The 217,500-nt window shown below is 42.0% G+C and overlaps 1 protein-coding gene across 1 annotated transcript; it reads left to right on the top strand.

Moving 5' to 3' along the window:
- The first annotated feature begins 14,402 nt into the window (after window positions 1-14,402).
- LOC117507858 lies at window positions 14,403-213,393 on the top strand. The gene is made up of 10 exons (XM_034167641.1): window positions 14,403-14,460; window positions 14,575-14,782; window positions 42,680-42,752; window positions 66,678-66,987; window positions 68,179-68,377; window positions 70,835-70,880; window positions 113,744-113,835; window positions 113,980-114,090; window positions 205,183-205,447; window positions 205,523-213,393. Exons 1-10 carry the CDS (start codon window positions 14,403-14,405, stop codon window positions 205,730-205,732), a joined length of 1,572 nt encoding a protein of 523 aa, XP_034023532.1. The 3' UTR covers window positions 205,733-213,393.
- Window positions 213,394-217,500: the final 4,107 nt, after the last annotated feature.

Raw genomic sequence — 217,500 nt, 5'->3', positions numbered from 1 at the left:
TAAAAATGCTGTTTTTGTAAACCAGATATCACGTCTGAAGTGATTTACAGACATCTCACTGATGTCAGAGTGCACGCTACGTGCATGTGCATCACCCAAGGTCAAAGGTAACTTCCAGTCATTTCAAAACCTCATGCACATGCACGCGCACGTCCTCCTGAAGACACCATCAAAAGGAAAACAAAATATTTGTTCTGGAATCCCCCCAGATTAATATGTTCTCTTCTGTTATGATTAGGGGTCTGGACAGGACGGGACCGGTACTTGACGATGGACTTACACATAGGGAGCAAGAAACAGAACGGGTTAAGAATGAAAAGAGATTTATTTACAATAAACAAGGACAAAACTGTGCTGGTTAGAAGGCCTGCTGAGTGGAGGGTCAGCCCACTTGTAGCGGTGGAAATTGGGTATGCAGGTTTCAGTTCTGGAGCCAGGACCAAATGGGACACACAGAGCAGTGGACAGGAACTAGGAGAAGTGGAGGAGAAAGATGTTGAGTGAGTACACTCGTAACACAGGCAGCCTATAACAGTTCACAGGAGGCTTAAAACAGAAGTGTTCACAGTTCTGGAAACAATCTTCTCCATTTAGGAAAGAAGGTTTTCTGTTCAGGAATCATTCACGATTCATAAATTATCCTCAGAGGTCAGAGGTTAAGTGCTGTGGGTTTGTGATGCAGCTCCAATTAACCAGGGCTTGACGGCAGGACTCTCAATAGTTCAATGTCAGAGTCTGTACAGTTCTTATAGGAAGAGTTCTTTACCATGCACAGTCACAGGCTTTCTGAGTGAAAGCAGAATCCCACTGAGACATGAAGGAACTTAACTGGCGTGAAGCAGAGCCGCAGTCTGAGCTGAGAGCCAAGGAGTTCCAAGGTGACTTGCTGTGTAGGGATCCAGGAACCAGGGCAGCATGGCAGCCACTCAGGAAAGTGTCTGGAACACCAGGAAAGACAGTTCACTCTAATATGGGAATTAGAGAGTTGGCCTGATTACCTTGAGTTTAGCTGTGGGATCCGATGTCCTAAACGCTTGGGAGCAGCAGGAAGACACGGTCAAGGTCAGGAGTCTAGGTGAAGCTCTGGGAAGCTCCTGGAAGAATCTGGCTTGGCTCTTGGATCATACATCAGCGATCACAGAGAATCTGACCTCAGGACAGGAAAACCAACCAACTGGTCTCATGGCATGGAATACCCAAAAATCCGGCAAAGAATGAGCTGAAAGCCTGGGTTATAAAGCCCGCTCCTCACCAGCCACTCATACATGGCAGGTCGGCTCTGAGTGCGCCATCTGGGGGAAAACTCAGAAACTGCAAACAGGTTTAAAAACAGGACATGAAGGCCAACCATGACAGCCCCCACCTCCCCCAAAAGAGCGCCTCCTGGCAAAAAAACGGGGCAGGACGAAACCACCCAGAGGCTACGGCAGAAAGCACAGCGGCCGTGTGACTCTCCAGGCCACACAGGGGAGCAGGGTCAGAGGTTTGGTCAGTTGAGGGAAAAAAAACAAACAAAAAAAACAAAAAGCAGGATCCAAGACAACAATGCAACGCTTCACAGAGGACATTTACAATCAACTCAGGTGTGTGCAACCACAACCGTGGAAAAATGAGGCCCAAAGTCACCTGTGGGGGGAACCCAATGCTTCTCAGAAGACATTTGCAATCAACTCAGGGAAACCCCCGAAGAACATTTACAATCAACCCAGGGTAGCCCCCTCCCCCACGACCTTGCAAAATGAGGTCCACGATCACCTGTGGAAAGATGGCAACATAAAACAGTCCTTTACAGGGGAATGGAAAAGTAAAGGAAAGCCGCCACACCCCCCCCCCCCCCCCCGTTAAGAAAATACACAGTAACACCCACCAGCCAAAATCTAAACTCAGCAGGACTCCCTAACGAAAAACCCTAATGCCTAAAAAGAGGTAGAGGCGTTGGGGCTAATTTTGCCCTGCTGAGCTCTATAGGATGACGGCAGGGGGAGCAAGGGAGTCGGAGAGGGGAATTTTGGCAGAACGTGGGACCGGTTGAACTGGAAGTGTTCGGAGAGGCGGTCTGGCTTGATACTTTACTTTTCTCCCTGCGTCTCTCTAGCAATTGGCAATCTAAGTGGATAACTAGTGAAATTAGACCATCCAAATCATCTGGTACATTATGAACCACTAGTTTGTCTTTGAGCAGATCCCAGAGACCCCTGATGAAAATACTACGAAGAGCTGCAGAGTTCTAGCCGACCTCCGCAGTGAGGATGCAGAAATCCACGGAAAACTCTGCCATGCTCTGATGCGCCTGTCAGAGAGAGATGACGCTGCGCTGTGGAATGAGCGGGATGATCAAATACGAGGCGGAGCTCACATGAGAACTCGGAAATTTGTTAAGCACGGAAGACTTACTGCTCCAAAGAGCCGTAGCCCAGGCTTGTGCATCACCATGCAGCAGATTCGTCACATATGCGACTCGGCTGCTGTCAGTGGCGTACTGTGAGGGTCGCTGAGAGAAAACGAGCGAACACTGCATGAGAAAAGCGGCACAAGTTTCAACACAACTGGCATACATTTCAGGATGATCAATGGTTCGGGAGTTTCAACAAGTGATACAAAGGAAGAAACTGTCTGCACAGGAGGAGGCGGGGCTGAACCTGAGGAGGCGATGAGTTCAGACAGTTGATCAGTGATCTGTGTAATACTGGTGTCATCGTGATTAACCTGAGCTTTGAGGCTCCAGACCTGCGCTTTGAGGGAATTCATGGATAACTAAATCCATCCATCCATCCATCCATTCTCTTCCGCTTTATCCGGAGTCAGGTCGCGGAGGCAGGAGCTCAAGCAAAGCCGCACAGACCTCCCGATCCACACACACCTCCCCCAGCTCCTCCGGGGGAACCCCAAGGCGTTCCCAAGCCAGCTGAGAGATGTAGTCCCTCCAGCATGTCCTGGGTCTTCCCTGGGGCCTCCTCCCAATGGGACATGCCCGGAACACCTCCCCAGCGAGGCATCCAGGGTGCGTCCGGAAAAGATGCCCGAACCACCTCAACTAACTCCTTTTGACGTGGAGGAGCAGCGGCTCACTCCGAGCTCCTCCTGAGTGACTGAGCTCCTCACCCTATCTCTAAGGGAGCGCCCAGCCACCCTGCGGAGGAGACTCATCTTGGCGGCTTGTACTTGCGATCTCGTTCTTTCGGTCATGAGCCAAATCTCATGACCATACGTGAGGATCGGAACGTAGATCGAACGGTAAATCAAGAGCTTTGCCCCCCTACTCAGCTCTCTCTTCACCACGACGGTCCGATACAGCGACCGCATCACTGCAGATGCTGCACTGATCCGTCTATCAATCTCACGCTCCATCCAACCCTCACTCGTGAACAAGACCTCGAGATACTTAAACTCCTCCACTTGAGGCAAGGACACTCCACCGACCTAAAGAGGGCAAAGCACCTTATTCCGGTCAAGAACCATGGCCTCGGATTTGGAGGTGCTGATTTTCATCCCGGACACTTCACACTTGGCTGCAAACCGCCCCAGTGCAAACTGAAGGTCCTGATTTGACAAAGCCAACAGAACCACATCATCCGCAAACAACAGACGAGATTCTGTGGTTCCCAAACCAGACCCCCTCTACACCCTGTCTGCGCCTAGAAATTCTGTCCATAAAAATAATGAACAAAACCGGTGACAAAGGGCAGCCCTGGCGGAGGCCAACATGCACTGGAAACAGGTTTGACTTACTACCGGCAATGCGAACCAAGCTCCTTCTGTGGTCATACAGGGACCGGATAGCCCTTAGCAAAGGACCCCGAACCCCGCACTCCCGGAGCACTCCCCACAGGGTGCCCCGAGGGACACGGTCGAACGCCTTCTCCAGATCCACAAAACACATGTGGACTGGTTGGGCGAACTCCCATGAACCCTCGAGCACCCGATGGAGCGTGTAGAGCTGGTCCAGTGTGCCGTGACCAGGACGAAAACCACACTGCTCCTCCTGAATCCGAGGTTCGACTATCGGTCGAATTCTCCTCTCCAGTACTCTGGAATAGACCTTCCCGGGGAGGCTGAGGAGTGTGATCCCCCTATAGTTGGAACACACCCTCCGGTCCCCCTTCTTAAACAGAGGGACCACCACCCCAGTCTGCCAATCCAGAAGCACTGTCCCAGATCGCCACGCGATGTTGCAGAGGCGTGTCAGCCAAGACAGTCCCACAACATCCAGAGACTTAAGGTGCTCAGGACGGATTTCATCCACTCCAGGAGCATTGCCACTGAGGAGCTTTCTAACCACCTCGGTGACTTCAGCCTGGGTAATGGGTAATAACTAAATCTCTCACAGGAATTTCCCTTGAAGGTTGAGAGCCTGCTGGACTGAGTCCACTCCCGCTAAGTCCCTATTTCTGGCTGGATTCTTCTGTTATGGTTAGGGGTCCAGACGGGACGGGACCGGTATTTGACGATGGACTTACATGCAGAGATCAAGGAACAGAATGGGTTAAGAATGAAAAGAGATTTATTTACAATTAAAAAGGACAAAACTGTGCTGGTTAGAAGGCCTGCTGAGTGGAGGGTCAGCCCGCTTGTAACAGTGGAAATTGAGTGCTGCAGGTTTCAGTTCTGGAGCCGGGACCGGATGGGACACACAGAGCAGTGGACAGGAACTAGGAGAAGTGGAGGAGAAAGATGCCGAGTGAGTACACTCATAACACAGGAAGCATATAACAGTTCACAGTTCACAGGAGGCTTAAAACAGGTGTTCACAGTTCTGGAAACAATCTTCTCCATTTAGGAAATAAGGTTTACTGTTCAGGAATTGTTCATAGTTCATGAATTATCCTGAGAGGTCAAAGATTAAGTGCTGCATGTTTGTGATGCAGCTCCAATTAACCAGGACTTGACGGCAGGACTCTCAATAGTTCAATGTCAGAGTCTGTACAGTTCTTAGGAAGAGTTCTTTAGCATGCACAGTCACAGGCAGAAATGAGTGAAAGCAGAATCCCACTGAGACATGAAGGAACTTAACTGGCGTGAAGCAGAGCCGCAGTCTGAGCTGAGAGCCAAGGAGTTACAAGGTGACTTGTTGTGCAGGGATCCAGGGGCCAGGAAAAGGGCAGCATGGGAGCCACTGAGGAAAGTGTCTGGAACACCAGGAAAGAGAGTTCACTCTAATACGGGAATTAGAGAGTTGGCCAGGTTATCTTGAGTTTAGCTGCGGGAAGCTCCGATGCCTTAAGCGTTTGGGAGCAGCAGGAAGACGCGGTCAAGGTCAGGAGTCTAGGTGAAGCTCTGGGAAGCTCCTGGAAGAATCTGGCTTGGCTCTTGGATCATGGGTCAGCGATCACGGAGAATCTGGCCTCAGGACAGGCAAACCAACCAACTGGTCTCATGGCATGGAATACCCAAAAATCCGGCAAAGAATGCGCTGAAAGCCTGGGTTATAAAGCCTGCTCCTCACCAGCCGTTCATGCATGGCAGGTGTGAGCGGTGATGCGCGGCAGGTGCGATTCAGCTCTGAGTGCGCTATCTGGGGGAAAGCTCAGAAACTAAAAACAGGACAGGGAGGCCGAGCATGACATCTTCATTAAAACGAGCTGGAATTTTGAAACATGTTTAGGAATTTCAATTTCAATTTATTTTCATTTATATAGTGCCAAATCACAACAGAGTTGCCTCAAGGTGCTTTACACAGATAAGGTCTAACCTTACCAACCCACAGAGCAACAGTGGTAAGGAAAAACTTCCTCTGAGGAAGAAACCTCAAGCAGACCAGACTCAAAGGGGTGACCCTCTGCTTGGGCCATGATACAGACACAAATTACAGAACAATTCACAGAACAGTTCACGGAGGAATATACAAGAAATGCTGTTGGTGCACAGGACAGGAGGATCGCCAACACAAACACAACTCCCATCTCTGGATGGAGCTGCACCTTAAACAGAGAGAAAAAAACAGAATCAGGCATCAGAAAGACAAAAAATACTGTATAATCTGTCAGCATCAATCAGCAAGAAAAACAGAAGAAATACTAAGGTGATCGCCGGCCGCTAGCCCTAAACGTCACTAAAATAAAGGAAGGAAAAATAGGAAAAATAAACTGACTTTATAAATGTTTGGATTTCAGGAGAAACTAAATTTTGTCAATTCAGTAAAATTTGAAAGGCGGTACAGCTTTAAATGTTTATGTGAAAATGACAATAATGTTTATAGCATGTTGTGTTATGGATCAGTGGAAAGACCAAATCTGCAGATTTTCAATCTGAGATGAACCGTTGTCGAATGGTCCCCCCTAATTTTCTACTACAGCAGCATGTCTGAGTCTGACTCTCTGACTCTGACTCTCTTCACCCAAAGCAATCAAAGGGAATAATGTGATTATTAACCATCAGATGACAAAGTAAAACCTCTTAAATCATTTTAACATTGGTCTGAAGCCGAAATGAGGCAATAATCAGTTTCTACTGACACTTTGTGTTGTGTGGGCTGCCAGAAGAGGAGGTACTGCTGGCCCACCACCAGAAGGCGCCCTGCCTGAAGTGCGGGCTTCAGGCACGAGAGGGCGCTGCCGCCTCAGGAACAAGCCGTGGTGACAGCTGTCACCCATCATCTGTGACAGCTGTCACTAATCCATACATCTGGTATAAAAGCAGGAAGACACCTCCACCAAACTGCCGAGATATCATCTTCATCTGGAGGTAATATCCTCAGCCTTTTGTAAATCTGTTTATTGTGAGTGTTTGCAGGAGAACCGGTCGTTTTTGAGGAGGCTGTGCAAGACGGCGCTCCTTTTCAGCTGAGACAGCTGCAACGCGCTGAGTGAGAGGTGGAGGTGGCATTCCCACCAGTGTTACTGGGTGTTCACACACCCACCCTTTGACTGTCGTTTGCTTTCTGCCAGCAGTACCAGATCCGACACGCCGGGAAGGTGGCCACCTGGGGACTCCGGGACTTGGCGGCTCCAGTATTCCTCGGGTTCAGGTGGCGGTGGAAATCGTGTGGTTCCGATTCGTTTCCAGACGGGCGTCTCCTATCGTCGAGCCTGCCCACACGACACCTTTTATTAATTGACTGTTGCACATTCTGATTCTGCTGTGTTTGGTTGTGACATTCACACCAGTAAAGTGTTATAATTTGACTCCTTCCATTGTCCGTTCATTTACGCCCCCTGTTGTGGGCCCGTGTCACTACACTTTCCCAACACTTTGAAATGACAGAGGTGCAGTAAACGTACCAGCTGATCGCTCCCCGTCTTTTCTGATGAAATATTGCTGAATCTATGTAGAAATGATTGTTTAGTAGAGAAGCACGAGTCTTAGACTGAAACTGCTTTGACCTGATTACCCCATTGCAAACAGGGGACTGTTTGACCCCCTCCCTGCTTAAGGCTGGGTTTCAACTGTTTCACATACAATGCCTCCTTCACTCCCCTCTCAAACCATTTCTTTTCTCTGGCTAAGATTTTAACTTCTTTGTCCTCAAATGTGTGGTTAGTGTCTTTAAGGTGGAGATGAACCGCAGACTGAGGTCCGCTGGCGCCCTCTCTGTGGTGCTGGTATAGCCTTTTGTGCAACGGCTGCTTAGTCTCACCTATGTAGTGTTCGTTACAGTTTTCCTGACATCTGATAGAATACACTACATTGCTCTATTTGTAAGTAGGGATCCTGTCCTTAGGGTGAACTAATTTCTCCTAATTTGTCCTTGTTACGTGCTGGGCACGTGATTATTTACATTCTTATTTTTGTATTATATTTTTTCTTTTCTGGTTATAAGTATGTTTGTGTTTTTTTTGTCTATTGATTTTTGTGGGTATTTTTTTTTTTGTGGTTTTTGTGGAAACGCCCCCTCCGTCAGCCTATAAATAGGTTTGTTTGCGTCTCTCTCTCTCTCTCTCTCTCTCTCTCTCTCTCTCTCTCTCTCTCTCTCTCTCTCTCTCTCTCTCTCTCTCTCACTCTCTCTCTGCCTGAGTTTGTCCAGTGAGTACTTTTGTAGCGTTCTTGGACTTTTTCTTATTTTTCAGGCCTGGTGGGACTGGCTGTCCTGTTCTCGCTTTTCTTTGGATTGGGTTTAGGAGTTTTTGCTTTTTTTTGTTAGTTTGGTGTTTGCAGTGGCTTCGACGGCCCTGTATGGGGTTGGCCCACTGCAGCACTGGTTGTTTCTGTTTAGCTGGCCTGCCAGGCCCCTACTTTCTTTTGTAACTTTGGCTTTTTTTGGGACACAGGGAGGTAAGGGTTTTGTTGTGAAACCTTAAGAAAGAAGTCTAACTGAAATAACTCAAGAAGAACGAAGAATTTCTTAATAATTAATAAAATTGACTATTTGACTCTTTCCTCTGCTGTCTGTGTCTCAATGAATATGTTGTGTCCCTTTTGGGTCATAACAGTCCCATAGAAATGATTGTTGTACAAAAGCTTCAGATATCTGTCACTGAGATAGATGATGACTGGAGGCAGTTTGAAGCAGAAACGAGGTGATAATCTGTGAACCGCGGCTAATGACACAAGCACAGTGAAGGGAGGGCGGACTGATTTTTGTCAAATATCACAAATTCTTGACAGCTGGTTTTACATAGTTAGCCAAAACACCAAAATTTGGTGCTACCACATTTGGTATGCCAGTGCGCTCAAACACCATGATCTCAGTTTTACCATCATTCAGGTAAAGGAAGTTTTGGGACAGCCACTGCTTTTTTCACGAATACAATTAAATAATGATGACAAAGCATCACTCCCATTAGTCCTCACAGGTAGATAGATTTGTAGATCATCTGCATAACAATGAAAGGACAAATTGTGCTGGGTTATAACTGACCCCAATGGCAGAATGTACAAAGAAAATAGAATCGGCCCAAGGACAGATCCCTGCGGCGCTCCACAGCACAGAGGAGCAGTTGATGAGGAAAGGTCACAATCATGACAGAAAAGCTCCTTTCAGCCAAATATGATCTAAACCACTCAAGTGCAGTACCATGAATGCCAATAAAATGTTCCAACCGGGAAACAAGTACTGTGTGATCCACAGTATCAAAGGCTGCTGTGAGGTCCAACAGAACCAGCACAGCAGGATTCCCTGCATCCACCGACAGAGTAATATCATTATGAACTTTTAAAAGTGCTGACTCAGTGCTGTGTCGTGATCTAAACCCAGACTGGAATTTTTCAAGGATGAGATTGTCTTCTAAAAATGATTGTAACTGTAAAAAGACAACCTTTTCTAAAACCTTAGATAGAAATGGCAGATGAGACACAGGTCTAAAATAAGATAAAACTGATGAGTCCAGGTGAGGTTTTTTAAGAAGAGGTCGAACCACAGCATGTTTAAAAGCAGCTGGAACAGACCCTGATCTAAGACAAGCATTGATAAAAGTTAGGAGACCCGCCCCAACAGTATTAAAAACCTCCTTCAGCACCTTAGCTGGAACAACATCAAAAGGACAACTTGTAGATTTTATGTGTTTTACAACATCAGCGAGAGATGCAAAAGAAATGGGCTCAAACTGTTCGAGCACAGCAGAATGTGCACGAGGAGCAGACAAGTCAACATTACAGCTCTGATCAGCGTTCTGTCTGACTGATGAAACCTTATCAATAAAAAACTGAAGAAACTCCTCACAGGTTGTGGTTGTAGCGTCCATCAAAACAGAGGTGTGTGGATTTAGAACTGAGTTTATAGTCTGATATAACACACTGGGACGATGACAACTGCTCGAAATAATATGAGACAGATATTGTGCTTTTGCCTCCTTCACAGCCTTCTGATAGTCAGTTAGACTGTCCCTCAGAAAACCCAGAGACACCTGTAGTTTGTCCTTTTTCCATTTTCTCTCCGCCCGTCTGCAGCGTTGCCTGAGGGCACGGGTCGTGGCATTTAACCAGGGGTCGGATTTTGATTTCCTGGATTTGCAGCGCATCGGTGCAACAGAGTCCAAAATGACTGTGCATGTAGAGTGGAAAGAAGAGAGGATGTTATCTGGGAGTAATGGAGAAACCAGTCCATTCATGGCATAAAACTGAGAGTCCATGAAGGCAGCAGCAAAGTCCCCCGCTGTCGAGGAGGTGACCAAACGGCGGCGAGAGACAGGAACAAGTGGCTTACTAGCAGATGGAGGAGCAATAAATTCAAAACTAACAGGAAAGTGATCTGAAATAGCAGCGTCTGATATGTCCTTAAGTGAAACTGAGAGCCCAAAAGAAATAACCAGGTCCAAGGTGTGTCCAAGATTATGTGTTGGTCCATCCACAACTTGTGTTAGACCAAAAGAGTTCAGGAGGCTTTTAAAATCATCAGCCAGCTGATTAGAAGGACAACAGATATGAATATTAAAATCACCACAGACCAAACATTTGTCATATTTTGGGATAAAATCTGCCAGAAACTCAGAAAACTCCTGAATAAAATCCTTATTAAATTTTGGTGGACGATAAACAACAGCACAGAGCACAGGACAGTCGAACTCCATCACAAACAACTGTCATGCTTTGATGCCTGATGTTTTTGATCTGTTTGCTTGTTTTGGACTGCTTTGCCATGTAGCGGACCCCACTGAATCCTTCAGTAAATGCCTTTATGAACCAAAGCTATGTTGTTGAGTCCTGCAATTGTGTCCAGACATTTCTGTCCACCATTCCCGATAGAATGATCTGGCCAACAATGGACACAGCAGACTCAAACACATTCCAGCTAGCGGTTCACTATCATAGCCACCAGCTAGCAGAACAAGAAAATTGCCTCAGAGACCTGAGTTCTGGCATCAGTGACCTCGCTAAACGGCAAGACGCTTTCATGACCTCTGTAAGCTCACAGATCAATCAGCTTGTAGCTGCTGTGACACATCAGGTCTCTTCTGACTCGTTCCCCACCATTAACAACCAACCACTTCCGGGAGCGAGTGCTGCCCCGCCAATACCTACAGCTGCTCCAATTTTTTGTAATCAGCTGTCTCGACCTGAGCGTTTCTCCGGAGAATCCGGAGACGCTGCACCTTTTCTCACCCAATGTGAACTTCACTTTGAGTTAATGTCAGCAATGTTTCCATTCGATCGGATGAAGATAGCATTCATCATTACTCACCTGACCGGCCGGGCGGCAGCGTGGGCCTTGGCAGAGTGGAGCAGGCAGTCACCGGCGTGCAACTCCCTCCAGGCGTTCAAGACTGCTTTTCTCCAAGTTTTTCAGCACACACCACCGAGACATGAGACGGCCCATTCCCTCATGCAGCTCTGGCAGGGAAGCAGACAAGTTGCTGACTACGCCATCAACTTCCACATCCTGGCAGTAATGAGTGAATGGAACCCGGCGGCGCTCAAGGATGTGTTTTCCAGGTGCTCTCTGACCAGATCCAGAGCAAACTTGTTGCCATTAATCTTCCGGAAAACTTGGAGGAACTTATCGCACTCGCCATCCGCACTGACCACTGGCTGGCGGACCAGTCTCAACGCGACGCACGCCTCCCGGCTCAGCGCACCGAGACGACTCCAGCTCGCCACACTGGGTCTCCTCCTCCTGGCTGCAGCCCTCCACGTCCTTCCACGGAAGAGCCCATGCAGTCCTGGGCCTTTGTTTTTACTGTGGGCGGACTGGACATGTGGTCACTGAGTGTCAATCCGGGGGTGCCCTCGCACGGTCACAACCGGTACTGCGGGTGAGTCAGAATTCCATTTCTTCAGTAACTCCTCAAAACGTAATCACAGCCAGGTTTTTCTCAGAGCATTCATCCTGTATGGTGCCGGTGTTTATTGACTGGCTCAGATGCTAATTTGATGCAGTCTCCTTTCGCCAGGTCCCTACATCTTAAATTAAACCATCTTCCACATCCTCTGGTGATGCATGCTGTGGACAGCCATGAGCTCGGTCATATCACTCATTGCGCTGAGTCAGTCCGGCTGATTATTGCAGAAAATCACTCTGAGATAAGTTTTCACATATTTCATAAAATGACTCATTCAGCTATTTTGGGGCATCCCTGGTTAAAGAGGCACTGTCCACAGTTAAATTGGTCCGCGGGACAAATTAGTTCCTGGGGACCCGACTGCGCAGGTTGGTGCCTAATCAGTTCCGCTAAAACAGTCTTAACATCTACTTCTGATCTCACTGGGGTTCCTTTGTGTTATCATGACCTTGCAGAGGTCTTTAGTAAAACCAAGGCTAAATCGCTACCTCCGCATCATCCTTACGATTGTGCCATTGAGCTACTTCCCGGTACCAGTCCTCCACGAGGAAAACTGTTTTCTCTGTCTGCCCCTGAACGCATTGCCATGAATGAGTATATCCAGGAATCATTAGAGGCAGACCCTCGTCTTCACCCGCAGGGGCGGGGTTCTTCTTCGTGGAAAAGAATGACCAGTCACTCCGTCCATGCATAGACTATCGCGGCCTTAATGTCACTGTCAAGAAAGTTATCCCCTGCCTCTCATCACCACTGCGTTTGAACTATTAGAGGGTGCCACAATCTTTACCAAGCTTGACGTACGTAATGCATACCATTTAGTGCGTATTAAGCAAGGGGATGAATGGAAAACGGCATTCAATACCCTCACAGGCCACTATGAGTACCTTGTCATGCCCTTCGGGTTAACTAACGCACCTCCAGTGTTTCAGAATTGGGTTAATGATGTCTTGCGCGAGTATCTGAATAAGTTTGTATTTGTTTATCTGGACGATATTCAGATTTTTTCTCCAGATGAAGAAACTCACATGCGGCATGTTCGCTCAGTTCTGGAGACCCTGTTACGCAATCACCTATTTGTAAAAGCTGAAAAGTGTGAATTTCATAGATCCACGGTGTCATTTTTAGTGTTCGTGATCTCAAAGGGGGAGATTCGGATGGATCCAGGGAAGGTGGCAGCAGTTCACGATTGGGCTACCCCTAAGAACCGAAAGGAGGTACAGAGATTTCTTGGATTCGCTAATTTTTACCGTAAATGTATCCGTAATTTCAGTTCCATAGCCACACCACTGCACGTCACCTCATCTCTCCGGGCCTTTAATTGGACTCCTGAGTGTGATGAGGCCTTTCAGGTCCTAAAGAATCGCTTTACAGCAGCCCCCATACTACTCCTTCCTGACCCCGCCTGACAGTTTGTGGTTGAGGTTGATACTTCCGACATAGGTGTTGGAGCGATCCTGTCTCAATATGACCCATCTGACAAGAAATTACACCCATGCGCTTATTTGTCTAAAAAATTATCTACCTGCAGAACGTAATTATAGCATAGGTGACCGAGAACTGCTGGCGGTTAAAGTGGCCCTGGAGGAGTTGGCGCCATTGGCTTGAGGGAGCACAAGTGCCATTCTTGGTATGGACTCATCACAAAAATTTTGAGTATTTGTGATCAGCTAAACGATTAAATTCCAGGCAGGCTCATTGGGCTATTTTGTTTAGCCATTTTAATTTTGTACTGTCATACTGTCCTGGATCCAAAAACGGCAAACCGGATGCACTCTCTCAACAAGGGGATCCTTCTATTGCTCCGTCAGAGCCTAGTACAGTCCTTCCAGAGTCTTGTTTTGTTTCTGCCATCACGTGGGTTATTGAGTCTAAGGTTCATTCTGCTGTATGTGATGTACCCGTTCCTCCAGGGTGCCCTAAGGGGAAACTATTTGTACCTGCGTCTCTAAAAAGGGAAGTTATACGCTGGGGACACGATAGCCAGTTTGCCTGCCACCCAGGCATCAAGAATACTTTGCACATTGTTCAGGAGAGGTTTTGGTGGCCTTGCCTGCTTTCCGATATCACCGATTACATCAAGGCCTGCCAGACCTGTGCTATGCATAAATCCTCCACACACTCACCATCCAGTAAATTACTGCCTTTGTCCATTCCAACGAGACCTTGGTCTCACATTTCCATTGACTTTGTCACAGGCGTCCCGCCCTCTAAGGGGTACACAGTAATATTAACGGTTGTGGATTGTCTCTCTAAAATGGCCCATTTCGTACCCTTGCCAGGACTACCTACTGCCAAAGAGCCTACTGAAGTTTTGTTGACTAACGTTTTTAGACTGCATGGTATCCCACAGGACATAGTCTCTGATTGAGGGCCTCAATTCATCTCTCATTTCTGGAATGAGTTCTGTTGCCTGCTGGGGGTCACCTCCAGCCTAACCTCAGGACACCACCCACAAACCAACAGCCAAACTGAAAGAGTTAATCAAGAGTTGGAAAAGGGCCTGCATATCCTGGCTTCTCAGCATCCGGCCACCTGGGCCTCACAGTTAGTGTGGACTGAGCTAGCACATAACTGCTTACCATCTGCAGTCACAGGCTACTCCCCATTTCATATGTCACAGACATTCATATGTCACATGGATCTTTGTTTCCTCCCACAGACTTGAACTCCCGGGTGCCCTCTGCCTTGTTCCTCATCCTTCACTGCTGACGAACCTGGGAGTGGGCTCGTCGGGCTCTGCAACGTTCGTCAATGGCCTATAAAACCGCAGCCGATAGGAAGAGGTCTTCGGCACCAGCCTACACCCCAGGTTAGAAAGTCTGGCTTTCCACTCGGCACCTGCCCATCCGTGGCCTCCCCAGGAAGCTCACTCCCAGGTTTGTTGGTCCATTCCCCATCTCTAAAGTGATTAACCCTGTTTCAGTCCGTCTGCTTTTGCCCAGGTCCATGAAGGTGCACCCCACCTTCCACGTCAGCCATGTGAAGCCTGTCCACACTAGCCCTTTGTGCCCTTTGGCCGTTCCCCCGCCTTCCGCCCGGTTTGTGGGTGTTGGACCGGTCTTCTCTGTTCGGTGCCTCCTGGGATCTCAGCGGCGTGGGAGGGGGGTGCAGTACGTGGTGGACTGGGAGGGGTATGGGCCTGAGGAACGGTCCTGGATCCCCTTCCCTCTTCACTCTGGACCCAGAGGATTTGGTTCTATTCACATTGTTTATTTGTTGTCTTTTGGAGGATCTGGTTCCATTCACATTGTTTATTTGTTGTCTTTTGTTGGATTTGGTTCCATTCACATTGTTTATTTGTTGTCTTTTGTTGGATTTGGTTCCATTCACATGGTTTATTTGTTGACTTTGTCTTTTGTTGGATTTGGTTCCATTCACATTGTTTATTTGTTGACTTTGTCTTTTGTTGGATTTGGTTCCATTCACATTGTTTATTTGTTCACTTTGTCTATTGTTGGATTTGGTTCCATTCACATTGTTTATTTGTTGTCTTTTGTTGGATTTGGTTCCATTCACATTGTTTATTTGTTGTCTTTTGTTGGACTTGGTTCCATTCACATTGTTTATTTGTTCACTTTGTCTTTTGTTGGATTTGGTTCCATTCACATTGTTTATTTGTTGTCTTTTGTTGGATTTGATTCCATTCACATTGTTTATTTGTTCACTTTGTCTTTTGTTGGATTTGGTTCCATTCACATTGTTTATTTGTTGTCTTTTGTTGGATTTGGTTCCATTCACATTTTTTATTTGTTGTCTTTTGTTGGATTTGGTTCCATTCACATTGTTTATTTGTTGTCTTTTGTTGGATTTGGTTCCATTCACATTGTTTATTTGTTCACTTTGTCTTTTGTTGGATTTGGTTCCATTCACATTGTTTATTTGTTGTCTTTTGTTGGATTTGATTCCATTCACATTGTTTATTTGTTGTCTTTTGTTGGATTTGGTTCCATTCACATTGTTTATTTGTTCACTTTGTCTTTTGTTGGATTTGGTTCCATTCACATTGTTTATTTGTTGTCTTTTGTTGGATTTGGTTCCATTCACATTGTTTATTAGTTGTCTTTTGTTGGATTTGATTCCATTCACATTGTTTATTTGTTGTCTTTTGTTGGATTTGGTTCCATTCACATTGTTTATTTGTTGTCTTTTGTTGGATTTGGTTCCATTCACATTGTTTATTAGTTGTCTTTTGTTGGATTTGGTTCCATTCACATTGTTTATTTGTTGTCTTTTGTTGGATTTGGTTCCATTCACATTGTTTATTTGTTGTCTTTTGTTGGATTTGGTTCCATTCACATTGTTTATTTATTCACTTTGTCTTTTGTTGGATTTGGTTCTGTTCACATTGTTTCTATGTTGTCTTTTGTTGGATTTGGTTCCATTCACATTGTTTATTTGTTGTCTTTTGTTGGATTTGGTTCCATTCACATTGTTTCTATGTTGTCTTTTGTTGGATTTGATTCCATTCACATTGTTTATTTGTTGTCTTTTGTTGGATTTGGTTCCATTCACATTGTTTATTTATTCACTTTGTCTTTTGTTGGATTTGGTTCTGTTCACATTGTTTCTATGTTGTCTTTTGTTGGATTTGGTTCCATTCACATTGTTTATTTGTTGTCTTTTGTTGGATTTGGTTCCATTCACATTGTTTCTATGTTGTCTTTTGTTGGATTTGATTCCATTCACATTGTTTATTTGTTGTCTTTTGTTGGATTTGGTTCCATTCACATTGTTTCTATGTTGTCTTTTGGAGGATTTGGTTCCGTTCACATTGTTTATTTGTTCACTTTGTCTTTTGTTGGATTTGGTTCCATTCACATTGTTTCTATGTTGTCTTTTGTTGGATTTGGTTCCATTCACATTGTTTATTTGTTGTCTTTTGTTGGATTTGGTTCCATTCACATTGTTTATTTGTTCACTTTGTCTTTTGTTGGATTTGGTTCCATTCACATTGTTTATTTGTTGTCTTTTCAATCAATCAATCAATCAATTTTTTTATATAGCGCCAAATCACAACAAACAGTTGCCCCAAGGCACTTTATATTGTAAGGCAAAGCCATACAATATATGGCCTTGCCTTGTTGGATTTGATTCCATTCACATTGTTTATTTATTCACTTTGTCTTTTGTTGGATTTGGTTCTGTTCACATTGTTTCTATGTTGTCTTTTGTTGGATTTGGTTCCATTCACATTGTTTATTTGTTGTCTTTTGTTGGATTTGGTTCCATTCACATTGTTTCTATGTTGTCTTTTGTTGGATTTGATTCCATTCACATTGTTTATTTGTTGTCTTTTGTTGGATTTGGTTCCATTCACATTGTTTCTATGTTGTCTTTTGGAGGATTTGGTTCCGTTCACATTGTTTATTTGTTCACTTTGTCTTTTGTTGGATTTGGTTCCATTCACATTGTTTATATGTTGTCTTTTGTTGGATTTGGTTCCATTCACATTGTTTATTTGTTGTCTTTTGTTGGATTTGGTTCCATTCACATTGTTTATTTGTTCACTTTGTCTTTTGTTGGATTTGGTTCCATTCACATTGTTTCTGTGTTGTCTTTTGTTGGATTTGATTCCATTCACATTGTTTATTTGTTGTCTTTTGTTGGATTTGGTTCCATTCACATTGTTTATTGGTTGTCTTTTGTTGGACTTGGTTCCATTCACATTGTTTATTTGTTCACTTTGTCTTTTGTTGGATTTGGTTCCATTCACATTGTTTATTTGTTCACTTTGTCTTTTGTTGGATTTGGTTCCATTCACATTGTTTATTTGTTCACTTTGTCTTTTGTTGGATTTGGTTCCATTCACATTGTTTATTTGTTCACTTTGTCTTTTGTTGGATTTGGTTCCATTCACATTGTTTATTTGTTCACTTTGTCTTTTGTTGGACTTGGTTCCATTCACATTGTTTATTTGTTCACTTTGTCTTTTGTTGGATTTGGTTCCATTCACATTGTTTATTGGTTGTCTTTTGTTGGACTTGGTTCCATTCACATTGTTTATTTGTTCACTTTGTCTTTTGTTGGATTTGATTCCATTCACATTGTTTATTTGTTCACTTTGTCTTTTGTTGGATTTGGTTCCATTCACATTGTTTATTTGTTGTCTTTTGTTGGATTTGGTTCCATTCACATTGTTTATTTGTTCACTTTGTCTTTTGTTGGATTTGGTTCCATTCACATTGTTTATTTGTTGTCTTTTGTTGGATTTGGTTCCATTCACATTGTTTATTTGTTCACTTTGTCTTTTGTTGGATTTGGTTCCATTCACATTGTTTATTTGTTGTCTTTTGTTGGATTTGGTTCCATTCACATTTTTTATTTGTTGTCTTTTGTTGGATTTGGTTCCATTCACATTGTTTATTTGTTGTCTTTTGTTGGATTTGGTTCCATTCACATTGTTTATTTGTTCACTTTGTCTTTTGTTGGATTTGGTTCCATTCACATTGTTTATTTGTTGTCTTTTGTTGGATTTGGTTCCATTCACATTGTTTATTTGTTCACTTTGTCTTTTGTTGGATTTGGTTCCATTCACATTGTTTATTTGTTGTCTTTTGTTGGATTTGGTTCCATTCACATTGTTTATTTGTTGTCTTTTGTTGGATTTGGTTCCATTCACATTGTTTATTTGTTGTCTTTTGTTGGATTTGGTTCCATTCACATTGTTTATTTGTTCACTTTGTCTTTTGTTGGATTTGGTTCCATTCACATTGTTTATTTGTTGTCTTTTGTTGGATTTGGTTCCATTCACATTGTTTATTTGTTCACTTTGTCTTTTGTTGGATTTGGTTCCATTCACATTGTTTATTTGTTGTCTTTTGTTGGATTTGGTTCCATTCACATTGTTTATTTGTTGTCTTTTGTTGGATTTGGTTCCATTCACATTGTTTATTTGTTGTCTTTTGTTGGATTTGGTTCCATTCACATTGTTTATTTGTTCACTTTGTCTTTTGTTGGATTTGATTCCATTCACATTGTTTATTTATTCACTTTGTCTTTTGTTGGATTTGGTTCTGTTCACATTGTTTCTATGTTGTCTTTTGTTGGATTTGGTTCCATTCACATTGTTTATTTGTTGTCTTTTGTTGGATTTGGTTCCATTCACATTGTTTATTTGTTGTCTTTTGTTGGATTTGGTTCCATTCACATTGTTTATTTGTTGTCTTTTGTTGGACTTGGTTCCATTCACATTGTTTATTTGTTCACTTTGTCTTTTGTTGGATTTGGTTCCATTCACATTGTTTATTTGTTGTCTTTTGTTGGATTTGGTTCCATTCACATTGTTTCTATGTTGTCTTTTGTTGGATTTGATTCCATTCACATTGTTTATTTGTTGTCTTTTGTTGGATTTGATTCCATTCACATTGTTTATTTATTCACTTTGTCTTTTGTTGGATTTGGTTCTGTTCACATTGTTTCTATGTTGTCTTTTGTTGGATTTGGTTCCATTCACATTGTTTATTTGTTGTCTTTTGTTGGATTTGGTTCCATTCACATTGTTTATTTGTTGTCTTTTGTTGGATTTGGTTCCATTCACATTGTTTCTATGTTGTCTTTTGTTGGATTTGATTCCATTCACATTGTTTATTTGTTGTCTTTTGTTGGATTTGGTTCCATTCACATTGTTTCTATGTTGTCTTTTGGAGGATTTGGTTCCGTTAACATTGTTTATTTGTTCACTTTGTCTTTTGTTGGATTTGGTTCCATTCACATTGTTTATTTGTTGACTTTGTCTTTTGTTGGATTTGGTTCCATTCACATTGTTTATTTGTTGACTTTGTCTTTTGTTGGATTTGGTTCCATTCACATTGTTTATTTGTTCACTTTGTCTTTTGTTGGATTTGGTTCCATTCACATTGTTTATTTGTTCACTTTGTCTTTTGTTGGATTTGGTTCCATTCACATTGTTTATTTGTTGTCTTTTGTTGGATTTGGTTCCATTCACATTGTTTATTTGTTGTCTTTTGTTGGACTTGGTTCCATTCACATTGTTTATTTGTTCACTTTGTCTTTTGTTGGATTTGGTTCCATTCACATTGTTTATTTGTTGTCTTTTGTTGGATTTGATTCCATTCACATTGTTTATTTGTTCACTTTGTCTTTTGTTGGATTTGGTTCCATTCACATTGTTTATTTGTTGTCTTTTGTTGGATTTGGTTCCATTCACATTGTTTATTTGTTGTCTTTTGTTGGATTTGGTTCCATTCACATTGTTTATTTGTTCACTTTGTCTTTTGTTGGATTTGGTTCCATTCACATTGTTTATTTGTTCACTTTGTCTTTTGTTGGATTTGGTTCCATTCACATTGTTTATTTGTTGTCTTTTGTTGGATTTGGTTCCATTCACATTGTTTATTTGTTGTCTTTTGTTGGACTTGGTTCCATTCACATTGTTTATTTGTTCACTTTGTCTTTTGTTGGATTTGGTTCCATTCACATTGTTTATTTGTTGTCTTTTGTTGGATTTGATTCCATTCACATTGTTTATTTGTTCACTTTGTCTTTTGTTGGATTTGGTTCCATTCACATTGTTTATTTGTTGTCTTTTGTTGGATTTGGTTCCATTCACATTTTTTATTTGTTGTCTTTTGTTGGATTTGGTTCCATTCACATTGTTTATTTGTTGTCTTTTGTTGGAATTGGTTCCATTCACATTGTTTATTTGTTGTCTTTTGTTGGATTTGGTTCCATTCACATTGTTTATTTGTTGTCTTTTGTTGGATTTGGTTCCATTCACATTGTTTATTTGTTCACTTTGTCTTTTGTTGGATTTGGTTCCATTCACATTGTTTATTTGTTGTCTTTTGTTGGATTTGATTCCATTCACATTGTTTATTTATTCACTTTGTCTTTTGTTGGATTTGGTTCTGTTCACATTGTTTCTATGTTGTCTTTTGTTGGATTTGGTTCCATTCACATTGTTTATTTGTTGTCTTTTGTTGGATTTGGTTCCATTCACATTGTTTATTTGTTCACTTTGTCTTTTGTTGGATTTGGTTCCATTCACATTGTTTATTTGTTGTCTTTTGTTGGATTTGATTCCATTCACATTGTTTATTTGTTCACTTTGTCTTTTGTTGGATTTGGTTCCATTCACATTGTTTCTGTGTTGTCTTTTGTTGGATTTGATTCCATTCACATTGTTTATTTGTTGTCTTTTGTTGGATTTGATTCCATTCACATTGTTTATTTGTTGTATTTTGTTGGATTTGGTTCCATTCACATTGTTTATTTGATGTCTTTTGTTGGATTTGGTTCCATTCACATTGTTTCTGTGTTGTCTTTTGTTGGATTTGATTCCATTCACATTGTTTATTTGTTGTCTTTTGTTGGATTTGGTTCCATTCACATTGTTTATTTGATGTCTTTTGTTGGATTTGGTTCCATTCACATTGTTTCTGTGTTGTCTTTTGTTGGATTTGATTCCATTCACATTGTTTATTGGTTGTCTTTTGTTGGATTTGGTTCCATTCACATTGTTTATTTGTTGTCTTTTGTTGGATTTGGTTCCATTCACATTGTTTATTGGTTGTCTTTTGTTGGATTTGATTCCATTCACATTGTTTATTTGTTGTATTTTGTTGGATTTGGTTCCATTCACATTGTTTATTTGTTGTCTTTTGTTGGATTTGGTTCCATTCACATTGTTTCTGTGTTGTCTTTTGTTGGATTTGATTCCATTCACATTGTTTATTTGTTGTCTTTTGTTGGATTTGGTTCCATTCACATTGTTTATTTGTTGTCTTTTGTTGGATTTGATTCCATTCACATTGTTTATTTATTCACTTTGTCTTTTGTTGGATTTGGTTCTGTTCACATTGTTTCTATGTTGTCTTTTGTTGGATTTGGTTCCATTCACATTGTTTATTTGTTGTCTTTTGTTGGATTTGGTTCCATTCACATTGTTTATTTGTTGTCTTTTGTTGGATTTGGTTCCATTCACATTGTTTCTATGTTGTCTTTTGTTGGATTTGATTCCATTCACATTGTTTATTTGTTGTCTTTTGTTGGATTTGGTTCCATTCACATTGTTTATTTGTTGTCTTTTGTTGGATTTGGTTCCATTCACATTGTTTCTATGTTGTCTTTTGTTGGATTTGGTTCCATTCACATTGTTTCTATGTTGTCTTTTGGAGGATTTGATTCCATTCACATTGTTTATTTGTTCACTTTGTCTTTTGTTGTATTTGGTTCCATTCACATTGTTTATTTGTTGACTTTGTCTTTTGTTGGATTTGGTTCCATTCACATTGTTTATTTGTTGACTTTGTCTTTTGTTGGATTTGGTTCCATTCACATTGTTTATTTGTTCACTTTGTCTTTTGTTGGATTTGGTTCCATTCACATTGTTTATTTGTTCACTTTGTCTTTTGTTGGATTTGGTTCCATTCACATTGTTTATTTGTTGTCTTTTGTTGGATTTGGTTCCATTCACATTGTTTATTTGTTGTCTTTTGTTGGATTTGATTCCATTCACATTGTTTATTTGTTCACTTTGTCTTTTGTTGGATTTGGTTCCATTCACATTGTTTATTTGTTGTCTTTTGTTGGATTTGGTTCCATTCACATTTTTTATTTGTTGTCTTTTGTTGGATTTGGTTCCATTCACATTGTTTATTTGTTGTCTTTTGTTGGATTTGGTTCCATTCACATTGTTTATTTGTTCACTTTGTCTTTTGTTGGATTTGGTTCCATTCACATTGTTTATTTGTTGTCTTTTGTTGGATTTGGTTCCATTCACATTGTTTATTTGTTGTCTTTTGTTGGACTTGGTTCCATTCACATTGTTTATTTGTTCACTTTGTCTTTTGTTGGATTTGGTTCCATTCACATTGTTTATTTGTTGTCTTTTGTTGGATTTGATTCCATTCACATTGTTTATTTGTTCACTTTGTCTTTTGTTGGATTTGGTTCCATTCACATTGTTTATTTGTTGTCTTTTGTTGGATTTGGTTCCATTCACATTTTTTATTTGTTGTCTTTTGTTGGATTTGGTTCCATTCACATTGTTTATTTGTTGTCTTTTGTTGGATTTGGTTCCATTCACATTGTTTATTTGTTCACTTTGTCTTTTGTTGGATTTGGTTCCATTCACATTGTTTATTTGTTGTCTTTTGTTGGATTTGGTTCCATTCACATTGTTTATTTGTTGTCTTTTGTTGGATTTGGTTCCATTCACATTGTTTATTTGTTCACTTTGTCTTTTGTTGGATTTGGTTCCATTCACATTGTTTATTTGTTGTCTTTTGTTGGATTTGATTCCATTCACATTGTTTATTTATTCACTTTGTCTTTTGTTGGATTTGGTTCTGTTCACATTGTTTCTATGTTGTCTTTTGTTGGATTTGGTTCCATTCACATTGTTTATTTGTTGTCTTTTGTTGGATTTGGTTCCATTCACATTGTTTATTTGTTGTCTTTTGTTGGATTTGGTTCCATTCACATTGTTTCTATGTTGTCTTTTGTTGGATTTGATTCCATTCACATTGTTTATTTGTTGTCTTTTGTTGGATTTGGTTCCATTCACATTGTTTCTATGTTGTCTTTTGGAGGATTTGGTTCCGTTCACATTGTTTATTTGTTCACTTTGTCTTTTGTTGGATTTGGTTCCATTCACATTGTTTATTTGTTGACTTTGTCTTTTGTTGGATTTGGTTCCATTCACATTGTTTATTTGTTGACTTTGTCTTTTGTTGGATTTGGTTCCATTCACATTGTTTATTTGTTCACTTTGTCTTTTGTTGGATTTGGTTCCATTCACATTGTTTATTTGTTCACTTTGTCTTTTGTTGGATTTGGTTCCATTCACATTGTTTATTTGTTGTCTTTTGTTGGATTTGGTTCCATTCACATTGTTTATTTGTTGTCTTTTGTTGGACTTGGTTCCATTCACATTGTTTATTTGTTCACTTTGTCTTTTGTTGGATTTGGTTCCATTCACATTGTTTATTTGTTGTCTTTTGTTGGATTTGATTCCATTCACATTGTTTATTTGTTCACTTTGTCTTTTGTTGGATTTGGTTCCATTCACATTGTTTATTTGTTGTCTTTTGTTGGATTTGGTTCCATTCACATTTTTTATTTGTTGTCTTTTGTTGGATTTGGTTCCATTCACATTGTTTATTTGTTGTCTTTTGTTGGATTTGGTTCCATTCACATTGTTTATTTGTTCACTTTGTCTTTTGTTGGATTTGGTTCCATTCACATTGTTTATTTGTTCACTTTGTCTTTTGTTGGATTTGGTTCCATTCACATTGTTTATTTGTTGTCTTTTGTTGGATTTGGTTCCATTCACATTGTTTATTTGTTCACTTTGTCTTTTGTTGGATTTGGTTCCATTCACATTGTTTATTTGTTGTCTTTTGTTGGATTTGGTTCCATTCACATTGTTTATTTGTTCACTTTGTCTTTTGTTGGATTTGGTTCCATTCACATTGTTTATTTGTTCACTTTGTCTTTTGTTGGATTTGGTTCCATTCACATTGTTTATTTGTTGTCTTTTGTTGGACTTGGTTCCATTCACATTGTTTATTTGTTCACTTTGTCTTTTGTTGGATTTGGTTCCATTCACATTGTTTATTTGTTGTCTTTTGTTGGATTTGATTCCATTCACATTGTTTATTTGTTCACTTTGTCTTTTGTTGGATTTGGTTCCATTCACATTGTTTATTTGTTGTCTTTTGTTGGATTTGGTTCCATTCACATTTTTTATTTGTTGTCTTTTGTTGGATTTGGTTCCATTCACATTGTTTATTTGTTGTCTTTTGTTGGATTTGGTTCCATTCACATTGTTTATTTGTTGTCTTTTGTTGGATTTGGTTCCATTCACATTGTTTATTTGTTCACTTTGTCTTTTGTTGGATTTGGTTCCATTCACATTGTTTATTTGTTGTCTTTTGTTGGATTTGGTTCTGTTCACATTGTTTCTATGTTGTCTTTTGTTGGATTTGGTTCCATTCACATTGTTTATTTGTTGTCTTTTGTTGGATTTGGTTCCATTCACATTGTTTATTTGTTCACTTTGTCTTTTGTTGGATTTGGTTCCATTCACATTGTTTATTTGTTGTCTTTTGTTGGATTTGATTCCATTCACATTGTTTATTTGTTCACTTTGTCTTTTGTTGGATTTGGTTCCATTCACATTGTTTATTTGTTCACTTTGTCTTTTGTTGGATTTGGTTCCATTCACATTGTTTATTTGTTGTCTTTTGTTGGATTTGATTCCATTCACATTGTTTATTTGTTCACTTTGTCTTTTGTTGGATTTGGTTCCATTCACATTGTTTATTTGTTGTCTTTTGTTGGATTTGATTCCATTCACATTGTTTATTTATTCACTTTGTCTTTTGTTGGATTTGGTTCTGTTCACATTGTTTCTATGTTGTCTTTTGTTGGATTTGGTTCCATTCACATTGTTTATTTGTTGTCTTTTGTTGGATTTGGTTCCATTCACATTGTTTATTTGTTCACTTTGTCTTTTGTTGGATTTGGTTCCATTCACATTGTTTATTTGTTGTCTTTTGTTGGATTTGATTCCATTCACATTGTTTATTTGTTCACTTTGTCTTTTGTTGGATTTGGTTCCATTCACATTGTTTCTGTGTTGTCTTTTGTTGGATTTGATTCCATTCACATTGTTTATTTGTTCACTTTGTCTTTTGTTGGATTTGGTTCCATTCACATTGTTTATTTGTTGTCTTTGGTTGGATTTGATTCCATTCACATTGTTTATTTGTTGTATTTTGTTGGATTTGGTTCCATTCACATTGTTTATTTGATGTCTTTTGTTGGATTTGGTTCCATTCACATTGTTTCTGTGTTGTCTTTTGTTGGATTTGATTCCATTCACATTGTTTATTTGTTGTCTTTTGTTGGATTTGGTTCCATTCACATTGTTTATTGGTTGTCTTTTGTTGGATTTGGTTCCATTCACATTGTTTATTTGTTGTCTTTTGTTGGATTTGGTTCCATTCACATTGTTTATTGGTTGTCTTTTGTTGGATTTGATTCCATTCACATTGTTTATTTGTTGTATTTTGTTGGATTTGGTTCCATTCACATTGTTTATTTGTTGTCTTTTGTTGGATTTGGTTCCATTCACATTGTTTCTGTGTTGTCTTTTGTTGGATTTGATTCCATTCACATTGTTTATTTGTTGTCTTTTGTTGGATTTGGTTCCATTCACATTGTTTATTTGTTGTCTTTTGTTGGATTTGATTCCATTCACATTGTTTATTTATTCACTTTGTCTTTTGTTGGATTTGGTTCTGTTCACATTGTTTCTATGTTGTCTTTTGTTGGATTTGGTTCCATTCACATTGTTTATTTGTTGTCTTTTGTTGGATTTGGTTCCATTCACATTGTTTATTTGTTGTCTTTTGTTGGATTTGGTTCCATTCACATTGTTTCTATGTTGTCTTTTGTTGGATTTGATTCCATTCACATTGTTTATTTGTTGTCTTTTGTTGGATTTGGTTCCATTCACATTGTTTATTTGTTGTCTTTTGTTGGATTTGGTTCCATTCACATTGTTTCTATGTTGTCTTTTGTTGGATTTGGTTCCATTCACATTGTTTCTATGTTGTCTTTTGGAGGATTTGGTTCCGTTCACATTGTTTATTTGTTCACTTTGTCTTTTGTTGGATTTGGTTCCATTCACATTGTTTATTTGTTGACTTTGTCTTTTGTTGGATTTGGTTCCATTCACATTGTTTATTTGTTGACTTTGTCTTTTGTTGGATTTGGTTCCATTCACATTGTTTATTTGTTCACTTTGTCTTTTGTAGGATTTGGTTCCGTTCACATTGTTTATTTGTTGTCTTTTGGAGGATTTGGTTCCATTCACATTGTTTACTATGTTGTCTTTTGGATGGATTTGGTTCCATTCACATTGTTTCTATGTTGTCCTTTTGGAGGATTTGGTTCCATTCACATTGTTTCTATGTTGTCTTTTGTTGGATTTGGTTCCAGTTCACATTGTTCTATGGTTGTCTTTTGTTGGATTTGGTTCCATTCACATTGTTTCTATGTTGTCTTTTGGGGATTTGGTTCCATTCACATTGTTTCTATGTTGTCTTTTGTTGGATTTGGGTTGCATTCACATTGTTTCTATGTTGTCTTTTGTTGGATTTGGTTCCATTCACATTGTTTCTATGTTGTCTTTTGTTGGATTTGGTTCCATTCACATTGTTTACTATTGTTCACTTTGTCTTTGGAGGATTTGGTTCCATTCACATTGTTTATTGTTGTCGTTTGTTGGATTTGGTTCCATTCACATTGTTTATTTGTTCACTTTGTCTTTTGTTGTATTTGGTTCCATTCACATTGTTTATTTGTTGTCTTTTGTTGGATTTGGTTCCATTCACATTTTTATTTGTTGTCTTTTGTTGGATTTGGTTCCATTCACATTGTTTATTTGTTGTCTTTTGTTGGATTTGGTTCCATTCACATTGTTTATTTGTTCACTTTGTCTTTTGTTGGATTTGGTTCCATTCACATTGTTTATTTGTTGTCTTTTGTTGGATTTGGTGCCATTCACATTGTTTATTTGTTGTCTTTTGTTGGATTTGGTTCCATTCACATTGTTTATTTGTTCACTTTGTCTTTTGTTGGATTTGGTTCCATTCACATTGTTTATTTGTTGTCTTTTGTTGGATTTGATTCCATTCACATTGTTTATTTATTCACTTTGTCTTTTGTTGGATTTGGTTCCATTCACATTGTTTATTTGTTGTCTTTTGTTGGATTTGGTTCCATTCACATTGTTTATTTGTTGTCTTTTGTTGGATTTGGTTCCATTCACATTGTTTCTATGTTGTCTTTTGTTGGATTTGATTCCATTCACATTGTTTATTTGTTCACTTTGTCTTTTGTTGGATTTGGTTCCATTCACATTGTTTATTTGTTGACTTTGTCTTTTGTTGGATTTGGTTCCATTCACATTGTTTATTTGTTGACTTTGTCTTTTGTTGGATTTGGTTCCATTCACATTGTTTATTTGTTCACTTTGTCTTTTGTTGGATTTGGTTCCATTCACATTGTTTATTTGTTCACTTTGTCTTTTGTTGGATTTGGTTCCATTCACATTGTTTATTTGTTGTCTTTTGTTGGATTTGGTTCCATTCACATTGTTTATTTGTTGTCTTTTGTTGGACTTGGTTCCATTCACATTGTTTATTTGTTCACTTTGTCTTTTGTTGGATTTGGTTCCATTCACATTGTTTATTTGTTGTCTTTTGTTGGATTTGATTCCATTCACATTGTTTATTTGTTCACTTTGTCTTTTGTTGGATTTGGTTCCATTCACATTGTTTATTTGTTGTCTTTTGTTGGATTTGGTTCCATTCACATTTTTTATTTGTTGTCTTTTGTTGGATTTGGTTCCATTCACATTGTTTATTTGTTGTCTTTTGTTGGATTTGGTTCCATTCACATTGTTTATTTGTTCACTTTGTCTTTTGTTGGATTTGGTTCCATTCACATTGTTTATTTGTTCACTTTGTCTTTTGTTGGATTTGGTTCCATTCACATTGTTTATTTGTTGTCTTTTGTTGGATTTGGTTCCATTCACATTGTTTATTTGTTGTCTTTTGTTGGACTTGGTTCCATTCACATTGTTTATTTGTTCACTTTGTCTTTTGTTGGATTTGGTTCCATTCACATTGTTTATTTGTTGTCTTTTGTTGGATTTGATTCCATTCACATTGTTTATTTGTTCACTTTGTCTTTTGTTGGATTTGGTTCCATTCACATTGTTTATTTGTTCACTTTGTCTTTTGTTGGATTTGGTTCCATTCACATTGTTTTTTATTTGTTGTCTTTTGTTGGATTTGGTTCCATTCACATTGTTTACTTGTTCACTTTGTCTTTTGTTGGATTTGGTTCCATTCACATTGTTTCTATGTTGTCTTTTGGAGGATTTGGTTCCATTCACATTGTTTACTTGTTCACTTTGTCTTTTGTTGGATTTGGTTCCATTCACATTGTTTACTTGTTCACTTTGTCTTTTGGAGGATTTGTTTCCGTTCACATTGTTTCTATGTTGTCTTTTGTTGGATTTGGTTCCATTCACATTGTTTCTATGTTGTCTTTTGGAGGATTTGTTTCCGTTCACATTGTTTCTATGTTGTCTTTTGTTGGATTTGGTTCCATTCACATTGTTTCTATGTTGTCTTTTGGAGGATTTGGTTCCATTCACATTGTTTCTATGTTGTCTTTTGGAGGATTTGGTTCCATTCACATTGTTTCTATGTTGTCGTTTGTTGGATTTGGTTCCATTCACATTGTTTACTTGTTCACTTTGTCTTTTGGAGGATTTGGTTCCGTTCACATTGTTTATTTGTTGTCTTTTGGAGGATTTGGTTCTGTTCACATTGTTTATTTGTTGTCTTTTGGAGGATTTGTTTCCGTTCACATTGTTTTTTATTTGTTGTCTTTTGTTGGATTTGGTTCCATTCACATTGTTTCTATGTTGTCTTTTGTTGGATTTGGTTCCATTCACATTGTTTCTATGTTGTCTTTTGGAGGATTTGGTTCCATTCACATTGTTTCTATGTTGTCTTTTGTTGGATTTGATTCCATTCACATTGTTTGCTTGTTCACTTTGTCTTTTGTTGGATTTGGTTCCATTCACATTGTTTCTATGTTGTCTTTTGGAGGATTTGGTTCCATTCACATTGTTTGCTTGTTCACTTTGTCTTTTGTTGGATTTGGTTCCATTCACATTGTTTCTATGTTGTCTTTTGTTGGATTTGGTTCCATTCACATTGTTTCTATGTTGTCTTTTGTTGGATTTGGTTCCATTCACATTGTTTCTATGTTGTCTTTTGTTGGATTTGGTTCCATTCACATTGTTTCTATGTTGTCTTTTGGAGGATTTGCTTCCGTTCACATTGTTTACTTGTTCACTTTGTCTTTTGTTTGATTTGGTTCCATTCACATTGTTTCTATGTTGTCTTTTGTTGGATTTGGTTCCATTCACATTGTTTCTATGTTGTCTTTTGTTGGATTTGGTTCCATTCACATTGTTTCTATGTTGTCTTTTGGAGGATTTGCTTCCGTTCACATTGTTTACTTGTTCACTTTGTCTTTTGTTTGATTTGGTTCCGTTCACATTGTTTCTATGTTGTCTTTTGTTGGATTTGGTTCCATTCACATTGTTTCTATGTTGTCTTTTGTTGGATTTGGTTCCATTCACATTGTTTACTTGTTCACTTTGTCTTTTGGAGGATTTGTTTCCGTTCACATTGTTTATTTGTTGTCTTTTGGAGGATTTGGTTCCATTCACATTGTTTACTTGTTCACTTTGTCTTTTGGAGGATTTGTTTCCGTTCACATTGTTTCTATGTTGTCTTTTGTTGGATTTGGTTCCATTCACATTGTTTCTATGTTGTCTTTTGTTGGATTTGGTTCCATTCACATTGTTTCTATGTTGTCTTTTGTTGGATTTGGTTCCATTCACATTGTTTACTTGTTCACTTTGTCTTTTGTTGGATTTGGTTCCATTCACATTGTTTCTATGTTGTCTTTTGTTGGATTTGGTTCCATTCACATTGTTTCTATGTTGTCTTTTGTTGGATTTGGTTCCATTCACATTGTTTCTATGTTGTCTTTTGTTGGATTTGGTTCCATTCACATTGTTTCTATGTTGTCTTTTGGAGGATTTGCTTCCGTTCACATTGTTTACTTGTTCACTTTGTCTTTTGTTTGATTTGGTTCCATTCACATTGTTTCTATGTTGTCTTTTGTTGGATTTGGTTCCATTCACATTGTTTCTATGTTGTCTTTTGGAGGATTTGCTTCCGTTCACATTGTTTACTTGTTCACTTTGTCTTTTGTTTGATTTGGTTCCGTTCACATTGTTTCTATGTTGTCTTTTGTTGGATTTGGTTCCATTCACATTGTTTCTATGTTGTCTTTTGTTGGATTTGGTTCCATTCACATTGTTTACTTGTTCACTTTGTCTTTTGGAGGATTTGTTTCCGTTCACATTGTTTATTTGTTGTCTTTTGGAGGATTTGGTTCCATTCACATTGTTTACTTGTTCACTTTGTCTTTTGGAGGATTTGTTTCCGTTCACATTGTTTCTATGTTGTCTTTTGTTGGATTTGGTTCCATTCACATTGTTTCTATGTTGTCTTTTGTTGGATTTGGTTCCATTCACATTGTTTACTTGTTCACTTTGTCTTTTGTTGGATTTGGTTCCATTCACATTGTTTCTATGTTGTCTTTTGGAGGATTTGGTTCCATTCACATTGTTTACTTGTTCACTTTGTCTTTTGGAGGATTTGGTTCCATTCACATTGTTTACTTGTTCACTTTGTTTTTTGTTGGATTTGGTTCCATTCACATTGTTTCTATGTTGTCTTTTGGAGGATTTGTTTCCGTTCACATTGTTTACTTGTTCACTTTGTTTTTTGTTGGATTTGGTTCTGTTCACATTGTTTATTTGTTGTCTTTTGGAGGATTTGGTTCTGTTCACATTGTTTATTTGTTGTCTTTTGGAGGATTTGGTTCCGTTCACATTGTTTATTTGTTGTCTTTTGGAGGATTTGGTTCTGTTCACATTGTTTATTTGTTGTCTTTTGGAGGATTTTGTTCCTTTCACATTGTTTACTTGTTCACTTTGTTTTTTGTTGGATTTGGTTCCATTCACATTGTTTCTATGTTGTCTTTTGGAGGATTTGTTTCCGTTCACATTGTTTACTTGTTCACTTTGTTTTTTGTTGGATTTGGTTCCGTTCACATTGTTTATTTGTTGTCTTTTGGAGGATTTGGTTCTGTTCACATTGTTTATTTGTTGTCTTTTGTTGGATTTGGTTCCGTTCACATTGTTTCTATGTTGTCTTTTGTTGGATTTGGTTCCATTCACATTGTTTCTATGTTGTCTTTTGTTGGATTTGGTTCCGTTCACATTGTTTATTTGTTGTCTTTTGGAGGATTTGGTTCTGTTCACATTGTTTATTTGTTGTCTTTTGGAGGATTTTGTTCCTTTCACATTGTTTACTTGTTCACTTTGTGTTTTGGAGGATTTGGTTCCGTTCATATTGTTTCTATGTTGTCTTTTGGAGGATTTGGTTCCGTTGACATTGTTTCTATGTTGTCTTTTGGAGGATTTGATTCCATTCACATTGTTTCTATGTTGTCTTTTGGAGGATTTGGTTCCGTTCACATTGTTTATTTGTTGTCTTTTGGAGGATTTGGTTCCGTTCACATTGTTTATTTGTTGTCTTTTGGAGGATTTGGTTCTGTTCACATTGTTTATTTGTTGTCTTTTGGAGGATTTGGTTCCATTCACATTGTTTCTATGTTGTCTTTTGTTGGATTTGGTTCCGTTCACATTGTTTCTATGTTGTCTTTTGTTGGATTTGGTTCCATTCACATTGTTTCTATGTTGTCTTTTGTTGGATTTGGTTCCATTCACATTGTTTCTATGTTGTCTTTTGGAGGATTTGGTTCCATTCACATTGTTTACTTGTTCACTTTGTTTTTTGTTGGATTTGGTTCCATTCACATTGTTTCTATGTTGTCTTTTGGAGGATTTGTTTCCGTTCACATTGTTTCTATGTTGTCTTTTGTTGGATTTCATTCCATTCACATTGTTTCTATGTTGTCTTTTGTTGGATTTGGTTCCATTCACATTGTTTCTATGTTGTCTTTTGTTGGATTTGGTTCCATTCACATTGTTTACTTGTTCACTTTGTCTTTTGGAGGATTTGTTTCCGTTCACATTGTTTATTTGTTGTCTTTTGGAGGATTTGGTTCCATTCACATTGTTTACTTGTTCACTTTGTCTTTTGGAGGATTTGTTTCCGTTCACATTGTTTCTATGTTGTCTTTTGTTGGATTTGGTTCCATTCACATTGTTTCTATGTTGTCTTTTGGAGGATTTGGTTCCATTCACATTGTTTCTATGTTGTCTTTTGTTGGATTTGATTCCATTCACATTGTTTGCTTGTTCTCTTTGTCTTTTGTTGGATTTGGTTCCATTCACATTGTTTCTATGTTGTCTTTTGTTGGATTTGGTTGCATTCACATTGTTTACTTGTTCACTTTGTCTTTTGGAGGATTTGTTTCCGTTCACATTGTTTCTATGTTGTCTTTTGTTGGATTTGGTTCCATTCACATTGTTTCTATGTTGTCTTTTGGAGGATTTGGTTCCATTCACATTGTTTCTATGTTGTCTTTTGTTGGATTTGATTCCATTCACATTGTTTGCTTGTTCACTTTGTCTTTTGTTGGATTTGGTTCCATTCACATTGTTTCTATGTTGTCTTTTGGAGGATTTGGTTCCATTCACATTGTTTGCTTGTTCACTTTGTCTTTTGTTGGATTTGGTTCCATTCACATTGTTTCTATGTTGTCTTTTGTTGGATTTGGTTCCATTCACATTGTTTACTTGTTCACTTTGTCTTTTGGAGGATTTGTTTCCGTTCACATTGTTTATTTGTTGTCTTTTGGAGGATTTGGTTCCATTCACATTGTTTACTTGTTCACTTTGTCTTTTGGAGGATTTGTTTCCGTTCACATTGTTTCTATGTTGTCTTTTGTTGGATTTGGTTCCATTCACATTGTTTCTATGTTGTCTTTTGTTGGATTTGGTTCCATTCACATTGTTTACTTGTTCACTTTGTCTTTTGTTGGATTTGGTTCCATTCACATTGTTTCTATGTTGTCTTTTGGAGGATTTGGTTCCATTCACATTGTTTACTTGTTCACTTTGTCTTTTGGAGGATTTGGTTCCATTCACATTGTTTACTTGTTCACTTTGTTTTTTGTTGGATTTGGTTCCATTCACATTGTTTCTATGTTGTCTTTTGGAGGATTTGTTTCCGTTCACATTGTTTACTTGTTCACTTTGTTTTTTGTTGGATTTGGTTCCGTTCACATTGTTTATTTGTTGTCTTTTGGAGGATTTGGTTCTGTTCACATTGTTTATTTGTTGTCTTTTGGAGGATTTTGTTCCTTTCACATTGTGTACTTGTTCACTTTGTGTTTTGGAGGATTTGGTTCCGTTCATATTGTTTCTATGTTGTCTTTTGGAGGATTTGGTTCCGTTGACATTGTTTCTATGTTGTCTTTTGGAGGATTTGATTCCATTCACATTGTTTCTATGTTGTCTTTTGGAGGATTTGGTTCCGTTCACATTGTTTATTTGTTGTCTTTTGGAGGATTTGGTTCCGTTCATATTGTTTCTATGTTGTCTTTTGGAGGATTTGATTCCATTCACATTGTTTCTATGTTGTCTTTTGGAGGATTTGGTTCCGTTCACATTGTTTATTTGTTGTCTTTTGGAGGATTTGGTTCCGTTCACATTGTTTATTTGTTGTCTTTTGGAGGATTTGGTTCTGTTCACATTGTTTATTTGTTGTCTTTTGGAGGATTTGGTTCCATTCACATTGTTTCTATGTTGTCTTTTGGAGGATTTGGTTCCATTCACATTGTTTCTATGTTGTCTTTTGTTGGATTTGGTTCCGTTCACATTGTTTCTATGTTGTCTTTTGTTGGATTTGGTTCCATTCACATTGTTTCTATGTTGTCTTTTGTTGGATTTGGTTCCGTTCACATTGTTTATTTGTTGTCTTTTGGAGGATTTGGTTCTGTTCACATTGTTTATTTGTTGTCTTTTGGAGGATTTTGTTCCTTTCACATTGTTTACTTGTTCACTTTGTGTTTTGGAGGATTTGGTTCCGTTCATATTGTTTCTATGTTGTCTTTTGGAGGATTTGGTTCCGTTGACATTGTTTCTATGTTGTCTTTTGGAGGATTTGATTCCATTCACATTGTTTCTATGTTGTCTTTTGGAGGATTTGGTTCCGTTCACATTGTTTATTTGTTGTCTTTTGGAGGATTTGGTTCCGTTCACATTGTTTATTTGTTGTCTTTTGGAGGATTTGGTTCTGTTCACATTGTTTATTTGTTGTCTTTTGGAGGATTTGGTTCCATTCACATTGTTTCTATGTTGTCTTTTGGAGGATTTGGTTCCATTCACATTGTTTCTATGTTGTCTTTTGTTGGATTTGGTTCCGTTCACATTGTTTCTATGTTGTCTTTTGTTGGATTTGGTTCCATTCACATTGTTTCTATGTTGTCTTTTGTTGGATTTGGTTCCATTCACATTGTTTCTATGTTGTCTTTTGGAGGATTTGGTTCCATTCACATTGTTTACTTGTTCACTTTGTCTTTTGTTGGATTTGGTTCCATTCACATTGTTTCTATGTTGTCTTTTGGAGGATTTGTTTCCGTTCACATTGTTTCTATGTTGTCTTTTGTTGGATTTGGTTCCATTCACATTGTTTCTATGTTGTCTTTTGTTGGATTTGGTTCCATTCACATTGTTTCTATGTTGTCTTTTGTTGGATTTGGTTCCATTCACATTGTTTCTATGTTGTCTTTTGTTGGATTTGGTTCCATTCACATTGTTTACTTGTTCACTTTGTCTTTTGGAGGATTTGTTTCCGTTCACATTGTTTATTTGTTGTCTTTTGGAGGATTTGGTTCCATTCACATTGTTTACTTGTTCACTTTGTCTTTTGGAGGATTTGTTTCCGTTCACATTGTTTCTATGTTGTCTTTTGTTGGATTTGGTTCCATTCACATTGTTTCTATGTTGTCTTTTGGAGGATTTGGTTCCATTCACATTGTTTCTATGTTGTCTTTTGTTGGATTTGATTCCATTCACATTGTTTGCTTGTTCACTTTGTCTTTTGTTGGATTTGGTTCCATTCACATTGTTTACTTGTTCACTTTGTCTTTTGGAGGATTTGTTTCCGTTCACATTGTTTCTATGTTGTCTTTTGTTGGATTTGGTTGCATTCACATTGTTTACTTGTTCACTTTGTCTTTTGGAGGATTTGTTTCCGTTCACATTGTTTCTATGTTGTCTTTTGTTGGATTTGGTTCCATTCACATTGTTTACTTGTTCACTTTGTCTTTTGGAGGATTTGTTTCCGTTCACATTGTTTCTATGTTGTCTTTTGTTGGATTTGGTTCCATTCACATTGTTTCTATGTTGTCTTTTGGAGGATTTGTTTCCGTTCACATTGTTTCTATGTTGTCTTTTGTTGCATTCACATTGTTTCTATGTTGTCTTTTGTTGGATTTGGTTCCATTCACATTGTTTACTTGTTCACTTTGTCTTTTGGAGGATTTGTTTCCGTTCACATTGTTTATTTGTTGTCTTTTGGAGGATTTGGTTCCATTCACATTGTTTACTTGTTCACTTTGTCTTTTGGAGGATTTGTTTCCGTTCACATTGTTTCTATGTTGTCTTTTGTTGGATTTGGTTCCATTCACATTGTTTCTATGTTGTCTTTTGGAGGATTTGGTTCCATTCACATTGTTTACTTGTTCACTTTGTTTTTTGTTGGATTTGGTTCCATTCACATTGTTTCTATGTTGTCTTTTGGAGGATTTGTTTCCGTTCACATTGTTTCTATGTTGTCTTTTGTTGGATTTGGTTCCATTCACATTGTTTCTATGTTGTCTTTTGTTGGATTTGGTTCCATTCACATTGTTTCTATGTTGTCTTTTGTTGGATTTGGTTCCATTCACATTGTTTCTATGTTGTCTTTTGTTGGATTTGGTTCCATTCACATTGTTTACTTGTTCACTTTGTCTTTTGGAGGATTTGTTTCCGTTCACATTGTTTATTTGTTGTCTTTTGGAGGATTTGGTTCCATTCACATTGTTTACTTGTTCACTTTGTCTTTTGGAGGATTTGTTTCCGTTCACATTGTTTCTATGTTGTCTTTTGTTGGATTTGGTTCCATTCACATTGTTTCTATGTTGTCTTTTGGAGGATTTGGTTCCATTCACATTGTTTCTATGTTGTCTTTTGTTGGATTTGATTCCATTCACATTGTTTGCTTGTTCACTTTGTCTTTTGTTGGATTTGGTTCCATTCACATTGTTTCTATGTTGTCTTTTGTTGGATTTGGTTGCATTCACATTGTTTACTTGTTCACTTTGTCTTTTGGAGGATTTGTTTCCGTTCACATTGTTTCTATGTTGTCTTTTGTTGGATTTGGTTCCATTCACATTGTTTCTATGTTGTCTTTTGGAGGATTTGGTTCCATTCACATTGTTTCTATGTTGTCTTTTGTTGGATTTGATTCCATTCACATTGTTTGCTTGTTCACTTTGTCTTTTGTTGGATTTGGTTCCATTCACATTGTTTCTATGTTGTCTTTTGGAGGATTTGGTTCCATTCACATTGTTTGCTTGTTCACTTTGTCTTTTGTTGGATTTGGTTCCATTCACATTGTTTCTATGTTGTCTTTTGTTGGATTTGGTTCCATTCACATTGTTTACTTGTTCACTTTGTCTTTTGGAGGATTTGTTTCCGTTCACATTGTTTATTTGTTGTCTTTTGGAGGATTTGGTTCCATTCACATTGTTTACTTGTTCACTTTGTCTTTTGGATGATTTGTTTCCGTTCACATTGTTTCTATGTTGTCTTTTGTTGGATTTGGTTCCATTCACATTGTTTCTATGTTGTCTTTTGTTGGATTTGGTTCCATTCACATTGTTTCTATGTTGTCTTTTGTTGGATTTGGTTCCATTCACATTGTTTCTATGTTGTCTTTTGTTGGATTTGGTTCCATTCACATTGTTTCTATGTTGTCTTTTGGAGGATTTGCTTCCGTTCACATTGTTTACTTGTTCACTTTGTCTTTTGTTTGATTTGGTTCCATTCACATTGTTTCTATGTTGTCTTTTGTTGGATTTGGTTCCATTCACATTGTTTCCATGTTGTCTTTTGTTGGATTTGGTTCCATTCACATTGTTTCTATGTTGTCTTTTGGAGGATTTGCTTCCGTTCACATTGTTTACTTGTTCACTTTGTCTTTTGTTGGATTTGGTTCCATTCACATTGTTTCTATGTTGTCTTTTGGAGGATTTGGTTCCATTCACATTGTTTGCTTGTTCACTTTGTCTTTTGTTGGATTTGGTTCCATTCACATTGTTTCTATGTTGTCTTTTGTTGGATTTGGTTCCATTCACATTGTTTACTTGTTCACTTTGTCTTTTGGAGGATTTGTTTCCGTTCACATTGTTTATTTGTTGTCTTTTGGAGGATTTGGTTCCATTCACATTGTTTACTTGTTCACTTTGTCTTTTGGATGATTTGTTTCCGTTCACATTGTTTCTATGTTGTCTTTTGTTGGATTTGGTTCCATTCACATTGTTTCTATGTTGTCTTTTGTTGGATTTGGTTCCATTCACATTGTTTGCTTGTTCACTTTGTCTTTTGTTTGATTTGGTTCCATTCACATTGTTTCTATGTTGTCTTTTGTTGGATTTGGTTCCATTCACATTGTTTCCATGTTGTCTTTTGTTGGATTTGGTTCCATTCACATTGTTTCTATGTTGTCTTTTGGAGGATTTGCTTCCGTTCACATTGTTTACTTGTTCACTTTGTCTTTTGTTGGATTTGGTTCCATTCACATTGTTTCTATGTTGTCTTTTGGAGGATTTGGTTCCATTCACATTGTTTGCTTGTTCACTTTGTCTTTTGTTGGATTTGGTTCCATTCACATTGTTTCTATGTTGTCTTTTGTTGGATTTGGTTCCATTCACATTGTTTACTTGTTCACTTTGTCTTTTGGAGGATTTGTTTCCGTTCACATTGTTTATTTGTTGTCTTTTGGAGGATTTGGTTCCATTCACATTGTTTACTTGTTCACTTTGTCTTTTGGATGATTTGTTTCCGTTCACATTGTTTCTATGTTGTCTTTTGTTGGATTTGGTTCCATTCACATTGTTTCTATGTTGTCTTTTGTTGGATTTGGTTCCATTCACATTGTTTCTATGTTGTCTTTTGGAGGATTTGGTTCCATTCACATTGTTTGCTTGTTCACTTTGTCTTTTGTTGGATTTGGTTCCATTCACATTGTTTCTATGTTGTCTTTTGGAGGATTTGGTTCCATTCACATTGTTTGCTTGTTCACTTTGTCTTTTGTTGGATTTGGTTCCATTCACATTGTTTCTATGTTGTCTTTTGTTGGATTTGGTTCCATTCACATTGTTTACTTGTTCACTTTGTCTTTTGGAGGATTTGTTTCCGTTCACATTGTTTATTTGTTGTCTTTTGGAGGATTTGGTTCCATTCACATTGTTTCTATGTTGTCTTTTGTTGGATTTGGTTCCATTCACATTGTTTACTTGTTCACTTTGTCTTTTGTTGGATTTGGTTCCATTCACATTGTTTCTATGTTGTCTTTTGTTGGATTTGGTTCCATTCACATTGTTTCTATGTTGTCTTTTGTTGGATTTGGTTCCATTCACATTGTTTCTATGTTGTCTTTTGTTGGATTTGGTTCCATTCACATTGTTTCTATGTTGTCTTTTGGAGGATTTGCTTCCGTTCACATTGTTTACTTGTTCACTTTGTCTTTTGTTTGATTTGGTTCCATTCACATTGTTTCTATGTTGTCTTTTGTTGGATTTGGTTCCATTCACATTGTTTCCATGTTGTCTTTTGTTGGATTTGGTTCCATTCACATTGTTTCTATGTTGTCTTTTGTTGGATTTGGTTCCATTCACATTGTTTACTTGTTCACTTTGTCTTTTGTTGGATTTGGTTCCATTCACATTGTTTCTATGTTGTCTTTTGTTGGATTTGGTTCCATTCACATTGTTTCTATGTTGTCTTTTGTTGGATTTGGTTCCATTCACATTGTTTCTATGTTGTCTTTTGTTGGATTTGGTTCCATTCACATTGTTTCTATGTTGTCTTTTGGAGGATTTGCTTCCGTTCACATTGTTTACTTGTTCACTTTGTCTTTTGTTTGATTTGGTTCCATTCACATTGTTTCTATGTTGTCTTTTGTTGGATTTGGTTCCATTCACATTGTTTCCATGTTGTCTTTTGTTGGATTTGGTTCCATTCACATTGTTTCTATGTTGTCTTTTGGAGGATTTGCTTCCGTTCACATTGTTTACTTGTTCACTTTGTCTTTTGTTTGATTTGGTTCCGTTCACATTGTTTCTATGTTGTCTTTTGTTGGATTTGGTTCCATTCACATTGTTTCTATGTTGTCTTTTGGAGGATTTGGTTCCATTCACATTGTTTACTTGTTCACTTTGTCTTTTGGAGGATTTGTTTCCGTTCACATTGTTTATTTGTTGTCTTTTGGAGGATTTGGTTCCATTCACATTGTTTACTTGTTCACTTTGTCTTTTGGAGGATTTGTTTCCGTTCACATTGTTTCTATGTTGTCTTTTGTTGGATTTGGTTCCATTCACATTGTTTCTATGTTGTCTTTTGTTGGATTTGGTTCCATTCACATTGTTTACTTGTTCACTTTGTCTTTTGTTGGATTTGGTTCCATTCACATTGTTTCTATGTTGTCTTTTGTTGGATTTGGTTCCATTCACATTGTTTCTATGTTGTCTTTTGGAGGATTTGCTTCCGTTCACATTGTTTACTTGTTCACTTTGTCTTTTGTTTGATTTGGTTCCATTCACATTGTTTCTATGTTGTCTTTTGTTGGATTTGGTTCCATTCACATTGTTTCTATGTTGTCTTTTGTTGGATTTGGTTCCATTCACATTGTTTACTTGTTCACTTTGTCTTTTGTTGGATTTGGTTCCATTCACATTGTTTCTATGTTGTCTTTTGTTGGATTTGGTTCCATTCACATTGTTTCTATGTTGTCTTTTGTTGGATTTGGTTCCATTCACATTGTTTACTTGTTCACTTTGTCTTTTGTTGGATTTGGTTCCATTCACATTGTTTCTATGTTGTCTTTTGTTGGATTTGGTTCCATTCACATTGTTTCTATGTTGTCTTTTGTTGGATTTGGTTCCATTCACATTGTTTCTATGTTGTCTTTTGTTGGATTTGGTTCCATTCACATTGTTTCTATGTTGTCTTTTGTTGGATTTGGTTCCATTCACATTGTTTCTATGTTGTCTTTTGGAGGATTTGCTTCCGTTCACATTGTTTACTTGTTCACTTTGTCTTTTGTTTGATTTGGTTCCATTCACATTGTTTCTATGTTGTCTTTTGTTGGATTTGGTTCCATTCACATTGTTTCTATGTTGTCTTTTGTTGGATTTGGTTTCATTCACATTGTTTCTATGTTGTCTTTTGGAGGATTTGCTTCCGTTCACATTGTTTACTTGTTCACTTTGTCTTTTGTTTGATTTGGTTCCGTTCACATTGTTTCTATGTTGTCTTTTGTTGGATTTGGTTCCATTCACATTGTTTCTATGTTGTCTTTTGGAGGATTTGGTTCCATTCACATTGTTTACTTGTTCACTTTGTCTTTTGGAGGATTTGTTTCTGTTCACATTGTTTACTTGTTCACTTTGTCTTTTGGAGGATTTGGTTCCGTTCACATTGTTTCTATGTTGTCTTTTGGAGGATTTGGTTCCATTCACATTGTTTCTATGTTGTCTTTTGGAGGATTTGTTTCTGTTCACATTGTTTACTTGTTCACTTTGTCTTTTGTTGGATTTGGTTCCATTCACATTGTTTCTATGTTGTCTTTTGTTGGATTTGGTTCCATTCACATTGTTTACTTGTTCACTTTGTCTTTTGGAGGATTTGTTTCCGTTCACATTGTTTCTATGTTGTCGTTTGTTGGATTTGGTTCCATTCACATTGTTTCTATGTTGTCTTTTGGAGGATTTGGTTCCATTCACATTGTTTCTATGTTGTCTTTTGTTGGATTTGATTCCATTCACATTGTTTGCTTGTTCACTTTGTCTTTTGTTGGATTTGGTTCCATTCACATTGTTTCTATGTTGTCTTTTGTTGGATTTGGTTCCATTCACATTGTTTCTATGTTGTCTTTTGTTGGATTTGGTTCCATTCACATTGTTTGCTTGTTCACTTTGTCTTTTGGAGGATTTGTTTCCGTTCACATTGTTTCTATGTTGTCTTTTGTTGGATTTGGTTCCATTCACATTGTTTCTATGTTGTCTTTTGGAGGATTTGGTTCCATTCACATTGTTTCTATGTTGTCTTTTGTTGGATTTGATTCCATTCACATTGTTTGCTTGTTCACTTTGTCTTTTGGAGGATTTGGTTCCGTTCACATTGTTTATTTGTTGTCTTTTGGAGGATTTGGTTCCATTCACATTGTTTCTATGTTGTCTTTTGGAGGATTTGGTTCCATTCACATTGTTTATTTGTTGTCTTTTGGAGGATTTGGTTCCATTCACATTGTTTCTATGTTGTCTTTTGGAGGATTTGGTTCCATTCACATTGTTTATTTGTTTACTTTGGACTTTTGAGGAGTTTTAGATTTGGAAGTCACTTTGAACTGTTGGTCATTCATTGACACCAGGAAAAATAAAACCTGTTTCTTACACCTAAGCCCTGTGTTTGCTGCTTGCATATTGGGTTCCAGTCTTAGTCTTCGTGGTCCTTCACTGTAACTCAAACTCAACCCTTTTATTTCCTGTTAATTATGTAATTTTTTAATGTTTATTTCCTGTCTTAATCTATTCATAAATTGTTTAGAGTGTTATCATATACACACTATTATTTTTATTATTGTTATTACTTCTATTTTGTCATTTGATTTTTAAATTGACCACAATGGAAATAAGTGTTTTCACCTTCTTGTGTTATCCATGTATTTTAACCTGTTTAAAATTATATGCACTGACACTCACACTTTTAATATAAAGATGATTTACTGACCCCTGCTGGAAAGGTTTGCAAGTCCAAAATGTAATTATCACTGACAGGACGAATTTGTTTCTCAAAAGCTATTCATCCTGTCAATGTTCCATTTTGACGCTATTCTTCCTTGACCCAAAATACATAAATACACAAAACAGCAAATCGATCAAGACACACACACACACACACACACACACACACACACACACACACACACACACACACACACACACACACACACACACACACACACACACACACACACACACACACACACACACACACACACACACACACACACACACACACACACACAAAGGCCACCTGACTGTCAAAGTCTCCATTCTATTCTCGTGTTGTCCTGAGTTTTCACTTTCCAGTGCGGCAGGTGGCGCTGTGGACTGACGGCCATTAAAGTCAGCGAAGAAGAAGAGATGAGCGAAGCAGCGGGCCTTCCTTTAGTAAGTACATTTTTACAATCATACATTAATGCTGTTTTAAGGTTAATGCTGTGTGATACAGCACGTTATGTCAGCGCAGGTGTTTTACTGTCTTATTAAAACAAGCGGTTGTTTTTCTGAAATTTGCCTGTGTGATTGGCGGCTAAGCTAGCTGACGAGCTAAACGTCAGTTTAAAACTAAACACTTTTCAACCAGAGTGTTTAAATCAGTAAAACTTATTTTGGAGCTGTTCTGCCTCAGTGTGAACGCTCCCGCTCGCTCGTTTGCTTTTTTTTCTTTTTATTATTTTATGTATGTGCGCCTATTTTCGTTTTTATCTTGTCTTTTGGTTTGGTTTTATTTGTTGTTTTTTTTTCTTGGCCGCACAGTTCTTCATGTCAGTCAGTGGGCGTGGTCAAAGTGCAGCCACGTGACATTTTAGATCTCAAACGCTCACTTTTGTCCACTGTGTGCAGATAAACAGTAGGAATCGTTAGTATGTTGAGGTGTGGAATTAATGTTGTGCGTGACGTCTGCTACTGTTTTTGTTTTGTGCGTCAGACAGATGTTACGGTTCATCCTCAAAGTATTCACAGCGCTTCACTTTGTCCACATTTTATGTTACAGCCTTGTTTTCCAAATTGGATGGAATTCATTTTTCCCTCAGAATTCTTCTCATGACATCCCATAATGACAAAATGAAAAGTTTTTTTTTTTTAGTTTTTGTAAACCTATTAAAAATATAAAACTCAGAAATCACTCGTCCATAAGTATTCACAGCCTTTGTTCAGTACTTTGTTGATGCACCTTTGGCAGCAATTTCAGCCTCAAGTCTTCTTGAATCTGATGCCACAAGCTTGGTGCACCTATCTTTGGGCAGTTTTGTCCATTCCTCTTTACAGCACCTCTCAAGCTCCATCAGGTTGGATGGGCAGCGTCGGTGCACAGACATTTTCAGATCTCTCCTGAGATGTTCAATCGGATTCAGGTCTGGGCTCTGGCTGGGCCACTCAAGGACATTCACAGAGTTGTCCTGAAGACACTCCTTTGATATCTTGGCTGTGTGTTTAGGGTCATCGCCCTGCTGAAAGATGAACCATCGCCCCAGTCTGAGGTGAAGAGCGCTCTGGAGCAGGTTTTCATCCAGGATGTCTCTGTACATTGCTGCATTCATCTTTCCCTCAATCCTGACTAGTCTCCCAGTTCCTGCTGCTGAAAAACATCCCCACAGCATGATGCTGCCACCACCATGCTTCACTGTAGGGATGGTGCCTGGTTTCCTCTGGAGTCCCTTTATTCAGAGTAGTTTCATTTCATATATAGCGCCAAATTGCAACAAAGTTGCCTCAAGTCGCTTCACAGAAGTAAGGTCTCACCTTACGAACCCCTAGAGCAAGCACGAGAGCAGCGACAGATGAGCCAGAAATGGCACATGACCAACTCGTGGTACCATCTTGGTTCCAAAATAGCGTTGGCTGTTAATCTGTCTGCATGTAAATCCAGCTATTTTATTTATTTATCCACTGAAAATGCTGGGTTGTTGTGCATTTGGAGGCACAAATGGACACAACAAGGGGTTCAAGATGTACAGATTCCCTTCAGATCCCAACAGAAGAGAAAATTGGGAAAATAAAGTCAGCCATGTGGGATGGAAGCGACTTCATTGTCAGTTTTGAGAGGTAAATTCAGTGTTTAGTCCCATGTACAATAAAACTCGCCTAAACCGCTATTGTATAAACCAGATGTTTTTGTATGGTTTTCCATGTAATAAACACCGTACCTTTGGAGGTGATAATTGTAGAAAGAAAAGCTTGTTGAGGGTCAAATTAATCCATATTAAAGCGTAATCTAGTGATGGAGAACTTTAAAACGGTTACGCATGTCATTGTATGACACAGCTGTGCAGAAGCATAAATCAGGCTTTAAATTAAATAAATCATCATAAATTGTAAATTTGATAGCTTAACTATTTTTATATTTATTTTGATAGTACCTGTTCCCAAATGTATTGCTGTATGTGGTTAAATTATTTAAAAAATGTTGAAAACATAAAAGGTTCTTTCAGTAGTTCATCACAGTTGGCCCCAAAATGGCACTGTGTTCTCAGTTGATGCCACTCTCTCAATAAAGGGACTCTGGTTTCCTCCAAACATGACGCCTGGCGTTCACACCAAAGAGTTCAATCTTTGTCTCATCAGACCAGAGAATTTTGTTTCTCCTGGTCTGAGAGTCCTTCAGGTGCCTTTTGTCAAACTCCAAGTGGGCTGCCATGTGCCTTTTACTAAGGAGTGGCTTCCGTCTGGCCACTCTACCATACAGGTCTGATTGGTGGATTGCTGCAGAGATGGTTGTCCTTCTGGAAGGTTCTCCTCTCTCCACAGAGGAACGCTGGAGCTCTGACAGAGTGACCATCGGGTTTTTTGGTCATCTCCCTGACTAAGGTCCTTCTCCCCCAGTCGCTCAGTTTAGATGGGCGTCCAGCTCTAGGAAGAGTCCTGGTGGATCTGAACTTCTTCCATTTACAGATGATGGAGGCCACTGTGCTCTTTAGGGCCTTCAAAGCAGCAGAAATGTTCCTGTACCCTTCCCCAGATTTGTGCCTCCAGACAATCCTGTCTCAGAGGTCTACAGACTATTCCTTTGACTTCATGCTTGGTTTGTGATCTGACTGTCAAATGTGGGACCTTATATGTAGACAGGTGTGTGTCTTTCCAAATCATGTTCAGTCAACTGAATTTACCCCAGGTGGACTCCAATGAAGCTGTAGAAACATCTCAGGGATGATCAGTGGAAACAGGAGGCTCCTGAGCTCAATTTGAGCTTCATGGCAAAGACTGTGAATACGTATCGACATGTGTTTTTAACCTTTTTCACATTGTTATTGTGTGTAGAATTTTGAGGAAAAAATAAGAATTCCATCCATTTTGGAATGAGGCTCTAACATAAAACAATGTGGGGAAAAGTGAAGCGCTGTGAATACTTTCTTGATGCACCATATAAATTACTAATGTAATAACCCCTTTTGCCAGAAGCTGTTTAAAGAAGAGTGTTGCCAGTTTTATCTTCCAGTTTCAAATGTGCAGCTGGATCTACTTTGATTTTTCTGGGGGAGTGGCTCCTTTTCCCATTACCCATCATGAGGACCGGCCATTTTTAGTACAGGTGTCTCTCACACACGCGCTACTATAACCAACAGGTTCATCGTCCCACAGCAGCCTCTACTCGGCCCTTGAAATGAATCAATGTCTCCGCCTGCTGGACATTTACCATTAGTGCGTGGCGCACCATCCGCCGCTGTGGGCCGTCTTTAATCCAGTTGTAATTGTCCTTAATCTGTGTGATCCCCATAAGATCTTCACCGAAAGCCATCTGAATTTTCCAAATGGTTTCCACCTGGCTGTCTCTCACACTTTCTGAAAAAAGTTTGATGAAGCAAAGCGGCGGTCGATCAGCCAATTTCCTGACAATGAAAATCCAACGAGGGGGCTGGACCACTCCTCCCACAAGGAGTGCTCACAGGCAAATGACGCAACCGACAGGCGTGAAAAAACTCACGCATGCGCACGAAGGTTCAAGCTTGGCTGATGCAATCACACATGATTCAAATCCCTATAGTTTTTGCAAAAAATAAAAAGGTCTGTTACTTTTCTAACAGACCTCGTATGTAAACAAAGAAAAGAAAAAAAAAACTGGGTGCTGCTGTGGTCTCTCGCCCCTCAAACTCTCATTATTGTGTTATAAACTAGTCACCATTTGTTTTATTATACATCTGTGTAGTTAATAAAATTATCTTCACGGACGATTAGTTCGCGTGCGCATGTGGACAAAAAAAAAACTGGCTGCTGCTGCAGTGCTGCTGCAGTGCTGCTGCTCGCTCTCCCCCTCAAACTGTGTCATAATTGTGAAATAAAGGACAAAAGGGATGTAAGTCCTGCTCACAGGCTGGCTACCAGAGACAGGACATGTTCACATCAAGTATAACCTCCAGACGTCTCCACATCACTACATATCCAGTCCCTGATTGGTCATCGCAGCGCGACAAGATGAAAAAGTTCAGATTTTTCAACTTGGGGAGGAGGGTGACGCGGCACAATATCGCGTCACAAATGCGCCATTCGCTCAAAATCGCTTCATTCCTCCAGAGGGGAAGAGTCTGACACATCGGAGGAGGAGTTTTAAGGTTGATATAAGACTGACTTTTGGTTTTGCATAGGGATGGGTATCGAGAACCGGTTCCTTTCGGGTATCGTTAAGAAATGATTCAATCCACCGACATCAATAAGCTTTGTGCTTAACGATTCTGTTATCGGTCCTTCAGAGTGGCCGTTGTTTTGGTGGGTGTTTGTCAGGAAAATGATCATTTCTCTACATTGATTACAGACCCTGCAGCGGGTCCTTAATCAACTTTTCTGCAGCGTGGCTTTGCTTTGAACCTTGAACCAATCGAAGCGTGGTTCGCAGATTGAAGCAATGCTTCGGTCGATTGCTTCGTTTATTTCTTTCTTTCGCTTAATTTTCCCCCGCTAAAACCCTAAAGAGCATACGTCTGTGAGTATTATTTACCTTTTCTATGTTAAACCGACCTGTTATGGTCTTCTGAAACAGTTGATAGATGTATTTTATAACTTAAAAACGGGAGCGATGCTAACATGTTAGCATGTCTATGGCATTTTTAGTGTTAAAAGTTAGCATTTAGCAATTGCAGCCGTCATCACGTTTGGGGGTGCATTTGTTTTCAAATTGTAATATTCCTTAAATTTATTTTTGCTTATATATATATTAATAATCTAATGATTATTATATACAATTTTAGAGAAAGAGACAAAAAGAACCTGAATAGAAACACAACAGAAAATATAAAAGCAACTAACAATGAACATACATAAATAAATAAATACAGAAATAAGTGTTTCCTGTGAACACCTAGTGACTCTCACACCTCCAATTCATCTCTGTCTTATTTAAGTTTAATGACAGTTTGTTTCAGTCAAACCATATTTTCAGTTTGTTAATTTCTTCAGTGATTTCCTCCAGGACTTTCTGCCAAACTAGAAAACTGCTGCATCCTAGTAAGAGCAGAATACTACTGGAATGAATTTGAATAAGGAAAGTTGTATTTTTTTTTCTCACCTAAATAGATTCAGCACTCACTCCAGTTTATTGTCTGGAATAGTCCCAGATTGCATTTCAGAGCTTCTAGAATTCAAACATTTTCGTGCAGGTGGTGTTGGGGGGGGTAATTTTGGGTTTCAGATTTTTTTTTGTTTTTCACCACTTTCATCCCTCAATATGAGTTGTGATTCACTACTGTGTGGATTAAAGTTACTAACTGGGACTCCTGTCTCGTTGCGAGAAAGAAACGAGAATCATCCTCCGTTCTGTTCACACAGCTCCAAACGCTGCGCGGCTCTCTGACAAGTCAAGATAGAACGATAGAATCCAGTCTGAATTAACATCAAAGCAAAACACAGTTTTGTTTATTTTTATTTATGTCCAGAGATCAAGGATACAGTGACTAATCTCATACTTATTTACTTTAAGACTCAAGGAAATACATAGAAAACCTGTAAAGCCTACTTTTAGTACAAAATTCAAGAGGTATCGATAAGGAATCGGATCGATAATGGCATCGATATCGATAAAACCTTATCAATACCCATCCCTAGTTGTGCAAGTAACTTTTTCTGTGCAAGTCTTTTTTTTGTTACTAGCACCAGTGCAAGTAGGTTAAAAAATGTATTTCGACCCCTGCTGTACAGAATCTGACTGTTTTATTGATGCAGGGAGATCATTCCACAGAACAGGGGCATGATAAGAGAAAGCTCTATGACCCACAGACTTCTTATTCACCCTAGGGACACAAAGTAGTCCTGCACCCTGAGAACGCAAAGCCCGGGCCGGTACATAAGGTTTAATTAGGTCAGCTAGGTAGGGAGGTGCCAGTCTGAACAGTTTTATACAACCCCTGACAATAATTATGGAATCAGCGGCCTCTGAGGATGTTCATTCAGTTGTTTAATTTTGTAAAAAAAAAAAAAAAAAGCAGATCAAAGACATGACACAAAACTAAAGTCATTTCAAATGGCAACTTTCTGGCTTTAAGAAACACTATAAGAAATCAGGAAAAATAATTGTGGCAGTCAGTTACGGTTACTTTTTTAAACCAAGCAGAGGGAAAAAAATATGGACTCACTCAATTCTGAGGAATAAATTATGGAATCACCCTGTAAATTTTCATCCCCAAAACTAACACCTGCATCAAATCAGATCTGCTCGTTAGTCTGCATCTAAAAGGAGTGATCACACCTTAGAGAGCTGTTGCACCAAGTGGACTGACATGAATCATGGCTCCAACACGAGAGATGTCAATTGAAACAAAGGAGAGGATTATCAAACTCTTAAAAGAGGGTAAATCATCACGCAATGTTGCAAAAGATGTTGGTTGTTGACAGTCAGCTGTGTCTAAACTCTGGACCAAATACAAACAACATGGGAAGGTTGTTAAAGGCAAACATACTGGTAGACCAAGGAAGACATCAAAGCTTCAAGACAGAAAACTTAAAGCAATATGTCTCAAAAATCGAAAATGCACAACAAAACAAATGAGGAACGCATGGGAGGAAACTGGAGTCGACGTCTGTGACCGAACTGTAAGAAACCGCCTAAAGGAAATGGGATTTACATACAGAAAAACTAAACGAAAGCCATCATTAACACCTAAACAGAAAAAAACAAGGTTACAATGGGCTAAGGAAAAGCAATCGTGTACTGTGGATGACTGGATGAAAGTCATATTCAGTGATGAATCTCGAATCTGCATTGGGCAAGGTGATGATGCTGGAACTTTTGTTTGGTGCCGTTCCAATGAGATTTATAAAGATGACTGCCTGAAGAGAACATGTAAATTTCCACAGTCATTGATGATATGGGGCTGCATGTCAGGTAAAGGCACTGGGGAGATGGCTGTCATTACATCATCAATAAATGCACAAGTTTACGTTGATATTTTGGACACTTTTCTTATCCCATCAATTGAAAGGATGTTTGGGGATGATGAAATCATTTTTCAAGATGATAATGCATCTTGCCATAGAGCAAAAACTGTGAAAACATTCCTTGCAAAAAGACACATAGGGTCAATGTCATGGCCTGCAAATAGTCCGGATCTTAATCCAATTGAAAAACTTTGGAAGTTGAAGAAAATGGTCCATGACAAGGCTCCAACCTGCAAAGCTGATCTGGCAACAGCAATCAGAGAAAGTTGGAGCCAGATTGATGAAGAGTAGTGTTTGTCACTCATTAAGTCCATGCCTCAGAGAATGCAAGCTGTTATAAAAGCCAGAGGTGGTGCAACAAAATACTAGTGATGTGTTGGAGCGTTCTTTTGTTTTTCATGATTCCATAATTTATTCCTCAGAATTGAGTGATTCCATATTTTTTTCCCTCTGCTTGGTCTAAAAAAGTAACCGTTACTGACTGCCACAATTATTTTCCTGATTTCTTATAGTGTTTCTTAAAGCCAGAAAGTTGCCATTTGAAATGACTTTAGTTTTGTGTCATGTCTGTGATCTGCTTTTTTTCTACAAACTTAAACAACTCAACACATCCTCCGAGGCCAGTGATTCCATAATTTTTGCCAGGGGTTGTAGACTAGTAGCAGAACCTTAAAATCTAATCTCACTGGGGCAAGAAGCCAGTGAAGAGACGCGAAAATGGGTGTAATGTGGTCAAACTTTCTGCTTCGTGTCAAAAGTGTGGCTGCAGCATTTTGAACCAGTTGGAGAGCCCTAATGCTGGACTGTGGTAAACCAGAAAATAAAACATTGCAGTAGTCCAATCTAGAAGAGACAAACACATGAATCAGGGTCTCAGCATCAGCCATAGACGGGATGGGATGAATCTTCACTATATTTCGCAGGTGGAAGAAAACAGTCCTCTTAGTATCTCTAATGTTGAGGTCAAAGGACAATTTAGGATCAAAAATAACCCCAAGGTTCCATGTGATGTATGACACACAAGCCTAGGTTAAGTGTTAACTGGTCAAATTGATGCAGATGTCTCGCGTTACCAAGAACCATCATTTCAGTCTTATCAGAGTTTAAAAGTAGGAAGTTTCTAGACATGCAGCTTCTCACGCAAGGCAATCTTCTAATGATTTTATGTGGATGAGATGACCAGCAGTTATCGACATGTATAAATGAGTATCATCAGCATAGCAGTGAAAGGTAATCCCAGAGCTCCGCAATATGTGCCCAAGGGGTGTTATATAAAGGGAGAAAAGCAGGGGGCCTAAGACAGACCTCTGTGGAACCCCAAATTTCATGTCACTAAGGTTACAGGTAGTGTTACTGTACAAAACACAGTGAGAACGACTGGTCAAGTATGACGTCAGCCATGCAAGGGCACTCCCAGTAATCCCAAAATGATTTTCCAGCCACAAAAACCTAAATGAATGTCTGTGTTGTCGTCTGTTTAACTTGAATTTCCACAGACAGTGCACAGGGGTGTATTGTGTACACCCTCAACCGTTAGAGCAGGGGTCCACTTGAAGCCTGTTTTGAAGACCTCTTTTTAAAACAATAAAGAGAATATTAATCATGAGAATGAATATATTTTTAACTAAAACATAATTTATGGCCCGGTCACAGCATACAGTGATTCCTGAATGAAGGGAAAACGTTAAAAAAAAGAAAAGAAAGCCACAAATCATTGAGAAAAGGTGTACAAACGAGCCTTTGACTTTTCCCTTCACTGAATAGCCTGTGAATCAAGAGCGCAAAAGGAACGAAACGAAACCGAAGCTAACGTTGATCTCCTCGCTTTAAATGAAACACACCTGGAAGCCACTGCTGGAGCAGTGTGTGTCTGCATCAAAAAAAAAAAAAAAAAATGAAGTGCTTGTTCAACATTTATAAGAAGCCTCATTTTTATAAAAAAAACCCCACCACCACACTAACCACACATGCTAAATACTCCACCAAAATAATACACACTCCAAACATGCCAAATATTTCTCAAATACCAAAACTCTAATCACTATCTGTACACCCGAAATGTGCACATACTCAGCGTATTTCACGTGTAGTTGCGTTCGTAGGTTTGCTTGCAGCGTGTCGCCCTTGCTGCACTCCTGCCTTTTTTTTTTTTTGCATTGTAGAAATGCGCTCCATTCTCAAAACGATAAAGCAAACGGCACTCAGGTTTCCAGATGTACAGCGGGACACACTGCTTCCTTGTCAGGGCTGGGAACATCAGTTCAAAGTTCAGAGTTCTTCTGTGCCCCCCAAAAAAGTAGAAAATATTGCCATTTAAAGTCATAAGCAAACTTAAAATTTCCCGTCTCTTGTTTCAGCAGAGAGAGAGAGAGAGAGAGAGAGAGAGAGACAGCTGTCTCGGTCTCTGGCTGTCGTGGAAGGAAGAGTCAGGAGGTTGACTGTCAAAATTAACAGGTTTATTATACAAAGCGCTTTGGACACACCAACGAACAGCATACAGCAAGTGTCTGAGCATATGTGTGTGTGTCAACACTTAGAGTGCACCCTTATGTACACATGTCAGGACTGTGTTCGTGCACAAGTTCTCATGAGCTCATCTCCCCAAACTGATACTTAATTTCATAGACAGTTTTAACCTTTTTTGGAACTGACCCACCCACTTCAGACCCGATGGCATCCGCCTTAACAGATTTGGTATCCAACTCCTCAAGGATAATATCCACTACACCGTCACCAACACCACACTTGTTTTTGATTGACCGCCGGACTCATGCACGCCCCCTTCCCCCTCCCATACACAATGCATCATCGGCACTGCCTCTCTAACAAACCGCGTTCACCATATCCCAGTCATTATCCCAGAACAGTCTGTCAAACTCTCACAAATCTTCACTTAAACATAATAATCTAAAATCATTTTCTAAATATATTCCATGTATTCCATACAACCAGCAATCCATTCTTCTCCAATTATATTAAAAATGGCCCTTTTAAATATTTGCTCACTTTCAAATAAGACTTTTATTGTTAATGACCTGCTTATAGATTAAAAACAAAAAAGATTGTTTATTTTTAACTGAAACTTGGCTCGGTGCAGGTGCAGTTCTCACTGAGGTCCTTCTGCAGAACTATAGTTCTTTTTATTCCACTAGGGGTGCTAAAAGGGGCGGTGGCACAGCATCTATCATAACAAACACCTTGGCCACCAAACCTATTTTATTTGAACAGTTCACAAGTTTTGAATATCACGCAATTGTTTTTAGCAACCCCACAATTTTATCTGTCACTATTTATCAGCCGCCCAAAAATTCTGGTGATTTTATTAATGAGTTTTCAGAGTTTTTAACCAATTTACATAGTTCTTATGACAGGATCATTTTAACTGGTGATTTTAACATACATATGGACAATCCTTCAGATTCACTCACTGTTAAGTTTTCAAGCATATTGGACTGTATGGATTTTACTCAACATGTCACACGGCCGAGTCACAGCAGGGGTCACATCCTGGACCTCCGGGGGTGTGTCCTCTATTTGTGACTTGGCTGTGTCTGATCATTTCTGTATATTTTTTAACATCACTTGTGATTTACAGAGGAGGGCCCCCGTGAGAACTGTGAGGAGACGTCATTTTACTCCGGAAGTGGCTGCACATTTTAAAGAGGTTTTAGATCAGTCTCCTGCTATTGTTTTACCCGCCCCTTGTGATTTTATTCTTGAAAATTTTAATAGCAAATTAAAGTTTGCTCTGAATACAATTGCCCCCTCAAAATAAAAGATACTTCCAAAAAACCAAAACCCCCTTGACAAGCCAAAGAACTTAAAAAATTAAAGTGAAATTGCAGGGTGGCGGAAAGGAGATGGAGGAAAAACTAAATTAAAATAAACTATCACATATTTGCAGAACAATTAAAAAATTACAACGCTGAAATTAGGAAATCGAATCACAGATCTGGCAACTTGCTTCTGATGGATTGTTTGTTGCTGTGACGCTACTCTGAACTTCACACGGTTGTATACGCTTCTTTTATTTCTGTTTAGCACTCTTCTGGTTATTAATTATATCTACTCTGAACATTATTTAACAACAGTTCTGTTGTGAATCCCTAGCAGTTAGCATTTGCTAGTGGTTAGCTTTAGCTAGCTAGGTCGACTCCTCCCCTCCTCCGTCGTTACTTTTTATAGCTGTTCTTTTTTACCAGTTTAATACTTCTGTTTGTTTTTCAGTCGAACTGCTGTGAATTTTAAGTAATTATTTTACTCCTGTATAAAATCTTAGGAGCAGCTAGCATTTTCGCTAGCGGTTAGCTTGCGTTAGCTATTTCGGACCCCCGTCATCATTTTTTCATTTCATTTTTTTACACTCCTGTTAGTTAATTAACAGTTTAGTGTATTTTATAGCTGCTGCTTTTTTACCTGTTTAATACTTCTGTTAGTTTTTCAGTGTAACTGCTGTGAATTTTAATTCATTTATTTGCGTCTGTGTGAGTCTTAGGAGTGGTTAGCATATCCATCCATTATTGGTTAGCTATTTCTTAGTGCACAAAGTACACTACAAATCCTACTTTACACCCTCTGTAAATCCTGCGTGATGTTGGAAGATAGGGTGGCTCTCTTAGAGAGCCGTGTCCGTATGTTAGAGCAGCTTCTTAGTTCAGTGGAGTTAGATGTTAAGGGCACTCCAGATGAGGTTAGTGTTGGGCCGGCTAGCGAGCCTACTAGCATCAGCTTAGAAACGCCGGCTGTGGAGGACGGCTTTCGGACTGTGGCTAGGTGGAGGAAGCCCTGTAGGGTTTGGTGCCCGGTTGTGGCACCCCGATCACACTCGCCAGTGCAAACTGTGAATTGGTTCTCCCCCTTGGATTTGCCTGATGTGATGAGCCCACAAGTAACTTCCACTCCTGTCTCCAGGACGAAACACCGGACGTTAGTGATAGGGGATTCTATCACCCGCAATGTCAGGTTACAGATGCCGGCTGACGTTAAATGTGTTCCTGGGGCCAGAGCTCCTGACATTGCATCTCATCTTAGGGTGCTGACGCTGCAGAAGGGAAGACAGATGAAGGAACATGACATGAGATATAGTCACATAGTTATTCACGTCAGCACCAATGATATCAGGATGAAGCACTCAGAGGTCACAAAAATGGACATAGAGAGGACTTGTGACCTTGCCAGAAAGATCTGTCGGCATCAATTAATAGTCTCTGGTCACCTCCCCTCCCGGGGTACTGATGAGGCGTTTAGCAGGCTGACATCGTTAAATAGGTGGCTGGCGCAGTTTTGTAGACAGCAAGGCCTTAGCTTTATTGATAACTGGCCTTCGTTCTGGGGCTGCCATGGCTTGCTGATGCCGGACGGCCTCCACCGTACTGGGGAAGGCGCCGCCATCTTGTCTGCGAACATAGAGCTCTACAGGGTAACATTAGGAATCTACAGCAGGTCACGGAGCAGGTGATTTGAGACCCTGCAAGGCTTATGACAAATGTGGGTGTGGAATCTATTAGCTTAGCGGGGAATTTAGTGGAGAAAATCCACTATGGTGATAGTGCATTTTATTTGCCAGGCTGGGAATTTCAACAAGTTGAGACTGTGGCCTGCTTCTGTTGTTGTGTCCATAAAAATCATAGAGTGATATGCTTTCCAAACTTAATACCCATTACTATATTGGATGATGTTGAAATTGAGGATGGCCCAGTGGTTGTTCCAGCAATAGCAAAGATTTCGTGTCTGCTACCTACAACGCGCGTGGAATATCTCAAACCTAAACCTACTTCTAGGCATCTTATATATGCTACTCTGGAACCACCCCAAACCCCAAATAGTTCAACTGTCAACCCCACTGGGTCTCATTAACATAAGATCACTGTCCTCAAAATCATTGTTGATCAATGATCTATTGATCATCACTTAGATATGATTGGGCTATGTGAAACCTGGCTTAAACCTACAGCTGTCCTCCCCTTAAATGAGGCCTGCCCACCAGCATATACATTTAGTCATGTCCCTCGTGATGCAAAGCAAGGCGGGGGTGTTGCTCTTATTTATAAATCTATGTTTAGCTTATTAGCTGTTGGGGATTACAAATATCACTTGTTTGAGCATCTGATTCTCCGCTCTGCTCAGGATATTACACACTGCCAAGGTCAGAAGAATAAAAATCAGCTGTATTACTTTGTCACTATATTTAGGCCTCCTGGCCCATATTCTGAATCCTGAGATGAATTTGGTGCGTTCATCTCTAACTTGTCAACTAGTGTAGATAAGATTCTGATCATTGGTGACTTTAACATTCATATAAATAAGCCTTCTGATCCCCTCTGCAAATCATTTATGGAAATTGTGGATGCATTAGGATTTCGGCAATGCATTCGGGATTTGACACACATTAGTGGAAATACCCTGGATCTGGTTCTCGCACGTGGTATTGCTGTCACAAATATTGACATCATGCCTCTTACAACAGTGGTCTCTGATTGCTCACTTATTAATTTTACAGTTTCGCTGCCGTGTTTAGTGGAACAACAACCTTATATATCACTACGGCGATGCATCAACTCCTCAACTAAGACTGAACTTGAAGCTAGACTGCCTGATTTCTTAGCTTCACATTTGACAAGTCTGTCAGTAGACAGACTTGTGGATAGTTTAAACTCAGTGCTCAAAACTACACTCGACATGATTGCACCACCTGTTAAAAACACGCCCTGCCAAATCACAGTCACAATGGTTCAATGATTATCTGCGGGTCCTCAAGCATAAAGCAAAAAAAGTGGACCTATTACTCTGATTTGATCAACAAAAACAAGCATAACTCAAAGTTCTTGTTCGACACGGTGGTAACACTTATTCATGGACAACTACCTGTAGTTCGCTCTCCTTTTACAGCACAAGATTTCCTGGATTACTTTTGGAAGAAAATAGAAGACATCAGGTTAAACATATCCCAGCATGCCTTAACCCAGCCACTACACCCTGCTATTGATGTGGGCACCACTACTGAGGTATTACCTAGATTTACAGAATTTGATAGTATCTCTCTAGGCATGCTGACAAAACTCATAACGTCAACAAAAGCACAACCTGTTTATTTGATCCTATACCAACAAAACTGTTTAAGGACCTGTGGCCCACTCTTGGGCCGACTGTGCTGGAAATTATTCATCTTTCTTTAACTTCTGGATCTGTTCCTAAATGTTTCAGATCTGCAGTGATTAAACCATTACTTAAGGAACCTAATCTTGACCCTAGTGTATTGACAAACTATCGGCCGATATCAAATCTATCGTTTTGCTCTAAAATTCTGGAAAAAGCGGTTTTACGGCAGCTCGTGGACTATCTTACTGAGAATAATCTCTTTGAGCCACTACAGTCTGCTTTTAGGAAATATCATTCCACAGAGACGGCTCTCACTAAAGTGGTGAATGATCTTCTGCTTACAATGGATTCAGACACCACTACGGTTCTGGTGCTGTTAGATCTCAGTGCTGCATTTGATACAGTGGATCATCATATTCTACTTGATAGGCTGGAAAATCATTTTGGGATTACTGGGAGTGCCCTTGCATGGCTGACGTCATACATGACCAGTCGTTCTCACTGTGTTTTGTAAAGTAACACTACTTCTAACCTTCGTGACGTGAAATTTGGGGTTCCACAGGGGTCTGTCTTAGGCCCCCTGCTTTTCTCCCTTTATATAGCACCCCTTGGGCACATATTGCGGCATTTTGGGATTACCTTTCACTACTATGCTGATGATACTCAGTTATACATGCCAATAACTGCTGGTAATCTCTTTCACATAAAATCCTTAGAAGATTGCCTTGCAGCAGTGAGAAGTTGGATGTCTTGAAACTTCTTACTTTTAAACTCTGATAAGACTGAAATGATGGTTCTTGGTCCAGTGAGACATCGGCATCAATTTGACCAGTTAACGCTCAGCCTTGGCTCGTGTGTCATGCATCACACTGACAAAATGAGGAACCTTGGGGTAATTTTTGATCCTTCGTTGTCCTTTGACCTCCACATTAGAGATATTACTAGGACTGCTGTCTTCCACCTGCGAAATATAGCGAAGATTCGTCCCATCCTGTCTATGGCTGATGCTGAGACCCTGATCCATGCGTTTATCTCTTCTAGATTGGAGTACTGCAATGTTCTATTTTCTGGTTTACCACAGTCTAACATTAGGGCTCTCCAATTGGTTCAGAATGCTGCAGCCAGACTTTTGACACGAAGCTGAAAGTACAACCACATTACACCCATTTTGGTGTCTCTTCACTGGTTTCCTGTCCCAATGAGATCAGATTTTAAGGTTCTGCTACTAACCTATAAAATTATTCATGGACTGGCACCTCCCTATCTAGCTGACCTAATTAAACCTTATGTACCGGCCCGGGCTTTACGTTCTCAGGGTGCAGGACTACTTTGTGTCTCTAAGGTGAGTAAAAAGTCTGTGGGTCACAGAGTTTTCTCTTATCGTGCCCCTGTTCTGTGGAATGATCTCCCTGCATCAATAAAGCAGTCATATTCTGTGGAGACTTTCAAGTCCAGACTTAAGACACACTTATTTTCCCTTTCATATGGCTAGCATACTGGTACAGTTTTGTTTTACGCTTTTTACTCTTTTAATTCATTTTATTAGTAATTGGAGCGGGCTGCGGCCTCAACTTTACCTAAATTCTGGGTCTTTTAGTGAAGTTTAGGGCTAGTGGCCAGCGATCACTTTAGTATTTCTCTGTCTTTCTAATTGTTTAATGCTGACAAATTATACAGTATTTTTTGTCTTTCTGATGCCTGATTCTGTTTTTTTTCTCTCTGTTTAAGGTGCAGCTCCATCCAGAGATGGGAGTTGTGTTTGTGTTGGCGATCCTCCTGTCCTGTGCGCCAACAGCATTTCTTGTATATTTGTCCGTGAATTGTTCTGTGAATTGTTCTGTAATTTATGTCTGTATCATGGCCCAAGCAGAGGGTCACCCCTTTGAGTCTGGTCTGCTTGAGGTTTCTTCCTCAGAGGGAGTTTTTCCTTACCACTGTTGCTCTGGGGGTTGGTAAGGTTAGACCTTACCTGTGTGAAGCGCTTTGAGGCAACTCTGTTGTGATTTGGCGCTATATAAATGAAAATAAATTGAAAATTGAAATTAGGAAATCACGCAATCAATACTTCTCAAGTTTAATTAACAGTCATAAAAATAATTCTCAGATTTTATTTGATCTTTTAGAGATGAGGTTTTAAGCATCATGAATTGCTCTCTTCAAACAGGGGTCTTTCCTGCTGCATTTAAAGGGGCAGTGGTGAGGCCCCTGCTGAAGAAGAGCAATTTAGATTCCAGTGATCTCAACAATTTTAGATCGGTGTCCATTTTACTATTTTTAAGCAAAATTGTAGAAAAACTCGCTTTTATTCAGCTTAGTGATTTTATGTCACTATGTCCTAGAGCAATTCCAGTCTGGAACCACGGGGTGAACCACAGCACCGAGACAGCCCTTTTAAAGATCTTAAATGATCTTAGATTAAATTTTGATTCTACGAAGTTGACAGTGTTGGTTCTACTGGATCTGAGCGCAGCTTTTGATACAGTGGACCACACTGCCCTTTTAGCTCGTTTAAAGAACATCGGCCTCTCTGGTGCTGTCTACAGATGGTTTACTTCGTATCTTACAGACACGACTTTTATGTTAAGTCTTGACACCTGCTCTTCTCAGGTTCATGAAGTCACATGTGGTGTGCCCCAGGATTCGATTTTGGGTCCTTTTATCCTGGTCTTGTGTCATCAGGAGACATGGAGTCAGTTTTCACAGCTATGCAGATGATACACAGCTGTACATCTCTGTGTCTCCTGATGACACAAGACCAGTGGACACACTTTTTAACTGCATCTCAGTTATTGAATCCTGGATGGCCGAAAACTTTCTCCAGCTCAAAGCCGAAGTTATAGTTGTTGGTCCTGAGGCCCAGAGAAAGAAACTTTTACCAAAACTTCAGTCACTTTCTTTTAATTTATCTCCACAAGTGAGAAACTTGGGCATAATTTTAGACTCTGAGCTGACTTTTATTCCACACGTTAAACATATCACTATAATAGGTTTTTACCATCTTAAGAACATTGCCAGAGTCCGCCCATTCTCTCTCGAGCCATCACAGAGATACTGATGCATGCTTTTGTCACTAGTCGGTTCGACTATTGTAATGCCCTGCTTTCTGGTCTTCCTAAAGAGAATATATCCGGCCTCCAACTTTTGCGAAATTCTGCAGCTCGTGTCCTGACGAGGACTACAAGGCGGGAGCATATTACACCGGTTTTAAAAATCGCTGCTTTGGCTCCCCGTGTGTTTCATGATTGATTTTAAGGTTCTTTTAATGGTTTTTCAATGTCTTATGGTCTTGGCCCTTCTTATCTTTCAGAATTGCTTTCACCATATGAACCCTCACGCTCTCTGCGCTCCTCTGGCAGCAGACTGTTAGTCATTCCCAAAGTCAGAAGTCACACTCACGGTGAGGTATCCTTTCAGTTTTACGGTCCTCCTCTCTGGAATAGTCTGCCGGAGGGGCTCAGGGCTGCAGAGAATGTTCAGGTTTTTAAAAATAGGCTCAGGACTCATCTTTTTAGTTTAGCTTTTAATTAATGTTTATTTATCATTATTATCTTGTTTAAATTGTTACTGCCTTTTATTCTTTTATTCTTCTAATGTGCGTGTGTTTGGAGAGCGGTGGTGTCTATGACGTGGATCACGGGAGGGTTCTTGTTGGTTGAGGTTTTTATGTGGGTGGATGGTGGTTCAAAGGTACTGTTTTTACTTTGTGAAGCACTTTGTGTTGCATTTAATTGTATGAAAAGTGCTCTATAAATAAAGTTTGATTGATACTGGTAGCTATCTGAAAATGACTTCATCTGAGCGAGATGTTTTTGTCTCAAGGCTGCAGTTAGACATGATCAGAACAGAGTCTGTGTCCCCCTGAGTCAGACAGAAACATGTGGCTATCAGTCTTTTGCACAAACTGCATGAACAGTCTCTGGATTAAGGATCTTTCACATTGCATTCACACAGTGAGGAACACAACATGAAATAAACATGGCGTCACATGAAATTATTTTGCTTTCATAGTTTCTGCCTTTTGATCGTATGATCAATCAAATCATATTAAAATAAGAAGAACATAACAGAGCATCTGTATTCTCACACCTTTGCAAGTTTAAGACAACACGTCATAGTTTTACATTCCTCAAAATCATAGACATTCCCCAGGCCAAAGAATAATGTCAGCCATGATGGATGGAGTTGGGTTGGTTGAAGTCTCTTTGGGGGGGATGGGGATCAAGAACAAGGTCCAGTTCTTTCAGTATTTTTTTTGCAGTGAGTTGCGTGTATACATGTCGATCTTTCTGTGACCTTGATGGCAGTATGCGTCGTCAGTTGCACTTGGATGGGGCCTATCCAGCGATGATCATTCCAGTGCTTCTTTCTCAGATTCTTTATGATCACGAAGTCTCCAGGGTGGATATCATGGAGTGGTTGTTCAGCTGACAATGGAAGGGCTGCCTTCAATCGAGACCTGCACACAGAAAGAGCTTGTGAAAGCTTAATGCACTAAGACACAAGATTGTGATCAATAAACACTGCATCTTCCCCTGTCAACACCTTGGGACGGGGTCCTGTGTGGGGTGGTCTTCCAAACAGGATTTCAAAGGGTGACAGATTGTCTCTGTCGTGTGCAGAATCTCATTTGCATCAGAGCCAGTGGTAAACATTTGACCCACTTTAGGCCTGTTTCAGTGGTACATTTTGCCAGTTTTTTTTTTAATGTACCATTCTCCCTCTCTACAGCTCCTTCTGATTGTGGATGAGAGCTGCAGTGATTTTTAAGCTCAGTGTCCAAGACAGCACTCAGCTCTATGATCACTTCATTCACAAAGTGTGTCCCATTGTCTGAAGAAAGTTGTTTTTTTTTTGTTTGTTTGTTTGTTTTTTGGAACTCCTCTTCTGGGAACAACATCTGTCATTAAAGCTTTTACTGACGCGTGTTTTGTTGGAAAACATGTCCACTATTACAAGGCAGTACTTCTTCCCCTCTGCTGGGGTTAATTCAATGAAATCCATCAGAAGGTGTCAGAAAGGACCTGGGGGTGGGGGTCCACCCACAGAAGTCAATGGATTAGTTTTACCTGCAGTGTTTTGGGCACAGATCAAACATCTTTTACAGAAGTCAGTTGCAGAGGCCACAAAGCCTTTAGTGAACCAAAATTTGTGAATGTCAGAACACATTCCTCCTTTGGACACATGGTCACGACCATGTGACAAATTAGCATAAATTCAGAAAAGGGCTCTAGGTATGCAAGGTTTAGGGAATCAGACGGGAGATGTGGACCGTACTAAATCCCATCAACCTTCAGCACCAAAGACAGACATCACTGGGAGTCACAAACGATGTGAGTGAAGCAAGATCACCCACTGGAGTGGGAGGAGCGGAAACAGACACGAGGGTAAGAGCAGGGGCCCAAAGGACAGCCTGCTTAACAGTATAATCAGCTAATTTATTGCCTAAAGAAACTGGGTCAGTGTGGAAGTATGGGATGAGCACTTACAAACAGCACTTTTACTTTTGTCCACCTACACACACACACACACACACACACCCTCACCCTCGTAACCACACACTCTCCACCGACTCAAACTTACACTTCCAACTTTCCAACTAGGGCTGCAACAAACAATTATTTGGCTCATCGATGAATCTGATGGGGTTTCGACATGATTAATCGGACTAGTGGGGAACTTTTTAAAAATGTACCAGGGAAACAGTTTTTCTCTCCTTCCATCACTTTAACAACAGAACATTATTTGAAAACTTAAAATACTTGAAAATCAACAAATTGTCAAATGTCCCTTGGCTGTTGAAATATAAAATAAAGAATAAAACAGTTTATAATAAAGAACAAAATAATTATTTCAAATGACATCTCTGCTCCCCTCCACAGCATGTCTTTTTCCTGGTTCTCTCCCTCAGCCCCAACCAGTCCCAGCAGAAGACTGCCCCTCCCTGAGCCTGGTTCTGCTGGAGGTTTCTTCCTGTTAAAAGGGAGTTTTTCCTTCCCACTGTAGCCAAGTGCTTGCTCACAGGGGGTCGTTTTGACCGTTGGGGTTTTACATAATTATTGTATGGCCTTGCCTTACAATATAAAGCGCCTTGGGGCAACTGTTTGTTGTGATTTGGCGCTATATAAAAAAAATTGATTGATTGATTGATTGATTGATTGACATTGCTTTATCAAAGTGCTGAGTTGCCATAAAACAACATTGAAACATATAAATGTTATAAAATATATGGTGAAAAAAGAGGTATTTTTATTGCTGTAAATGAGCAATTAGCATAACCAGTTAACCATCAAACCTAAATCAAAAACTGTAGGCTGACTCATTATATGTGCAACATTCTCTGGATAACTTGTAAACTATGTGGTCATTTGACAATGACACACGTGACTCATGTCTCTTTCTCTAAAATTGTACTGTTGCATTATTAATTATTACTATTAATGTTGCTATTATTATTAATATGTAAAAAAAAATATTATTTGTCATACATGTGACTCTTTTATGACAACAAACGCTGAGCCATTAATTATTATACAGAAAACAAATACACAAACATGCTGAAATGCCAGCAGCTTAATGCTAACTCTAACACTGAAAACGCCATAGGCATGCTAACGCGCTAGCATCGGCGTTAGCATAAAATTCATCTATCAACTGTTTCAGAAGACCGTAACAGGTCAGTTTAACATAAAAAAGGTAAATATTCCTCACAAACATATGTTCTTTAGGGTTTTAGTGTGGAAAAATTAAGATAAAATAAAACAAATGAAACCAACGAAGCAGCAGCTCGAAGCACTCCATTGGTTCAACATTCAAAGCAAAGCTCAGTTGATTATATGGAAGAAACTAAACATTTGCGGTAAAACAAAGTTATTTAGCAACTAATCGATGACAAAATTAGTTGACAACTATTTTAATAATCGATTTTAATCGATTAACTCGATTAGTTGTTTCAGCTCTAATATGGATTAGAGTTTTTTTCTGATTCAGCAGTCTTATTTAAAACCATTTGTTGGACCTCCGGAGGGATTTGTGTTGGTTTTTGACTTAATCATTTACTTTACTCTCAGAATTTATATTTGTGTGGTGGTGTGCGGCGGGTGTGAATGTGTTGTGTGTGTTTGATTCACCGTGTGCCGTGCTGGCCGTCTGTCGTGGTCAGTCTGCGAGGGTGTCCTGAGTCTGCTGGGCTGGACCCCATCTTCCACTGTGTCTGCCTTACCCACGACAGAAGCTTCCACGTCCGCGTTGTCCTCTGGACGGCATTATGGGCACTTCAGTGGACCAGCGGTCAAACGTCCCACAGATATAACAGCCGTCTGGATCTTCAGTCTCTCTGGGTCGGGGGCTGTTGTCGGCCTCCGATCAAAGTTCAGTCTGCCACGTTAACACACTCTTTTGACGGACATCGTGGTGAGTGCAGCAGCGGGCATTTCAAGGGCATTCATCATTGTCTGGTGATCAGTGTCTCTCCTCTTGGTGGCTTTCCTCACCTCTCTTGTTTCAGCATGACGTGGATGTTTCAAGATTTCTTTCACTTGGTTGTCGGCCCATCCTCCAATCAGGGTTTGTTCGACTCCCTGACGGACCTCTGACATCAGGCCAGGGACCAGACAGGACTTTAGGACCGCTTCAAATGGTGTCTCTCCCTTTGCATCATAGGCACTATCAGCTCTTTCATGTCCACTGTGTGCAGGGCACTCCTTCCTCATCCGGACGGAAAACTCTGTCACAGTCTCACCAGGATTTTGTTTGCAGGCTTGGATCACCACCATGTCCACTGTGGCTGGACATTTGGCTTTAATGTCATCACAAACTGCTCTGACATGCAGTTTGTACTCGCTGGTGTTTTCCCAGGTGATGTTTCAGCTCTCAGTCTTTGTGCAGGTGGTCTTTCAACCACAGCTTGAATTTTCAGGTACGGTTGGACTGGAACAAGTGTCTTTAAAAGGCTGGTCAGTTCTTCGCCTGTTGGTTTCCAGGCATGACAGAAAGCCTGGCCGAGGACACTTTCACCGTGGGAACCAGGAAACTCGATCATTGGCATGGCAAAGACGTCTTGCTGTTTCACCTGAGGCTTGGTGCCGCGGCTGTGGTGTTATGAGGCGAGCAGTGGACAGCTTTGCCCTGCGGTTGTCCTCCCATAGCGCCTGATGGATCATCGTCATGCAGGAGCTCTGGTGAGGGAGGTGGTAAGGGCTCCTCTTGTGGTGGAGCAGAGAGACCTGGTTGGGCGACATCAAGCTGCTGGACTTGTTGTGGTGATTCGGCTCGGCGACACACAGGACACCAGTCCTCTCCTCGCGGACTTGGACCCTTGACTTCGGGCACAACCAGGCTCGGATAGAGGGTGTTGGGGGTGGTGGACAAGGAGGAGAAAAGGGATTATTAAGTGATAATGTTTGTCCCGTGGGTACTTGTGTGTGTGTGTGTGTGTCAACATTCTTTGTTTTTTTTTAATTTATTTTTTTTATTTCACAAATCACACTCATTCGACCACATGGAAAATGCGGTATAACATTTCTCTGTCATGTCCACTGTCTCTTGTTTTTGACATAACTTTTCTGTTTATCCATATTTTCTTTTAGTTTGTCCAATTGATTTCTGCTTAAGCTACCTTCCCAGTTCCTGCTGGGAACCAACATCTCTCACCCATTTATTCACACGTGTGAGACAACTGTCCCCATATTTCTCCAGCATTATTCACACAATTGGAGAGCACCAGTCAACTTCATCAGGTTTCTCTTCCCCGTTTTGTTCCTCCTTTCACAACTCGGAGTCACCTTTGACCCTCACATAAACTCAGAGAATCAAAAGTCTCCTGCAACTTTGAAATAAAACGTCTTTTATTTCCTATAACTCAGAGCTCTCTGACCTTCTACACTTGGAGTCAGCTCTTTTTTTCTCTCTCTTTTTCTTTTTTTATGCTGACTCTTACCTCAGAAACTCAGACCACTCGTCTTTACAGAGTTTCTAACCAGGGCCCACACTCTGTTAAAATAAAGTTTTATTCTAACTTGCAACACCTGTTTGTCAAACAGTCAATTTTAACTTCCACAAAAAAAAAATGACAGCCTCTCTCACTGGTGGTGTTGGTTCGTGGGAATGCTACACTGACCATCGGGAACCCGGAGCTGGTCGGTTAATAATGGCCCTGTTTGGTCATCTGTCAGAGTCCTGGTCTCACGGTCCAGAGAGCATCCTACTTCTGACACCAGTTTGTGAAGGTAAAAACCTTAACTTTGGACCAAGTGGTCTCTGGCTGTCGTGGAAGGAAGAGTCAGGAGGTTGACTGTTTGTCAAAATTAACAGGTTTATTATACAAAGCGCTTTGGACACACTAACGAACAGCATACAGCAAGTATGTGTGTGTGTGTGAATCAGCACTTAGAGTGCACCCTTATGTACACATGTCAGGACGGTGTTCTTATGAGCTCATCTCCCCAAACTGATACAGGTAGCTATCTGAAAATGACTTCATCTGAGCGAGATGTTTTTGTTTCAAGGCTGCAGTTAGGTGCGATCAGAACAGACTCTGTGTCACTCTGAGTCAGACAGAAACGTGGCTATCAGTCGTTCTGCACAAACTGCAGGAACAGTCTCTGGATTAAGGACATTTCACAGTGCATTCACACAATGATCAACACAATGTGAAATAATAGTATAATATGAAATAAACATGGCGTCACATGAAGACAATCCTTCATTAAGTGTCATGTGACTGGGCCTTTAGTCATGTTTGCTTGCAGTATCCTTGTTTTACTACTATGATTCAGCCCTCTGAAAGTGAGATGACTGCACTTGGCGATGACAGTCATCCAGCCTTGTTAAAATTGTTTGACTTCTTCCTCACAGGTGCCTGAAGGTGATTCAGCCGCCCTCAGCAGCGCTGAAATCAACACCTCCACACGAGCAGTTAAAGTTGACAGGACGTTTGGAGAACCAGGGCGCCCCAGTCTGATTATTTCCAAGGAACATCTCCAAGACTTGGTTGAAATGGATCTGTCGGTTGGGTGTATCTCTAAACTACTTGGCGTGTCTGTACGAACAGTCCACCGGAGGATGCAGAAATGGGGTATCTCCATCAGGCAGTGCTACAGCAACATGAGCGACGATGAGCTTGACAAGTTGATTTCTGCAATCAAGGAACAATCACCAAATTTGGGTTTGTGTTGTTATAAAAAGATTTATTGTGTGACTGTTATGAAATGTTGACTCACTGAAGCACTCTGCCAAAGTAACTGATGTAATTTAGGGATGCACTGATCCACGATTTTTTGCTTCTGATCCCGATAGCTCAATTTGGATATGTGCCGATACGATACTTTTCCAATCCGATACCAGAGCTCTGTTTGCTTTAATATTATTATCATCATTATTGTTGACTTTACGAGGATTTTCTTAAAAAGGAGACGTGAAAGTTCAGCTACAATTTGCCAGAAGGTGCATCTAAGATGAAAGACTAGATTTGATGTTTTGGTGAAAGAATTAAATGCTTTTATTTTTATGGACTTTTATAGCTTTATTTTTATAGACTTAAAGAGAAAAGATGACACTCTGTCTGTCTGTCTCTCCTTCTCAATTTTCAATTTCAGTGGAGCTTTATTGACATGGGAAACATGTTTACATTGTCAAAGCAAGCGTTAAGAGTAAAAATGAAGTCCTCTGCCTCGCACTTGCTTTTCCTTTTCCTGCTCAGCGAACTTGGGACTTTGAAGCCTTTCAACTGTAAAAATAAACCATAAATTTCTAAATATATCACTAGCAACTGTCATGTGACAAACTCTGGATTACTGAAAGACTTTAATGGACATTTTTCCCCTTTCAGTGGACAGAATCTCTGTTCGGCTGTGCTCTGAGCTGGTGTTTCACAGCCTCGGGACGCTTAAGTAGCTAACATTTCAGCACACATTTTCAGCAACAATTCAGTTCATTTTTCTGAAAATTTGTGCTCGACAGACAGATTGGAACCTGACAGCCAGGTGGAATTTTGCTGCTACCCCTGGTTTAGAACACTGAGCTCTCTCAAACAGCTCGGCTTCGGAAACCTCCCCCTCCCATCCTCACGCTTGGCAGCAAACAAAGCAGAGAGCAAACAGCAGCATTTGAGAGGATTCACAGTGGCTCCTTTCCCGTATCGGAAAACATCGCAGGTTCGATCGATATTTTCCAGTATGTGAATTATGTTGGTAGCGGAAGCCGATCCTGAAACCGGATTGGATAAGTCACAACCTTAGTGTAATTTGGTCATTCTTGTTAATTTCTTAAATGTTTAAGGCCTGATGGTCTTTGATTGTATGCTGTCACTTCCTTTCACATGGTTGCTCTCCTTTTTGTTTTGGTGATCATCCAACAGGACACAGGATGGTAAAGGGTCGGCTCAGGGCTAAAGGCCACCGAGTACAGTGGACCCGAGTGTTGGGCTCGATGCACCGCGTCGACAGCCTTGGAATTCTTGAGAGACTGGAAAGTCTAGATTGTGTTATTAGACGAACAGACTGTTTGCCTGGACCATTGTCGCTTCTCCACATCGACACAAACCACAAATTGATCAGGTGAGCTGATCCCCCACAGGTAACGCTAGCATTATTGGTCGCATTTCCATTTCATGGGGAAATGTGTTTTCCAAAATTTTGACTGGTAGTGTGTTTACAAATCTCGTGAGGGATGAATGATCATGTCTGGGTTTTTTTATGTTTTAAGTAAAGCAGTAAATTGAGAACTGTGTCATTTCCTGTCGGCCACAAACAGCCTGGTGCGTCAGTCAGCTCTCTGAGAGGTCGGCAGGTCACGGCTCCTCCCTGTGTGTCAGCACTCGGCACACCTGATGTCACATGTTTTGTCTTTGTTTGGAGTGTGCCGTAAGGCCCCCTTTACACAGGACGGCAGCAGTTGTGAGTCTGTTGTCCGGCTTAAAATGCGTCCGATTCACAGAGGTGACGAGAAAACGGCTCTCTGTAACTGCTTCAGCGGCTCTGGTGCGTCGTGATTCTGGTGGAGTTTGTGCACTACAGATGACGTCACATTTCAACGCAGATCTGAGACTTTTTTTTTACATATATGCTGGATTTTGAGTGGTTTGTCGTCATATTTCCTCTGTGTGTGTGTGTGTGTGTGTGTGTGTGTGTGTGCGCAGAGAGGGACAGAGAGGACAACATGAGCTAAATATTAAATGGTTAATTGTTCACACTTGTCAGTTTCAATTTCAATTTATTTTCATTTACATTGTGCCAAATCACAACAGAGTTGCCTCAAGGTGCTTCACACAAGTAAGGTCTAACCTTACTAACCCCCAGAAGAACAGTGGTAAGAAAAAACCTCAAGCAGACCAGACTCAAAGGGGTGACCCTCTGCTTGGACCATGATACAGACATAAATTACAGAACAATTCACAAAACGAATATACAGGAAATGTTGCCGGTGCACAGGACAGTTTCCGGAACAGACACCACAACCATCTCTGGATGGAGCCACACCTCAAACAGAGAAAAAAAACAGAATCAGGCATCAGAAAGACAACAGATACAGTATAATCTGTCAGCATTAAACACGAAAAACAGAAGAAAAACTAAGGTGATCGCCGGCCACTAGCCATAAGCTTCACTAAAAGAGCCAGAATTTAGATAAAGTTGAGGCCGCGGCACGCTCCGTTTACGTATAAAATGAATTCAGAGTAAAAAGCGTAGAACTATACTAAAGTTTGGATTTATCTTGTGTGTGTGCACGTTTCTCCATCATTCACAGGCACCCTCAGAAAAATGACACCACTGGACTTTTTATGGCTGTAAAACAACTGACAGCCATTAAAGTAGACGTGCATTGAAATAAATGTGGTCAGATCTCAGAAAGAAATAGCTGATATGTATCTGAAAGCCGAATTTGTAATTCAGCGGAGAAATCTTTGTTTAAAAATGACAAATTTGCAGCGAAAATTTGGCCCTCCATGAAAACTGTTTGTACATCCGGGACATTGCTGTGATGTGAGGGAGAAGACAGGGTGCTAGCGCCTTCAGTCCGATCCTGCGTGTTGAGTGAATGCAATACTAGCTATTTCTCAGTTGAAATTGATTTTATCTGTTAGTAATGTTACTGTTATACACGTCCTGGTTTCAACATCCAAAAGTAAGCTGCAATGAATCCGAGATACACCTCTGCATGCTCAGATCAGCGGCGACATCAGCAGTGGGCGACGTTCTTCCCCGACCCTTACTGCGTCAGCTAGCGAGCAGGTCGTCGTGGTAACCCCGACCCCAGTCCTGCCCCATGAGAAAATATCGTCTTGCACGGAGTGCCTCCGTCCGTTCACTCATACTGCAGCTGCATTGATCATGCAGATCCTACTTACATTGCAAAAAGTCCCGAAAATAACATTTTTATGCAGTCCACAAACATTCAGTCTTAAAGCAAGATAATATAAAACTCACCAATAATTGTTTTTTTACGGGGAAATATGATCGAATATAGATCTAGTCTAAAGGCAAAACAATCATAAACAACCTCGGGAGGCTAAAGACAGTAGATGTTTAATGCGACACCACTCAGTTAAATGGGCATATGAAAAAGTCCCCAAAAATAATTTTCAGGCAAAAATAAAAGAAATGTGTACTCACCAACAGGGTTGGGTAGGATTACTTTGAAATGTAATCCAAATGTATGTACATACATACATGTAATCCACATGTATTCTTTCAAAGTAATCCTAGCTAACCTTGCTCACCAAACGTACCGCAAGACAATATGAAGTTTTAAAAAAAGTCCATCCTTCCATATAAGACAATAAAAAGGTGCTTTTGTAAGAGATGCAAACTGATGTTTAGACTTTATTTTAAATTTTGACATCTTTTTGAGACTTTTTTTTAAGTATTTATTAATTCTTTTTTTTACTGCCGGTAAATATCAGTTATTGTCTCTGACATTAGTAATAATCTGTATGGGTAGACACCAGAGTTTTGATTTGTGAGTAACAGGAGGGTAAAAGAGAAGCATTCTGTAATTATTTTATCACTTCACAGATTTGGAGTGATTATCTTTGGTGGCATCGATGGATTTTCCAGGAAAGTAAGTAGAACTTCAGCTGCTGCTTCTTTTTTTTATAACGGTAATGTAGCAGTAGCCATGTTCTTGAATTATGTGTACTTCTATAAATATGATTTTTCAACATGTTTTACTTAGGCTTCATTGAAACAGGACCTGAAGATAAAGGCAAAGAAAAACCCAATAATACAGACGTTAATGATTATTCATACTGCAAAATAAACAAAACTACCACAAAAACCCTGATTTACAGTTAAAATGGAAATGAAAAATTAAACCAGAAAAACAACAGAAGCTGGAGAAGGAACAAATAAAGTTTTAAAGTTTCCTGTCTGGCTAAGATGTTGCTGTAAATCCTTTTTGTCCACCTGAGTCACGCGGTCCTGGCGGTTGGCATTTGGTCCGCTGCAGGACATGTGGCGCCACCTCTCAGCCAGCTACAAACTGCTCTCTGTGTGAAGTCACCAGACAAACCCCCAATAAGACAGAAGACCAGTGTCCCTCCAGCCACAGAAATTCAGAGAAATGACAAGAGAGCTGAAAAACAGGAGTTTCCTGCACACGGCCGCCATCTCACACAACTCTCTGAGGCTTTACAGGAAGCGAGCGGCGTGTTTTTCTTCTGCGCAGAGTGCAAAGATGGACCTGCCCAGAAAGGATGTGGACCGTGTGGGAAATCTATTCAACTTTTCAGAAGCGTTATTATTCTAACTTTTTTAATGGAATGTCCTTTGCAGTGGACAGCAGGATGTCATGCTGTCTGGACACTTCAGTGAAACGTTTGTCCCTTACACAGGCGCTGATTCAAGCTGAGCCACGGCCCGTGTCAGTAACACTTTAAACATACCAACTAACCCGCTGTCATAACCCTGCATGTGTCCAAAAGCTGTTTTGACACATCAACAGCGTCTGTGTCGTCTCACAGTGCGGTGACCAACAACAGCACACACACACACACACACGGAGTTTTACAAACATTAATCTTTGTGTTTCATTCAAACTAAAGGATTAAAAAAAAAAAAACTGCGTACACACTAAGGAGATTATGAAAGTGTTTCATAATCTCCTTAGTGTGTACGCAGATTTACACATCACATATGCATACCAGGTGTTGACATTAAGCTTTTTAGTGTACTTGTCCATAGGACAAGTAACCCTGGCAGTTGACTTTTCCTATAGGAAAAGCTGGTTGTCCGGACAACCTGTGAGTGAGATTGAAATTAAATATTTAATCACATGTAGTTTGCTCTGACTTTTCACATAATAAAAACCTGTCATACTTCTTTTGTTTGTCAGTACTTTAACTTTAATATTCCAACATAAGAATTGCAGCTGAAATAGAAAAATCATTACATTTCAACATTTTCTGGGACTGAGATTCAGATTAAATATTTATCACATCTACTTTGCTCTGACTTGTCACTTAATAAAAACGTGTCATACTTCTTTTGTTTGTACTTTAATATTCCAACATAAGAATTGCAGCTGATCAATCAATCAATCAATCAATCAATTTTTTTTTATATAGCGCCAAATCACAACAAACAGTTGCCCCAAGGCGCTTTATATTGTAAGGCAAGGCCATACAATAATTATGTAAAACCCAACGGTCAAAACGACCCCCTGTGAGCAAGCACTTGGCTACAGTGGGAAGGAAAAACTCCCTTTTAACAGGAAGAAACCTCCAGCAGAACCAGGCTCAGGGAGGGGCAGTCTTCTGCTGGTACTGGTTGGGGCTGAGGGAGAGAACCAGGAAAAAGACATGCTGTAGGGGAGCAGAGATCGATCAATAATGATTAAATGCAGAGTGGTGCATACAGAGCAAAAAGAGAAAGAAACAGTGCATCATGGGAACCCCCCAGCAGTCTACGTCTATAGCAGCATAACTAAGGGATGGTTCAGGGTCACCTGATCCAGCCCTAACTATAAGCTTTAGCAAAAAGGAAAGTTTTAAGCCTAATCTTAAAAGTAGAGAGGGTGTCTGTCTCCCTGATCTGAATTGGGAGCTGGTTCCACAGGAGAGGAGTCTGAAAGCTGAAGGCTCTGCCTCCCATTCTACTCTTACAAACCCTAGGAACTACAAGTAAGCCTGCAGTCTGAGAGCGAAGCGCTCTATTGGGGTGATATGGTACTACGAGGTTCCTAAGATAAGATGGGACCTGATTATTCAAAACCTTATAAGTAAGAAGAAGAATTTTAAATTCTATTCTAGAATTAACAGGAAGCCAATGAAGAGAGGCCAATATGGGTGAGATATGCTCTCTCCTTCTATCATGATCTTCCATCATGATATAAATCTTGCAAAAAATCCTTTTCCACTACCTTCCAGTTCCTGACAGGTCTGCTGTGTCTTGATAGTTCCAAGGATGTTCAAACCATCGAAAACAGTTTCCTTCTTGCGAAGGGTAAAACTTTGGGCCTCCTTCTAGACCTTAGCAAAATGCCTACACATTCTCTTAAATTGTATTTTGTATAATTGTATAAAAATAATGATTTTGGAATTTGCTTAGAAATGGCTCCTCAAGAATGGATTTGTGTAAATCTACAGTCCCACTTATCAAATGTGCACTGAGCTCCTTGGACTTTTCCATTACAATGTTTTAATCAAACCAGTGAGTCGTGTCAAACAAACCATTTTTATATTGGCACTAAGAAGCTACCAGCTACAGTAAAGTGGGATCAATTGGCAAGTGAGAAGATTCTTTTTGGAACTTTGAGTATCACAGAATTAAGAATCTAACAATCTATATGTATATTTCTTGACCATGTGTTGATTTTAGAAACCCAAAATAAAAGATTTGTTATGAAGGATAAGTAGCTCCCACCAATTTGGTCCTGTATAGTAGAAAAATGCTGCTGCTGAAATAGAAAAATCATTACATTTCAACATTTTCTGGGACTGAGATTCAGATTAATTATTTATCACATCTACTTTGCTGTGACATATCACTTCATGAAAAAGTTAATACTGTCACTCTCCTGTGTGGGTGGTAAAATTTAGCAGTTTTATTTCAGAAGATGTGGCAACAGAAACAGTTCATCTGTGGTAATACAGGGAGGCACTTATTGCCTTAATCCAACTAAAAATAAAAAAAAGTCACTAAAAGACACAAAACATAAATGATGCATGGCCTGTGGTCTTAATAGTTTTTCAAAATGTGGTGGTGATGGACACGTAATGATCCTGACATTTACTTTGTCTTCTATTTCTGTAACTGCAGACTGTATGAAACCAACATATTTCATGTTTTGTGAGGTCAGCTTTATTTTTATTTATTTTTTTGTTAATATATATCCATTCCTACATTTGAGGCTTGCAGCATTTTCCAATAAAAAAAAAAAAAGGTTGGGACAGAGCAGTTTATTATTAATGGAAGAAACTAAATGTCCATGCTGGAAGAAGATAAGTGAGGGAAGCCACAAAGACACAACTTTGAAAGAATGTTTGGCTTCTGTGGGTGTGAGTGGAGAAACTGGGAATAGTGCAGCATTTTTATTTTTATCTTCATTTTACATACAGTCCCTACTTTTTTTATTTGTGGTTGTTTCTGTTCCATTTCTGGAATTAAAGAACTGCTATAAGGAAGAGTGTTAACATTTTATTGTTTTTTTTTTTTAAACTTTGTAGTAGAACAAACACAAAAAAAACAAACTCTTTTAAAGAAGGAAAAAATACACAAACGTGCAGGAAAAACTGAACAATGCAGACTGATTTGACTCGTGATTTTTAAAATAATAAGCGGTAACTTACTTTGAAATAAATGAAACAGCTGTAGCCTAATTTTGAAAAACAAAAATTCAGTTAATTTCCTCTTTTTTTTTTTTTTCTCCTCCTCAGTCACGTTTGTGCTTGAACATTAAACAACTACATTAAGTCATCTAAAATAAATATCTTTGTTATGGCCCAGTCACACGGCACACGACGATTCCTGAACAAAGGGAAAAGTAAAAAAAAAAGTCACAATTCGTTGAGAAAAGGTGGACGAAAGAGCTTTTATCACCGAACAGTCTGCGAAGCAAGAGCGCAAAAGGGATGAAAGAGGAAATTAACAAAACCGAAGCTAACGATCTCGACGCTTTTAATGAAATGCCACAGCTGGAGCAGTGTGTGTCTGCATCTGTGAGTTCCATAGCACCTGAGTCCTGAAGAAACTGCAAACAGACGCTGTGGAGATCTGTGTGCACGTCGGTGGACCACCTGCTCTGGTTCCTCGTCCAGAACAAAAGAGGGATCATCTCCATCATTATCAGATGGAGTGGACGTGCACATTGACTCACGTGCGGTTATTTCCACCAGCTGATCACTGATCCACAACGTGAATTCTTCCTTCAGAACAGCTCTTTATATCATCATTTTGATTCATCTACCTGTTGTCACATGTACAGAAGGACTGGATTATCATTCCTACACTCAGATTGTTATATTTAATACAAAATAATAAGCGCACGCAGGAGCTGCTGCTGCTGCCACTGATGCTGCATTCAAGTACTGTCGGAAATTACACAACTTTTTTGTTTCAAATTCAGCAGTTGCTTGTGGCAAAATAATTCATTGTATCCACACAAAAGATTAATTCTGGCCTATGTAAGGTGCCTGAGCCCATTGAAGCTGACCCCCCACACAGATAAAAAAATCCAAGCAAGCAGGCTGAGTTTGTCCTGTAATTTCCGACGGTACATGAAACAGCAGCAGCCTCAGCGCTCACAAACCGGCTTCTGCGCTGTGAAAACATTCAGCTGCTCCAATGAAGTCACATTAAACAATAACGTTACAAAAACTACACAAACGATTAAAAAACATCAAGAACGACAGCAAAACGAAACAGACGAATTGAGGTTTTCGTTGCCCTTCGTTCAAATTTTTCAAGTTTAAAAATCCTGACGAATCGCCAGATGCAGGAATGAGGCTGCTCGAAGGTTAAACGATGGCGACGACAGGCAACGAAAGTTCAGATTTCTTGTTTTGTCAGGGCTTCGTCATCCTTCGTTAAGTGCCATGTGACTGGGCCTTTCAATAACAGCCTGAATGAATTTTTAATCCTGTACGTCCCAATCACGTGATAAATAGTAAAGATGACTCCCATCCTGTGGGAATCCCACGGGAATCCCATGACCTGTGGGATTTCCGAAAAAATGTCAGACTCTACTACGAACACACACTCCATACAGTGGTCTCACGCACACATTGATATCATGTTTTCCGATTGTCCGCTACGTGGAGAGTGGTGGGAAAAACCAAAGACGCTTTCTCACGAGGTGCGACACAAGACGTGATGTAAATGAGAAAACAAAAAGGCAGCGGTCAGGTATTTTGGTTCAGAGCGATGAAAATAAAGAATGTGAACGTTTTAAACCAAAAAAATGCCACTTGTCCCAGACAATCAGACAAGCATTAATGTCGATGCCTGCATACAAAAGGGCTTAGTGATATGTCAGTAAATATTAAAAACACGGGGCCCAAGGCCCACCATTTTCAGCGCCGAGGGGCGCTGGGCACCGTTCGCATTTTGTACCAAACTGCTGTGTTGTTCTCATTAAAAGTGAGAATGGGACACTTTTATAAGAGGGCTCACTGACTTTCAGAACACGTTAAAGCTGTTTGCTCACACAGCCGCTTAAGTGTTTTCTTTCTTTGCCCTGTCCTCGGCGAGCTGGGTTTGCTCTGCACACCCCTTGTGTCACCGGCCTTCACTTCAGCAGATATTGAATGGACGTCTACACACCTGACTGCAGCCAAACAATGCCAGCATGCCGCTTTCAAGCTGGTGAGTCTGGTGCGCTCGGCGAGTCCGCCGTGATCCACGCCGGTGAGTCCGGTGCGCTCTGCGAGTCCGCCGTGGTCCATGTAGGTGAGTCTGACTGCTGATTTGTGCCAGAGAGGAAAGGAGCCAGATTCAGTCATACCGACGAGCGAATCTGAGGCCTTAAAAAAAAAAAGACCTTTGTGATGTCACATTACTGTCATCACCCTTTTTTTTTTTTTTTTTTTTTTTGCAGAAATCTTTGTGAACATGAAGCTTGAAGTCAGAGATGATATTATGGTGCTATAAATGTCGTTGTTTTCCAGATCCTTCTGGAGTACTGAGGTTCCCGTAGTTTACTGGTCCCCCAGCTCAGATCCACATGTACTTTTATGCACGTTCTAATTTCTGTTTTTAGAGCCACATCTGTGTGTCTGTCTCCCCTGTGAAAAATGCAAACCCACGCAGTTCAGTCAACCTGTAAAAGTACCTGAAGATGTGCAGTAAGAATTGTCGAAGCAGACTTTTAACTCAGCCTAGTTTTGTTTTTAAAGTGTAGGTGACACCAAAAAATGTGCACAAATAACTGCTAAAAATGATGAAATGTTGATATTGTAAAAAATCCTGAACATAAGTGCACAGATGAAGGATAAACAGCTGTCTGAAGCCTGCGCTCTATTTCAGGCCTCAGCCACAGCCATATTGTTGTGATGTCATCGGGAGAATGGGACCTGCTGATTCAAGCCCAGATTGATCGTAATCACGTTGGAGGTCGAGGTGTTTTCAGATGAATTGTTTTCCAGTGTGGAGCGTTTTTCTTTAAGTCCAGTCTGAAGGTGATTCTGAAGAAGCTGTGGGTACACAGCCGCATCGTTTTGAGCCACATATAGACCACAGTGATGGAGGAAAACCTTCAGTCTGACACTAGTGATGATATTGGCAGAGTTCAGAACACAGAAAGATGATTATAAAAAATTTAAAAGTTGACGCGGTCCAATTTCGGCATGCGGGCAGAGATGATAAACTGTGTTCAACTGTGTGTGTGTTTTTGCCAGCTCTTTGATCATAATTGACTGATAAGGCCCCATTAAAAAAGTTAGATTGCCATCCTTGACATTAGAAAAAAGTGATAAGGATGCAGGTTTTTTTTAAACAATTTTTTTCTGCCTTACAAAGATACATACATTTCAAATCTGAAACATGAGACAGCACCTGTGAGGGACTGAAAATATCAGCTATTTTTAAAATAAATCTTGTTTTCTTCTTGAATACAGTTAGTGTACTGTTAGTAGTGTTATAAACATGCTATTATTAAATATTAAACCCATTCACACATGGAGTAAATATAAAGTCTTAGCTGTTTGTTTCAGTGAGATTCATCATCGCAGTCTGATGAAAACATATCCAGGCTCAGAGCATGGGAGCGTGTACAGATTCTGGCCACCATGAATTACCTTGAAATATGTCATGGATTTTAAAGGGTACTGTTTGGACTACTAACCTGTCAAGTTTCAGAGCTTAATACCTGCTCACTGTGGACACACAGCTGAATTCATTCAGAGTGCCTTGTCGCGGGCAAAAAAAAAAAAAAAATGCATTTTTGAAGATTCTTGCACCATATTTTAAGTAGTCTACTTCCATAAAACCAATACTCTTCAAACAGCATGTCTGTATTTCTGGTCCAATAGAAGATACACAAAAATGGGATGTACACAAAAACGTGACGTACAGCAACTGAGAGATTTGTTGGAACTGTTAGCTAGCTACTGCTTGACGTGTTCAAACCGAGATGTATTGTGAGAACCAACCAACAGTGCACCCTAACTCATGGCATAGTTCCAGGCTGGTTCTGTCACAGCTGGAATGCTGTCGAGCGTGACGTACACAAATCCTGACGTACCATGTCTGTGTATCACTAAAGGACCTGGTATCAAATACATTCAAAGACTAAATAGTAACTACTAGGGATGGGTATTAAGATTTTATCTATCGATTCCGCTTATCGATCCGATTCCTTATCGATTCCCTTATCAATGCCTCCTGTGAATTTTCTGTCTACTAAAAGTAGGCTTTACAGGTTTTCTGTGTCAACATTTTATTGAGTCTTAAAGTAAATAAATATGTAATTGGTCACTGGATCCTTGATCTCTGGACATAAATAGAAATAAACAAAATCTGTAGTTGTTGTCAAAAGCATTTCCTTTCAGACATTATTGGCATGAATGTCTCTCCGTACCTCTGATCTGAGCTCAGCCGGCTGCTGCACGTCAGCGCAGAACATCTCATTTTGGGAGGGAAAAAAAAAACATTTTGATCGATTGCGGTTTGTTTGTATTACAACGTTTGGAAAGAGGTGCCATTTGATTTAAACAGCGATTCACTTTGAAGTTATAAATTCCGAGCGGACTCGACTTAGCACAAAGTGACGCAGCGTTTGGAGCAACGAAAAGGAGGACGATTCTTGATTCTTTCTTGCAACAAGACAGGAGTCCCAGTTCGTGACTTTAATCTGCACAAAAGTGACTCATGATTGACATATTTTAATGGCTTTCAGAGGAGTTAAGAAGCAGAGTTGCCGCTTCTAAAGAGGATGAAACAATGAACCAGCGAAGCAGCAGACCGAAGCATGGCTTAACTGGTTCAAGGTTCAAAGCAATGAAATGATCATTTTCCCGATAAAACACCCTCAAATACAATGGTCGCTCTGAAGGATTGATAAGGGAATCGTTAAGCAAAAAGGCTATTGATTAAATCATTTCTTAATGATACCCGAAAAGAACCGGTTCCTGATATCCATCCCTAATCTTGACTATACCTTAACCACTGACATTCTGTAAACAGCTGCCCTGCATCATTGGTATGTCATGTCTGGGGTGCACGTTTTTGTGACGTACAGAAATGTGAAGTACTCTGTAAGAGGAAACGATAAGTGAGTGTACATGTTCCCATGCAGCAAGCCTCCACATAAAGCCTGAGTTTGGAAAACAACGTCTGAAAAGACTTTAATTCCTTGTCCTAGCTGAAGAAAGGTCCCTCTGTGACACCGTCACTTTGTGCCACAGTTGCTCCATCAGATCATGGTTTCTGCACCAGAGGTCATCCATCAGGTTGCAGCGCCTGGTGTGGCTGGGCCGATCCAAGACCGGCACGGGTGTAATCTGTTAATTGGGTGTCTGTGGGTGCTGGTTCGAGTTTCTGCTGTGAGCGTAGTAATCTCTTCTTCCACCGGGCCTCACCCTGCACTACCCGTTGAAAGACTCGCAGCGCCTCATTCATTAATGTCTGTTACCACAAGCAGTATATTCTGTCCGCTGGCGATGAAATCCTCTCATGAGCCACAAAGGAAAAAACAAGTAATGTGAAAATACTCAGTTTGGCCTCCATGTGGAGTGGAGAGGTTGCACAACACCGTGCTTGTCATTATGTGTTCCATTTGCCGATCAAAAGGTTTCTGCCTGTGGTGGAAATGCAAACCAAGCCAGACTCAGCCGTTCTGACACGTATAATACCCAAACCACCCGGTGGAAACCTGGCTGTCCATAGCCTGTGAAAATCCATCAATTAGCAGCATCATTTCTTTAAGCCACAGCGTTCAAAGCATGTGAAAAAAGTAGCGTGTTTAGCCTGCTGGTCTGCAGCTGTCAGACGTCTGGTTCCAGCTGAAGTCGCACCCTCCTCAATGGGACAGTGTCAAAACAGCTGTCTTCAGAATGTGCGGACGACAGGGTGGATGAGTCGCTGGCTGACCCACATACAGTGGGGTAAAAAAGTATTCAGTCAGTCCCTGATTGTGCACGTTCTCCGACTTAGAAAGATGAGAGAGGTCTGTAATTTTCATCATAGGTACACTTCAACTATAAGAGACAAAATGAGAAAAAAATATCAGGAAATCACATTGTAGGATTTTTAAAGAATTTATTTGTAAATTATGGTGAAAAATAAGTATTTGGTCACCCACAAACAAGATTTCTGGCTCTCACAGACCTGTAACTTCTTCTTTAAGAAGCTCTTCTGTCCTCCACCTGTTACCTGTATTAATGGCACCTGTTGGAACTCGTTATCTGTATAAAAGACACCTGTCCACAGCCTCAAACAGTCAGACTCTAATCTCAACCATGGCCAAGACCAAAGAGCTGTCGAAGGACACCAGGAAGAACATTGTAGATGTGCACCAGGCTGGAAAGAGTGAATCTACAATAGTCAAGCAGGTTGGTGTGAATAAATCAACTGTGGGAGCAATTGAAGAAAATGGAAGACATACAAGACCATTGATGATCTCCCTCCATCTGGGGCTCCACGCAAGATCTCATCCTGTGGGGTCAAAATGATGATAACAGTGAACAAAAATCCCAGAACTACATGGAGGAACCTGATGAATGACCTGCAGAGAGCTGGGACCAAGCTCCAGAAATGAAGCACTTACTCACAGAAATACGTCAGATTGCTAACAAAACAAATGGGACTGCTAAAACTATGGTTGTCCTGCTGATGTCACTTCCTCCTCCTCCAATTTCCTGACTCACCCGGAAGTTCCTGTTTTTTTTCTCTAACCGCACACCAAGAAAGCATTCATTTCAAATGGTTGTTTCATTTTAGTATTAAATACTCAAAAAAAAAAAAAAAATCCACATCATGTCACCTACACTTTACGTGGAGGCGCTTGGCTCATGCTAACATTAGCCCATTAGCTTCACGTTATGAGATACCTGTTAGCATCTGATGGTTCTAGTCAGTTTTCGGTGCAAACATTAGCTCGTTTGCGTGGTGTTGTGTGCCTGAGCAGGTTTTCGGGCGTGTAACAGTTACTGTGGGTCCTCCCCTCGCTCAGGTCCAAACACACCACAGGGTGACGGGGCGGAGAAATCGACTGGTCCGAGGACGCGGCCCAGTAACCATTGACCTATTTTTCCCTGCTACACCGATGTCTAGCTAAAAATCTTGTTGGTCTAGTGATTTAAGTGTTCAACAAGACAGACTTTTTCTGATTTGTGGTTGTTTCTGTTGCATTTCTGAAATGACAGAACTGCTATAAAGAAAAGTGTTAACTTTTTTTTTTTTTTGCTCCACACTCGGGTTAAAGTCCTCTGTCTCTGCTCCGCGCTCGCTCTCTCACTGCTCTGATGTTCTCACCCTCACTCAGCAGAATGTACCGTCTGAGTCCAAAAACAAAGTTATCGCCTTCGTCAACATACGCCGTCTGATTGGTTGACTGCAAAGGTGTTACAGTTACGTCACAACGTCACTCAGTCTGAAATCCTCGAGATTTTCAAATTAGAAGACGCTGCCGCACAGGATGAATAAAAAAAACATTGGACATGGAGCTGCTGTGGAGGGCTTAAAGAGCCGCAGGTTGTGACCCCTGTCTTCGACGATCCATTAGGACGTTTCACCGCATGAGACAGATTATTTTAGGTGTTTGTAATAAAATACTACAGACACAACAGCAAGTGGCTCCGTTACAGCCGGAAGAGTTGCATTCAGCCGCTGTCACTCAAAGCAAAAATTCACCCCGTACAGTTGTCATGGAGAAGGAACCTATCTGGAGAGACCAAAACCATTCTTTGGAGCAGGCTGGAAACATGTTTAGTTCTGCTCTGAAGTTAGACCTTTTAAAATGGGCTTCGATGGGAATGCGCTCCATTTTGAAGCCTCAAGTGGCCAGTCAAGGAACTGCACTTCTTGGTTGGGGTCAATATGATGAGTGTTGTTGATTGACTGGAACAGCTTCCTCAGGGTTTTCACAATAATGGATCAAAGGAAGATGAACGTTTCAATAGATTAAAGATAATTTATTGGCAGTGATAAAGTATATTTTATTGATCAACTCATATTTCAGAAATACTGTGACTGAAGAAACTGACCAATAGTTAATTATTGCTGTTTGAGACATTTCAAATCAAATCAATTTTATTTATATAGCGCCAAATCACAACAAACAGTTGCCCCAAGGCGCTTTATATTGTAAGGCAAAGCCATACAATAATTACAGAAAAACTCCAACGGTCAAAACGACCCCCTATGAGCAAGCACTTGGCTACAGTGGGAAGGAAAAACTCCCTTTTAACAGGAAGAAACCTCCAGCAGAACCAGGCTCAGGGAGGGGCAGTCTTCTGCTGGGACTGGTTGGGGCTGAGGGAGAGAACCAGGAAAACGACATGCTGTGGAGGGGAGCAGAGATCGATCACTAATGATTAAATGCAGAGTGGTGCATACAGAGCAAAAAGAGAAAGAAACAGTGCATCATGGGAACCCCCCAGCAGTCTACGTCTATAGCAGCATAACTAAGGGATGGTTCAGGGTCACCTGATCCAGCCCTAACTATAAGCTTTAGCAAAAAGGAAAGTTTTAAGCCTAATCTTAAAAGTAGAGAAGGTGTCTGTCTCCCTGATCTGAATTGGGAGCTGGTTCCACAGGAGAGGAGCCTGAAAGCTGAAGGCTCTGCCTCCCATTCTACTCTTACAAACCATAGGAACTACAAGTAAGCCTGCAGTCTGAGAGCAAAGCGCTCTATTGGGGTGATATGGTACTACGAGGTCCCTAAGATAAGATGGGACCTGATTATTCAAAACCTTATAAGTAAGAAGAAGAATTTTAAATTCTATTCTAGAATTAACAGGAAGCCAATGAAGAGAGGCCAATATGGGTGAGATATGCTCTCTCCTTCTAGTCACACACTGCATAGGAGGCCACTATCTCGTCTGGGGGTCAAAGCACGTCAGTAAAATAGACCTCGACAGTTCAGACAGCACAATTTGGTTGTTATTTCTTCTTCAGCCAAGTGTTCACAATTATGGGCTGGTTGTGGTTTTTAGATAATGTAGGTTTTCCTGGTTCAGTAGGTTTATCAGCTTGTGTGTCCTTTGGAGTGACCATGTAAACGTCCTGCTGGACATGAAGGATGTAACAGAATGGTCAGAGTGCACATACAACCCCAGTTCCAATGAAGTTGGGACATTGTGTGAAATGTAAATACAAACAGAATACAGTGCTTTGTAAATCCTCTTCAACCTATATTCAATTGAATACACCACAAAGACAAGATATTTAATGATCAAACTGATAGACTTTATTGTTTTTGTGCAAATATTTGCTCATTTTGAAATGGATGCCTGCAACACATTTCAAAAAAGTTGGGACGGGGCAACAAAAGACTGGGAAAGTTGATGAATGCTCAAAGAACACCTGTTTGGAAACATTCCACAGGTGAGCAGGTTAAATGGAAACAGGTGAGTGTCATGATTGGGTATAAAAGGAGCATCCCCAAAAGGCTCAGCCATTCATAAGCAAAGATGGGGTGAGGATCACCACTTTGTGAACAAATGAGTGAAAAAATAGTCCAACAGTTTAAAAACAATGTTTCTCAACATTCAATTACAAGGAATTTAGGGATTCCATCATCTACAGTCCATAATCAGAAGATTCAGAGAATCTGGAGAACTTTCTACATGTAAGCAGCAAGGCTGAAAACCAACATTGAATGCCCGTGACCTTCGATCCCTCAGGCGGTACTGCATTAAAAAAAACAACATTGTGTAAAGGATCTTACCGCGTGGGCTCAGGAACACTTAAAAAAAAAAAAACATTGTCAGTTAACACAATTCATCGCTACATCTACAAGTGCAAAACTCTACCATGCAAAGTGAAAGCCAAACATCAACAACATCCAGAAACACCGCCGCCTTCTCTGGGCCCGAGCTCATTTGAAATGGACAGACGCAAAGTGGAAAAGTGTGCTGTGGTCTAATGAGTCCACATTTTAAATTGTTTTTGGAAATCATGGACGTTGTGTCTTCTGGACAAAAGAGGAAAAAGACCATCCAGATTGTTACCAGCACAAAGTTCAAAAGCCAGCATCTGTGATGGTATGAGGGTGTGTTAGTGCCCATGGCATGGACAACTTACACATCTGTGATGGTATGGGGGGGTGTTAGTGCCCATGGCATGGACAACTTACACATCTGTGATGGTATGGGGGTGTTAGTGCCCATGGCATGGACAACTTACACATCTGTGATGGCACCATCAGTGTTGAAAGGTACATCCAGGTTTTGGAGCAACACATGCTGCCATCCAAGCAACGTCTTTTTCAGGGACGTCCCTGCTTATTTCAGCAAGACAATGCCAAGACACATTCTGCACATGTTCCAGCAGCGTAGCTTCGTAGTAAGAGTGCAGGTACTAGACAGACCTGCCTGCACTCCAGACCTGTCGCCCACTGAAAATGTGTGGTGCATTTTGAAGCGCCAAATATGACAACGGAGACCCCAGACTGTTGAACAACTGAAATCGTACATCAAGCAAGAATGGTAAAGAATTCCACCGACAAAGCTTCAACATTTAGTGTCCTCAGTTCCCAAACACTTATTGAGTGTTGTTAGAAGGAAAGGTAATGTAACACAGTGGTAAACATAACACTGTCCCAGCTTTTGAAACATGTTGCAGGCATCCATTTCAAAATGAGCAAATATTTACACAAAAACAATAAAATCTATCAGTTTGAACATTAAATATCTTGTCTTTGTGGTGTATTCAATTGAATATAGGTTGAAGAGGATTTGAAAATCATTGGATTCTGTTTTTATTTACATTTTACACAACGTCCCAACTTCATTGTTGTTGGGGTTGTACATTTCTTGGTTACACGTGATGTGTAAGACCCTTTTGATGGCGAGTGCAATTGCACACGCTCCCCTGGTACATGCATTCTGTCTGATCTCAACTGGATCCAATTGTTTGCTGTAATAGCACATATCTCTTTCACATAGTGCCTGGTTGATTGTTTTCCATCACATCTAAATGAAATGGTTTGCAGAGATCAGGTGTTGCTAATTCAGAGGCCCTGCACAGTTGCTGTTTCAGTGTAATGAAAGCTTCATCTGCAGCCTGGTCCCACTCTAGGTTGGTTTTATAGGCTGCGTTTCCTGCTTTTGTTTTGAGTTTCCTCAGTGGGGCCACCATTTCAGTGTAGTCGGGGACAAAGTTTTTGTTATAGTTCACAGACGTAGGAAGGACATCATCTTGCAGACTGTATGTGGTTTGGAGTGATTTAGGATGTCATCCTTATGTTGTGCAGTCATTCCCAATTCTCTGTTGGAGACCACTCTTCCCAAGAAAGACACTCTCTGCCTTACCAGTTGTAATTTTTACCTAGACACCTTAAAATCTTTCGCACATAACCATTTTAAGAAGGCTATAGTTGTAGTTGTCTGTGTGGTCACCTGCTCCGAGGTGTCTGCAATCAGGATGTTATCCACGTATTGTAGCACACAGGTCCGCTCATACAATTCAGCCTCAAATTCTCGAAGTTTTCTCATCACATCATTAAAGAGTGATGGGCTCTCACAAAGTCCTTGTGGCAGCCCAGTGTAGGTCTACTGTCTACCCTCATACATGAAGGCAAAGTAGGGTTGGCTAGCTATGGTTATGGGCACACAAAAAAAATACACTGGACAAATCCAACACAGTGAACCACTTGTACTTCGCCTCCACATTGGTGAGCATAGTGTATGGACTGGGTGTGTCACCAGAGCCTCATTGATCATTCTTCGATCATGGACCAGCCAGTAATTGGTCTTCCCTGTTTTCACCACAGGGTTGAGGGGGGTGTTATATAGAGAGTGACACTCCACCAAGACCCCCGCCCTCCATCAACCCACGGATGGTGCCCCTTATGCTTTCCAGTTTATTCACTGACAGAATACTGCTTCACGTGAATGAGTGGTTTGTTTGGTTTTAGTTGCAGCTTGATATGGTCCACGGAGGTGCATTTATCCACATCCATGGCACCCTTGGCCCAGCCCAAGGGGAGTCAGTATTCTTTCTGCTATGAGTACGAGGCAAGAGTTTTTTATCATAGCCTTGAGTGTTATGTGGGCCGCCAGAAGAGGAGGTACTGCTGGCCCAACACCAGAGGGCGCCCTGCCTTGAAAGCGGGCTTCAGGCACCAGAGGGCGCAGCTGCCTTCCTGGAACCCCTACGGACAGCTGTCAATCATCACACCTCATCAGCTGTCATTCATCACCAATCATTCATCACCTTCTCCATAAAAGCCTGGCAGTGACACCACATCCCTGCCGAGAAATCGTCTTACCTGACAGGTAAACTTCTCAGCTGTTATTGTGCCGTTTGCACACATTCTGTTGTTACTAAGTTGGCAGTGTTAACCCTGTATACTCGCAGCTTGGAGCTGGGTGGTGGAAGTTGGAAGGAGTCGGCGTTTCCTACTCCTCACTTATCACTTAAGTATACGATTGGTGCTGCACGTACTTAGCGTTCCTGTTTCCTCGGAGTGGTGGATTATTCCCTCAGGAAGGGACTGTGACTGTTTGTGCTGAACTGTTTGCTGGGTGTGCACACACCCACTTGATCTGTCTGTGCTTCCTGCCAGCAGTACCCGATCCGACAGCTGGAGGTGGTGGCCACCTGAGGACTCAGGACTTGGCGGCTCCAGTGTATTGCAGGTCTCCGCTGGCAGTGGAAATCATGTGGGGCCTAACTCTTCTCTGGACAGGCGTCTCCTATCCTCGAGCCTGCCCACACGTCACCAACTGTTTAATTGACTGTTGTCTAAAATCGTATCTGTATACCGTTGTGCACATTTTACAACATTAAATTATCTTTTGCATTTCCATTGTCCGTTCATTTACGCCCCCTGTTGTGGGTCCGTGGACACTTTCCCAACAGGATTTCTCGGCCAATCGTCATGGATCCCGAGGGGCGTACATAAGCCCTCCGGAGCCGTACGGAGGTTGTGTCGAGACATGCGCAGACTTCCAGTGTTCGCTCGTCTTTGCACAACGTCCCGTCATGTATGCGTCTGATGCCAGCCGGGTGGCTTATGTAATAAACCTGCTTCGAGGAGAGGCACGCGCCTGGGCTACAGCGCTCTGGGAGCAGAATTCACGGCTCCTAACATATGCTGGATTTGTGCGGGAGTTCAAACAAGTGTTTGATCACCCCAATAGAGGCTTTGAATGTGCTGCTGTCAATGAGACAGGGGCGTCGGAGTGCAGCCGAGTATGCAGTCGACTTCCGCATCGCGGCAGCGAGGTCCGGCTGGAATACTGTTGCACTCCGCGCCGCCTTTGTAAACGGACTGTCTCTGCTCCTGAAGGAGCATCTGCTGCCTAAGGATGAGCCGCGGGATTTTGACGGGGTTATCGACCTGGTTATATGGTTAGACAACCGACTAGAAGAACATCATTGGGAGTGGGGCGAAGGGCGTGGCCGGGCACGAGCCGTCCCTCTTCCTTCCGGGTCCGAAAGGGTGCCGCCGTCCCCACACTCCACAGCCAGAGAGCTCCGTGTGGCTACAGCTCCCCCTGCTGACGAAGCTATGGACACGAGCAGGGCCAAAGTGAAATCAAATAACAGACAACGGAGGCTGGCCCGCGGGGAATGTTTTTTCTGTGGCTCGAGTGAGCACATACAGAAGAACTGCCCCAAGCGGTTAAACTACAACACCCGCCCTTAGAGACTGGGCTGAGGGTGGGCCATAATACTCACGCGGGGAAACCCCATAAATCCGCACGCATCCCAGTTACGATCCTGAGTGGGGATCTAACCCTTCACGCCCCAGCACTGGTGGACACAGGGTCGGAGGGGAATCTGCTGGACAGCAGATGGGCAAAGGAAGTTGGGCTCCCTCTAGTGGCCTTACCGTCACCATTGTCGGTACGGGCACTAGATGGCACCCTTCTCCCATTAATCACACACCAGACACAGCCGGTGACATTGGTTGTGTCTGGGAATCACAGGGAGGAGATTGTGTTTTATGTAACACCTTCTACCTCCCGAGTGATTTTGGGTTTTCCATGGATGTTAAAGCACAATCCCCGGATTGATTGGCTGTCTGGGGTTGTGACGCAGTGGAGCGAAACCTGCCACCGGGAGTGTTTAGGATCCTCGGTTCCACCCGGTGTGACAGCTAAGGAGGAGGTTCTAGTCCCCCCCAATCTGGCGCCGGTGTCAGCCGAGTACCATGACCTTGCTGACGTCTTCAGCAAGGATCTGGCACTCACGCTGCCCCCGCACCGTCCGAACGATTGTGCCATTGATTTGATACCGGGCGCTGAGTACCTGTCCAGCAGGCTGTACAACCTCTCACGTCTGGAATGCGAATCAATGGAGACCTATCGATGGGTGCTGGTTTCTTTTTTGTGGGCAAGAAAGATGGCGGACTCCGTCCATGCATTGATTACAGAGGGCTGAACGAGATCACGGTTTGCAACCGATACCCGTTACCTCTGTTAGATTCAGTGTTCACGCCCTTGCATGGAGCCCAAATTTTCACAAAACTGGATCTTAGGAATGCTTATCATCTGGTTCGGATCCGGGAGGGACACGAGTGGAAGACGGCATTTAACACCCCGTTAGGTCACTTGGAGTACCTGGTCATGCCGTTCGGCCTCACCAATGCGCCCCCGACGTTCCAAGCGTTGGTTAATGACATCTTGCGGGACTTCCTGCATCGGTTTGTCTTTGTATACCTTGACGATATTCTCATCTTCTCCCCGGATCCTGAGACTCATGTGCAGCATGTACGTCAGGTCCTGCAGCGGTTGTTGGAGAACCAGCTGTTTGTGAAGGGCGAGAAGTGCGAGTTCCACCGCACTTCTTTGTCCTTCCTGGGGTTCATAATCTCCTCCAACTCCGTCGCCCCTGATCCGGCCAAGGTTGCGGCGGTGAGAGATTAGCCCCAACCGACAAGTCGTAGGAAATTGCAGCAGTTCCTCGGCTTTGCAAATTTCTACCGGAGGTTCATAAAGGGCTACAGCCAGGTAGTTAGCCCCCTGACGACCCTAACCTCCACTAAAGTCCCCTTCACCTGGTTGGATCGGTGCAAAGCCGCGTTTAGAGAGTTGAAACGCCGGTTCTCGACTGCAACAGTTCTGGTGCAGCCCGATCCCAATCGCCAGTTTGCAGTTGAAGTGGATGCCTCTGACTCAGGGATAGGAGACATGCTGTCCCAGAGTGGGGAGTCCTACAAGGTTCTCCATCCTTGTGCCTATTTTTCCCGCAGGTTGACCCCGGCTGAAAGGAACTATGACGTCGGCAATCAGGAACTTCTGGCGGTGAAAGAGGCCCTTGAGGAGTGGAGATACCTGTTGGAGGGAGCTGCAGTGCCATTTACGGTTTTCACGGACCATCGGAACCTGGCACGGAACCCGGACCCGGGGACTGGCCCGAAAAACAAACTGTACATCCCACCAGAGGCCAGAGCTGCTGTCCTGGCCTTCTGTCATGGTTCTAAGCTCTCCTGCCACCCAGGGGTGCGAAGAACTGTGGCAGTGGTCCGGCAGCGCTTCTGGTGGGCGTCTATGGAAGCCGACGTCCAGGATTATGTCCAGGCCTGTACCATCTGCACCAGGGGCAAGGCCGATCATCACAGTGCACAAGGACTCCTCCAGCCGTTACCTGTGCCTCATCGCCCCTGGTCCCACATCGGCCTGGACTTCGTCACGGGCCTCCCGCCGTCTCAGGGCATGACTACCATCCTCACGATAGTGGACCGGTTCTCCAATGCGGCCCACTTTGTGGCCCTCCCGAAGCTCCCGACGGTCCAGGAGACAGCACACCTCCTGGTCCACCATGTCGTGCGTCTGCATGGGATTCCATCTGACACTGTCTCTGACCGTGGTCCCCAGTTCTCCTCGCAAGTCTGGAGGAGTTTCTGTAGGGAACTGGGGGCCACCGTAAGCCTCTTGTCCAGGTACCATCCCCAGACGAACGGACAGGCAGAGCGGGCGAACCAGGATTTGGAGCAGGCCCTCTGCTGCGTGACCTCCACGCACCCGACGGCCTGGAGTAACCATCTGGCCTGGATCGAGTACGCTTACAACAGCCATGTCTCATCTGCCACCGGCCTCTCCCCATTTGAGGTGTGTTTGGGGTACCAGCCCCCATTGTTTCCGCTTGTTGAGGGAGAGGTTGGTGTGCCCTCGGTCCAGGCCCACCTAAGGAGGTGCCGTCGGGTGTGGCGTACTGCCCGCTTTGCCCTGCTTAAAGCCCGGACGAGGGCCAAGGCCCATGCAGACCGCCGGCGTTCCCCGGCCCCTGCATACCAGCCCGGGCAGGAGGTTTGGTTATCCACCAAGGACATCCCCCTTCAAGTGGAGTCCCAGAAACTAAAGGACCGATTCATTGGACCATACACCATCCTCAAAGTCCTCAGTCACTGCGGATTCATCCTGTTTTTCATGTCTCCCGCATCAAACCCTACCACACCTTGGAACTCTGCACCCCTGGACCGGCGCCGTCTCCTGCCCGGCTCATCGACGGGGAGCCTGCTTGGACCGTGCGCAGGCTCCTGGACGTCCGTCGGAAGGGCCGGGGGATCCAGTATCTGGTGGACTGGGAGGGTTACGGACCCGAGGAGCGCTCCTGGGTGAAGAGGAGCTTCATCCTGGACCCGGCCCTCCTGGCTGACTTCTACCAACGCCATCCCGACAAGCCTTGTCGTGTGCCAGGAGGTGCCCGTTGAGGGGGGGTCCTGTTATGTGGGCCGCCAGAAGAGGAGGTACTGCTGGCCTAACACCAGAGGGCGCCCTGCCTGAAAGCGGGCTTCAGGCACCAGAGGACACAGCCGCCTTCCTGGAACCCCTACGGACAGCTGTCAGTCATCACACCTCATCAGCTGTCATTCATCACCAATCATTCATCACCTTCTCCATAAAAGCCTGGCAGTGACACCACATCCCTGCCGAGAAATCATCTTACCCGACAGGTAAACGTCTCAGCCGTTACTGTGCCGTTCGCACACATTCTCTTGTTACTAAGTTGGCAGTGTTAACCCTGTATACTTGCAGCTTGGAGCTGGGTGGTGGAAGTTGGAAGGAGTCGGCGTTTCCTACTCCTCACTTATCACTTAAGTATACGATTGGTGCTGCACGTACTTAGCGTTCCTGTTTCCTCGGAGTGGTGGATTATTCGCTCCGGAAGGGACTGTGACTGTTTGTGCTGAACTGTTTGCTGGGTGCGCACACACCCACTTGATCTGTCTGTGCTTCCTGCCAGCAGTACCCGATCCGACAGCTGGAGGCGGTGGCCACCTGGAGACTCAGGACTTGGTGGCTCCGGTGTATTGCAGGTCTCCACTGGCCATGGAAATCGTGTGGGGCCCGACTCTTCTCTGGACAGGCGTCTCCTATCCTTGAGCCTGTCCACACGTCACCAGCTGTTTAGTTGACTGTTGTCTAAAATCGTATCTGTATACCGTTGTGCACATTTCACAACATTAAATTATCTTTTTGCATTTCCATTGTCCATTCATTTACACCCCCTGTTGTGGGTCCGTGTCACTACACTTTCCCAACACTTGATGGTCCTGCATTCAGACGGTATGTATACGATAAATGTCCAGCTCATGACAGTAGGCCAGGGTATGTTTCCTCTGTACAGGGGTCCACAGATTTGCCACTGCTCATTTAACCATGGGGCCCAGGTTCTTTGCCTGCCCCCTGCGGCTACCAAAAGGGTGACATGGTTCAGCACTGTTCCCCAGACCATACAGTGTTCTCATACTGTCAGTTAGTACAACAACCGCCGCCACTCCCTCCTTGTCTGCATAAATGTAATCACTGTTGATTCACTCTTCCCCCAGTGTGGCCTGTTCATACACCATTTGTCCCCAGATTCTGTCATACACTTAAACCTCTTCCTCTTCATTGGCTAACAGTAGGTAATTGTGCAATGGTAGGGATCTAGTGGAGGCTCATAGGGACATCAACCAGGGTTTCCATTGCTCAAAATAAGTTAGCAAGGGTGCATCCTTACAATACTTCATGCGCATGGATTAAGGACTTCCTGTCTGACTGCCCACAGGCAGACTGGGCCCATGTCTATCCCCCAGTCTGTCTCTCAACACTGGCACACCACAAGTCCGTTGCTTTATTCCATCTATACATAAGACTGCATCCCCCCCATTCCTCAAATAAAATCATAAAATTTGCTGATGACTTCTGTAGAGATGAAGTTGACAGGCTGGTTGAATGGTGCACAGAAAACAATCTGACCCTGAATGTCAAGAAAACTAACTAGAGATCAGTTGACTTCAAGAAGCACAAGGAAGTAAACACATCTGCTGTGGTCAAAAAGGGGCACCAGAGGCTTTATTTTCTACTAATACTTAAGAACAACCTGTCGGCTGAGCTGCTCAAGGCTTTTTATCACTGTTCCATCGAGAGTGTTTTAACCTGTTGCATCACAGCACGGTTTGCTAACCGCCCTGAAAACAACAAGGAATCCATCAGACGAGGTGATTAGAGACCCTGCAAGGCTTATGACAAATGTGGATTGTGGAATCCATTTGCTTAGCGGGAAAATTAATGCAGAAAATCCGCTATGGTGATAGTGCAGTTTATCTGCCAGGGAGGGAAATTCAACAAGTTGAGTCTGTGGCCTGCTTCTGTAGACGTGTCCATAAAAAGCATAGAGGGATATGCTATGCAAACTTAATACCCATTACTATATTGGATCATGTTGAAATTGAGGATGGCCCAGTAGTTGTTCCAGCAATATCAAAGATTTTGTGTCTGCTACCTACAACGCACATGGAATGTCTCAAACCTAAACCTACTTCTAGACATCTTAAATATGCTACTCTGGAACCACCCCTAAACCCAAACAGTTCAACTGTCAACCCCACTGAGGTCCTTATTCTGGGTCTCATTAACATAAGATCACTGTCCTCAAAATCATTGTTGATCAATGATCTAATTATTGATCATCACTTAGATATTATTGGGTTATGTGAAACCTGGCTTAAACTTACAGCTGTCCTCCCCTTAAATGAGGCCTGCCCACTGGCATATACATTTAGTCACTTCCCTCGTGATGCGAAGCAAAGCAGGGTGTTGCTCTTATTTCTAAATCTAGGTTTAGCTTGTTAGCTGTTGGGGATCACAAATATAACTCGTTTGAGCATCTGATTCTCTGCTCCGCTCAGGATATTACACATTGCCAAGGTCAGAAGAATAAAAATCAGCTGTATTACTTTGTCACTGTATATAGGCCTCCTGACCAATATTCTGAATTCTTAGATGAATTTTGTGCGTTCATCTCTAACTTGCAAACTAGTGCAGATAACATTCTGATCATTGGTGACTTTAACGTTCATATAAATAAGCCTTCTGATCCCCTCTGCAAATCATTTATGGAAATTGTGGATGCATTAGGATTTCGGCAATGTATTCGGGATTTGACACACATTAGTGGAAATATTTTGCTCAAAAAGTAAATGAGTCCACCCACCACTTTAATCATATCTTAGATCTTGTTCTGACTTATGGTATGGAAATAGAAGACTTAACAGTATTCCCTGAAAACTCCCTTCTGTCTGATCATTTTTTAATAACATTTACATTTACCCTGATGGACTACCCTGCAGTGGGGAATAAGTTTCATTACACTAGAAGTCTTTCAGAAAGCGCTGTAACTAGTTTAAGGATATGATTCCTTCTTTATGTTCTCTAATGTCATATACCAACACAGAGCAGAGTAGCTACCTAAACTCTGTAAGGGAGTTAGAGTATCTCGTCAATAGTTTTACATCCTCTTTGAAGACAACTTTGGATGCTGTAGCTCCTCTGAAAAAAAGAGCTTTAAATCAGAAGTGTCTGACTCCGTGGTATAACTCACAAACTCGTAGCTTAAAGCAGATAACCCGTAAGTTGGAGAGGAAATGGCGTCTCACTAATTTAGAAGATCTTCACTTAGCCTGGAAAAAGAGTTTGTTGCTCTATAAAAAAGCCCTCCGTAAAGCTAGGACATCTTTCTACTCATCACTAATTGAAGAAAATAAGAATAACCTCAGGTTTCTTTTCAGCACTGTAGCCAGGCTGACAAAGAGTCAGAGCTCTATTGAGCTGAGTATTCCATTAACTTTAACTAGTAATGACTTCATGACTTTCTTTGCTAACAAAATTTTAACTATTAGAGAAAAAATTACTCATAACCATCCCAAAGATGTATCGTTATCTTTGGCTGCTTTCAGTGATGCCGGTATTTGGTTAGACTCTTTCTCTCCGATTGTTCTGTCTGAGTTATTTTCATTAGTTACTTCATCCAAACCATCAACATGTTTATTAGACCCCATTCCTGCCAGGCTGCTCAAGGAAGTCCTACCATTATTTAATGCTTCAATCTTAAATATGATCAATCTATCTTTGTTAGTTGGTTATGTACCACAGGCCTTTAAGGTGGCAGTAATTAAACCATTACTTAAAAAGCCATCACTTGACCCAGCTATCTTAGCTAATTATAGGACAATCTCCAACCTTCCTTTTCTCTCAAAATTCTTGAAAGGGTAGTTGTAAAACAGCTAACTGATTTCTTGCAGAGTAATGGTCTATTTGAAGAGTTTCAGTCAGGTTTTAGAATTCATCATAGTACAGAAACAGCATTAGTGAAGGTTACAAATGATCTTCTTATGGCTTCGGACAGTGGACTTATCTCTGTGCTTGTTCTGTTGGACCTCAGTGCTGCTTTTGATACTGTTGACCATAAAATTTTATTACAGAGATTAGAGCATGCCATAGGTATTAAAGGCACTGCGCTGCGGTGGTTTGAATCATATTTGTCTAATAGATTACAGTTTGTTCATGTAAATGGGGAATCTTCTTCACAGACTAAAGTTAATTATGGAGTTCCACAAGGTTCTGTGCTAGGACCAATTTTATTCACTTTATACATGCTTCCCTTAGGCAGTATTATTAGACGGTATTGCTTAAATTTTCATTGTTACGCAGATGATACCCAGCTTTATCTATCCATGAAGCCAGAGGATACACACCAATTAGCTAAACTGCAGGATTGTCTTACAGACATAAAGACATGGATGACCTCTAATTTCCTGCTTTTAAACTCAGATAAAACTGAAGTTATTGTACTTGGCCCCACAAATCTTAGAAGCATGGTGTCTAACCAGATCGTTACTCTGGATGGCATTTCCCTGATCTCTAGTAATACTGTGAGAAATCTTGGAGTCATTTTTGATCAGGATATGTCATTCAAAGCGCATATTAAATATGTAGGACTGCATTTTTGCATTTACGCAATATCTCTAAAATCAGAAAGGTCTTGTCTCAGAGTGATGCTGAAAAACTAATTCATGCATTTATTTCCTCTAGGCTGGACTATTGTAATTCATTATTATCAGGTTGTCCTAAAAGTTCCCTAAAAAGCCTTCAGTTGGTTCAGAATGCTGCAGCTAGAGTACTGACGGGGACTAGCAGGAGAGAGCATATCTCACCCGTGTTGGCCTCTCTTCATTGGCTTCCTGTTAATTCTAGAATAGAATTTAAAATTCTTCTTCTTACTTATAAGGTTTTGAATAATCAGGTCCCATCTTATCTTAGGGACCTCGTAGTACCATATTACCCCATTAGAGCGCTTCGCTCTCAGACTGCGGGCTTACTTGTAGTTCCTAGGGTTTGTAAGAGTAGAATGGGAGGCAGAGCCTTCAGCTTTCAGGCTCCTCTCCTGTGGAACCAGCTCCCAATTCAGATCAGGGAGACAGACACCCTCTCTACTTTTAAGATTAGGCTTAAAACTTTCCTTTTCGCTAAGGCTTATAGTTAGGGCTGGATCGGGTGACCCTGAACCATCCCTTGGTTATGCTGCTTTAGACGTAGATTGTGGGGGGGTTCCCATGATGCACTGTTTCTTTCTCTTTTTGCTCTGTATGCATCACTCTGCATTTAATCATTAGTGATTGATCTCTGCTCCCCTCCACAGCATGTCTTTTTCCTGTTTTTTTCCCTCAGCCCCAACCAGTCTCAGCAGAAGACTGCCCCTCCCTGAGCCTGGTTCTGCTGGAGGTTTCTTCCTGTTAAAAGGGAGTTTTTCCTTCCCACTGTGGCCAAGTGCTTGCTCATAGGGGGTCGTTTTGACCGTTGGGGTTTTTCATAATTATTGTATGGCTTTGCCTTACAATATGGAGCGCCTTGGGGCAACTGTTTGTTGTGATTTGGCGCTATATAAGAAAAAAGTTGATTGAAGTTGATTGATATCCTGGATTTGGTTCTTACATGTGGTATTGCTGTCACGAATATTGACATCATGCCTCTTGCATCAGTGGTCTCTGATCACTCACTTATTAAGTTTACAGTTTTGCTGCCGTGTTTAGTGGAACAACAACCTTATATATAGGGCTGAAATGATTACTCGAATAATTCGATTACCAATAATGATCGAGGCAAATTCTGTGCCTCGAAGCTTCGTTTAAATGTTGTAGTACATATTCCAGGCCTGTGTGTGGCATTGTAATGTCCCCAGAAAAACAACAGAAGAAGACTAGCGCATGCGCTTAGGCCGTGTAACAGCTAATAATTTAGCCCTTAAAGCTACCACTTTCCAATGCGACACAGAGTAAAACAAAGCCTTTTAAGAGAAAGAGGCTCCACACTGATCATCTGACATAGACTGTGCATTTAAAGTGAAGCAGTGTGTTTGTCTGTAATTAAAAACAGACGGTCTGCTCCACGTGCTGAGTGACTATTTACCTGACGGCCGGGTGCCCACAGTCTAAGCCGGCTGCTGTTCAGACTCGCACTGTTTTGCTTTTTCTTGGCAACACACAACACTTCACAAACACGGTAACAAAACAGTAACTGCGAGGCTGCATGTTCAGCCTCCTGCTGAAATGCATCTGCTGAATTGCAGAGAAACAGGGATTAAAAAAAATCAGGTAGGGATCCAGTCCACCCACCTTAAAAAAAAAAACTCAACTTAAAAAACAACTCAAAATGGTTACATTTTACAAGTTGGGGAAAAAAACAACAGAAAGCCACATCCCATCGCCATTTCAGCAAAATGCAAGACTTTGGCACAGCGACATTGTGCTATTGCTTAGGGAGAGCCCTGGACTATTGTTTAAAAACACAAAAGTACTTTTTATCAGATTACTCGATTAATCGCCAGAATAATTGATATAATATTGAATAATCAGCCCCAACCAGTCCCAGCAGAAGACTGCCCCTCCCTGAGCCTGGTTCTGCTGGAGGTTTCTTCCTGTTAAAAGGGAGTTTTTCCTTCCCACTGTAGCCAAGTGCTTGCTCACAGGGGGTCGTTTTGACCGTTGGGGTTTTACATAATTATTGTATGGCCTTGCCTTACAATATAAAGCGCCTTGGGGCAACTGTTTGTTGTGATTTGGCGCTATATAAAAAAATTGATTGATTGATTGATTGATTACAAAAATAACACTATGTAACAAATTTTTATTTTTGTTTTGTTCCTGGGTACACGGTGTGTTTTCCTCACCTGTTATGCCTTAAATAAATAGAAAATAGCTGTTATTCCACAGAAACTTTGCTTCTGTGATCAGGACAATGATATTTTGAAATTTGTGTGTTTTTAAGAAGATTCTTGATTCGCCTTCAGTACTACTGAGTAGTTTTCTAGAATATTCTTTAACTGCTAGAACTGTCCAGAATTTTCTAGAAGTTTCCAGAATTATCTAGAAATTTCAAGAAACTTTTAGAACTTTCTAGAACGTTAAAAAAAAATAAAATCAAAGTTTGTGCTGAATGTAGTCATTTTTCCATAGACTTTAGACAGAAGCAGTTGAAATATAACACTTAGAAGCCAGGAACAAAAATTGTGTTACATAGTGTAATCGATAGCTGCAGCCCTACTTATATATCACTACGGCGATGCATCAACTCCTCAACTAATTCTGAACTCGAAGCTAGACTGCCTGATGTCTTAGCTTCACATTTGGCAAATACCCAGTCAGTAGACAGACTTGTGGATAGTTTAAACTCAGTGCTCAAAACTACATTCGACATGATTGCACCACCTGTGTTGAAACTGCGTTCCCCCAAAACACAGTCACCTTGGTTCAATGATTAGCTGCGTGACCTCAAGCATAAAGCAAGAGGTTGAGAACGGAAATGGCATCGTTCAAAATTAGAAGTATTCCACCTTGCGTGGCGTGATGCTATCTTAGACTATAATCATGCATTATTGGCTACAAAGTGGACCTATTACTCTGATTTGATCAACAAAAACAAGCATAACTCAAAGTTCTTGTTCGACACGGTGATAACACCTATTCATGGACAACTACCTGTAGTTCGCTCTCCTTTTACAGCACAAGATTTAATGGATTATTTTGAGAAGACAATAAAAGACATCAGGTTAAACATATCCCAGCATGCCTTAACCCAGCCACTACACCCTGCTATTGAGGTGGGCACCACTACTGAGGTATTACCTAGATTTACAGAATTTGATAGTATCTCACTAGACATGCTGACAAAACCCGTAACGTCAACAAAAAGCACAACCTGTTTATTTGATTCTATACCAACAAAACTGTTTAAGGACCTGTGGCCCACTCTTGGGCCGACTGTGCTGGAAATTATTAATCTTTCTTTAACTTCTGGATCTGTTCCTAAATGTTTCAAATCTGCAGTGATTAAACCATTACTTAAGGAACCTAATCTTGACCCTAGTGTATTGACAAACTATCGGCTGATATCAAATCTATCATTTTCTCTAAAATACTGGGAAAAGCGGTTTTACGGCAGCTTGTGGACTATCTTACTGAGAATAATCTCTTTGAGCCACTGCAGTCTGCTTTTAGAAATATCATTCCACAGAGACGACTCTCACTAAAGTGGTGAATGATCTTCTGCTTACAATGGATTTGGACACCACTACGGTTCTGGTGCTGTTAGATCTCAGTGCTGCATTTGATACAGTGGATCATCATATTCTACTTGATAGGCTGGAAAATCATTTTGGGATTACTGGGCGTGCCATTGCAAGATTCATCCCATCCTGTCTATGGCTGATGCTGAGACCCTGATCCATGCGTTTATCTCTTCTAGATTGGACTACTGTAATGTTCTGTTTTCTGGTTTACCACAGTCCAGCATTAGGGCTCTCCAATTGGTTCAAAATGCTGCAGCCAGACTTTTGACACAAAGCAGAAAGTTTGACCACATTACACCCATTTTGGTGTCTCTTCACTGGCTTCCTGTCCCAGTGAGATTAGATTTTAAGGTTCTGCTACTAGTCTATAAAATTGTTCAAGGACTGGCACCTCCCTACCTAGTTGACCTAATTAAACCTTACGTACTGGCCCGGGCTTTACGTTCTCAGGGTGCAGGACTACTTTGTGTCCCTAAGGTGAATAAGAAGTCTGCGGGTCACAGAGCTTTCTCTTATCATGTCCCTGTTCTGTGGAATGATCTCCCTGCATCAATAAAACAATCAGATTCTGTGGATACTTTCAAGTCCAGACTTAAGACGCACTTATTTTCCTTTTCATATGGCTAGCATACTGTATAATTTTGTTTTACGCTTTTTACGCTTTTAATTCATTTTATTAATAAACGGAGCGGCCGCGGCGTCAACTTTACCTAAATTCTGTGTCTTTTAGTGAAGCTTCGGGCTAGTGGCCGGCGATCACCTTAGTATTTCTTCTGTTTTTCTTGTTGTTTAGTGTTGACAAATTATACTGTATTTGTTGCCTTTCTGATGCCTGATTCTGTTTTTTCTCTCTGTTTAAGGTGCAGCTCCATCCAGAGATGGATGTGGTATTTGTACTGGAGACCCTCCTGTCCTGTGCACTGGCAACATTTCCTGTGTGTTTGTTTTGTGAATTGTTCTGTAATTTATGTTTGTATCATGGCCCAAGCAGAGGGTCACCCCTTTGAGTCTGGTCTGCTTGAGGTTTCTTCCTCAGAGGGAGTTTTTCCTTACCACTGTTGCTCTGGGGTTTGGTAAGGTTAGACCTTACTTGTGTGAAGCGCCTTGTGGCAACTCTGTTGTGATTTGGCGCTATATAAATGAAAATAAATTGAAATTGAAAATAAATTGAAGTAGACGAGTCATAAGAATGACAGAAAAGATCATTGGTCTCCCTCTGCCCTCATTGGATGACATTTTCAGGACTTGCTGCCTCCGCCGAGCAAGCAGTATTCTGCAGGATGAAACACACCCCTCACACCACCCTTTTCTAACTAGTTTTAGCTGTACTTCCTCTCCTCTCTCTCTCTCTGTCTCTCTGTATTTTTGATATGTGTTTGCGTGGTGTCCTACGTGCGCGGCCCAGTCCTTATCGTCCCTGTGTTGTAATCAGTCAATCAACATTTATTTATAGAGCGCTTTACAGCACCCACTGGTGTCCAAAGCACTTAACATTAAAAACACAAATTCACAAAAATAAAACACATATACAATAAAATTTTAAAACAGCATGTAAAAAACAGAACATGTCACCTCCCCACTAAGTGTTAAAAGCCAGTTTAAATACCCTTACCAAAAAATAGTACTGATAAGTATATAAAAAGTAAACTAGAAGTATACTTGAAACATACTTGCATATACTACTTTTTGGTAAGGGTAAATAAGTCTTTAACTTAGATTTAAAAGGTGCTCGGTCAGGAATAGTATGTAATTCAAGAGGTTGGTTGTTCCACAGTCTACCGTGAAAGCATGATCACCCCAGCGTTTGTATCTTGACCTTGGAACATCTAAGTAAAGCTGGCTAGCTGGTAATCCATGTTTTCCAATAGTACTCTCACAGGGCAGGGGCAGCTTTGTTCAATTGCATTTCTGAACAACATCATGCAGGGGGCGCTCAAGGTACCTCCCATCTGACCTTCCAACCTCTCCATCCTCACCCTCCTTCAGGGTGCATGGCATCATACTTCCACTATTCAGTGTGGGCAGTTATAACTGTCTCGTTGCTCTCCACATCGCTGCTCACTTCCTTAGCGTTGTGTCATCACCATAGTTAACTGTTCCTTCTTCCTGCTTCCTGCTTGTGAGTACCCCCCCCCCCCACGCCAACTACACTGTGACCGGGTGATGCTGTGGGTCGGGCCTGACCCCTCGTAGTGACTTCCAGAGGTTTCTCCAGGTGAGGCCCCTCTTAGGAGGACATGAATTCCTGGTCGTCTTTATTTCACCTGATGACACCTGTCTTGGTAACCCATATTTTCTCTTTTGCAGTTCTGACCGTGCATCCCCTGGTGCCTCAGAAGAGTTGTGGAGTGTTGCCTCACTGCACAACTCTCCTGGATCAGACTGTTTATCCATTTCTCCCTGCACCTGATTTCCAGCCTCAACCTCCTGATCTTTCTCTCTCTCTCTCTCTCCTCTTGCATTTTTTCCAAAGCCTCCTTAGCAGCTTCAAAACCAAACTTAACTTCCTCCATCTGTCTCTGCATTTCTGCTCCCACTTCTCATTCCAGGACCTCTGTGTCCACCACCCCAGCTATCTTTGTCATATCTGTGCCTGCCTGCCCCCTGTCAGTTGCTGTCCTTTCTCTTGAGGATGAATTGGTTCATTGCACAGTTGGGGAGCCCGTGATGTGAGTGGGGTGGTGTATTGTGCTGTGTTGGATACAGTCTCTGGCCTCCTGCAGCAGCTGCTCCCTGCTGATTAACACATTCACCACCGGTGGATGTTTTTTGTCTGATTTGTTCTTGGTGCCCCCTGATGGTGTTGTGTTAATGTGGTCTCTGGCTACAATGTAACTCCAGGCTCTTATTACTCTCCCCATCCATTTTTGATGGTCATCCCTCTGTATCAGTTGTTATTTGTATCTGCTCAAAAAATTTGGTTGTCGTACTGCTGCATTAGCCGATTTCTGCTGAGTTTGTGTGTGATAGTCAAGTGGCCTCACCACAGGAGGAAATGGCTCATCCCATTTTCCAGAAAGACCACCTTGCTGTGCCAGAGTCACCCACCGTATGATACCTTCAACTGCAGAGCCCACCTCCTTAGTCAGACCAGTTTCAGTCACTGTGTGTGTTATCTTCCATATCACCCATCCAGTGCTACCCCTCCTGTCAATCACACCACACCCTCCTGTCAGTCACACCACTTCCCCAGTCTCTGTTTAACCCTCTGGGGCCGATGCCGTCGTGTATGACGGCTGGGACCAAGCTTTACAAAATTATAAATACAGTGAGGAAAATAAGCATTTGAACACCCTGCGATTTTGCAAGTTCTCCCACTTAGAAATCATGGAGGGGTCTGAAATTTTCATCTTAGGTGCATGTCCACTGTGGGAGACATAATCTAAAAAAAAAATCTGGAAATCACAATGAATGATTTTTTTAATAATTTATTTGTATGTTACTGCTGCAAATAAGTATTTGAACACCTGTGAAAATCAATGTTAATATTTGGTACAGTAGCCTTTGTTTGCAATTACAGAGGTCAAATGTTTCCTGTAGTTTTTCACCAGGTTTTCACACACTACAGCAGGGATTTTGGTCCACTCCTCCATACAGATCTTCAGTTCACACTAGATTTCTCAGGTTTGGAGTTTCACCTCCCTCCAAAGATTTTCTATTGGGTTCAGGTCTGGAGACTGGCCAGGCCACTCCAGAACCTTGATATGCTTCTTACGGAGCCCCTCCTTGGTTATCCTGGCTGTGTGTTTGGGGTCATTTTCATGTTTGAAGACCCAGCCATGACCCATCTTCAATGCTTTAACTGAGGGAAGGAGGTTGTTCCCCAAAATCTCGTAATACATGACCCCGGTCATCCTCTCCTTAATACAGTGCAGTCGTCCTGTCCCATGTGCAGAAAAAAACCCCCAAAGCATGATGCTTCCACCCCCATGCTTCACAGTAGGGACGTTGTTTTTGGGATGGTACTCAGCATTCTTATTCCGCCAAACACGCCGAGTGGAATTAAGACCATAAAGTTGTATTTTGGTCTCATCTGACCACATAACTTTCTCCCATGTCTCCTCTGGATCATCCAAATGGTCCTGGGTAAATTAAGACGGGCCTGGACGTGTGCTGATTTAAGCAGGGGAACCTTCCGTGCCATGCATGATTTTAACCCATGATGTCTTAGTGTATTACCCACAGTAACCTTGGAAACAGTGGTGCCAGCTCTCTTCAGGTCATTGACCAGCTCCTCCCGTGCAGTTCTGGGCTGATTCCTCACCTTTCTTAGGGTCATTGATATGCCACGAGGTGGATCTTGCACGGAGCCCCAGTCTGAGGGAGATTGACAGTCATGTTTAGCTTCTTCCATTTTCTAATAATTGCTCCAACACTTGATCTTTTTTCACCAAGCTGTTTGGCAGTTGCCCCATAGCCCTTTCCAGCCTTGTGGAGGTCTACAATTTTGTCTCTGGTGTCTTTGGACAGCTCTTTGGTCTTAGCCATGTTAGTAGTTGGAGTCTTACTGATTGTGTGGGGTGGACAGGTGTCTTTACGCAGCTAATGACCTCAAATAGGTGCTTCTAATTTGGAATAATAAGTGGAGTGGAGGTGGACTTTTTAGAGGTGGAACAGGTCTTTGAGGGCCAGAATTTCTACTGATTGGCAGGTTCTGAAATACTTATTTGCAGCAGTAACATACAAATAAATTATTTAAAAAATCATACATTGTGGTTTCCGGATTTTTTTTTTTTTTTTAGATTATGTCTCACAGTGGACATGAACCTAAGATGAAAATTTCAGATCCCTCCACAATTTCTAAGAGGGAGAACTTGCAAAATCGCAGGGTGTTCAAATACTTATTTTCCTCACTGTAACTTTTTAATGATATGAGAGAGAACTTTTTTTTAACTCCGCGGACTTTCGATCCACCGTCGGCTGTCTTTGTATCTGTTGTCTGTTCTCTGCCGCAGTCTTCATGGGTGTGCTACCTCCTTCCACACAGTTAAAATCAGTGGATTGATTCAGAACGCAAGTATTCTTTTGATTATTTTATCAATCCAGCAGAACCAGGCTCAGGGAGGGGCAGTCTTCTGCTGGGACTGGTTGGGGCTGATTATTCAATATTATATCAATTATTCTGGCGATTAATCGAGTAATCGGATAAAAAGTACTTTTGTGTTTTTAAACAATAGTCCAGGGCTCTCCCTAAGCAATAGCACAATGTCGCTGTGCCAAAGTCTTGCATTTTGCTGAAATGGCGATGGGATGTGGCTTTCTGTTGTTTTTTTCCCCAACTTGTAAAATGTAACCATTTTGAGTTGTTTTTTAAGTTGAGTTTTTTTTTTTTAAGGTGGGTGGACTGGATCCCTACCTGATTTTTTTTAATCCCTGTTTCTCTGCAATTCAGCAGATGCATTTCAGCAGGAGGCTGAACATGCAGCCTCGCAGTTACTGTTTTGTTACCGTGTTTGTGAAGTGTTGTGTGTTGCCAAGAAAAAGCAAAACAGTGCGAGTCTGAACAGCAGCCGGCTTAGACTGTGGGCACCCGGCCGTCAGGTAAATAGTCACTCAGCACGTGGAGCAGACCGTCTGTTTTTAATTACAGACAAACACACTGCTTCACTTTAAATGCACAGTCTATGTCAGATGATCAGTGTGGAGCCTCTTTCTCTTAAAAGGCTTTGTTTTACTCTGTGTCGCATTGGAAAGTGGTAGCTTTAAGGGCTAAATTATTAGCTGTTACACGGCCTAAGCGCATGCGCTAGTCTTCTTCTGTTGTTTTTCTGGGGACATTACAATGCCACACACAGGCCTGGAATATGTACTACAACATTTAAACGAAGCTTCGAGGCACAGAATTTGCCTCGATCATTATTGGTAATCGAATTATTCGAGTAATCATTTCAGCCCTATATATAAGGTTGTTGTTCCACTAAACACGGCAGCAAAACTGTAAACTTAATAAGTGAGTGATCAGAGACCACTGATGCAAGAGGCATGATGTCAATATTCGTGACAGCAATACCACATGTAAGAACCAAATCCAGGATATCAATCAACTTCAATCAACTTTTTTCTTATATAGCGCCAAATCACAACAAACAGTTGCCCCAAGGCGCTCCATATTGTAAGGCAAAGCCATACAATAATTATGAAAAACCCCAACGGTCAAAACGACCCCCTATGAGCAAGCACTTGGCCACAGTGGGAAGGAAAAACTCCCTTTTAACAGGAAGAAACCTCCAGCAGAACCAGGCTCAGGGAGGGGCAGTCTTCTGCTGGGACTGGTTGGGGCTGAGGGAGAGAACCAGGAAAAAGACATGCTGTGGAGGGGAGCAGAGATCAATCACTAATGATTAAATGCAGAGTGGTGCATACAGAGCAAAAAGAGAAAGAAACACTCAGTGCATCATGGGAACCCCCCAGCAGTCTACGTCTATAGCAGCATAACTAAGGGATGGTTCAGGGTCACCTGATCCAGCCCTAACTATAAGCTTTAGCAAAAAGGAAAGTTTTAAGCCTAATCTTAAAAGTAGAGAGGGTGTCTGTCTCCCTGATCTGAATTGGGAGCTGGTTCCACAGGAGAGGAGCCTGAAAGCTGAAGGCTCTGCCTCCCATTCTACTCTTACAAACCCTAGGAACTACAAGTAAGCCCGCAGTCTGAGAGCGAAGCGCTCTAATGGGGTAATATGGTACTACGAGGTCCCTAAGATAAGATGGGACCTGATTATTCAAAACCTTATAAGTAAGAAGAAGAATTTTAAATTCTATTCTAGAATTAACAGGAAGCCAATGAAGAGAGGCCAATATGGGTGAGATATGCTCTCTCCTTCTAGTCCCCGTCAGTACTCTAGCTGCAGCATTTTGAATTAACTGAAGGCTTTTCAGGGAACTTTTAGGACAACCTGATAATAATGAATTACAATAGTCCAGCCTAGAAGAAATAAATGCATGAATTAGTTTTTCAGCATCACTCTGAGACAAGACCTTTCTGATTTTAGAGATATTACGTAAATGCAAAAAAGCAGTCCTACATATTTGTTTAATATGCGCTTTGAATGACATATCCTGATCAAAAATGACTCCAAGATTTCTCACAGTATTACTAGAGGTCAGGGTAATGCCATCCAGAGTAAGGATCTGGTTAGACACCATGTTTCTAAGATTTGTGGGGCCAAGTACAATAACTTGAGTTTTATCTGAGTTTAAAAGCAGGAAATTAGAGGTCATCCATGTCTTTATGTCTGTAAGATATTCCTGCAGTTTAACTAATTGGTGTGTGTCTTCTGGCTTCATGGATAGATAAAGCTGGGTATCATCTGCGTAACAATGAAAATTTAAGCAATACCGTCTAATAATACTGCCTAAGGGAAGCATGTATAAAGTGAATAAAATTGGTCCTAGCACAGAACCTTGTGGAACTCCATAATTAACTTTAGTCTGTGAAGAAGATTCCCCATTTACATGAACAAATTGTAATCTATTAGATAAATATGATTCAAACCACCGCAGCGCAGTGCCTTTAATACCTATGGCATGCTGTAAACTCTGTAATAAAATTTTATGGTCAACAGTATCAAAAGCAGCACTGAGGTCTAACAGAACAAGCACAGAAATGAGTCCACTGTCTGAGGCCATAAGAAGATCATTTGTAACCTTCACTAATGCTGTTTCTGTATTATGATGAATTCTAAAACCTGACTGAAACTCTTCAAATAGACCATTCCTCTGCAGATGATCAGTTAGCTGTTTTACAACTACCCTTTCAAGAATTTTTGAGAGAAAAGGAAGGTTGGAGATTGGCCTATAATTAGCTAAGATAGCCGGGTCAAGTGATGGCTTTTTAAGTAATGGTTTAATTAATTTAATGAGTAGTAAGATGTCCTAGCTTTACAGAGGGCTTTTTTATACAGCAACAGACTCTTTTTCCAGGCTAAGTGAAGATATTCTAAATTAGTGAGATGCCATTTCCTCTCCAACTTACGGGTTATCTGCTTTAAGCTGCGAGTTTGTGAGTTATACCACGGAGTCAGACACTTCTGATTTAAAGCTCTCTTTTTCAGAGGACCTACAGCATCTAAAGTTGTGCTCAATGAGGATGTAAAACTATTGACAAGATAATCTATCTCACTCACAGAGTTTAGGTAGCTACTCTGCACTGTGTTGGTATATGGCATTGGAGAACATAACAAAGAAGGAATCATATCCTTAAACCCAGTTACAGCGCTTTCTGAAAGACTTCTACTGTAATGAAACTTATTCCCCACTGCTGGGTAGTCCATTAAAGTAAATGTAAATGTTATTAAGAAATGATCAGACAGAAGGGGGTTTTCAGAGAATACTGTTAAGTCTTCTATTTCCATACCATAAGTCAGAACAAGATCTAAGATATGATTAAAGTGGTGGGTGGACTCATTTACATTTGAGCAAAGCCAATTGAGTCTAATAATAGATTAAATGCAGTGTTGAGGCTGTCATTCTCAGCATCTGTGTGGATGTTAAAATCGCCCACTATAATTATCTTATCTGAGCTAAGCACTAAGTCAGACAAAAGGTCTGAAAATTCACAGAGAAACTCACAGTAACGACCAGGTGGACGATAGATAACAACAAATAAAACTGGTTTTTGGGACTTCCAATTTGGATGGACAAGACTAAGAGTAAAGCTTTCAAATGAATTAAAGCTCTGTCTGGGTTTTTGATTAATTAATAAGCTGGAATGGAAGATTGCTGCTAATCCTCCGCCTCGGCCCGTGCTACGAGCGTTCTGGCAGTTAGTGTGACTCGGGGGTGTTGACTCATTTAAACTAACATATTCATCCTGCTGTAACCAGGTTTCTGTAAGGCAGAATAAATCAATATGTTGATCAATTATTATATCATTTACTAACAGGGACTTAGAAGAGAGAGACCTAATGTTTAATAGACCACATTTCTTAGGGTCTAACAAGACCAGGGAAAACCTGGTCTTGTTAGGAGAGACGGCACCCATCCCACTTTGGATGGAGCAGCTCTCATTTCTAGAAATCTGGCCAATTTTCTTAAATCCTCCAAACCATGACTATCCAGGGTTGGGACCAGGAAGCAGAGTTGTAGTCTTACACTCCTCTCTGCAGCTTCTCTCCCCCTGCCATCCCCTCACTACCCCATCCCTGTAGATACGGTGTCTGCTCCCAGACCACCAATAACCAGCAAAAATCTATTTAAGCATAAAATTCAAAAAGAAAAAATAATATAGCACCTTCAACTGCACCACAGACTAAAACAGTTAAATGTGGTCTATTAAACATTAGGTCTCTCTCTTCTAAGTCCCTGTTGGTAAATGATATAATAATTGATCAACATATTGATTTATTCTGCCTTACAGAACCTGGTTACAGCAGGATGAATATGTTAGTTTAAATGAGTCAACACCCCCGAGTCACACTAACTGTCAGAACGCTCGTAGCACGGGCCGGGGCGGAGGATTAGCAGCAATCTTCCATTCCAGCTTATTAATTAATCAAAAACCCAGACAGAGCTTTAATTCATTTGAAAGCTTGACTCTTAGTCTTGTCCATCCAAATTGGAAGTCCCAAAAACCAGTTTTATTTGTTATTATCTATCGTCCACCTGGTCGTTACTGTGAGTTTCTCTGTGAATTTTCAGACCTTTTGTCTGACTTAGTGCTTAGCTCAGATAAGATAATTATAGTGGGCGATTTTAACATCCACACAGATGCTGAGAATGACAGCCTCAACACTGCATTTAATCTATTATTAGACTCTATTGGCTTTGCTCAAAAAGTAAATGAGTCCACCCACCACTTTAATCATATCTTAGATCTTGTTCTGACTTATGGTATGGAAATAGAAGACTTAACAGTATTCCCTGAAACTCCCTGCTGTCTGATCATTTCTTAATAACATTTACATTTACTCTGATGGACTACCCAGCAGTGGGGAATAAGTTTCATTACACTAGAAGTCTTTCAGAAAGTGCTGTAACTAGGTTTAAGGATATGATTCCTTCTTTATGTTCTCTAATGCCATATACCAACACAGTGCAGAGTAGCTACCTAAACTCTGTAAGTGAGATAGAGTATCTCATCAATAGTTTTACATCCTCATTGAAGACAACTTTGGATGCTGTAGCTCCTCTGAAAAAGAGAGCTTTAAATCAGAAGTGCCTGACTCCGTGGTATAACTCACAAACTCGTAGCTTAAAGCAGATAACCCGTAAGTTGGAGAGGAAATGGCGTCTCACTAATTTAGAAGATCTTCACTTAGCCTGGAAAAAGAGTCTGTTGCTCTATAAAAAAGCCCTCCGTAAAGCTAGGACATCTTTCTACTCATCACTAATTGAAGAAAATAGAACAACCCCTGGTTTCTTTTCAGCACTGTAGCCAGGCTGACAAAGAGTCAGAGCTCTATTGAGCTGAGTATTCCATTAACTTTAACTAGTAATGACTTCATGACTTTCTTTGCTAACAAAATTTTAACTATTAGAGAAAAAATTACTCATAACCATCCCAAAGACGTATCGTTATCTTTGGCTGCTTTCAGTGATGCCGGTATTTGGTTAGACTCATTCTCTCCGATTGTTCTGTCTGAGTTATTTTCATTAGTTACTTCATCCAAACCATCAACATGTTTATTAGACCCCATTCCTACCAGGCTGCTCAAGGAAGCCCTACCATTATTTAATGCTTCGATCTTAAATATGATCAATCTATCTTTGTTAGTTGGCTATGTACCACAGGCTTTTAAGGTGGCAGTAATTAAACCATTACTTAAAAAGCCATCACTTGACCCAGCTATCTTAGCTAATTATAGGCCAATCTCCAACCTTCCTTTTCTCTCAAAAATTCTTGAAAGGGTAGTTGTAAAACAGCTAACTGATCATCTGCAGAGGAATGGTCTATTTGAAGAGTTTCAGTCAGGTTTTAGAATTCATCATAGTACAGAAACAGCATTAGTGAAGGTTACAAATGATCTTCTTATGGCCTCGGACAGTGGACTCATCTCTGTGCTTGTTCTGTTAGACCTCAGTGCTGCTTTTGATACTGTTGACCATAAAATTTTATTACAGAGATTAGAGCATGCCATAGGTATTAAAGGCACTGCGCTGCGGTGGTTTGAATCATATTTGTCTAATAGATTACAATTTGTTCATGTACATGGGGAATCTTCTTCACAGACTAGGGTTAATTATGGAGTTCCACAAGGTTCTGTGTTAGGACCAATTTTATTCACTTTATACATGCTTCCCTTAGGTAGTATTATTAGACAGTATTGCTTAAATTTTCATTGTTACGCAGATGATACCCAGCTTTATCTATCCATGAAGCCAGAGGACACACACCAATTAGCTAAACTGCAGGATTGTCTTACAGACATAAAGACATGGATGACCTCTAATTTCCTGCTTTTAAACTCAGATAAAACTGAAGTTATTGTACTTGGCCCCACAAATCTTAGAAACATGGTGTCTAACCAGATCCTTACTCTGGATGGCATTGCCCTGGCCTCTAGTAATACTGTGAGAAATCTTGGAGTCATTTTTGATCAGGATATGTCATTCAAAGCGCATATTAAACAAATATGTAGGACTGCTTTTTTGCATTTACGCAATATCTCTAAAATCAGAAAGGTCTTGTCTCAGAGTGATGCTGAAAAACTAATTCATGCATTTATTTCCTCTAGGCTGGACTATTGTAATTCATTATTATCAGGTTGTCCTAAAAGTTCCCTAAAAAGCCTTCAGTTAATTCAAAATGCTGCAGCTAGAGTACTGACGGGGACTAGAAGGAGAGAGCATATCTCACCCGTGTTGGCCTCTCTTCATTGGCTTCCTGTTAATTCTAGAATAGAATTTAAAATTCTTCTTCTTACTTATAAGGTTTTGAATAGTCAGGTCCCTTCTTATCTTAGGGACCTCGTAGTACCATATCACCCCAATAGAGCGCTTCGCTCTCAGACTGCAGGCTTACTTGTAGTTCCTAGGGTTTGTAAGAGTAGAATGGGAGGCAGAGCCTTCAGCTTTCAGGCTCCTCTCCTGTGGAACCAGCTCCCAATTCAGATCAGGGAGACAGACACCCTCTCTACTTTTAAGATTAGGCTTAAAACTTTCCTTTTTGCTAAAGCTTATAGTTAGGGCTGGATCGGGTGACCCTGAACCATCCCTTAGTTATGCTGCTATAGACGTAGACTGCTGGGGGGTTCCCATGATGCACTGTTTCTTTCTCTTTTTGCTCTGTATGCACCACTCTGCATTTAATCATTAGTGATCGATCTCTGCTCCCCTCCACAGGATGTCTTTTTCCTGGTTCTCTCCCTCAGCCCCAACCAGTCCCAGCAGAAGACTGCCCCTCCCTGAGCCTGGTTCTGCTGGAGGTTTCTTCCTGTTAAAAGGGAGTTTTTCCTTCCCACTGTAGCCAAGTGCTTGCTCACAGGGGGTCGTTTTGACCGTTGGGGTTTTACATAATTATTGTATGGCCTTGCCTTACAATATAAAGCGCCTTGGGGCAACTGTTTGTTGTGATTTGGCGCTATATAAAAAAAATTTGATTGAAATTGATTGATTTAACTGTTTTTGTCTGTGGTGCAGTTGAAGGTGCTATATTATTTTTTCTTTTTGAATTTAAATAGATTTTTGCTGGTTGTTGGTGGTCTGGGAGCAGGCACCGTCTCTACGGGGATGGGGTATTGGGGGGATGGCATGGGGAGAGAAGCTGCAGAGAGGTGTGTAAGACTACAACTCTGCTTCCTGGTCCCATCCCTGGATAGTCATGGTTTGGAGGATTTAATAAAATTGGCCAGATTTCTAGAAATGAGAGCTGCTCCATCCAAAGTGGGATGGATGCCGTCTCTCCTAAGAAGACCAGGTTTTCCCCAGAAGCTTTGCCAATTATCTATGAAGCCCACCTCATTTTTTGGACACCACTCAGACAGCCAGCAATTCAGGGAGAACATGCAGCTAAACATGTCACTCCCGGTCTGATTGGGGAGGGGCCCAGAGAAAACTACAGAGTCCGACATTGTTTTTGCAAAGTTACACACCGATTCAATGTTAATTTTAGTGACCTCCGATTGGCGTAACCGGGTGTCATTACTGCTGACGTGAATTACAGTCTTACCAAATTTACGCTTAGCCTTAGCCAGTAGTTTCAAATTTCCTTCAGTGTCGCCTGCTCTGGCCCCCGGAAGACAACTGACTATGGTTGCTGGTGTCGCTAACTTCACATTTCTCAAAACAGAGTTGCCAATAACCAGAGTTTGTTCCTCGGCGGGTGTGTCGCAGAGTGGGGAAAAACGGTTAGAGATGTGAACGGGTTGGCGGTGTACACGGGGCTTCTGTTTAGGACTACGCTTCCTCCTCGCATCACTCAGCCGGCCTGCTTTCCCGGCTGCTCGGGATCTGCTGGGGGGCAGGTAACGGCGGCTAAGCTACCTTGGTCCGCACCAACTACAGGGGCCTGGCTAGCTGTAGAATTTTCCACGGTGCGGAGCCGAGTCTCCAATTCGCCCAGCCTGGCCTCCAAAGCTATGAATAAGCTACACTTATTACAAGTACCATTACTGCTAAAGGCGGCTGAGGAATAACTAAACATTTCACACCCAGAGCAGAAAAGTGCAGGAGAGACAGGAGAAGCCGCCATGCTAAACCGGCTAAGACCTAGTAGCTGCGCTAAGCTAGCGGATTCCTAAAAACACACAAAGTGAATAATGTGTAAATAATTTAGAGGTGATTCAGCAGAGGGAGCTTTAGTAAGGCACGTGAAGATTACACTGTGAAACAAATCGTTATCTAGTTAACTAGATCAATCTAACTGCGCAGATTAAACAGCTAACAGATACAGCAAAACACCGCTGTGCTCCGGAACAGGAAGTGATACAGTATCGCAGTGAGAGCCAACCACCAGTAGAGGCCATTGTAAAAGATAAGCAAAAATCATGCTGCATGCATGATGATGCCTGGTCACCCCAGAGGAGATATGAAGGTATCAAATGGTCCAAGGACAGGGTCATGGGACATAAAGTCGAACAATACAATATGGAACATGAAACAATAAAATATTCAAAACCTCCAGTAAATATCTGAAGACTCCTGGTCTTAGTCATTCAGCGTGTTTAAAAGACTGAACGACAGCGCTTAGATTGCTGTAGTTCATTTAAAGCCTAAAACCTTCAGATTGTGCCCTGACTCCAGCTGAGACGGGTACCGCTGCCTAACCCTAACCCTAAGTATCAAACATTTGTCTACAGCACTGTGTGTACATATTTTTTTTTTTTTTTATTGGAACTCAGCATTTTCTTTTATTTCAATCAGATAAAGGTGTGCACATAAAGTGAAGTTTGTGTGGACACTCTTCAGGTGAAGGACAAATGGCCTCATTTCCAAATGTGTTGAAAAATCTGAGATTATTTTGGTGTGTAGTTCTTGATGTGACATAATGACTTTTGTTTTTTGTTGGTGTTTCTTGTTCGTCCTCCGGTTTTTGTGATGACATTGATCTGACAGATCCTGTACCTGAAAGCAGCCAATAACAACAAGGCTTCCACCGCTCTGGAGTTCTTCACTGCAGCTGTTCAAAGACACGGTTGTCCATCCAGGTCCATGATAAATGCTTTTGTCTTATTATGATTTGAAATTCCACTGATTTAACAGTCAGGAATGAATCTGTTATTTCCACACGTCTTAAAAACCGGTGTAGTTTACTGTTAACTTAAAATAAATAAATCATTTCTGACTTTCAGGGTGAAAGGTGACCAAGGAGCAGAAAACGTGGACATTGCAAGATGGATGTTTAAAGCTCGTGGCTGTGACAGAGGGAGCTTCATTGCAGGAAAAAATGTCCGTAACCAAAGGTAAATTCAGGTCAGGGACCGTGCACCCATTATCACATGACAGAACCACCCAGGCAGACAACGGGCCCATCTCCAAAATAAACATCTATCTGCTGCAGTCTGGAGAAACGTGGGTGTGAACTTGTCCTTCTCCAGCCACGATGGTCCTCAGTGCTGAGACACCTGTGTGCTGGATTATCACAGAGGAAAGGGTCACATGACCAAGACACTCCCTCACAATGTCAGTCATCCTCCTCCTCAGCCTCTCTCTGAGGAACTGCTCATCTGACACAAAGTCATTCCAGTGGGACCTGAGGATCCATCACAGAGTCCAGGGGCTTCATGTAGAAAGACGTGTGTGGATTTCCTGCTCAAACATGGCATACACCAGAACACAGAAACTGGCATCAGCACAAAAATATTCAGATGTATCAATGTGGGCGTGCGCATGGCTCCACGCATGTTCCATTTGTACGTCCCACTGAACAGCAAGCTCCTCCCTTTCCACGCCCCTGTTTAAAAATGCAAATTTATGTAAATAGACCCTGGGAGCTGGAAATCCCTTCCTTCAGTCAACATGAATGCAACACAAAAAAGAAATTATAGTGAGTGTGAGCTACAGATGACTGGACATGACGTGGAGACACACAGGGACAGTTTATTTGGTTCCCTGTCACATGGAATAAACATGAACAGGGATGAGAATCTCCCGCCGATCAGCAGTTTCCCAACTTTTGGGGTTCATGTTGGCACGTGACAATATAATTTCAAAACCTGTGAGAAAAAAATTGAGGTAAAAAGTGATGTGTTTGTGACAGTTCTCACATTATCCACCGGGTGTCCCTGTTACACTGAACAGTGGTGTGTGCACAAGAGGCTTGCCGCAAGTGCTGAAGAAGAGCTGTTAGGCTAAGAGCTCAGCAGGCCTGCCGCACATGGTTTGTGTCCATAATGCACAATGCATCCCATGATACACAGTTCTGTTTCATCCTTCCTGACCACCTGAGGTGGTGCATTAAGCACTGAATGATCATCTCCACGCAAATGCAGGACGAGAACAAATATAAAGTCACATGTGACCTACATGAACCTACATAGGTCACGTGACACCGGAAGCTCAGTCCCTTTTCCTTTCTGGACTTCCACTTTTCGAGCTGATGCAGGGTGGTGAGTTTTTTCATGAAATATTGTATGTTTATCCGCTTGTTGCTTTAAGTCTCGTGACTTATAAGTCGAAGTTGCGATTTCACCCTTCAGAGGCTACACAAGTGTGTGCTGAGCATGTGTGACGCCAAGTGCGTCCACGTGTACCTTCCCTGTGTTTAGTATTATTTTTACTTAGCTTGTGGCTGGGTGGTCGCTTTCTACTCCACTTTTGTTATTGCTCTTTGTTACTTGAGAGAAGTTGATTGGTCCTGCTCCGTTTCAGTGTGGTACGGTACGGCAACTGTTTTTTTTTTATTTAGCTGCTCTTATCCTGCTCTTGTTTTGGTGTATTTAGTGCAGTTTGTGACTTGCTTTTGTATTTTGTGATTGCAGATAACATTGCGGCCGGCTTTACCTGCTCCATTTTGACAGCTGGCCGTTCTCAGCTTTCCTTTTGTATAGTGGTGTTACTGATTGTGTGCACATTTTACTGCGCCAGTTTTCAATTAGACCAGTGATTCTCAACCGGGGTGCCGTGGGTATTTTTCATATTCGCGATTACCGTGAATTATTTATTTTATCCACAAAGCATAAAACGACTCAGAATCTGACGTCAAACGTGCTGCAGCCTCGCTCTCGTCTTAAGGCGGGACAATAACAAGGAGGCTGACGGCCGATTAAAACAGTGCCGTCTCCTTCAAAAGCCGTCTAAAATGCGGAGCTGTCGGTGTGTGTGTCTGTGCCTGTGTGCGCGCGCGCGGAGTTAACAGGCTGCAGACTGCGAGGGAGGGGGTGGGTGAGGGAGGGGGTGGGTGAGGGAGATTCCTGAATGCAGGCACGACACATTCAGTGCGCAGCGAGCGCGGAGCAGAGAGAGGATTTTAACCTGAGTGAACGTTAACAAAACGGAAACGTGAAGCTTTTACTTCTCTCTGAACTTTCTCTAAAGGTGTGATTCTGCCGTTACCGTCCTGTTCACACCATGTGCGCGTCGTATGCTGAATTTATGAGATCATGAGATGAAATAAACGGTCAGATATCTTTAAAAACATATTTAAAAAATGAGAATATATGAATGAACTGAGCCACAAAAAAAAAACAATGTTCAGACGCAGAGATCACAAAAAGCAGGTGAGAACTCTGAACTTTAACAGCTGTTATTTTCCAAAGGTATTTATTTGTTCAATCTTGAGCTTAATGCAGTGTTTAAGCACAAAACGTGACTGATGAGGAGAAACAATTTCAGAAATGCAACAGAAACAACCACAAATCAGAAAAAGTTGGGACTGTATGTAAAATGAAGATAAAAATAAAAATGTTGCACCATTCCCAGTTTCTCCACTCACAGAAGCCAAACGTTCTTCCAGAGTTGTGTAATTATACTACAATAGTAGAATATAAAGAATGGGGAAAAAAAGAAAAAAAAATAGACAATATATTCGTCAATCACAATTATTTGTCTGACAATTAATCATCTCCAGAAATTTCTAATCGTGACAGCCCTACTTGAGATCAGAGCGCAAAATGCTTGAGGATTTTCGAAATGCAGTGTTTTCTGTATCGATTTTCTATTGCGATAACTGGGTTTTGCGCAAAACCAGAGGTAATAGCCTTATAATATTATTTTGGTTGGTGGTGTGCCGCAGGATTTTGTAAATATAAAAAGGGTGCCGCGGCTCAAAAAAGGTTGAAAATCACTGAATTAGACCATAGTGGCCGTTTTCCGGGTTCGCTTTCTTTAACATTCTTGCATATTTGTTCTGAACAGCTGACTTCGTCCAGCTCTGTATTTGACTAAAGACGCATTGTAAGATTTAGATTTGCTTTGCTGCTGCCATTTCTGGCTCTGGTTTTGTTGTGATAATTCTTCTTACAAGCAGTTGAATTGTCCTGCTTCTTTGTTTTCTTATAGCGGCCATTCCCAGTTTCGCTATTTGACTTTTTCTGAGCGTCTGCTTTTGTTCATTTTCATTGTTTGCAACTGTTCCAAGTTTCGCTTTTTGGTTCTTGCAGTTTTGCTGGTTACAAGCAGTTGACATATCCTACTTTTTTGTTGTTGTTGTTGTTATAGTGGTCATCCCCGATTTCACCATTTAACTTTCTTTATCTGAGCAGCTCATTTCGTCCTGCTCCATTGCATTGTCATTGTTTGTGACCATTCCCGGCTTCACTTTTTGATACCATGCTGCTTACGAGCAGCCGCCTTCATCCTGCTTCATTTCTTTATTATAGCGGCCGTTCCCGGCTTCACTTTTTGATACCATGCTGCTTACGAGCAGCCGCCTTCATCCTGCTTCATTTCTTTATTATAGCGGCCGTTCCCGGCTTCACTTTTTGATACCATGCTGCTTACGAGCAGCCGCCTTCATCCCGCTTCATTTCTTTATTATAGCGGCCGTTCCCGGCTTCACTTTTTGATACCATGCTGGTTACGAGCAGCCGCCTTCATCCCGCTTAATTTCTTTATTATAGCGGCCGTTCCCGGCTTCACTTTTTGATACCATGCTGGTTACGAGCAGCCGCCTTCATCCCTCTTCATTTCTTTATTATAGCGGCCGTTCCCGGCTTCACTTTTTGATACCATGCTGGTTACGAGCAGCCGCCTTCATCCCGCTTCATTTCTTTATTATAGCGGCCGTTCCCGGCTTCACTTTTTGATACCATGCTGGTTACGAGCAGCCGCCTTCATCCCGCTTCATTTCTTTATTATAGCGGCCGTTCCCGGCTTCACTTTTTGATACCATGCTGGTTACGAGCAGCCGCCTTCATCCCGCTTCATTTCTTTATTATAGCGGCCGTTCCCTGCTTCACTTTTTGATACCATGCTGGTTACGAGCAGCCGCCTTCATCCCGCTTCATTTCTTTATTATAGCGGCCGTTCCCGGCTTCACTTTTTGATACCATGCTGGTTACGAGCAGCCGCCTTCATCCCGCTTCATTTCTTTATTATAGCGGCCGTTCCCGGCTTCACTTTTTGATACCATGCTGGTTACGAGCAGCCGCCTTCATCCCGCTTAATTTCTTTATTATAGCGGCCGTTCCCGGCTTCACTTTTTGATACCATGCTGGTTACGAGCAGCCGCCTTCATCCCGCTTCATTTCTTTATTATAGCGGCCGTTCCCGGCTTCACTTTTTGATACCATGCTGGTTACGAGCAGCCGCCTTCATCCCGCTTCATTTCTTTATTATAGCGGCCGTTCCCGGCTTCACTTTTTGATACCATGCTGGTTACGAGCAGCCGCCTTCATCCCGCTTCATTTCTTTATTATAGCGGCCGTTCCCTGCTTCACTTTTTGATACCATGCTGGTTACGAGCAGCCGCCTTCATCCCGCTTCATTTCTTTATTATAGCGGCCGTTCCCGGCTTCACTTTTTGATACCATGCTGGTTACGAGCAGCCGCCTTCATCCCGCTTCATTTCTTTATTATAGCTGCCGTTCCCGGCTTCACTTTTTGATACCATGCTGGTTACGAGCAGCCGCCTTCATCCCGCTTCATTTCTTTATTATAGCGGCCGTTCCCGGCTTCACTTATTGATACCATGCTGGTTACGAGCAGCCGCCTTCATCCCGCTTCATTTCTTTATTATAGCGGCCGTTCCCGGCTTCACTTTTTGATACCATGCTGGTTACGAGCAGCCGCCTTCATCCCGCTTCATTTCTTTATTATAGCGGCCGTTCCCGGCTTCACTTTTTGATACCATGCTCGTTACGAGCAGCCGCCTTCATCCCGCTTCATTTCTTTATTATAGCGGCCGTTCCCGGCTTCACTTTTTGATACCACGCTGGTTACGAGCAGCCGCCTTCATCCCGCTTCATTTCTTTATTATAGCGGCCGTTCCCGGCTTCACTTTTTGATACCACACTGGTTACGAGCAGCCGCCTTCGTCCCGCTCTGTTTCTTTATTATAGCGGCCGTTCCCTGCTTCACTTTTTGTTGCCATACTGGTTGCGAGCAGCCGCCTTCATCCTGCTTCATTTCTTTATTATAGCGGCTGTTCCCGGCTTCACTTTTTGATACCATGCTGGTTACGAGCAGCCGCCTTCATCCCGCTTCGTTTCTTTATTATAGCAGCCGTTCCCTGCTTCGCTTTTTGTTGCCATACTGGTTACGAGCAGCCGCCTTCGTCCTGCTCCGTTCCTTTATTGTAGCGGCCGATCCCGGCTTCACTTTTTGATACCATACTGGTTACAAGTAGCCGCCTTCGTCCTGCTCCATTCCTTTATTGTAGCGGCCGATCTCGGCTTCACTTTTTGATACCACACTGGTTACGAGCAGCCACCTTCATTCTGCTCCATTTCTTTATTGTAGCGGCCGTTCCCGGCTTCACTTTTGTTTTTTTTTGTTGTCATACTGGTTACAAGCAGCTGCCCTTGTCCTGCTCTGTTTGCCTTTGCACACATATAGAAACTGTATAACGGCCGTTTTTAGCTTTGTTTTAGCTACTGCAGCGAGTGATCACCCACCTGGAGACCGGCCGGAGCGCTGTGAGAGTTATGTTCTTTGATTTCTCCAGCGCTTTCAACGCCATCAGACCGGTGCTGCTGCGGAGGAAGCTGGAGGACGCAGGTGTGGAAGGACATCTCGCCGCCTGGACCATCGACTACCTCACTGACCGCCCGCAGTACGTGCAGCTGCGCAGCTGTCAGTCTGAGGTGGTAAGGTGCAGCACCGGGGCCCCACAGGGCACCTTCCTCTCACCTTTCCTCTTCATCCTCTACACCTCAGACTTCACCTAAAACACAGACAGCTGCCACCTCCAGAAGTTCTCTGATTACTCCGCCATTGTAGGTCACGTGTCTGAGGGGAACAAGCTGGAGTACCAGTCGGTCATCACAGACTTCGTGGACTGGTGTGAGCGCAACCACTTGTGTCTCAGCACCAGTAAGACGAAGGAGATGGTGATCGACTTGAGGAGGAAACCACCACCTCACCCACCGGTGAACATCCAGGGGGAGGACATAGAGACCGTGGACAGTTTCAAATACCTGGGTGTTCACCTCAACAGCAAACTGGACTGGACTCACAACACTGATGCCTTGTACAAAAAAGGCCAGAGTCGCCTCCACCTCCTGAGGAGACTGAGATCCTTTGGAGTGAGCAGGCCTCTCCTTAAGACCTTCTATGACTCTGTTGTAGCCTCTGCTCTCCTCTATACCATTGTCTGTTGGGCCCTGGGCGGCACTGAGCGGGAGAGAAAGAGACTGAATAAGCTGGTCAGGAAGTCCAGCTCTGTCCTGGGCTGTCCTCTGGACTCTCTGGAGGAGGTGGCTGAGAGGAGGGTGTTAGCCAAGTTCAAATCCATCATGAACAACTCCTCTCACCCTCTGCACCGGACTGTAGTGGAGCTGAGCAGCTCGTTCAGTGACAGACTGAGACACCCTCAGTGCAAGAAGGAACGATACCACAGGTTGTTCCTCCCTGCTGCTGTCAGACTGTACAATAACACTGTGAAATAACCACATGCAATAATATGTCAACAAATCACGTGCAATATTAATATGTCCACAAATCATGTGCAATAACAACTCGTTTACAAATCCCAGCACTAATGTCACCTTATCACATCTACATTCCACTTCACATATTGTAAATAACATGCTCCTATCTCTTTTTCAATCCCAATCATGTTTATACGACGTCTGTGAGAAAACTATCCGACCTTTTTATTTTTTCAAAAACTATATGGATTTGAATCACGTGTGATTGCATCAGACAAGCTTGAACCTTTGTGCGCATGCATGAGTTTTTTCATGCCTGTCGGTTGCGTCATTCGCCTGTGGGCAGGCTTTGAGTGAGCACTGGTCCACCCCCCTCGTCGGATTTTTATTGTCAGTGAAATGGCTGAGAGGCTGCCGCTTTGCTCCATGAATTTTTTTCAGAAGCTGTTAGAAACAGCCAGTTGGAAACCATTCGAAAGATTCAGATGGCATTCGTTGAAGATTCTCTCGGCGTCACATGGATTAAGGAGTGTTAAAACCTTTTTAAAGACGGCCCACAGCGGCGGAGGGCGCGCGGCGCACCGAGCGGCCATCGACAGGCTGGAACGACCAGATCATTTCTAAACTGAACGCTGTGTTGATCCGGGACATCGTGTGACTACCACAGAAATGGCAAGAGAGCTGGACATAGCACTTTTGCGGCACATTCCACTGTCACAGGAGATTTTGTAATGAAAGACGTGCGGAGGATTTCGTGCGTTGGCTCCGTGCCGACACGCTCAACAAAAAAACACCTCCGTGTTGGAAACCATTCGGAAGATTCAGACGGCTTTCGGTGGCTTTTCAGTCGAGTGAGTATCCGAGAAATTGCTTAACAGCTGGGCATGTTCCAACTTGTCCTGTGAGACTTCCAACACGGAGGTGTTGTTTGTCCAGCGGCTGTGAGCGGCTGCGTCCCGACGCGTGAATCCGTCCGCACGTCTTTCATTGCAAAATCTCCTTTAACAGTGGAATGTGCCAATAAAGTGCTGATCCCGACCTTTTCTGAAACTTCTCTGCTAGTCACACGACGTCCTGCATCAACAGAGCCTTAAATTTGGAAGTGATCTGCTCGTTTCAGCCTGTCGATGGCCGCTCGGGGCGTGGTGTGCCCTCCGCCGCCGTGGGCCGTTTTTAATCCAGTTTTAATGGTCCTTAATCCGTGTGATACCGATAGAATCTTCACCGAAAGCCATCTGAATCTTCCAAATGGTTTCCATCTGGCTGTCTGGCAGTTTCTGAAAAAATTTTCATGGAACAAAGCGGCAGTCGTTCCGCCATTCCTAAACAATAAAAAGGGGGGTGGACCAGTGCTCACTCAAAACCTGCCCACAGGTGAATGACGCAACCAACAGGTGTGAAAAAACTCACGCATGCGCACGAAGGTTCAAACTTTTCTGATGCAAGCGCACATGATTCAAATCTATATAGTTTTTGAAAAAAAATAAAAAGGTCGGATACTTTTCTAACAGACCTCGTATATATGCATATGTACTTACATATGTATATATGTATGTATATATATATATATATATATATATATATATAAAAGGATGGAAATGGCTGTGGTGAATACCTACTTTAAGAAAAGGGAGGAGCACAGGGTAACATATAAGAGTGGAGGAAGGTGCACACAGGTGGACTACATTCTTTATAGGAGATGCAAGCTAAAAGAAATCAGACTGTAAGGTGGTAGCAGGAGAGAGTGTCACTAGACAGCATAGGATGGTTGTTTGTAGGATGACTTTAGAGGTAAAGAAGAAGAAGAGAGTGAGAGCTCAACAAAGGATCAGATGGTGGAAGCTGAAGGAGGAAGACTGTTGTGTGAAATTTAGTGAGCAGGTGAGAGAAGCACTAGTTGGAGGGGAAGCAATTTTGGACAACTGGAAAAGTACTGCAGATGTGGTGAGGGAGACAGCTAGGACAGTACTGGGTATGACATCTGGACAGTGGAAGGAAGACAATGAGACTTGGTGGTGGAATGAAGAGGTCCAGGAAAGCATAAGGAGAAAGAGGTTGGCAAAAAAGTTTTGGGATAGTCAGAGAGATGAAGAAAGTAGACAGGAGTACAAGGAGATGCGGCGTAAGGTGAGAAGAGAAGTGGCAAAAGCAAAGGAAAAGGCATATTGCGAGCTGTACAAGAAGTTGAATAGTAAGGAAGGAGAAAAGGACTTGTACCGATTGGCCAGACAAAGGGACAGAGCTGGAAAGGATGTGCAGCAGGTTAGGGTGGTAAAAGATGCACAGGGTAATGTGCTGACAAAGTGAGGAGTATGTGCTGAGAAGGTGGAGGGAATATTTTGAAGAATTGATGAATAAAGAAAATGAGCGAGAGAAAAGGATGTTGTTTCGTCATGCCTCTGGAAGTGGCATGACGAAACAATTAGGGTAACTCACCACTTGAATCATGTGGTGAGTTGCAGCCGTTTGCCTGCTGCTCAGCCACCTAAGTGTCCCGCTACTACTACTCACTCTCCCATTTTTACTGGGTCTTTCCATGTTTTTGGAGTCCACAGCCCCAAAACAGACCATCTCGTGCAGCCCTGTCCACCCGACACCCCTCCCGACCCTCAAAGTGTTGCCGGTCGCGTAGGTGACGCCTTGCCGCCGACAGTGGGGTATTTTACGCCAGCTCAAAGGGAGTGCTGGACTCAAGGCACTCCGGATGTGTGGGTGCTGTCAACCCTGTCTCAAGGTTATCGCATCCAGTTCCACCATCGGCCACCTGTCTCTGGCCCGGTCAAATGGACCACTGTTCACGACCCAGGCCACATCGGGCACTGCTGTCAGAACTCTGCCTGTCGACCCCCTGCAGGATCCAGGGGGTTTTTATTCCAGGTATTTCCTGGTTCTGAAAAAGACTGGCTAATCTGCTAACAAAAAAGTTAGCTTCTCTAATTAGCGATTAGCAGAACTGTGCCCACCACTGTATCTAAAGCCCTGGTCCCACCAAAAAATGAAGGATGAATAATGAGCCATGCAGCATGTTTTTTTTTTTGTTTTGTTTTTTTTTGTATGAGTCCAGTTATTCATCGTGGGAGGATACTGGCTCTGAGAGGCTCTTAGAGGCAAGAATATTCAGCTAATGAGGCTCATCTCTGAGTGTGGTGCTAATTTCAAGAAGTTCAAAATTTAGCAACAACAGCGTGGGGCAGTTTTGGTACGAGGTACTTCGAGGACAAACGAGGATTTTAGAGGCATGTTTGTGTTGAGGAGGAGGCTGTTAAAAGCCCATTATCCACGCGCCTGGTGGCTACGAGGACAGGACAGCCTATTTCGGCTCTGCCCTCTCAACGCACTTCATCGTGACAATCCCACCGACTTTGTGCACTGGACGCTGTATATAAAATAATTATTTGTAGCGGAATAATCATTTTCTGTCAAAGTTTAGATGTTGAAAATATCTGTAATTGCTTCTGAAATCTGGAGAACAAACTGGAGGAGCTACAAGCTAGGATAACATCACAGAGGGAAACCAGAGAGTGCTGCATTCTTATTTTCTCCGAAACTTGACTCTTGGAAAGCATTCCAGACTCCGCTGTTCACCTGGAGAGCCACTCATTGTACCGGGGGGACCGGACTGCTGCCTCCGGTAAGACGACAGGGGGAGGGGTGTGTGTTTATGTCAACAACGCATGGTGTAGAGATGTATAGACTGTATACAAGCACTGCTCATCAGATCTGGAGCTTTTACTGCTGCGATGCCATCCCTTTTATCTACCAAGGGAATTCACATGTGTGTTTTTGGCTGCTGTTTAAATCCATCCACGCGCTAATTACACCGAGGCTCTCAGCAAGCTGCATGACGTCATCAGCGCACTGGAGATGGCTCATCCTGACGCTGTTTTTATCGTGGCTGGTGACTTCAGCCAGTGCAATTTACGGCCTGTACTCCCTAAATACTTTCAGCATGTGGACATTCCCACCAGGGGGAAAAACACTGTGGACCGTGTTTACAGCAACATACAGATGCAACACATATAGATGGATGCACTCCGGGCCTTCCCCCCGCCCCCCCTTTGGTGACTCAGATCACGTCTTTGTTTCTGTACCCGGCCTACAGACAAGAACTCAAGCAGTCGAACCCTGTCACCAGACAGGTTAAACTATGGACACCAGAGGCTGAGAGTACTCTACAGGACTGTTTTACCACAACTGACTGGGATGTTTTTATAGCTGCAGCCACCCGAGAGGACTCCTCCGTCAGCGTAGAAGACTATGCTGAGTATGTGACTGGATATATCAGCACTTGTATTAAGAACATCGTACCCACCATACAAGTGAGGAAGTTCCCCAACCAGAAGCCCTGGGTAAACAGAGAGGTGCTGCACTTGCTGCATGCTCGCACTGCTGCTTTTAGATCTGCCAATGAAGCAGAGTACAAGGCTGCACAGTACAGACTGGAGAAGGCCATAAGAGTGGCCAAGACACAGCACAGAGAGAGGACGGAGGACTTCTACTCTAACACTGACCCCAGGAGAATGTGGCAGTGTCTGGATCACATCACAGACTTCAGGACCAGCTCCAGAACCACCACCATCAGCTCATTGGACAGCCTGCCAGATGACCTCAACGCCTTCTACAAAATTCTCCCTGAAGTTAGAAACCCAGACCAGACAGGATTTGTGAAATCAAGGCATGGCATGGATAATGTACGACGTGCTCTTAATATCAAACATTGTATCAACATTGATAAAACCCCAGCATTTATAATCTCTTTAGATGCCGACAACACTTTTGACAGAGTTGAATGGCCTTTCTTGTTTTCAGTTTTGGATAAATTTGGTTTTGGCTCTAATTTTATTAATGTGATTAAAATCCTTTACTCAGACCCAGTGGTCAGCGTCAACACTAACGGTCTGGTTTCTGAAGGTTTCTCGGTGCATAGGAGCTGTAGACAGGGGTGTCCTTTGTCACCTCTGTTATCACACTGTTTATTGAACCTTTAGCTGAAGCAATATGGTCGAACCCCGATATTACAGGGGTTGCAAGAAATGAGTATTTCCTTAGTATTTAGTATTTCCTTAGTATTTCTTCTGTTTTTCTTGTTGTTTAATGCTGACAAATTATACAGTGTTTGTTGTCTTTCTGATGCCTGATTCTGTTTTTTTCTCTCTGTTTAAGGTGCAGCTCCATCCAGAGATGGGAGTTGTATTTGTGCTGGAGACCCTCCTGTCCTGTGCACCAACAGCATTTCCTGTATGTTCGTTTTGTTTTGTAAGTTATGTCTGTATCATGGCCCAAGCAGAGGGTCACCCCTTTGAGTCTGGTCTGCTTGAGGTTTCTTCCTCAGAGGGAGTTTTTTCTTCCCACTGTTGCCTGTGTTCTTGCTCTGGGGGTTAGTAAGGTTAGACCTTACTTGTGTGAAGCACCTTGAGGCAACTTTGTTGTGATTTGGCGCTATATAGATGAAAATAAATTAAAAAAAAAATTGAAATGTTGCCTTTATTGGTTATTTATTTTTGTTTGGTTGTCTGAGGGTGGCTGGATATGTTTGTGCGCGTGGCCTGGGACTCCCCCCCTTGTTGGCTGATGGCGAGGGAGCCGCTGGGGGTGGGCCTCATATGTTGCGGTCGCATTACTGGTAGGACGTAATCCGCGGGTGTCAATGAAAACAGATTTAAAACTAAGAAATAATAATAATGACGATATAAATATCATCAGTTAATTAATCAATTATGATATTATACTATATTGTTATTACTATTATTCTACAAAAAATAACGAAATAAGTAATGCAAAAAAAAACAAAAACAAAACCTATTAGCCAATGCTCATTTATATGTACCCATTTCCAGTTTTACTTAAAAGTTTTTGGTTCCCAAATAAATTACAAAACAAAAAATGTTTTTCTGGAAGGAAAAAAAAAACTAAGGCCATATGGGGTCACTGTGAAGGAATTATTTTTGTAGTCTAGAGTATTAGGAAGCAGATGTTAAGAGGGAGGGGAAAAAAACAACTAAATATTTTGTGTTGTTGGTGAAGCAACCTAGATAAGAAAATTGTTCGCCCTGGTTGGGGTTTATTTGGTTTATGGATGGTTATTGGTTTTGTTATACTAGTGATGAGGAGTGTGACCTCTAGAGAATTAGTAGATCAGAGTTTTTGAGGCTATTTTTTTCTTTTTGTGGGTCACAGCAGGCAATTTCGTTTCTTATACACTTATTCTGTTTTATGATAAACGATGTCTGATACACAGAATGTGGGCAACACTCGTTTTTTGAGTTGGAATATAGGGGATGCATAACCTAGTATATTGTACTTCTACAGAAACGCATCTCCGAACAACGGAGTCTGCGACGCTAAAGAAGGCCTGGATAGGACAAAAAGTTTTGTTCAAAGAGTTAATATAGAACTAGGGGCACAGCCATCTTAGTAAGGAAAGGTATCTCATTCATCTCACTATCAACCATCTCTGACTCGAGGGGAGGACATGTGACAGTGACGGGGGATCTGTACGGCACTCGATTGGTACGAGCGAATGTATAGGGTCCTGTTCCACCCTGGCTCTTGGAGTGCAACATTACGGAAGACAAAACTAACCAAAAGGTTAAACAAATTTATTATCACAAAAATCTAGGGGAATTAACAACAAACATAATGAGGGTAAAAAGAAGAGAAAGATTGGAGCTGCCAGGTGGAGTGTGAGTGACCAAGGGCGGGTTCAAGGCAGGCGTTTCAAATCAAATCAAATTTGGCTGGTTGGGGCTGAGGGAGAGAGCCAGGAAAAAGACATGCTGTGGAGGGGAGCAGCGATCAATCACAAATGATTAAATGCAGAGTGGTGCATACAGAGCAAAAAGAGAAAGAAACACTCAGTGCATCATGGGAACCCCCCAGTAGTCTAAGTCTATAGCAGCATAACTAAGGGATGGTTCAGGGTCACCTGATCCAGCCCTAACTATAAGCTTTAGCAAAAAGGAAAGTTTTAAGCCTAATCTTAAAAGTAGAGAGGGTGTCTGTCTCCCTGATCTGAATTGGGAGCTGGTTCCACAGGAGAGGAGCCTGAAAGCTGAAGGCTCTGCCTCCCATTCTACTCTTACAAACCCTAGGAACTACAAGTAAGCCTGCAGTCTGAGAGCGAAGCGCTCTATTGGGGTGATATGGTACTATGAAGTCCCTAAGATAAGATGGGACCTGATTATTCAAAACCTTATAAGTAAGAAGAAGAATTTTTAATTCTATTCTAGAATTAACAGGAAGCCAATGAAGAGAGGCCAATATGGGTGAGATATGCTCTCTCCTTCTAGTCCCCGTCAGTACTCTAGCTGCAGCATTTTGAATTAACTGAAGGCTTTTCAGGGAACTTTTAGGACAACCTGATAATAATGAATTACAATAGTCCAGCCTAGAGGAAATAAATGCATGAATTTGTTTTTCAGCATCACTCTGAGACAAGACCTTTCTAATTTTAGAGATATTGTGTAAATGCAAAAAAAATGAAATGTAAAATGTAATGAAACTTATTCCCCACTGCTGGGTAGTCCATTAAAGTAAATGTAAATGTTATTAAGAAATGATCAGACAAAAAGGGGGTTTTCAGGGAATACTGTTAAGTCTTCAATTTCTATGAGTGTAGACATTTCTACAGAGTGTAGAAATGAGAGCTGCTCCATCCAAAGTGGGATGGATGCCGTCTCTCCTAACAAGACCAGGTTTTCCCCAGAAGCTTTGCCAATTATCTATGAAGCCCACCTCGTTTTTTTTTTTTATGCTCCAGGACTGCAGGCTGGAAAACCTGGAAACTGGAGCAAACAATTACTCTCCCACATAACACCCCCTCCCATAAGCAAGTTGATTTTTATCAACATCCAACATCATGCAAACAAACTTACGACCTGGATAAAGCATCAGCCAAGATGTTATCATGTCCTCTGATGTAGCGGATGTCCAGTGAGAAGCCCTGCAAAAACAGGCTCCATCTCATGAGGCGCTGGTTCATGTTCTTCATATGTCCTAGAGTCACCAGTGGATTGTGGTCAGTATAAACCACGACAGGCCAACTGGAAGAGACATATACTTCAAAATGCTCGAGGGAAAGGATTAGAGCTAAGGCCTCCTTTTCAATAGTGGCGTATCTGCAATGATGGACATTAAATTTTCTTGAAAAATAGACAGCATGTTCTACTCCAGCTCTATCCTGTAGGAAGACAGCTCCAGCACCAAACTCACTAGCATCCACCGCTAGTTTAGACTAAAGTCAGGAGCAGCCAAGACTGGAGCAGTGGTCAACAAAGCCTTGAGATTTGTCAAATGCTTCCTGACAGTCCTGGGACCAAATAAGCAGGTTAGTAAGTGGAGAAGCAACCATAGCAAAATTTTTGCAAAAACTCTTATAATACCCTGGCATGCCTAAAAATTGCTTAAGGTCACATCTAGTATTGGGAACAGTGTAGTTTACAATGGTTTCGATTTTAGCGCCAAGAAATCAATCAACAAAAATTGTCTGGGGTAACACAGGCCGAGAAGGCCCTGGCAGTCAACAGAACCTGCCAATAGCCTTTTAAAAGATCTAGTTTAGAGACAAAAATGGCAGATCCTACCCTGTCAATACAATCGTCAAGGTGAGGTAACGGGAAGCAATCAGGCTTAAATCAAATCAAATCAATTTTATTTATATAGCACCAATTCACAACAAACAGTTGCCCCAAGGCGCTTTATATTGTAAGGCAAAAACCATACAATAATTACAGAAAAACCCCAATGGTCAAAACGACCCCCTGTGAGCAAGCACTTGGCAACAGTGGGAAGGAAAAACTCCCTTTTAACAGGAAGAAACCCCCAGCAGAACCAGGCTCAGGGAGGGGCAGTCTTCTGCTGGGACTGGTTGGGGCTGAGGGAGAGAATCAGGAAAAAGACATGCTGTGGAAGAGAGCAGAGATCGATCACTAATGATTAAATGCAGAGTGGTGCATACAGAGCAAAAAGAGAAAGAAACACTCAGTGCATCATGGGAACCCCCCAGCAGTCTAAGTCTATAGCAGCATAACTAAGGGATGGTTCAGGGTCACCTGATCCAGCCCTAACTATAAGCTTTAGCAAAAAGGAAAGTTTTAAGCCTAATCTTAAAAGTAGAGAGGGTGTCTGTCTCCCTGATCTGAATTGGGAGCTGGTTCCACAGGAGAGGAGCCTGAAAGCTGAAGGCTCTGCCTCCCATTCTACTCTTACAAACCCTAGGAACTACAAGTAAGCCTGCAGTCTGAGAGCGAAGCGCTCTATTGGGGTGATATGGTACTATGAGGTCCCTAAGATAAGATGGGACCTGATTATTCAAAACCTTGTAAGTAAGAAGAAGAATTTTAAATTCTATTCTAGAATTAACAGGAAGCCAATGAAGAGAGGCCAATATGGGTGAGATATGCTCTCTCCTTCTAGTCCCCGTCAGTACTCTAGCTGCAGCATTTTGAATTAACTGAAGGCTTTTCAGGGAACTTTTAGGACAAGCTGATGATAATGAATTACAATAGTCCAGCTTAGAGGAAATAAATGCATGAATTAGTTTTTCAGCATCACTCTGAGACAAGACCTTTCTAATTTTAGAGCTACTGTGCAAATGCAAAAAAGCAGTCCTACATATTTGCTTAATATGCGCATTGAAGGACATATCCTGAACAAAAATGACTCCAAGATTTCTCACAGTATTACTAGAGGTCAGGGTAACGCCATCCAGAGTAAGGATCTGGTTAGACACCATGTTTCTAAGATTTGTGGGGCGAAGTACAATAACTTGAGTTTTATCTGGGGAATGGAGGAAGATGGCGCCTGTGTGTTTGGCATGCCGTCAGCCCTGTCGCTCGTCGAGTGTTTTGCTATTTGTTGCTGTGTTTTTGCTCTGTTTGTTCTGCCGGGACACTTCAGCCTTGCTTGTGTATGGTCGCCAGTCTCTCTTGGACATTAATGCTCTTTATGAGCCGCTGCTGTCGTCTGGGTCCGGGCTTGGAGGGCCCCGCCCTGCTCTGCCACCTGTGCTCGTGGACGTCCCGCTCCACCTGCTCCGTTTTCCTTGCGTTCCTCTCCGGAGGAGGCGCTTTAGAAGGCGCGGAAAGCGGAGCGGTCTGTTGGTGAAACTTAAGTTTTACCTGGCAGCCTTCACTAGAGGGTCTGATCCTCGCCGCCTCTGTGATGGACGATATTTTTGGGCGTGGGAGCGCGCGCTGCGCACGAGAGGCTGCTGGATTCATCCTGTTCCTGAACTGATGACCGGACCAGCTCAGCTAAAGCTGTGCCCGTTTGTGCCGCAGCTTCCCGCTGCTGCCTCTCGCCGGGCTGCGGAGTTTTTACGCCGGTGCTGTCGTCTGCGGGCTCTCAGACGCGGCGTTTCACCTGAGCTCCTCCGGCCGTTGAAACACGCTGCGTCACTGGCTGCTGAGGAGCAGAACTTCCGCATGACCTCATTAAAACCTGCTGATCCCACCGAGATCCTTAGTTTGGGTATCATTAACATCAGATCATTGTCTCTGAAGTCATTGCTGGTTAATGACTTAATTGTGGATCATCGTCTGGATATGCTTGGATTATGTGAAACCTGGATTAAATCCACAGCTGTCCTTCCTCTGAATGAGGCCTGCCCACCGGAGTACACGTTTAGTAACGTTTCACGTGATGTGAAGAAAGGCGGGGGTGTTGCTTTTATTTATAAATCCAGGTTTACTTTAGTAACTGTTGGGGGTCAGAAATATAATTCATTTGTGCATCTGATTCTCCGTTATGCCCATGATGCTAAGTACTGTCAGGGTCATAAAACTGGAAATCAGCTATGTTATATTGTCACTGTCTACAGGCCTCCTAGCCCATATTCTGATTTTTTAGATGAATTTGGCACATTCATCTCTAGTCTTTCAACTAGTGTAGACAACATTTTGATTATTGGTGACTTTAACATTCATATAAATAAGATCTCTGATCCCCTCGGTAAATCATTTATGGAAATCATGGATGCATTAGGATTTCAGCAGTTTGTTCATGGTTCAACGCATATCAGTGGTAATACTCTGGATTTGGTTCTTGCATGTGGCCTTGCTGTCACAAATATCGACATCCTGCCTCTTGCATCAGCGGTCTCTGACCACTCGCTTATTAGGTTTACAATTACGCTGCCGCGTTTAGTGGAGCAACAACCTTGCCTATCATTGCGGCGACAAATTAAACCTTCAACTTTGACTGAACTCGAAGCAAGACTACCTGAAATCCTAACTTCAAGCTTGATGAAATTTCAGTCAGTAGACAGTCTTGCAGATAGCCTGAATTTAGTGCTAAAAACCACACTTGATAAGATTGCGCCTCCTCTATTAAAGCCACGCCTTCCCAAAGCACAGACACCCTGGTTCAATAGTTATTTGCGTGACCTTAGGAAGAAGGCTAGAGGGTTGGAACGGAAATGGCGTAGTTCCAAACTAGGTGTTTCAACTTGCGTGGCGTGAAGCTATTTTAGATTATAAGCATGCTTTATTGGCTACGAAGCAGGCATATTATTCTGAATTGATCAGCAAAAACAAGCATAACTCAAAGTTCTTGTTTGATACGGTGGCATTTCTTATTCATGGACAGCCACCTGTTGGTCGTTCTCCTTTTTCAGCACAGGACTTTCTGGACTATTTCGAAAAGAAAATAGAAGACATTAGGTTGAGCACATCTCAGCATATTTTGGTTGAATCATTGTATCCAGCTACTGAGCTGGGGACTAATACTGAGGTGCTACCTAGATTCACGGAATTTAACAGTATCTCACAAGGTGTGCTGACGAAACTCGTGATGTCTACTAGAAGCACAACTTGTTTATTTGATCCTATACCAACAAAATTGTTTAAGGATCTTTGGCCCATTCTTGGGCCGACTGTGCTGGAAATTGTTAACCTTTCTTTAAACTCTGGATCTGTTCCAAATTGTTTTAAATCTGCAGTGGTTAAACCACTACTCAAGAAATCTAATCTTGATCCTGGTGAATTGAAAAATTATAGGCCGATATCAAATCTATCATTCTGCTCTAAAATTCTGGAAAAGGTGGTTTCACGGCAGCTTGTGGACTATCTTACTGAGAATTACCTTTTTGAGCCACTGCAGTCTGCTTTTAGAAGACATCACTCCACAGAAACAGCACTTATTAAAGTAGTTAATGATCTTCTGCGAGCAATGGACTCAGATACTACTACAGCATTGGTGTTGTTGGATCTCAGTGCTGCGTTTGACACAGTTGATCATCATATTCTACTTGATAGGCTAGAAAACTGTTTCGGGATTACTGGAACTGCTCTTGTGTGGCTGACGTCTTATCTGTCTGGTCGTTCCCATTGTGTTTTGTGCAATGACACTACCTCTGACTTTAAGGGCATGAAGTTCGGGGTTCCGCAGGGATCCGTTCTGGGTCCCTTGCTTTTTTCCCTGTATATGGCACCCCTTGGGAACATTTTGCGGCGTTTCGGGGTTGCTTTTCATTGTTATGCTGATGATACTCAGTTGTATATGCCGATAGCTACTGGAAATCCTGTCCACATAAAATCTTTACAGGACTGTCTTGCAGCAGTGAGAAGTTGGATGTCTAGCAACTTTCTACTTTTGAACTCTGATAAGACTGAAATGATGACAAGACATCGGCACCAATTTGATCAGCTGGCGCTTAGCCTAGGTTCATGTGTTATACATCATACTGACAAAGTGAGGAACCTTGGGGTAATCTTTGATCCTACGTTGTCCTTTGACCTCCACATTAGGGACATTACGAGGACTGCTTTCTTTCATCTGAGAAATATAGCAAAGATTCGCCCAATCCTGTCTATGGCTGATGCTGAGACTCTGATTCACGCATTTGTCTCTTCTAGATTGGATTATTGTAATGCTTTATTTTCTGGTCTGCCGCAGTCTAGCATTCGAGGACTTCAGTTGGTGCAGAATGCTGCTGCCAGAATTTTGACACAAAGTAGAAGGTTTGACCACATTACTCCCATTCTGGCATCCCTTCATTGGCTACCGGTTTCTGCCAGATTGGATTTTAAAGTTTTGTTGTTGATTTATAAAATTGTTCATGGACTGGCGCCTTCCTACTTGGCGGACTTGGTTAAGCCCTACGTACCTGCGAGGCCTTTGCGTTCGCAGGGCGCAGGACTTCTGTGTGTTCCGAGGATGAACAAAAAGTCTGTGGGGTATAGAGCCTTCTCCTACCGTGGTCCGGCTCTTTGGAATGATCTACCTGCTGTTATTCGGCAGTCTGACACGGTGGAGATTTTTAAATCAAGACTGAAGACCCACTTTTTTAGACTGTCTTATCATTAATTTTTTAATCTGTTTGTGTTTGCTTTGTAATTTCTTTTTATTCTGTTGTGTTTATCTTTTAACTGTGCTTTTCTTGCTTTTAATTTTGAATTTAGATTAATTTGTGTTGCCAATAACCAGAGTTTGTTCCTCAGCGGGTGTGTCACCAAGTGGGGAAAAATGGTTAGAGATGTGAACGGGTTGGTGGTGTACAGGGGCCTTCTGTTTAGGACTATGCTTAGTGACAGCATTCACTTTTCTGAAGTCAGTACAAAACCGAGGTGACTTATCGGACTTTTCAACCAGCAGACACGGAGAGCTCCATGGACTGGAACTGGGCTGGGCAATACCATGCTGCAGCATATAATTTACCTCTTTTTTCATCATCTGGTGCTTCTCAGGATTCACTCTGTAGGGGTGTTGCTTTATGGGAACTGCATCATCAACGCCAATGTCATCGTGCAACACACTGATACAGGTGGGAACATCTGCGAAGAGTCCAGTATGCCTGCGAATAATGGCCACAATGTCAGCACGCTTGTCACAGTCTAAATAGGAAAGATGAGCATCCAGGCTTGACAATAACTCAGAGTTCGACAGTCTTCTTTCAGGAACATATTTTTTCCCAACCACACCAACTGTATCCTCCGGTTCTGACACTACGGTAGTCAGCACAGCAACAGATTTCTGACCGGACAGGACATTGTTCCTGTTAAAATAAGGCTTGAGAAGATTAATATGACATAAACGTACTTTCCTCTTTCTATTAGGGGTCTTGACCAAATAATCAGTATCACTGACTTTCCGGTCAATCTCAAAAGGCCCGCTATTCTGAGCATGCAAAGCAGACCCAGGAAGTGGCAGTTGAACTAATACTTTATCCCCTGGGGAAAACACTCTGCATTTAGCTTTCTTGTCAAATCTGTGTTTCATCTTTCCTTGAGCCTTCTCCAAGTTTGCCTTGGCAAGCTCACATGCCCTCTGGAGTTTGGATCTGAAACTGCACACAAACTACAAGAGACCACACTGAGCAGATGAGTCCTCCAACCATCTCTCTTTCAAGAGTTTTAATGGCCCACACACTGTATGACCAAACACGAGCTCAGCTGGGCTAAAACCCAACAACTCCTGAGTCACTTCCCGACCTGCAAAGAGAAGCAAGGGAACACCACCATCCCATTCTTTCTCAAACTCCTTGCAGTAGACTCAACATGTTTTTCAAAGTTTGGTGGAACCTTTCCAGGGCCCCCTGGGACTCAGGGTGGTAAGCAGAGGATGTGCAATGTTTAATTGACAACTGCTGAAGCACCTGAGAGAAAATCTTGGACATAAAATTGGACCCTTGGTCAGTCTGCACAACCTTTGGAAGGTCAAACAGAGTGAAAACCCTAATGAGGGCCTTAGAGACAGTGACGACTGTAATCCTTCTGAGGGGAACAACCTCAGGGAAACAAGTAGTAGTAGTAATACACATAACTTTTAGAAGATATTGATGACCAGATTTTGTTCGAGGAAGAGGTCCTACACAATATACCAAGATGTGTTCAAAAGGTTCTCCAATAACTGGAATAGGATGTAATGGGGCTTTGGGAATAGTCTGGTTAGGTTTACCCACAATCTGACACACATGGCAGGTTTTACAATAGTGTGAAACATCAGACTTAACCCCAGGCCAATAGAAGTGTCTCCTCACTCTATCTAGCGTTTTCTTTACACCCATATGTCCTGCTAAACTATGGTCATGAGCAAGTTTGAGAATCTCAGTACAATAAACTTCAGGAACAACAATTTGATAAACAGAACTCCATTCATCCTCACAGGTCAATGCTGGAGGAGTCCACTTTCTCATGAGAACCCCACGGCTGATAAAATAAGCACAAGGGAGCTTCTTAATTTCACTTTTGGAAACAGCACTGTCGAATAAGACAGTAAGTCCAGAATTTCTCTGTTGAGCAGACTTCAGCTCATTGTGAGAAGGAAAATGTTCAGTAAAACCAAAAGTGTTCCCTTTGGCTAGAAATGTGTCAGACAGATCAACCTCAGCGTCACTCTTAGTCGAGAGTTGTTGAGACACGGCACGAGTGATCGCACAGGCAGGAAAAGCATTTCATCTGGGAACTCACACAATGTAGGAGTGGAGACCACCACAGGGGGCAGCCAAGACCTCATCACCAGCCAAGTCATTTCCTAGGATCATGGACACACCCTCCATGGGAATGGAGGAGCACACACCTATAGGAACATTTCCAGAAACTAATGCAGTGTGCAGGTTCACAGTATGTAGAGGCAAAGCCCCCAAAACCCTGCACAGTTGCACTGCACTGTAACTCTGATGGCTCAGAAAAGGGAAGGACATCCTGCAAAGTTACAGACTGAAAAGCTCCACTCTCCCTCCAGATTTTTATTGGGCGTTTAGTGTTAGAATCTGAAACTAAGGACACAAAACTATCCATTAAAAATAAAGAGGAACAGGCCACTTCACTCCTCGACTCGGACACAACCTCTTGACTCAAATGCAAACCTTGTTCAGTCTTTAGAAAAGCCAAAGGTTTAGATTTCTTTTTACTTAGGCAAGGATAGTCGGCAGTCAGGTGGCCAGGTTTTTTACAATAGAAACAAAGGTTCTCATTGAAACCATTCCCAGTAGCAGAAGTCTTTTTAAAGCCAGGACCACAAGATGAAGAGTTTGGCCTAAAAGATTTCAGTTCAGACTCATTCTGCTCAACGTTAAAACTGTATTTATGAGTCAACACAAACTCATCACTCAGCACTGCAGCTTTGGAAAGAGTGTTAACTTTCTGCTCAGCGATGTATGTGCAAACCACTCCAGGCAGTTTTTAAAGTCCTCTAAGAGAATCAACTGTTTCAACTCATCTACTGATTCAACTTTTTGAGATGAACACCATCGATTGAAAAGTGTTTCTTTCTCTCTTGCAAATTCAACATACAGTAATGTTCAGAATAATAGTAGTGATATGTGACTAAAAAGATTAATCCAGGTTTTGAGTATATTTCTTATTGTTACATGGGAAACAAGGTACCAGTAGATTCAGTAGATTCTCACAAATCCAACAAGACCAAGCATTCATGATATGCACACTCTTAAGGCTATGAAATGGGGCTATTAGTGGACTTCCGGTGGAGCGAATGGAGTAGATAGACGTGTCGGGAACCTCTCTCCCGCTTTAAGCTTGAACATCCCAAAATCAAACTTTTTTTTAATCCTTTAACTGGGAAAGATTGTTACTAGGGATTATGTTCATTAGAAAACAAAACCAAAATGCCTAAATCTCAACCAGAAAAGAACACTTCATCTGCTAAAGCTAGCTCCCTCTTGGACGAAGCTAAAGCTAGCAACAACGCCACGCCAGACACAGACTCTGAGATACTGAGAGCAATAAAAGAGCTGAGAGAGGAACTTCAAGGCGGCACTACGCTTAACCTGGACAAACTAAGTCAAGAAATACATGAAAAGCTGGACAGACTTGGGAACGACTTTAACGGAAAGCTGGACAGTGCCGTGAGCGAAGTCAAAAGCCTGGCGCGCAGAATGGATGGAGAATCACGAACAACGCAAGTGGAGAGCTGGGCAGAAGAAGCCACCAAACTGCTGTGCACGTCTGGAGCAGCAGAGAAAACTTCAGCTTAAAGCTACTGATATTGAATCAAGGTCACGCAGGAATAATGTCCGTATTTTTAACTTGCCAGGGGGCATCGAGGAAAATAAGCCCATCCTGCAGTTTATCGAGAGCTTTCTTAAAGAACACCTGCAAATACCTCGTGACCTGAGGATCAGTGGTGGGCACACTTCCGATAATCCGATAACATAATTATCGAAGATAATGTTTTCTTTATCGGATTATCTTTTTAGATAACTTTAAAAACCATTATCAGACCAATTATCTTCCGATTAATCTTTGTCCGTTAACTTTTAAACCGATAAACAAAATAAACAAAGCTGAACAGCGACAAGCATTTTTGAAATTAATTTAGCACTCACCTGTTAAAAATTTGTAACAGATGCACAGCTATAACCTTTGCTAATAGAAGAGAGCCGCTTGTATAAAAAGGATCTCAATCATGTGCAGACAAAAGAGAAACAGCCCCAAAAGAAAAAAAACATTTCCTTTAACACCATACCAAAAGGCTGCCGATATCACCTAAGTCATCCAGAGGCATACGTTTTTTAACTTATGGTTCAAATTTTAACCAAACAAATTTTGGACAAGTTATTTAAAATTACTGTCATGTCTGAGTTTTATTAAGTGAAAATATCAGATATATGTTTTAGTTTCAAAGTAATGTGCTAATTTTTAAGGTTTTGTGAGCACATCCTGTGACCCGCAATGCATTTTGGGTAGGATGATGTAATCTCAGTACATCACGACAGGACAAATGCATTTCAGACACTCTGTTCAGGCTCCACAGACAACAGCATTAAACTCCAGTGCCTAAAACTCTCTTGAATATATTTTCTGCATTTATAGATGTTGGTTTTATTTGCGTTTGTTAAATTCTACGCATTTTAAATGTAGCAGACAGGGATTACTGTATCTGGAATTTTGTTTTCAAGGCCTCTACTGCCATCTACTGGTCAGTAGTGTTCACTAAGCGTGTGGGAACCAGTAGATAGCAGTGTTCTATTTATTTTGACCCCGGTTATGTCAGATGATTGTCAAATCAACTTTTTGGCTTTGCAAATGGCTTTTTTTGTGTGCAATGAATGTATACATTATACAAGTTTCACTTTTTAATGGAATTACAACCTTATTTCTTTTTCAGATTCTCCCATTTTTTGCATCCAGCCTTATTTCCTTGACAAATAATATCAGGACGTCAGGTTATGTGTTACACATATACATGTGTGTGTATATATTTTCCAACTTATTCCCATTGATGAAACTTTTCATTTTCTGCCTGAAAGCTTATTAGATGAGTGTGTTCAGGGCTCTGTTTGTTTACAAAATACACACACGTGTTACAGACCTTGAAATCCAACAGCAGGGATTGATATTATCCAAAGATTTATGAACATACAAATTAACGTGCTTACACTTTATCATGATTTTCTCCGTTATGAGATATAAAAGTGTCTTATCGTAGTGTTCGTGTGTATGTGCATTATAACGCAGCGCACGAGCGACGTTACGATATTCTTCAGAACGACAACATACGCAACATGCATCCAGCAGCAGACACGTTACTGTCATAGACAACTGCCTGTAAAGTTTTTTGGCAAGTTATAACTTTCTAAACAGTGTAATTTGTAATGAAAGCCGCTTCATTTGTGCGGCTCTTTCGGCGCCATGTTTGTTTTTTCAGAGACAGCAGTAAGCTCCTCCTACCCCTCCAAACGGAGGGATTTGTAGCCCTTCGCCTTCCCCTAGCTCCAAAAAGAGGCACTTTTACCCAGAATCCTTTGCGATCTGTCTGTTACAAAACCTCAGAATTAGTGCATTATTCAACATTAAAAGATACATGTTATATTTTAACTTTGTACAACATTAAAAGATACATGTTATATTTTAACTTTGTACAAATGACATAATTGACATTAGTGGAGTTATTCTATCGGTTTTAATGTTATTTATAATCAAAACCATAAGTCAGCATGACTTTATTTTTCAAGACCTGCGCCTGACCGGAGTGTCATAATTGATAGAGAGTTGGCTTTATGGTTGCTCTTGGAGTGCCTCTGTGTTGGGAGCTCTGTAGTAAATAAGAGCTTCCAGCAGGAGCAGAATGTAGAAAGAAAAGTGTGGTCTCATTGTTGGGGTCTGTTTTTATTTTTAATATTATTGTAAGCTATTAAATTTGTTCTACTACTAGTTGTAGATGTGTCAGAGGCAATATTGGAATTTATCTTATCGGTTATCTGTAACTTCTGATACATTTTTGGGTGGTTTATTGTTTTATCTTTATTGAAGATAACTTTTCAGTTATCTGATTATCTGTTATCGAAGTTAATTTTTTGGTTATCTGCCCACCACTGCTGAGGATCCAGCGCGCCCACTGCTCCCTGGCGAGCAAACCACCGCCCGGCGCCCCTCCAAGAGCTGTCATTGTCAATTTCCTGGAATATTCAACGAAGGAGCTGGTTTTGAGAGAAGCATGGAAAAAGAAAAAAGTTCAGGTGGGCTCCAATTCTATTTACTTCGATCACGACTACCCTCCAGAGATCGTGGCCAAGCGCAAGGAATACAACATGATCAAGAAAATACTCAAAAGAAAAAGGAGTGCGCTTTCAAACCCCGTTCACCAATATGAGGATACACTGGGAATCGGGCACGCGCACTTAAAGCAGCACGCAGCACGTCTACGAGGAGCTGCGGCGCTGTGGCTTGGATGTGGAGGTGCCTCCGGGAGCTTCTGGGGTGGCAGCAAGTGGACAGCGGCGGATTTGCTGTGACACGAAGAGCTAAGACCAAACTGCGGAGCTTCCAGAGAGAAACAAATGAGTAGGATGACGCGGAGCGTCCTCTTGATTAAAGGGCAGCGAATCATCAGCTTTGTTTTCTTTTTTCAGCTAAACCACAAACGTGGGAGAGAAGGCAACCCTTACCACTTATTTTTAGTTGGACGCATAGGATAGAAGTGTTTACTCAGACAGACACATCAGCTATCCTTTTTGGGCCCTCTCCATCTGAGAGGCTTTCCCCTGGACCCCCCAACAGGGTCAGAACAGAGGAGGTGACTCTTCTTTTTGGAAGTCAAGTTTCTGTTATGTTTTTTCTAGTTCCATATTGTGTTATTGTTCATTTGTTTCTTGGGGTCACTGTTTTAAATGTGCATTACAAAGTTTTACCGTTTCTGGATGTTAAAAGTCATAAAAATAGCATCTTTGAATGTAAACGGTCTAAGTGGTCCAGTAAAACAGAAAAGGATTCTCACAAAAATTAAAAAAGACAGAATACAGGTTGCTTTCTTACAGGAAACACACATGTCGATGACTGAGCATGAAAAATTTTAAGGCTTTGGGTATACCAATGCATTTTATAGTTCTTGTAAAAATACCAGACAAAGGGGGGTAGTAACTCTTATCTCTAATTCTGTAAATTTTGAAGCTGACACTAAAGTTGCAGACAAGGAGGGCAGGTATATAATAGTAAAGGGGAGGGTGGATAATGTGGTCACATTTGCTAACGTCTATGTCCCACCTGAAAGTGATAGAAAATTTCTCAAATCTCTCTTTGATATAATTATCACCAACAGTGATGGAATACTGATCTGTGGTGGAGATTGGAATACAATTCAAAATTTTTCTCTAGACACAAGTTATAAAAGACAGAAAACATATAGATCCAAAGATCTGAGGTCCTTAATTAAACAATCCGGGCTATGTGACATCTGGAGAGACCTCACTCATTACTCATTACTCCCACACACATAAAGTGCACTCAAGACTTGATTTCTTTTTGTTAAATAATGTTGATATCCACAGAGTGAAGGAGTGCTCAATTGGCACATTTGATATATCAGACCACCACATTATCTGTCTGTCACTGCAACTGTCTAACATACCAAAGGTTACTATGTGGAGATTAAATATTGGGATACTCAATAAAGAAGCCATAGTAAAAGAAATAAAAAAGGAAATAGCAGAATGTATAGAGGTTAATGACAATGGTCAAGTGAGCCCAACTATGGTGTGGGATACAGTTAAAGCAGTGTTGAGGGGGAAACTCATTTCGAGGACATCCTATTTAAAGAAGGTGAGAAGAGAAACATACGACAATTGGGAAAAAAATTTAAGAAATCTCGAACTCGAATTAATACACAATACTGACAAAAAAATTGTTAGATAAAATAAAACACACTAAACACCAAATAAATGATTTAGTCCAGGAAGAAGTAGAAAAACGGTTAAGATTCTGTAAACAAACCTATTATGAATCAGGCCCCAAAGCAACAAAAATATTAGCGAGACGTCTTGGGACACAAGAACAAAAACATGCAGTCCTCGGAATCAGGGACCCGTCCTCAGGTAAATTGACTCATGACATAAAGCAAATCCATACTATCTTTGAAAAATATTATGAAAAATTGTACTCAAGCCCCCCGTCCAGTGACAGATAGTGATATCACTAATTACTTATCTCAACTAGATTTGCCTTCACTAGGAATAACGCAAAATGAAGTCATAACTGCCCCCATTACTAGAAAAGAATTAGATATTGCAATTGGTCATCTTAAGAACTCTAAAATGCCTGGCAGTGATGGATACCCTAATGAGTGGTATAAATTATTTAAACAAGACCTTGCACCTTTATTGCTACAATCATTTAATTGGACATTAGACAGAGCTGAAATACCCCCATCCTGGAGAGAGGCAATCATATCTGCCATACCCAAAGAAGGCAAAACCAAAGAATATTGCGAATCCTACCGCCCCATCTCAATTTTGAATGTAGATTACAAATTGTTTACCCATATTATGTCCAAAAGACTACAAAACTATTTACTGGAGGTGATACACGAAGACCAGACAGGATTCATAAAAGGCCAACAAACACATGATAGCATAAGACGAACACTGCATATTATTGAGGAAGCAAAGAAACAGAAACTGAACATGGCCTTAGTAAGCCTAGATGCGGAGAAGGCCTTCGATCAGGTCAGCTGGCCATTTTTATACAAAGTACTGGAATGACTTGGATTTAACAGTAAATTTATCACTTGTATCCAGACGCTTTATAACAATCCAGTAGCTAGAATCAAAATTAATGGCCATCTGACATCTAGTTTTCAATTGTATAGGGGAAATCGTCAGGGTTGTGGGCTCAGCCCCTCCCTCTTTGCTTTATTTATTGAGCCTCTGGCTCAGGAAATACGACAAAATGATGAAATTCAAGGTATCACAATAGCCAACACTAAACATGTAATAGCCCTGTTTGCTGATGATATTATCACTTACCTACAGAATCCTAATGAATCAATTCCAAAACTTATGTCAGTTTTAAAAGAGTTTGGACGTTTGTCAGGTTATCACTTAAATATTACTAAGACCCAATTCTTGACCATCGATTATCAACCAAGTAATTTAATAAGACAACAATACAAACTAAAATGGGACACAAAACAGTTAAAACATTTAGGTGTGTTCATCACACAGGAATTTGATAGTCTCTTTTACTTAAATTTTAATAAAATAATTGACTCGATACAGAAGGGCATTAGTCGATGGTCATCACTTACATTGGATTTTGGTTCAAGAATTGAGATAGTGAAGTTTAATATTTTACCAAGATTTTTATATTTCTTTATGGCACTGCCCATTATAATCCCAGACTCACATTTTAATACTTGGAACAAATTAATTTCACGATTTATATGGGCAGGTGTCAGACCAAGGGTTAAATTTAAAACATTCCAAATATGTAAAGAAAGTGGTGGCTTGGCTGTTCCTAATCTGAAAGAATATTATTTTGCAGCCCAATTAAGAAATATAGCATGTTGGTGTTCTCCTGAATTTGAATCAGGATGGAAACAAATTGAGATAGATTTAGAGCCTATACCACCAATGGCATTATTGGGAGACAGTATGAACAAGCCAAATAGCAAAAACTACTGTAAAGAACACTTTATTTATATGGCATAGAATAATCAGAAAATATAATTTGTCGAAGATAGTCGGCATCTTGGTCTGGCCCTCCTTCTTTTCACGGTTTCAACCAGGCAAGTTGGACTCCACATTCTCAACTTGCAAAGAAAAAGGTTTATCAGCTCTATGTACATTTATTGAGGGAAATATTTTTAAACCTTTCGGAAAATTGAAAGTAGAATTTAATTTGGATAATTCAGACTTATTCAGATATCTGCAGGTTCGTCATTTTTATAATGTTGAAATTAAATCTGATGACCCCAGCACAAATAATGTCTTTTTGAAAGTATTCACAGACGCTTATAAACTTTTACCCGGTAAAACAGTATCCAAACTTTATAAAGGGCTGCAAAAACAAAAAGGTAATAACACATTTTACATAAAATCTAAATGGGAAGAAGAACTCAGCATTGTCCTGTTAGAGGGTGATTGGCTGATGATGTGCAATACACAATAAACCACAACAAGCTCCAAAAGGTGGAGGGAATTTGGGTGGAAGTGCCTCATGCTATTCTTCATTACTCCTCAAATTACAGCTCAAATACAAGGGTTTGTTCAGCCGTGTTGGAGACAGTGTGGTCACTCGAATGCCAATCACTCTCACATTTTTTGGACATGTACAAAATTAAATCCTTTCTGGGACAATGTATTTGAAATAACACAAAACTATTTTGTCATATGCAATTCCCAGGGATCCCCAAATCTATCTCCTTGGCCTTCTAACAGAAGAGGCTTTTCAGAAAGAGGACATGTACCTTTTTAAAGTTATGTCAGTTGCATCGAAAAAAGCTATCACAAGGAACTGGACTAAACCCGACCCTCCAAGTCTTAATCACTGGCTGGACATCATCGAAGAAATCTACATTATGGAGAAACTGACCTTTTCCCTTAGACTTCAAGGACATGTCTTTTAAAACGCTGGAAAAAAATGGTTAGAATACACACAAAATGGAAACTAAATGTAAACAGTGACCCACATGTTTGTTTGTTTGTTACTGCAAAAACCCCAATAAAAAATAAGTATTAAAAAAAAAAAAAAGAAAGAAATGGGGCTGTTAGTAAAAAAAGTAGAAAAGGGGGTGTTCACAATAATAGTAGTGTGGCATTCAGTCAGTGAGTTCGTCAATTTTGTGGAACAAACAGGTGTGAATCAGGTGTCCCCTATTTAAGGATGAAGCCAGCACCTGTTGAACATGCTTTACTCTTTGAAAGCCTGAGGAAAATGGGACGTTCAAGACATTGTTCAGAAGAACAGCGTAGTTTGATTAAAAAGTTGATTGGAGAGGGAAAAACTTATACGCAGGTGCAAAAAATTATAGGCTGTTCATCTACAATGATCTCCAATGCTTTAAAATGGACAAAAAAAACAGACGCGTGGAAGAAAACGGAAAACAACCATCAAAATTGTTGTGTGGGCCGCTGAAGAGGAGGTACTGCTGGCCCACCACCACAAGATGGCGCCCTGCTTGAAGTGCGGGCTTCAAGCACGAGAGGGCGTCGGAGCGACTGGGAGTGACAGCTGTCACTCATCATCCGTACCAGCTGTCACTCATCCACTACACATCACCACCGCCATAAAGGCCGGACTGCAACTCCACCTCCCCGCCAAGAAATCAGCTACCAATCAGGTAACTTCTCTGCTGACTTACAAAGTAACAATCTGAACTTCTTTGCAGCCATTTTTCTGTGGTGTGTCCTTATCTGTGGGATTGGCGTTGGTGTGATCAGCGACGGCTTCGCCTCACACCCCAAACCAGATAAGTGGTTAAACAGGAGTGTGTGATTGGAGGTGCTCCCTCCTAACTAAACACTGACTGTGGGATTACTGAGTGTGCGAACTCACACTCATCAGTACTGTCTCTGTTCTCTGCCAGCAGTACCGGGTCTGACTGCTGAAGACAGTGGCCACCTGGGGCGCAGGGCTTGGCAGCTCCGGTGTTCTTCAGATCCGTTGGTGGTGGAAGCTGTGTGGGATCGGCTCTTCTCTCGCCAGACATCTTCTATCGTCGAGCCTGCCCACACGTCACCTTGTGTATAATTGACATTCCACCATATTGTTATTGTCTGTACTTCGTTGTGCGATTCACAACATTAAATTGTTAGTTTTTGGCTTATCCATTGTCCATTCATTAACGCCCCCTGTTGTGAGTCCGTGTCACTACACTTTCACAACAGGATTTCTCGGCCAGCGTCATGGATCCCGAGGGGCGTCAACCATCGCTTGAACAGCCAATGGAAGAGCGAGGTGCACAGGCGCCAGCAGGAGGCGTGTTAGGTGAGCTGCAGCACATCTTAACCGCTTTTACTGCTCGGTTGGACTTAGTTACCGAGCAGAGCAGTGTTCTCAATCGTAGGATGGAGGCTCTCACCGCCCAGGTGGAAGCGCATGCTCAGGGCGCTGCTGCAGCACCTCCTCCTGCTGACCGAATGCCAGAGACAGACATTCCACTGGTCTTCAACGAACCCCCCCACCTTCCCCTGAAGCATACATAAGCTCTCCGGAGCCGTACGGAGGCTGTGTGGAGACGTGCGCGGACTTCTTGATGCAGTGCTCGCTCGTCTTTTCACAGCGGTCATCATGTACACCTCAGACGCTAGCCGGGTGGCTTACGTCATAAATTTGCTTCGAGGAAAGGCACGCGCCTGGGCTACGGCGCTCTGGGAGCAGAATTCACGGCTCCTAACAATTTACACTGAGTTTGTGAGGGAGTTCCGACAGGTGTTCGACCACCCTCATAGAGGCGAGACCGCTTCAAGTGTGCTGCTGTCGATACGGCAGGGGCGTCGGAGCGCAGCGAAGTATGCAGTCGACTTCCGCATCGCGGCAGCGCGAGCCGGCTGGAATGCTGTTGCGCTCCGCGCCACCTTTGTAAACGGACTGTCTCTGGTCCTTAAGGAGCACCTGGTGACGAAGGACGAGCCGCGGGATTTAGATGGGCTTATCGACCTGGTTATACGGTTAGACAACCGATTAACAGAACACAGACGGGAGCGAGACGAAGGGCGTGGTCAGGCACAAGCCGTCCCTCTTCCTCCCGGATCCGAAAGGGAGCCGTTTTCCCCACGCTCCACACCCAGGGCTCTCCACGTGATGACAGCTCCCCCTGCTGCCGTTGCTATGGAAACGAGCAGGGCCAAAGAGCGATCAGATCAGAGACAAAGGAGGCTGATCCGTGGAGAGTGTTTTCTCTGCAGCTCAACCGAGCACACACAGAGAGAATGCCCCAAACGGTCAAAACAGCAGCACTCGTCCTTAGAGATTGGGCTAAGGGTGGGTCACAACACCCACGCGGGGAGACCCCGACAATCTGCACGTATCCCAGTCACGATCCTGAGTGGGGATCTAACCCTTCACGCCCCAGCACTGGTGGACACGGGGTCAGAGGGAAATCTGCTGGATAGCAGATGGGCAAAGGAGGTTGGCCTCCCTCTAGTGGCCTTACCGTCACCATTGTCGGTGCGGGCACTAGATGGCACCCTTCTTCCACTAATCACACACCAGACACAGCCAGTGACATTGGTTGTGTCTGGGAATCACAGGGAGGAGATTGTGTTTTATGTAACACCTTCTACCTCCCGAGTGATTTTGGGTTTTCCATGGGTGTTAAAACACAATCCCCGGATTGATTGGCCGTCTGGGGTTGTGGTTCAGTGGAGCGAAACCTGCCACCGGGAGTGTTTAGGATCCTCGGTTCCACCCGGTGTGACAGCTAAGGAGGAGGTTTTAGTCCCCCCCAATCTGGCGGTGGTGCCGGCCGAGTACCATGACCTTGCTGACGTCTTCAGCAAGGATCTGGCACTCACGCTGCCCCCACACCGTCCGTACGATTGTGCCATTGATTTGATACCGGGCGCTGAGTACCCGTCCAGCAGGCTGTACAACAACTCACGTCCGGAACGCGAATCAATGGAGACCCACATCCGGGACTCGTTAACTGCCGGGTTGATCCGGAACTCCACCTCCCCGATGGGTGCTGGCTTCTTTTTTGTGGGCAAGAAGGACGGCGGACTCCGTCCATGCATTGATTACAGAGGGCTGAACGAGATCACGGTTCGCAACCGATACCCATTACCTCTGTTGGATTCAGTGTTCACGCCCCTGCATGGAGCCCAAATTTTCACGAAATTGGATCTTAGGAATGCTTATCACCTGGTTCGGATCCGGGAGGGAGACGAGTGGAAGACGGCATTTATCACCCCGTTAGGTCACTTTGAATACCTGGTCATGCCATTCGGCCTCACCAATGCGCCCGCGACGTTCCAAGCGTTGGTTAATGACGTCTTGTGGGACTTCCTGCATCGGTTTGTCTTCGTATATTTAGACGATATACTCATCTTTTCTCCGGATCCTGAGACCCATGTCAAGCATGTACGTCAGGTCCTACAGTGGTTGTTGGAGAACCGGCTGTTTGTGAAGGGCGAGAAGTGCGAGTTCCAACGCACTTCTTTGTCTTTCCTGGGGTTCATAATCTCCTCCAACTCCGTCGCCCCTGATCCGGCCAAGGTTGTGGCGGTGAGAGATTGGCCCCAACCAACGAACCGTAGGAAACTACAACAGTTCCTCGGTTTTGCAAATTTCTACCGGAGGTTCATCAAGGGCTACAGTCAGGTAGTTAGCCCCCTGACAGCCCTGACCTCCACAAAAGTCCCCTTCACCTGGTCGGATCGGTGCGAAGCCGCGTTTAGGGAGTTGAAACGCCGGTTCTCGACTGCACCGGTTCTGGTGCAGCCCGATCCCAATCGCCAGTTCGTAGTTGAAGTGGATGCCTCTGACTCAGGGATAGGAGCCGTGCTATCCCAGAGCGGGGAGTCCGACAAGGTTCTCCATCCATGTGCCTACTTTTCCCGCAGGTTGACCCCAGCTGAACGGAACGATGACGTCGGCAATCGGGAACTTCTTGCGGTGAAGGAGGCTCTTGAGGAGTGGAGACACCTGTTGGAGGGAGCATCGGTACCATTTACGGTTTTCACGGACCATCGTAACCTGGAGTACATCCGGACCGCGAAGCGTCTGAACCCCAGGCAAGCCCGCTGGTCGCTGTTCTTCGGGCGTTTTGACTTCCGGATCACCTACCGCCCCGGGACACAAAACCAACGATCTGACGCCCTGTCCCGGGTGCATGAAGAGGAGGTCAAGACCGAGCTGTCAGACCCCCCTGAAACCATCATCCCCGAGTCCACTGTCATGGCCACCCTTACCTGGGACGTGGAGAAGACCGTCCAGGAGGCCCTGAAACGGAACCCGTACCTGGGGACAGGTCCGAAGGACAAATTGTACGTCCCACCAGAGGCCAGGGCTGCGGTCCTTGACTTCTGTCACGGTTCCAAGCTCTCCTGTCATCCAGGGGTGCGAAGGACCGTGGTAGTGGTCCGGCAGCGCTTCTGGTGGGCGTCTATGGAAGCCGACGTCCGGGAGTATGTCCAGGCCTGCACCACCTGTGCCAGGGGCAAAGCCGACCACCACAAGGCCCAAGGCCTCCTCCAGCCTCTGCCCGTGCCTCATCGCCCCTGGTCTCATATTGGCCTGGACTTTGTCACGGGCCTCCCGCCGTCCCAGGGCATGACTTCCATCCTCACGATAGTGGACCGGTTCTCCAAGGCGGCCCACTTCGTGGCCCTCCCGAAGCTCCCGACGGCCCAGGAGACTGCAGACCTCCTGGTCCACCATGTCGTGCGTCTGCATGGGATTCCATCGGACATTGTCTCAGATCGTGGTTCTCAGTTCTCCTCCCAGGTCTGGAGGAGTTTCTGCAGGGAACTGGGGGCCACCGTCAGTCTCTCGTCTGGGTACCACCACCCCGAGACGAACGGGCAGGCAGAGCGGACGAACCAGGAACTGGAGCAGGCCCTCCGCTGCGTGACCTCCGCGCACCCGACGGCCTGGAGTGACCATCTGGCCTGGATCGAGTACGCTCATAATAGCCAAGTTTCATCTGCCACCGGCCTCTCCCTGTTTGAGGTGTGTTTGGGGTACCAGCCCCCATTGTTTCCGCTAGTGGAGGGAGAGGTCGGGGTGCCCTCGGTCCAGGCCCATCTGAGGAAGTGCCGTCGGGTGTGGCGTACCGCCCGCTCTGCCCTGCTCAGAGCCCGGACGAGGGCTAAGGCCCATGCAGACCGCCGGCGTTCCCCTGCCCCTGCATACCAGCCCGGGCAGGAGGTCTGGCTATCCACTAAGGACATCCCCCTGCAGGTGGAATCCCAAAAGCTAAAGGACAGGTACATCGGACCATTTCCCATACTCAAAGTCCTCAGTCCGGCCGCAGTGAAGCTGAAGCTGCCAGCTTCACTGCGGATACACCCCGTTTTTCATGTGTCAAGACTCAAGCCCTGCCATACCTCACCACTGTGTGCCCCGGGACCAGCGCCGCCTCCTGCCCAGATCATCGACGGGGAGCCCGCGTGGACAGTACGCCAGCTCCTGGACGTCCGTCAAAAGGGCCGGGGGTTCCAGTATCTGGTGGACTGGGAGGGTTATGGCCCCGAGGAGCGCTCCTGGGTGAAGAGGAGCTTCATCCTGGACCCGGCCCTCCTGGCCGACTTCTACACCCGTCACCCGGACAAGCCTGGTCGGGCGCCAGGAGGCGCCCGTTGAGGGGGGGGTCCTGTTGTGTGGGCCGCTGAAGAGGAGGTACTGCTGGCCCACCACCACAAGATGGTGCCCTGCTTGAAGTGTGGGCTTCAAGCACGAGAGGGCGTCGGAGCGACCGGGAGTGACAGCTGTCACTCATCATCCGTACCAGCTGTCACTCATCCACTGCACATCACCACCACCATAAAGGCCGGACTGCAACTCCACCTCCCCGCTGAGAAATCAGCTACCAATCAGGTAACTTCTCTGCTGACTTATAAAGTAACAATCTGAACTTCTTTGCAGCCGTTTTCCTGTGGTGTGTCCTTATCTGTGGGATTGGCGTTTGGTGTGATCTGCGACGGCTTCGCCTCACACCCCAAACCAGATAAGTGGTTAAACAGGAGCTGCACGAGTGTGTGATTGGAGGTGGAGGTGCTCCCTCTTAACTAAACACTGACTGTGGGATTACTGAGTGTGCGAACTCACACTCATCAGTACTGTCTCTGTTCTCTGCCAGCAGTACCGGGTCTGACTGCTGAAGACAGTGGCCACCTGGGGCGCACGGCTTGGCGGCTCCGGTGTTCTTCAGATCCGTTGGTGGTGGAAGCTGTGTGGGATCCGGCTCTTCTCTCGCCAGACGTCTTCTGTCATTGAGCCTGCCCACACGTCACCTTGTGTATAATTGACATTCCACCATATTGTTATTGTCTGTACTTCGTTGTGCGATTCACAACATTAAATTGTTACTTTTTGGCTTATCCATTGTCCGTTCATTAATGCCCCCTGTTGTGGGTCCGTGTCACGACACTTTCACAACAAAAATGGATAGAAGAATAACCAGAATGGCAAAGGCTCACCCATTGATCAGCTCCAGGATGATCAAAGACAGTCTGGAGTTACCTGTAAGTGCTGTGACAGTTAGAAGACGCCTGTGTGAAGCTAATTTATTTGCAAGAATCCCCCGCAAAGTCCCTTTGTTAAATAAAAGACATGTGCACAAGAGGTTACAATTTGCCAAAGAACACATCAACTGGCGTAAAGAGAAATGGAGGAATATTTGTGGACTGATGAGTAAATTGTTCTTTTTGGGTCCAAGGGCCGCAGACAGTTGTGAGACGACCCCCAAAGTCTGAATTCAAGCCACAGTTCACAGTGAAGACAGTGAAGCATGGTGGTGCAAGCATCATGATATGGGCATAGTTTCTCCTACTATGGTGTTGGGCCTATATATCACATACCAGGTATCATGGATCAGTTGGATATGTCAAAATACTTGAAGAGGTCATGTTGCCTTATGCTGAAGAGGACATGCCCTTGAAATGGTGTGTTTCAACAAGACAATGACCCCAAGCACACTAGTAAACCAGCAAAATCTTGGTTCCAAACCAACAAAATTAATGCCTCGCAGATGTGAAGAAATCATGAAAAACTGTGGTTATACAACTAAATACTAGTTTAGTGATTCACAGAATTGATAAAAAAGCAGTTTGAACATAGTAGTTTTGAGTTTGTAGCATCAACAGCAGATGCTACTATTATTGTGAACACCCCCTTTTCTACTTTTTTTTTTTTTAATAATAGCCCAATTTCATAGCCTTAAGAGTGGGCATATCATGAATGCTTGGTCTTTTGGATTTGTGAGAATCTACTGAATTTACTGGTACCTTGTTTCCCATGGAACAATAAGAATATACTCAAAACCTACTCAAAACCTGGACTTTTTAGTCACATAGCACTAATATTATCTGAATACTACTGTATGTCTGCTTTCAAGTTTAACCAGACCTCTAAATCGCTGACGATATGCTTCAGGAACCAGCTCATAGGCTTGAAGATAAACATTTTTGACAATGTCATAATTTTACTTTCCGTCACCGTGAAAAATGAATAAGCTTCTTGACTTTCCCACTAGGACTCTCTCCAAGAGAAAGGTCCAAAAATGGTTCGGTCATCTGGACATGGTGGCAACATGCTCAAAATGTGGGAATAATGTCTCAATATCTTTTTCCCACAAAAGGAGGAACCAGTCTTGTGTTTCTAACCACATCAGACTCAGTTTGTTCAGGCATAACATTCAAAGAAGCTCTTTAAAAATCCCATGCTTTAAAAATGTTCATGGTCTAAATAAATCTGTTTCTGTTTTAGCTGCAGCTCTCATTCTTAAGTCTCACCTCTATCGAGGGATCAGAATGTCCAGTGATGAAATTGCAGACTCAACATTTAAGGTCACACTGTCCACAGAAGATGGACCAACAAGTCTGATGGTGGTTCAAACAGTCCTTTCTCAATAAGTGAAGCACAGAGTTTATCCGTAACATTATCTGTGAGACGTTGTTCCTACCAGACATATCAGTGTTATAATGTGCAGCTAAACTAACAACTGCTCCTTTGTAAACTGCTCAAGTAACTCTCTCGATAGTGACAAAATAAAGTCCTCCAGAGAAGCCATGGTAATTCCCTTACCTAAAGCTAAAAAATTACAGAAAGAGAGCACCAAACTCCACACAAACAAAAACAAAGTGTCTACACAAAAGCAGCAAACTACAAGCGCTCTCAACACACAAGTAGGCCACACCACAACTACAAAAAGTAGCAACCAACTAGTCTACTCAGCAAAAACCTTTAGACTATAAATTAAGCCCACACTCAGTCAAGCTACATCGCAAAACTTGACAAAACACAAAAGCTGCTAACAGGATCACAGACACCAAAGCTCACAATACTCACCTAACTAAACAAATTCTCCCCAAAACACACACTGAGTGTACAACATACGAATGGTCCCCCTGGTACCTACCTAACCAGGACTAAAGCCTAAGCTATCTTCCTGAGGAGTGCCAGGCAAGAGGTGGCTTTAAAAGCAAACATCAGGGACCGCAAGGCCTGACTCACTTACCCCTGACAGGGACGGATTCCCCACCCAGGATTTCCTCAAAAATAAAAAAAGCAAAACAACTAATGAGTGGCTGAAGGAAAGATGACAAAGTCAATCTAGCTGGCACACTCCCTGGTCTAACCAGAGGGACCAAACTAAAGGGAGACTTACCTGACAGCTAACAAAGGACAACAGCAACCTCAAGCTATTACCCCCAACTAACAAACGTACCATGGAAAACTAAAACCCTAACCCAAGTACAACAAATCCCAAACGATGTCCCAATATGTTACACCCTGGCTCTTGGAGTGAAACATTACGGAAGACAGAACTAACCAAAAGGTTAAACAACTTTATTACCAACAAAAATCTAGGGAATTAACAACAACATAATGAGGGTAAAAAGAAGAAAAGATTGGAGCTGCTGCTGTCTTGCTGCCAGGTGGAGTGTGAGCAACCAAGGGCAGGTTCAAGGCAGACTTTTATATGCTCCGGGACACTGCAGGCTGGAAAACCTGGAAACTGGAGCAAACAATTACTCTCCCACATAACAGGTCCAAACTGGCTGATCCTCTTTTCTTTTCCAATGTTATAGCAGCCCTCCCATATTTGAATGATCAGTTAATATTGGGGGGGGGGGGGGGGGGGGGGGTTAATTGTGTGTTGGACCCTTATCTGGACTGGTCAGACCCAAGGCCCAATAGTAAGATTTCAAAGGCAGGCACCGTTATTAAGACTCTTGCTGAATCCTTTGCACTTTTTGATCCCTGGAGAAAAGAAACCCACTGATGAAGCAAAACTAGTTTTTTTCCCAGTACATCATTCATATGCAAGGATAGACTGTTTTCTTCTCAACAGCAGGATCCTTCCTACAGTCAGGGAGTGCCAATATAAAGTACTGTCATATCTGATCATGGCCCGGTACAGCAAGACATAAGCTCTCACGGATGCCCTAGACCCCGACTCACCTGGTGGTTTGACCCTTTGTTGCTAACCAAAGACTTGTTTAAAAAATTCCTTTCACAACAAATAGGTATGTTCCTGGAAATTAATATCACTCCGGGGGTGCAACTAACCACCATCTGGGAGGGCTCTTAAAGCTTACCTTAGAGGCCAGATCATCTCATACTCAGCATACCAGAGGAAACTTAAACAACGATTACAGATCTGTCACATAGGATAGCTGAAACAGATAATTTATATACCAGCTCTCCAACACCGGAATTATTATTAAAAACAGAATTTGATAACCTATCTATTAACCTCTGGGGTCGATGCCGTCATATACGACGCTAAGACCAAGCTTTACTAAATTATAAATAAACTTACTCTCTTTTTTTTTTTTGCTGAAAAGTTAACTCTTTGGACTTTGGAGCCAGCCATCGGCCATCTTTGTACTCATCATAGAAGCTATGTGATGACGTGTGCAATGTGAGCGTCCAAATGGAATTGGGTTCACCGTCACATGGTTTTCCAAAATCCAATCGTAGGGTAGATTTACCTCATGTGAAAACCAAAGATCGTTTTCAGGAGTGATGTGTTACTAGTTGGCCCGTTTGAATAGCCCCCTGGGTGCTCCAATGAGTACATACTATGAGTACATACTCAGTGCGCCCTGCGCCATTACGCACAGCGATCAGTGAAAGCAGGAGTAGACAGAGAGCCTCTGATGACAATCTCACATGCTCAAACAAAGAGTGTGTAACTATCAGGATTGCTCCACTAGTTTGCATGTGAATGTTACTGGATAACTCTGTTGCTTTCTCAGCGTAAAGCACTGTTTACCATATCAATGGGATAACAAAACGCATAGACCATTTTGTATATATTCTTCAAAATGTGCATTTGTGTTTATTGTTTGAACCTTTTTGTTGTACAGTCTTTCACACAAGACCTCAATTACCTTTATAAAGTGTCAAAACAGTTGTTTATTATAGTTTGCTGTGTGTTTTTGAATAAATGTGTGTGGAAAATTATTTTTCGCTTTATTTTTTCTTTGCCTATTTTTGATTGTAAACCTTTATTACACTTATAAAACACAACAAAAACATATATCTGAAAGCACAGGTTGTCCTGAAAAAAAAGACATAAAATTTGATTGTGGGATGCAGGGAGAGTTGTTAACAGCAGTAATAAAACATTTATGCCAGGCAAGTGAACTGTCCAAAAAATGTCCTTGGACCCTAGAGGGTTAAACAAACTGAACAGATATTTTTCCAAATCAAAACATTCTATGAACATGGAGAGAAAGCTGGAAAACTATTAGCTCACCAAATCAGACAATCCAAAGCCGCAAATACTATACCCAAAATAAACATGTCAGCAGGGTAAAATCCACCAACCCTGTGATGACATTAATAGTCAGTTCAAACAGTTCTATTCCAGTCTTATAGCTCAGAATCAAATGGAGATCCATCTCAATCAGCAGCTTCTGGACAGCTTGGCTGTTCCAGAAATAACACCAGAGGATCAAGTGCATATGAACAGAGACATCAACAGCAGAGGTGATACAGGCGATAAATCCATGCAGAGTAACAAAGCACCCGGCCTGGATGGTTTCCCTATTCAAGTATATAAGAGTTTACAATGAAATTGGCTACCAATACTTAAATGATTATATCAAGAGATGTTGATCAAGATTGCCCGCAGACTATGATACAGGCAACTATTTCAGTTTTATTAAAAAAGGACAAAGACCCCATCTTATGTAGCTCATATTGTCCATTAAGCCTATTGAATTGTGATTATAAAATCCTGACGAAGATTCTAACTGTCCTTCCTAAGATTATTAACCCTGATCAAACTGGTTTTATACCGGGCAGACAATCGTTCTATAATAGCGGCATCTAATTAACATATTGTATACACCCCACTCAGAACAGTCAGAGGTCATGATATCATTAGATGCTGAGAAGGCATTCGACCATGTTGATTGGCAATATATTTGTTGTCTTGGAAAGTTTGCATTTGGGCCCTCTTTTCTATCATGGATCAAAATTCTATATAGCTCCCCAACAGCTGCAGTACGGACAAACACTACAGTTTCTGATTAATCCCAACTCTATAGGGGCTGCAGGCAAGGTTGTAGTCGCTCCCCTTATCTCTTTGACCTGGCGATTGAGCCACTCGCAGTAGCTCTGAGAGCAGAGTGCAATATTAAAGGAATCACTCGGAGAGGTAAATCTCATAAGGTGTCGCTTTACGCCGACAACCTTTGCTATATATATATATATATATGTCACCCAGTAGAATCTATACCGAAATTACGACGTATTCTGGATGAATTTGGTTGTCTGTCAGGTTATAAATTAAATTATTCAAAGAGCTTGCTTTTCCCAATTAATGATATAGATAACTATTCTATTTCCCATTTAAACTGGAAAAAAAATGAGTTTATGAATCTGGGGGTCAAAATCACTCGCTTGATAGGGTTGTACAATAATAATTTTAAGGACATTACTAGACAGGACGACTCAAGAGTTTAAGAAGTGGTCAGCACTGCCAATTTCTTTAGTGAACAGAATCAACATTGTGAAGATGATAGTTTTACTCTGATTTCTCTCTCTTTCAGATGATCCCAGTATTTATACCAAAGCTAACTTTCAACAACTAGATAATTAATTGCATTGTTTATTTGGAACAATTTGAACCCCAGAATGAAGAAAATATATTTAGAGGTGCCTAAAGAGTCAGAGGGTCTCGGACTGCTTTATTTTCTATTACTGGTTGGCAAACATAATCTTTTACATTGGGTATGTACATATCAATCAATCAATCAATTTTTTTTATATAGCGCCAAATCACAACAAACAGTTGCCCCAAGGCGCTTTATATTGTAAGGCAAGGCCATACAATAATTATGTAAAACCCCAACGGTCAAAACGACCCCCTGTGAGCAAGCACTTGGCTACAGTGGGAAGGAAAAACTCCCTTTTAACAGGAAGAAACCTCCAGCAGAACCAGGCTCAGGGAGGGGCAGTCTTCTGCTGGGACTGGTTGGGGCTGAGGGAGAGAACCAGGAAAAAGACATGCTGTGGAGGGGAGCAGAGATCGATCACTAATGATTAAATGCAGAGTGGTGCATACAGAGCAAAAGAGAAAGAAACAGTGCATCATGGGAACCCCCCAGCAGTCTACGTCTATAACAGCATAACTAAGGGATGGTTCAGGGTCACCTGATCCAGCCCTAACTATAAGCTTTAGCAAAAAGGAAAGTTTTAAGCCTAATCTTAAAAGTAGAGAGGGTGTCTGTCTCCCTGATCTGAATTGGGAGCTGGTTCCACAGGAGAGGAGCCTGAAAGCTGAAGGCTCTGCCTCCCATTCTACTCTTACATTCTACTCTTACAAATAAACAGGGCATAGAATGGGCAGAAATGGAATTACTGACTAACCTACTACCTGTACTCGTCTCCCCACCGCCATATAGTCATAAGATAGAAATAAGAAATCCAGTGGTTAAAGAGTCACTAAAAATTTGGCCCCAGTTCAAGAGACATTTTGGAGTAAAACAGGCCAGTTGTTTTTTTACAGTATCAAATAATCTCCCCCGTCTGTGTTGGATAATACATTTCAACATTGGCATTGAAAGGGATTGACATTTTTCAGTGACTTGCTTACAAAAGACACATTCTCCTCATTTGAGACACTCAGGAAAGACCACGATTTATGCAACACTCATTTCTTTAGATATCTCCAAGTACGTAGTTTCACTAAGAAAGTGTTCTCGTTTCCTTACCTGCCACCTAAAAGCCAATTAGACGGCATCTTGGAGCCCTTTGAGAAGAAACAGGTTTCGGCGATATACACTTTGGTAAGGGGTTTAAATCAGGTATCCTGGGAGAAAACTAAAACTGCATGGGAGGGTGATTTAGGGGCGGTGCTCTCAGAGGAGGCGTAGAGGGATGGCCTGTCTCGAGGACATACCTATTCATTATGTGTGCATCACTGATGAATTCAGTTTAAGGTGCTCCATCGTCTCCACTACTCAGAGGACAAACTTGCCAGAATTTTTCTCACCACAAACTCTGCCTGCCTGAGGTGCAGTAACAGCCCAGCCTCAGTGGTACACGTGTTTTGGGCCTGCCCCTCTCTAAACAGTGTTTTTGAGGTATTCTCTCATATGTGACCGGGACCGGGAGTGACATGTTTAGCGGCATGTTCTCCTTGAATTGCTGGCTGTCTGAGTGGTGTCCAAAAAAATGAGGTGGGCTTCATAGATAATTGGCAAAGCTTCTGGGGAAAACCTGGTCTTGTTGGGAGAGACGGCATCCATCCCTCTTTGGATGGAGCAGCTCTCATTTCTAGAAATCTGGCCAATTTTCTTAAATCCTCCAAACCGTGACTATCCAGGGTTGGGACCAGGAAGCAGAGTTGTAGTCTTACACACCTCTCTGCAGCTTCTCTCCCCCTGCCATCCCCTCATTACCCCATCTCCGTAGAGACGGTGCCTGCTCCCAGACCACCAATAACCAGCAAAAATCTATTTAAGCATAAAAATTCAAAAAGGAAAAATAATATAGCACCTTCAACTGCACCACAGACTAAAACAGTTAAATGTGGTCTATTAAACATTAGGTCTCTCTCTTCTAAGTCCCTGTTAGTAAATTATATAATAATTGATCAACGTATTGATTTATTCTGCCTAACAGAAACCTGGTTACAGCAGGATGATATGTTAGTTTAAATGAGTCAACACCCCAGTCATACTAACTGTCAGAACGCTCGTAGCACGGGCCGAGGAGGAGGATTAGCAGCAATCTTCCATTCCAGCTTATTAATTAATCAAAAACCCAGACAGAGCTTTAATTCATTTGAAAGCTTGACTCTTAGTCTTGTCCATCCAAATTGGAAGTCCCAAAAACCAGTTTTATTTGTTATTATCTATCGTCCACCTGGTCGTTACTGTGAGTTTCTCTGGTATTTTCAGACCTTTTGTCTGACTTAGTGCTTAGCTCAGATAAGATAATTATAGTGGGCGATTTTAACATCCACACAGATGCTGAGAATGACAGCCTCAACACTGCATTTAATCTATTATTAGACTCTATCGGCTTTGCTCAAAAAGTAAATGAGTCCACCCACCACTTTAATCATATCTTAGAGCTTGTTCTGACTTATGGTATGGAAATTGAAGACTTAACAGTATTCCCTGAAACTCCCTTCTGTCTGATCATTTCTTAATAACATTACATTTACTCTGATGGACTACCCAGCAGTGGGGAATAAGTTTCATTACACTAGAAGTCTTTCAGAAAGCGCTGTAACTAGGTTTAAGGATATGATTCCTTCTTTATGTTCTCTAATGCCATATACCAACACAGTGCAGAGTAGCTACCTAAACTCTGTAAGTGAGATAGAGTATCTCGTCAATAGTTTTACATATTCATTGAAGACACTTTGGATGCTGTAGCTCCTCTGAAAGAGAGAGCTTTAAATCAGAAGTGCCTGACTCCGTGGTATAACTCACAAACTCGCAGCTTAAAGGGGATAGAGAATCAAAATCATCTTTTTCATGTTTTTGGTGTTAGTTCAGAGTCTCCCCGCTGTGGGGAAAACATGAAGTGCCAGCAAGTTTCAGAACTTCTATTTTAAGTATAGCTCCTTTTTTGAATTGCCCTAGAAAACGGGCCAATCCATTTTTGAGAGAAAACTTACGTCACTTTTTCACCAATAGCCCCCCCCCACACACCCACACCCACCCCCTTTCACATACGCCCCTTCGAAATTAATTATTCATAAGGTTGTGCCCACCCATTCATAACACTCAAAGAGGAGCAATGGCGAGCTACAGGTGTGCCTTCCCAGGCTGTCATAGCGGCCTACGATCTTTCCATATTCTTCCCACGAAAAGCAATGTACGCGATCACTGGCTTTTATTCATTTTTAACCGCATCCCCAGTACATACAACCGCCGACTATTTCTTTGCTCTGCGCATTTCACGGAGGACTGTTTCACAAACCTTGCGCAATTTCGAGCTGGCTTCAGTCAGCATTTAATACTCAGTAGAGGGTCAGTTCTGACTCTGCGACAAAATCAACCCCAGCAATCAGTACAGCCTGTGAGTATCACATTTTCTTTTGTTTTAAATTTGTGTTGCGCAATATTCCTGTTGTAAGAATTGCACATTAGAATGGCACGTTAGCTCTGGTTTGTTCCTCTAAAGGGAATGAGCTAACCCCTTAGCAGCGAGCTATTTGCATTATTATGCTGGCAGCAAGTAAGCTTGCAAAGGGCAGCTTGCGTATTTCAATGAATAACCTTTGGAAGTCACAGTAACCGAAGTAAAACAAAACAAATGAAGTTTCGTGGATTTTTTGTAGTCCAATTTTGCATGTTCTTTTTTTTTTTCCTTTTCAATAGTGGCGTATCTGCAATGATGGACATTAAATTTTCTGAAAAATAGACAGCATGTTCTACTCCAGCTCTATCCTGTAGGAAGACAGCTCCAGCACCAAACTCACTAGCATCCACCTAGTTAGACTAAAGTCAGGAGCCCAAGACTGGAGCAGTGGTCAACAAAGCCTTGAGATTTGTCAAATGCTTCCTGACAGTCCTGGACCAAATAAGGTTAGTAAGTGGAGAAGCAACCATAGCAAAATTTTTGCAAAAAACTCTTATAATACCCTGGCATGCCTAAAAATTGCTTAAGGTACATCTAGTATTGGGACAGTGTAGTTTACAATGGTTTCGATTTTAGCGCCAAGAAATCAATCAACAAAAATTGTCTGGGGTAACACAGGCCGAGAAGGCCCTGGCAGTCAACAGAACCTGCCAATAGCCTTTTAAAAGATCTAGTTTAGAGACAAAAATGGCAGATCCTACCCTGTCAATACAATCGTCAAGGTGAGGTAACGGGAAGCAATCAGGCTTAAATCAAATCAATCAATTTTATTTATATAGCACCAATTCACAACAAACAGTTGCCCCAAGGCGCTTTATATTGTAAGGCAAAAACCATACAATAATTACAGAAAAACCCCAATGGTCAAAACGACCCCCTGTGAGCAAGCACTTGGCAACAGTGGGAAGGAAAAACTCCCTTTTAACAGGAAGAAACCCCCAGCAGAACCAGGCTCAGGGAGGGGCAGTCTTCTGCTGGGACTGGTTGGGGCTGAGGGAGAGATCAGGAAAAAGACATGCTGTGGAAGAGAGCAGAGATCGATCACTAATGATTAAATGCAGAGTGGTGCATACAGAGCAAAAAGAAAAGAAACACTCAGTGCATCATGGGAACCCCCCAGCAGTCTAAGTCTATAGCAGCATAACTAAGGGATGGTTCAGGGTCACCTGATCCAGCCCTAACTATAAGCTTTAGCAAAAAGGAAAGTTTTAAGCCTAATCTTAAAAGTAGAGAGGGTGTCTGTCTCCCTGATCTGAATTGGGAGCTGGTTCCACAGGAGAGGAGCCTGAAAGCTGAAGGCTCTGCCTCCCATTCTACTCTTACAAACCCTAGGAACTACAAGTAAGCCTGCAGTCTGAGAGCGAAGCGCTCTATTGGGGTGATATGGTACTATGAGGTCCCTAAGATAAGATGGGACCTGATTATTCAAAACCTTGTAAGTAAGAAGAAGAATTTTAAATTCTATTCTAGAATTAACAGGAAGCCAATGAAGAGAGGCCAATATGGGTGAGATATGCTCTCTCCTTCTAGTCCCCGTCAGTACTCTAGCTGCAGCATTTTGAATTAACTGAAGGCTTTTCAGGGAACTTTTAGGACAAGCTGATGATAATGAATTACAATAGTCCAGCTTAGAGGAAATAAATGCATGAATTAGTTTTTCAGCATCACTCTGAGACAAGACCTTTCTAATTTTAGAGCTACTGTGCAAATGCAAAAAAGCAGTCCTACATATTTGCTTAATATGCGCATTGAAGGACATATCCTGAACAAAAATGACTCCAAGATTTCTCACAGTATTACTAGAGGTCAGGGTAACGCCATCCAGAGTAAGGATCTGGTTAGACACCATGTTTCTAAGATTTGTGGGGCAAGTACAATAACTTGAGTTTTATCTGGGGAATGGAGGAAGATGGCGCCTGTGTGTTTGGCATGCCGTCAGCCCTGTCGCTCGTCGAGTGTTTTGCTATTTGTTGCTGTGTTTTGCTCTGTTTGTTCTGCCGGGACACTTCAGCCTTGCTTGTGTATGGTCGCCAGTCTCTCTTGGACATTAATGCTCTTTATGAGCCGCTGCTGTCGTCTGGGTCCGGGCTTGGAGGGCCCCGCCCTGCTCTGCCACCTGTGCTCGTGGACGTCCCGCTCCACCTGCTCCGTTTTCCTTGCGTTCCTCTCCGGAGGAGGCGCTTTAGAAGGCGCGGAAAGCGGAGCGGTCTGTTGGTGAAACTTAAGTTTTACCTGGCAGCCTTCACTAGAGGGTCTGATCCTCGCCGCCTCTGTGATGGACGATATTTTTGGGCGTGGGAGCGCGCGCTGCGCACGAGAGGCTGCTGGATTCATCCTGTTCCTGAACTGATGACCGGACCAGCTCAGCTAAAGCTGTGCCCGTTTGTGCCGCAGCTTCCCGCTGCTGCCTCTCGCCGGGCTGCGGAGTTTTTACGCCGGTGCTGTCGTCTGCGGGCTCTCAGACGCGGCGTTTCACCTGAGCTCCTCCGGCCGTTGAAACACGCTGCGTCACTGGCTGCTGAGGAGCAGAACTTCCGCATGACCTCATTAAAACCTGATCCCACCGAGATCCTTAGTTTGGGTATCATTAACATCAGATCATTGTCTCTGAAGTCATTGCTGGTTAATGACTTAATTGTGGATCATCGTCTGGATATGCTTGGATTATGTGAAACCTGGATTAAATCCACAGCTGTCCTTCCTCTGAATGAGGCCTGCCCACCGGAGTACACGTTTAGTAACGTTTCACGTGATGTGAAGAAGGCGGGGTGTTGCTTTTATTTATAAATCCAGGTTTACTTTAGTAACTGTTGGGGGTCAGAAATATAATTCATTTGTGCATCTGATTCTCCGTTATGCCCATGATGCTAAGTACTGTCAGGGTCATAAAACTGGAAATCAGCTATGTTATATTGTCACTGTCTACAGGCCTCCTAGCCCATATTCTGATTTTTTAGATGAATTTGGCACATTCATCTCTAGTCTTTCAACTAGTGTAGACAACATTTTGATTATTGGTGACTTTAACATTCATAAATAAGATCTCTGATCCCTCGGTAATCATTTATGGAAATCATGGATGCATTAGGATTTCAGCAGTTTGTTCATGGTTCAACGCATATCAGTGGTAATACTCTGGATTTGGTTCTTGCATGTGGCCTTGCTGTCACAAATATCGACATCCTGCCTCTTGCATCAGCGGTCTCTGACCACTCGCTTATTAGGTTTACAATTACGCTGCCGCGTTTAGTGGAGCAACAACCTTGCCTATCATTGCGGCGACAAATTAAACCTTCAACTTTGACTGAACTCGAAGCAAGACTACCTGAAATCCTAACTTCAAGCTTGATGAAATTTCAGTCAGTAGACAGTCTTGCAGATAGCCTGAATTTAGTGCTAAAACCACACTTGATAAGATTGCGCCTCCTCTATTAAAGCCACGCCTTCCCAAAGCACAGACACCCTGGTTCAATAGTTATTTGCGTGACCTTAGGAAGAAGGCTAGAGGGTTGGAACGGAAATGGCGTAGTTCCAAACTAGGTGTTTCAACTTGCGTGGCGTGAAGCTATTTTAGATTATAAGCATGCTTTATTGGCTACGAAGCAGGCATATTATTCTGAATTGATCAGCAAAAACAAGCATAACTCAAAGTTCTTGTTTGATACGGTGGCATTTCTTATTCATGGACAGCCACCTGTTGGTCGTTCTCCTTTTTCAGCACAGGACTTTCTGGACTATTTCGAAAAGAAAATAGAAGACATTAGGTTGAGCACATCTCAGCATATTTTGGTTGAATCATTGTATCCAGCTACTGAGCTGGGGACTAATACTGAGGTGCTACCTAGATTCACGGAATTTAACAGTATCTCACAAGGTGTGCTGACGAAACTCGTGATGTCTACTAGAAGCACAACTTGTTTATTTGATCCTATACCAACAAAATTGTTTAAGGATCTTTGGCCCATTCTTGGGCCGACTGTGCTGGAAATTGTTAACCTTTCTTTAAACTCTGGATCTGTTCCAAATTGTTTAAATCTGCAGTGGTTAAACCACTACTCAAGAAATCTAATCTTGATCCTGGTGAATTGAAAAAATAGGCCGATATCAAATCTATCATTCTGCTCTAAAATTCTGGAAAAGGTGGTTTCACGGCAGCTTGTGGACTATCTTACTGAGAATTACCTTTTGAGCCACTGCAGTCTGCTTTTAGAAGACATCACTCCACAGAAACAGCACTTATTAAAGTAGTTAATGATCTTCTGCGAGCAATGGACTCAGATACTACTACAGCATTGGTGTTGTTGGATCTCAGTGCTGCGTTTGACACAGTTGATCATCATATTCTACTTGATAGGCTAGAAAACTGTTTCGGGATTACTGGAACTGCTCTTGTGTGGCTGACGTCTTATCTGTCTGGTCGTTCCCATTGTGTTTTGTGCAATGACACTACCTCTGACTTTAAGGGCATGAAGTTCGGGGTTCCGCAGGGATCCGTTCTGGGTCCCTTGCTTTTTTCCCTGTATATGGCACCCCTGGGAACATTTTGCGGCGTTTCGGGGTTGCTTTTCATTGTTATGCTGATGATACTCAGTTGTATATGCCGATAGCTACTGGAAATCCTGTCCACATAAAATCTTTACAGGACTGTCTTGCAGCAGTGAGAAGTTGGATGTCTAGCAACTTTCTACTTTTGAACTCTGATAAGACTGAAATGATGACAAGACATCGGCACCAATTTGATCAGCTGGCGCTTAGCCTAGGTTCATGTGTTATACATCATACTGACAAAGTGAGGAACCTTGGGGTAATCTTTGATCCTACGTTGTCCTTTGACCTCCACATTAGGGACATACGAGGACTGCTTTCTTTCATCTGAGAAATATAGCAAAGATTCGCCCCATCCTGTCTATGGCTGATGCTGAGACTCTGATTCACGCATTTGTCTCTTCTAGATTGGATTATTGTAATGCTTTATTTCTGGTCTGCCGCAGTCTAGCATTCGAGGACTTCAGTTGGTGCAGAATGCTGCTGCCAGAATTTTGACACAAAGTAGAAGGTTTGACCACATTACTCCCATTCTGGCATCCCTTCATTGGCTACCGGTTTCTGCCAGATTGGATTTTAAAGTTTTGTTGTTGATTTATAAAATTGTTCATGGACTGGCGCCTTCCTACTTGGCGGACTTGGTTAAGCCCTACGTACCTGCGAGGCCTTTGCGTTCGCAGGGCGCAGGACTTCTTGTGTTCCGAGGATGAACAAAAAGTCTGTGGGGTATAGAGCCTTCTCCTACCGTGGTCCGGCTCTTTGGAATGATCTACCTGCTGTTATTCGGCAGTCTGACACGGTGGAGATTTTTAAATCAAACTGAAGACCCACTTTTTTAGACTGTCTTATCATTAATTTTTTAATCTGTTTGTGTTTGCTTTGTAATTTCTTTTTTTCTGTTGTGTTTATCTTTTAACTGTGCTTTTCTTGCTTTAATTTTGAATTTAGATTAATTTGTGTTGCCAATAACCAGAGTTTGTTCCTCAGCGGGTGTGTCACCAAGTGGGGAAAAATGGTTAGAGATGTGAACGGGTTGGTGGTGTACAGGGGCCTTCTGTTTAGGACTATGCTTAGTGACAGCATTCACTTTTCTGAAGTCAGTACAAAACCGAGGTGACTTATCGGACTTTTCAACCAGCAGACACGGAGAGCTCCATGGACTGGAACTGGGCTGGGCAATACCATGCTGCAGCATATTTACCTCTTTTTTCATCATCTGGTGCTTCTCAGGATTCACTCTGTAGGGGTGTTGCTTTATGGGAACTGCATCATCAACGCCAATGTCATCGTGCAACACACTGATACAGGTGGGAACATCTGCGAAGAGTCCAGTATGCCTGCGAATAATGGCCACAATGTCAGCACGCTTGTCACAGTCTAAATAGGAAAGATGAGCATCCAGGCTTGACAATAACTCAGAGTTCGACAGTCTTCTTTCAGGAACATATTTTTTCCCAACCACACCAACTGTATCCTCCGGTTCTGACACTACGGTAGTCAGCACAGCAACAGATTTCTGACCGGACAGGACATTGTTCCTGTTAAAATAAGGCTTGAGAAGATTAATATGACATAAACGTACTTTCCTCTTTCTATTAGGGGTCTTGACCAAATAATCAGTATCACTGACTTTCCGGTCAATCTCAAAAGGCCCGCTATTCTGAGCATGCAAAGCAGACCCAGGAAGTGGCAGTTGAACTAATACTTTATCCCCTGGGGAAAACACTCTGCATTTAGCTTTCTTGTCAAATCTGTGTTTCATCTTTCCTTGAGCCTTCTCCAAGTTTGCCTTGGCAAGCTCACATGCCCTCTGGAGTTTGGATCTGAAACTGCACACAAACTACAAGAGACCACACTGAGCAGATGAGTCCTCCAACCATCTCTCTTTCAAGAGTTTTAATGGCCCACACACTGTATGACCAAACACGAGCTCAGCTGGGCTAAAACCCAACAACTCCTGAGTCACTTCCCGACCTGCAAAGAGAAGCAAGGGAACACCACCATCCCATTCTTTCTCAAACTCCTTGCAGTAGACTCAACATGTTTTTCAAAGTTTGGTGGAACCTTTCCAGGGCCCCCTGGGACTCAGGGTGGTAAGCAGAGGATGTGCAATGTTTAATTGACAACTGCTGAAGCACCTGAGAGAAAATCTTGGACATAAAATTGGACCCTTGGTCAGTCTGCACAACCTTTGGAAGGTCAAACAGAGTGAAAACCCTAATGAGGGCCTTAGAGACAGTGACGACTGTAATCCTTCTGAGGGGAACAACCTCAGGGAAACAAGTAGTAGTAGTAATACACATAACTTTTAGAAGATATTGATGACCAGATTTTGTTCGAGGAAGAGGTCCTACACAATATACCAAGATGTGTTCAAAAGGTTCTCCAATAACTGGAATAGGATGTAATGGGGCTTTGGGAATAGTCTGGTTAGGTTTACCCACAATCTGACACACATGGCAGGTTTTACAATAGTGTGAAACATCAGACTTAACCCCAGGCCAATAGAAGTGTCTCCTCACTCTATCTAGCGTTTTCTTTACACCCATATGTCCTGCTAAACTATGGTCATGAGCAAGTTTGAGAATCTCAGTACAATAAACTTCAGGAACAACAATTTGATAAACAGAACTCCATTCATCCTCACAGGTCAATGCTGGAGGAGTCCACTTTCTCATGAGAACCCCACGGCTGATAAAATAAGCACAAGGGAGCTTCTTAATTTCACTTTTGGAAACAGCACTGTCGAATAAGACAGTAAGTCCAGAATTTCTCTGTTGAGCAGACTTCAGCTCATTGTGAGAAGGAAAATGTTCAGTAAAACCAAAAGTGTTCCCTTTGGCTAGAAATGTGTCAGACAGATCAACCTCAGCGTCACTCTTAGTCGAGAGTTGTTGAGACACGGCACGAGTGATCGCACAGGCAGGAAAAGCATTTCATCTGGGAACTCACACAATGTAGGAGTGGAGACCACCACAGGGGGCAGCCAAGACCTCATCACCAGCCAAGTCATTTCCTAGGATCATGGACACACCCTCCATGGGAATGGAGGAGCACACACCTATAGGAACATTTCCAGAAACTAATGCAGTGTGCAGGTTCACAGTATGTAGAGGCAAAGCCCCCAAAACCCTGCACAGTTGCACTGCACTGTAACTCTGATGGCTCAGAAAAGGGAAGGACATCCTGCAAAGTTACAGACTGAAAAGCTCCACTCTCCCTCCAGATTTTTATTGGGCGTTTAGTGTTAGAATCTGAAACTAAGGACACAAAACTATCCATTAAAAATAAAGAGGAACAGGCCACTTCACTCCTCGACTCGGACACAACCTCTTGACTCAAATGCAAACCTTGTTCAGTCTTTAGAAAAGCCAAAGGTTTAGATTTCTTTTTACTTAGGCAAGGATAGTCGGCAGTCAGGTGGCCAGGTTTTTTACAATAGAAACAAAGGTTCTCATTGAAACCATTCCCAGTAGCAGAAGTCTTTTTAAAGCCAGGACCACAAGATGAAGAGTTTGGCCTAAAAGATTTCAGTTCAGACTCATTCTGCTCAACGTTAAAACTGTATTTATGAGTCAACACAAACTCATCACTCAGCACTGCAGCTTTGGAAAGAGTGTTAACTTTCTGCTCAGCGATGTATGTGCAAACCACTCCAGGCAGTTTTTAAAGTCCTCTAAGAGAATCAACTGTTTCAACTCATCTACTGATTCAACTTTTTGAGATGAACACCATCGATTGAAAAGTGTTTCTTTCTCCTTGCAAATTCAACATACAGTAATGTTCAGAATAATAGTAGTGATATGTGACTAAAAAGATTAATCCAGGTTTTGAGTATATTTCTTATTGTTACATGGGAAACAAGGTACCAGTAGATTCAGTAGATTCTCACAAATCCAACAAGACCAAGCATTCATGATATGCACACTCTTAAGGCTATGAAATGGGGCTATTAGTGGACTTCCGGTGGAGCGAATGGAGTAGATAGACGTGTCGGGAACCTCTCTCCCGCTTTAAGCTTGAACATCCCAAAATCAAACTTTTTTTTAATCCTTTAACTGGGAAAGATTGTTACTAGGGATTATGTTCATTAGAAAACAAAACCAAAATGCCTAAATCTCAACCAGAAAAGAACACTTCATCTGCTAAAGCTAGCTCCCTCTTGGACGAAGCTAAAGCTAGCAACAACGCCACGCCAGACACAGACTCTGAGATACTGAGAGCAATAAAAGAGCTGAGAGAGGAACTTCAAGGCGGCACTACGCTTAACCTGGACAAACTAAGTCAAGAAATACATGAAAAGCTGGACAGACTTGGGAACGACTTTAACGGAAAGCTGGACAGTGCCGTGAGCGAAGTCAAAAGCCTGGCGCGCAGAATGGATGGAGAATCACGAACAACGCAAGTGGAGAGCTGGGCAGAAGAAGCCACCAAACTGCTGTGCACGTCTGGAGCAGCAGAGAAAACTTCAGCTTAAAGCTACTGATATTGAATCAAGGTCACGCAGGAATAATGTCCGTATTTTTAACTTGCCAGGGGGCATCGAGGAAAATAAGCCCATCCTGCAGTTTATCGAGAGCTTTCTTAAAGAACACCTGCAAATACCTCGTGACCTGAGGATCAGTGGTGGGCACACTTCCGATAATCCGATAACATAATTATCGAAGATAATGTTTTCTTTATCGGATTATCTTTTTAGATAACTTTAAAAACCATTATCAGACCAATTATCTTCCGATTAATCTTTGTCCGTTAACTTTTAAACCGATAAACAAAATAAACAAAGCTGAACAGCGACAAGCATTTTTGAAATTAATTTAGCACTCACCTGTTAAAAATTTGTAACAGATGCACAGCTATAACCTTTGCTAATAGAAGAGCCGCTTGTATAAAAAGGATCTCAATCATGTGCAGACAAAAGAGAAACAGCCCCAAAAGAAAAAAAACATTTCCTTTAACACCATACCAAAAGGCTGCCGATATCACCTAAGTCATCCAGAGGCATACGTTTTTTAACTTATGGTTCAAATTTTAACCAAACAAATTTTGGACAAGTTATTTAAAATTACTGTCATGTCTGAGTTTTTAAGTGAAAATATCAGATATATGTTTTAGTTTCAAAGTAATGTGCTAATTTTTAAGGTTTTGTGAGCACATCCTGTGACCCGCAATGCATTTTGGGTAGGATGATGTAATCTCAGTACATCACGACAGGACAAATGCATTTCAGACACTCTGTTCAGGCTCCACAGACAACAGCATTAAACTCCAGTGCCTAAAACTCTCTTGAATATATTTTCTGCATTTAGATGTTGGTTTTATTTGCGTTTGTTAAATTCTACGCATTTTAAATGTAGCAGACAGGGATTACTGTATCTGGAATTTTGTTTTCAAGGCCTCTACTGCCATCTACTGGTCAGTAGTGTTCACTAAGCGTGTGGGAACCAGTAGATAGCAGTGTTCTATTTATTTTGACCCCGGTTATGTCAGATGATTGTCAAATCAACTTTTTGGCTTTGCAAATGGCTTTTTTTGTGTGCAATGAATGTATACATTATACAAGTTTCACTTTTTAATGGAATTACAACCTTATTTCTTTTTCAGATTCTCCCATTTTTTGCATCCAGCCTTATTTCCTTGACAAATAATATCAGGACGTCAGGTTATGTGTTACACATATACATGTGTGTATATATTTTCCAACTTATTCCCATTGATGAAACTTTTCATTTTCTGCCTGAAAGCTTATTAGATGAGTGTGTTCAGGGCTCTGTTTGTTTACAAAATACACACACGTGTTACAGACCTTGAAATCCAACAGCAGGGATTGATATTATCCAAAGATTTATGAACATACAAATTAACGTGCTTACACTTTATCATGATTTTCTCCATGGATATAAAAGTGTCTTATCGTAGTGTTCGTGTGTATGTGCATTATAACGCAGCGCACGAGCGACGTTACGATATTCTTCAGAACGACAACATACGCAACATGCATCCCAGCAGACACGTTACTGTCATAGACAACTGCCTGTAAAGTTTTTTGGCAAGTTATAACTTTCTAACAGTGTAATTTGTAATGAAAGCCGCTTCATTTGTGCGGCTCTTTCGGCGCCATGTTTGTTTTTTCAGAGACAGCAGTAAGCTCCTCCTACCCCTCCAAACGGAGGGATTTGTAGCCCTTCGCCTTCCCCTAGCTCCAAAAGAGGCACTTTTACCCAGAATCCTTTGCGATCTGTCTGTTACAAAACCTCAGAATTAGTGCATTATCAACATTAAAAGATACATGTTATATTTTAACTTTGTACAACATTAAAAGATACATGTTTATTTTAACTTTGTACAAATGACATAATTGACATTAGTGGAGTTATCTATCGGTTTTAATGTATTTATAATCAAAACCATAAGTCAGCATGACTTTTTTTCAAGACCTGCGCCTGACCGGAGTGTCATAATTGATAGAGAGTTGGCTTTATGGTTGCTCTTGGAGTGCCTCTGTGTTGGGAGCTCTGTAGTAAATAAGAGCTTCCAGCAGGAGCAGAATGTAGAAAGAAAAGTGTGGTCTCATTGTTGGGGTCTGTTTTTATTTTTAATATTATTGTAAGCTATTAAATTTGTTCTACTACTAGTTGTAGATGTGTCAGAGGCAATATTGGAATTTATCTTATCGGTTATCTGTAACTTCTGATACATTTTTGGGTGGTTTATTGTTTTATCTTTATTGAAGATAACTTTTCAGTTATCTGATTATCTGTTATCGAAGTTAATTTTTGGTTATCTGCCCACCACTGCTGAGGATCCAGCGCGCCCACTGCTCCCTGGCGAGCAAACCACCGCCCGGCGCCCCTCCAAGAGCTGTCATTGTCAATTTCCTGGAATATTCAACGAAGGAGCTGGTTTTGAGAGAAGCATGGAAAAAGAAAAAAGTTCAGGTGGGCTCCAATTCTATTTACTTCGATCACGACTACCCTCCAGAGATCGTGGCCAAGCGCAAGGAATACAACATGATCAAGAAAATACTCAAAAGAAAAAGGAGTGCGCTTTCAAACCCCGTTCACCAATATGAGGATACACTGGGAATCGGGCACGCGCACTTAAAGCAGCACGCAGCACGTCTACGAGGAGCTGCGGCGCTGTGCTTGGATGTGGAGGTGCCTCCGGGAGCTTCTGGGGTGGCAGCAAGTGGACAGCGGCGGATTTGCTGTGACACGAAGAGCTAAGACCAAACTGCGGAGCTTCCAGAGAGAAACAAATGAGTAGGATGACGCGGAGCGTCCTCTTGATTAAAGGGCAGCGAATCATCAGCTTTGTTTTCTTTTTTCAGCTAAACCACAAACGTGGGAGAGAAGGCAACCCTTACCACTTATTTTTAGTTGGACGCATAGGATAGAAGTGTTTACTCAGACAGACACATCAGCTATCCTTTTTGGGCCCTCTCCATCTGAGAGGCTTTCCCCTGGACCCCCCAACAGGGTCAGAACAGAGGAGGTGACTCTTCTTTTTGGAAGTCAAGTTTCTGTTATGTTTTTTCTAGTTCCATATTGTGTTATTGTTCATTTGTTTCTTGGGGTCACTGTTTTAAATGTGCATTACAAGTTTTACCGTTTCTGATGTTAAAGATAAAAAGCATCTTTGAATGTAAACGGTCTAAGTGGTCCAGTAAAACAGAAAAGGATTCTCACAAAAATTAAAAAAGACAGAATACAGGTTGCTTTCTTACAGGAAACACACATGTCGATGACTGAGCATGAAAAATTTTAAGGCTTTGGGTATACCAATGCATTTTATAGTTCTTGTAAAAATACCAGACAAAGGGGGGTAGTAACTCTTATCTCTAATTCTGTAAATTTTGAAGCTGACCCTAAAGTTGCAGACAAGGAGGGCAGGTATATAATAGTAAAGGGGAGGGTGGATAATGTGGTCACATTTGCTAACGTCTATGTCCCACCTGAAAGTGATAGAAAATTTCTCAAATCTCTCTTTGATATAATTATCACCAACAGTGATGGAATACTGATCTGTGGTGGAGATTGGAATACAATTCAAAATTTTTCTCTAGACACAAGTTATAAAAGACAGAAAACATATAGATCCAAAGATCTGAGGCCTTAATTAAACAATCCGGGCTATGTGACATCTGGAGAGACCTCTCATTACTCATTACTCCCCACACATAAAGTGCACTCAAGACTTGATTTCTTTTTGTTAAATAATGTTGATATCCACAGAGTGAAGGAGTGCTCAATTGGCACATTTGATATATCAGACCACCACATTATCTGTCTGTCACTGCAACTGTCTAACATACCAAAGGTTACTATGTGGAGATTAAATATTGGGATACTCAATAAAGAAGCCATAGTAAAAGAAATAAAAAAGGAAATAGCAGAATGTATAGAGGTTAATGACAATGGTCAAGTGAGCCCAACTATGGTGTGGGATACAGTTAAAGCAGTGTTGAGGGGGAAACTCATTTCGAGGACATCCTATTTAAAGAAGGTGAGAAGAGAAACATACGACAATTGGGAAAAAAATTAAGAAATCTCGAACTCGAATTAATACCAATACTGACAAAAAATTGTTAGATAAAATAAAACACACTAAACACCAAATAAATGATTTAGTCCAGGAAGAAGTAGAAAACGGTTAAGATTCTGTAAACAAACCTATTATGAATCAGGCCCCAAAGCAACAAAATATTAGCGAGACGTCTTGGACACAAGAACAAAAACATGCAGTCCTCGGAATCAGGGACCCTCCTCAGGTAAATTGACTCATGACATAAAGCAAATCCATACTATCTTTGAAAAATATTATGAAAAATTGTACTCAAGCCCCCCCCAGTGACGATAGTGATATCACTAATTACTTATCTCAACTAGATTTGCCTTCACTAGGAATAACGCAAAATGAAGTCATAACTGCCCCCATTACTAGAAAAGAATTAGATATTGCAATTGGTCATCTTAAGAACTCTAAAATGCCTGGCAGTGATGGATACCCTAATGAGTTGTATAAATTATTTAAACAAGACCTTGCACCTTTATTGCTAAATCATTTAATTGGACATTAGACAGAGCTGAAATACCCCCATCCTGGAGAGAGGCAATCATATCTGCATACCCAAAGAAGGCAAAAACAAAGAATATTGCGAATCCTACCGCCCCATCTCAATTTTGAATGTAGATACAAATTGTTTACCCATATTATGTCCAAAAGACTACAAACTATTTACTGGAGGTGATACACGAAGACCAGACAGGATTCATAAAAGGCCAACAAACACATGATAGCATAAGACGAACACTGCATATTATTGAGGAAGCAAAGAAACAGAAACTGAACATGGCCTTAGTAAGCCTAGATGCGGAGAAGGCCTTCGATCGGTCAGCTGGCCATTTTTATACAAAGTACTGGAATGACTTGGATTTAACAGTAAATTTATCACTTGTATCCAGACGCTTTATAACAATCCAGTAGCTAGAATCAAAATTAATGGCCATCTGACATCTAGTTTTCAATTGTATAGGGGAAATCGTCAGGGTTGTGGGCTCAGCCCCTCACTCTTTGCTTTATTTATTGAGCCTCTGGCTCAGGAAATACGACAAAATGATGAAATTCAAGGTATCACAATAGCCAACACTAAACATGTAATAGCCCTGTTTGCTGATGATATTATCACTTACCTACAGAATCCTAATGAATCAATTCCAAAACTTATGTCAATTTTAAAAGAGTTTGGACGTTTGTCAGGTTATCACTTAAATATTACTAAGACCCAAGTCTTGACCATCGATTATCAACCAAGTAATTTAATAAGACAACAATACAAACTAAAATGGGACACAAAAGTTAAAATTTAGGTGTGTTCATCACACAGGAATTTGATAGTCTCTTTTACTTAAATTTTAATAAAATAATTGACTCGATACAGAAGGGCATTAGTCGATGGTCATCACTTACATTGGATTTTGGTTCAAGAATTGAGATAGTGAAGTTTAATATTTTACCAAGATTTTTATATTTCTTTATGGCACTGCCCATTATAATCCCAGACTCACATTTTAATACTTGGAACAAATTAATTTCACGATTTATATGGGCAGGTGTCAGACCAAGGGTTAAATTTAAAACATTCCAAATATGTAAAGAAAGTGGTGGCTGGCTGTTCCTAATCTGAAAGAATATTATTGTGCAGCCCAATTAAGAAATATAGCATGTGTGGTGTTCTCCGAATTTGAATCAGGATGGAAACAAATTGAGATAGATTTAGAGCCTATACCACCAATGGCATTATTGGGAGACAGTATGAACAAGCCAAATAGCAAAAACTGTACTGTAAAGAACACTTTATTTATATGGCATAGAATAATCAGAAAATATAATTTGTCGAAGATAGTCGGCATCTTGGTCTGGCCCTCCTTCTTTTCACGGTTTCAACCAGGCAAGTTGGACTCCACATTCTCAACTTGCAAAGAAAAAGGTTTATCAGCTCTGTACATTTATTGAGGGAAATATTTTAAACCTTTCGGAAAATTGAAAGTAGAATTTAATTTGGATAATTCAGACTTATTCAGATATGCAGGTTCGTCATTTTTATAATGTTGAAATTAAATCTGATGACCCCAGCACAAATAATGTCTTTTTGAAAGTATTCACAGACGCTTATAAACTTTTACCCGGTAAAACAGTATCCAAACTTTATAAAGGGCTGCAAAAACAAAAAGGTAATAACACATTTTACATAAAATCTAAATGGGAAGAAGAACTCAGCATTGTCCTGTTAGAGGGTGATTGGCTGATGATGTGCAATACACAACAAACCACAACAAGCTCCAAAAGGTGGAGGGAATTTGGGTGGAAGTGCCTCATGCTATTCTTCATTACTCCTCAAATTACAGCTCAAATACAAGGGTTTGTTCAGCCGTGTTGGAGACAGTGTGGTCACTCGAATGCCAATCACTCTCACATTTTTTGGACATGTACAAAATTAAATCCTTTCTGGGACAATGTATTTGAAATAACACAAAACTATTTTGTCATATGCAATTCCCAGGGATCCCCAAATCTATCTCCTTGGCCTTCTAACAGAAGAGGCTTTTCAGAAAGAGGACATGTACCTTTTTAAAGTTATGTCAGTTGCATCGAAAAAAGCTATCACAAGGAACTGGACTAAACCCGACCCTCCAAGTCTTAATCACTGGCTGGACATCATCGAAGAAATCTACATTATGGAGAAACTGACCTTTTCCCTTAGACTTCAAGGACATGTCTTTTTAAAACGCTGGAAAAAATGGTTAGAATACACACAAAATGGAAACTAAATGTAAACAGTGACCCACATGTTTGTTTGTTTGTTACTGCAAAAACCCCAATAAAAAATAAGTATAAAAAAAAAAAAAGAAAGAAATGGGGCTGTTAGTAAAAAAAGTAGAAAAGGGGTGTTCACAATAATAGTGTGGCATTCAGTCAGTGAGTTCGTCAATTTTGTGGAACAAACAGGTGTGAATCAGGTGTCCCCTATTTAAGGATGAAGCCAGCACCTGTTGAACATGCTTTACTCTTTGAAAGCCTGAGGAAAATGGGATTCAAGACATTGTTCAGAAGAACAGCGTAGTTTGATTAAAAAGTTGATTGGAGAGGGAAAACTTATACGCAGGTGCAAAAAATTATAGGCTGTTCATCTACAATGATCTCCAATGCTTTAAAATGGACAAAAAAAACAGACGCGTGGAAGAAAACGGAAAACAACCATCAAAATTGTTGTGTGGGCCGCTGAAGAGGAGGTACTGCTGGCCCACCACCACAAGATGGCGCCCTGCTTGAAGTGCGGGCTTCAAGCACGAGAGGGCGTCGGAGCGACTGGGAGTGACAGCTGTCACTCATCATCCGTACCAGCTGTCACTCATCCACTACACATCACCACCACCATAAAGGCCGGACTGCAACTCCACCTCCCCGCCAAGAAATCAGCTACCAATCAGGTAACTTCTCTGCTGACTTACAAAGTAACAATCTGAACTTCTTTGCAGCCATTTTTCTGTGGTGTGTCCTTATCTGTGGGATTGGCGTTTGGTGTGATCAGCGACGGCTTCGCCTCACACCCCAAACCAGATAAGTGGTTAAACAGGAGTGTGTGATTGGAGGTGCTCCCTCCTAACTAAACACTGACTGTGGGATTACTGAGTGTGCGAACTCACACTCATCAGTACTGTCTCTGTTCTCTGCCAGCAGTACCGGGTCTGACTGCTGAAGACAGTGGCCACCTGGGGCGCAGGGCTTGGCAGCTCCGGTGTTCTTCAGATCCGTTGGTGGTGGAAGCTGTGTGGGATCGGCTCTTCTCTCGCCAGACATCTTCTATCGTCGAGCCTGCCCACACGTCACCTTGTGTATAATTGACATTCCACCATATTGTTATTGTCTGTACTTCGTTGTGCGATTCACAACATTAAATTGTTAGTTTTTGGCTTATCCATTGTCCATTCATTAACGCCCCCTGTTGGAGTCCGGGTCACTACACTTTCACAACAGGATTTCTCTGCAGCGTCATGGATCCCGAGGGGCGTCAACCATCGCTGAAACAGCCAATGGAAAAGAGCGAGGTGCACAGGCGCCAGCAGGAGGCGTGTTAGGTGAGATGCAGGCACATCTTAACCGCTTTTAACTGCTCGGTTGGAACTTAGTTACCGAGCAGAGCAGTGTTCTCAATCGTAGGATGGAGGCTCTCACCGCCCAGGTGGAAGCGCATGCTCAGGGCGCTGCTGCAGCACCTCCTCCTGCTGACCGAATGGCCAGAGACAGACATTCCACTGGTCTTCAACGAACCCCCCCACCTTCCCTGAAGCATACATAAGCTCTCCGGAGACGTACGGGGCTGTGTGGAGACGTGCGCGGACTTCTTGATGCAGTGCTCGCTCGTCTTTCACAGCGGCATCATGTTACACCTCAGACGCTAGCCGGGTGGCTTACGTCATAAATTTGCTTCGAGGAAAGGCCCGCGCCTGGGCTACGGCGCTCTGGGAGCAGAATCACGGCTCCTAACAATTTACACTGAGTTGTGAGGAGTTCCAGACAGGTGTTCGACCACCCTCATAGAGCGAGACCGCTTCAAGTGTGCTGCTGTCGAATGACGGCAGGGGCGTCGGAGCGCAGCGAAGTATGCAGTCGACTTCCGCATCGCGGCAGCGCGAGCCGGCTGGAATGCTGTTTGCGCTCCGCGCCACCTTTGTAACGGACTGTCTCTGGTCCTTAAGGAGCACCTGGTGACGAAGGACGAGCCGCGGGATTTAGATGGCTTATCGACCTGGTTATACGGTTAGACAACCGATTAACAGAAACCAGACGGGAGCGAGACGAAGGGCGGGGTCAGGCACAAGCCGTCCCTCTTCCTCCCGGATCCGAAAGGGAGCCAGTTTTCCCCAACGCTCCACACCCAGGGCTCTCCACGTGATGACAGCTCCCCCTGCTGCCGTTGCTATGGAAACGAGCAGGCCAAAGAGCGATCAGATCAGAGACAAAGGAGGCTGATCCGTGGAGAGTGTTTTCCTCTTCTTCTGCAGCTCAACCGAGCACACACAGAGAGAATGCCCCAAACGGTCAAAACAGCAGCACTCGTCCTTAGAGATTGGGCTAAAGGGTGGGTCACAACACCCACGCGGGGAGACCCCGACAATCTGCACGTATCCTCACAGTCACTATCCTGAGTGGGGATCTACCCCTTCACGCCCAGCACTGGTGGACACGGGGTCCAGAGGGAAATCTGCTGGATAGCAGATGGGCAAAGGAGGTTGGCCCTCCTCTAGTGGCCTTACCGTCACCATTGTCGGTGCGGGCACTAGATGGCACCTTCTTCCACTAATCACACACCAGACACAGCCAGTGACATTTGGGTGTGTCTGGGAATCACGGGAGGAGATTGTGTTTTATGTAACACCTTCTACCTCCCGAGTGATTTTGGGTTTTCATGGGTGTTAAAACACAATCCCCGGATTGATTGGCCGTCTGGGGTTGTGGTTCAGTGGAGCGAAACCTGCCACCGGGAGTGTTTAGGATCCTCGGTTCCACCGTGTGACAGCTAAGGAGGAGGTTTTAGTCCCCCCCAATCTGGCGGTGGTGCCGGCCGAGTACCATGACCTTGCTGACGTCTTCAGCAAGGATCTGGCACTCACGCTGCCCCCACACCGTCCTACGATTGTGCCATTGATTTGATACCGGGCGCTGAGTACCCGTCCAGCAGGCTGTACAACAACTCACTCCGGAACGCGAATCAATGGAGACCCACATCCGGGACTCGTTAACTGCCGGGTTGATCCGGAACTCCACCTCCCCTGGGTGCTGGCTTCTTTTTTGTGGGCAAGAGGACGGCGGACTCCGTCCATGCATTGATTACAGAGGGCTGAACGAGATCACGGTTCGCAACCGATACCCATTACCTCTGTTGGATTCAGTGTTCACGCCCCTGCATGGAGCCCAAATTTCACGAAATTGGATCTTAGGAATGCTTATCACCTGGTTCGGATCCGGGAGGGAGACGAGTGGAAGACGGCATTTATCCACCCCGTTAGGTCACTTTGAATACCTGGTCATGCCATTCGGCCTCACCAATGCAGCCCGCGACGTTCCAAGCGTTGGTTAATGACGTCTTGTGGGACTTCCTGCATCGGTTGTCTTCGTATATTTAGACGATATACTCATCTTTTCTCCGGATCCTGAGACCCATGTCAAGCATGTACGTCAGGTCCTACAGTGGTTGTTGGAGAACCGGCTGTTTGTGAAGGGCGAGAAGTGCGAGTTCCAACGCACTTCTTTGTCTTTCCTGGGGTTCATAATCTCCTCCAACTCCGTCGCCCCTGATCCGGCCAAGGTTGTGGCGGTGAGAGATTGGCCCCAACCAACGAACCGTAGGAAACTACAACAGTTCCTCGGTTTTTGCAAATTTCTACCGGAGGTTCATCAAGGGCTACAGTCAGGTAGTTAGCCCCCTGACAGCCCTGACCTCCACAAAAGTCCCCTTCACCTGGTCGGATCGGTTGCGAAGCCGCGTTTAGGGAGTTGAAACGCCGGTTCTCGACTGCAACCGGTTCTGGTGCAGCCCGATCCCAATCGCCAGTTCGTAGTTGAAGTGGATGCCTCTGACTCAGGGATAGGAGCCGTGCTATCCCAGAGCAGGGGAGTCCGACAAGGTTCTCCATCCATGTGCCTACTTTTCCCGCAGGTTGACCCCGGCTGAACGGAACGATGACGTCGGCAATCGGGAACTTCTTGCGGTGAAGGAGGCTCTTGAGGATGGAGACACCTGTTGGAGGGAGCATCGGTACCATTTACGGTTTTCACGGACCATCGTAACCTGGAGTACATCCGGACCGCGAAGCGTCTGAACCCCAGGCAAGCCCGCTGGTCGCTGTTCTTCGGGCGTTTTGACTTCCGGATCACCTACCGCCCCGGGACACAAAACCAACGATCTGACGCCCTGTCCCGGGTGCATGAAGAGGAGGTCAAGACCGAGCTGTCAGACCCCCCTGAAACCATCATCCCCGAGTCCACTGTCATGGCCACCCTTACCTGGGACTGGAGAAGACCGTCCAGGAGGCCCTGAAACGGAACCCGTACCTGGGGACAGGTCCGAAGGACAAATTGTACGTCCCACCAGAGGCCAGGGCTGCGGTCCTTGACTTCTGTCACGGTTCCAAGCTCTCCTGTCATCCAGGGGTGCGAAGGACCGTGGTAGTGGTCCGGCAGCGCTTCTGGTGGCGTCTATGGAAGCCGACGTCCGGGAGTATGTCCAGGCCTGCACCACCTGTGCCAGGGGCAAAGCCGACCACCACAAGGCCCAAGGCCTCCTCCAGCCTCTGCCCGTGCCTCATCGCCCCTGGTCTCATATTGGCCTGGACTTTGTCACGGGCCTCCCGCCGTCCCAGGGGCATGACTTCCATCCTCACGATAGTGGACCGGTTCTCCAAGGCGGCCCACTTCGTGGCCCTCCCGAAGCTCCCGACGGCCCAGGAGACTGCAGACCTCCTGGTCCACCATGTCGTGCGTCTGCATGGGATTCCATCGGACATTGTCTCAGATCGTGGTTCTCAGTTCTCCTCCCAGGTCTGGAGGAGTTTCTGCAGGGAACTGGGGGCCACCGTCAGTCTCTCGTCTGGGTACCACCACCCCGAGACGAACGGGCAGGCAGAGCGGACGAACCAGGAACTGGAGCAGGCCCTCCGCTGCGTGACCTCCGCGCACCCGACGGCCTGGAGTGACCATCTGGCCTGGATCGAGTACGCTCATAATAGCCAAGTTTCATCTGCCACCGGCCTCTCCCTGTTTGAGGTGTGTTTGGGGTACCAGCCCCCATTGTTTCCGCTAGTGGAGGGAGAGGTCGGGGTGCCCTCGGTCCAGGCCCATCTGAGGAAGTGCCGTCGGGTGTGGCGTACCGCCCGCTCTGCCCTGCTCAGAGCCCGGACGAGGGCTAAGGCCCATGCAGACCGCCGGCGTTCCCCTGCCCCTGCATACCAGCCCGGGCAGGAGGTCTGGCTATCCACTAAGGACATCCCCCTGCAGGTGGAATCCCAAAAGCTAAAGGACAGGTACATCGGACCATTTCCCATACTCAAAGTCCTCAGTCCGGCCGCAGTGAAGCTGAAGCTGCCAGCTTCACTGCGGATACACCCCGTTTTTCATGTGTCAAGACTCAAGCCCTGCCATACCTCACCACTGTGTGCCCCGGGACCAGCGCCGCCTCCTGCCCAGATCATCGACGGGGAGCCCGCGTGGACAGTACGCCAGCTCCTGGACGTCCGTCAAAAGGGCCGGGGGTTCCAGTATCTGGTGGACTGGGAGGGTTATGGCCCCGAGGAGCGCTCCTGGGTGAAGAGGAGCTTCATCCTGGACCCGGCCCTCCTGGCCGACTTCTACACCCGTCACCCGGACAAGCCTGGTCGGGCGCCAGGAGGCGCCCGTTGAGGGGGGGGGTCCTGTTGTGTGGGCCGCTGAAGAGGAGGTACTGCTGGCCCACCACCACAAGATGGTGCCCTGCTTGAAGTGTGGGCTTCAAGCACGAGAGGGCGTCGGAGCGACCGGGAGTGACAGCTGTCACTCATCATCCGTACCAGCTGTCACTCATCCACTGCACATCACCACCACCATAAAGGCCGGACTGCAACTCCACCTCCCCGCTGAGAAATCAGCTACCAATCAGGTAACTTCTCTGCTGACTTATAAAGTAACAATCTGAACTTCTTTGCAGCCGTTTTCCTGTGGTGTGTCCTTATCTGTGGGATTGGCGTTTGGTGTGATCTGCGACGGCTTCGCCTCACACCCCAAACCAGATAAGTGGTTAAACAGGAGCTGCACGAGTGTGTGATTGGAGGTGGAGGTGCTCCCTCTTAACTAAACACTGACTGTGGGATTACTGAGTGTGCGAACTCACACTCATCAGTACTGTCTCTGTTCTCTGCCAGCAGTACCGGGTCTGACTGCTGAAGACAGTGGCCACCTGGGGCGCACGGCTTGGCGGCTCCGGTGTTCTTCAGATCCGTTGGTGGTGGAAGCTGTGTGGGATCCGGCTCTTCTCTCGCCAGACGTCTTCTGTCATTGAGCCTGCCCACACGTCACCTTGTGTATAATTGACATTCCACCATATTGTTATTGTCTGTACTTCGTTGTGCGATTCACAACATTAAATTGTTACTTTTTGGCTTATCCATTGTCCGTTCATTAATGCCCCCTGTTGTGGGTCCGTGTCACGACACTTTCACAACAAAAATGGATAGAAGAATAACCAGAATGGCAAAGGCTCACCCATTGATCAGCTCCAGGATGATCAAAGACAGTCTGGAGTTACCTGTAAGTGCTGTGACAGTTAGAAGACGCCTGTGTGAAGCTAATTTATTTGCAAGAATCCCCCGCAAAGTCCCTTTGTTAAATAAAAGACATGTGCACAAGAGGTTACAATTTGCCAAAGAACACATCAACTGGCGTAAAGAGAAATGGAGGAATATTTTGTGGACTGATGAGTAAAATTGTTCTTTTTGGGTCCAAGGGCCGCAGACAGTTTGTGAGACGACCCCCAAAGTCTGAATTCAAGCCACAGTTCACAGTGAAGACAGTGAAGCATGGTGGTGCAAGCATCATGATATGGGCATGTTTCTCCTACTATGGTGTTGGGCCTATATATCACATACCAGGTATCATGGATCAGTTTGGATATGTCAAAATACTTGAAGAGGTCATGTTGCCTTATGCTGAAGAGGACATGCCCTTGAAATGGGTGTTTCAACAAGACAATGACCCCAAGCACACTAGTAAACCAGCAAAATCTTGGTTCCAAACCAACAAAATTAATGCCTCGCAGATGTGAAGAAATCATGAAAAACTGTGGTTATACAACTAAATACTAGTTTAGTGATTCACAGAATTGATAAAAAAGCAGTTTGAACATAGTAGTTTTGAGTTTGTAGCATCAACAGCAGATGCTACTATTATTGTGAACACCCCCTTTTCTACTTTTTTTTTTTTTAATAATAGCCCAATTTCATAGCCTTAAGAGTGTGCATATCATGAATGCTTGGTCTTGTTGGATTTGTGAGAATCTACTGAATTTACTGGTACCTTGTTTCCCATGGAACAATAAGAAATATACTCAAAACCTACTCAAAACCTGGACTTTTTAGTCACATAGCACTAATATTATTCTGAATACTACTGTATGTCTGGCTTTCAAGTTTAACCAGACCTCTAAATCGCTGACGATATGCTTCAGGAACCAGCTCATAGGCTTGAAGATAAACATTTTTGACAATGTCATAATTTTTACTTTCCGTCACCGTGAAAAATGAATAAGCTTCTTGAGCTTTCCCAACTAGGACTCTCTCCAAGAGAAAGGTCCAAAAATGGTTCGGTCATCTGGACATGGTGGCAACATGCTCAAAATGTGGGAAATAATGTCTCAATATCTTTTTCCCACAAAAGGAGGAACCAGTCTTGTGTTTCTAACCACATCAGACTCAGTTTGTTCAGGCATAACATTCAAAGAAGCTCTTTTAAAATCCCATGCTTTTAAAAAATGTTCATGGTCTAAATAAATCTGTTTCTGTTTTAGCTGCAGCTCTCATTCTTTAAGTCTCACCTCTATCGAGGGATCAGAATGTCCAGTGATGAAATTGCAGACTCAACATTTAAGGTCACACTGTCCACAGAAGGATGGACCAACAAGTCTGATGGTGGTTCAAACAGTCCTTTCTCAATAAGTGAAGCACAGAGTTTATCCGTAACATTATCTGTGAGACGTTTGTTCCTACCAGACATATCAGTGTTATAATGTGCAGCTAAACTTAACAACTGCTCCTTTGTAAACTGCTCAAGTAACTCTCTCGATAGTGACAAAATAAAGTCCTCCAGAGAAGCCATGGTAATTCCCTTACCTAAAGCTAAAAATTACAGAAAGAGAGCACCAAACTCCACACAAACAAAAACAAAGTGTCTACACAAAAGCAGCAAACTACAAGCGCTCTCAACACACAAGTAGGCCAACACCACAACTACAAAAGTAGCAACCAACTAGTCTACTCAGCAAAACCTTTAGACTATAAATTAAGCCCACACTCAGTCAAGCTACATCGCAAAACTTGACAAAACACAAAAGCTGCTAACAGGATCACAGACACCAAAGCTCACAATACTCACCTAACTAAACAAATTCTCCCCAAAACACACACTGAGTGTACAACATACGAATGGTCCCCTGGTACCTACCTAACCAGGACTAAAGCCTAAGCTATCTTCTGAGGAGTGCCAGGCAAGAGGTGGCTTTAAAAGCAAACATCAGGGACCGCAAGGCCCTGACTCACTTACCCCTGACAGGGACGGATTCCCCACCCAGGATTTCCTCAAAAATAAAAAAAGCAAAACAACTAATGAGTGGCTGAAGGAAAGATGACAAAGTCAATCTAGCTGGCACACTCCCTGGTCTAACCAGAGGGACCAAACTAAAGGGAGACTTACCTGACAGCTAACAAAGGACAACAGCACCTCAAGCATATTACCCCCAAACTAACAAACGTACCATGGGAAAACTAAAAACCCTAACCCAAGTACAACAAATCCCAAACGAGTCCCCAATATGTTACACCCTGGCTCTTGGAGTGAAACATTACGGAAGACAGAACTAACCAAAAGGTTAAACAACTTTATTACCACAAAAATCTAGGGGAATTAACAACAAACATAATGAGGGTAAAAAGAAGAAAAAGATTGGAGCTGCTGCTGTCTTGCTGCCAGGTGGAGTGTGAGCAACCAAGGGCAGGTTCAAGGCAGACTTTTATATGCTCCGGGACACTGCAGGCTGGAAAACCTGGAAACTGGAGCAAACAATTACTCTCCCACATAACAGGTCCAAACTGGGCTGATCCTCTTTTCTTTTCCAATGTTATAGCAGCCCTCCCATATTTGAATGATCAGTTAATATTGGGGGGGGGGGGGGGGGGGTTAATTGTGTGTTGGACCCTTATCTGGACTGGTCAGACCCAAGGCCCAATAGTAAGATTTCAAAGGCAGGCACCGTTATTAAGACTCTTGCTGAATCCTTTGCACTTTTTGATCCCTGGAGAAAAGAAAACCCACTGATGAAGCAAAACTAGTTTTTTTCCCAGTACATCATTCATATGCAAGGATAGACTTTTTTCTTCTCAACAGCAGGATCCTTCCTACAGTCAGGGAGTGCCAATATAAAAGTACTGTCATATCTGATCATGGCCCGGTACAGCAAGACATAAGCTCTCACGGATGCCCTAGACCCCGACGCACCTGGTGGTTTGACCCTTTGTTGCTAACCAAAGACTTGTTTAAAAAATTCCTTTCACAACAAATAGGTATGTTCCTGGAAATTAATATCACTCCGGGGGTGCAACTAACCACCATCTGGGAGGCTCTTAAAGCTTACCTTAGAGGCCAGATCATCTCATACTCAGCATACCAGAGGAAACTTAAACAACGATTAACAGATCTGTCACATAGTATAGCTGAAACAGATAATTTATATACCAGCTCTCCAACACCGGAATTATTATTAAAAACAGAATTTGATAACCTATCTATTAAACCTCTGGGGTCGATGCCGTCATATACGACGGCTAAGACCAAGCTTTACTAAATTATAAATAAACTTACTCTCTTTTTTTTTTTGCTGAAAAGTTAACTCTTTGGACTTTTGAGCCAGCCATCGGCCATCTTTGTACTCATCATAGAAGCTATGTGATGACGTGTGCAATGTGAGCGTCCAAATGGAATTGGTTCACCGTCACATGGTTTTCCAAAATCCAATCGTAGGGTAGATTTACCTCATGTGAAAACCAAAGATCGTTTTCAGGAGTGATGTGTTACTAGTTGGCCCGTTTGAATAGCCCCCTGGGTGCTCCAATGAGTACATACTATGAGTACATACTCAGTGCGCCCTGCGCCATTACGCACAGCGATCAGTGAAAGCAGGAGTAGACAGAGAGCCTCTGATGACAATCTCACATGCTCAAACAAAGAGTGTGTAACTATCAGGATTGCTCCACTAGTTTGCATGTGAATGTTACTGGATAACTCTGTTGCTTTCTCAGCGTAAAGCACTGTTTACCATATCAATGGATAACAAAACGCATAGACCATTTTGTATATATTCTCCAAAATGTGCATTTGTGTTTATTGTTTGAACCTTTTTGTTGTACAGTCTTTCACACAAGACCTCAAATTACCTTTATAAAGTGTCAAAACAGTTGTTTATTATAGTTTGCTGTGTGTTTTGAATAAATGTGTGTGGAAAATTATTTTTCGCTTTATTTTTTTCTTTGCCTATTTTTGATTGTAAACCTTTATTACACTTATAAAACACAACAAAAACATATATTCTGAAAGCACAGGTTGTCCTGAAAAAAAAGACATAAAATTTGATTGTGGGATGCAGGGAGAGTTGTTAACAGCAGTAATAAAACATTTATGCCAGGCAAGTGAACTGTCCAAAAAATGTCCTTGGACCCTAGAGGGTTAAACAAACTGAACAGATATTTTTCAAATCAAAACATTCTATGAACATGGAGAGAAAGCTGGAAAACTATTAGCTCACCAAATCAGACAATCCAAAGCCGCAAATACTATACCCAAAATAAACATGTCAGCAGGGTAAAATCCACCAACCCTGTGATGACATTAATAGTCAGTTCAAACAGTTCTATTCCAGTCTTTATAGCTCAGAATCAAATGGAGATCCATCTCAAATCAGCAGCTTTCTGGACAGCTTGGCTGTTCCAGAAATAACACCAGAGGATCAAGTGCATATGAACAGAGACATCAACAGCAGAGGTGATACAGGCGATAAAATCCATGCAGAGTAACAAAGCACCCGGCCTGGATGGTTTCCCTATTCAAGTATATAAAGAGTTTACAATGAAATTGGCTACCAATACTTAAATGATTATATCAAGAGATGTTTGATCAAGATTGCCGCAGACTATGATACAGGCAACTATTTCAGTTTTATTAAAAAAGGACAAAGACCCCATCTTATGTAGCTCATATTGTCCATTAAGCCTATTGAATTGTGATTATAAAATCCTGACGAAGATTCTAACTGTCCTTCCTAAGATTATTAACCCTGATCAAACTGGTTTTATACCGGGCAGACAATCGTTCTATAATATGCGGCATCTAATTAACATATTGTATACACCCCACTCAGAACAGTCAGAGGTCATGATATCATTAGATGCTGAGAAGGCATTCGACCATGTTGATTGGCAATATCTTTGTTGTCTTGGAAAAGTTTGCATTTGGGCCCTCTTTTCTATCATGGATCAAAATTCTATATAGCTCCCCAACAGCTGCAGTACGGACAAACACTACAGTTTCTGATTAATCCCAACTCTATAGGGGCTGCAGGCAAGGTTGTAGTCTCTCCCCTTATCTCTTTGACCTGGCGATTGAGCCACTCGCAGTAGCTCTGAGAGCAGAGTGCAATATTAAAGGAATCACTCGGAGAGGTAAATCTCATAAGGTGTCGCTTTACGCCGACAACCTTTTGCTATATATATATATATATATGTCACCCAGTAGAATCTATACCGAAATTACGACGTATTCTGGATGAATTTGGTTGTCTGTCAGGTTATAAATTAAATTATTCAAAGAGCTTGCTTTTCCCAATTAATGATATAGATAACTATTCTATTTTCCCATTTAAACTGGAAAAAAAATGAGTTTATGAATCTGGGGGTCAAAATCACTCGCTTGATAGGTTTGTACAATAATAATTTTAAGACATTACTAGACAGGACGACTCAAGAGTTTAAGAAGTGGTCAGCACTGCCAATTTCTTTAGTGAACAGAATCAACATTGTGAAGATGATAGTTTTACTCTGATTTCTCTCTCTTTCAGATGATCCCAGTATTTATACCAAAGCTAACATTTCAACAACTAGATAATTTAATTGCATTGTTTATTTGGAACAATTTGAACCCCAGAATGAAGAAAATATATTTAGAGGTGCCTAAAGAGTCAGAGGGTCTCGGACTGCTTTATTTTCTATTACTGGTTGGCAAACATAAATCTTTTACATTGGGTATGTACATATCAATCAATCAATCAATTTTTTTTTATATAGCGCCAAATCACAACAAACAGTTGCCCCAAGGCGCTTTATATTGTAAGGCAAGGCCATACAATAATTATGTAAAACCCCAACGGTCAAAACGACCCCCTGTGAGCAAGCACTTGGCTACAGTGGGAAGGAAAAACTCCCTTTTAACAGGAAGAAACCTCCAGCAGAACCAGGCTCAGGGAGGGGCAGTCTTCTGCTGGGACTGGTTGGGGCTGAGGGAGAGAACCAGGAAAAAGACATGCTGTGGAGGGGAGCAGAGATCGATCACTAATGATTAAATGCAGAGTGGTGCATACAGAGCAAAAAGAGAAAGAAACAGTGCATCATGGGAACCCCCCAGCAGTCTACGTCTATAACAGCATAACTAAGGGATGGTTCAGGGTCACCTGATCCAGCCCTAACTATAAGCTTTAGCAAAAAGGAAAGTTTTAAGCCTAATCTTAAAAGTAGAGAGGGTGTCTGTCTCCCTGATCTGAATTGGGAGCTGGTTCCACAGGAGAGGAGCCTGAAAGCTGAAGGCTCTGCCTCCCATTCTACTCTTACATTCTACTCTTACAAATAAACAGGGCATAGAATGGGCAGAAATGGAATTACTGACTAACCTACTACCTGTACTCGTCTCCCCACCGCCATATAGTCATAAGATAGAAATAAGAAATCCAGTGGTTAAAGAGTCACTAAAAATTTGGCCCCAGTTCAAGAGACATTTTGGAGTAAAACAGGCCAGTTGTTTTTTTACAGTATCAAATAATCTCCCCCCGTCTGTGTTGGATAATACATTTCAACATTGGCATTGAAAGGGATTGACATTTTTCAGTGACTTGCTTACAAAAGACACATTCTCCTCATTTGAGACACTCAGGAAAGACCACGATTTATGCAACACTCATTTCTTTAGATATCTCCAAGTACGTAGTTTCACTAAGAAAGTGTTCTCGTTTCCTTACCTGCCACCTAAAAGCCAATTAGACGGCATCTTGGAGCCCTTTGAGAAGAAACAGGTTTCGGCGATATACACTTTGGTAAGGGGTTTAAATCAGGTATCCTGGGAGAAAACTAAAACTGCATGGGAGGGTGATTTAGGGGCGGTGCTCTCAGAGGAGGCGTAGAGGGATGGCCTGTCTCGAGGACATACCTATTCATTATGTGTGCATCACTGATGAATTCAGTTTAAGGTGCTCCATCGTCTCCACTACTCAGAGGACAAACTTGCCAGAATTTTTCTCACCACAAACTCTGCCTGCCTGAGGTGCAGTAACAGCCCAGCCTCAGTGGTACACGTGTTTTGGGCCTGCCCCTCTCTAAACAGTGTTTTTGAGGTATTCTCTCATATGTGACCGGGACCGGGAGTGACATGTTTAGCGGCATGTTCTCCTTGAATTGCTGGCTGTCTGAGTGGTGTCCAAAAAAATGAGGTGGGCTTCATAGATAATTGGCAAAGCTTCTGGGGAAAACCTGGTCTTGTTGGGAGAGACGGCATCCATCCCTCTTTGGATGGAGCAGCTCTCATTTCTAGAAATCTGGCCAATTTTCTTAAATCCTCCAAACCGTGACTATCCAGGGTTGGGACCAGGAAGCAGAGTTGTAGTCTTACACACCTCTCTGCAGCTTCTCTCCCCCTGCCATCCCCTCATTACCCCATCTCCGTAGAGACGGTGCCTGCTCCCAGACCACCAATAACCAGCAAAAATCTATTTAAGCATAAAAATTCAAAAAGGAAAAAATAATATAGCACCTTCAACTGCACCACAGACTAAAACAGTTAAATGTGGTCTATTAAACATTAGGTCTCTCTCTTCTAAGTCCCTGTTAGTAAATTATATAATAATTGATCAACGTATTGATTTATTCTGCCTAACAGAAACCTGGTTACAGCAGGATGAATATGTTAGTTTAAATGAGTCAACACCCCCGAGTCATACTAACTGTCAGAACGCTCGTAGCACGGGCCGAGGAGGAGGATTAGCAGCAATCTTCCATTCCAGCTTATTAATTAATCAAAAACCCAGACAGAGCTTTAATTCATTTGAAAGCTTGACTCTTAGTCTTGTCCATCCAAATTGGAAGTCCCAAAAACCAGTTTTATTTGTTATTATCTATCGTCCACCTGGTCGTTACTGTGAGTTTCTCTGTGAATTTTCAGACCTTTTGTCTGACTTAGTGCTTAGCTCAGATAAGATAATTATAGTGGGCGATTTTAACATCCACACAGATGCTGAGAATGACAGCCTCAACACTGCATTTAATCTATTATTAGACTCTATCGGCTTTGCTCAAAAAGTAAATGAGTCCACCCACCACTTTAATCATATCTTAGAGCTTGTTCTGACTTATGGTATGGAAATTGAAGACTTAACAGTATTCCCTGAAAACTCCCTTCTGTCTGATCATTTCTTAATAACATTTACATTTACTCTGATGGACTACCCAGCAGTGGGGAATAAGTTTCATTACACTAGAAGTCTTTCAGAAAGCGCTGTAACTAGGTTTAAGGATATGATTCCTTCTTTATGTTCTCTAATGCCATATACCAACACAGTGCAGAGTAGCTACCTAAACTCTGTAAGTGAGATAGAGTATCTCGTCAATAGTTTTACATATTCATTGAAGACAACTTTGGATGCTGTAGCTCCTCTGAAAGAGAGAGCTTTAAATCAGAAGTGCCTGACTCCGTGGTATAACTCACAAACTCGCAGCTTAAAGGGGATAGAGAATCAAAATCATCTTTTTCATGTTTTTGGTGTTAGTTCAGAGTCTCCCCGCTGTGGGGAAAACACATGAAGTGCCAGCAAGTTTCAGAACTTCTATTTTAAGTATAGCTCCTTTTTTGAATTGCCCCTAGAAAACGGGCCAATCCATTTTTGAGAGAAAACTTACGTCACTTTTTCACCAATAGCCCCCCCCCCCACACACCCACACCCACCCCCTTTCACATACGCCCCTTCAAAATTAATTATTCATAAGGTTGTGCCCACCCATTCATAACACTCAAAGAGGAGCAATGGCGAGCTACAGGTGTGCCTTCCCAGGCTGTCATAGCGGCCTACGATCTTTCCATATTCTTCCCACGAAAAGCAATGTACGCGATCACTGGCTTTTATTCATTTTTAACCGCATCCCCAGTACATACAACCGCCGACTATTTCTTTGCTCTGCGCATTTCACGGAGGACTGTTTCACAAACCTTGCGCAATTTCGAGCTGGCTTCAGTCAGCATTTAATACTCAGTAGAGGGTCAGTTCTGACTCTGCGACAAAATCAACCCCAGCAATCAGTACAGCCTGTGAGTATCACATTTTCTTTTGTTTTAAATTTGTGTTGCGCAATATTCCTGTTGTAAGAATTGCACATTAGAATGGCACGTTAGCTCTGGTTTGTTCCTCTAAAGGGAATGAGCTAACCCCTTAGCAGCGAGCTATTTGCATTATTATGCTGGCAGCAAGTAAGCTTGCAAAGGGCAGCTTGCGTATTTCAATGAATAACCTTTGGAAGTCACAGTAACCGAAGTAAAACAAAACAAATGAAGTTTCGTGGATTTTTTGTAGTCCAATTTTGCATGTTCTTTTTTTTTTTACGTCCTCATCAAGCAGCCGGTCGCGGCGCTGCGAAGGGAGAGCATGCGCATTGTGTTCTGCGTGTGTCTGTTTATAAGAACCTTCTCGCCCAGAAGAAAAAGAGCGCCAACAACTACCAGTGATGCTGGTAACGGCACTGAGTTTTACAAAGACATTTTTATGCTTTTTTTTTATCCGAGCCGCTCCGCATCTGCTGTTAAAAACAGCTGATCCTCCGCACTTTCTTTTCAGTGAGAGCAAGGGCAGCCAATCAAACAACGGCAACCGATCAGCGCCAATACCTACGTGCATTTCATAATGAGGTTGCCAAATTACCTCCGAAACGACGTCAGTAAGGGCAAACGACGCATTCTAAACCCAGCATAGTAACATAGCTGTTTCAGAGAGCCTTTTAGGAAGGTTCTGAGCCATTACAGACCCAACCAATTTTTGTTGGGGTACATATCACATCACAGAACAAGGATTAATGCCCCATTCAACCTCTATCACCTTTAAAGCAGATAACCCGTAAGCTGGAGAGGAAATGGCGTCTCACTAATTTAGAAGATCTTCACTTAGCCTGGAAAAAGAGTCTGTTGCTCTATAAAAAAAAGCCCTCCGTAAAGCTAGGACATCTTACTACTCATCACTAATTGAAGAAAATAAGAACAACCCCAGGTTTCTTTTCAGCACTGTAGCCAGGCTGACAAAGAGTCAGAGCTCTATTGAGCCGAGTATTCCTTTAACTTTAACTAGTAATGACTTCATGACTTTCTTTGCTAATAAAATTTTAACTATTAGAGAAAAAATTATTCATAACCATCCCAAAGACATATCTTTATGTTCGACTGCTTTCAGTAATGCTGGTATTTGGTTAGACTCTTTCTCTCCGATTGTTCTGTCTGAGTTATTTTAATTAGTTACTTCCTCCAAACCATCAACATGTCTATTAGACCCCATTCCTACCAGGCTGCTCAAGGAAGCCCTACCATTAATTAATGCTTCGATCTTAAATATGATCAATCTATCTTTATTAGTTGGCTATGTACCACAGGCTTTTAAGGTGGCAGTAATTAAACCATTACTTAAAAAGCCATCACTTGACCCAGCTATCTTAGCTAATTATAGGCCAATCTCCAACCTTCCTTTTCTCTCAAAAATTCTTGAAAGGGTAGTTGTAAAACAGCTAACTGATCATCTGCAGAGGAATGGTCTATTTGAAGAGTTTCAGTCAGGTTTTAGAATTCATCATAGTACAGAAACAGCATTAGTGAAGGTTTCAAATGATCTTCTTATGGCCTCAGACAGTGGACTCATCTCTGTGCTTGTCCTGTTAGACCTCAGTGCTGCTTTTGATACTGTTGACCATAAAATTTTATTATAGAGATTAGAGCATGCCATAGGTATTAAAGGCACTGCGCTGCGGTGGTTTGAATCATATTTATCTAATAGATTACAATTTGTTCATGTAAATGGGGAGTCTTCTTCACAGACTAAGGTTAATTATGGAGTTCCACAAGGTTCTGTGCTAGGACCGATTTTATTCACTTTATACATGCTTCCCTTAGGCAGTATTATTAGACAGCATTGCTTAAATTTTCATTGTTACACAGATGATACCCAGCTTTATCTATCCATGAAGCCAGAGGACACACACCAATTAGTTAAACTGCAGGATTGTCTTACAGACATAAAGACATGGATGACCTCTAATTTCCTGCTTTTAAACTCAGATAAAACTGAAGTTATTGTACTTGGCCCCACAAATCTTAGAAACATGGTGTCTAACCAGATCCTTACTCTGGATGGCATTACCCTGACCTCTAGTAATACTGTGAGAAATCTTGGAGTCATTTTTGATCAGGATATGTCCTTCAATGTGCATATTAAGCAAATATGTAGGACTGCTTTTTTGCATTTGCGCAATATCTCTAAAATTAGAAAGGTCTTGTCTCAGAGTGATGCTGAAAAACTAATTCATGCATTTATTTCCTCTAAGCTGGACTATTGTAATTCATTATTATCAGGTTGTCCTAAATGTTCCCTGAAAAGCCTTCAGTTAATTCAAAATGCTGCAGCTAGAGTACTGACAGGGACTAGAAGGAGAGAGCATATCTCACCCATATTAGCAAAAACTTTCTTTTTTGCTAAAGCTTATAGTTAGGGCTGGATCAGGTGACCCTGAACCATCCCTTAGTTATGCTGCTATAGACGTAGACTGCTGGGGGGTTCCCATGATGCACTGAGTGTTTCTTTCTCTTTTTGCTCTGTATGCACCACTCTGCATTTAATCATTAGTGATCGATCTCTGCTCCCCTCCACAGCATGTCTTTTTCCTGGTTCTCTCCCTCAGCCCCAACCAGTCCCAGCAGAAGACTGCCCCTCCCTGAGCCTGGTTCTGCTGGAGGTTTCTTCCTGTTAAAAGGGAGTTTTTCCTTCCCACTGTAGCCAAGTGCTTGCTCACAGGGGGTCGTTTTGACCGTTGGGGTTTTACATAATTATTGTATGGCCTTGCCTTACAATATAAAGCACCTTGGGGCAACTGTTTGTTGTGATTTGGCGCTATATAAATAAAATTGATTTGATTTGATGTGCAAAAAGACCATAGTTCCTGATTTCCACACAGTCATTTTTGCATAGCCCCCCCCTGAATTGTGAGGTCACAAATTTAAAGGTGAATGGTTTGTCATTTGCTTTGTTACTCACTCGTTGACTGAATCTCTTTAACTGGAAGGCAAAGAAACCCCCAACATCGCTACAGTGGTTGAAGGAGGTGTTTTCCTTTCTGCCTCTGGAAAAGCTCAGATACAAGACGAGCAAAAGAAGGAAGGACTTTTCTGCAACCTGGAGTTCTTTTATGGACGACATTGAACTTTTCCCCTTACAATAAGTACTGTGTTCATTTAGAGGCATTTGCCCTGTTTCCAAGAATTTATGTGGAATAATACTGTTGTAGTTAAAAAGAAAACAACACAAAAAAACAAACACAGCCTGATTGTAAAAAGACTGCCCAGTTTTGTGGCCCCTTTTAACTTTTTTTTTGCCCCTAAGCCTTGTGGGGGGGCAGTCCCGGCGCCAGAAAAAAAATATTAAGGGGGTGATGAGTTTATCACAGGGGGTGGGGTCGCCCCCCCCCCCCCCAAAAAAAGTGCGCACCGGAGGAGACGTGCCTCTGAGTGTGCGTAATGAATTGGGTGCGCTCCTGGAAAGCTCGTGTATTTACGCTGCACCGTTGTAAGAGACTAAGAGTAAAGAGTGATGACAGTATTTTTTTAATTATTATTTGAACGTATAGACCCTCGGTCAAGTGATCTCCTGCATACCACACAGAGCCGGTGTTCTGTCGAGATGAGGTGCGCCAACTTTCGACACTCTGAGCTGTGACATATCTTCGTGTTGTCCAATAGGAACGATGCGTCGGGCCAAAACACGGAAGACTCATGGCAGAAACCACTGATCTGTACAAAACATTAACGTGTCGCAGGACTGCTCATTTATAGAGCAGTTTTCTGAAGAAAAATCATTGGAAATGTTTTTTTATTGTTGTTACCTCAAAATTTCTGATTACTGTTAAAAAAAAAGTTTAGAACACTTGTAATTAAAATACCTAAATAAATCAATAAATGGTTCTTTATAAACCTTTCATCTGTAAATTAAAACCACCAGTTATTTCAGATTAGATAATTTCTTGTTTAACATACGGAACCTCAGACATTTATTTTTAGACAAATAAAATAACATGGAAACTTGTACATTTTTTAAGTCTGGTAGATTATTTATATCTCATTTCAACCATAAAAACAAACACTAAATAAATACAAATGTTTATTATAAATGCAACAGGAGATAATTTAACAATGACTGCAGTGTGATTGTAAAGTAGGATTTCTGTGACCATTTGTGAAATTTCATACTGTCTTCTTAAGTTAACTATTTCAACAGTTCTTTTAGTCAGACAGTACTACCTGTCTGACTAAAAGAACTGTTGAAATAGGATTTTTGTGACATAAACCTCATGATGAATTTTTTATAGTCATTTAAACTTGTAATTTCATCAAAATATGTAATTGCCTTTAATGTTATCAGGACAGAGTCATTTCTAAAATATGAATTTGAGCACAATAAGTGGAGAGCTTCTACTTGTGCAAATGTCTTTGGACTTTGATTTCGTGGACATTTTTAATGATCCGTTCATTTATTGTTCAAATATAAAATGAAACAGCTTTTTAAAAAATAATAAAATAGTTGCTGTTCAAAGAGCCTTTATTTAGAAGCAGGTGATGTTCTGCTGGATTCTCTGGACCAGATGAAGGTCTCTTCTGCAGCTTTGACCTCTGGTGGTGTTGCTGAAAAGCAAAGATGTTTTCTTTCGACTGGACTTCGTGGTGTTCAGCTCATCAATGGAAGTTTGGTTGTCTGCACAGCAAATGTTCCTGATTGGGACAAATAAAAATATTTCTTTAATTATAAAGAAACACTAAACAGTTTATATATAAAAAAAAGGGGGGGGGGGGGGAACGGGAAAAAAAATGATGGAAAAAAAACGCCAGAAAAAATAAGTTATTTAAAGTTGAGCCTTTGTGGTGTCTGAAAAAAGCTGTAGCTTTATTTGGTAAAAATTAAAAAAGACTGAACCATTTACAAATTAAAGCCTTCACGCAGATCAACTGTGCTAAAAGGCTACGCTAACGTTAGCCGATCAATAAACCTTCACAGCAGTTCAGTAAACATCACGTTTTATTTTTACATTATTCTCACCTCGATAAAGCTGCAGAACTAAACTCCGTTGGTCAAACTGGGACTTGGCATATATCCAAAAAGTGGGAGATTTCAGACTGAGTGGGTTTGCTCCATCACCCCGGCTGCCTGCCTCGGTCTGACCAGTGATGATGCCTGAAGGCCGGCTTCTCCGTGCGGGTCGGCCCGCTGTCGCGGTTCGATCGATATCCCACCAAGTCGTCAGTCCTCCCTCGGTCGGCGTCACTCTGAAAAGTAGCTGAAAAAAAGTTTCTCCCAGCAGGGTGATGGAGAATCGTTTTACTGCTGTTTTTTAAAGCTTTTTTGTGGTTCAGGCGACGCAAATTCAAGAAGGTGATCGCTGAACTTTTTTCAGGTTGTGGAAACAGCCAGAGTGTGACGTAACAATCTCCGCCCCCTGCCACTTCCGAAGCGACGCGTCTGACGTCACGACGCGTTGGAAACGCACCGCCCTCTGCTGCACTGACAAGCGCAACCTTCAACCTATCAAATCCCTTGAACACAGACACACGCCATATCCATTTGTTTTAAAATTAATTACTTTAGTTAATTAATTTGGTTTATTTGTTAAATACGTGATATTATTGAATAACTAATATTTTGCTATATTTTCCAGTATTTCTTTTTTGATAACTCTAACATCCAAGGGGGCGAGGTTGATGATGTGAGGGGGCGTCGCCCCCAAACACCTCCTCGTGGCGCCGGCTATGGTGGGGGGGTGGGTGTTGTTGACATTTACATTTGTATTTTGTTGTTGTTGTTGCTGTTGTTGGTATGTTATGTATGTTCAGTTAAATGTGAAAATAGGAAAATAAAGTGTTTAAAAAATTGAAAATATGAAGACGGGCATGTCTCTGCCCCATCAGTCAGTTGCTTATGTCATTGACAGACGGGTTATCGGTGTGTGATCAGTCGGCCTGCGGGACCTTTGGGGCGCACATCTGTGTCACAGTGTGATTATACCGAACATCGCGTGAAGCTGAAATCCAGACGAGATGTTTGGGTGATGGCAAAAAAAAAAACCTTTTCCAAATTCAATAGGCCATCAACAGTGGTGGGCACACTTCCGATAATCCGATAACAGATCATTATCGAAGATAATGTTTTCTTTATCGGATTATCTTTTTAGATAACTTTAAAAACCATTATCAGACCAATTATCTTCCGATTAATCTTTGTCCGTTAACTTTTAAACCGATAAACAAAATAAACAAAGCTGAACAGCGACAAGCATTTTTGAAATTAATTTAGCACTCACCTGTTAAAAATTTGTAACAGATGCACAGCTATAACCTTTGCTAATAGAAGAGAGCCGCTTGTATAAAAAGGATCTCAATCATGTGCAGACAAAAGAGAAACAGCCCCAAAAGAAAAAAAACATTTCCTTTAACACCATACCAAAAGGCTGCCGATATCACCTAAGTCATCCAGAGGCATACGTTTTTTAACTTATGGTTCAAATTTTAACCAAACAAATTTTGGACAAGTTATTTAAAATTACTGTCATGTCTGAGTTTTATTAAGTGAAAATATCAGATATATGTTTTAGTTTCAAAGTAATGTGCTAATTTTTAAGGTTTTGTGAGCACATCCTGTGACCCGCAATGCATTTTGGGTAGGATGATGTAATCTCAGTACATCACGACAGGACAAATGCATTTCAGACACTCTGTTCAGGCTCCACAGACAACAGCATTAAACTCCAGTGCCTAAAACTCTCTTGAATATATTTTCTGCATTTATAGATGTTGGTTTTATTTGCGTTTGTTAAATTCTACGCATTTTAAATGTAGCAGACAGGGATTACTGTATCTGGAATTTTGTTTTCAAGGCCTCTACTGCCATCTACTGGTCAGTAGTGTTCACTAAGCGTGTGGGAACCAGTAGATAGCAGTGTTCTATTTATTTTGACCCCGGTTATGTCAGATGATTGTCAAATCAACTTTTTGGCTTTGCAAATGGCTTTTTTTGTGTGCAATGAATGTATACATTATACAAGTTTCACTTTTTAATGGAATTACAACCTTATTTCTTTTTCAGATTCTCCCATTTTTTGCATCCAGCCTTATTTCCTTGACAAATAATATCAGGACGTCAGGTTATGTGTTACACATATACATGTGTGTGTATATATTTTCGAACTTATTCCCATTGATGAAACTTTTCATTTTCTGCCTGAAAGCTTATTAGATGAGTGTGTTCAGGGCTCTGTTTGTTTACTAAATACACACGTGTTACAGACCTTGAAATCCAACAGCAGGGATTGATATTATCCAAAGATTTATGAACATACAAATTAACGTGCTTACACTTTATCATGATTTTCTCCGAATGTGAGATATAAAAGTGTCTTATCGTAGCGTTCGTGTGTATGTGCATTATAACGCAGCGCACGAGCGACGTTACGATATTCTTCAGAACGACAACATACGCAACATGCATCCAGCAGCAGACACGTTACTGTCATAGACAACTGCCTGTAAAGTTTTTTGGCAAGTTATAACTTTCTAAACAGTGTAATTTGTAATGAAAGCCGCTTCATTTGTGCGGCTCTTTCGGCGCCATGTTTGTTTTTTCAGAGACAGCAGTAAGCTCCTCCTACCCCTCCAAACGGAGGGATTTGTAGCCCTTCGCCTTCCCCTAGCTCCAAAAAGAGGCACTTTTACCCAGAATCCTTTGCGATCTGTCTGTTACAAAACCTCAGAATTAGTGCATTATTCAACATTAAAAGATACATGTTATATTTTAACTTTGTACAACATTAAAAGATACATGTTATATTTTAACTTTGTACAAATGACATAATTGACATTAGTGGAGTTATTCTATCGGTTTTAATGTTATTTATAATCAAAACCATAAGTCAGCATGACTTTATTTTTCAAGACCTGCGCCTGACCGGAGTGTCATAATTGATAGAGAGTTGGCTTTATGGTTGCTCTTGGAGTGCCTCTGTGTTGGGAGCTCTGTAGTAAATAAGAGCTTCCAGCAGGAGCAGAATGTAGAAAGAAAAGTGTGGTCTCATTGTTGGGGTCTGTTTTTATTTTTAATATTATTGTAAGCTATTAAATTTGTTCTACTACTAGTTGTAGATGTGTCAGAGGCAATATTGGAATTTATCTTATCGGTTATCTGTAACTTCTGATACATTTTTGGGTGGTTTATTGTTTTATCTTTATTGAAGATAACTTTTCAGTTATCTGATTATCTGTTATCGAAGTTAATGTTTTGGTTATCTGTGCCCACCACTGGCCATCAGCCTCATCCACCATGAGGACCCCTAAGAACCCATGGGTGCAGCCATTTTGAATGGTCACATGTGCCATCCGCTTCATCGGCCATGAGGACCCAGTTGCAGTGACATCACTTCTGGTTTGTTTCTGTGCCTGATCCTTCCTCATCTACCTTAAGGACTCCTAGAAGTGAAGGTCACATGATGTGATCTAAAACAGCATGGAGGAAGAACTGATTCGGCAGCGGAAAAACAAAATAAAAATAAACAAAAATTGGCCATGGAACATCACTTCTGGTTTCTTTCTGCATCAGGTCAGTGTCCACCTCATCTACCTAAAGCACCCCCAGAAGTGAAGGTTGCATGATGTGATCTAAAATAGCATGGGGTAAGAATTAATTTGGCAACGACAATAAATAAATAAATAGAAAAAAATTGGTTGTGGAACGCCATTTCCCTGTTTGCAGTGGCAAAAAAAAAAAAAAAAAAAATCAGAAGGTTATCAGCCATGCGTATGCTCCCCAGAAGCATTTACTGAAAAAAAAAGTCTACAGGACCCAAATGACATGGGTCATTAATGTTGGCAACATGAAACCTTTGATGAATACCTTTAATAAACCCATATGTAGGTATCACTGAAGCCTACAATAGTTTATCATTCACAGTCTGTTTAAAATACCGTCGTCTGGAGGCCTTCATCTACCTAAGCAACTTTGAACTACGTCTGTCACATACAATCGACGTGATATCAATCAATCAATCAATTTTTTTTTTATATAGCGCCAAATCACAACAAACAGTTGCCCCAAGGCGCTTTATATTGTAAGGCAAGGCCATACAATAATGATGTAAAACCCCAACGGTCAAAACGACCCCCTGTGAGCAAGCACTTGGCTACAGTGGGAAGGAAAAACTCCCTTTTAACAGGAAGAAACCTCCAGCAGAACCAGGCTCAGGGAGGGGCAGTCTTCTGCTGGGACTGGTTGGGACTGAGGGAGAGAACCAGGAAAAAGACATGCTGTGGAGGGGAGCAGAGATCGATCACTAATGATTAAATGCAGAGTGGTGCATACAGAGCAAAAAGAGAAAGAAACAGTGCATCATGGGAACCCCCCAGCAGTCTACGTCTATAGCAGCATAACTAAGGGATGGTTCAGGGTCACCTGATCCAGCCCTAACTATAAGCTTTAGCAAAAAGGAAAGTTTTAAGCCTAATCTTAAAAGTAGAGAGGGTGTCTGTCTCTCTGATCTGAATTGGGAGCTGGTTCCACAGGAGAGGAGCCTGAAAGCTGAAGGCTCTGCCTCCCATTCTACTCTTACAAACCCTAGGAACTACAAGTAAGCCTGCAGTCTGAGAGCGAAGCGCTCTATTGGGGTGATATGGTACTACGAGGTCCCTAAGATAAGATGGGACCTGATTATTCAAAACCTTATAAGTAAGAAGAAGAATTTTAAATTCTATTCTAGAATTAACAGGAAGCCAATGAAGAGAGGCCAATATGGGTGAGATATGCTCTCTCCTTCTAGTCCCCGTCAGCACTCTAGCTGCAGCATTTTGAATTAACTGAAGGCTTTTTAGGGAACTTTTAGGACAACCTGATAATAATGAATTACAATAGTCCAGCCTAGAGGAAATAAATGCATGAATTAGTTTTTCAGCATCACTCTGAGACAAGACCTTTCTAATTTTAGAGATATTGCGTAAATGCAAAAAAGCAGTCCTACATATTTGTTTAATATGCGCTTTGAATGACATATCCTGATCAAAAATGACTCCAAGATTTCTCACAGTATTACTAGAGGTCAGGGTAATGCCATCCAGAGTAAGGATCTGGTTAGACACCATGTTTCTAAGATTTGTGGGGCCAAGAACAATAACTTCAGTTTTATCTGAGTTTAAAAGCAGGAAATTAGAGGTCATCCATGTCTTTATGTCTGTAAGACAATCCTGCAGTTTAGCTAATTGGTGTGTGTCCTCTGGCTTCATGGATAGATAAAGCTGGGTATCATCTGCGTAACAATGAAAATTTAAGCAATACCGTCTAATAATACTGCCTAAGGGAAGCATATATAAAGTGAATAAAATTGGTCCTAGCACAGAACCTTGTGGAACTCCATAATTAACTTTAGTCTGTGAAGAAGATTCCCCATTTACATGAACAAATTGTAATCTATTAGACAAATATGATTCAAACCACCGCAGCGCAGTGCCTTTAATACCTATGGCATGCTCTAATCTCTGTAATAAAATTTTATGGTCAACAGTATCAAAAGCAGCACTGAGGTCTAACAGAACAAGCACAGAGATGAGTCCACTGTCCGAGGCCATAAGAAGATCATTTGTAACCTTCACTAATGCTGTTTCTGTACTATGATGAATTCTAAAACCTGACTGAAACTCTTCAAATAGACCATTCCTCTGCAGATGATCAGTTAGCTGTTTTACAACTACCCTTTCAAGAATTTTTGAGAGAAAAGGAAGGTTGGAGATTGGCCTATAATTAGCTAAGATAGCTGGGTCAAGTGATGGCTTTTTAAGTAATGGTTTAATTACTGCCACCTTAAAAGCCTGTGGTACATAGCCAACTAACAAAGATAGATTGATCATATTTAAGATCGAAGCATTAAATAATGGTAGGGCTTCCTTGAGCAGCCTGGTAGGAATGGGGTCTAATAAACATGTTGATGGTTTGGATGAAGTAACTAATGAAAATAACTCAGACAGAACAATCGGAGAGAAAGAGTCTAACCAAATACCGGCATCACTGAAAGCAGCCAAAGATAACGATACGTCTTTGGGATGGTTATGAGTAATTTTTTCTCTAATAGTTAAAATTTTGTTAGCAAAGAAAGTCATGAACTCATTACTAGTTAAAGATAATGGAATACTCAGCTCAATAGAGCTCTGACTCTTTGTCAGCCTGGCTACAGTGCTGAAAAGAAACCTGGGGTTGTTCTTATTTTCTTCAATTAGTGATGAGTAGAAAGATGTCCTAGCTTTACGGAGGGCTTTTTTATAGAGCAACAGACTCTTTTTCCAGGCTAAGTGAAGATCTTCTAAATTAGTGAGACGCCATTTCCTCTCCAACTTACGGGTTATCTGCTTTAAGCTACGAGTTTGAGAGTTATACCATGGAGTCAGACACTTCTGATTTAAAGCTCTCTTTTTCAGAGGAGCTACAGCATCCAAAGTTGTCTTCAATGAGGATGTAAAACTATTGACGAGATACTCTATCTCCCTTACAGAGTTTAGGTAGCTACTCTGCACTGTGTTGTTATATGGCATTAGAGAACATAAAGAAGGAATCATATCCTTAAACCTAGTTACAGCGCTTTCTGAAAGACTTCTAGTGTAATGAAACTTATTCCCTACTGCTGGGTAGTCCATCAGAGTAAATGTAAATGTTATTAAAAAATGATCAGACAGAAGGGAGTTTTCAGGGAATACTGTTAAGTCTTCTATTTCCATACCATAAGTCAGAACAAGATCTAAGATATGATTAAAGTGGTGGGTGGACTCATTTACTTTTTGAGCAAAGCCAATAGAGTCTAATAATAGATTAAATGCAGTGTTGAGGCTGTCATTCTCAGCATCTGTGTGGATGTTAAAATCGCCCACTATAATTATCTTATCTGAGCTAAGCACTAAGTCAGACAAAAGGTCTGAAAATTCACAGAGAAACTCACAGTAACGACCAGGTGGACGATAGATAATAACAAATAAAACTGGTTTTTGGGACTTCCAATTTGGATGGACAAGACTAAGAGACAAGCTTTCAAATGAATTAAAGCTCTGTCTGGGTTTTTGATTAATTAATAAGCTGGAATGGAAGATTGCTGCTAATCCACCGCCCCGGCCCGTGCTACGAGCATTCTGACAGTTAGTGTGACTCGGGGGTGTTGACTCATTTAAACTAACATATTCATCCTGCTGTAACCAGGTTTCTGTTAGGCAGAATAAATCAATATGTTGATCAATTATTATATCATTTACCAACAGGGACTTAGAAGAGAGAGACCTAATGTTTAATAGACCACATTTAACTGTTTTAGTCTGTGGTGCAGTAGAAGGTGCTATATTATTTTTTCTTTTTGAATTTTTATGCTTAAATAGATTTTTGCTGGTTATTGGTAGTCTGGGAGCAGGCACCGTCTCTACGGGGATGGGGTAATGAGGGGATGGCAGGGGGAGAGAAGCTGCAGAGAGGTGTGTAAGACTACAACTCTGCTTCCTGGTCCCAACCCTGGATAGTCACGGTTTGGAGGATTTAAGAAAATTAGCCAGATTTCTAGAAATGAGAGCTGCTCCATCCAAAGTGGGATGGATGCCGTCTCTCCTAACAAGACCAGGTTTTCCCCAGAAGCTTTGCCAATTATCTATGTAGCCCACCTCATTTTTTGGACACCACTCAGACAGCCAGCAATTCAAGGAGAACATGCGGCTAAACATGTCACTCCCGGTCTGATTGGGGAGGGGCCCAGAGAAAACTACAGAGTCCGACATTGTTTTTGCAAAGTTACACACCGATTTAATGTTAATTTTAGTGACCTCCGATTGGCGTAACCGGGTGTCATTACTGCCGACGTGAATTACAATCTTACCAAATTTACGCTTAGCCTTAACCAGCAGTTTCAAATTTCCTTCAATGTCGCCTGCTCTGGCCCCCGGAAGACAATTGACTATGGTTGCTGGTGTCGCTAACTTCACATTTCTCAAAACAGAGTCGCCAATAACCAGAGTTTGATCCTCGGCGGGTGTGTCGTCGAGTGGGGAAAAACGGTTAGAAATGTGAACGGGTTGGCGGTGTACACGGGGCTTCTGTTTAGGGCTACGCTTCCTCCTCACAGTCACCCAGTCAGCCTGCTTTCCCGGCTGCTCGGGATCTGCCAGAGGGGAACTAACTGATATATTTACAACAGCCTACGCTGATGTTCAGTCCAAGGCTTTGCCTGAGTTATAGTATGAATAGAGTTTATAGATGTGATAAGCAATGGGTGCGGCTGTTCTGTGACCGCCTTCAGTGATTTGTCAACAGTATGTTTGATTTTGTGCAGGTGACAGCGTCTCAGAAAACATTCCTCTGTGTTAAAATCATCAAACACAGCGTTACTATTTGGTAAACATCCCATCATAACGTCTGATCATTCAAAAGAAACTGCTCAATAACCCACATGTACATATCATACAGGCGGACTGATCACACGGGGGACGATGTGGATGGGTGACACTTGGGTTCATATTTTGAAAGGTAAACTTCTCATGATGGGGCTCAGAAATCTGGTGTGGCTCAGGGTGTGGTTTTGGGAGCGGCTTTTAAAAAGTAAACACACCAACCTTAAATGTCTTTCAGGATCGAGCGGTTGTGGCGGGACGTTTGGAAGGCGGTGTCACACGCCTATTATGACTTGCTCCGCAGCCTTGAGGCGGACGGACTGCTGGACCCAACGAACTGCACCCATCTCTTCTGTGCCCGGTTTGTGTTCTTGCCCAGAATCCAGGCAGACCTGGACACTTTTACTGATGGCTGGAACAACCATCCACTGCGGACAGAACACAACCACACCCCCAACCAACTCTGGGAAACCGAAAAGAGTCGGAGTCCTGACGATCCTGAGGTAAGAGCAACAGAGAACCTGAACCTGCCCCCGGTGGAACTTGTTCTTACAGAAGACGTCTCTTTGACTTTACAGGAGGAACAGTTTGAAGACTGGGATGTGTCAGACATTGTTCAAAATGGACTACGCGTCCCAGACATCTTTTGTCCGCTGGACGGTAAAGAAGTGGAAGAACTGAAGCAGCGCTTTAATCCTATGGCTCCGTCGTCATGTCTTGGGGCGGACATTTACTGTGCCATCGTGGGCTTTGTTCAGGGCCTCGTTGAATCCAGGCAGCAAGCATAAAACAGAGTTGTGTAGGTTCCAGTAGTGGATTCATTTTTTCTTTGTCCTTAAGGTGTCCACTGGGTCCCACCATGTTGGAAAGGTTTCATATTTCAGTTCTGCTGTCCGATGATGGAACAGAGCGGGTCGCTCAGTGGGAGGAGGTGGACCTGGGTTTGACTTGCATTCACACTACATGTCTCAGTCCACCCAGCTGGACGTGGGAAGTGACTCGTGATGGACTGGAGTCCCATCCAGGGGGAAGTCACGAGAAAGAATCCCGAGATAAGCACCAGCACCAGCGGGCCTCAAGGTCGATGCAGGACTCAGTTCCAGCTGGTCTTAGTCAGCATTTTAATTTGTAAAAACACATTTTGAAAGCTGTTTATTCATAATAATTAATTAAAGGTCCAGTTTGTCAACAACAAAAAAGTACTGACAGTTCCTGGAACCGTCTGATGCTCCGGAGATGTGGGTGCTTTTATTTTCTCTTCCAGGTCCATATGGATGCATTCTTCACCTCGTGTTCTGAAATTACCTGCTGCTTCCTGATCCTCTGAATAAAGGTGTCAGAAACATTTAACAGAAAGAAAAATGAACACGTCAGTAACGACACACGCAAATCATTTATTTAGAATGAACCCGACAAAGACGACACCGTCTGGAAGGAAACTGAATATTTTCATTACTTCTTGGACAATTTACTTTAAATCTAATGTGTCTGTGTCCTGTGACCTTTTCACTCTTATTGTGAAGGCCAACTTGCATAAAAACAAAAAACATGACAAATAATAGTTGATTCTCCGCAAAATGTATCTTTATCAAAATATTACATTTAAACATGATCAATAAACTTTAACATCATCTCCAGTGAAATCACAACACACCCACACACACACTGAGCTGAGGAAACACAGATTAGAAAAAGACAGACACTGAGGAAACACACAGATTAGAAAAAGACAGACACTGATAAAAACACAGATTAGAAAAAGACAGATCGGAGGAAACAGAAGAAAGACAGATTAGAGGAAACAGATTAGAAAAAGACACAGAGCTGAGGAAACTCACAGAGAAGAAGAAAGAGACACTGAGGAAACACACAGATTACAAGAAAGAGACAGATCTGAGGAAACAGATTAGAGGAAAACGACTGAGCTGAGGAAACTCACAGATGAGAAGAAAGACAGACAGAGCTGAGGAAACAAAGATTAGAAGAAAGACAGATTAGAGGAAACAGATTAGAAGAAAGACAGAACTGAGGAAACACAGATTAGAGGAAACACACAGATTAGAAGAAAGAGACAGAACTGAGGGAAACAGATTAGAAGAAAGACACAGATTAGAGGAAACAAAACAGATTACAAGAAAGAGACAGAGCTGAGGAAACAGATTAGAGGAAAGACAGACAACTGAGGAAAGACAGAACTGAGGAAACACAGATTAGAAGAAAGACAGAGTTGAGGAAACAGATTAGAAGAGAGAGAGAGAGCTGAGGAAACAGATTAGAAGAAAGACAGACAGAGCTGAGGAAACAGATGAGAAGAAAGAGAGAGCTGAGGAAACAAATTAGAAGAAAGACAAACAGATCTGAGGAAATAGATTAGAAGAAAGACAGAGCTGAGGAAACAGATTAGAAGAAAGACAGTTGAGGAAACACAAATTAGTAGAAAGACAAACAGAGCTGAGGAAACAAATTAGAAGAAAGACAAACAGCTGAGGAAACACAGATTAGAAGAAAGACAAACAGATCTGAGGAAACACAGATTAGAAGAAAGACAAACAGAACGGAGGAAACACAAATTAGAAGAAAGACAAACAGAGCGGAGGAAACACAGAAGAAAGACACAGAGCTGAGGAAACACACAGATTAGAAGAAAGACAGAGCTGAGGAAACAAATTAGAGGAAAGACAGACAGCTGAGGAAACACAAATTAGAAGAAAGACAAACAGAGCTGAGGAAACACAGATTAGAAGAAAGACAGACAGAGCTGAGGAAACAGATGAGAAGAAAGAGAACTGAGGAAATAGATTAGAAGAAAGACAGAGCTGAGGAAACAGATTAGAAGAAAGACAGTTGAGGAACACAAATTAGTAGAAAGACAAACAGAGCTGAGGAAACAAATTAGAAGAAAGACAAACAGCTGAGGAAACAGATTAGAAGAAAGACAAACAGATCTGAGGAAACAGATTAGAAGAAAGACAAACAGAACGGAGGAAACACAAATTAGAAGAAAGACAGAGTTGAGGAAACAGATTAGAAGAAAGACAAACAGAATGGAGGAAACACAGATTAGAAGAAAGACAGAGTTGAGGAAACAGATTAGAAGAGAGAGAGAGAGCTGAGGAAACAGATTAGAAGAAAGACAGACAGAGCTGAGGAAACAGATGAGAAGAAAGAGAGAGCTGAGGAAACAAATTAGAAGAAAGACAAACAGATCTGAGGAAATAGATTAGAAGAAAGACAGAGCTGAGGAAACAGATTAGAAGAAAGACAGTTGAGGAAACACAAATTAGTAGAAAGACAAACAGAGCTGAGGAAACAAATTAGAAGAAAGACAAACAGCTGAGGAAACACAGATTAGAAGAAAGACAAACAGATCTGAGGAAACACAGATTAGAAGAAAGACAAACAGAACGGAGGAAACACAAATTAGAAGAAAGACAAACAGAGCGGAGGAAACACAAGAAAGACACAGAGCTGAGGAAACACACAGATTAGAAGAAAGACAGAGCTGAGGAAACAAATTAGAGGAAAGACAGACAGCTGAGGAAACACAAATTAGAAGAAAGACAAACAGAGCTGAGGAAACACACAGATTAGAAAAAAGATAAACAGAGCTGAGGAAACAAACAGATTAGATGAAAGAGCTGAGGAAACAAATTAGAAAAAAGACAGAGATCTGAGGAAACACACAGATTAGAAGAATGACAAACAGAGCTGAGGAAACATAGATTAGAAGAAAGACAGAGCTGAAGAAACAAACTAGAAGAAAGACACAGAGCTGAGGAAACACACAGATTAGAAGAATGACAAACAGATCTGAGGAAACAGATTAGAAGAAAGACAGAACTGAGGAAACACAGAGAAGAAGAAACACAGATTAGAAAAAGACAGAGCTGAGGAAAGAGATTAGAAGAAAGACAGATGAGAGGAAACACACAGATTAGAAAAAAGATAAACAGAGCTGAGGAAACAAACAGATTAGATGAAAGAGCTGAGGAAACAAATTAGAAAAAAGACAGACAGAGATCTGAGGAAACACACAGATTAGAAGAATGACAAACAGAGCTGAGGAAACAGATTAGAAGAAAGACAGAGCTGAAGAAACAAATTAGAAGATAGACACAGAGCTGAGGAAACACAAATTAAAAGAAAGACAAACAGAGCTGAGGAAACAGATTAGAAGAAAGACAGACAGAGCTGAGGAAACACAGATTAGAAGAAAGACAAACAGAGCTGAGGAAACACAGATTAGAAGAAAGACAGCTGATGAAACAGATTAGAAGAAAGACAAACAGCTGAGGAAACACAAATTAGAAGAAAGACAGAGCTGAGGAAACAGATTAGAAGAAAGACAAACAGAGCTGAGGAAACACAGATTAGAAGAAAGACAGCTGAGGAAACAGATTAGAAGAAAGACAAACAGAGCTGAGGAAACACAGATTAGAAGAAAGACAGCTGAGGAAACACAGATTAGAAGAAAGACAAACAGCTGAGGAAACACAAATTAGAAGAAAGACAGAGCTGAGGAAACAAATTAGAGGAAAGACAGAGCTGAGGAAACACAAATTAGAGGAAAGACAGATCTGAGGAAACACACAGATTAGAAGAAAGACAGATCTGAGGAAACAAATTAGAGGAAAGACAGATCTGAGGAAACAAATTAGAAGAAAGACAAACAGAGCTCAGGAAACACACAGATTAGAAAAAAGATAAAGAGCTGAGGAAACAAACATTAGATGAAAGACCTGAAGAAACAAATTAGAAGAAAGACAGACAGAGAGCTGAGTAAACACACAGATTAGAAGAACGACAAACAGCTGGGGAAACACAGATTAGAAGAAAGACAGACAGAGAACTGAAGAAACACACAGATTAGAAAAAGACAGAGCTGAGGAAACTGAAGAAGAAAGACAGATTAGAAAAAGACAGAATTGAGGAAACAGATTAGAAAAACACACAGAGCTGAGGAAACAGAAGAAGAAAGACAGTCACTGATGAAACACACAGATTATAAAAAGTAGATCTGAGGAAACAGAATAGAAGAAACAAACAGAGCTGAGCAAACACACAGATTAGAAGAAAGACAGACAGAGCTGAGGAAAGACAGATTAGAAGAAAGACAAACAGAGCTGAGGAAACACAGATTAGAAGAAAGACAAACAGAGCTGAGCAAACACACAGATTAGAAGAAAGACAGACAGAGCTGAGGAAAGACAGATTAGAAGAAAGACAAACAGAGCTGAGGAAACACAGATTAGAAGAATGACAAACAGATCTGAGGAAACAGATTAGAAGAAAGACAGAACTGAGGAAACACAGAGAAGAAGAAACACAGATTAGAAAAAGACAGAGCTGAGGAAAGAGATTAGAAGAAAGACAGATGAGAGGAAACACACAGATTAGAAAAAAGATAAACAGAGCTGAGGAAACAAACAGATTAGATGAAAGAGCTGAGGAAACAAATTAGAAAAAAGACAGACAGAGCTGAGGAAACACACAGATTAGAAGAATGACAAACAGATCTGAGGAAACACAGATTAGAAGAAAGACAGAGCTGAAGAAACAAATTAGAAGATAGACACAGAGCTGAGGAAACACAAATTAAAAGAAAGACAAACAGAGCTGAGGAAACACACAGATTAGAAGAAAGACAGACAGAGCTGAGGAAACACAGATTAGAAGAAAGACAAACAGAGCTGAGGAAACACAGATTAGAAGAAAGACAGCTGAGGAAACAGATTAGAAGAAAGACAAACAGCTGAGGAAACACAAATTAGAAGAAAGACAGAGCTGAGGAAACAGATTAGAAGAAAGACAAACAGAGCTGAGGAAACAAATTAGAGGAAAGACAGAGCTGAGGAAACACAAATTAGAGGAAAGACAGAGCTGAGGAAACACACAGATTAGAAGAAAGACAGATCTGAGGAAACAAATTAGAGGAAAGACAGATCTGAGGAAACACAAATTAGAAGAAAGACAAACAGAGCTCAGGAAACACACAGATTAGAAAAAAGATAAAGAGCTGAGGAAACAAACATTAGATGAAAGACCTGAAGAAACAAATTAGAAGAAAGACAGACAGAGAGCTGAGTAAACACACAGATTAGAAGAACGACAAACAGCTGGGGAAACAGATTAGAAGAAAGACAGAGCTGAGGAAACAAATTAGAAGAAAGACAGACAGAGAACTGAAGAAACACACAGATTAGAAAAAGACAGAGCTGAGGAAACACAGTGAAGAAGAAAGACAGAACTGAGGAAACATTAGAAAAACACACAGAGCTGAGGAAACAGAAGAAGAAAGACAGTCACTGATGAAACACACAGATTATAAAAAGTAGAGCTGAGGAAACAGAGTAGAAGAAAGACAAACAGAGCTGAGCAAACACACAGATTAGAAGAAAGACAGACAGAGCTGAGGAAAGACAGATTAGAAGAAAGACAAACAGAGCTGAGCAAACAGATTAGAAGAAAGACAAACAGAGCTGAGCAAACACACAGATTAGAAGAAAGACAGAGCTGAGGAAAGACAGATTAGAAGAAAGACAAACAGAGCTGAGGAAACACAGATTAGAAGAAAGACAGACAGAGCTGAGGAAACAGATTAGAAGAAAGACAAACAGAGCTGAGGAAACAAATTAGAAGAAAGACAACTGAGGAAACACAAATTAGAAGAAAGACAAACAGAGCTGAGGAAACACACAGATTAGAAGAAAGACAGACAGAGCTGAGGAAACAGATTAGAAGAAAGACAAACAGAGCTGATGAAACACAAATTAGAAGAAAGACAAACAGAATTGAGGAAACAAATTAGAAGAAAGACAAGCAGATCTGAGGAAGCACAGATTAGAAGAAAGAAACAGATCTGAGGAAGCACAGATTAGAGGAAAGACAAACAGAATGGAGGAAACACGAATTAGAAGAAAGACAAACAGAGCTGAGGAAACAGATTAGAAGAAAGACACAGAGCTGAGGAAACACACAGATTAGAAGAAAGACAGATCTGAGGAAACAAACAGATTAGAAGAAAGACAAACAGCTGAAGAAACACAAATTAGAAGAAAGACAAACAGAACTGAGGAAACACAGATTAGAAGAAAGACACAGATCTGAAGAAACACAAATTAGAAGAAAGACAAACAGAGCTGAGGAAACAGATTAGAAGAAAGACACAGAGCTGAGGAAACACAGATTAGAAGAAAGACAGATCTGAGGAAACACAAATTAGAGGAAAGACACAGCTGAGGAAACACAAATTAGAAGAAAGACAAACAGATCTGAGGAAACACACAGATTAGAAAAAAGATAAGATGAGGAAACAGATTAGAAGAAAGACAGAGCTGAGGAAACAAATTAGAAGAAAGACACAGAGTTGAGGAAACACAGATTAGAAGAAAGACAAACAGAGCTGAGGAAACACACAGATTAGAAGACAGACAGACAGAACTGAGGAAACAGATTAGAAGAAAGACAGAACTGAGGAAACACAAATTAGAAGAAAGACAAGCAGAGCTGAGGAAACACAGATTAGAAGAAAGACAGTTGAGGAAACAAATTAGAAGAAAGACACAGAGTTGAGGAAACACACAGATTAGAAGAAAGACAAAGAGCTGAGGAAACAGAAGAAAGACAAACAGAGCTGAGGAAACACAGACTAGAAGAAAGACAGACAGAAATGAGGGAACACAGATTAGAAGAAAGAACTGAGGGAACACACAGATTAGGAGAAAGACAGACACTGATCTGAGGAAACACACAGATAAGGAGAAAGACAGACTGAACCGAGGGAACACGGATTAGAAGAAAGAGACACTGATCTGAGGAAACAGATGAGAAGAAAGACAGAACTGAGGGAACACAGAGATAAGGAGACACTGAACTGAGGGAACACAAATTAGAAGAAAGACAGACTAAACAGAGAACACAAATTAGAAGAAAGACAGACACTAAAATGAGGAAAAAGATTAGAAGAAAGACAGACAGAGCTGAGGAAACACAAATTAGAAGAAAGACAGACACTAAAATGAGGAAACAGATTAGAAGAAATACAAACAGAGCTGAGGAAACATAAATTAGAAGAAAGACACAGAGCTGAGGAAACAAATTAGAAGAAAGACAAACAGAGCTGAGGAAACACACAGATTAGGAGAAAGACAGACACTGATCTGAGGAAACACACACAGGTTAGAAGAAAAACACTGAGCTGAGGAAACACACAGATAAGGAGAAAGACAGACACAAATCTGAGGAAAAGCACAGATGAGAAGAAACAGACACTGAGCTGAGGAAACACACAGATTAGGAGAAAGACAGACACTGATCTGAGGAAACACACACAGGTTAGAAGAAAAACACTGAGCTGAGGAAACACACAGATAAGGAGAAAGACAGACACAAATCTGAGGAAAAGCACAGATGAGAAGAAACAGACACTGAGCTGAGGAAACACACAGATTAGATGAAAGACAAACAGAGCAGAGGAAACACACACAGAGCAAAGGAAAGACGTACACACACACACACAGGGCAGAGAGAGAGAATCCTACCCCACCTCCTGTCAAACGTTTGATGGATGATGTCACAGCGTCAATCAAGTCTGGCTCCCATGTTTTTATTTTGATTGATTTTGCAGTGAATGATTTTGCAGTAGTGTTACTCAAAAATTTTAATAGCAGATCAATCAAATCCATTCTTAATGACCATGACTGGCAGCAAAACATGAATGAACCACCTCAGATTTGGACCACAAAAAAAGAATTATTAACACCAAGAGCTTTCCTTACTGCATGAACAAGAAGTTTATCGTGCAGCCACTTCCTGTTTTCACTGGTGACTGGTGGAAGATCCCATGACAGGGCAAAGTCCGAAACTCTTTTCTTATGCAGTTCTGCATAAGAAGTAATAAGTTCATCCTGTTCCAGCTACAATCAATCAATCAATCAATCAACTTTTTTTCTTATATAGCGCCAAATCACAACAAACAGTTGCCCCAAGGCGCTTTATATTGCAAGGCAAGGCCATACAATAATTATGAAAAACCCCAACGGTCAAAACGACCCCCTGTGAGCAAGCACTTGGCTACAGTGGGAAGGAAAAACTCCCTTTTAATAGGAAGAAACCTCCAGCAGAACCAGGCTCAGGGAGGGGCAGTCTTCTGCTGAGACTGGTTGGGGCTGAGGGAAAGAACCAGGAAAAAGAGATCGATCACTAATGATTAAATGCAGAGTGATGCATACGGAGCAAAAAGAGAAAGAAACAGTGCATCATGGGAACCCCCCCACAGTCTACGTCTAAAGCAACATAACCAAGGGATGGTTCAGGGTCACCTGATCCAGCCCTAACTATAAGCCTTAGCGAAAAGGAAAGTTTTAAGCCTAATCTTAAAAGTAGAGAGGGTGTCTGTCTCCCTGATCCGAATTGGGAGCTGGTTCCACAGGAGAGGAGCCTGAAAGCTGAAGGCTCTGCCTCTCATTCTACTCTTACAAACCCTAGGAACTACAAGTAAGCCTGCAGTCTGAGAGCGAAGCGCTCTAATGGGGTAATATGGTACTACGAGGTCCCTAAGATAAGATGGGACCTGATTATTCAAAACCTTATAGGTAAGAAGAAGAATTTTAAATTCTATTCTAGAATTAATAGGAAGCCAATGAAGAGAGGCCAATATGGGTGAGATATGCTCTCTCCTTCTAGTCCCCGTCAGTACTCTAGCTGCAGCATTCTGAACCAACTGAAGGCTTTTTAGGGAACTTTTAGGACAACCTGATAATAATGAATTACAATAGTCCAGCCTAGAGGAAATAAATGCATGAATTAGTTTTTCAGCATCACTCTGAGACAAGACCTTTCTGATTTTAGAGATATTGCGTAAATGCAAAAAGGCAGTCCTACATATTTGTTTAATATGCACTTTGAATGACATATCCTGATCAAAAATGACTCCAAGATTTCTCACAGTATTACTAGAGGTCAGGGCAATGCCATCCAGAGTAAGGATCTGGTTAGACACCATGTTTCTAAGATTTGTGGGGCCAAGTACAATAACTTCAGTTTTATCTGAGTTTAAAAGCAGGAAATTAGAGGTCATCCATGTCCATCCAATCGGAAACAAAATAAAGAATTAAAACAAAAAATGGATGTATGTCAAAAGAATGAATCATAATTCTTACAAGCGGTGACTCTATGAGCTGTGTATGATTATGCTGTTGCTAATCTAATGTGACATGATTAGTATATCGCAAGTCACATCACAACTGTGGACAATAATACACTGTATTTGAATTTTAGCTATTTTTTAGATAGAAAAACGTTGTGTTGAAACTACATGAATTCCCCAAAAATGATACCCATTCAGCTCATTAATAACTGTACCCCGGTCATGTTAACATCTGTGAAGACCATGTACAATTCTCAGATTGCTCCAAAGAAAATTCTAGACAAAATTATTGTTATTGGAACCCATCTTCACTCAGTGAAGTTGGTGCAGCAACATATTCCCAACAACCTACTGTTTCTCAAAAGTTTGTTATCATTATCTAATAATGCATTTAGAAACAATGTTGAATGAATTCCATGTGGCTTTAGAATCTTTAGACTATTATCAATTTCAGCCATTGTTGACCTTTTCTAATGGACAAGGAGTCAAAAACAGCTGTTTTTGTGTGGTCTCATTGTCCTTTTGACTAAACTTTCAACAAAATCATTTCTAGGCCACAATCCATTCTGTTGTCCATTTGGTGATAGTCTTTTGAAACAGGCGGCTGTCATCCACCACTCCTGCAGCTATCAAGACGTTGACATGGGGTTGGCTTTCGACTCTAGGACCAGCAGGTTGTCCTCTCCGGTGGTTGACTTGACTGTGGGACCAGCAGGTTGTCCTCTCCGGTGGTTGACTTGACTGTGGGACCAGCAGGTTGTCCTCTCCGGTGGTTGACTTAACTGTGGGACCAGCAGGTTGTCCTCTCCGGTGGTTGACTTGACTGTGGGGCCAGCAGGTTGTCCTCTCCGGTGGTTGACTTGACTGTGGGACCAGCAGGTTGTCCTCTCCGGTGGTTGACTTGACTGTGGGACCAGCAGGTTGTCCTCTCCGGTGGTTGACTTGACTGTGGGACCAGCAGGTTGTCCTCTCCGGTGGTTGACTTGACTGTGGGACCAGCAGGTTGTCCTCTCCGGTGGTTGACTTGACTGTGGGACCAGCAGGTTGTCCTCTCCGGTGGTTGACTTGACTGTGGGACCAACAGGTTGTCCTCTCCGGTGGTTGACTTGACTGTGGGACCAGCAGGTTGTCCTCTCCGGTGGTTGACTTGACTGTGGGACCAGCAGGTTGTCCTCTCCGGTGGTTGACTTGACTGTGGGACCAGCAGGTTGTCCTCTCCGGTGGTTGACTTGACTGTGGGACCAGCAGGTTGTCCTCTCCGGTGGTTGATTTGACTGTGGGACCAGCAGGTTGTCCTCTCCGGTGGTTGACTTGACTGTGGGACCAACAGGTTGTCCTCTCCGGTGGTGACTTGACTGTGGGACCAGCAGGTTGTCCTCTCCGGTGGTTGACTTGACTGTGGGACCAGCAGGTTGTCCTCTCCGGTGGTTGACTTGACTGTGGGACCAGCAGGTTGTCCTCTCCGGTGGTTGACTTGACTGTGGGACCAGCAGGTTGTCCTCTCCGGTGGTTGACTTGACTGTGGGACCAGCAGGTTGTCCTCTCCGGTGGTTGACTTGACTGTGGGACCAGCAGGTTGTCCTCTCCGGTGGTTGACTTGACTGTGGGACCAACAGGTTGTCCTCTCCGGTGGTTGACTTGACTGTGGGACCAGCAGGTTGTCCTCTCCGGTGGTTGACTTGACTGTGGGACCAGCAGGTTGTCCTCTCCGGTGGTTGACTTGACTGTGGGACCAGCAGGTTGTCCTCTCCGGTGGTTGACTTGACTGTGGGACCAGCAGGTTGTCCTCTCCGGTGGTTGATTTGACTGTGGGACCAACAGGTTGTCCTCTCCGGTGGTTGACTTGACTGTGGGACCAGCAGGTTGTCCTCTCCGGTGGTTGACTTGACTGTGGGACCAGCAGGTTGTCCTCTCCGGTGGTTGACTTGACTGTGGGACCAGCAGGTTGTCCTCTCCGGTGGTTGACTTGACTGTGGGACCAGCAGGTTGTCCTCTCCGGTGGTTGACTTGACTGTGGGACCAGCAGGTTGTCCACTTACCGTTTAGACACATTAAAGATGTATGCAACTTTAGCAGGAGACTTAAGATTTAGGATTCTTGATGATCAGTGCTTTGGTGTCTGGCCTGATCTTTGGCATCTTGACAGAAGCAATGATGGACCTTAAGTGGGTATTAAAATTGTGAAATGTGAGCTTTTATAGCTTATTAGATGCTATACCTGGGTTTACAAGCCCTTTTTTTCTTTTTTTATGCATTGTGGCCGTGAAATTGCAGATTTGTCATTGCAACAAGACTTTTGTCCATGCAAAAATTTTGTTGATCAATATAAAATTACGAAAAATGAACAATGTTGAAATTCTATGTTGCAAATGTCTAACTATCTTTAGACCTAGTATATGTTTTTGAGCC

This window comes from Thalassophryne amazonica, chromosome 3 (assembly GCF_902500255.1).
Source record: "Thalassophryne amazonica chromosome 3, fThaAma1.1, whole genome shotgun sequence".
NCBI classification, from domain to species: Eukaryota; Metazoa; Chordata; class Actinopteri; order Batrachoidiformes; family Batrachoididae; genus Thalassophryne; species Thalassophryne amazonica.
The sequence above is the reverse complement of the archived record's forward strand: the minus strand, read 5'-3'. Positions and strand labels throughout refer to the sequence as shown.

Excerpts from the sequence above, each read along its gene's own strand:
- LOC117507858 (XM_034167641.1), top strand. The coding sequence starts at position 14,403 with ATGGCCTATAAAACCGCAGCCGATAGGAAGAGGTCTTCGGCACCAGCC. Across the intron at positions 42,753-66,677 it reads AAGCAGCGGGCCTTCCTTTA|GTGCCTGAAGGTGATTCAGC; the intron begins GTAAGTACATTT and ends TCTTCCTCACAG. Across the intron at positions 66,988-68,178 it reads GGAACAATCACCAAATTTGG|GACACAGGATGGTAAAGGGT; the intron begins GTTTGTGTTGTT and ends ATCATCCAACAG.